General features: G+C 46.7%; 17 protein-coding genes and 2 non-coding genes across 31 annotated transcripts in view; 13 read left to right on the forward strand and 6 right to left on the reverse strand.

Annotated features, from left to right (window-relative positions):
* Positions 1-10169: 10169 nt before the first annotated feature.
* Positions 10170-23985, forward strand: rnf144ab (ring finger protein 144ab). 3 transcript variants are annotated; one of them, XM_062467847.1, is made up of 9 exons: positions 10170-10280; positions 10377-10509; positions 17950-18109; positions 19231-19335; positions 19570-19630; positions 20268-20478; positions 20903-21053; positions 21295-21384; positions 22105-23985. In XM_062467847.1, the coding sequence occupies exons 2-9, from the start codon at positions 10472-10474 to the stop codon at positions 22234-22236; spliced, it is 948 nt and encodes a 315-aa protein (XP_062323831.1). In that variant the 5' UTR covers positions 10170-10280; positions 10377-10471; the 3' UTR covers positions 22237-23985. The 3 variants fall into 3 exon arrangements, with proteins under 3 accessions (XP_062323831.1, XP_062323832.1, XP_062323830.1); XM_062467848.1 differs by lacking the exons at positions 10170-10280; positions 10377-10509 and adding an exon at positions 12150-12398; XM_062467846.1 differs by lacking the exons at positions 10170-10280; positions 10377-10509 and adding an exon at positions 15621-16193.
* Positions 23986-46240: 22255 nt separating this feature from the next.
* Positions 46241-47905, forward strand: id2b (inhibitor of DNA binding 2b). Its single transcript, XM_062467294.1, has 3 exons — positions 46241-46705; positions 46980-47043; positions 47481-47905. The coding sequence occupies exons 1-2, from the start codon at positions 46349-46351 to the stop codon at positions 47037-47039; spliced, it is 417 nt and encodes a 138-aa protein (XP_062323278.1). The 5' UTR covers positions 46241-46348; the 3' UTR covers positions 47040-47043; positions 47481-47905.
* A 322-nt stretch (positions 47906-48227) lies between these two features.
* kidins220b (kinase D-interacting substrate 220b) lies at positions 48228-65207 on the reverse strand. Of its 3 annotated transcripts, XM_062466946.1 has the most exons (30): positions 65059-65207; positions 62573-62734; positions 62367-62465; positions 61960-62058; positions 61605-61703; positions 61381-61482; positions 61160-61258; positions 60785-60982; positions 60471-60569; positions 60260-60358; positions 60018-60116; positions 59750-59927; positions 59464-59628; positions 59142-59321; positions 58717-58882; positions 58429-58580; positions 57805-58094; positions 57484-57624; positions 56661-56898; positions 56355-56443; positions 55252-55396; positions 54985-55147; positions 54093-54271; positions 53715-53932; positions 52815-52937; positions 52293-52322; positions 51236-51373; positions 51042-51140; positions 50706-50930; positions 48228-50480 (listed from the first exon to the last, which is right to left on the reverse strand). In XM_062466946.1, exons 2-30 carry the CDS (start codon positions 62702-62704, stop codon positions 49287-49289), a joined length of 5238 nt encoding a protein of 1745 aa, XP_062322930.1. In that variant the 5' UTR covers positions 62705-62734; positions 65059-65207; the 3' UTR covers positions 48228-49286. The 3 variants fall into 3 exon arrangements, with proteins under 3 accessions (XP_062322930.1, XP_062322931.1, XP_062322932.1); XM_062466947.1 differs by lacking the exon at positions 52293-52322; XM_062466948.1 differs by lacking the exons at positions 52293-52322; positions 52815-52937.
* A 653-nt stretch (positions 65208-65860) lies between these two features.
* On the reverse strand, positions 65861-90462 carry mboat2b (membrane bound O-acyltransferase domain containing 2b). Its single transcript, XM_062466951.1, has 13 exons — positions 89857-90462; positions 76642-76787; positions 75406-75483; positions 72733-72828; positions 72336-72391; positions 70746-70800; positions 70351-70534; positions 70063-70255; positions 69214-69317; positions 69051-69115; positions 68497-68629; positions 67681-67832; positions 65861-67310 (listed from the first exon to the last, which is right to left on the reverse strand). The coding sequence occupies exons 1-13, from the start codon at positions 89941-89943 to the stop codon at positions 67139-67141; spliced, it is 1521 nt and encodes a 506-aa protein (XP_062322935.1). The 5' UTR covers positions 89944-90462; the 3' UTR covers positions 65861-67138.
* A 111-nt stretch (positions 90463-90573) lies between these two features.
* e2f6 (E2F transcription factor 6) lies at positions 90574-93517 on the forward strand. Its single transcript, XM_062466952.1, has 8 exons — positions 90574-91076; positions 91178-91236; positions 91326-91378; positions 91474-91660; positions 91881-92021; positions 92190-92304; positions 92555-92714; positions 92995-93517. The coding sequence occupies exons 1-8, from the start codon at positions 90720-90722 to the stop codon at positions 93030-93032; spliced, it is 1110 nt and encodes a 369-aa protein (XP_062322936.1). The 5' UTR covers positions 90574-90719; the 3' UTR covers positions 93033-93517.
* Positions 93518-93789: 272 nt separating this feature from the next.
* On the forward strand, positions 93790-109826 carry asap2b (ArfGAP with SH3 domain, ankyrin repeat and PH domain 2b). Its single transcript, XM_062466949.1, has 28 exons — positions 93790-94240; positions 97074-97146; positions 98191-98336; positions 98551-98625; positions 98781-98830; positions 100374-100503; positions 100786-100871; positions 101353-101428; positions 101619-101705; positions 102267-102370; positions 102731-102800; positions 103442-103529; positions 104117-104165; positions 104292-104458; positions 104786-104919; positions 105213-105307; positions 105634-105811; positions 105983-106068; positions 106242-106357; positions 106448-106515; positions 106642-106749; positions 106999-107332; positions 107408-107509; positions 107722-107980; positions 108256-108314; positions 108417-108493; positions 108656-108775; positions 109031-109826. Exons 1-28 carry the CDS (start codon positions 94115-94117, stop codon positions 109103-109105), a joined length of 3138 nt encoding a protein of 1045 aa, XP_062322933.1. The 5' UTR covers positions 93790-94114; the 3' UTR covers positions 109106-109826.
* A 217-nt stretch (positions 109827-110043) lies between these two features.
* Positions 110044-115512, forward strand: cpsf3 (cleavage and polyadenylation specific factor 3). The gene is made up of 18 exons (XM_062467255.1): positions 110044-110256; positions 110582-110645; positions 110755-110852; positions 110978-111106; positions 111236-111413; positions 111657-111746; positions 111913-112063; positions 112169-112344; positions 112493-112651; positions 112879-113025; positions 113163-113315; positions 113423-113531; positions 113673-113771; positions 114084-114178; positions 114278-114365; positions 114467-114533; positions 114730-114826; positions 114917-115512. The coding sequence occupies exons 1-18, from the start codon at positions 110186-110188 to the stop codon at positions 115016-115018; spliced, it is 2073 nt and encodes a 690-aa protein (XP_062323239.1). The 5' UTR covers positions 110044-110185; the 3' UTR covers positions 115019-115512.
* On the reverse strand, positions 115375-122882 carry adam17b (ADAM metallopeptidase domain 17b). The gene is made up of 18 exons (XM_062467254.1): positions 122472-122882; positions 122093-122225; positions 121747-121880; positions 121542-121630; positions 121191-121380; positions 120440-120570; positions 120140-120226; positions 119951-120061; positions 119702-119846; positions 119510-119601; positions 119261-119413; positions 118854-119053; positions 118495-118598; positions 118111-118245; positions 117850-117977; positions 117604-117771; positions 117222-117278; positions 115375-117127 (listed from the first exon to the last, which is right to left on the reverse strand). Exons 1-18 carry the CDS (start codon positions 122557-122559, stop codon positions 116702-116704), a joined length of 2571 nt encoding a protein of 856 aa, XP_062323238.1. The 5' UTR covers positions 122560-122882; the 3' UTR covers positions 115375-116701.
* Positions 122883-123771: 889 nt separating this feature from the next.
* On the reverse strand, positions 123772-131712 carry ywhaqa (tyrosine 3-monooxygenase/tryptophan 5-monooxygenase activation protein, theta polypeptide a). Its single transcript, XM_062467008.1, has 6 exons — positions 131535-131712; positions 130474-130892; positions 126928-127051; positions 125688-125851; positions 124873-124968; positions 123772-124598 (listed from the first exon to the last, which is right to left on the reverse strand). Exons 2-6 carry the CDS (start codon positions 130765-130767, stop codon positions 124539-124541), a joined length of 738 nt encoding a protein of 245 aa, XP_062322992.1. The 5' UTR covers positions 130768-130892; positions 131535-131712; the 3' UTR covers positions 123772-124538.
* Positions 131713-148173: 16461 nt separating this feature from the next.
* On the forward strand, positions 148174-154085 carry taf1b (TATA box binding protein (Tbp)-associated factor, RNA polymerase I, B). The gene is made up of 15 exons (XM_062468367.1): positions 148174-148253; positions 148410-148508; positions 148598-148688; positions 148776-148873; positions 149012-149104; positions 149887-149989; positions 150091-150262; positions 150528-150627; positions 151049-151196; positions 151423-151600; positions 151923-151966; positions 152461-152551; positions 152658-152728; positions 152940-153180; positions 153716-154085. Exons 1-15 carry the CDS (start codon positions 148236-148238, stop codon positions 153879-153881), a joined length of 1713 nt encoding a protein of 570 aa, XP_062324351.1. The 5' UTR covers positions 148174-148235; the 3' UTR covers positions 153882-154085.
* Positions 154086-154523: 438 nt separating this feature from the next.
* On the forward strand, positions 154524-161060 carry LOC134025266 (grainyhead-like protein 1 homolog). The gene is made up of 15 exons (XM_062468181.1): positions 154524-154665; positions 155259-155448; positions 155638-155711; positions 155896-156223; positions 156426-156508; positions 156656-156812; positions 156932-157043; positions 157180-157274; positions 157561-157798; positions 158177-158301; positions 158550-158578; positions 158717-158805; positions 159672-159757; positions 160027-160091; positions 160194-161060. Exons 1-15 carry the CDS (start codon positions 154646-154648, stop codon positions 160306-160308), a joined length of 1806 nt encoding a protein of 601 aa, XP_062324165.1. The 5' UTR covers positions 154524-154645; the 3' UTR covers positions 160309-161060.
* A 3769-nt stretch (positions 161061-164829) lies between these two features.
* klf11a (Kruppel like factor 11a) lies at positions 164830-168775 on the forward strand. Its single transcript, XM_062468143.1, has 4 exons — positions 164830-165027; positions 166234-166479; positions 166674-167625; positions 167779-168775. The coding sequence occupies exons 1-4, from the start codon at positions 164983-164985 to the stop codon at positions 168072-168074; spliced, it is 1539 nt and encodes a 512-aa protein (XP_062324127.1). The 5' UTR covers positions 164830-164982; the 3' UTR covers positions 168075-168775.
* A 1692-nt stretch (positions 168776-170467) lies between these two features.
* Positions 170468-174377, forward strand: LOC134024503 (ribonucleoside-diphosphate reductase subunit M2). Of its 2 annotated transcripts, XM_062466964.1 has the most exons (10): positions 170468-170684; positions 170808-170876; positions 171452-171598; positions 171697-171813; positions 171921-172054; positions 172376-172470; positions 172766-172899; positions 173133-173237; positions 173336-173449; positions 173977-174377. In XM_062466964.1, exons 1-10 carry the CDS (start codon positions 170592-170594, stop codon positions 174127-174129), a joined length of 1161 nt encoding a protein of 386 aa, XP_062322948.1. In that variant the 5' UTR covers positions 170468-170591; the 3' UTR covers positions 174130-174377. The 2 variants fall into 2 exon arrangements, with proteins under 2 accessions (XP_062322948.1, XP_062322946.1); XM_062466962.1 differs by lacking the exons at positions 170468-170684; positions 170808-170876 and adding an exon at positions 171309-171330.
* Positions 172134-172271, forward strand: LOC134025798 (small nucleolar RNA SNORD94). Its single transcript, XR_009931305.1, has one exon. It is a non-coding gene; the product is annotated as a small nucleolar RNA SNORD94 (small nucleolar RNA).
* Positions 173733-173870, forward strand: LOC134025799 (small nucleolar RNA SNORD94). The gene has a single exon (XR_009931306.1). It is a non-coding gene; the product is annotated as a small nucleolar RNA SNORD94 (small nucleolar RNA).
* Positions 174378-174544: 167 nt separating the features above from the next.
* On the forward strand, positions 174545-177988 carry lgals8a (galectin 8a). The gene is made up of 9 exons (XM_062466965.1): positions 174545-174715; positions 174952-175040; positions 175162-175372; positions 175739-175858; positions 175978-176028; positions 176121-176147; positions 176241-176329; positions 176492-176657; positions 176811-177988. The coding sequence occupies exons 1-9, from the start codon at positions 174677-174679 to the stop codon at positions 176958-176960; spliced, it is 942 nt and encodes a 313-aa protein (XP_062322949.1). The 5' UTR covers positions 174545-174676; the 3' UTR covers positions 176961-177988.
* A 384-nt stretch (positions 177989-178372) lies between these two features.
* Positions 178373-191374, reverse strand: zdhhc14 (zinc finger DHHC-type palmitoyltransferase 14). Of its 2 annotated transcripts, none has more exons than XM_062466960.1 (9): positions 190303-191374; positions 187239-187399; positions 185220-185375; positions 184739-184876; positions 182959-183007; positions 181895-181997; positions 181547-181656; positions 180459-180561; positions 178373-179543 (listed from the first exon to the last, which is right to left on the reverse strand). In XM_062466960.1, the coding sequence occupies exons 1-9, from the start codon at positions 190542-190544 to the stop codon at positions 179133-179135; spliced, it is 1473 nt and encodes a 490-aa protein (XP_062322944.1). In that variant the 5' UTR covers positions 190545-191374; the 3' UTR covers positions 178373-179132. The 2 variants fall into 2 exon arrangements, with proteins under 2 accessions (XP_062322944.1, XP_062322945.1); XM_062466961.1 differs by having other exon boundaries at positions 178373-179498; positions 190303-191373.
* Positions 191375-191728: 354 nt separating this feature from the next.
* On the forward strand, positions 191729-195808 carry tmem242 (transmembrane protein 242). The gene is made up of 4 exons (XM_062466966.1): positions 191729-192008; positions 192219-192319; positions 193593-193730; positions 194846-195808. Exons 1-4 carry the CDS (start codon positions 191918-191920, stop codon positions 194957-194959), a joined length of 444 nt encoding a protein of 147 aa, XP_062322950.1. The 5' UTR covers positions 191729-191917; the 3' UTR covers positions 194960-195808.
* Positions 195796-217500, reverse strand: part of arid1b (AT-rich interactive domain 1B) — a 46351-nt gene continuing 24646 nt past the window's right edge. For 3 of the 7 annotated variants that reach the window (XM_062466953.1, XM_062466954.1, XM_062466956.1), the window contains 17 exons: positions 214452-214695; positions 213281-213370; positions 211991-212158; positions 209882-210218; positions 208644-209660; positions 207245-207372; positions 206528-206637; positions 204106-204315; positions 203641-203854; positions 202185-202323; positions 201928-202103; positions 201022-201172; positions 200821-200937; positions 200591-200672; positions 199606-200359; positions 199259-199389; positions 195796-198899 (listed from right to left, as the gene is read on the reverse strand). In XM_062466953.1, coding sequence (XP_062322937.1) covers positions 197082-198899; positions 199259-199389; positions 199606-200359; positions 200591-200672; positions 200821-200937; positions 201022-201172; positions 201928-202103; positions 202185-202323; positions 203641-203854; positions 204106-204315; positions 206528-206637; positions 207245-207372; positions 208644-209660; positions 209882-210218; positions 211991-212158; positions 213281-213370; positions 214452-214695 — 5886 coding nt within the window. In that variant the 3' untranslated portion in view covers positions 195796-197081. The remainder of the gene's footprint in view (positions 198900-199258; positions 199390-199605; positions 200360-200590; positions 200673-200820; positions 200938-201021; positions 201173-201927; positions 202104-202184; positions 202324-203640; positions 203855-204105; positions 204316-206527; positions 206638-207244; positions 207373-208643; positions 209661-209881; positions 210219-211990; positions 212159-213280; positions 213371-214451; positions 214696-217500) is intronic. The other 4 variants (XM_062466959.1, XM_062466958.1, XM_062466957.1 and 1 more) reach the window with 3 other exon arrangements.

The following is a 217500-nucleotide window of genomic DNA, read 5'->3' on the forward strand; positions in this document are numbered from 1 at the left end:
GCTGTGACTCCATGTAGCTCGCTTTTTCTGTATTATGACCTCCCTTTTTCCTTTTAATGTATCTCTCTCTATCTCTCTCTTTCTCTCACATTCCACATAATCCCCCATCTTTCTCTCTTCATTATCCATCTGTTAGTTTGTGCTGTATGTGTATCTGTCTCTTTCCCTCCCTCTCTGTCTCTCTCTGTTTCTCATCAGGAAGTTCAAACCAGGACTAAGCTGTTCCATCTAATGATTTGCTATTGTCCTAACTTTATGATTCTTCTTCTTCTTGTCCTTTCTACTGTGTCTTTCTGTTTTCTATGTCTGTAGTTTAGACAGTTATGTAAGATATTTTAAGGGGGGGATGTGCAGGAAATATATTGAGCCTGCATCCCTTTCTTCTGAAATCCTACCAGCTTTCTCAGAAAGGATTTACAAAACCTAGTGTCAAGAGACACGGCAAATACCAAGAGCTGGATCCTTCCTGTTGGTTTCACGGTTGTCATGGCGAGCACAGTTAGGTACTGATATGTTATATTCATGCTGAAGGGTCAACGAGCTGGCTCAGATTGAGCCACGGGCTCCAACAGTAGCTTGACCCAGACATATGGGCTGCAGCCTGCCTGTGGCACTTGGGGCGATGGGCTGAGAGAAGTAAGCTTTTTTCCATTGACGGTTCTGTAAAAATGAAGAATGAAGAATGCATTATTTATGTGTGTTCTATATATGCATTGTGAGGTCAGTGATTTATATGTACCCATAAACCATTTGTCTGTGTGTGCTTTGGTTCAGACAAATGGAACCGAAAAGCATTTTTGCATATCATACTGCTAGTTCAGAGGAAATGTTTACATGATATCAGTTTACTGTAATCATTTTAGCTGTTCACTGGCCTTGCAGCTCTGGCCCAAGGGGTTGTGGGAGCTGTAGTAGTCGTCCACCCTGGGCTCTGCATTAGGACACTCTTGTGTGATGCAGCGAGACGTCTCCTATTGAGGTGGAGAGCAATCAAATGAGGCTAATGCCTTTTCCCTCCCGCGTCTAAAGGCACTCACGACCCCCCCCCCCCCCCCCCCTCCCATTAATATTTCAGCCCTGGCAGGTCTCAGTCCGCCTGTGTCTGTACGCACATGAGACAGCTCTCACATCAGATCACGGTGCTTCACCCTGACACATTACCCCCCACAGCACCACCCCTGTGTCCATAAAACACTCCTCCCCCATCCCTCCTCCACCCCTCTCCTGGGGCCCATGCCAGGAACCAACCAGGAGGCGAACAACAGTGCAACAACAATGCACCACACCTTCCACACGCAGCCCTGGTACGGGCATCATGCCAGCACGCCATCTCTCAGTGCCCGACTGGCTGCCGTAATCCACCGTGACACACTGAGGGCCCTGGCCTGAATGTCTGTTGTCACAGCAGGCAGGGAGGGGAGGGGAGGTGGGAAGGGTGTTTGTGTCTCTGGGTGCAGGCTCACCTGAGGGTCTGAGGGGAGAGAGCGTGGGGGGAAGGGGGAGGGCACGTACAGGCGCTGCTCCATGTTGCCCTGAAGGGCTTCGGGGAGGTTGGGATGGGGGGTGGGGTCAGTAGCCAGGGATACACAGTGACAGGGTCACGACGCAATCTCAAGTCTGACCCGAGTCACCGTGGCAACGTGCAGGCCTCAGATGCCAAATAGGCGGCGTGCCAGGAAATAATGTAGGTTACCTGTCACATGCTGTAACCAGGAGGGGGAGGATGTCAGGACTGGTGTGAATAGCAATGACATGTGGAGACAAAGATGGTCTGTGGGCTTGCTGGAGTCATGGATGACTTCCTCTATGGCACCTGACCAAGTGGGGTTGACTTACAGTAGTTAAGGCCAGCCTCAGAGCAGGGAGAACGGCTTCATGAACATGAGGGAGGTCAACTCTCTGGAAGCAGACGCTCTGCCATGTCTGCTTATTTGGAGACAGCGGTCAGAACAAGCAGCTTTACTGTAATCTGTTATCAAACAAATTACATAAGGCTCTGGTTGTCTTACCCAGTGAACTGATAGACTGTACACAGGATGGCTTAGTAAGAGAGCAGTGATGCGTGGTGACAGTCCCATAAGCCTGTGGTATATACCGTGTTAGCTTCAGCACACCATGTGAAAGTTTCTGGTGTCAAGTTTTGCTCTTCTCCTTCCCTGATTCTAGTGTACCACACACACACATACACACACACACTCACCAACATACCCCTCCTAAGCCCTCCTCCCTGTTCCTGCTGACAGTGTGTGGTAGGTGGGCAGGCGAGCGCCAAAGGGCAGGGAGCTGTCTCTCCGTCTCTGCTCCTGTCACACTGCTATAATTGGTACCCATTTTAACATACACACGCATGCCCACACACACGCATGCCACACACACGCATGCCCACAAACACGCATGCACACTACACACACACATCCGTACGCTCACAACAACACACACATACACTACACACACATACACACCAAACACACACACACACACACACACAGGTGGCCACCTGTCCTCTCCAGGGCAAATGTTGTGTGTTGTGCTGCAGGAACCCCCCGGGGTCTGTCTCTCTCAGGGGTCCTGCTGCTTGCCGGTCCTGTCTATCTGACAAACCTCATTTGGGCTTCCCACATCATCCACATACTCCATCACATTTGCTCTGGGTCGACCACAGCACACTCTCACCAGGGGGTGGAGAGGTGGTGGGTTTGGGAGGCTTGTTTACCAGGGAGGGTGGTGTTTGACGCCAACAAATTCTAATGCATTGCCAGTCTGTCTGCTTTCTGCCCCAGTATGGATTCAAGAAGAACGCAGCCAGTGTGGAACGGAGGGTCAGTCAGATTTCCACAGCACGAATCCCTCATGGTTCTGGTCTCTTATTTCCATTATAGATTTCTACAGACAGATTGCCTTGCGCGTGGCTGGGAGGAGAGAAGTCTCTTCCAGAGTTACTGAGAAACCCCGCTTCCTGGGCAAACAGGGTGAAACTTTGAACTGTTTAGAATTACACGAATCCCCTCCAACTCTAACTAACTTCTGAAGGCCAGCCCGCATGTTCCTGTGGAGTCTAACTAACGACTTAGATTTCAGATGTAGATATAGATTTAGCATGTGATTTATTATGTGTAGAGTAATGATTTATGGACAGTGTATGCGGAGTAATGATTTTAGTACAGTAGGTGTAGAGTGAGGATTTTGGTACAGAATGTGTAAGATACAGAAATGCACCTGTTCTGGATTCCTCTCTCCAGCATGTCATGTTTCTCAGTCGGACAGGGTTTGTTGCTTGCTTGACGTTGGCTGAAACCAGCAACACGGTCACATTGATCGCCCTGATCTGGAGAGAACGGGACATTCCTTTTTTGTCTGTCTTTTCTATTTTTATGTCACCCTCTTGTATCATGTTGCTGTTTTAATGGACTCAAACACCCCCTCCTAAATCCCTCCACACCACATAGCTCTGGGATAGAGGGGGAAGAAGAGGGGGGAGAGGAAGGAAGGGAGAGTGTAACAGGGGAGAAGGAAGTGGGTAGGAAGGAAACGGGAGGGGATGGGAGAGGTGGGATGTGAGGGCAGGAGAAGAAAAGAGAAGAAGGAGGAGGGTAAATAGGATAGGAGTAGGTAGGAGGGAGATGGTAAATTGGAAAACGTAAAGGGGAGAAGGGATAGGTGACAGAAGAAGTAGGGAGAGGGGAAAGAGGGGAGAGAGGAGAAGAGGGGTGGAAGGGAGTGTCCCTGTCTTTGAACGTGGCTTCACATCTGAAGCAGGGAGGTAACCAGACCCTGGCCTGCCTCACTGCTTTTTGAAGAGAGGACGGCCAGTGTAAATGTCAACGCTGGCCGGGGGCGCAGCGTTAATAATTGAAGAGGAAACTCGACAATCCCACACTTCCCTTTTTCTTAAGAGCAGAAGGGACCTCTCAATTACATGTTGCTCAGCACAACTGGGCTTCTATGACTGCCTCCACAACGTGAGCAGCAAGGGAGGAAAAATGTAGGTAAAAGGAGAGAGAAAGCAGCCAGAAGCCTGAAGTCAAGTAAGAACATTTGTACTCTATCTTCTTTTCAGGGTTGTATCCTCTGCCTTAAGGGTTGGATGGTGTGTGTGTGTGTGTGTGTGTGTGTGTGTGTGTGTGCCTGGATAGACAGGAGCCTCATAGGAGCGGACTGCTTTGCATACTAGCGTCACAATGAACTAATTACATGACCACGCTGAGGGCAGATCAGATGTAAACCCTGTACGGAGCACACACAGACACGGATGTAAACACTCTGCCAATGTCACCTTGCTGCCGGGTTGTCCTCAATCAGGATAGCATTCCATTCCTCAGCAGAAAAACCCAGACGAGTGAGAAAGCAAGGGATGGAGGAAGAGCCAGAGAGAGAGAGAGAGAGAGAGGTAGAGAGAGAGAAACGAAGACCTCCCTCGACCCTTCTCTCCTCCCTCCGTCCAGACACTGGACAGTATTCCAGTGATCCGTAGTGAAAGCGACACACTTTTCACTCCACATTTGCATTGGGAGCCTGGCGCCTTTGACATAAGCAGCCCTGCAGTGGTATGACTGTTTTAAAGGCCGCGCGTTTAAAGGGGATCCGTCTGGACTGCTCACCATCACAATCAGGGGCTCTGTCACAGACACACTAACAGACCTGCCACTTTTCACTCCACGGAGCCTCGCAGCAGCTAGCTAGAGCGCAGTGGCCGGGCCTGCCATGGTTCAAGAGGGCGGCATTCTGTTAGGCTTCCCTGTGTCATGTCCGCCAATGGTGGAAACATTGGCAACTTACTATTATGGGCAGTAGGCTATGCTGTGGCAGTAGGCTATGCTGTGGAAGTATGCTCTGAAGTTTGCACACTGCTGTTAAAAGAAAATCCCAGAAAAATAACAAAAGCCAATAATGGAATTACTCGAATGTAGGCTTATTTGTTTTTCTAACGAGACATATATTTGGACTGAGCAGCAATGGAGACGACGTTTGTTTGCTGAGTGTCGGGTGTGTAGATGTAGGCTATTGCCTTTCCTTCACAGTCGCGACTGTTCCAATTCATGGATTTCATGTGACGTCACGGAGTGCAGCCTGTGTGGCCAATGCGGTTCTAACCGAAGTCAGATGTGACGTTCTAGATGACACATCTGAAAACAAGTCGCCACAGTAATCACTAAAACGCATTAAGAATGTAGCGCTTAATTTGTGTGCAAACGACATTTTAGTTTGAAAAACAACTGCGTAAGGTATAAACACAAGCAGGACCACCTCAATAAACAGAAGTGACGTTTGGCACTGGAGCGCCGACTCCTCCGCGAGCGTGAGCAGCTAAACCTGCCGTTGCGCGGTAAGAAGAGGCCACTCAGGCCAGGTAATAAAACAGACAAATAAAGACAGCTCCCTCTGCAACGAGCGCATCTTGATGTGCAACTTGGACATGTCAGCTATTTTATAGTGCTGACCATCTAGGGAAGTGCCTTTTGTGTTTTGTCTGCGTCAAACAGATGTCCAGAGGTGCTTTATAAGATTTAAGCTTGTGTAGCCCCCAAGTATATTGTCTGCATCAGCACCTTTGAAGCAAAGTAGCACACGTACAGCACACTTGATCAGATTAAAACAGCCTTAATCCTTTTCTTAATCCCATTTGTATTTTGTTCCGAATTGACTGTAATCTGTGCAGATTATAAAGTTGTGTAGGAAATTATATAATCGCTTTTCCTGTCACTTCAGACTGAAAACTGAAGACTAAATAAATATGTTCACATTTTAGGGCAACATTTTAGCAACATTGTGCTAGAAATGTTTAATATTCCAGCAATGCTCCAGTAGCAATACTCCAAAATAAAAATCATGATGGTATAAAAAATATATTAATACATTAATTTCCTTGGATTCAGCCAGCCCAAACAGTTTATTACTGTAAACCCATAATCCTCATGGCTGAAGGTTAGTGTATTAGAACACCACTGCCGCCCATGGCTATCCCTGGGAAAGCCCCCAGCTCTCCCCAGTCCACACATTCACAGGAAGTCCACTGAGAATCGTGTTCTAGTGCTTTCACAGAGTGGGAGCCGGAGGTGCACGGTGAGAGTGTCAACAAATATGCCATGAAGGCGGTGGAGTTGAGTTTCCCATGCTCTGACAGCCAGTGACACACACTCGTCCACCTCTCCCCACTGCTCTGCTGATGTTCTCAGTCACACTCAGCTTGTCACTGCCCACACTCATCATGGGGCCTGTTTGTTTGACTGTGTGGAATCTTCCTCCTGGTTTATCATTAGCAGGGAGTGGGTTAGTAAAACCGGACACTTCCATCACACCAGCTTGCCTCCTGGGATGTTTGGGTCACTCAGCTCCCTCTGTTCTCTGCCACTGGTCCCTGGGAAAGGGCCTGGCTTCGGCCTGGTCTGTCCAGCTGCTGATGCAATCACAAGCAGTGGAATAATAACCATCCTCTGGTGTCTGTCCAGGGGGGCTGCTGTACATCTGGACTGTGGGGAGGGAAGCAGGGATTGTTGCGCAGAATAACAAATCCTCACACAAGGCTTTAAATTCCTGTTCTAGGATTCTGTCAGCTCTCCAGACCTGTATAGTTCATCACCCAAATAACAAGGCCTGAGAACTCTCTGGCTGAGCTGACTATGCCTGTTAAAGTCATTAGAACATTAGAAGTCTGTAGAACAGTAAGGCCTGGGGGCTCTGGGGTATTGGTGTACTCCATAGAGACTCTGTACTGGATGAAGTCATGGAGAGAGACTAACCCTAACCCAATGAGACTGGAGGAGGCAGTGCTGCTGCAAAGTTTAATCAGCGTGTGTGTGTGTGTGTGTGTGTGTGTGTGTGTGTGTGTGTGTGTGTGTGTGAATGTGTGTGTGTGTGTGTGTGTGTGTGTGTGTGTGTGTGTGTGTGTGTGTGTGTGTGTGTGTGTGTGTGTGTGTGTGTGTGTGTGTGTGTGTGTGCGTGTGTGTGTGTGTGTGTGTGTGTGTGTGTGTGAGTGAGTGAGAGAGAGAGAGTTGCGCTTGAGAAAATAAGTAAAGCTGGAACATAATCCCACTCTGGGTTTGACTGACTGACTGAATGACTGGCTAATTGGCTGACTGGCTGGCTTGCTGTCTGATTTACAGCCTGGCTGGTAGGATGACTGACTATACACCTCCAGGTGATGGGGCTGGGGGGTGATCTGGACACTGTCCCAGAATCTGCATTGGCCCGGCACTAACCCAGACCTCACCCATGACCCTGTCACCCCATCCATCCTGCCAGGGCGGAAGGTAAGGGAGGAGGTGGGGAGAGAGCCTTTGATGACATCATCATTCAGGACGGAGGGGAGGCGCCTCGGGCTTTGGCAAAGAAGCATCAGCCCACAGTGTCAGTCATTGGAAGACAGATCACTGTGTGGCCTGTATGGGACCCACCGGAACAAGCCGGCCTGTAATCAATGCTCAGAGAGGAGCATCAGGTGTGTTGTGTGTCCTGTTCTGGTGCTGGGTTATAAGTTACACAAATCAATAAAGCCTCGGGCCACTGTCTTGCTCTCTCCCTATACCGCTCTCCTCATATCTCTCGCTCTTTCTTTCTCCCTCTTTCTCCCCGTCTCTCCCTCCCCATTTCTCGCTCCCCATTTCTGTCACACTCTCTCTCTTTTTCTCTCTCTGCATCTCTTTCTCTAGATATTTTTCTTTTTGTAGCTCTTTCATTTAGGCTCTATATTGCTCTTTCTCTTACTAATAGGGGAATTTCAAAGTTGGTGTCTGTCAGCATAACGAATCACCACAGGGTTTTAGGAGTGTGTGGGAATACCGATTGTTGCTCTTTGATCTTCTTGAGTTCAGATAGTGGAACCTTTAACAGGATTCAGGTCAGACAGTTTCTGAGGACCTACTGTGCCGACTCATGAAACAAAAGTTCTACTAAGACAACAGAGAGATGTTTTTATACGGTGAACTGTATGTAAACACATTTTTTCATATCTCACACATCTTTTATAGCAGCAAAATGTTCAATCTGTTACCCTTAATGAATGTGAAGCCATGTGAGCAAGAGCAGGCTTTGGTTTTAATTGTCTGCAACAATATAGTTGTTTTCTAAACCTTTCTCCAAGTTCACTAAAAAACAATTCAATACAAAAATCCTTGTCCAAATCTCATTTGAGATACATTTGCTTCTCAGGACTGGCATGAAAACGTAAACTTGTATTACAACAGAACACACAAACAATAACCAAAGGAAAGCAATATTCCTTGTGTTTAATAATCTCCATGTTCATTCTCTTGAGTCTCACAGTATGGTAGGGTACAGATTGCTTTCAAGTTAAACACACAGAACCTCTCCCAGTATGTCATTGTATTATTTGCATATTTCAAACAATCCCTGAATGTAAATTACATATTAATTTCTGGAAATCATATTGGCATCAATGTATTGACCCCACTCCCGAGTCAAAATGTTAACTGTACTGGTATTAGTCTATGCACATCAGACAATTAGTCACATTCATTGTAAAATAATTGCAGAAATCCTGAAATTCTGTTATAGCTTTTGATTTTGGTGTGCCACTCCTATTATATATTTCTGGGGGCGCCACTGACCATCTGTCTGAGCATTCAAAGTGACATGAAGCTTGACCTCTACATCTACAATGGGTAAGCCTAAACATCTTGCTACTGGGGTCTTCACTGGACTGACTTCATGTCATCCTGCACTGTACTGAACATTCCAAAGCCATATTGTTGACAGAAACAGACAGGGAACTGTATTTCCAGAAAGAGCAGCCTTGCCAGACTTGCAGCCTTGTCTCCATATTTAAACTGCATATCCCCTGACAGACCTCAGACTTCCCCTGACGTCAGCTAGCATGGAAATAATGATCTTCAATGACAGTTTTTTTGTTCAAGATTCAGCTGCCAGCTGATACTTGTAGCTATACAGCAATGTCTGTGGAATGCAGTGGGAGTGTGTCAGTCCCAACTCATTACACCTACATCAACAACATGGGAGGGGTTTGTTGTTGTCAAGGTCTGGCTGGATCTGCTCTGTCTCCCTGAAACGACTGTGTTATTCAGGACCCAACCGGCCTTTCATTATTTGGTATGCTGTGTTTGTGGCCCTGGTCCGAGGTTGTTGTTGGTTTAATGAAATATTGAGATGGTTGTTGTATAATTATGCCCACTGGTCCTTGACCAGGCATGAACACTTCAACTTCTAGACATGTTTTCAAAGCTTTCTGCTTCGTTTATGCTTTTGACCCAGTCATTTGTTACGTGCAAACAGCTGCCTCTGCCTATTTTCACTCCAGTCTGTGGGCCAGGAAGCTGCTTCGTAACCAGGTCTGTGTCACCACCTAGTGGATGCAAGACTTCTTACCCTAACTGATGCATCATCGGTTGTTCAGATGATAGTCTCAAAGTCAACATCTGTGACAGACAGCGATTCAATTTAATACATCCGCTCAACAACGTTGGCAATGAATAGGGTGTCAGTTGACTGGCTCTTTATGTGTTTTATTTCAGAGGCATCTGTTAATGTTGCGTTTCGTTCAGTTTCGAATATCTCTTCTGCACACACAGCGTGCCCTGTGGAACAACACGCTATGATCACCAGGTGGCGATATTCAAGACAACTTCAGACACCTAACATTACCTGTCACTGATGGCAGTATGGAACAGGACATGCATACCGTGCTACCCAGCACAAACTGACACGACACCTTCACCGAACAAGTCATGTGTCATGTCTACAGTCTAAACTTTTTAGGTTCCAGAAAGACCAATTTTGAACAAAACATAGGATTGGAGGAAAATTCAAGAACAAGGAGAAACAGGCAAGATATTATTGCTGAAATTTATTATAAATATGGTAAAGTGGTTTTAGATGGGTGCAGATAGGTCAATTGTAATGTTTTAGACTAACATATAATGTATATACAGCAGTTTCCAAAAAGTTGGGACATTAAAAAATTAAAAACAGAATACAATGATTTACAAACCTCATAAACCCATATTTTATTCGCAATAAAACATATAAAACATGTCATGTAATGACATGTGTATAGTTGCATATGATCCAAGGACGTGCAGTGTAGCGTTGTTTGCACTGCACTAGCATTCACCTGGTGAATGGCGGTCGTCTTTTAAAATGTGCAACGTGAGCCTGCAGGTGGCAGTATTGTTATATGGTTTCAACTGTTTCAACTACGAGGTTGCAACCGGCAGAGGGTGTCGACTGTCCACCAGAAGGCGCTCATAACAGCGCTGAACTGAGAAAATAAAATCAACCCCATCTCACCTACTGAGCTTCTCAATTCTGTAAGCACGTAAATGGCGTCTTTCCAGCGAGTCACACTAAACACAGCTGATTTTGATAAGCTTATAAGGGTCTACGCTGTCGTTTTACTTTCTAAGGAGAGGGAGAGACTGATATCCAGTGTCAAACCGGGTAGAGTATCTTGAAAAATGGAAACGACCGTTTGAAAGGAAGAAGCACACTGGGAAAACGAATGCTCAAGACAATGTACAAGCACAGCCTGAATCCACGGTAAGGCTTGAGATGCTGATTGTAATTACAGTAAAATACAAATAGCCTAATACTTGCAATGTTGAAATGTTTTGTTCGTAACGCAGATCTGAAATGTTTACAGTCCGTCTGTCTACGCTGAAACCGGAGTTTCCTGGTGTGGGAAACCCTGCTTAAAATACTGTGTGGAATATGTTGAACGGTTTCGACACATTTTCTTTCCTTGCCGCTTTCAAATTGTAGCTTTTCACATGAAAATTACTTTACAAATGTCAATGTTGTTTGAATAAAGGTACATATTTGTCAACTCCCAGCATGGCAACTAATCTAATCCGATTCAAATAATCCTGGGGGATACTCGTGGGACACCTCCATCACTAGTAGTTGTCCTGCTGATCTTCAGTAACATCGTTGTTTACTTGCAATGTCGGCCTACAGTATTATCAATTTCATAGCAAAATAATTTACTGCATTGAGTTTTCAAACCAATGGTTTAATAGTCTTAAAGGCAGTCTATTGTTGGTAGAAGGTACTGTAGATTATTGTTGGATGATTAGTGTATGTTATTCCTATACCTGCTTCTTCAGGGGTTTAAATGGGTTATGAAAACCAGTCATCATCCACTATGGTAACGATCAACCAGATGCTTGTGTACATAGCCTGGCCTTGCAGAGCCTGTGCCATGATTCATGTTGAAAATATCTGTTTTAGGTTTAGAGGGTTGGGCTGTGGTTGTCTTTATAGTTTCTTGTTAAAATGCATGATTGTTCGTACTCTGAAACACTATTAACTCAGGACTGCTACTGCATATTTGTCAAAACCTCATTACATGTAACATCCGGGGGTAGCCACTCCTCAGTGTAAGGTTCAGTGCCCCTTTTGGCACATTAGTTTTATGGGCAAACACTTGGCTCATAGTCCCTGGGTTGGATTCTTGATAAGTCTGCCTATTCATCTGTAATAGTAAGCTGAGAGATGTGGAGACACAGTAAAGCCTCTTTGGTCCAGTGAGGTGGCATACAAGACTGGTACGACCACCAAGACTTTGAAGGGGGATTGTTTCTTTGGAGGTTGTTATTATTTCTGAAGCAGATTGTACTAGAGTGTACCTTGTGTATGAGTTGCTGAACCCTGGTGTATACAAAATTAACAGTGTTTGCGTGTATTGGCTGTACAGTTTTGGATGAAGAGATCCTCTTCGTTCTCTTAATCACTGGTGGTCCCCTCTCCCTGAGTCTTTATAACCCATTAGCCCATGAGTTAACCAATTAACTCGTTATAAACCCAATAACCCAGTTAATGCATTCATGACCTCAGACTAAGAGACAGGCTAAAAGGTAGGAAGCAGTGGGCCAGCAGAGAGACAGTCAGGTACGGTAGATAGCGAGACAGACAAGCAGGCATTCAGAGACACCGACAGCCTGGCAGACAGACAGGCTGAAAGGCAGACAGACACACTGACAGACGGAGTGCCTGCAGACAGACAGGGCAGTGCAGCTGGATCTGAAAAAGAGAGGGCCTGAAGAATGTCTCTTTCATGGGAGAGAGAGGGCTCCCTGAAAATGGAACACACTGTGCCTGCCAGCCCCGCTCCCAGTCTACCCAACCCATACACACATGCACGCGCACGCACGCTAAGGACCCTGTCTGTGGCAGCAGATCTCTTTTAGGGACAAGGTGGATAAATAGTCCAGCCTGGACCTAAGCAGGATCAGTTAGCCAATCAGTTGGCTGTGTGCGGTTACCGCCACTTCTGCTGAAGGTGTTAACGTTGTGATGTTAGCTGGGAACAGGTCCTAGCTCATCTAGCTGCTCTATCTACATGCTACATTGGGAGTTCGAACTCAGCCATTTGAAGTGTTTGTATTTTATTATTGTCCAACATCGGGTGCAAAAATGGTGGTTCAGGGGTGAGTAGCCATCAACTTTTGAATCATGAGGGAAGTTTGTTTGAATGTGTAACACCAAGAGTGTTTTGGTGTCTCTTGCCTCTGTATTTCTTGTGTAGACTATTTGTTCTCACCACCTAAGACAGGCAACTTATTTTCTTCCATATTTCTGTCAGTTTTTCTTCTTCACCTGAGGATGGAATGTGGTGCTGTCATGATGATCTTCTAGCTCAGTGTGAACTACCCAGTCAGTAAGCTACTTAAAGGTGTTTGTGACTGCAATGCAGTGACTGAAATAGCAGAATGTGAAAGTCCAACCCAAGCATGAGCTGTTCAATTCATGTGCTTATGTCAAACTGACTTTGAGGCAACTTTGGGTGCACCTCCTCTTGCACATAAAAAGTACAGGCTTCATGGATCAGCAGTGAAAGTTTACTGTTCTCCGTAATTCTCCCACATGAAACAAAGTTGTTTTTATTGTGATTGCAACATCAGTGTTGAAACTGGATGAATGTTTCCATGCAGGGCGCTCTTTTGTCTGTGGTGCTCTAGTTTGTCAACAGCAGCAGATCATGGTGTTCCTGTACCTGAGACGGATTGACCCTAGGTCATCACAACATGACCCCTCCTGCCAGCTAACCTCCATTCCAATTAGGCTCTTAGGAAGATGAACCATTATATCAGAAGGCACAGAGCAGTATGGATTATGACTGATCACAAATCCCTTCATCCCTCCAGTTATCTAAGCACTTAAGTGTTTGCAGGCAGCAAAGTGGATCATGTAATTCAGATGAACTGGCAGTCAGACGAACTGCCTGGATTTAACGCAATACACGTGGTGCTTATTGGTGTAGATTATTTATTTGAATGGTATTGCCATTACAGAGAGAAGAGATGATTTCACTCGTTTGACGTTCATCCCGGATAAATGGGTGTCAAAAGGCTGTTCATCGATCGTCAACACTGTACCGTATTTCTCTCTCTCTCTCTCTCTCTCTCTCTCTCTCTCTCTCTCTCTCTCTCTCTCTCTCTCTCTCTCTCTCTCTCTTTTACTTGGCTCAGAGATGCAGTGCCTTCTGTGGTAAAGCCCGACCCATCCTGGAGGGGAAAAACGTCTGTTGACATATCGACCGATATTCTGCAGTTCCCCATTTGTTACTTGGACTGTGGTGGCCTGCCACTTGTCTCACCACCATTTCATAATTAACTGAAAATATATTTATACTTGTGATAACAATATAAAAGATCTAAAAATGGTTTTAAATCGGTAAATCAATCGGGCTCTGTTCTATCGGGCCAGGGCCCATGTTTGGGGCAAGGCTGGAGTCTGAAGGAAGGAAATAATGAATCTACCCATTCCTCTTCTTCCCCCCTCTTGCCAGTCTGTAGCGAGCTGTCATCATTTCATTATAAACAGCATCAAGGATGGGGAAGACATGATTTGATGAGCAGGAAGACATGTTTGTTCAGGAATGTCTGATAGAAGCTGAGCGACCGCAGAGGAAACTATTTTGTCTACGGACATCTTCCCCCTGTTTCTCTTCTGTAACTCCTCCCTCTTCACTTCCTCTCCTCTCTCCGCCTCTCCTCTCTGCTAACTAACTTGCTCTTTTCTGCATGACACACACTTCCCGTGTCTAAACTGCTGCGCCCTTCCCTTTTCCCACCAGCTTCCTCTATGGATCATTCCCCTCCGTCCACTCCCCTTTTCATGTTTTTATTTCAATTCTGTTCTCACATTCCCCAACTAGCCTTTTACTTGGCCTGTTCCCTTATTCCCTTTTTCTCTCACCCTCCATGTCCCTCTTTGACAGGCAGTTGTGTATGGCGTGATTGGCGCCTGGCAAAGGGCAGGTGATGTCATCAGTGCAGTCGCCCCCCCCAGATCCAGACATCCCGACCCAGCGAGGCACTGGGCCTAGGGAGGCAGTCATCTACTGTATTACGCAGCAAAACTGCATTCCAGTTCACCTCTGTCCTTAAGCTGAGAATTGGCCACAGACCCACACAGCTACAACTCCTCTTTCTGTTTGCCTGCCTGCTGGCCGTCTTCTAGCCACCATTGGCCTTATCAGGTGAAATCCCCCAGCGCTTCTGTTGAGTTACATATGAAAGACTGTTGAGAAGGGTGTCTGTTACTGTATAAAGCACAAGACCCAGGCATTCTGCTCACGTTGAACTTGGGGTGAACTTTTTACTCGATTGAGTAGGACAAGGAGGAGGGACTGTCTCCCTGCAGTGTTCAGTTATTCACCTAGCAGAGCAGTGGACTCACTGGCCTGGGCTTTCAGGTCACAGACGGCTGGAGAAGAGAGTAAGTCTGCCATAACACCCAAGAGATGGAAAATCCCTTTTTTGAAATGGCCTGGTGTACTGGTCGTGTTTGCAGCACATTCAGCTGTAGATCTTCAGTAACTGGGGCAAGGCCTTATGGGAGATCATGTTGCTGTGTAGCTTTGGCACAACACTGGATCCGCCGGACAACCTTCACTTGGTCCCAGAAGGATTGTTTGTGTTATCAAGGTAACAGTTCTGTCTGCTGCCCTGGGGGAACTGCCTCCTCTTCTGGTTGGCTTCTCAGAGCCCCTCTCTCTTTCTCTCTCTTTCCCTTGGGATTTGGGACTGCTTGTTAGATCTGTCTACTGTAGGCCAGACTCAGACTGGGACTGTCTTGTCCTGCTTCTCTTTCCCTGCCTGGCCGAGTAATTAGGAAGCAGATTTTCCCTCTTTTGTAACATTATTCTCGCTTTTTCTTCAGAATCTGGGCTAGATCTGCAATCTTGTTATTTGTTAATTTGACTTAGTGCGGTCTCCCTATAGAGCAACCCATTTGTCTCTCATCCTCCAGTAGATCTGTGATTCCTCTCCTGTTTCTCCTCTCCAGCCTGGAAGCTCTGGTCACAAGCTGACATTTCACTTTTTTGACAGTCCTCTCTGTTGAGTCTTACTAGGGAAATCAAAGAACTTTACGATGTGGTGCTTGAGGGATTTGCGATCTTTCCTTTGCCTTATAGGCATTTATGGGTAGTTCTGCTGCATTCCTAAATTCAGTTTTTTGTTGTAGTTTTTTTAATTGTTCAAATTTGCCTTGATCATTTCTTTGAAGGTATGAAAACCGTAAGTAGAAAATCTTGGGGGTCAGCTGATTCTACAGGCGAAGCCCACTATCCATCGCAACGAGAGAGACACACACACACAAGCGTGCCACATTGTAATATGAAAAAGAGATGTAATTTGGCGTTAACCTAGATGGATTATGTAAGGTTTGCATGGTACATTATATAATTCTAGCTATATTGTGCCCTGTAGCAAACGAAAAAGCTGTCCTGCTCTAAGTCCAGCTCCAGAAGTGTGTTTGACGGAGATGGACCGTGACATGAGAGAAAGGCATCTCCAGTTGCATTCTATAGAACAGGTGCTGAGTTGAGGAGAGATGCCTTTTTCCAATGGCAGAAATTCAGCTACGGATTCGAGCTTAGCCTAAAGTGCCATCATGGTGCATACATTTAATTCTCTGAGTTTAAGTTAGGCCACACCATTATACTATATGCGTGTTGTTGAAAAATAAATCCTTCAAATCCTTCATCAGTTTGCTAAACTTAACTATATATAGGTCTATTACGTAACATGGTTTTCTCTCCAATGTTTTGCTTCATTGACTCACACTGGACCAGATGGAGGGTCGTTGCAGAAGATGGTCCAGATGAATAACCATTGTGGTCGTGTGTCACCATGCTGTAAACTGGCACAGTGGCAAAGCCAGGAAGTAGCTCATCACATCAGCATTGTCATGGGAATTAGGAAGATTGAGCAATGGTAATAAATCCTTGTGGACTTCCGTGAAGTGTTTTCACAGCCTGCATGTGCTAACATTAGCATCTGGATAAATGTTAGATTCGTACGGCAGGTCCCTCGTTCCCTTGATCATTTATCCAGCAGAATGATTTGGGTGAAGGCGTGGTTTTGCTGTAGGTATAATTAAACATCAAATAGTTAAATTCTTTGTAATACTTCTTCTTTTGTGGAAGCGTTTGTTCCGGTTGACTGAACATGCCTCAGTGGTTGCCATACGAGCGTTGCATGCTTATCCCGCCTCCCCCCATGTCAGTGGGCCGGGGCCTTATCTGACTGACCACCTGTCTAATTGAAAGTGACACTCTGAAATTGCTGCGCAGCCATCTTCAACTCAATTAAGATTGGTCATTTATACTTCTTTTCTTGTCTCTTTCCATGGTGGAGACATGGTTCTGGTTGGGAGACTGAAGAGATAGACATCCATCTTCTCCTCAGAACATAATGAGTGTTGGCATGCAGAACATGGCATGTGAGTGACTAGCTACTTGCTAGCCAATTAAGGAACTTGTTCATGGAGGTGCTTCTGCTATAGGTTGTGACGTTTAGCCTGCATTTTAGTGTTTCCTAGCTCAACAGTCAGTATAACTACCTATTCTTATTTTGCCTCAATGTGCCATTTTGTGAATTTGTTGCCTGTAGCCTGCAAGATACTAACCTCCAAGCCAGCTGACCATACACAAGACCACGTGACCATACAAGATTAAAAATCATACTGGTTTTCTCTGCAAGCTTAATAATGGCTCTTCGGGAGTAGATTATGTATGTGGGGTGCAAATAAAGAAACCTCTAGGCTATGTGTGAACAGCAGCATTCCTCCTACATGTAACGGAGATGATGATAAATAGGCTTGGATGTTGAGTTGAAACCGGCGGAACATAATGTACGCTAGCCTCCCCTCGCGAGATAATATCCTGTTCTATTATAGCTAATGTCACCTGGTGTTGGGTATAATCAGTCACTATTTCATTGTAAGGCAAAGCCCGGTCAAAATCCAATTAAATCATTTAGAAAATGGTGTAATGGGAGCTTGGAGGGGGCTTACATTTCTATGACAACAGCCCAGTGGTTCCAATGTGCCAGATGAGAATAATTGAACAGAGATCAGCCCCTGAAATGATTCAAAATAGTATGTGGAGTATTTGAGTAGCACATGTATTTCCGTCCTGCTGTGATGGCTCTGTAGAGGCGGTATGAGGATGATGCCATCTAGCCTGGAGGGAGAGCAAGCCCACGCCGCATCTTCTGTCTCTTCTCAGTTTGGAGAGGAGGTTGTGAAATCCTGGCTGCCGGAGGATGTGCGTGGGCGTGTGTGACCTTCAGGCTACCATTTTTAGGTTTTCCGACTGCCGCGCACTCTCACTCTCTTTGTCCTAATGTTAGACTGAAGGGTGAGGTGGGTCCTGCTGTGATATAACTTGTGTTATATTGGGACATTCACATACACATGACCCAGGAGGCCTTGTGGCAGAAGCCGCCAATCAGGGGGAGTAGCACTGAGGCCACCTCTGAGCAGACTCCAGCACATCCTGGATCGAGTACAAGCCTCCTGTGGGTGACACTCTCACCCTCAGCACCCACCACTATGAATCCTTTTACTGTGAAGCCTAACCAACAAACTGCGTTCTCTACGCTGTTCTAAATGACCGACCCGTTCTCCTCTTTCCAACTCCAGCTTATCTACAAGGTGTATGACCATCTAAGCCTTGTGCGTTTCCAGGTCGCCCGTGGCCGAGGTCATGACCTCATCGTCGTCTCGGTACGAGCCCACCTGGGAACTGGCTCTGGACCCCCTCATGTCCTGCAAGCTGTGCCTTGCAGAGTTCCCTCTAGAGCAGATGACCGCCATCCACCAATGCCAATGTGTCTTCTGCACCCTGGTCAGTACACACACACACACACACACTGGTGAGCAGGCCTAAAGGGTTCACACAGCGCTAAGATGTTCTACATCCACTGATCTTTCATGGTGTTTGGATGTTAATCGTGCTACTAAGCGCTAGAGTAAACGTCAGATGAACAACCTAACAACATGTATAGTTCCCTTGTTTTCTATCTAGCGCTACATAAAAGGCCATTCTCTAGCAAGTGAAGTGGTACACAGAGACCGATCTCTAGCTAGCTCAATAGCAGCCCTCTGCCCTTCTCAGCACAAGAGTGTTGCTGACTGAATTGAGCCTCGGCATGAGGGGGTGATTGAGAGCAGCGGTGCAGGAAAGAGCGCACTGATGGAGAACAAGGCAAGCTGTCAGTGAGAACACTCCCCATCCCAGAGAGGAGGAAGGGGGGTGGCAGGGAGGAGGAAGGGGGTTGGCAGGGAGGAGGAAGGGGGGTGGCAGGGAGGAGGAAGGGGGGTGGCAGGGAGGAGGAAGGGGGGTGGCAGGGAGGAGGAAGGGGGGTTGGCAGGGAGGAGGAAGTGGGGTAGCAGGGAGGAGGAAGGGGGTTGGCAGGGAGGAGGAAGGGGGGTGGCAGGGAGGAGGAAGGGGGGTGGCAGGGAGGAGGAAGGGGGGTGGCAGGGAGGAGGAAGGGGGGTTGGCAGGGAGGAGGAAGGGGGGTTGGCAGGGAGGAGGAAGGGGGGTTGGCAGGGAGGAGGAAGGGGGTTGGCAGGGAGGAGGAAGGGGGGTAGCAGGGAGGAGGAAGGGGGGTGGCAGGGAGGAGGAAGGGGGGTTGGCAGGGAGGAGGAAGTGGGGTAGCAGGGAGGAGGAAGGGGGGTGGCAGAGGGGTGGCAGGAAGGAGGAGAAGCCTGACGGGGAGACAACGAGGCTGCAGATTAAAGACTGATGATGTCACTCGGTTCCCCTCCTTAAAGCGATAGTGTGGCAGCAGACTATTCTGTTCTGCATGATGTCATGTCTGCCTGGGTTCTGGAAGGGGAGAGTGGCATCACTCAAGGAGCAGGTGGTTCCTCCACACAAGACCCTAAGAATCTTGGGTATTGTGTCACATAGTCAAACCCCTGATCAAAAAGCCTGTTTGACCCATGCTTTGGTTTTCTCTACAGTGCCTGAAGCAGTATGTGGAACTTCTTATCAAAGAGGGCCTGGAGTCAGCCATTAGCTGTCCAGACTCTGCCTGTCCTGAAAGTGGGCACCTGCAGGAGAACGAGGTAGTGCACTTTTGCTTTAAGCCAAGAGAAGCCTGATGGAGGTCAGAACTGAAGTCGGATTAAAGAGTTAACCCATATGTGTGTCTTCTTTGGCCTATCCCTGTCTCTCTCTCCTTTCCTTCCCTCCTCTCTCTGTCTCTCTCTCCTTTCCTTCCCTCCTCTCTCTGTCTCTGTCTCCTTTCATTCCCTCCTCTCTCTTTCTCTCTCTCCTTTCCTTCCCTCCTCTCTCTGCAGATTGAGTGCATGGTGGCAGCAGAGAGCATGCAGAGGTACAAGAGGCTCAAGTTTGAGAGAGGTGAGCGAGCATTAGCACCACTGTGCCTATGACCATGACAGTGAGGCTGTCCCACGAGAACATAAGCCCTGTGTTGTTATTCAGCAGCCCTTGGCCCTACCCGGGCCAATCTCAACCTCTGTCCTCAAAATAGACTGAGTGATGAGAGAAATGCAGGCTGGGAGCGTTTTTCTTCATTTTAATCTAATTCACTCCTAATTGGATTTGTGTAGGATTTAATTGGCAACATCTTCAGAACTAACTAAGCCCAACACATCTGGCTCATGAATAAACTGAATGAATATTTCCCTAATGGTTGCCCCCCCTCCTTGCAGTTGTTATTGTGAGTATGTACACATGTTTTTGTAGTTTTTTCTGCCTATAGAAGACCTCCAATAGTAATCAGGACTGGATCAAACCAGGACAGCACCATAGTATCCTGAACCTGTGAAATGTCTTTAACCTAGAAACCCCACAAATGAGCCACCAATCATGGAAAGCCTGTGCTATTGCACAGGCCTTGACAACTCAGCAGAGCCATTTACTTGAATGTGACGGAAACCCAGCGTTGCTCTTCCATCCCACGCAGACACGCACTGCCACTGGGACAGGTGTGGGTGTATCAGCTAGTGAACTCTGCTTCCTGTGTGTTCCTCAGAGGTGCTGCTGGACCCGTGCCGGACCTGGTGCCCGTCCTCGTCCTGCCAGGCAGTGTGCCAGCTCTCGGAGGCGGGGCTACCTCTGCCCCAGCTGGTCCAGTGCCCCGCCTGCAGCCTGGAGTTCTGCCGCGCCTGCCGGGCCATCTGGCACAGGGGCCAGGCCTGCCAGGAGAACATGCCCATCACCAGCTTCCTGCCAGGGGACACCAGGTACCACACACCTGGGACTGGACACGCACACACAGGCGCTCCAATCAGACATCTTACACTTGGACACAAACACGCAAACGCCTTCTGCTCGTGCTACAAACTAAGCAGAAGGAAGAATCGTGGTTACACGGGGAGTCTGTATTCGTCTAAGTCAGGGTTCTCCAATCCTGGTCCTCGACGGCCACTGTCCTGCATGTTTTAGACGTTTCCCTGCTCCAGCACACCTGCTTCAAATGAATGGTCATTACCCGGCTTCCACAGAGCTTGATAACGACCCATTCATTTGAAACAGGTGTGCTGGAGCGCAGGGAAACACCTAAAACATGCAGGACAGCGGCCCTCGAGGACCAGGGTTGGAGAACCCTGGTCTGAGTAGTTCCACCCTGAGGCCCCGCCCCCTCCTTACTGTCTCCTCCCCCTGCAGCTCCATCTACAAGAGCGAGGAGGGGGATGACGCCCCCATCAAGCGCTGTCCCAAGTGTAAGGTGTACATCGAGAGAGACGAGGGCTGCGCCCAGATGATGTGTAAGAACTGCAAGCACGCCTTCTGCTGGTACTGCCTGGAGTCTCTGGATGTGAGTTGGCACCTTCTGCTGATAGCCCAACACACACACACACACCACCTCATGCATGTTGTAATACCTCACCCAGTTGATGGTTAGTACATGATGTATATGTTATCTTTGTCTCTTTATTCTTTGGTTTGAGCTGGTTTTGACAGTCCGATCTGCCCTTCCACCCCATCCGCCCTTCTACATCTCCCTCACCCGACCCCTTCCCCTCTCTCTTCCCTTTCCTCTACACCCCCTACCCCAGGATGACTTCCTGCTCATCCATTATGACAAAGGCCCATGCAGGAACAAGCTGGGCCACTCCAGAGCCTCTGTCATCTGGCACCGGGCGCAGGTACGTGTCGCACCAGCCGCTTGGGGAAGGAGGTCAGAAACCATCCCACCAAAACCGCGTCCAAAACATGATTCAAATTGGTGGCTCCTTTGAGGACAGATCCTTTGATTAAGTTCTGAAAGAGATGTTTTCTAGAGGCTGCAGTCTCACCCTCATCCGTGTGTCTGAGTGGTTTGTGTAGAGAAGCACAGGTCTGTTTACCTCAACACAGCATAGCTGGCTACATCCCTTCTGTTGGGCTGCTGTGCTTTAGTCATGCATGCCTGGTACCATTAAAGGCCAGTGAAGGGTAACCAATCTTTCACAGACCACAGCCCTGCTAGACCAGTCAGCTGCACCTACTGTCAGCCCAACAGCATGACCTGAGATGGATGAACAGGCATCTACTGCCCCCTAGTGGGTCATGCATGCAGCAGAGCCTGTCAAAGGGATAACCGCACCACACAGAAGTCACTGTTGTGGTGTGTGCTTGGTGATCGTACTGTCTAGTTACTTGGCAGTATGCTGCTTGAGTGAAATTGTGAAAAGAAGATCTTATTTGTTGTCTTTTAATGTCTTAATGAAATACAGGATTGGATCTTGTTTGTTGTCTTTTAAACTGTGAAATACGGGACTGGATGTATGCTAAGGAAATGCTGCTCCCCTCTTTCTCTGTCTCTGTCTCTGTTTCCCCTGTCTCTCTACCTCTCTCTCTCCCCTCTCTCTTCCTCCTTCCTCCAGGTGGTGGGTATATTTGCCGGCTTCGGTCTGCTCCTGTTGGTGGCCTCTCCCTTTCTCCTCCTGGCCACACCCTTTGTCCTGTGCTGCAAGTGCAAATGCAGCAAGGGAGACGACGACCCTCTGCCCACCTAACCTTCACCATCGCCCCGGCAACAGTCGGCAAGGTCCGGTTGTGGACAGTGGACCAGGTCAGCTGGTCCCCCATGGGTTGTGGGGTCAGGCAGACAGGTCTGTGGGACCGCAGCCAGGGTTGAGCAGTGCTGTTTACAGGGACTGGACTGACCACGGCTGGTCTGACCCGGACTATGAACTGGATGGTGGGTTTAGGTCCAGCCGTCTGTCCCAGACTGAGAGGGCACTGCAAATGCCTGTTGTGTTGAGGAGCTGGACTGAAGGAGGAGGCCAGCAGGCCTGTCTTCATGTGGAGGTTCAAGAGTTGTTGTTGTGTGATTTGGTCTTGTACAGATGTCTCAACGCTAACTCGTCTGACTGCATCTAGAACGTGCTTCTATTTATTAACAGCTACAGCCGACCAGCTGAGGTCTGTTGAAGAGTCAGGTACATATGATCAGGTCACTTGGAGAACAGTATTTATGAGCTTACAGAACACCTCACTGAGGCTCAGTGCAGAGAAACCTCCTGGAAATCTTCCATTTAAATTTAAATGAGGATTCAAATCCCTGGATTTATTTGTAAATTCAGTCAAATTAAAATGTTTACTGAAAGGTCTTCATATTAAATGATGCTGTGTAGTCAACTCTATACGTAGTGGTAAAGGACATACTGTACTGAACAGTAGCTATAATTTATATCTAAAACTACTCACAAAAATCATTTTGGTCATTTAAGAATCAGTCTTTGAATTGTTACCTTAATGCTGACATTTAGCTAGCCTGGCATCTCCAGACTAATCTACAAAGGCGTATTAGTCTGGAACTTCTCAGTTCATTTTCAAGGGGCGATCTGCCCCCCGTCAACCAGCCCCATATCAGATCAACGTGTGATTGGCCCAGACAGATTCTGGTCAAAGGGAAATCTGTTTGAGTGGGAGGGTGACCACACCCATCTACCAGAGCAAATAAAACATGAGCTTGCAGATGTGTCTGGTTCCCCAGCTAAGTTTCAGCAGTCAGGATGTAGCAAACTCTAGCACCTACCTAACAGCCTCAAGTTCAGTCTGTCCTCTGGTTTCCTGAATCCCTTTACCCACACTGAGTTTAGCATATCCTCACCTTTAAATATCGCTTTTGATTTGAAACAGCCAAGTTGCCATAAAATGCCTTTTTTAAATCAACTTTGATATGAGTCTTGCACTCATGTTTTAGTTTTGACCAAAATGATGTTATTTGATGTACTGCAATTACAAATCTAAACGCATAGTGTTGCACTCAGTGTGACATCACAAGTTCAAAGACGGTGTATGGTAGCATTCTATTTTCTCACTGTAGGTTTTTACAATGCATTTCAGTCTTCGCTATTGTTTTCTATTTTGGTATTTATTTACTTACCAATATAAACAGTAGCTTTATTTGGGTGAAGTTCTGTCACCATGGCAATGGTATACAGACATTGGAGGGGGGGGGGGGGGGGAGTACTAGCATTACAGTAATTACAGGCATTACAGTAATTGTTGTACGTTTATTTGAAGCCAAATGTAGCCAAAATGAACCTTTTAGGAAAAAACATGTCATGTATTAGTTGATTAGTTTTTTTTATATATTTCTATTGCACTCATGAAATAATTGTATTCAAACTGTAAGAACATATATGCTATTGTAGCGTTTGTAGTTTGGTTCCTATTCAGATGTTTACATATTGTACTTGTGTTTGTAAATCCACATATATTGTGAATAAAGAAGCACATTTTGGTTGTTCTTGTTACTTTGATTTATTTCTTTATTTTGAATGTGAAGGCTCCATGACATCACTAACTGACAGTGAGTGGAGAGGCTCCCTCTTCACACAAGACAGTTAACGTTGTCGAGGGATCACGTCTTCATTAGTGACTACGTGAAAAATGGCTTTTCTCAGAATACCGCTCAGTAGCCTGTACCAATCCCCCTGCTAACTTGCCAAGACACTTGTATTGACAGATGAGCAGCATGTCTCCCAGTGAACACTTCCAGCACAGGAGAGTCTGTGTCAGGTTGAGCTGAGCATTCTGAGCTGAGCTGTAGGCCTCAGTGGTGATCATCACTAGCCTCAACACCATAGCTTCAACATCAGAGAGACGATGACAGAGGGGGCCCCTGCATGGATGATAGCTTGACACTATTTGTATTTTATCATTTTGACCTACCTTTTCTTGTGTCCAGTCACATGCAAATACTTAGTACAGATTTTTTTGTTTACCAGTGTCTGTTTTGAAGCTTTACTGAAGAGACATACTGTATATATATTTTTTTTTAAAGTTGAATTCATTATCTGAATAGATAATGTTCAATAAAACTGTCTCATCCATCTCATACTGAACAGTTTACATGGAAACGGACCGTGTGTAAAACCCAGCTAAACAAGCACAGGACCCCCTCTGGTAGGCAGTCAGTGGAGGAAGAGACCCAACACAGCAGCATCCCCTTGATCCAAACAGGCTCACCCAAGACGGGGGGGGGGGGGGGGTGACGAGGGTGGGGAGGCTGGGGGTGGAGGGCAACATCTGGTGTGTGTGTGGTCTAAAGCGGGCACAGGCACGGGGGGCAGCATCTGGCGGAGAGGCGCAGGACCACGCATGGCCTGGCACGGGGACCCGCAGGGGCAGGTGGGCAGCTGCCGCTCATTGCAACAGTTCACCACCAAACCTAATCAATTCATGTGCCTTTCCCCCCTCAGCCATCTGTCCTGGGCCGGGCCACACAGCACACGGGAGCACAGCCCCGCTCTGCTGCAGCCAGGACGCACGGGACCTGCATCACATGTCGGCTCTAACTGGAAAAGCTTTTACCATAGGACGGGACTCCGCCACCTGACTGACTTCATCTCCGTTTTGCAGAGAGTGAAGTTCTTCCTCTGAACTCGCTCGCTCTCTCGCTTCCGTGAAGCGAGGTACCCTGATGCGACCACAAGGGGGCAACCTAACATTGTGTTTTCGTGCAGCACTGCCTTCCGTCTTTGCCTTTGTTGTCATGATACGCTTCGCAAACAATGTGGTCCATTTTTATATATGAAGCATTTCCCCTTTTTGTCTGACCACTGCAGAGGCAGAGTCGCCTACGAGATGAACCTCCGGCACGCAGCAGGAGAGAGCAGGTCTTTGGGGAGCTGAAAGTGCAGGTGAGTGGGGTCCACTGGACAGCGGTGATCTTCAGAGCTGGCTGGAGTTCAAGCAGCAGAGGCACAACCTGGTGCTTGACTGTCATGCACTCTGACAGGCACATGTGTGTGTGGGGGGGGGGGGCAACAAAGTGAGCGGGGATCAAAGCAGGGCATTTTATCTCCACTACAGAGCTCCCCTCACCACATTTTGAATTCTACCAATCTGTTGAAACTGTCTGACTACGCTAAGAGGAGGGAGGGAGGGAGGGAGGGAGGGAGGGAGGGAGGGAGGGAGGGAGCAAATAGCAGTAACAGAAGGACAACACAGCAACAACGCCTTTCACAAAAGTCAAGACTTCCATGACATGCATATGAAAGAGCTTTGGAATGTAGCACAGGTGTGATTGGGAATTAGTTATGGGACTCCTGGTTCCTAACTATCATACTGATTCCTCATAGTAATAAAGTTAATTGTGAAACATAACTGTAAATGAACTTAAACTGTAGATGCAACAAAACTAAAGCACATCTGATATTGTATACAGAGAAGACCACCACATCACAACCCCTCCTACCCCCCCCCACCCCAATCTCAGGACTTACCTACTTAAACCAAGACTCTAATTTATTAATTCCTTAAGTAAAACATTACTAAACATGTTCAGTTGGTGCAGTCTTAAAACGGGTGGACTGCAGGTTACAGTAAACAGTGTACACGCCCTTGCCATCAAAGAGAGGAGCAGTGTGTGCTGAAGAGGACCAGATTGCAGCCAGGTCCTATCGCCAGCCCCACACTGTGTATGTGGGCACCAGACGGCTGCTGACCCGTGTTTCTGGTTGGCTGGCTCTGGGTCCGAGGCGCTGTTCAGAGGGCCCGGCTCGGCCCGGCCCAGCGGCCCTGAGGCAGGTGCTGGTCCTCCTGTCATAGGCAAGCTCAAGCCCTCTGAGCACCCCCCCCACCACCACGACTCCCAGCCGGCCCCCCCTCGGCAGATGGCGCCACGCTGAGGGCGCTTCTCTTACCCATAATTACCAAGGCCGGCTCCAGATGGAGCCATGCAGCCTCGCTGGTCTCTTCATCTGCCATCCCATTGGTCCCACTCCGAGATGCCCGCCACTTCCATGATGCCAGAGCCTCTCCGGGTCATCTGTGTGTCCACAGACCAGGCAGTGGACACGTCCCCTGCACACGCTCACTCACCAGGGCTCTCTGGAATGCCATTCAAAGTGTGTGGGATGTCAAATTGGAAACATCCCACGTTTTCCCTGAAGAAACATCAAATACATTATTCACAAAGCGATGCTTTGTTTTTTCCGGTCGGATATATTTGCGATGTTTACAATCCTACCTCTCGTGAACGTGAACGAACATGAAAGAGTTTTGTTCCAGCGTCCAGCTGTCTCTCTTCTGAATGCAGGCTGGTGCTACAGCAGCACCAACAGATGGGCACTCAGGGGAGACTCGGAGAGCGAGAGAGAGAGAGAGAGAGAGAGAGAGAAAGAGAGAGAGAGATACAGGCTCCTCATCTCGGAAGTTGTCCGCTCGAGAGTGGCATACCAGCGTGCCGACATAGTTAATAGAGAAACATATCAAAGAAAGTAACGCTCAAACTACAATGTCTGGGCTAGAGAAAGGAGGCGCAGCAGTGACAGGCTTCGAAGAAACATGAAGATAGGATTCTGCCACCTTCCTCACCCTCCACACACACACACACACAAACCCAGAAGTAATCATATACTCATATAAAAACAATATGTATTTGTACGAGAAAACAGGCCTTGCGTGTATACAAAAACTAATGTTTGTAGCAAAATATATGAGTTTGAGATCAAATTAAGTAGTGGAGATGGCTAGAGAGGGATGGGAGGGATGGGAGGGTGGTACATGGGTAAAGTGGGCTGGGGGTGGGGTGGGGGTGGGTGGGTGGAATAAGGGTGGCGGGGTGGTGATAGCGATGTTGGTAGAGGTGACCTTGTTACCATTTCAGGCTGAATTGGCCGGGCTGGTACGCAGGGAGGGTTGTGTCCGTAGGGGGAGAAGCAGACAGATGCCGTCTCTCTCTCCCTGTGGGTGAGACAGTGGAGAGTCTGGCTTGAGCAGCTGCCGCCCTAATGATGAGCTCCGCTTCTCCTCTTCGACCTACACAGCAAACTCCACTCCGACTTCCAACTCCCTACACTTACGTGCACCCCCGCGCACCCCCGAGCACCCCTACACGTGTCCACTGACAGGTTTGAGTTTGCAAACACTTTTGAGTTTGTGGTGGGACACAGATTTTGTTCTGCAGGAGTATAACATCCCATGTCTAAAGTGAGGTTGTGTGAAAAAATGCACTTGTTTGCATTTCCTGTGTGCAGCGTTCAGCCATGCTAACCCATTAGCAGTAGGGGGACACATAACACCTCTTGCAAGAGGACACAGTCTTTTACTTTCCTGATTTTTGTACTGTGATGTTGTGTTCTAGTGTATATATAGCATGTGTGTTTATAAGTGGCCCTGAGCTTAACTGTGTTTTTTGGGAGGGCACAGAGGAGTGGTGGTGTGGGGGTGAGTGGAGAGACGAGTAGAGGTTTGCAAGGCTTCCCACCAGATGCCAAACATGACATTTCCTGGCTGGGCCAGTGAACCACAGCAGGGGGGACATCTGTGTGGCTGCCTTTCATCCCCCCCGCATCCCCGGGCGAGGTGGCTGGGTACCTGCACGAGGGCAGGGGCCCTGGAGACACAGGCAGCCGGGGGACTGGAGCTCTGCAGCCAGCCAGGTCCGCGGCTCCCCCAGCTGGGGCTACTCTCGCCCCAGGGCCTGCCACACTGTCATCCAGCTGCAACATCTGCCCTCTCTCCCGGTCCTGTTTGATCTGGAGCCACCGGTCTGCCTGCCTGACTGTCTGCCTCTCTGTCAGCCTGCCTTTTTGCCTGCCCGCCTACGGTACTTGCCTGCCTGTCTGCCTTCCTCCCTGACTTTGCCTTTCTGCCAGCCTGCCTGCCAGCCTGCTCCCCTGCTTGCCTGTTTGCCCGCCTCTCTGCCTCTGCCTCTCTGCCTGTCCCACCTGCCTCTCTGCCTGCCTACATCACTAAACCCCCAGCACCACCTGCATCTCTCTGCCGTGGTGCCAGCTTGCTGACACACAAACAAGCAGACGCTCGACCACGGCACACACTGGCCTTGATCCACCTTCTGGACACCTGTAGTGAGACACGATCTGCTTCCAGCTCGCCGCGCTCATGTTCACACTCAATAATAAGCAGTCCTTTCGTTTTATTTCAAGCTTTTAGTTAGCAGCTAAAGGATTTTGTCCTCTCCATGACATGGGATGAAGATTAATCAAATGTAGCCAGTGATTCAAATTGAATCATTTATATTTACACATGTTAATTCAGCAGATGCTTTTTATCCAAAGCGACATACAAAAAAGTCTCATAGATTTTAACAAATTCAAACAAATGCTCATAGTTTCTCCCATGTACCGTATTCCATGCAGGGTTTTTTCCCTCTCCTATCGCATCTCCATACTTAGTGTAAACTGGCTGAGAACCGGACAATTTTCAGGCCACAAGCCAATGGTGGCCTCACTAAACTGCATCCCACTGGCTGTGCAGGCCAGGCTTGTTGCGGTCACTGCTGGAAACCATTTAGATCCTGGCTTGGGGAAATAGTGGAATATCCCAATCATTACTCTGCCTCTCTATAAGTGCTGTATAAACACACAGAGTTGAGGCTTCGTAAGAGCTCCCACATGGTTCCACACAGTCCCTTACTCCAAAAGACTGTCCACAATGGCAAGGTTACATACAAATGTTTCGACAGGGACAGACGCCATTTTCAATGCACGGTGTCGTTGTCTCCGTGACCACAGGCTGTCTGTGCTGTCCAGGTAAAGAGGAGAACACTGAGGCATTCAGTAGGAGAGGAAAAACATGACACCTCATTTTCAACCCAGAGAGGGAGAGCAATGTAGCATCTAAGATGCTTCACAAGGGATCAGCTGTATTACAGTCCTGTATATATCGTGGTGTTTTCATAAGTATGTAATGTACCCGGCATTAAATATTGTGATGTCAGCTTTTTTTTTTTTATACCAAGAGAGTCAAAGAGAGTTCTATTTGGCACTCTGTTGCTTATTAACTACAATGTGGCCTTAATTCCTTTTGTGGCACAAAACTTAAATTATAAACGTCAACAGGGTTCCTCTCTTCTGTTTCCTCCTTGTTCTAGATGAAGCTTACATTTACATTTAGCAGACGTTCTTATCCAGAGCGACTTATAGTAAGTACAGGGACATTCCCCCTGAGGCAAGTAGGGTGAAGTGCCTTGCCCAAGGACACAACGTCATTTGGCACGGCCGGGAATCGAACTGGCAACCTTCAGATTACTAGCCCGCTTCCCTCACCGCTCAGCCGCCTGACTCCCGATATAACAGGCCTCTGTCAACCCAAGGAAAAACTTCTGAAGATGACCCATGGAATAACGCAGTCATGTCAAGTCCCGACAACCGTGTAAAGGAGGTTTTGTGCCAAAGTGTTTTTATGAGGAAAAAGAAGAGGCATATTTATGTTGTAGTTACACTAATGGAAAGCGACTCAACGGCTAGCTGCAGGAAATGGCACTTTAGCAAATTAGGGCTCCCGTTTCTAAGCACCCTTTCTCTGATGATGCACTGACCCAAAACAACCCTGGGAGTCGAAACATGACAAGTGTGAAATGCTTTACGACCGTTGCTGCCAGAGATTACATTACATGAATAACAACTGAGCTGACACGCCATATAACCCAATCAGACACAATCTAGCAGTGTTTGGCAGCAGAGCTGCCAGGGGGGTAGGAGAGGACCCAGGGCAATCATGGTGGAGGGGCAGGCAGGGAGGGTGGGGGCCAGCACTGCAGGACAAGGAGGCTGGAAAGAGGTGTCGATGCCTGGACTGTGTTAGCCAGTTCGCCCCTGACCAAGCTCACGGTTGGATGGTGTGGGTGGGCCACACATGGCCCAGGACGGGAAAGGGGGGGAGGGGGTCGGAGAGGAGGGCATGTCTGTCGCCCAGGGGGCCCAGGGTGTTTGGATAAGTCTCCGTGGTAGGAGCCTCCGTGTGTGTGAGGGGGGGATCAGAGAGAGGCTTCACACCTGGAGCTCCCTGTACCAGAGGAGAGGCTCCAGTCAGTCTAGCCAGCATCTGGAGGAGAGGAGACGGGGCCACAGAAGTGCACGACTCCCCTCCCATTTCTCTTACCCTCTCTCTCTCTCTCTCTCTCCCCTCCCTAAGTGAAATCATCGCTAAGAAAACTAAACTGGCACCAAGGTTAGGGAGACCTCTAAACTCTGATCGTTTATCAGAAACGCTACATTTCTCCCACTGACCCCTCCCCCCTCCTCCCTGACTCTCAGGCTGAGAAGCAGTGAAACACCGCACTCTCTCCCTTCCAGTAAAACCCTGCTTAAAGCCCAGAGGACCGCCGGGACGCAGAACTCAAGTGACCCTGTTCTTCAGTGCAATCGGTGGCATCTGATTGAATTTTATTCTTCTGAAGGAGCCAAACTAATAACGTCTGCTGCTGTGCTCCTCGTCATGGGTCCCTGCCTATTAACATGTGGCATAATTAGAGGAGCAAGAGAGGATGGTCCCAGAGGAGGCAGCCTTAACACAACACAGGCTAATGGCTCAGGACAGATAGGCAGAGGAAGACAGATAGGCAGGCAGGCAGGCAGGCAGGCAGGCAGGCAGGCAGGCAGGCAGGCAGGCAGGCAGGCAGGCAGGCAGGCAGGCAGATTGACAGGCAGGCAGGCAGATAGGAAGGCAGGCAGGCAGGCAGATTGACAGGCAGGCAGCAAACAGGAAGGAAATGGGTAGAGAATGGGTAGGGAATTATTCCATGTGAAGGCCAGGTAGATATTTTGGTGTGACAGCACTGATCTCCAATGTGTGCTGTCCTCCTTATTCATCAGTGGGTCATCCCTTAAGCGTCTTGGTGTTGTTTTTTAATTGGGTGTGCTCAAGCCTTCGGCGAGAGCACAACCTTTGTTCTCTCACATATATATTTATTTATTATTTATTTATTTTCGCCCCCCTAAAACTCAGTCAATATTTGGCCTACATACACAACGGCGGTGTCAAAAGGTTCGTCTTGGTAGCGATTGCGTTGCTTCTATTGGAATTTACGTTCCGTTGCATGGTTTGGGCTTAAGTTAAGTTTTTGTGGCGAAAAGTGAAGCTAACGGTGGCTAATTTGCTAGCCACATTCACTGACGTTACTAACGTCACTACGTCACTAACGTCACGAAACCACGCGTGACTACCTGTAGCAGAACATTCGTTTCGCATCTGTTAACTTGGGGGATAGCTAGGCTAACTATAGCTTTACTGCAAGGCAGCTGCAGGAACGCCACAAGCAAAGAGGCCAGGGTGATAACTATTTACTCATTTTACTTTGTGATATGACACACAATTGTGATGTGTAATGTACAATATTAGCTGATATTATTAAGGAAGTAAGCCCACATCTACTTTCGGAAACAGTAGTCTACTATTTCACTGAAATATTAGCATCATGACATTAGCCTCTGTTGCCCGGGCAACACATACTACAGTGGTCTATGATGTAGCGTTATCTGTTTTCAATCCTTAAAATAAACATTCCTCACATATACATTTTCGTTGTAGGATTTATTATGACATTAGATTACAAGTAAACGATTTGTGGGTGAAATTATCATTACCTGTGGTTTCAATCCAGTGTATCACTGCAACGCTGTAGCCTACGCGAGACACCTGACAAAAACATCTAACATACACAGCTGTTTAGGAAGTCAAACGGCGACAGAACATGTTCGGCACTCCCCTTACTTAAATCAAAAGTCTATCTAACTACTAACCTGAACTTCATTGCCACAGCCTAAACTTTGTCAATCTGTTCATGAAAATAATTAATTTCAGCCTAAACCGTACAACGGAACATTTAATCGAATTCAACCAACGCAATCGCTACCGAGACGAACACAGCAGTAGTCTAGTACTGTACCGTAGTAGTAGAATTTACCGGGGCAGCTTCTCCACACAGGGCTATATCGCATTTTGCGTTGTTACCTTACAATGATCGCTACCAGTGAGCTTTTTATGATGAGCGATTTTCCACTAAATAAATGTCAAGCTTATTTACGTTTTGGGGGGCATATTTTCAGTTAGCAGATGGTACTGTTTGAATCGCGATTCCATCTTCTACTGCCGGGTAACGTCGTAGAATAATCTTCAAAGGGGGTTCTTTATTAATGAATGAATGCAATGAGTAGGCTAAATGCATGAAAATATCACGAGAAGGGAAAAACTTAAAAGGACGTTTAAGTCATAGAGATTAGGTCAATTTGTACACCGGTCTGCCAAATTTATTCGTTTTGATTCAACAATGAGGCTGCCTCTTGCAGGGGAAATGAGAAGACATCCATTTCATTCTACACTTCACTCGTATTTTCAGTTGTAAATGAGCAGCAAAAAAAAAATGCTTTTAAATCTATGTCATCTTTATAAATAATAAGTATGCATTTTTATATAAAATACAGAAATATCAGTTGTAAAAATGTCATTAAAAAACGGACCCCTGTCCAACCGACGCAAGCAAGCACACCCTACAATTTCCCCAGAAATTGTACCCTCTCTAGTTCCCTTTCTTTTTTTCATTCTTCATTAAGTCTGCCAAATCTTAACAAGAACTAATTTCAAAGAGAGAAAATTACGATTATCACAGAGGACAAAGAACAGAATATCACAACAGATGGCCTTTAATCGATATCCATATAAATAAAAAAAACAATCAAGACAACCTCTCAGACCTTCAAAGTCAGAGTCTATCATTTTGCATTCCATCAACGGCCTATTATGCCTAGAAAGAGGCCTTGGCTGATTTTGCAGCACAAGGGTAACCATCATCTATATGAAGCTAAATCATTGAGAAGGATGGCACAGAGCAAATATAACTTAGACAAGCACATATAACCATTAACCTTGTGTACTGTGTAATTGCTGATATTTCTCATCCTGAGTTTAACACATTAAACTCAACTAGGGAGTCAGGTGGCCGAGCGGTGAGGGAAGCGGGCTAGTAATCCGAAGGTTGCCAGTTCGATTCCCGGCCGTGCCAACTGACGTTGTGTCCTTGGGCAAGGCACTTCACCCTACTTGCCTCGGGGAGAATGTCCCTGTACTTACTGTAGGTCGCTCTGGATAAGAGCGTCTGCTAAATGACTAAATGTAAATGTAAACCCTCCCATCAATGTCTCTATTCAACATCTCATCAGCCCTGTGGGGAGAACCCACCAATCCACTAAGAACACAAGAATGCTCTATTGGACCCAAGTTCTGCAAAGGGTTTTTCTTACAGGGGTGAAATGGTGAGAAGAAAAAGGACATTTTCCCTGACAGTGAAGCCACTTTGACAGACGTACAACACAATCTATACTGGGTTCCATAGTCATGTATTTGTGTGTGCATAAATACGTACACGGTATATACATTTAAACTTGATGTGTATATGTTTATACACACTCAAACATATATATGCAGTATATATACACTTTGTATTATGTATGTGTATGTATGTCCTGAAGGTCAGTGCTGTGTTTCACCTCACCTTTTCTTTAATTTTTTATTTGACCTTTATTTATCCAGGTAAAATCAATTGAGAACCAATTCTCATTTACAATGATGACCTGTCCAGGAGGCAGAAGCACAGTCCACACAAGTGACACAACCAACACAGATACAAAACAGTATGACAAACACATGAGGAAAAGGAAAAAACACACATGAATAAACACCATACACCAAAATAAACAATAGAATAAATAAGAAAAAGAAATAAAGAAAAAGCAGATTGCTGGGTTTTCTTTATAAAAATGAGAGCGAGAGAGAGCAAGAGAGACCGAGAGCGAGAAAGAGTGAGAGAAAGCGAAGCGAGAGAAAGCGAGAGCAGGTGTCCCTGCCCTTGTGACTCTAGGCAAAGAGGCGCTAATGCTGACTTGGAGCACAACAAAGGCCCCACAAAGACTTTGCATTTTATCTGCAGACGATCTGTGAGTCCATCCAGTTAGCAAGCACCGCTATTGTTTCCCAGTAACCATTCATGCAAAACATGACATGCAGCTCTTAATTCAGTCCCCATTGCATTTCCACACTCTATACAGTGTAGTCAAATCCTGGTTACTGCTGCATATCACAAAGGGACACATTTTCTTATGTGTGCGACCTTAACAGAGGTCTCACACGCTGCCAAACGGTTTTGTTACTTTGTCTTGCAAATAGTTTCAGTTTATGGACGCACTGTCAGGCTACAAGCATACATTACAACAGCGCATCATGGTTGTCATGCTTGGCATCAGACTCTGACTCAAACCCTCCAGTGCCCAAGAAAGCCTGTTTACCTGGAGACATTTGCTGTTTGCCCCTCATAGTGCAGGATTTGTCATGGCTCACTGCTTTACTTAGTGTTGTGTGTCTGGAATGAGCCCCGTGTGTTAGGTGTTATTTGTCTATCTCCCTGGCTCTCAGCCAGTTTGATCTCTTCATCGCAAAACCTTCTCTTTCCAAATTCCTGAGGATGTTTATCTTCCTTTTTTTGCCCACGCTCTCATCCCAATTATTTCAACAAACCGCCCCCGCCCGCCCCCCCCCCACACACACACACAAACACACACACATCCTCTACCAGTTGACACCCCCCTTCGCAGGGAAATGTGCACACACCCAAAGGAGTGAGTCACTTGTCATGTCCCATTCTGAAGCTGACTGGCAGAAGAGCTCCTCTGGGTCTCTGAGCTGCTACCACACAGCAGGATGACTGATGGCATCTTCCCCCCGGGCCACTAATACAGCGCTCCAACATTTCCCTCCATTTTGCTATCTATCAAGTTGCTGAGCTTGAAGCCTTTTGTTTTCAGGTTGCGATCATGTCGTTACTAGTCTGGTTCTTTCATTTGGTGAAAGAGTGTATTTTTATAATTAAAACTAATTGCGCATGTGAACGCTCGCTCCCATAGTCTGAGGTCTTGCTCAAGCTGAGGCAAACAACATTAAAAGCAACTTATGTGTGGCTGAGTGTTGGAAACTCATCTGTTATCATAATGACATTGTAGAAATGCTTTTTACATGCACGTGTTCCCCTACAGTGAGCAAATGGAGAACCCGCTACACCCAGGATTAATGGGAATCAAGCACTAATTCAACCAGTCACTCTAAATACTTTATATTACTGGATTGTAATGAAACTGAAAACATCAGACTTGATTTAGGAGTTAAAAAGCTTTCTGTGTCTAATGTTTCTGTTTTAAGCAATTAGCCATGCGTTTGGTAAAACTCTGCATTATCATCTTCTAGGAGAACATTAACTGTAATCAGTTTAGTCCTTTAGGACCTATAGTATATTTCATAAATGAATGATTGTAAAGGGCTACATTTTTTTCAAATCAAGGTTAAGGAAAAATTCAAACCAGGTTTATATAGCTGGCATAGCATAAATAGTTATCTAAAAAATTGAGGGTAAATGCATAAATGTATAAGGTTGTCTCAGTGTTTGGCCTTGGTTGGAGTCCTATCACAAAAGTCCATTGTTCCTATTTCCTCTCTATGGATCAATGGAGCTATGGAGCAAACCTCGTCAGATCCCTCCTCACTGATTGACCTCGATCAGCACTAAGGGCCTCGCTGTAATTGCATCCCTGAAATGGGATTTGAGTGGAATAGAATTTGTCCTTATTCATTATTCATTTGTCCTTCATTTAACTCTGCCTTATTTTCCCTTGGCCTCTTTTAATCGATGTCAATTATATTTCTTTGAAATGCCTGTCACTATAAAAGTCCACCTTTGCCATTACAGAGGTATTCATGGATTTGAAGATATCATGTTGAAGTGATTGCTGAATGGAAAAGCTCTTATCCTATGTCAAAGAACCCTGCTTTGTGGCCTCAAAGACACAAGATATAAGATTAACTTATTCTAGAAACCTCTGAAGAAAAGAAAGTTAGAATCTGCTTTGGTGGCAAAAAGTTTTTACACTCCATTTACCGGTAGTGCAAAAACTGTTTAAATACCAGATTAGACATGGATGCTAGTACTATCCAGACACTACTTCTACAGGCTGAAATATAACGACTGCAGAAGTTCCAGAAGAGCCCATTCTCACACAGGACTGACTCATCACATTTTCTTCTTAATGTTGTCGTATTTCACTGTGGCCATAGCTGGGGCTGTCAGGGGTATTGCCCTGCAGGGGCCTACAGTAAGTGCTGCAGCTATCTTTCTGGGAGAGCTAACCTCACACTTAAATCACCTGCCAAGCGTACAGTGGTGAGACCCCATGCAACACTGACCATTTGCATAAGAAGGAAATACAGATTTTAATTCCCTTTGAATGAAAACATCCCCTGCGATGAACAGACTGTTGTTTTATTTAGAAAGCCATTTCTACCGTCCACAACCAGTTGAACTTGACTCCAACTGCTTTCTCTCTGATTCTTTTTTATGAAACAGTGGAGCACACATCGTAAAGACGATGGCATCATCTTGGCAGGTCCATATTTCATTTTCATCTAATGGGGGGGGATTGTCAGACAGCAGACCTATTTACTTGGAGGTGCTGGGAGTCAGAGGGCCCCTTGTGCTGCAGGGTCAAGTCAATGCTGTGAGGGCCACAGTGGCACAAGGCCATTCGTCAAAACGTCGATGCATTGGATAATTAATGGGTCCCTGCTGCCCTAGGCACTCTCCAGGTCTGTACAGATACTCTCCTGCCAGCACTCCACGGCCACACTTCCCTTTCTCCTTTCCTTCCAGACTGTGGTTGATAAAAATTGCTGATAACCTGATAACCACAGTTCTGTAGATGAGAAGGTAGTTGTAAGGCCAGTGTAATGGTTATGTATGTGTGTGTGTGTGCCCGCATGCATGCGGATGTTTATAATGTTGGCTAGTCTTATTAAACATCGACTACACTGCATAGTCTCTCAGCATTGCTGTTCAGTTTGCCAGCTCCCTCCCCCCCACCATATATCCTACCTACTGAGTTGGAATTCATTTACCTTCTTTCTTCTCTTCCCTATTTCCCTGGAGACACTTCGACCCACAGTCCCTGAGACACCCCCATCTCACCTAATCACATTTCCAGCACAGGAGCACTCCATCTCAGCGCCCCCCCCCCCCCCCCCCCCCGCTCACAGCTCCCCACTCCCCCCAGTCATCACAAAGCTCTCATCTCACCCAGCATCTCTGCCCGTGTCTATCAAAAGCCTGTGCCAGTGCTACTGTAAAAGACAGTAGTGGGATGTGTATAATTGAAGTGGCTTCTCTGTCCATGGCCACTAAGGGAGCGTACGGAACCCAAAGCAAAAATTGGAGAGTGAAAATTGCTCCGTCTGCAAATGTTCACCTGTGCTGTGGTTTTAATGGAAGGGGCTGACGGTAGTGAGGCAGGAAAGTGGTCGGCCATTACCCAGGAGGATGGAATGACTGAGACGGAGCTGTCTTCTCTCAGCCTGGGGATGTTCAAGTCAGCTAGATGTTTGTGATTTTTCAAAAGTGAAAAAATAGAATAACATATTGAATGAAGCAATTAGAGTAATTTTATTTTGCCTCAGGACAATACATCCTGAAGTATTTTGTCTATATCTCAAAAGCACTGAACTTATAAACACGGCAAATCTAAGATCAGAACAAAAACAACAGAACATAGTACATTTAGTAGATTCTAAATTTACTCCGTCAGTAACCTTTCCCGAAATGTCATCAAGCCGGTAAGGTAATACACAAATGTACAATTTCTACTTGCTTGGGGAGACAGTCCAATGAGCAACTGATAAGAGCAGAGATACGATCACCTGAGCTGACAATGCCGTGACTGTTCCTTCTCCTCCAGGAGGGCTCTAATGACAGGTCGTTTTAGACCCATCCTTAATTAAACCGTCTAGACAGACACCATTCAGTCCTCTAATATAGGGGCCTATTACAGACAGCGGTGCCCAAGCATTCATGATGATTATGCAGCAGCCTGGCCCAACCATAGCTACCACTCTACCTGAGAGAGAGAGAGACAGAGAGAGAGAGAGAGAGAGAGAGAGAGAGGGAGGGAGGGAGGGAGGGAGAGAGAGAGAGAGAGAGAGAGAGAGAGAGAGAGAGAGAGAGAGAGAGAGAGAGAGAGAGAGAGAGAGAGAGAGAGAGAGAGAGAGAGAGAGAGAGAGAGAGAGAGAGAGAGAGAGAGAGAGAGAGAAAATCAAGCTCTTAGAGAAACAAGGACCATGAATCATGTTAAGGAACAACAGGAACATCCTCACCCTATCCTTTTTCACTTCCTAGCTTTGTAACGCCCCAAAGAAACACAAGCGATAGGATGCACATTTGACACATTCGGAGAGAAGACCCAGAGTTGAGCCGTGCAGAGATACAGCATATTGTAGTCAGTCCTGTCAGTCAGAGCACAGACACGGCAGCATGTGAGAAGCTATCTATCTGAGATAGAGGAGACAAAGAGAGGGTTGGCCATGATAAGGTTTGGCAGCGGAAAGGGAACCGTCTGAACAGTGTCACACAAAGTGGCTGGGAGGAAGGAGGATCATGTCTTTTTTTTCCTGGGGTGGAACTGAAGGACAGCCTGAGAAGACATGGTTTAGGATTTTGCTTCAAACTCCAGAGCAATAAGGAGATATAATGCTCAGTAGCTCACTGACCCTAACCGTAACCCTTTGATACAAACTGAAAGCTGTTTAGCTGCTCTGAGCCACCAGACTTAGTTAAAACCCATCCTCATCAGATCCGTCTGGGCTATCCTGATGCTGGCCAGAGATTAGGTTCAGCCACAGATCCAGTGAGGTGGCACGGACATGGATTTCCAGAGAAGCCCCCCCCACCCACAATGCTCTGAATATCTCTCCTTTAGGAAATAAAAACAAAAGAGGAACTGCCTCTTATCATGGAGCTTCCATTGCTGTTCCTGTAACAAAAGACGGGTAAATGCCTCGGAAGGCTGTCATTGTATCACACATGGGCGTCGGCAGAATTCATTGTTGGGAAAATAGGTGTTTATTTTCAACATTTGGTTTTAATTGACAGTTTATCGATCCGTCATGTCATGTACAGTGGGCCCTATCCCAACTATATATTTCCATCCAACCAGGGCACCCCTGAATCTTTCCCTCACCTCTTTACTGGTGACATGTATCACAGTGCCAAATCTCACAAGTAATTTTGTCAGACGTTTTTTGAACACCTGTCACACTCTTGGGGGGGAGGGGGGGGGGGGGCGTTATTAATTTGCAAATACGAAAGTTGCCCTCTTTGAATACTAATTAGTAAAAACCTGAGTGGTTTTCGTGGGAGCTGAGAGCTCTCCAGAGGCTAGGCAGCCTCTCCACACCCCAGGCCATGGCAGCCATTGTCACAGCCTCACACTGTTCATTGTCAACAAAATGCCTGAAAGAAACTGAAGCATTGTCAACCCTCTATTAACTGTTTCTCTTTCTCTCTTTCTCTCTCTGTCTCTCTTACAACAAAAGGTTGACCTCTTTTTCAAATGATGGACACTATTTTGCTTTGCCGTACATTCATATTTTAATAGGAACTGGAGAGTTCTTGAGATCATTTTGTGCAATAATAACCAATTGGGACTTTTTAGGGCTAAGTGTTGTCAAGCTTGTTTGTATCATATTGGTTTGTTATATAAGTCTCCCCAGTTCATGAGTTAACCAGAAATTCCATCCAAAAGAACTTCAGTCACACTCTCTCCCCCCACCGAACATTATCATACAGTACCAGATAAGGATGCTGTTCATCAAACAAAGCCCAGACAGCCCTGGGGCATCCTTTCTAACCTTTATCCCACTCTCCAGTGAGACAGCTCAGAGCTGGACTCATCTACACGCTAAAAGCAGCATTGATGAATGGCGATGTGACCAGCTCGTAAATCACACTCGGGACGATGTCTGGTTCCTCTCCCTGAGAGTGCTCGCCCACCACTGCTAAACACGGCAACATGGCCGCCTCCCATGCTGCCATATGTAGTGTCTGTCTATACAGTTACTGTACCAGGGACTCTGTACTGTACTGTATGCATGTTTATTTGAGAGAGACTGTAGGAAAAATTTATACGTTTGGTTCAGAGTCACCGTAACAAAGACCCTATGTGTATGTTTGTTTGAGGCAGTGACAAATCTTAATTTATGTGTATTTTATTGGAGAACCTGTGAAAGCCAATCTGTGTGTATGTTTGAGAGAGAGCGTGCCAGGGAGTCTCTGTGTATGTTGCAGTTGGCCTGTGCCAGCACAACTGCCTACATGATGAGGGATTATTTTGAACATTGTTGTGCATCCTGTAAATACGTAGGGGAAGGAATGTGTTTACGTTGAATGACAAGTTTCTAGTTGTTGTTGTAAATCTTCATATTTTGGAGGCTGATTAGAGTTGATTAAAATCCAATAAGAAACAGGCGGTGAAACACAGGATGGTGTCAGTGTTTTATGAGCCGTTCCACAGAGGCAGCAAGACAGTAGGGGCATACTGTACAGTAAAAGATGGGGAGCTGGTAAAAGATGCAGCCAGTCATAAAACTGTGACTGCAAAGGTAATGAGTAAATTGCATGTTTCATAGAGTGCAGTATAATATGGTAATTGCTGCAGCGCAGTGGCTAGACGCCAGATTTAGAATGAGAAAAAAAAAAACTGTAATCAAGCCGAGATGATGTAGGATGCGACTCTGCTGTGGCACGCTGCAAGCCGCGAAGCACCATCAAACTGTCTCTCTCAGCGCTTTTACATAATAAACCGCATTGTTTATCGGCTGCATTGTTTTTATTTTGTTTTTCATTACTTCAACAGTGGCTCGATATGAGCGCAGGGTGGGGTGTTCTGTGTTGAGTGTTCTGGATTATGACACACAGCCAGCCAAACCAGTGGCTGAACAGCTCAATATTAGTTTTTATTGTTTCCAGCTGCTGGGACGATGACTGGATGTCAGAGCGATGCTACACTTCCTGTGGAGCTTGACAGTAATTACAGCTCCGCCCCTTAATCCTTTCTGAGCACAGCCCACCAGCAGCTCCCACTGAGTGTCTCTCACCAGCCTGGCTGAAGCCCACTTCCTTCACACAACCTCACCATGAAAACACTCTAAGCAGTCTAAATACTGCTACCATGTCAGCTCTCTCCCCCTCTTACGCTCTTTCATTCTCTCTCTCCTCTCTCTGACTTTACATTCATAAACTGTACAACCTCTCAATCATTTTTTGGGGTTGTTTTCTGCCTTTTCCGACACAACATACGGCCTTATGAAGAGTAAAGGACAGTACAGCATTGATCGAGCCAACGCTGATTTGTAGAAATAAACTCCTTCCCCTGCACCATTTCATTGACACTGAAATAGTCATTCTCCTGTATAGTGGAGACCTGCTGTGCCCAGGACAAGGGTTCAGCAATTCAAGGTTGATGCCCACCCGTGCCCTCACCTCCACTGCAAATGCCAGGGGCAGACGGAACAAAGAGATCCTGTGTTTGAGTGATGATGAAGGAGAGATGGCAGAGAGAGAGAAAAGGGAGGAGGGGTTAAGTAAAGAGAGGGCACAGGAAGTGTAATAGAGATAAAGAAAGAAAGACAGACAGAAAAAAGGAAAAAAAGAAAGAAGGGAATCCTGAGAGATGAGGACAGGGCCCTGAGGTCACAACTGACAGTTTTGGAGAGAAGACCTGGGGAGGCAGTGGGGGTGGAGGGAGGGGGGTATTCTCTCCCCTCTGCCCCGGTGGAGCTGCTCTGTCTCTGGCCTGCCAGTGACCCTGAAAGCCGCCATTATCCCCGGCTGTGTGGACAGTGGCCAGGCTGGGGTGACCTCCACATGGGATCCGCAAACACGGCGCCACAGCCCGGACTCTGCCTGCATCAAAGCAGCCATTGTGCGGACCATTAACTGGAAACTAATAGGAACAAGAGGGAAGTCCAATGTACTAATCCACACAGGAGCCTACAAATTCTCTTCCTTCGCTGTGTAACATTGTCTCCTCCGTCTTGGACTTACAGAACTTGACTGTTTTTGTTCACCGTGGGGGAGCACTTGGTCTTGATGAGAAACGCCTCTTACCTGTAGCAGAAGTGAGAGGAAATACACAGCAGTGCTGTGAGGAGGGCGGTAAAACCGTGAGTGTTACTGCGGCCCCCTGGTTCTCATGAGAAGGAGCTCTCAGGAGGGGGGAGTGAGGGGGGGGAGGGGCTGCGGACGGGGGGGGGGCTAAACGAGCACAGTGCTACGCGTAAACGTCCCGCATTAGTGACAGCTCCATTACCCAGAGGTGGGCAGATGTCCGCCCTGGCGCCTGGCAGAGGAGCAGCTGAGGCAGGTGGAGCAGGAGGGGAGCGGGGCCGGGCAGGTGTTCTCCCTCTGGGTCTCTCTCCCCGGCACGCCGCTCACTGACCCGCACTTAGCCGCTCCTCACCTGGCCTGCCTGCCTGGCCCCGCCAGCACAAGCCCAGCACACACACACATGCATGCCACGTGCTCCACTGACCTGTATTCACACACAGCAGAGAGAGATACTGCGAGGAGGTACGACCAGAAAACTCACTTGCAGCTGAGACCAAGGAAAACGAGGTGTGAGATTAAAAGAAACGGGGGGGGGGGGGGGGGGGAACGATAGGTATATTCTAGGAATAGGAAGGGTAAGTCATCTGACAGGCTTCTCCACCATATCTGGGCTAGTCAGTTGGCTGAGCGGTGAGGGAGTCGGGCTAGTAATCCGAAGGTTGCCAGTTTGATTCCCGGTCATGCCACCTGACGTTGTGTCCTTGGGCAAGGCACTTCACCCTACTTGCCTCGGGGGAATGTCCCTGTACTTACTGTAAGTCGCTCTGGATAAGAGCGTCTGCTAAATGACTAAATGTAAATATCTCTTTCACCGAGTCGTTTTCTCTCTGAGTGTTGAGAATAACTAGGGTCGGCTGTGTCATATTGATCTGTTTGGGAAGAACCCTGTAGCCCTAGGCTAACTAGCAGGAACAACCAAACACACCTGCAGTCTTCAAGAGACCCCAACTTCCTAAAATGCAAATGTTCTGAACGTTCTGCGCATGTATGCCTCTGTGTGTGTGCAACGTATTTGTGTGTATATGCATGATACCGCCACGCATTGTGTTTGATATCAGCAAGAGTTCCGGAGTTCCCCTTTGTAACAAAGGGGCATTTCTTTTCCTGAATGACATAGCGGTCAAGGGGCTAAGAGGTAGGACCAGCTCCGTCAGATTATCCCCACTGTACACATTGAGGTGTGTGTGACCCATCTCTGACATGTGGGTGTGCATTTCCACAAGGACCACTTGAGCAAACGGGGCCTCCATCACATCACACAGACGTCATTTGTTCACCAGAGTGTGGGCCGGGGTCTAGGCCAAACAGAGACGCCAAGTCCAACCTTTTATGTCGGTAATCTTTCCCATCTCCTTCTTTGAAGTTCCAGTGAGGCCTTGAGACGGCAGTGCAAATAGCACCTGTCCTATGAAGTCATGCCCGAGGCCTCTCCTCAACGCGGAGCGGGAGAGAGACAGAGAAAGGTAGAGAGGGAGAGGGGGGGAAGAGACCTTAAGGCAGCACCATCAGCAGAATAGGAATTAGATGAAACAATAGAGCATCCTCGTGTCATGATGCACTGAGATCCTCCACCCTCCTCCTCCTCCCCCTGTACCCTACGAAAACTATAGGAAGACGTGCTTCACCCCCAGATGCACAGAACAGAATAAGCCCGATTGACTGCCAGCCATGACTTGACTGCTTCACTGTACGGACCAGGGTTACAAAGACAGGCAGGGATGTGTGTCTACACTGAACTCTGAAATGTAAAAAAATAATCATTTAAGAATAGGACTTTTTGGATTTGGTTCTAGAGGAGGATTCAGGCCCCTACCCATGGAACCTACCCTGCAACCTGAATAGAACTAGACAATCATTGACTCCCAGGGACAAAGCAACAATGTGAACGAGAGGCAATAAAACAGCCAAGAATGTGGACGCGGACTCAGGCAACGAGTGTTCCTGATGAGGAACCCCGTTCTCCAGGGAGGGTCGCACCACATGGCCAGTCCATCCAGCGGCTGGGTCATCCTTTCCTCCCAACAACCTGTCCTGGTGAGCCGTGCCTGCTGGGGGAGCGGGGCATCCGAGAGCAGGCACTTAGGGGCCGGGGCGTAGAGGCGGTGATCTGGCAGTCCGATCACGAGCAGACGGCGGCAGCCAAAAGCCTTTAACATTGAGACAGTGCCAGCATGAGGGCTTGCCAGTGTCCATCGCCACGGGAGTCATTCAGTTGACTGGAGCGGAAGGGGACTCCAGGGGAAACAAGTCAAACAAGTCCTTTATGGGTCCGAACGGATGCTGTTATTCATCCCACAGAGCAAGTACAGTCGATGTCCTGGAGCAGGACATGCAAATTCAATAGGTGCTGGCTACTGATGTGAGAATGAACTGGAGATTGAAACCCTTGGGCTGTAGCCCCAAAGTGGTGCCAGTTACGTATGACTAACAAGTAATCACAGTTCAGAATTTATATCTCATATGCTTCTGAACAACTACCTCATGATCAAGTATAGTTCAGTCCTGTAGAGCCCTGCTGGGTAGTGTGTGGGGACTAGACCTCCAGAGAATGTGACAGCTCTGTGATGCTCTTTCCACAGGAGTGTAAATAAAGACGTCTTTCCGCCACAGGTGCCCATTTCTGACTGTGAAAGGGGCGAATGAACACACTGTCTGTAGAGTAAGTTAGAAAATACAACATTTCAGCAACTGCAAGAGGTCTCTTTCCCAACTATAATATCATGAACACATGACAGTTTGTGGGCTTGCTGAGCCAAGGTTTATTGAATGTTTAGTGTTTGAACAAAAATAAGGGTTTGCTGAGTTAGTGGTTTACACAAAGCACTCTGAGTGATCTGCCTGCATGAGACAAAAATAGAATGAGCCACCTTCAAATGAATAGGTTTTCCTTCAGATCACCGATAAACACTTCAAGTACATTTTAAACTTAATGCATACTAAATGAGGTGATCATGATAAGTGCTTTATAGCTATTGTGCCTAGGCTTATGAATGTGGCATAATTTCCCCTTAAAATTTGCATTTGTAAGATGAAATACAGTGCACAAATATGAGACAGGCATTCCTGAGTGCGTGTGCGTGTTTGTGTGCAGAAATGCAAACCAGTGCAGGTGTGTGGCTTGGGGCAGTGAGTGAGGCACCGCAAGGAGTTCACTCTCATTGGTGAAGTCAGCTGAGAACGCGCGTTGACTGACAGCTACGGTAGTCATAGCAGCCGCCTGAGCGGCGCCGAACCGACTGGCTTCAAGCTCTGCTGTGAATGAATGTCGTCACAGGGCTGGCGCCAGGGAGTCGGTGGAAGTAGGAGCTTGCGGCGAACAAACTCTTTAATGCAGTGTGTGCCCAGTGGTGCCAAGCCATCAACCGGTTGGGTTTAGCTTGGTAGAGTGAGGGAGACCGGGCAACTGATAAACCTATTGATGGTCACATAAGGCTACCATTCTTACCTGAAGTTGCTTACCTGTAACTTAACTGTTGTGGACACTGGAGTGTCTCAGATGCAAACCGCAGTTTCCCACTGATTATTAAAGCTAACAAGGTTGGGCACGTATTTAAAAAGGCTTTGTAGGCAACATAGGCACTCAAGTGTTCCTCAGGTGAGAAAGAGAAAGTGAGCGCTCACTTTCTCATTACTTGCTAAAGAACGTCTCCAAGAATGCGGAAGATAGGGGGCGGGATTTGTACATTTTTTGTGACACACCACAGCGATTGCTTTGAGACGTGATTGGCAGTGCACAAAGACCAATCGCCATACAGTTTCGCCTCCTATGTAGCGTGCCCCGTCCACCAGCGCTATAAAGAAGAATTAACAGCGTGCGCATCAATTCTCTTCAGCGAGGTCAGGTATCCCACCATATACAGCATTTGATACGTTTTTCATAGTTCTCAGCAGTCAACATGAAATCCATTAGCCCGGTGCGGTCCATGAGAAACAACATGTCGAATTCGTCGGAACACATCCTCGGGATATCTCGGAGCAAGAGCCCGATGGATGATCCACTGAGCCTGCTGTACAACATGAACGACTGCTACACTATGCTGAAGGAACTCGTCCCCAGCCTCCCACAGAACAAGAACGTCAGTAAAATGGAGATTCTGCAGCATGTGATTGACTATATTTTGGACCTTCAAATTGCACTTGACTCCAGCGCATCCTTTGTAACCTGCCAATATCAGCAACGGCTGGGACAGACGGCGTCCAGGAATCCTCTGTCCACCGCTGTCACCTCAGATATCAGCATCCTTACCTGCGAGGTAAGTTAGAAGCACGGGCTGTGTCCTTTGTGCTTCCAAATGCACTCTTAACACTATTAAATTATTAAAACACATGTTCCCTGTTCAATTTGCTTCCTTGACAAATTATTCTAGTACGAGACAACGTAACCTTTTGCCTACTATAATTTCTCTATTCGCACAACTGCATATGGAACAGCACAGAAAGCATAATAATTTATATTGATCATTGTGTGTGTCTATGTGTGTGTGTGTGTGTCTGCGTGTGTGTGTCTGCGTGTGTGTGTGTGTGCAGTCAAATGACCTGTCCAGGGAAACAGACGCAGATGTGGACAGCAGCACGCTCCTGCGCTGACTCAGTAAGTGTCTCCAACATGCACCGGGATAGATCCTTCATTTAATCACTCACAATAACACCATGAAACCCTCATGTCAACTATAAGCTAGCTGTAAATTCAGTTACGAGGGAAAATCTACGACTGGTGACACCAAGAAGGATAGTCCCAGTTGACCACACCGTCAGAAAGATGGGAAGTTTTTGCTATTTTGTTTGCAAGAATTGGAGAGCATGCACTAGTTATGGCAGTGGATCCTTTACAACATGGTACTTAGAGGTTGTGAGGATGCAGCTCGCTCCTCCGCCCGACGTCTCCGTCTGGTGCTACAGTATGGGATTGTTCGGTATTTCAGTGTTTGGTTTTAGTCGAAAAAAGGAGCTGCGGCTTCCGCTTAGGCGCCAGTCTGTCCAGATCCTTGTCCTCTCTAAATATGCCCTTCTCCTCTCAATCTCTTGCAGGTGTTCAAAACAAGACCTCATGTTCCCTTCACTGGCTGTAGGAATTTTTCTTCACATAGTTCCCCCCCCCCCCTAAAAGGAGATATGTGGTATAGTTTTAAAGTCGATTTTATTCCACTGGGTTGACACTGGGAACACAGAAAGTGACTGAAAGGACAGTACGGAAACGAGATATTTTGACAAGAGGACTTAAATCTTTTCTTCGTGAAAGTGAGGAAAAGAAAACAGGAAAGCTGTATCTCCCCTGTTCTGGCGGACTGTGGATGCTGTAACATATAAGTAGACAGAAATCATGCCTGTATAGTAGCATATTTGTGGCAGAGAGTATATAATCTTGCAGTTTATTGTGTTGCGTTTTTGAAAGATGTTGTAAATTGCACTTTTATACAATAATAAATTAAATTACTAATATGATAATGACAAGGCATTTGTCTCTTAATTCATGACCAATGTGTTGTCCCAGCAAATCCTGATGGGAGAGAAATACCAATTTATTTGATCTAATCTTATATGGACTACATGCCTTAATAAATTAACTTTCTGATCTAATTAACAAGATATTGTATTGTCAATTTTGAACAGTAGATGGATACTACTACTGTCTTCCGCTGGGAGAGTGTGCCACCTACAGTGCAATGCAGTCAACGCTTACTGTCTTGAGTAGCCTATGTCTCATCTCAGGTACAAAACCTTTTAGGTTCAATAACCTATATGAAGCTGTGGACAAAGAAAAGAGGCAGACTTGCATACCGTCATAAACATTTAAAGTTTATTTTTCAGTCACGTTATAGACAAAGTTGTTAGACTTTTATTAACTTCTTTCTTTTTCTTCCACAACTATTTCCAAGTCTGTAACAATACAAACACCACAGTGCATGCAATACAGTTGAGAGCACTCTTCAGACATTTGCACAGATTCTGAATTTATGCATGCATCCTACACACGTATTCATGCAACACCAAATCTGACTGGCCACAAGTGGTTAGGCAGTTGCAGGCAACAATAAATACTGTCGACTTGATCTAGTACAGTTGTCATTAACAACTACTACATATACAATACAGTACATTTCACTTCCTAACTGGACATAATCTAGCCGAGCTTCTCTTGGGATGCTCTCCAGATCTAGACACGGTATTACAGCACAGACATTCAACGTGTACTCAGTATGAAGGCCTCTCCACCTTCAGAGAAGCCCCATGGTGATAAATGTCACAATGGCAGTGCAGGTAAGCTGGCTCTTTCTAAAGAACGTATACAGCAACACAAACAACACAGATCCTACAACACGGTTTTGTTTGTTTGGCTCACTTGTTCGAATACGGAACGATAACAATGACTTCATTACACCGAGATGTGTACTTCTACTGTATTTCAATCGTGATTCCATTGCACCAACTCACAAGCTCACTGCACTACTGTAATTACGCGACCATTTGCTAATATGAACACTGTTTAGACACAGTTTTTTTTCTATAGGCAAGGCAATTAAATGATTAGTTACAGTAAAAACTACTTATGTTTTTACTTGATGGCAGAATGTCTGAATACAGTATCTGATTAGACACGACAGGACGGCCTCATTTTCAAGGTTTATCGAATCACAAAACTAGACTACTGTGAAATGCTTCAGCGAGCTGCCCCTACTTGGTGCACACCAAACTTCAGCTCTATCTATTAACCTAACTTCTACCTGAGCATGCAGGAGTCACACTAGTACAAACTACCACAACACCAAGTGACGGAGTGCTCTCTGTGTTGCTATTCCGGGTCAGGAGTCAGGGCTCCGGGGGCCTGTGAGGGGATCACAGGATGCTCTCACGCTCCTCCCCAAAGGTGACGGTGTCGGAGGACACGGTGCAGATCTCCGGGGGGTCACCGGGGTTCAGCCCCCTCTTCAGGTGCACCACGCGCACATTCTCGTTGTGCGGGCCAGGCTTGGTGTTGGTGGTGGTGGAGGTGGTGGTGATGGCGGCGGTGCTGGAGCCCGGGGAGACGATGACCTCGCTGGTGGAGGAGGAGGTGGGGGTGGAGGTGGTGGTGTTGGAGGTGGAACCCTCGGTGGGCGGGCGGGGCCGGTTCTGCTGCTGGGTGTTGGTGTTGTTGTTGAGGGTGGTGTTGCTGGGCGTGCGGTTCAGGTTGTAGCTCCTGGAGGAGGAGGGCCAGCTCTCTTCTGGGCTGCTGGCCAGCAGGCTGCACTGGTCCTCAGAGCAGATGGACATGCGGGTGACTGCCGGGTCCTGGAGGCCGCTGAGGCTGCTGGGAAGGCCCCTCTTCCTGGCCACGCTCTCCTCGTCCAGCTCGATCAGATTGGCCCTATCCAGCTGGGACAGGTCCGCCTCCTCGTCCTGCAGCGAGTGATTGGGCGAGCTCTCGTTGGACCTCACCCCCGAGTCAGAGGAGTCCTTCTTGTCCAGCATGGCGTCAGACAGGTAGTCCTTCCCCTTCAGGGCCCCGCCCAGAGCTTTGGGCTCCGCCTTCTTCCCGTCCTTCATCAGAGGGGTGTTGTCAGACTCCTCAGACTCCTCGTCATCGCTGGTCAGCTTCTGGTAGCGCAGCCCACCCGCCGCCTTCATTTTCAGGTCGGCCGCCCCCTGGAAGAGACCCCTCTCAGCGGAGGTCTTGCGCCCCAGGAGGGACTTGGAGGATCCGTGGTCCAGCTTCTCATCCTCCTCCGTGATGGGGTCCAGAGCTTCCACGTTGGAGGCGAAGTCGGTGGCGTCCGCCGCCGGCTTGCCGGCTCCTCTCTTGGTGTAGGGTTTGCGGCTGTCCTGCTCAGCGCCGTCCTTAGCCTTGTCCTCCGAACCGGAGTGCATGAACTGCCCGGGGTGGGGCTGGACAGGCTTCTCTACGCCCACCTCCAGTGTGGCCATCTGGGCGATGTACTCCTGGTAGGCGTTGCGGTACTCGGACTGCTGCTTGTCCGTCAGCTTGCAGATGTCGTTGGACGACTCCTGGGAGTTGAGGCTGGACATGCTGGGGGTGCGGTGGGTGGTGCCCTGGGAAGGAGGAGAGAACATTGATGTCACATTCCATCACATCATATGGTCATGGGAACCTAGAGATAAGAAGAGAGGAGGGGGGAGCTTGGAGCTTTCACCTCCAGGCAAGATAGCTTCATTCAGCATCAAAAGACAACTCCCACCACAGTCTCCATGTGAGAACAGCATAAGCTTCACTAGGACCCAGGACCCAGGTCCCCTGAGGCCCAGGACGCCACTCACCATCCAGGGGGGGTTGCTGGGGATCCTGGGCTGCTCATCCAAGCCCACGTTGCTCAGCTCCTCGAAGCTCAGGTTGAAGCTGTACATTGGCGAGCCGTCCGGATTGGCCGCTCCGGCGTGGGGCGGGGCTGAGGCACGCCGCATGTTGTCCCCAACGCTGCTGCCCTGCTCACTGTGGGCCTCCTCGTGCAGCACCTGGTTTTCCACGTGACGCATCTCCAGCACCTGGAATACAGAGAGGGGGAGGCAGCACATCTTGAGGTAGCAGCCCAGACCAGGGGCATTTACCCAAATACCCTGAACGACATGGGTAATACAAGACCTGGCCCAACTCACTGTGGCTCTGAAGAGCTGCCAGTCACCAAAGTTCATGTTCATCTCCTTCTTGAGCTCATCGATGTTGCACTGGGTCAGAACTCTGCCGTTAACATTAGCCTGAGAAACACACGGCACCACGGTCAGACCACCGAGGAATGCGTGTGTGTACGAGGATGTGAGAAGACACACACAAACAAAAGAACTGAGCTCACCTTCTTGATGGTGGCTGTGTACTGTGCCATCATGCTCTGGTCCATGCCCTCGGTGTGTTTGACGCGCTCACACACGCCGTCTGTGTTCATGGAGCTGAGGAGGATGGCCGGGGTGCCAGACACCACAGACGCAGACCCCTGGGACACACACAACACACACACGCAAAAAACAGTCACTGACAAGATCCACGTATATAAATTACGATATCATCTACTTCTTCGTGGTTTGGTTTCGAGTTGAAATTCTATTGCTACAAGGTGGAATCTCATGCCGAAACACCCTTCCAACCTGCAAACGTAGTAAGCCACAGCAGAGGGGGAGGGGTGAAAACAACCTACATCAACCATCAGTAGCTGGCGTTGAGGCTGGCATGATGAAGGGAGGAGCTCTACTCTAGGGTGAGGGTGGCACTGAGACAAGCAGTCAGGGAATTAATGGGGGTTGACATGGCCTCAGGGCCCAAGAAAACACTGTCAGAGGATGAGCCAATGAGATTACAGCCATTATCTGAGGGAAATCTGTCACATGGTTTCTCTTTTGTGTATCTGATTCTACTCTTGGAGTTACCACCGAGTAACCCAAGTTAACCAAGAAACCATTACTGGATTGTCATAATACCAGTGGGACCAAAAGCTTGATTTTTATTATGTTATATTAATTATATTTAGCTCCAATCCAAAGGCTCTTGTTTACCAAGTGCAGTGAGAGTGAGTTCAACAACCCTGTGTAATTACTGTAAAGATCTTGGATAAGATTGGAGTGAGTGTGGGTTAGGGAGGAGAAGAGGAGCATGATAGAAAGATCCAGAGACAAAACAAAACCTTTGAAATGCTCAGAGAGACTAGCGAGTCTCTCGAACGTCTTGCCACGAGCAAATCAAAGCGTTTCACTTCTCCGAGGGCTAGAGGCTAGACAGAGCGCTAGATGTCCCGAGGTGCATGCTGGGATCAGTCAGAACACTTCAGGAAAGAGGAAGGAGGTTGTTAGTTTGATAAAGGGGGGCAGCATGAGGGCCGAGGAGGTAAGCCGGTGTTAGGAGCCCAAAGGGTTCAGTACCTGCTTCTTTTTCAAAGATGGTACCTTAAACTGCTTGGAGAGACAGAGGGAGAGAGAGAAGGAGAGGTGGAGAGAGACAGAAAGATGTGTGAGGGAGAGGTACCCAGGTCAGCATCGAGGCTTTAGGTCCGAGGAGGAGAGAGAACATTAGGGAAACCCACAGATGACCTTTCATGGAGGACAGCAGACATACTGGACAGCACCAATGGTGGACAGAGAAAGAGAGGAAGAAGGCCTTAACTTTGAGGAAAAATAATAATTTGGTTCAATGTTTCTGTGTGTGTGATTGTAATGGGGATGGGATAGGACAAGTGTCAAGGAAATAGAGAGCAGGTGGAGAAGCAGGTTTTGTTCAGGCGGTAACTGAGAGGAGCTCTCAGGATCAACATAGTAGCTCAAATAGCAGAATAACGCTGTTCCTGAAGATATCACAGAAGACCACTTCAATCAAATCAAAGCCAGCGCCATGACAATCTGCCGTGTAAATGCGCTATGTCTACCGCTGACAGTTGTTGTACTTACGAGTCCACCGCTTGGATCCTTGGGGTACCCACTTTTAATGAGTGGGCGAGGAGGTGCATGAGGTGGGTAGGAGCTGCCCACGTACTGGCGTGGCAGCTGGTAAACATGTTGGGGGAAATATGGCTGGGGATGGAGGGAATCCGGGAGAAAAGAACATTTAGGGGAATGAAAAAAAAAGAAAAAAGACATGGCAACCGCTTGAATATGAACATGGTGTGACACAGCGAGGCGGTAGATGAGGGAACATGCCAACAGTCACAGACACTGTCATCACTATCATATCAAGTACACTACCAATGAACGGGACTGTGGCATGTTGTATGCACACGCAAGATTCCACATACAAAGTCAATTGGCTTTATTAGCATTAAGAAACAAATGTTCATATTGCCAAAGCAACGGTGGAGCCACAGACAATAGCCATTTGCAAATCAAATACCACATCATATTTCAACAAAAACATAAAAAAAACATGAAATCACAAAATGGAAAGCATAACAAACCAAAAGCAACTTGCAAAGAGTAAAACATATTTAGAGAAGGGGGGTAAAAACATGCAAATTATTTTAAGTAATGGGAGGCAAATGTGGGGCAAATTAATCAGAAAGTCTCTGGGTGGCTTCCAGAGGTCATTCAGCATCTCTCACCGAAAGGAGGCCGTCTAAATGCAAACTCTCTTAGAAGACCTAGGTTGGTTTGTTGGTCCAGGAACCAGGGCTTACTTAGAACTCAGGTGCTATGCATGTAGTACAACCAGGGCTTCCTTAGAACCCAGGTTATAGATATGTAGAACTGTAGGGTTAGGGTTGCTAGGTGCTGTATGTAGTACAGTAGGGTTAGGGTTGTTAGGTAGCCTACTGTTTGTGGTTCTATAGGTTCTGTGTCGTCAGAAGGACTCACCCGGTTGTAGAAGGGGTGCTGGGGCCCCGCCATGCCGCTGTAGTAGCTGCTGTGGGGCTGGGGGGACATGACCCCTGAGGGGTTGAAGGAGGCCGAGGGCGAGATGGCGGAGGACTGCTGGCTGTAGACGGAGGTGGGGCGGGGGGCGACCTCCTGCAGGGGCAGCGTGGGGTAGGTCACCGCTCCCAGGTTTATCTGCTCCCTGGCGGCTCGCACATCTGCCGGAGAGAAGGACGCAAACACACGCCACACCCGGTTACATACTGGGTGAAGTACCCGTGTAGCAGAGGGATCCACGTAGGGGGAGGATCTTATGGGTTGGGAGCATCGTCACGGTCACGGTGGCAAGCTGAGGTGCGTGTGATCCAGTGTTCGGACCTGCGATGATCTCCCGGAGTTTGGGGTCCAGGTTGACGGTGCAGGGGAGGAAGGTCTTGATGTCGCGGGCGGCCAGGACCGGAGTACGGGATGAGATGAAGACCTCGAAGCTGCGGACGTCGCCGTCGATCTCCAGGAGGGGCTCCACGTCTTTGGTGGTGGGGATGTTCTTAGAGATCCTGAAGGCCCAGAACACAGGAACATGCACTGACTTCACTTCACTGATGTGTTTGAAGAAGACTTCAGGCTCACGGCAAAATGTAAAAGGTTATTAGGTTTAATGAATGTTATCACCCACAAAACTATTTCAGAGATTTTTGGAGAAAGGTAGTTCAACAAAAGGGGGAAATACTTTTCCATGTGCTTAACTGTCATGGATGAGAGCCTACTGTCCATTGTCCAAGGGCACAGACATGATTACATTTAAATAACTGCTTTTGAAAACATTCTTCACATGCAAAAAATTACCAAAAGGCCTTTAAGGGAACAATGCTCTTTGTCTGAAAAGTAATTGCAATGAAATTACAATAATACAACCAATTCAACAGGATTCTGATGTTTCAACGTATTAAAGTAATCCTTACAGCCCAGCGAGAAATCTCCCACCTTCATCTCTTCAGACACCCGTAAATCTCTTCAAATAACTTTCAACCATTACACTTTTCCAACCTCATTAGTGGAACACAATTCAAACGAGAATCACCTCTCAGTGGATTTGTTCAAGAAAAGTGGTTTGGAAGCCAATTACAGTACTTTCATTCTTTAATAAAGACTTTTCCATCACAGCGGTCTCACACTTGTACCAGCTGGAGTGCTGGAGCGTGACATGGGTTTCCTCCTTGTTTGAGGGAGTGTTATCTCTGGAGCGGGGTCTAGTTTTAAGGAGTCCTACCTCTCATAAATGGTCTTGAGCGTGGCCTGGTCTGGAATGCCGTCGGTCTCCTCCAGTAGGAGGATGAGCCAGGAGGTCCTGTATGGCCACTGCTCGGTCAGGTTGATCCATGACGCCAGCCGGTCCCAGTTAAAGTTGATCTGATTGGCCCTCAGCAGACGACCTGTTTGGAATTTGACCAATGACATGCCATGTGTGAGTCTGGGCAATCCTATTTCTTCAGCATCTGTCAGTTTACAATGTCATGTGTGTGTGACACTTTGTCACCTGTGACGGAGACGATGTTCAGCAGCCTTCTCATTGTCTGGGGGCTGATGTCACTGAACCAGTCCTCAGTCACCAACAGTTTGGTCAGGTCAAACGACATCTGACGAGTCACTGTCCTCTGCATCTGCCTGCGTCTGTAGGTGTCCTACACACACGTGACAGAAGGCATGAGTGAGTCTGTGCTTGCGTGTGTGTGGGTGAATGACACTACAGCAGAACTGAACATCACTCTGTCGAAACACAGTTGCGAAAATGTCACATGTTGTATTGCAGAACTGTTTCTCAAAGCAAATGAGTTAGGAGAATTGTGGCAGATCTTCTCATACACAGCACCTGATGTTCTCATGCACAGCACCTGATGTTCTCATACACAGCACCTGATGTTCTCATGCACAGCACCTGATGTTCTCATGCACAGCACCTGATGTTCTCATGCACAGCACCTGATGTTCTCATGCACAGCACCTGATGTTCTCATGCACAGCACCTGATGTTCTCATACACAGCACCTGATGTTCTCATGCACAGCACCTGATGTTCTCATGCACAGCACCTGATGTTCTCATACACAGCACCTGATGTTCTCATACACAGCACCTGGCTGTGATTATGGTGGCAGGAGCAGTTTGGGGGTTACGGTTAAGGTCGGGGTATTAATACTATAAATCGTACGTGTGTGACACATAGCTGGAAACCAAACTGCAGGTCATGGGGTCTACTCTATCAAGGGGGAGAGATAGACTTTAGATTGAATTATGGATCATTGGATTAAAGTCAAAATAAGTGCAGTGGCTGGACACAATATGATGATGAATAAACTAATGAAATAGACAAATGGGTTAAGAGCTTGTGACAGTTAGGTTCACAAGTCAGTAGCACGCCAGTTTCTAGACACAGAATTGTTCATTTGGAATAATTTAACATTAGATTACACACATGCATAAGGCCAGCTGGTTATTTTTTTACATTGATTCCATAAGAAAACATATTTATTTTGGATCCAAGTTACCACCTAATGGTCAATTAATTCTGAGGACACAGTCAGACACATACACATACACATGCACACACACACACAAACACACATACTCCTGTACTCTTACCCTGCGATTCAGAGCGGTCTTGCTGCCGAACTTGGTCATTTCTCCCAGACTATGCTGGGATAGCTTCCTGTCCAGCTCCTCATGCCAGCCTGCAGATGAAGGGAGACAAGACCAAGGATGAGGACCCAGGACAGGGTACACTATAAACCTCATCACCGTACAGCCGGCTTCCACCTACATGTCTGTGTCAGTCATCCCGTCAGACAGTCAATCTGTCTGCCTGTGTATTTGTCCGTCAGTCATTCTGTCAGTAACATAGTCAGTCAGTCAGTCTGTCCGTCTGTCTGTCGGCATCTCCATGGTTACCGTCGGCGTTGTTGGTGTCTCCGTTGGCGGGGGCGGCGGCGCACATCTTCCTGGCGCTGCTGAGGCCCCTGCTGTTCAGGAAGACGGGCAGGTGGACGATGTTCCTCATGTAGTCGTGGCCGTTGATGTTGGAGTCTCGCAGCACGCTGTTCAGGTTCTGGTTGATGGCCTTGATGATGATGTGGGGGTCGCTGGCGAAGATGGAGATGAAGGGGCCCTTGGAGAAGAGGACCCTCACCTGTGTGTGTGTGTGTGTGTGTTATGTGGCCGTGTGTGTAGGTGTGTGTGTGGTGGGGAAAAACACAGGCATGAGAACGTAGCAGAAGCTAGGAAGCAGCATTGTACATATCTAGACCTGACAAGAAGCATGTGATTCAGATGTGATCCTGTTTTCCCCCCTCTGATAACTTGCATGTTGTTGCAGTAACTATCTAACTATCTGAAGCTGAACATCTCAACGTACAAGAGATCTACTTTTCTGGAGCCCAAGATAAGTGATTTCATGTTTACTGTTCCTAATGTTCCAAGAGACGTCATTGAGCCCCTGACAAGGGCACCTTTCACTGTCAGGCTATTCTCTCCTCGAGACTAAAGATTGCATTTGTGAGCAAGCAGCAGCCTATTCCTTATAACTTAATTCATTTAAAGTCAATCACTTTCAATCACTTCTGTGAACATATCATGAAACCCCCTAGAGTCTTTGTAAGTGATCCCTTTGTCCTTTATATAATGTGTTTTTGTAAAGTGTTCGGGAGAAAGATGACAGGTGGTGCCTGTGTGTGTGTATGTGTGTGTGTGTGTGTGTGTGTGCATCCCGTCTCACCGTATCCAGCATCTGGAGGACCTTGTCCTGCTCGCAGGAGTCCAGGCCATCGATGATGACCGCCAGGCGAGTCTGGTTCTGGGTGAAGCCGTCGATGGACTTGGCCATCCTCGCCATCAGCTCCACCTCGTTCTTCAGCACCTGGGCGGAGAAAAGAGGGGATCCGATATGACGTGAGGTCCCATCTCCTGTCATACTGCATTTCCTGTCATATCGTATCTCCTGTCATGTGGTATGTCCTGTCATGTAGTATCTCCTGTCAGGTTGTGTCTCCTAGCATGTTGTATCTCCTACGGTTCGTTGTGTATCGTATCTCCTCACCTTCATGAAACCTTCACTCTTCAGCTTGTGCATCTTGTTGGCGGCGCTGTGCAGCCTCTTCCTCTGGGAGTTGAGCACCGAGTCCGTCACCTGCCACCAGGTGCGGCAGTTGAGCAGCAGTGCCAGCCCCACCACGCTCGCCATGGCGATGAGCACGGCGTTCACCGTCTGGTTGGCGCCGTCCACCTTGAACACGGCCAGCAGGGCCATGCCGGTGATCAGGCAGGACAGGATGAAGAGGAAGATGATGAAGGACGGGATGCAGCACGTCTTCTTCCACTTCTTCTTCCCTGCGGAGGAGAGGAAGAGCGTGTTCTTACCAGCCTCCTTCATTCACACCGTCCACCTAACCCCTCATTAGCTTGTAGCTCTCGCTAGATTTAGATTCCCAATTGCACTGTCCTTGGTTAGCTTTAAGATTTCATATTAGCATTTTCCTTTCAGCCTAACTAGCATTTTCCCTACACAAATGTCTGTTTTTAACCTCAGCAAAGCCTCTGCGTGATGGGATTAGACCAAAGCAAAAGCGACAGCTTCACATATAGTGTAGTCTAAGACAGTGGAGTATGTGAGACAGTAGAGACGACATGCTTTCCATGTGGTACGTCCCTGTACTGCTGTTACCTTGTGTTTCCTCGGTCTTGAAGACCCTGAAGAGCCTGGTGGCCATGAAGCCAAACTCCCTCTCACAGGCGTCCGAGAGCGTGGCAATCATCTCCGCCATGGAAGTCTCCCCTCCCACGCTGGACAGACGGTTGTAGTCTGTGAACAGGAACCTGTGGGTGGATCGGAGAAGTCGTACTTCAATATAAATGTTAACCAGCTGAAGGATCGTTGGTAAATCCTTGGCTGTTTTGGTTGGGGATGTGCTAGGTAGGTCAAGGGTTATTTGGGAGTGGCAGGTGGTTTTACCTGACGGGCAGGGCGCGAGTGGTCTGCTCGGGCAGGTCCGGGGGGTTGACGAACATCAGCTTGAGAAGCAGCTCAAGATAGCCGATGTGGCGTGCCAGCCGGGTGCTGATCACCCACACCCAGTTCCAGCTCTCGCCTTCGCGACGCCCGCCGAAGTAGACCACCACTGCACATAAACGTCTTCTGGTTAGAGTCAGTGTCACCGATGAACGAATTGTACTACTGTCAGTGCTACAACAGTATGTCTTTACAAATATTGTGTAGTTGTATTAGTCAGTCGTAATGCTTGATTATAATCACGCTTTTTTGTTTCTAGCGCAAAGAATAATTTTTGGTGTTATATCGCCCTCTACAGTACAGTTGTGGAACATGCTCTCAACCCAGACAGAGCAGGGGAGACATAGAGCACATAGGGCTAGTCTCACCAAAGAAGACGTAAAGCAGAGCCAAGAGGCTGAGGGACACAGCCATGGCCAGCTTGGGGTCTACGCTGAAGCCCAGGGCCAGAGCAACACTGCCACACAGCAGCAGAGACAGGAACACCACCAGCCAGGAGAACTGGAACAGTGGCTCCACCTGCTGCCCAGCAAAGGTCTTCATCTCATCTGAGAGGACACAAAATGGGTCCACGTGTCAGCAAACGGGTCCCCAAACGGGTCCACGTGTCAGCACATTTGCATGTAGATATATAATCATGTCCTTCAACTGTCAGTCACAGGACGACATGTTATTGGTTGTCTGTCTCACCCTCCAGTTTCTTGAGCAGGAAGGACTTGCCACTGCCCCACTGGGCGTACAGGCCCACGCAGATGGGAGGCTGCATGGTGGGCTCACTCAAGATGTCTGCCAGGGCGCTGCTGTACAGGTCGTACCCTAGCATGTCCCCATCAGACTCCGTAGGGGACAGGTGGCCTGAGACACAAACACACACAGATGGGGAGGGGTTAGGAAACACGTAGAGGGATGAAGCCAGAGATACTTCCTCAACCATGGGTAGAGTACGTGAGCTCTAGGAGAACCAAGGACCACTTACGAGCTCCAAAGATCTGGGTGAGGATGCTCTTCTGGTGGCTGCAGTCGATGTTGTACGGCGTCTCGCCGGCCTTGTTGGGCCGGTACAGCAGGCGGCCATCTTTAGGGTTACGAAGGAGGAGCTCCGCCAGCCTCCGGCTCCGCCCACGGATGGCGATGTGGAGAGGCGTGTCTCCTCGCTGGAAAACAGATGGATGAATCATTTCCCTACTTAATTCCCACCTATTCATTCACGATCACGTCATCTATATAAATATATCGATACATACCTTATCAACCGCAGACACCTTGGCCCCCTTGTCCAGCAGCAGCTCCACTATGTCGATATTCCTCATCTTGGTGGCTTTAATCAGAGGAGTCTCTGCATCCTACAAGGAATCATACAACTCATACTCTGCATCATACAAGGAAGACACACAGTTCAGTCTGGGAAAAGAACCGGGTGTAGCAGAGGCTGATGTTTGACTGGTGTTGTGACAGCTTGCGTGCTCGGACCCGTGTCTTCCGTTACCTTGGTGCAGGTCTCCGTGTCTGGGTTACACTGCAGGATATCCCTCACCATGGTGGCGTTGCCCTTCTCCACCGCCCAGTACAGGGCTGTCTTGCTCTCCTGCGGGAGAGAGCTTGGTTTGAGGCAGGGGCGTGCGCAGTGCCTGAAGATACGATGCATTTAGCAGTGCTTATGGGGACAGAGGTTTCCGAGGGTGATGTCGCGCCCTTACCTGTCCTCTGATGTCGATGTCAGCGTATTTGTGGAGCAGGGCTCTCACTATCTCTACATGGCCTCCTCTCACTGCTCCGATCAGCACTGTGTCTCCACTCTAGACACACGAGGAATGGCAACAAAGCACACAGGATGAAACCCACATGTGTGTGTGTGTTTTAGCATGCGCGTGTGTGTTGTGCATTTGGCATGTGCGTGTGTGTTTGTGCGTGTGCACGTGCGCTTGTGATGTGTGTGCGTTGTGCCTATGTCTGTGTGTTGTGCCTATGTGAGTGTGTGTGTGTACATGTGCCTGTGTGTGTGTGTGCCCACCCTGTCCGGGATGTTGACGTAGGTGCCTGCGTCCAGCAGGTCCTGTACGATCTCCGTGTAGCCCTCTTTAGCAGCGATCATCAGGGCCGTGTTGCCGTCCTTGTCGGTCATGTTGACGTTGGGGTTCCTCTTCAGAAGCTCCTTCACCACCTCGGTGAAGCCCCCCTTCACCGCCACGATCAGAGCCGTCATGGAGTTCTACAGTGGGAACCGAGGAGGAGGAGGGGGAAAAGGAATAGCAGGCACAAAGGAGAGGGATGGTCAAGAACATGAGAGAGGGAGGGAAAGAGATATACACTAAGTACAGAATACAAACTGTACTTAAATTCCCAGAGGGAGTTCGAGTTGCTGAAAGTCTATGTGGTGATGACATACCGCCCCCTCCTGGTCAACATCCGCTCCATTCTCCAGCAGGTGCATCACACACTCAAAGTGGCCCTTCCTGGCAGCCCAGATCAGTGGAGTGGTGCCATACTGAGAGAGAAACACACACACAGCGTTGTCCACACTGGCACCGCATGACAACTACCAGGTTAAGACCAAACTGGCAGCAGCAGGCCCTGCCAGCTGCCTCGTCCCCCAGACCCCTGGCTCACCTTGTCAGAGCAGTTAACCTTGGCACCGTTCTCCAGGAGTAGCTTGACGATCTCCGCGTGCCCCCTGCCCGCTGCCCAGATGATGGGGTAGACACTGTATTGCTGAGGAGATCATGAAAAGATGTCCAGTGGACGCATTAAACAGGAACTTGGTATATGCTATTTCCATACTTCACTCTACATTCATGAAGGTACTAGATCTTCTAACTGTCGGTGTCACCCACCTGCCCTGTAGTGTTGGGGTTGGCTCCGTTGTCAAGGAGAACTTGGGTCACCTCTTTTTGGCCCTTGTAGGCAGCCCACATGAGAGCAGTCCATCCTCCCTGCAGAGAACCAAGTACATACACTATAATGCACACAACCTGACACATCTTTTATAGAAAGCTTATGATGGTTTTCTGAAAACTATATTTCTAATGTGCCAGCATAAAAAACAATTGTAATCTATGCTAAATATGATAAAGAAAGAATACCACATGCCAAGAAAAACCATGATATGCTTCATATGTTACTAAATCAGTTCTTACTAATCAACATTCTTATCATGGTTGTAGAGACTAGAACAGTGCTCAGTCTCACCATGTCCCTGTGCTCTATGTAGGCACTGTTGTCCAACAATTCCTGCACCACCTCCACATGGCCCTCCTTGGCAGCAGAGATCAGAGCCGACCAGCAGTCCTGCGGGAGGGGGGTTGGGGTGGGGGCGGGGGGCGTGGAGAGAGGAGAATGCACCATCACCATTGAGATCCATTGAAAGCCCACCACCATTATCACAGTAACCTTGGCGGTCTCCAGGGAAATTCTTCCACAAAACCTCCATTATGTACTAAGGGCACTCACAAGGCCTTTAGGCATACTGGTAGAGAGATAGAGAGGGAGAAAGAGAGAGAAACAGGGAGAGAGAAACATAAAGAAAGATTGAGAAAGAGGAAGAGAGAGAAACAGAGATAGAGAGAAAAAGTTTACAGAGCTTAAGCTGTTCTCACCACATCATCCAGATTGACGTTGGCCCCTCTACGAATGAGCTCCTGTACTATCTCCAGACTGCCTTGCTCTGAGGCCAGCATCAGGGGAGTCTGGCCATTCTGGTAGATGGGGACAGAGGAACATATATTAACATTAGCTTCTACTAACCCAACACAGTGAAACATACACAGGCCAAATGTGTAGAATCCACATGAAGAACACTCACGTCACTCCTGCCATCAACCTCCCGGAACTTGTCCAGGTGGACCTTGAGAGCGTTCAGGTTCTCGTCCTCCACGTAGCTGAAGAGGTTCTGGATGGCCAGGGTGGTCATCTTGATGGACGTGGTGGTGTCCATGGCTGCAGCTGCTCCTTAACACCACCGAACCTAGAGATGGATGGACAGACGGCAGGGTTTCCCGCAGAAAAAAACGTTAGTTGAGGTGGTAGGGTGGGGTTTGCTGTCAGACCACTGGGGGGGGGGGGGGGGGGTAGGTTTGCACTGCTTCCTTCTGTTGTTTTTAATGTTGTTGTTTTTCTAATTTTTCTGCTGCTTTTAATGTTTTTTATATACCTCTGTACGGTGTCCTTGAGTGCCGAGAAAGGCTACAACTACTAAAATGTACTAGTAGTTTGTGCAATAGACTAATGGGGGGGGGCTAGTTTGTGGGATAGTCTACTGCGTTCTGCAGAGAAGGGAGACTGGCGTTGGTCACGGTTTGGAATGGAAGGGAGAAAACAGGACAACGACGGATATCGCTATAAAAATTCAAACAACTTAGTTGACAACTTAGTTAAGGCAGGAGACGTGTGTTGCTTAGGCGGACGCCTTAAAAGTGCTGCGGGAAACCCTGGACGGACAGACAGAGAGAGGGGGGGGTTAAGACTTTAGTTTCAGTAAATCCCTCTGGTACAGTGGGTCCCTTCAGTGTCCAGTTTTTGCTTAACAGGCTTCTAGGGTCCACTAACTGTACGGCGCCTTGCATGCCACTGACATACAGTAATAGCATCTGCTACATCAAACAAACTTCGGAGACTAAATTAGATGTGAAACCGCCAGTGAAATGGCAGTTAGAGTGTGTAATGAGCCTGCCAGCCGGGATGCCAGCCAGCAGCACTGTACATCTTTAATAAACCAAGCCTCTAAGAGAACTCATTTCACCAAGGTATGAATCTCATGACTTAAGTCTGAGCAACCGCTGAAATACCCCCAACCCCACCCCTTCTGGGACTTCCAGAGTTATGGCTGTGTTCTCCAAATGTCAGAAAAGATTGTTACAGGCTAGGCCTATGCTAACACAGCCGGATAGGCCAACAGCGAGGTGACCCACTAGCAGTCTGCCATAGTTAGATAACTTTGTTCCGTTATCATCAAAAACATTTCATCTTATTTTTATGTCCGGATGTCGAATTGAAGTTCACCATGTAAGGGAAGAGCACACACGGGTAGTCCGGACAGCTACTGTGTTGCAGTGTTGGTTACATGAAAATAAAGCGTGAATTGTTTTGGTTAACACCACTGTATTTCATCACATACAAACATTGTATGGACTTTATTGCGTACAGTAGATCATGCAAGTTATTCCTTTGACATATGTACAACAACACATACAGTCTACATTATTCATCAGTCTATCTGTCATAATGAGCTACAGTTTCCCACCAGTATATTTACCATATAAAAACTAAATCCACCCAAAGCACATGGTATGATGAGTATAGCACACTGTCGTTTCAGTCACTAAGATGGGTACTGTACCAATAATTCAAGCCACTATGCTTCAAAAACAAGAGCCCCTGGCTTCAGACACTGAAGAGCAATAAATAGACCGGTCCAGTCAGACGTCAACACACACTGACAAGCATTCCATCTCTGGAGGACAAACCGTACAGCATTCCATTACACAGCCTGCTGCAATTTTAACAGCTGACAGCCACAAAGAGAAAATGGTGGCAAGTAGGTAGACATCAAAACACATCGCCGTGCGCCGCTTAGTAACACACACAACGGCTCATTTGACATTTGGACACAATGTCATCTAGAATGGTAATATGGTGGTCTTGTTTGTTAGGATATTATTTGCTCTAGATACCGTACGGTAGGCTATTAGGCCTACGTATCTCCACAGTAATCTTGTTTCTCATCTCTGTTCGTCATGAACTATGCATGAAGCAGGTACCACTCATCTTCTTTACCTCATGTTCAGATCAGGCTAACATCACTGAACACCTGAACTAAGTCAATACCTAGTTGTTTATAATAATGTTATGAACATAATTTGTTTTTTGTTCTCCCATCCCTGTGGATAGAGCATCGATGGAATTAAATCCGAAGAACGTTATTGTCGTATGCATTTATTATTTTGCAGTTATTCATATCGCATTGAATTGTTGTCTGTTGGTAATTGGCTAATTATTGTGGATTCATTCAAGCCATAGAACCCGTTACCAGCAATTGTGTAACAGGGTGCGAAATCCAACATGTTATTGGCGAATATTTCATAGTTACAGTACATAGTAAAAGATCATACAAAAAAGTTTGATATGACAAAGATGCCCTTCAACTGTGCTTAATTGTGGCCTTGCTACAATATTTCGGAATGTCAGCGAAACAGATATCGCGAGCTGTCAGTCAAGCATCGATCTCATGGGTGGACAATCATAAATACCGATGTACATTGAAACATGATGAAAATTGAATTACTGTCTTACCTTTCCAATGACAAATGAATATAAATGAGTTGCTCTTGTAAGTCTTCGGCTGTGTAGTACGTCGGTATATTTTTTATCAACCGCCGAATGAAAGCCTATTCCCCATCCTCGACAACAGCCATTTTAGTGGACCAGAAAAATAAAGTAGCAGCTTCCTCCCTGTCAGTCAAGCTCCTCCTCCCCGCCCACAATCCGTCAGTCAAGCTCCTCCTCCCCGCCCACAATCCGTGACGTGATCATCTCGAGTTAAGATATATATTTAGATTTATAGTAGGTATAGAATAGTATACCATTTATAGTATAGTATTTATAGTAGGCCTATTGTAGTAGTTTAGTTTCCCAATGCATATTCGATTGACAAACAATCAGAATGAATTCGTTGTTGTTCATTACGTTTTTAGTTCAAAAAAGCAAATAATTTCCCACTCTAGAACATGTCGTAAAACTATTACCATTGTCTAGATAAATGCTGTTAGGAGGTAAAAAAAAAAAAAAAAAGAAGCGTTTTATGAGTTAAGGCTTTTGCTGGGCCAAAGTCCAACTGTTTATGAGGAGAGTAGAGGGCAGGTGCAGAGTTGTTTTTCTACAACAGGGTTGGACTGTTCACACGGTAGGCCTATCATTCATCTGAATAACCCTTTGCCTCAGGACACATACCTGGGTAAACTGTATATGACGCTATATGAGCTTGGACTATCCCAGATTTCCAGTAACCTACACAGCAACACAATGTAGCCTATGGCGTAGCCTACACCTATATTCTCACAGTAGAAGAGCTGTATGGAAACACACAGACTATGTAAAGTTGAAAAAGATCCATCTTTTAATCACATCTTTTAATCACATAATATACAAAAACAAACCATCCACATCATCCACATGAACACGTAACAGGATTGGCAGAGGTCGATGATCATTCCTTATCTTTTCTTGAGGACTGCTGACACATGGAATGTGAATACTTTCAGCGCCTCCCTAAATTAAAATGTCATCTGACCATGAAGAAGCTGTTCGTATGATATCGTGCCTCTTTGTTGCTCAACCGGATTTCAGACCAACCTTTTTCACACTTGTCGACCACCAAACTACAAGTCCATTGGAATTACATAAATAACAAGAACACGAAATGAAAAATTGACCTCTACGTACGGGAATAGGCCTACAATAAAACTTCCCATGACAGCTCACACACTTTTCAAAAAGAGTAGGAGTTAGTCTTGTAAAGCAGCCAGAAAATGCCTGCAAAATGAGTTCAGGTGATGAGTTAAATTGTCATTGGCACTTTACTTTCGAACTTTCATAGATCTTTTCTGATCATTATTTTTTTAGAATGTGATTGTGTCAAACCCATTATATGATAACAACACAATGGCAGTCAAAGAATACATAAGTGGCATTGAAGTGATTCTATTACATCACACAGAGAGAGAAAAAACAGTCTGTAATAAGTCCCTGTGGAAAATGACAGTCCTACTTGATAACAGCTAAAAGAAAACCTTATTTGAGGACACTGGCATCTTGTTCTTTGCTTTTACATCCATCCATTCATCCATTCATCCAACCATGTGTGCCTGGTTGAAGAGAAAGACTAAAAACACACTAATACTTTCAGTTCTGACGCCACAAGCTTAATACTCTCGTCATCTCTCTCCTGATCCTAAAGTGAAGCTCACTCAGCTGCAGTGAGAAAACAGCCTGGAACAGTTTCCCTGTGGCATGAGGATACACAGAAGCTGAAAAAACTGGTAGAACAAAGGGTATAAGGCAAGTTTGCATACTTCCATATACAGTACAATACTGGCATTTCAATCAGACACATCCTAGCTCGGCAGGCCATGACACAGTAGGGTTGTGTTCTGTCAGCCTCCTTCCACGGTCCATGCTGCTCAGTGTCAGTGCCATTAGACTGAATGAGAGTCCCACTGCTAAAACACTGACAAAGGACAGTTCCTTTGCCATCATTTGGTTCTTCTCCTTTGCCCCATCTCTCTCCCTCTCTCTCGTTCTTTATAAGTGGATGTAATACAGTGTTGGCCTCCCTGCCCTGCGCCAGTCTTTGTGGTGCGCAGGCCGGTCTAGCTCATGTGGTCTTGGTCTTCTGGATGTGGTTGCTGTCTGTGGGATCCATGTGACTGAGGACGGGGACCTGATGCAGGCTCTTCTGCTGCTCTTTCAGACGCAGGTGCCTGGGCTTGACTGGCAGGGCCACGGCCAGCAGCACACACCCGATGTGCATGCTGAAGTACCAGGACCTGGGGAAGGAAGGGAGCGGAGGGAGGGGGGGAGGGAAGGGAGGGGGACATTCAGAGTCTTGGACCACATAGCAAATTGTTGGCATTGTTCTTGCTTTTCTCTTTTATGCAGGTGGGATAAGTGCCTGTTTGTTAAGTGTTTATACAATGTATTTATTTAAGTAATTCGTTTTCTTTTCAACTGTACTTAAGCAAAAAATCCAAACATTTAAATACCATGGACTCATTTTATATCTTGAAAATCAAAAGAGATTTTGTTTCAAAGTCTTGTTTACCTCACAACAGGATCCATCTATAACAGTAACTATAACATGAACAGTAAACAACTGAGAGACAAGTGTGCAAATGTGGTCTCCATGTCATCACTCACTTGTAGAACTTAATGGATGTCCCCACGGAGAGCAGCACAAAAGGCACCACTGTGTAGCATATGGCTATCTGTGTAGCTGCCCACGTGATGACATCATACACCAGCTTGTGTGATGGCGACCCCAGGAAGTATGGCCTCACGTTGTGTCTCACCTACAAACCAACCAGACAAATCGGAAATTGGAAAAGGGTCAGTGACAGAACCACCACAGGAGTCTCCGCTTCCTTAAACTCTCTGAACTCTCTGAGATCACAGTCCTTCCTGCCTCCCCTTCCCTTTTCTAAGTCAAGTAATAAGTTCCCAAATGTGACTTTTCGGGTTGCTCATCCATAGTGCTGCCATGTCCCACAGTAAGCTACAGAGGAACTGAGGTGATGGTCCATTAGGCCCCGCCTGGCCCGGGATCCATCCATCTGTCTGGCTTGTTATCTGGATTGACTACCAGCATCTAATAAACAGGCTTCATTCAGCCTGGGCTCACTCCCAGTGTCTGAGAGGGAAAGTCTTAACTATGATGGATTCCCTGAAAATGACAGAGGCAAAATAACATCCCCAAAGACACATGAACCACAGATGCTTTGTCTTGTTTCTAATAGGAAAGGATGGGAGAGGATTCTCTTGCTATGACACTAACTATAGATTACCCCAGTCACTGACTTAAAGGGAAGTAATTTAGCTGAGTGGTGCAGTGCATCATGTTTAAACTGTTTCCATGTTTAATGCATCCAGAGGACATTATACAGGCAAGGTCAGAGACAAATACTTGTACAATGGAGATGAAGCTCATGCATGTGTGTGCTACGAGGCTCAGCTCACCGCACGTGCGGCCAGTGTGACCACAATTCCAGTGAGGAAGGTGAGGTAGTATCCTGGGTAGGCCCCGTGCCACATGGCTGACAGGATGAAGGTGGCCGCCGTGGGATTGTACGGGCAGCGCTCATAACAAACCCTGACGAGAAAAAACACAGTCACCCACAACAGCCCAGTTAAACCTCTCCCAGTACATCCAATCAATGGAAGGAACTTCTCTGAGAAATATCAATACCCTGACTAGTCTGTTTCATAATGTATTTCAGTACTGTGAGATTGAGGCGATCACTGACAGGTGGTCCAGAGAAGACCACTAGATGGCACCACTTTCACAAAGTGGCAGGACACATCTCCCACTGGTTCCTTAGTTGGGGCGTGTCCACAAATTTATATAGGACAGGCCATGCATTAAATAAGAATGGCGTCTAAAATGTAATTAAAAATGGATTTCAATAGTGACTGAGAGCGGCTTGGCTGTATGCTAGTGTTGATACAGTAAATGGCAGGTGATTCAAATAAAAACTAAAACTGTGATCGTGAAGCTTCCTTCGCCTGCTCACCTTTTAAGCCAGTGAGCTGTCTGTATATTCCAATTGTCAAGAAACACCTTGAAGCTGGTGGCAAACTGAAATACAAAGACAACAAATAACCTCAATATTGTGTCTGTCATTGATCAAGGAAGTATAGAGAGGGAAATCCATCCAAACGATGAGAGAATAGAACCTCTATGTCCGTGATCCTGAGGTTGGAGATGAGGTCCCAGCGTGGAGAGCCATCCCTGTTGTAGCCGTTGAAGCCGAACCCTGCTGCATTGTTGATGGCGTCCGCTGTGAGAAACCAAAACACGGGTGAACCACTGGCAGGCCTGTGTATCGGCGTCATCTCACTTCTTCTCAAATCAATCCGTTACCAACGACGACACTGCTCTCAACAGCACTAATGAATTGAATGAAGGATGGCGACATTAATAGCATAATCATTAAAAGGTGATTACGCTGACTATTGAGTCGTTGTATTAGTCAAGGACACTAGGAGTAGGAGCACGTTAATCACTCCCCATAGCAACCGGCCCTTTGCCATTCTTCCTCTGGGAACCTGCAGAAGGTGGTGTTGCTACAGGACAATGAGGCCGACCACACTGCATTTGGGACAGTAAAAGCTGAGTCGCACCTCCAGCCTTTCCTTATCACCACACACAACACTGACGCACACAGGGCTGCAGGTATACATTGATTAATTCATGGGTTCTGTGGTCTATTGTATACTGGGTACTCTGGGTAAAGGGCCAGAAAAACAAAATAAGGTTTTCTCTTTGAAGAGCCTAGCTTGCTTTCTCCGTTCGATACCAGCACTGGCTCAACGAAGCAACACACGTTGCTCGAGGTAAAAATAAATATCTTCTGGGAATCCTCGCGAAACAAGAATGCTTCTTTCACGCTACGCCTGAAAGAGTGTTTTTCAGGGTCAATCGATGGTAATTCAACACAGAGATTATGCTAACATTGCTTCGGCACGGCCTTCTGAGGGGTTAACTGTCTGTAGAAGAGAGAAATAGAGAGAGTGAGCACCCACCCAGTGTCCATACAAAGTAGTACTTGGGCCTGGTGGTCAGCATGGACAGATACAGATAGACCGCTTGAGCGTAGAAGGGTGTGTTGGCGATGAAGTCGTCGTCAATGTTCCGTTCCACGGGGAACACTTTACAGACAGAGAGGAACACCATGAGGGAGAGAAGGCAGGTGGCCAGCTTGCGGACAACTTCCGTCTGGGGAGACAAAAAGGATCCCTCTATTAAGGCTGTTTAAGGGCTGACATGAATAACCCTGAGAGGTGGCGGTGCGACATGGGGGCGTCCCTTACGTTGGGAGATGGGTCACTCTGTTTGTGCGTCCCATTGGCCTTCCCATTAGTTTCCTTGTCCCTATGGCGACAGGGAGTGCCCTCGATGAAGGCGATGTAGTCGTTGTAGGAGCAGGTGGGGCCTGCCAGGATGCCCATGAAGTTACAGTTGTAGCTGAAGTACTCCAACAAACTGGGCATCCGCCTGGGGGACAGAGTTGCAGAAACAGAGATTGAGCACCATGACACCACAGCCATAGTTCTACCAACTGTGGCACAGAGAGAAAGAGAGAGAGAGAGAGATACTTTACAAACACATTGAAAATGGCTACGTTTAAGTCTGTATGTAATGTAAAAAAGTTAGTTTTGGCACCAAACTAAACATTTGTAACTGACAACATGCCTTGAAACCATACCTTATAGCCAAAAACTTCTGGCCCGGAGTCAGCTGTTCTTCTTTACGAGCCATGCCTTGTGGAGAAGGTAAGAGAATAGTATAAACAGGTAGTATAAACACCAGGAACATTGGTGTTTGAACTTCATCCAAAGGCACTGATGTGCTTTGCAGTGCTTGCTTATCAAACCTCTGTTCGCCATAGGGTATTTAATAACATTTTGTAATTTTTTGTAAAAGGTACAAATTAAACAATACAGTACCCCCTATAGCCATGGGCATTGTAATCTCCATGCCAACATACAGTCAGACCTTTCCATTAAAGAAACAATGCATAATTCTCCAGGGCTTTCAAAGAACATCTTTTTATTACATCAAGCTCAGTTGAGGAGACCACTTCCAGTCCACAGCTTTAGTGGGAGAGAGTCCTCCCAGTGGCACTTCCATAAGACCTCAAGGGCACTCTGCAGGGCCACACTGATGTATGGGCTCATTAAGATGCTGCAAATTGACTTCCGGAAAGTTCTGCCCGTTGTCTCACGAACACTTACTCCCGTCGTGACGGTCCGTCTTGTTGTGCACTCTCGCTGCAGAGGAGTGGACGGAGGAAGCGGCCCGAATAATTCTGTGTTGTTTATTGCAGCCATTATGCTGATAACAAGATTAGCCGGCTAATCAGCTCACATTACAGTTAATGCCTGGTGTGGAGACAGCCAGCAGCAACACTCTCTCGCCTCCAACTGACTCTAACGACTCAGTAACTTGTACAACAGGACACTGTACATCTCACAGACATTGACTACCCTACAAAGCCATAGGAAACAATGGAAGTTACATGATATAGCACTGTAGGCCTTTACATAGATATAAACCAATGAAAAAGTTGACATTTTTTGCCAACAATCTTAATTAATTCAAGGGGTGTGTATTCTTCTGATGTAAACGAGTGTTCCCTTGCTGAGTCTGGAACTGTAGGGCAGCCACGAAGACATACACTACCCAAGTTGCACACTCACATATAGAGATAAAAAGAGAGCATAGTTGTCTGTGTGCTAGTTATAGTACAGACTGTCAACTCTATCAGGATGTCATGTGCATTAGGGAGTTGAGTACCGAGTTCTGGGCTAATGTGCCAGTTTAAGAAGTTAAGAGAGAAAGAGTGAGAGAAAGAGAGAGAGAGGGCGTGAGAGAGAGAGAGAGAGAGAGAGAGAGAGAGAGAGAGAGAGAGAGAGAGAGAGAGAGAGAGAAAGAGAGGGAGAGAGGGATAGATAGAGAGAGAGAGACAGGAGGCACAGGGAACAAAGAGAGATGAAGACCTGCAGCCAGGAGCCACGTATGACAGGGGTCATCCCTCACTCTCCAGAACCAGTCGGCCACTCTTATTTCATTCCTCTCATCATCAATCTTCCATTTCTTTAATTAGTTTCAGTGGCCTTTTGTCAACTCACTATACACACCTGTGCTCCCCATTCTGAGAGGATGAAGACTACAAGGTAACCTTTTTCCATTCCTCTAGGTCTAATTAAAAACTTCTACTTCTGACTGTGCTCCTGGCTCTACTCTTTCCTCAGAACATGTATTATTCCATAACAAATGTACACACAATACTTACCATCGTGGATTTCAAATGCCAGACTGGTGATTTTCTGTGTTATGACCATCATAGGCCTAGAAGCGAGAGAAAGCAATAGAATGAAAAAGAAAGAGAAAGGTGAGGAGAAAATTAGTGTCTATTTCATCAGGTAATAGCAACAACAACAAAAATCAGTCTGAAACACTAAACGTTCAATCGCTCAAAAATAGAGAGAGGGAGAAAGGAAGAGAGACCAAAAAAAATCAAGAAATGGAAAAGTCAGAAAGTGGACAAAGAGGGAGAGATATGGGAGAGAGATGAGACAGAAAGGGAGGGATGGGCGAGTGAGCAAACGACAAAGAGAGAGAGGAATGTTAAGGAAGAAGACACACGAGGAAGATGAGTGAAGGAGAGAGGAAGAGAGAGGCAGTCTTACCCTGTGAAGTCGGCTGAGTACATGCCGTAGTCAAACACATACACACGCGTGATCTGGCAGAAACTCAGATACCCCAGAGCCACCACAAGGCAGTATCTAGAGTGGGAGAGAGGCACATCATTACTCTCTCTATGCATCAGTTACTCGCTCTATCAGTGCCACTGCAGCATCTTAATTCACACCTTCAGTGAATGTCAAAATGCCACAGCATAAACAAATACAGGTCAGGGTACAGCGGTCACGACCAGAACGCCAGGGTGATGGCTTTAGTGGGTCGTAGTTTAGTACGAATGAAAGAGCATTGGTGTGTGACCACTACGCAACAATGCTTGTGCAGTGATCCAGAGGGAGGGAGGTAGCAGGGATCTTCTCCATGACCATCTGAGCAGGAGTTATTTACGGAGCACTACTGCTGACCAATCATGGTCATTAACGTGAGGGGAGAAAACAACAACTCTGGAGCAATAAACACTGTCACACACACACCTAATGTATACACGCACACGCACACACACACATTATACACATGAGATATGGAATACACACGCACACACACACAGACTAGCCTCTTGATAACTCTTTTTTTAGGTTTCCCCAGACTTGGCCAACTGAGTTAATCCATAAAGCAAGACTCTCTCTGGTCCAGATATTAGTGTCGAGTTCAACAACACATCATCAAGTCAGTAAGACTTTCATGCCATATTTTTCTTGACGAAAGAAAAACAAATAGAGAGACAGAGCGAGGTCTCCATGGAGACAGGGCTATTGAGAGGTTCCATCACAGAGGTATGCAGATCAGCTCGAGCCTCTGCCAGCACACACCTGCTGTCTCATTATTGAGCAGTGCGGGGGCCACGTGTTCGCTAGCTTAGCTTTTGGCACGGCCCTGGTATATATCTCTTTCTCTTTCCGTCTTTCTTTAACAGGAATGTGACCTCACAGCAGCCACACAGTGGCCTTCGTCGAACTGATGGGTTCGCATCACAAAGTGGAGGGAGAGCTGCATTCTGTTGCCTACAAAGAAGACAATCCTAACTCCTGCAGCTGTATAGCTCAGCACTGCGCGTGAACGGTCAGACAAGGCCTGTCGTGTTGGAGCCCACTGCACGTCTTCGCTCTCTGCTGAGGATGCATGTGTGGCCACGTTCACTGCACACTTTCAGTTCCATGCAGAGGGTCGGAAGATACCGAGGAGGGCCTACCCAGCTACAAAAGGCTCTTTTACCTGACAGAAGTGTGTGTGAATGTCACAGCCCATGCAACAAAAAACCATAACCACACAGACGTGTGACACACAAGTCTGCTCTCCTGGGGGCTGAGGGTATGATCCCTGGAAAGAACCAAAGCAAAAGAGAATCGTACAGTCACACAGCTGTTCCCTGTGCATGCTTTTGGTTTTAAGTTCAATATTGTGTCAGAGGGTAACTGAGGGCAGGGAAAATAGCCCATTGAAGGGGTGGCGGGGGGAGGAGGCGCCAAAGGAAACGGTAACATCAATTAAGCAAATGAAATACATGAAGAGTTAAATGAGTCACTGCTTGGCTTCCAGGTGGAGCCTCAGCCTCAACTAGTTTGCTAACCCCCGCAGAGGTGACCCCATCTGGGCTTAGATGATGAGGGACCCATCTGGGGCTGGAGCCGGAGGCTATCAAGCCCAAATTCAGCCTGGAGGTGTCCCAGAGAGCCAAATGAGACACAGGGGACACATGAGACCCCCCCAAAAAAGGAAAGCAATAATTGGAAGATTTCGTTAGAATGGAGATAATGATCATGAGGCAGGACAAAGATGACTGCCAGCAGAAGGTAGGCAACAGGATGCAGCCCTCCCTCCTCACCCCATCAGCATTATCACCGCGTCCAGCTCCCAAGGCCGCAATAGCAGGCGTACAGCCCAGGCTAGATGCCTGTTTGTTGGGATAGACCAAAACGGAGCTTATCACTTCATTTAGCTCTGAGCCAGCAGTCAGGAATGTCTCTGTTTTGTATTCCAGGTCTTGCTGTAAGCTGCCCGCAGTTAGCATGCCGCCACTCAGCACAGATAATGACAAAGTGCGGCCCACACTCCTGCAGCCTTCCACCCAAAGAGAAACTCATGATTAATCACACTTTTAGTGGTCCAATTACTTTATTACATTCCGGAGGAAAGAGAGGCAATTTGTTCGGATGACCTCGCAGCTTGCGGAGGGGATATAAATATGAAAAATAAAGCATGCTGCCGTCTGGGGGTCTCCAGGAGTGATTTCTGAGAGAAGGTGGAGGGGAAATGGAGTTCTGGGATTGCCGGTATAAGAAAGGAAACAGGGAAGTGTGATGGTTTCCCAGCTTTCCCCATACCTCTCTCCACCCCTCCTTTTCCTCTTCCCCCTTGACTCTCTTCCAGCAGCCTTAAGGGGAACTCATGGAGGCAGGCCAGAGGCTGGGGGCTGGAGGCCTGAGGCTGGGGGCCTGAGGCCTGAGGGCGATGGGGCTGCTCTTTATGCCTGCGCTGAGTTATAGCTTCCCTCTGGGGAGTTTTAACAGTATTGGTCGGCCAGCAGAGGCTGGAGGTGGTCCAGCATGACAGCCTCAGCAGCAGGTCTCCACATCACTCAGACCAGGCAAATTGCATCCACCTCATCATACTCCCTCATCCATGATCACCTATGCACCCCACACACACACACACACACTTACTTGTGCATATGTTCCACTCCAGTCAGGATCATAATACCGTAAGTGAGTCCACTCTGGACCAGGAAATGCAGGGCATACCTGCAAGACAGGAGAGACGACAGGTGGGTGTAATCAGTACCAGGAATCTGCATTCGACCTTCAACGATCAACCTTGAGCAGAGATGGACGGATGTCTCTCTCTCTCTCTCTCTGTAGTGACTCACAGAACTCCTCTGTGTTCATTTCCTCACTGTTAATGTTCCTGGTCTTTACAGTACGTGTGTGTGTGTGCTGAATTTGTGGCTCGTGTGCACAGTTTGACTTTCATAAAAATGGAACACAAACGCATCTTGATTGATAAGACCATGCAAACACACAAACACTACACCATACCTTGGCAGACAACAACCAACCAGTCTGTTGATGTGCCTGCTGGGGTTTAATTGGGTCTAAAGTTACAGAGGCAGCTGACGGCCCTGGCATCTCTCATTAGAACGGGCTCAATCCATCGAACTGTTTGTCGTTTTAAAGCAAATCTGTTAATGAGCTAAATCTTTTTAGTGCTGATAAACATTGATTTGGCCCTGGGAGAAGATAGACTGCCATACCAGCCTCATGATACAGTACATCTATCAGCTTACAAATATCACAAATATTGGCATGTGCTCCCTTGATACCCCTGAATCTAGTTGGGGGGGGGGGGGGGGATCACTTTGCATTTTCCTATTATTAAATTGATTCCAAAATAATGTCAAAAACGTTCCAGGGGGCTTGCCTGCACGTGTGTGTGTGTGTGTGTGTGCACGTGCGTTTGTCCTTCAAAGCCTCTTTATGAGGTGGAGTATGTTGACACAGGGGAGCCCGTCTAAACAGAAGAGCACATGTGTCCTCAGGCTTCTCTTCCTCCATCAACAGGCCCCATCAACACAGCAGCAGGGAGTCACAAAGACACAATTACTGAATGTCCTTTGTCACAAGGCCAAAGATGGTATCAAAGCACACACTCACACACACACACAAAACTAAAACAAAGCAAAGCGGCTGTGTGGTTGTAGCTGTTGTAACAACCTCCAGGTCTAAGGTTTCACACTACAAATCTCTAATGCTCCGAAACAACTGTCGGGACAGCAAATGACACAGTCCCCCGTTTCAGAGAAACGCCGCGGCGGTATCGGTTTCCTGCTTATTGACCCGTTGGGCCAACTCTGCCAGGAGCGCAGAACCTGAGCTCCGCTGTGGCGCTGGGACGGGACTCACCAGCCGAAGCAGAACAGGGCAAAGTAGAAGCCAAGTAACGTGGCCACCACATGCCGGACGAATGGGCTGGTCTTGCTGGGGTGGAGATAGAGGCGGAACCAGAAGGCTGTGAGCAGGGCAAAGAGCTGGCACACCACGAAGTTCACCTGGGACGAGAGAACGAGGGAGAAAAGGGGGATGAGAGGGGGAGGAAGAGAGGGGGAGGGGGAGGGAAAAGGCACAGAAGGGAGAACGAAAAAGAGGATGAAGAGCAAGAGGAAAGAACAAAAACAAAATGCTGTTATTTAACGCAGTAGGAAGGAAACTGAAACTCCAGACATCCCCATCTTAGCCTAGTGGGGCAGTCTCCTCTGCATCATGAGCTCTCGAGCTGAGAGTTTAGGATTTTCTTTGATGCCACGGGCGAGATCACATGATGTAACAGGGAAGTGAACAACGATGACTGAGAAACAACAAGCTGCTCAGCAGCTCCAATACAAAGTATAGACATGGACATCTTGGACATCTTGACACTGGGCTGAGGGGCCTCTTAGACACACACACAAACACACTCACACACAGATCCAAAGCACAGGCACAGAAACACTTTCGAACACAAACACGTACAGGCAAACATACAGACTTGTACAGTCTGCGTGTATGACTTGTTTTGAACAATGATGACTATGAATACACCAAAGGGGACCCCCCCCCCCCTTTCTCTCTCTCCCTCTCTCTGGTCAAAGATCAATCGTTCTGGGAACAGGTCCAACATGAGGTCAGAAGCTCCACCTCCTGTCCAGGCTCATCATGCCCCCTCCCCCTGACGTCCAGTATCCCTCATGGGCAGCTTGTCCACCCGCCGAGCCCTGGGCCACACAAAGAAGCTGCAGATTCTGAAAGGACACCAAATGCATCTGTCAAACTGCACTTCTCCTAAATGGCTGAAGCTAGGAAGGCATTATTGGAGATTGTTGGCAGTCTGTTGCCAGGTGGATGGGTCAACTGCCTCGCAGGATGTGGACTGGCCCTGGTATCCCCCACAAGTGATTACTCCACAAGACGTACAGTTGGCTTGCTGTTATTTAATTCCCAACACCAGAGACGCAGAGCCAAAATCAGACTTGAGCTAGGCTACTAGTCTGGAGAGCCCAGTGGAAGATATTCAGGAGGCTAGATGGACAGGTCCTCGGGTTGAAATCATCGTCACCTTACGTTTATTCCATCACGGAACACAAAAATTATTTAAAGAAAGAAAATGTTCATACCTCGCGAATGGGGTTTAGTCAACCAAGAGACTTTTGAGCAAGGCTCATGCTTGGCTTCACAGATCAGGGCATTAGTCTAGTTCTGTTCCAGCCTCTGTTGATGCCTCTCTCTGTCTTTACAGTCCTCTCTAACTCACCCACAGTCCTCTCCACCTCATTTGTTTGTTTCCACAGTAGCTGTGTGATCGGAGGGTGTGGAGGTGCCTTTCAGGCGGATGGGGAGATACGCCTCACCGGTCTGACGTGAGAGGATCTGGGCCATGGCACCGGTCTGACGTGAGAGGATCTGGGCCATGGCACCGGGCTGACGTGAGAGGATCTGGGCCATGGCAAGACCACAAAACCATCACTCAAGCACACTGACTGTGCTTTTACAGAATGCCTTCACAAATCCCCCTCACCTCCACTGAGATGGAAGAGGGAGACGTGGTCTTGAAATCTACTGTTCTAAATCCTATACGTACTACTGTCCAAAACATGCAGTATTAATAGTGTATTTGCAGTGTCTCTATACAGACCTTATGAGAACATTATTCTTCTATTTTTGAATAGGCCTACAGTAAACTAGTTTGGTTCTAAGTAAATACACACCCAGTGCCGAGCAACAGACAAGGTTTGGAGCTAAAATAACAACTATTTATAACTAAGACAGAGACCGAGAGAGTGGCACTTTTACAGGCCCCCCTCCATTAGACACCCACTGGCCCTGTGGCCCACTGGCCCAGTGACGTTAAACTCAGCCTCCTCAGAGAGAGAGAGACAGAGAGAGAGACTGTACAAAAGGGAGAGAGACACAGCATCTATGCATAACCCATTTCAGAGCATGTCTGACAAGTCCCCTCGCTCAGCTTGTCACATGACTTTAAAGTCTTCATGTGAACTCTTACTCGTTATGACATTTGATGTGAATTGGTATTTTCTTAATTGCATAGCTGCTTTAGAGAGTTTTACACTAGATATGTCTGTATGTTGACAAAGCCTTATTAAATGTTCTCTAACATGCATTATGCCAACTGTGTAAAACTAGCTCCATGTTAAGGTCACAGTCAGTCAGTATACTGAAGCTTGTGTGTAATGTCCAAAAGTTGTAGAGCACACATTACATTACAGAGTACACATATTAACAAATTCATATTTAATTTATTTATATCGGTTATCGTCAATATACCGGTATATCGCGACACCCGCAATATATACTTCACACGCAATATATCACCACGCTTCACCATAACATGGAGAAACACAGACAATCAGACTCTCCATTTACGTCTCACTTCTCCGACTCCAACCTTAGATACATCTAGTCAGATCAGATACACTGATCCCTCTACCACACACCCGGCCAGGAAAGGTGCACCAGATGTTCTTCTGGCACTTCGCAGTAAAGATAGAAACACCTTCCTGTATTGCTGTCTGGAGTTAGTGCCTAATCAATACGGACATCTACAAAAGTAACAGAATACCTCATTATGTCCAAACAGTTCTCAGTACAATCACAGGCATGACTGAACCCAGTCCCAATGCTAGCCTGTTTCTTTCTAACTGTTTTTCTGAAAAGGTGCCAAGTAGGCGACACCACAGACGAGGCATCCCAGAGGGACAGGTGACACACAAAACCATGTCTGGGCCCTCTGCTGTCTGTACAGTGTGTAACCCAAGCCCCCCTGCCGAGGCACAGCCTCCGTGAAAGCACTCAGGGAAAGGCTCAGGGAAGCCTTACATAACCACTCACACATGCAGAACTCCCTACGTCTCACTACAACAGACAACATTCTTCCCAAAACACGTCCATACAGGCCTGCAGTTAGGACCTCAGACCAGAGCGCACTACCCTGAAGAGCGTGCTAGTCGCTAGCCAGCTAGCACAAATGCATTTGAATTAAACACAAGACGTTTACAGAGAACTGGCCGTAAATGTACTGACGGGATGTTTTAATGACGCTCTCCGATGTACGCCTATTTGTCTTTACACCGCCATTTTGGGAAAGGAAGAGGTGTGTCACACAGACACTTACAAACAGGGTCAGGTGATTGTCGGGGGAAGAAGTCACCATATTCAATTGACCCGTTGATTCTCCAGGCGTTTTTTTATGTAAGCAGCCATCTGCTGGCAAGCTGTGCACTTGGATGGAGCCGCACACTAAGTCTGCAGTAACAAGCCCAGGCAGTAGGACGGAAAGCCTACCGCACTAGACACACACACACAAGGCAGGTGTAACTGATGACTGAGGAGAGAGATGCACACGCACACACATTATGTTGATGTTCCTGTTTGTGGGTTTCTTCTCTTCCATTCTTAACCGTTTTATCAAGAAACAATGAACTGGGTTCCTTTCCTTGGTGGCCATCTTGAACTTGTTACAGTAAAGCGCAAAGTGAAGGCAGTGTTTAGCCAGACATCGAGAGTGAATAAGGAGCCATAAACAACATTCCCCTTTATACGTCATCCTCTTGCATAGCTGGCAAGGAGCATTCAAATGGCGTCCATTTTCTGAAGCCCTGCTAGGCCCTCCGACAGCAGGAAGAGAGACTTCGAAGCCTTATCTTCTAGATTCTGTTTGGACAGCTTGTGTTTAAGACAACACAGGCATACAACATGACAACGCTAAAAGCTACTGTGTGATGAAGGGGCTGGGCAGGGACAATAGCATGCTGTGCACTTTACTGTGGGAACACCTGTGATTCAGTAAACACAGGTCTCATGTCCTTTGCTCAACCTGCTGTGTGGGGGAGCAGTTGTAGACTTACCCGGCTGGGTTCTTAAAAGCTACAAGGATGCATAACAAGCCAAGCCTTTGACCACCACTGTGAACAAACTGTGTGAACACACACAAATGGGTGCCAGGCAGCACACACACACGCTCCAGCAAATAAACAACACCACCACTAATCCTACACTCAACCATACTTTTCACATTCATTATCATAGTGACACGACGCTTTGCGGCTTAAGAGCATCTCTCAGACCATATTAGATGAAGCCCTATTCTACAACACTACCTCACAAACACTGACTTTACACACCTTCTAGAAAAGGTTTTTTTTACTATGAAAAAAGGATCTCATTTATTTTAAATGGGCATTAAGGACCAGCCAATTCACATCACGACCGTGTCAGTTTAACTCCGCCATCATTTCCTCTGCGTGTTTGATGTTGGCGATGCTGTTCCCCTCCCACTCGAGGTTAAACAGTGGTCATTTGGCTTAAACTGGAAAATTAATGTAGGGTGTGAAGACAGAATGACCTTGCAGATGATAATTCACAGTCTATTGCATAAGCAAATAAGGAGGCAGCAAAAATAAAAAGTTCTATAAAAGGCATACAGACTTTCTAATACCATATATTTATCCAGATGCCAAACAGCCATTGAACTGCAGACAATGCCAGCAAGGGCATGGATGTTTTATGCCCCATTCATTTGTTTTTGCAATTAAATGCTTCAGCTTTCAAAATTCTAATCAAAGTGATCAATTGTTGTTCCCTGACCACTGAACACAGCTCGACCTGAATACCAAGTGGGTCGTGGAGGCTCTGACTCCTTAGGGGCCTCTCCTCCGGGAAGGCCTTGGCGTGGTCTCTGCAGAGCTGTGGGGCTGGCCTGTCCTGGCCTTGCCTGGCCCATACTGGCTGCCTGACAGCCTGGTCGATCCCTAGAAGCCTTTGGAGGTTTGCAGCTCTAAATACTGGGCCTTGGCTAAGCTGCTGGGAGGACAGTTGACAGTGGTATTGTTTGACTAGCCTGATTGCTCTCCCCCCTTTGTTGAATTCTCTCTCTTCTCTCGTTCTGTGGTTGGTTGTGTGTACTAGGACATCAATCAAGTCTCCTCTGAGGCTTTTCAGTCCTCAGGTCTGAGAGATGATACAAGCGAAGAAATACATTTTCCTTTTCATTAATTTTAGGAAGCTATTCAAGCAGCCTTTCTCGCTGTGTTTCTGACTTCAGAGCCAGGCCAACTCTCAACCGTTTGCACGTTTTCGGATGCACAGTCAGAGGACAGTGTGTGACTGAAAGTTATGAGGGAAGAACAGGCCTACTTAAATCTAATACTGCCCTAAATGAATCTACCTCTCATTAATATCTCATCTTGTCCACTGCTGAGGAGCACCCTGCCTCCTCGTGCCCCTCTCCCGTGCACCACGTCCAGACACTCAAGCTCAAAGTCCTCTTTAATTCATGCACTGTGATCTTGCTTGTTCCTGACGAGTGCAAGCGCTAGGTAGGCTAGGCTAACAGCACTGCGAATGCAGGCAGTGTCATGTGAAAGGAACCAGAGATGGGTTTTTTTCCAGTGCCAGCTGAACTCTGCTGGTTCGGATATATAATACGTGCAAACACTGGGTTGAGCCTAAATCTATCTGAGGACGCACTGGATGTGTGGGGGAATGTGCCAGCCTGTAGCCGCTGAGAGAGAACAGATTAATCAGATTTTCTGCTTGAGAGACCAAGGGGGCAGCTGTCTTTGAAGAGACTGGGAAAGAGAGGGCAGGAGAGAGAAAGAGAGGTACTGGACTGGAATCTTATTGATGGATGTTAAACACGTACCAAACAGCCAGCGACAAGGACATTCTGTGTGAGGAATGGTCAAGTTGAGAACAACTGCAAGGTTGGGAACCAAAACTAAGCCGTTCAGTCTTCCTGTTACCTGTACCAACGTGAGGAGTGTGAAATATACATTTGAATTGTTTGCAATACACTACAGCATGGGTATAAAACAAAGGGCTTATTAAAGATGCCCATACGTGAGCCTTCCTACATGTCAGCACCAAATGTGCAAAAAATACATCCACAATGTTACAGATGGTGGGTAAAAGATGAGGCATCACTGGGAGATGACAGAATGGGGAGAGCCATACATCACCACCCTACTCCCTCACTTCCTCCCCCACCCTGAGTTCCTCCTCAGTACACCCCCTCTCTCTGGTGTCATCTTACAGGGGTTCCAACCAGAAAATGGTCATGGTGGGGGTGGGTGGGGGGTGACTAGTACATTGATGTGATTGTCCTATGACATTCACATCAATCCCCATGTCTTCGCATGTCATAGAGAACTTCATTGAGTAGTTCTCCATGGTCACTGGGGAGAGAACTCTGACCATAGACTGAGGTGTGACCAGAAAGCAAAGGGATGGAATGAGAGGAAAGGAGGCCAAAATACAGACTCTCCTCAAGTGAGGAAGTAGCTCAAGGCTCACAGGCCCATACTGCTCGGGAACCTTGAGAAGCTTGTTGCTAGGAGACAGCCTGCCTTCTCAAAGCAGAGGTTGAGGGTTGAACGGCAACCATGTTTTAACAATCTTTACTCATCACTGTGGCTGCAGCGTGCTAACACCAATAGTCTATTCAACTGATGGCAAGTCCATTTCTCCACCAACTATAAACATGTGGGGCCTTCAACTGCAGATTGTCTAGGCCTACAATAACTACTCTTTACTCCAAAAAAAAAAGCCTAGTCATCTCACAATCAAATCAAATAAATTGCTGAATGAAAGTAATATCCATTTATGAGGAAAAAGCTGTTTGAAGTAGTAGTACTAGTAGTAGTTTATTTGTCGTTCAACCATGTAAAGTTAATACAATACAGATAGTGAATCTGATTGAATTCAGATAGTCACCAATGGCACAGACTATAAATGTTCACAGGTAGAATATGAGAACCACAAATAAATTTTAATACATTTGTGACAATTTATGCCAGAGGGAGAGCAACAGAGAAAATAGTGAGCCTCAAAAGCCCACATCAAATCAAAGGGGGGCTTAGCTGTATTTTCCTCTGTTCCATCCCTAACAATCTCCCTATCCAGGAGCCCTGATGTGAAAACACACACTGACACACAAATACACACCCAAGTGTGGGCACACACACCCACACACCTTTGCCATTCGACACCCCAACACATAAGGTCACAGTTTCAGTTCGGCAACTGATTACACTGCATTCTTCCCATTTCCTGTTTTTACAGACTCCATTTCCAATACCCGCCCCCCCCCTCCTCCTCCTCCTGCTCCACCGGGCAGGCAGAGTCCTTCATTAGAAAGAAACAAGCGGAGCTGGTTCATGAAGGAGGACGTGAGACATAGCGCGCCATTAGCAACGCGTCATTTTATGCGCAGGGCACTCCCTCCAATAGGGCGGGGTATATAAGGGGTTCCCGGCATATGCATCGCTAGTGCGACATAGACTTCAGTCTTCCTGCTGCCTCCGCCTCCCCGGCCTCCACCCTTGGTTCTGTTTTCTGTTTCCTGTTTCAGGGGGAATGCGTCGCCGCTCTCTGCTCGGAGGTCGAGACGGTGTCTCGTCGGATGCGGCAGGGAGCCGATGCGAGCAGAACCACAATCAAATCAAATCAAATGTACAATCGTGTTTGTATAGTGGGAAACAAAGTATTCGTAAAGTCATACTGAGTCCTCCTGCCTGAACCTGTCTATGCCCAGGTCTGCAGGAGGGTGAGCTGAAGGGGGCAGAGACAGCACAGTTCACATCAGACTAATGCAGGCTGAATGTTAGTTGACCAGCCAGGGTGGATCCAGCTAGCCATTCTTAACCCATTAATCCCCGGCTTGCCTGGGAAAACATCTGCCCTCCTCGTGCCAACAGAATTACCCAGCAGCAGCACAACAGTTGCACTCAAATGATTAAATCTGCTCATGAACACTAAGTGCTCTCTTAGTGAAATACATTAGACACTCCATTATTTATCTGGGGGGGTAAGGGCCGTCCTGGGCACGTATACACATCATATAGCAAGATTCTGTAGCTGCAGACAGATACCCACTTACCTAGAGTAATAGCATGTTAAAGCTGTGGCAGTTTGATTAGGAGCAATTCGGATGAGAGGGTGACATTAGAGATGGGTCGTCAAGATTGAAAGATATCGGTACCTCCGCTGTGCAAGTTTCTTAGCCCCATCCTCAAAACTGGCATAGCGTTTGACATAGATACTGGTTAGGCATTTGTCCAACTTCAAGTCAAACACCTGTTTATGTAAAACTTTCTTTAACCAATGCATATCAAATGATTATTCCAAACAATAAGACTGGAATGAGGGCAGGAGACGAGAGGGTTCTCAGGAGAAGGGGGGACGTTCGTTTGTGGAAACTTTCTCCAGACAGCCGTGCTATTAGGGACCCACCCAGCGGATGAGGTGACCGAGACTGGATGATAACAAGAATGAATCATTTCTGAAGGACGTTATCTGTTCAGAAACCCTGAAGGTGGCGTCACATGGCCATGGCCTCTTGAGGAGGCTGCACTGAGAAGACATGCAAGGGGCAATCCCACTGCCATAAATCCAACAATAAAACGGAATAACATTCTGGATGTTTTCTCTGTAGTGAGACTTATATATACCACCTTGACCCTAAAATGCATGAAAGATCAGCAATCAATATATTTGAATAAGTGAAGAGGATACTGTATTTAGTTGCATCTTGTTAGTCGTTAACATATCATATTATTGTTTTCATATAGCAGACACTTATCTAGGCTATAGCAATGTACAATTATTGCATAGTAAATTCATCAGATAATCAGGGACGAAGTGCACAGTTCTAACTGTATTACAGTGGGCAATGCCAGGAAAGTCTTAATTTTACAATACATCAACATAATCTCAAATACAATGTTATAATTTTGCAACATGGTTACTAAAGGGCTCCAAAGCCCAAGACATTGAGATGACTCAGAGACAGGAACTAACGGGAAATACCCATCATGTTCCTAAACTATTTCTGGCCTTCCTCCAGAAAAGAACAGCCCAAATACGGAAGGACAGAAGCATTTCGGATAAAACACTCAAGTTGAATCTAGACTCTAGCATATATACCTCACACAGCACTGAAAGAGGGATGACTTGAACCAAACTTAATGCAAAGTCAACTTAATCACCTGCTGTTCGTATTCACTGTCTATATTCTGGTACTATGAGTATTGTAAATCACCATTAGCCACGGGGAAAGATGCTGCCTGCAAGATCTCGTTTTCTCTCTACTGCTGGGTGAAAAATGCTGAGTAATGAGGTCAATGGCTGTCTCTAAAACACTCTCTACATCATAGAGACTCTCAACCCCAAGAGGTTTGTTAAATTAATTATCCCCACCACATAAAAGACTTCTCATAGCAGAAGCATACTGTGCTCCAGCACCCCATGATTTAGTTTCCTTTTTCTAATTGTTTCAAGATTCCCTGGTACAAGGATGTTCTAATATAAAAGGAAGATGTCCATTTCAGATTAACCTACATGTAAGTCATGGTCCTTCTTCTAGATTGTGTAGACTAACCATCGATCAGCAACTGAACTGTTTTCTCTTTTAGTATTCTTCCCTCTCAAACTCTTTAATAATGCCCCAAAAGGATCATGGTCTTTGTAGTCATTAAGCCAGGGACGCATGACACAGCTCTCTCTGGGGGAGATGTCCCTCCGAGGAACTAAGCCCAACCCCCCATTCTAGCAAATCCAATGGACACACCATCTGTCTACAATACTGTTAGAGAACTACAAGTCTCATGAGCACATAACTTCAACAAAACATCAGGAAAAAATTAGCTGACTGAGGTATTGAGAAAGTCATACAGCATACAACAAAGAATGATGTTCTATTGGGAGAGAGATTGGAATGTGAGGGCAAGTAAGAGCAGTCTTCCACAAATGCATTGTCAGCGTAATTAGCTACGTGTTTGGGCCTTAGGTTGGTTGGTTACAACTATGTTGTTAAGTAAAGGTCACTCACTGCGCCCGGTGACTCTAGCCAAATTCTTCACGTGTACATTCCTTCTTATAGAGCTGTTGGGTCGATGTCTCACAAGTACTGGATAGCAAGCCAAAAGCTAAAGCTAGCAATTCGACCATCTTAAAACCTATAGTAGGATGTAGAAAAAGAGACTGCCCAATAACGTAGTTCTTTCCATGGAAACTGAGTTTTCAAACCACAGCTGTGTGCCAAAGGCCAGCTGAAACAAAAAGAGATATGCCTACAGTATCCTCATTCCATTACTGCAGGAACACTGACAGGCACCAGTACAGCCTGTGTGTGTAGGAGTCTCACAGTCAACAATTATCACATATCAGTGTGTGGTGAGAGCACACAGTACCATGAGCCCAGAGGGGCTCATCTGGGATAGCGGCGGGGGTAAGGGAGGGCAGGGGGTCTGAGGACACAGACAGACAGAAGGCTGTGTGTCTTTACGACTGGCAGGCAGAAACGGTATTACGACTTAAACATTACAGGACTCCTCTTCCCCCGGCTCCAGGTTTGCACAGTAAGAGTTACAACTTCGGCTGCAGATACCCTGCTTCCCTCGGACATTAAATCAGCGTAGGCGACAGTGTGTGGCCTGGCTGAATTGAAGGAAGCAGACAGGCAGTCTGAACTCATTCTAACTTAGCCCACCTCTCGGCTGCAGACAGGACAGATTCTTCACTCAGAGAGTCATTTTTGATTTGTTATTCTTCCTGTGGTGGTTGGTTTCCACATTAATATCCCTACAGCATGTTGATGATCCTTATTAATGGAGCATGTTACAGAGAAGGGATAGGAACACAGTTTATCACTGGATCCCCATACATGACAACACATTTCTCACATTGCTGTGGAATTTCTCTGGCAAATATCACACTACGCCCCACCTCTCTCAAACCAAAGATGGGACAGATTGAGTCACTCACCACAGAAATATGAAGCTATGTCATACAAGGAACATAGCAATGCTAGCCCAGTGGGTGTTTAGGAAAACAGGGATATCGAAAGTCAAGACTTATACTAACAGTGTACAACCTCCACCACACTAAAGCAAGGCATGTACTGAATGACATCACATTTGCCACGAGGGGGCTGAGGGGATTGATAAGGCCTGTGAGAGAATCGGACAAACTTGCTACCCTTGCTAGGGGAGTCAGGTGGCTGAGCGGTTAGGGAAGCGGGCTAGTAATCAGAAGGTTACCAGTTCGATTCCCGGCCGTGCAAAATGACGTTGTGTCCTTGGGCAAGGCACTTCACCCTACTTGCCTCGGGGGAATGTCCCTGTACTTACTGTAAGTCGCTCAGGATAAGAGCGTCTGCTAAATGACTAAATGTAAATGTACCCTTGATGAAGACAAGAACAAAGACCTTACGTAAAGGGATGCCTGGGTAATGTAACATAACAAAGTTATGTCGATGAGGACGAAGTAATGAGAAGAGAAGCTGAATAAGGTCCATAGGGAGAACACATCAGCCTGGCCTCCTTGTTCTGATTTACACTGAAACCAGTGAGCCATAGGTCAGCTTGTATGCTATGGGAGACAAGCCACTCAGAATACAGTTGGCTTGAAACATGACCACTAGTTGAAATCTAGAGATGTGGCCCAAACGTAGCTGAGGGAGGTAACTGACCAAACAGAAGACAAAAAGGCCAAGAAACAATTTGTCACTCTGGAAGTAATTATTGTGAGAGGAGATTGCAGGCTTGAAGGCAAGCATGTAAAACTGATACTGGAAGGGTAGGCTACTGCAGACACCATCACTTGAACTATTGGAAGAGTCCTGCTGACAACTTAATTTCCACGAACATACACCCGATTCCTGTCCACATGTTGAGGTGTAAAGTGAAAGAGCCTCTCAGGCAACCAGGGGGTTGATGTTTCCTTCATTAATACTGCATGTGTTGTAAAAGGAGCATTTAATGGTAGCTAAAGCTGCAAGGTCTAGGTTGGGAGAGGGAGAAAAGGGTAAATGGAGAAAGACAACATAATCTCTATATACTTTCCTCTCCCTAAGCATTTGCAGTCATCTTTAAATAACACAGACAAGTGGGTCTGACTTAATTATCAACTGAGCTGTGAGTAGCGTGTTTAGTAGTTGATAAATAGGCTGCTCCGTTCGCTCAAGCACGCACAACAAAAACTGAGGAACACATGTTACATCACATCCGCTTCTTGAAACGGAAAATGTTGTATTCAAGCCAAAATGAGAAAAAGTCCGCTGAGTTTACAGATGGCTAGCAAAAATAAACAACTTTAGAAGAATTACAGACTTCCAGGCAGACAAACTGGTCAGACAATAGCTTCCATGCGCAAATTTATGACAAAAGAGCGCTCCAGGACCAGAAGATGCCGGCCGGATTTGAGATAGCCTACTTAACGAAAGAGCCCCAGTTTCTCACCTAGTTCATCACAGAGCTTCAGTCAAGATTGCTGGGGGGTTTATGTGTTACAAGTACAGTAACATTTGTGACAGAAAAAAACGGACAAGAACATGCCCTCAGTTGGCTATAGGAAACTTCAAAAATAACCCAGAACAATCCATGTTTGAACTTTAGGGCATCGTCTCTAGAGATCAATTTATGGGCACCCCATGTAAAGTGCCATGGTCTGATTATGTTACTCACCTCTGATAGAAAATAAACACAATACATTTTTCCAGTCAGTGCTGCCAGACCCTTTGTTGGACAATATAATTTGTTTGGGTGCATGTTCAGACACAGCCTAGGGTTTCTCTTCTAAACCATTGAGAAAAAGGGAAAGGTTTTTTATATTCTACGTAAAATATTTTGTTCCGCGCATGCTATAGCCTAGTCAACGTTGCATTACAATGACTGAGCAGTTGTCCACACTGAACCGTTAACAAGGAGGTTTGTAGAAATGCTGTAGCACATTCTGTTCAAATAAGCGACATAATTGGGGCTGGCGAAAATCCATGCTGATGTAATATTTCATTCAAATGTGCCATTCAGTCGCTTCCGTTGATTTCCTTTCATTTAGATTCCTTACAAAGCAGTTGTTTCTGTTTGTGAGAAAACAAGAACACCCGGTTGAATTGATGTTATATCAATTCAGTTACTCCTACGGCGAAAAAATACACATAGCCTTCCATCTCCGTTGTTTAACAGTGAAGAATCAGACCAATGTTGGTTTTCCTGGTGCGATTTTTGAAAATGCGACGAAATGCTACTTACTAATAATACCGTGTATGGTTATACAATATATAATTACCTGGTCCAGAGGGAGATTGATGATTTCACTAATGGGTTGCAGCAAACTGGACCCTGTACATGCCGGGGATATTGTTTCAGTAGCCATGATTCTGTCGGCGTTGAGAGAGTCCTGTGCTCTCTTTCCCCTCTGACAGTGGGTCCCCGATTCTCCCCGAATCTATCCTCATCCACCGCTGTAGCCGCTGTTTGCTGCTGGCCACTACTGGCAGCCGGTTGCGCTACAGCACCGTCTAGTTAGGCGCAAAATATCCTGATCAACCCCCATTTGGGCAAGGAGTGCGACACATCGCCGCTTCAGTTAGTGCTTGAGGTAGTGAACAAGGCCTATAACATTTAAGATGAAAACATTGTGGGAGCCTACAACTGCCACAAAATGTCAAGAGGAAATCAGTTATTCCTTGAAGAATTTTTTTTTTTTCACTCGTTCTTCCATGGTCTTCTTACTAAAAAGAATGAACAATAGAAACTACATGAGTTGGTGTTACATAAAAATCAAGCGCAAGCGTTCCTGCGCATGAGCTCCAATCCAATCGCCCAAACTGAGTGATACAGGCGCCCAGTAATCACTGCTTTGGTTTCCAGTGCTCTAGGTGGCAGCAAAGAAATATTGATCTCTAGTTAAGCTACACGTAATTTGAAGAATCTGCGAGAGAAAGTAGTGGGCCCGCCTTTCATAGATCCAGGGATAAGCTCATAGGCTGAGCAGTGGTGGCGCGGGCTTGCTTCCGGATCAAAACATCATCTCTTCCTGTCTAGCGAACGTGAATCTCAAATAAACAAACATGAAACAAGCGTGAGTTTTGTTGAACTAATGTTCGAATGTAGCTTATTTGTCAGCAGACGTAATATATTGATTCGACCATGGTGAAATGCGTGGTCTCGGGGTGTCCTAATCGCATCGACAATAAAGGAGCTTTTACCAATCGACCTTCCAAAAGGTTCTTCAATTTTCCCAAGGATCAAGCTCGAGTGAAAGTGTGGCTTGCAGCCCTCAGAGAAAGCGAGAAAGAGGATTTAACAGAGCAACACATTATTTGCGAAGATCATTTTCTGACGGACCATATAACACCTCGAGGAATAAGCGAGGATGCTATTCCTATCATGCCACCATACCTTGACGGACCGTTAGGTTTGATCAGCCCCTGGGGCGCGGAGTCGTCTGACGATGGGGAGGAGGAGGTGTGCCCAGATGATGCTGATGCTGCGGGCCTCCATTGGGTGCGATTGCTTTGACTATTAAAAAGATAACTGAGTATTTTAAGTATGCATTGTTTTAATTATTCATAACCCACGTCAACGTTTCATATTTTGAATAACAGGATGAAGATTTTGAAAAGGAAGACCTTGAGCTTCAATCAGGGACGGAGACAGAATCCTCGTAAGATTGCCCACCATGTTTACTTTCTTCTAATCACTGGGCTTGTTTTGATTGTTTCTAACTTTTATTTATATATGTTTTACTGTTAGTGTCTTTAAAAAGGAAGGGACTACCCAAAGTAATAACCCTGGTCAAAGAAAAGGTATGTGACAATTTTATCCTCATAATATCTGCATTTCATATGTAAGTGCTTGTTAGTTTTTTTACTTTGGTTTGTGTTGTTATGGTACAAACTAGATCTATCCCTGGGTACATTGACCAAGCGCTTCGTCGAGGTATTGCATTCTTCCCCTGATGGCGTAGTCGACCTCAACGAGGTGGCTCCCCGCCTCCGTGTACGCAAACGGAGGGTATACGATGTCACCAACGTGCTTGAAGGGATCCACCTCATCAGGAAGCAGTCCACTAACAAGATTAAGTGGATGTGAGTACAATTCCAACCATTTCAACTCTTTCCTCACTCCACTCTTAAGAGCCTCCATTTGTACAGTTTACATGCGGATTAGCCTTCTGCCGCCGTGATATTCCAATAAAGTCTAAGTACATATGTGTTGAAAAGTTTTACAAAGCGTGCAACACAGTGTGATTTCTATAACAACAGGGATTTCCAGTAAGGTTTTCTATTTCTCTCTCCCTCCCCCCAGAGGGCATTGTCCAGCCATTTTAAAGCAGAGACTGCAGCATGAACTGGGGAACCTGAAGATTGTGGAGGAGACTCTTGATGAGCTGATCAAGAGCTGTGCCCATCAGCTATTTGACATGACTGACGACATGGAAAACAGCAAATATCCTTTATATATATCAGACCATACCTGATATGATTTAGCTAATACACATTATTCTGTTTGTGGAAGAAAAAAAGCTACTTGTTGTAATGACTCTCCTCCAGCAATCATGAAAGACACATACATTGTATATCAGCAAGGCACAGTCTTCTTTAACTGCCAATCTACATCAGCCTACGTCACTCACGAGGACATCAGTCATCTCAAGGTTTTCCAGGACCAGACAGTTATAGCTATCAAGGCACCAGAGGAGACCAAGCTGGAGGTGCCCACACCCAAGGAGGTGAGCTCTTAGGTGGGAGGAGGGTGTCTAAACCTAACCTGTCTCTCAGTCAAGGTACCTAGCAGACTCTTTTCTTTAGTTGTCTTTTTATTTGTATATTTTTTATACAATTTGAGATTGTGGCAATGCAGATTATGCCTGGCATGATATGTAAACCAATATTGGTTATGTGCAAAACCAGGCTGCTCACTGGTCTTTTGGCAGGGTGTATGAATCAATTGGCTGCTAATCCGCTTGTGTTCCATATCAGGACAGCATCCAGATCCACCTGAAAGGAGGGAGAGGCCCAATGAAAGTCTTGACCAGTGAGATGGACAGGCCAGGGGACACAGAAGGCACCAGGGGGGAGGCAGCGGTGGGCTTCATAACATTGGAGGAGAGCAGGATCAAGACCATGCCACTCAGCACAGGTAAAAACCAAGCTGTCCATCAGGCTAACGATTTAATCGCTTCTCCATTCCAGTGGACATACCAAGTGTGTTTTCCAATGCTTGCAGCAGAGGGCAGTATTGGCCAAAAGATAGGCACTGGGCAGGCATGGAATGAGTAGTTAGAAATCAGATTAATTTGCACAGACCATCTTTGGAGCTTGCTAAGATATCTCATCTCAGAAATAAGGAGTGGAAATGAGAGTATCTGTGGTGTGGGCGTTCTAGTTGACTTGTGTTGATCTGTGTTTTTCTCCTGTAGGTGTGCTGGGTCCACAGACAGCTGTCCAGAGTGCGTAGTCAGCAGCGTGACAGGGCGCTGTCCTCTTTGAACATTTCCATCAAACTGTTTGGATGTCTCATACTTGGAATACATCATGGATGTCTATGGCAATTTTTTCAAGGACTAAATGTAAGTGGTTACAGCGGAAGAGATCACAAAAATCCAACTTGATTGTGAAAACGGACATGACAATAATTCACGGAATTGCAAGCTTTATTTTTATATGCGTTATTCTGAGTTAACTAAAGTAAGTAATTTGTAGTTGCAACCGCCCTGTTGCCATAAGACAGCATTAAGATGTCAAAGTAACATGTTCATGTACAGAAAATTGTGTTATGGATTGTCATGCTGTGAGATGGACAGTATTTATGCTTTTTTTCCACTTTTGTACTCTTTTTTTTTGTCTTCATGTCTAGTGGGTGTTTTTTCCTCCATGTTCTATTACTATTGAAAAGTATACTTTTCAAGCATCCTCACCTTATTAAAGTAAGTCGTAACTGCTGACAGTGACAGTTTTTTGCAAACCACATAGCTCAAATACACCGCCCGCTCTGTTTATATCATAGTGTTTATACAAGTTAACTTAAGTTAACCTAGGAGTTTCGTATCCAATCACATCTGTAACATCGTGTCATAGCGTAGTCATAGACTGATACGGCAGGCATGCTAAAGAAGTGTGCAAAGGTAAATCCATGCACATTCCTATTGGTCGAAACCTGGCTATTTACATACGTTCCGCCCCGTTTCTCCCAGGTTGACGCTCTGCAACGCAGCGCTTTATACAGGTTGTTGTGAAATCTTTGGTGTAGCAAATTTTCACTGGTCCTTTCAATTATTTGGGTCTCTGGACTGTAACTAACCATGGAATAATGGAACTGTGTATTTACTCACAGAAGTGGACCCAACGATCGCCCCTCATTCATGCGTAGGCAAAGTGGAGCTACACTGATACAGGAATGGCAAAGTTGGAACGATAATTAGGCTACCTCTTTTGATCAGAAAGCTAATTTGTGTAACAACTAGCTGTTTCATAGACAACAAGAAAAACATTAACATATTTAATTATCTAATAATTTTTCAAACTCATCAACCGTGAATTATGCCGGACATAATTACAGTCACGGAATTTGTAGAAGAGACAAATGAGGACTACAAAGCGCCCACAACCTCAAACTTCACCACACGGATGTCCCATTGTCGGAACGCCGTGGCAGCACTGGAAGAGGTAAGTTAAAGAAAGGATGACAATTATGGCCATCAAAACTGGACGAAATAACGATTTTTCACGAGTTCTGGACATTACGTTAAAAAAGGAACGAAAGAAACATTACTTCCTCTTTTTGAAATCCGAACATTTCAGATCTTAAACGGGTTGTGTTGAACCTCGCCCTTGCCTAGCAGGGTAGGCTACTCAGAGCTGTCAATAACCCTGTATGAATAGCTGAACTTCCAATTGCAACAATTAAAGAAGGAAGATGCAGAAACTAGGGATACAAATGTAGCCTATACATTCCTGAATCCATTATGATGTTTTAATTGCAGACAAATATTTGCAAAGGTAGAATTGGTAGAATTACATTTCAGTAGCCTATGTTTAATTTCTAAACAGTTTTCAAGGCCAAACGTGCTCGGAAGTTGTAGAATCACCCTTCTAGTATCAGGGCTGATTCTGTGAAGATTATATAGATGAATGTGAGGACTTCTGCAAAACGGACAACCCTATACTTCTTGGCATTATTAGGCTACATAGTTTCTACTGCCTGGGGCGTTGATGCCTGACATCAGGAGTGTGCAAACGTTTGAGGTCACTGAGTCTTAAGCCAATCATCTGAGTAGTAAGGGTTTATTTGTTGGAAAAACACACCAATCAGTTATTGGTGGTGAAAGAAACATTAATACAGAACATTCTAAACATGTCCAAGCTTCCTACATGGTTTACCAGAAGTTTCTTTGACTTTGGTGTCTGTTGTTCTGTCCAAGTGGTCTCAGCTTTAATAATGTTGAAGTCAGTACTTGAAGCTGAAAATAGGATTTCCCAGAGTGGCCTAAGACTACTGTATTGCATTAGCCAAGGAAGCACGAGGACAGTTGGTAACTGTAACACATGGATGACATTTCCTGCACTCTGTGAAAACAAGGAAGTTTATACAAGCAGTATATTCACACAACAACCACTCTATATCTTAGGTGAAACAGAACAGAGAAGCATTCTATCTTTTGTACTCCTCCAGAATAAACAGTCTGACAACACAATCTGTCCCTTTGTGTGGACGACGACAGCATTCTCACACTTTCAACCTGGACTCAATGAGCCAACAGTCACACATTCATGCACATTAGCGACAACACATAGACATGCTCTGGCTCTACCCGGTCAACAGGCAACACTCCACTTTCCCGTTTTACAAGTCTGTCTGAGATTGTTGATAAAGTATCAATTTGGAGGGAAGCTGTTTAGCTTGCACCATGCCGCATCCCGTGTTGTGGGGAACACCACTGGGCTCTCTCCCTCTATTTTCTCGTTCTCTCTACCCTCATCCCCCTCGCTCTCCGTCTTGATCTTTTTCTCCACCCTCTCTCCATTTTCTCAGTCTACCTTAGAAGAACAAAGCTTTAGGCTGCCTACATGATGTACTGCTGAATTCTGGGAGAATCCCTGGGGGCTGGGCTGGGGCTGTGTTTGTCTGCTCCTGTCCTAGCATGCGCTCTCTCTCTCTCTCTCTCTCTCTCTCTCTCTCTCTCTCTCTCTCTCTCTCTCTCTCTCTCTCTCTCTCTCTCTCTCTCTCTCTCTCTCTCTCTCTCTCTCTCTCTCTCTCTCTCTCTCTCTCTCTCTCTCTCTCTCTCTCTCTCTCTCTCTCTCTCTCTCTCTCTCTCTCTCTCTCTATCTATCTATCTATCTATCTATCTATCTCTCTCTATCTATCTCTATCTCTGTGTGTCTCTCTCTCTCTGTGTCTGTGTCTGTGTGTCTCTCTCTCTGAACCACATAGCCCCCTCTACCCTTTCCTATCTGAGAGTCCAGCCTGTCCTGGCCTGCCTGCTACCTCTCCTCCTCTCTGCATAAGTGTCTGTCTTCCTGTACGAGCCAACACCAGAAGTCTTCTATGAGGGGTGTCAACCACTATCACAGGCTTCAGTCTCCATTTCACTAATCTGTCTAGCAACCATAATAAATAATGAGTAAGACAAAAAAGAGAACTATCAAGCCCAAGTCTTTTGGGGTGGAGGACTGGTAAGAATACATTGAATCTGAGTTCAACAACAAACACGTCTACTCATCAAGTCTGTGTGTGGGACGCCCACCTGCATCCGCACCATGACTCACACTGGTCCCATGCCCTGGAGTGATGACTCATTGTTTATGAGCTCTCGTGTCTGTGATCAGAACTGTGTGATGGAAATGAAACTTCTGACTTTCACAACGACTGCTAAGGACTAATGGACTGACCACAAGATTTCACATGAAGTTGCTTAATGCAAAATGTATCAGTTAAAAAAATAATTTAAAAGGAATCACGTATCTGTAACTTATTTGTATACAGTATTGTACTACTGTACAATGGCTCCACAGCCTTAAAGTGTGTTTTGCCAGAAAACATTTCCTTGTTTTTTTGCAGCTCTGTCTAGGTTGAGAGTTGCACAGCATCAGAGAGGGGATGTCGCTGTCACTGTACAGTCTCACAACTCAGCAGGCGTGAGCTGGGCTCAGTGCCCTGTCTGTGGAGTTTCTGTGTAAACATTAGAGCAGGGCTGGGCCAGTCCTTTGCTCAGCCACTGAAATAATTCCCTGGGAATTCATTCACTGACTAAGGCCTGGGCTCCTGTGTGTGTGTGTGTGTGTGTGTGTGTGTGTGTGTGTGTGTGTGTGTGTGTGTGTGTGTGTGTGTGTGTGTGTGTGTGTGTGTGTGTGTGTGTGTGTGTGTGTGTGTGTGTGTGTGTGTGTGTATTTAGTTGGTGTGTGTGTTAGGGGTTGTTTTGTTGGTGTGTGTGTGTGTGTGTGTGTTATCACCCTCCTACCTCCCTGCTGACTTGGACCCTGTGGGCTCCTTCTTCAACAGACTCTGGATCTAGACAGAGGGGTTCTGCACAAGATCAAGAAGTCTGTCAAGGCCATAAACAACTCTGGCTTAGGTGAGTGCTCAGTCTCTGTGTGAAATCCTTTTTAATTAAAAGCCAACTGCATGCATCAAATAACATATACAGGGGTACGATGCTTCTGTAATGGAAAGTGTTGGTTAGTAGGTGAGCTCTATGTCGAGGATGGTGGAGTGTAACGTTAATGAGGAGAAAGAGAGAGAGAGATAGCAACCCTGTCTGCATTCCTCCCATTCCAGACACCTGTCTCAGCAGGCTTGGGGAGGAGCAGAGGGGGACTCTGGACTCCCTCTCTGTTGATACATACAGTTTCATTCACTCAGGCTTTCATCCTCCATTGCTGCCCCTCCCTAGCTTCCCTCTAGAACTACAAATACCAGCTGGCCTTGGAATTCTATTGGAGTGTAATATTGACTCACTGAGAATACATTATTGCCACTCAAGCTTATGTCTGGTGCGGTGGGTAAACTCCAGAACATGCACGCCTCTATTCACTGTTCATTGTTCTGCTCATGGAACAGCCATGTGAGAATGTCATGACCATATATGATTTTTATTTTTACTGAAAAATCCTTTACTTCTTCAGTATAGAGTTTAGAGACAGGAAGCAAGCTGAAACATTGTTCCGTGTTGAGAAACAATACAGGAGCAATATAAATACAATGTGTTGTAAAATAGACTCACACAATGTCCAAGAATGTTTCCTGTCTTGCAGGGTAAGCTCCTCTGTGTTGGTGTTGCATCATAGCAGACATCTGACTTTCTGCCACACTTTGAATCCATGGCACACAATTTTTGAGCCACTAGATATGTATACCAAACTGAACCTTCAGTCTTTTAGTAATCTTGGAACAGAAGTAATTTCATGTGTTAGCCAGGTATTGTATGAAGGAGTTATAACTCACTGCCTCGTGGTACTGTTAAGGAGGGCAGTCTTACTCATAGGACACATGCAAAATATAGCATAGCAGAATGTAGCATAGCATATAATTGGATATTATTACAAAATAGCCCAGAAATTCCCTCTACATTGTGGTATTTGCTCAGAAACAGAGACTGATCTGTGTGTTTATGTGTCAGCCCATGTTGACAATGAGGAGCAGTACATCCAGTCCGTGGAGAAGTTTGGGGACAACTCGTTCAGCAGGGATGACAACGAGGTGGGCTCTGCCTTCCTGAAGTTTGCAGTTCTCACCAGAGAGCTCACAGCTCTCTTCAAGAACCTGGTGAGTTCCCAGAGCACCACCCACCTAACCCTACCATGTTGTTCCCCTCATCCATCTGTCTCTCAGTTAACTTTTCTGGGGGGGTTTCAATTGCTTTTTGGCTTAGTTTGAATGAAGCCGTGAGACTTCTTTAGACCTGAGTGATGTGTGATGTCAGGACGTTGCAATGTAAGGTTTGCAGTATTTCACTATCTGGCTCTTCTGATGTTTGCAGCTGCAGAACATGAACAACATTATCACCTTCCCATTAGACACGCTGCTAAAGGGAGATCTGAAAGGTGTGAAAGGGGTATGTGTTTTGAAATGTTCCTGCAAAATGGTATTATATTATATATAATGGTATTATTCTGTGGACAAGCAAACAATGTATATGTACTGATTGTTGGAATGTCTGTGTACATTCTGTTCATAATCCTGACATACATATTGTTTTGCATTCTGCAGGACCTGAAAAAGCCTTTCGATAAAGCCTGGAAGGATTACGAAACAAAAGTGTAAGAGGCAATTTACAAGATTTCCCCTGCCTAGCCCTTTCATTCGAGTTTGAAACTAGAGCAGCAGATGGGTGGGTTCAGCCCAAGTTAGCGATTACAGCACAAGCACAAGGAAAGCACGTGGTCTGCAATGTGGGTGTTTCTGAAATGCTTACCTGATACAACAACACCTCAAACTCATTGTGTTGGTTTGTTCACAGCCAATAGACAGAGGACTTTTACAGGTCAGCTGGAACGTTTCATGAAACAGCTGATAAGCCAGACAAAGACAGGCCACATGATAGAGAAAAGGACTATCCAGCAGCCTCAGTTGTGAATGCTCTATTGTTAGTAAGGTTACAACAGTGTAACGTCTGAGAATGACCATGTGAAGACAATGGACAGTCAAGCTTGGATTCATCTCAAGAGACTGGTGTTTTAAGCGTATTTAATCAGTTACTTAACACAACAGGTATTCCAGTTTACTGTGCAATTCTTGTACACAGAAAACACTTGCAGGGAAGCTACATTAAGACAACATGAATGTCAGTCTTCGAGGTTTGTTCATTTTGTTGAGAAAGAAGGTTCTAGTTTAAGGGTGTTTTGGTCCTTATGATTGAACAAGTTCATCAGGCCTTGTCCAGACTGGGCTCCATCATGCCCTTTGACCTTTGTGCCCTGTCCTTCCCCTCCCCGTCCTTCCCGTCCCCGTCCTTCCTGTCCTTCCCGTCCCTGTCCTTCCCCTCCCCGTCCTTCCCGTCCCCGTCCTTCCTGTCCTTCCCGTCCCTGTCCTTCCCGTCCCCGTCCTTCCTGTCATTCCCGTCCTTCCCGTCCCCGTCCTTCCTGTCATTCCCGTCCTTCCCGTCCCCGTCCTTCCTGTCATTCCCGTCCTTCCCGTCCCTGTCCTTCCCGTCCCCGTCCTTCCCATCCCTGTCCTTCCCGTCCCCGTCCTTCCCATCCCTGTCCTTCCCGTCCCTGTCCTTCCCATCCCTGTCCTTCCTGTCCTTCCCGTCCCCGTCCTTCCTGTCATTCCCGTCCTTCCCGTCCCGTCCTTCCCGTCCCCGTCCTTCCCGTCCCCGTCCTTCCCGTCCCCGTCCTTCCCGTCCCCGTCCTTCCCGTCCCTGTCCTTCCCGTCCCTGTCCTTCCCGTCCCTGTCCTTCCCGTCCCTGTCCTTCCCGTCCTTCCCGTCCCCGTCCTTCCCGTCCCTGTCCTTCCCGTCCCTGTCCTTCCCGTCCTTCCCGTCCCCGTCCTTCCCATCCCTGTCCTTCCCGTCCCTGTCCTTCCCGTCCCTGTCCTTCCCGTCCTTCCCGTCCCCGTCCTTCCCGTCCCTGTCCTTCCCGTCCCTGTCCTTCCCGTCCCCGTCCTTCCCGTCCCTGTCCTTCCCGTCCCTGTCCTTCCCGTCCTTCCCGTCCCCGTCCTTCCCGTCCCTGTCCTTCCCGTCCCTGTCCTTCCCGTCCTTCCCGTCCCCGTCCTTCCCGTCCCTGTCCTTCCCGTCCCTGTCCTTCCTGTCCTTCCCGTCCCTGTCCTTCCTGTCCTTCCCGTCCCGTCCTTCCTGTCCCCACAGGACTAAGATGGAGAAGGAGAAGAAGGAGCATGCTCGGCAGCATGGGATGATCCGGACAGAGTTCCGGGGAGGGGAGATCGCCGAGGAGATGGAGAAAGAGAGGCAGATGTTCCAGCTGCAGATGTGTGAGGTGAGAAGGTGCACCTGTGCCTCCAGACCACAGGAGGGCACTGGGCTTACTTGATTCAACATTAAGTCTGTGTGTTGGGGCTTGTGCTACATTTGAATGTTGTACCTCCTGCTTTGATTGTTGGTTTTTGAAATGTCATGTCTTCATTCCTCATTGATCTCCAATGTGAATCTTGGCGTATGTAAAAGGGGAGGAAAGACAGGAAGGAGTTAGATGGCAGAGATATTTATGTTCCTGTTGTTACCAGTCTTCCATGCCTACTACCAATCTTTCCTTTCCTAGTATCTTCTGAAAGTGAATGAAATCAAAGTCAAGAAGGGAGTGGACTTTCTCCAGAACCTCGTCAAATACTTCCACGCCCAATGCAAGTATGTTGTTCAGACATCCATCTGATGTGTCCTTAGCCTTATCTGAATACCCATGAGTGTATCTCACTCTCCTCCCCTCTCCTCCCCTCTCCTCCCCTCCCCTCCCCTCCCCTCCCCTCCCCTCCCCTCCCCTCTTCCCCCTCTCCTCCCTTCCCCTCCCCTCTCCTCCCTCTCCTCCCCTCTCCTCCCCTCTCCTCCCCTCTCCTCCCCTCCCCTCCCCTCCCCTCCCCTCCCCTCCCCTCCCCTCTTCCCCCTCTCCTCCCTTCCCCTCCCCTCTCCTCCCTCTCCTCCCCTCTCCTCCCTCTCCTCCCCTCTCCTCCCTCTCCTCCCCTCCCCTCTTCCCCCTCTCCTCCCTTCCCCTCCCCTACCCTCTCCTCCCCTCTCCTCTTCCCCCTCTCCTCCATTCCCCTCTCCTCCCTCTCCTCCCTCCCCTGTCCTCCCCTCCACTCTCCTATCATCTCTTCTCTCCTCTCTTCTGCAGCTACTTCCAGGATGGGCTGAAGGCAGTGGAGAGTATGAAACCATCCATAGAGAAACTGGCTACAGACTTGACCTCAGTGAGAGCTCTTTTCTCTTCCTGTCCTAAGTAGACCATTCTCAGAACATAACGTTTTTGCTGTTTTCACAGGTCGCTTCTTTATATCATGGTGATTTTTTTAAAATAATTTCCTTGCATATTTAACAATTCTTTCGCTTAACTTTCTGTCTTCCTCTCCTCTGTCTGTTCCCTCGCGCTTCTGTCCCCAGATTAAGCAGACTAGCGATGGAGAGAGAAAACAGCTGACTCAGCTGAGGGACACTCTCAAGTCCTCCCTTCAGGCAGAGCAGAAGGAGGTAAATGACAGCATGTTAGCGTAAAGCCATGGACTCTCCGGGCTACTACTGTAGCTACTGTAACTGTGTTTTTTAACCAGCTAACCTGCTCTTGTTGACACTTTTAGAAAAGGGTGCTAGGTACACATACAAAATTACAATGTGATTTGCCATTTGGAGTTGTTCATAACCAGAGGAAAGGATTTGTAAAGAGTTAAACAGCTTTAGGACGGCAGGATACAGTACATTCACCCTTGTTTGCCACAGCAGCCTGGCTGCTCAGTGAGCATTAGAATATATTATTCACTCTCCAAGGCCTCCATGTCAATCTCATGGCTTAGAGATTCCACAGTCACACCTCCATTATTTGAATAGAGTGAAACACAACCACAGCCAGAAACATAATGCTGAATCACTAGTTACTATTCTTATGTACTGTAGGATGATTAAGGCAAAGTAAGAATTGGTGAAAAAGTGTTGAATGAGAGGAGTTTTAGTGTGGGAAGTCTTTGAGACTTGTCTCTCTTCTGTGGATGTGTTTGTGTGTGTGTGTGTGTGCACGTTTACGTGTGTGTGTGTCAGGACTCCCAGGCTAAACAGAATGCAGGATACAGTCTGCACCAACTCCAAGGCAACAAAGCCTACGGCACAGAGTACGATGGCATGCTGTACAAGAAAAGCGAGGGGTGAGTCGACATTCGAAACACAATTTAATGTCTTCACAGATGGGATTTGCACCTGTGTGTTCAGGTGTTTGTGATCCACACTCAAAAAATTGCACTCTGTAGAATTATTTCAATTAGAATACGTTTGTGAATGATCCGATTTGGTTCCAAATTGCACCTCTTTAAAAGGTTTGTAGTTTATGTAGAAACAGTTATTTGGGCCCAAAATGGTTCTATTTGCTCTAAAACGGTTGTATCTCCTAAAGGGACTAATGGCTCCACTGTAGCACTCCTTTCATCTTTAATACTGGCGGACAGAGTGGGGTAGTGTTCAGTAGGATAGTGTCGCTAATGCTTGTTTCTGTTGTATTCTTTCTTCAGCCTGAGGAAAGTGTGGCAGAAAAGGAGGTGTTCTGTGAAAAACGGCTTCCTCACAATCTCCCATGGAACGGTACATGAACCTCAACATGCTCTCCTCAGTTGCCTTGCATGTGAAACTGAGGCTGTGCACTCTGCTCGGGTGTTCTGCATGGTAGCGCCCCCTCTGGGTTCTTAGGGGTGTGCTTTCTCTTCTCCATGAATAAGAAAAAGCTCTGGCCGAAGCACAATTCTTTTTTTATATATTTTTTTGTGATTGTGAAGTTTTTACCTGTAGAGCCAAAGAGCATATCAAGACAGAGCAAGCACCAGAAGAAGAGAAAAAGGAGGAGGAGCGTGAGGAAAAGGATGACAGAGTTCAGGGTGGGAAGAAGCACTCTGCACAAGAATGTCTCAAAGTCGAGAGAATTGTAGGGATAGTTTGGACACTATCGCAGTAGGTTGGACACTATCGTCCTGATACCTATATGCTTGAGGAGGGTCTTAACCTTGAACAATTCATGCCTTGGTTACGTTACTGAAAAGGGTCTTTTTATTCCTCAGAAATATCTATTTTCCCTCACCACTACATCAGTCAGCTGGCTTTACTCATGCGAAAGGTTGACAGACCATACAGTTTCACCCATGCCCTCTGTCAGAATGATAACATTGTTGTTTATTAGGCACTCCCCTCCCCCCTCTCTTTTCTCACACTCCTCTCTGTCTGTCTCATAGGCCAATGCACCCCCAGCTAAACTCAACCTTCTGACCTGTCAAGTCAAGTGTAACCCGGACGAGAAGAAAAGCTTCGACCTCTTCTCCCGTGAGTTGGTTGTTTCCTTGTCCAATTAGCAAAATGGGAATGAGTCTGGAACTTATCATTTTCAATTTCCAAGGGGTGTAAGAGGCAGACCAGAATGCCTCTAGACGCAATTGGATGGAATTGGATAGATACAACCAATCAGAGCAACAAATCCTCTTGGTTGTTTACGGAAATGGCTCAACAGCACTTTTCTGTACCGTCATCATAATGAACCCACCTCATATCAAATAAATAGCTGTGATTGGCCCGAGCAGATTCTGATAGAGAAATCTGTTTGAATGGGAGGGGGGCCACTGGCCAGACCCATCGGCCAGAGTAAATGAAACATCAGAGCGGGCAGACTGGTCTGGCTCCCAGGCTAATCATGAAATACTGTAACTCACACCAGTCAACTCATATGATTCACTTGAAACTATTTTGTTGTACTGGGGGGAGTGTTTATCCATTAACATGACTATATTGGCCTGCTGGCTAGTTTTCAGCCAGAGTACCCTGTGCAGTTTATAGACTCTATATTTACCATCTTACTGCTTCTGATCTTTGAGTTTATGTTTCTCATGCCGCTCATTCTCGGTTTCCCTAAACAGATGACAGAACCTATCACTTCCAGGCTGAGGACGAGGCAGATTGTCAGATGTGAGTGTCATCAACAGTCTAGCGGAGCGATGAGACTGGTCTACATCTGGGTGCTCTTCACGTTGACTTTGTTCCTCGCTGACTCCCTGATTTGGATTTGTGTTCTTCTTCTGTGGATGTCCACAGATGGATCTCAGTCCTCCAGAACAGCAAGGAGTTGGCTCTGAACAATGCCTTCCAGGGAGAACAGCACGATGGGGAGAACAACATTGTCCAGGAGCTGACCAAGGCCATCGTGGGAGAAGTGAAAAGGATGAGCGGCAACGACATCTGCTGTGACTGTGGAGCGCCCGGTGAGAGACAGAGAGCATTCTGGGAAATTAGCAGTTGGCTTCCTCCACCGGGCTTCCGATAGCTCTGTCAAACGGAAACGACGAAATTGTTTTAGTGACAACTCGAAATGGCATCCACGCCTGTGGAAGAATGTTTTGTAGGAGTATTGACACTTGCTTTCCACACTGTGATGTACTGAATGTGCTGGCACATTTTTTGGCTGTTTGACAAGCTTGTCAGACTAGTTTCTGACAGACAGGGAAATTGGCAGAGATTCCAACTTATATTAAAGACATACATGCAGCCTACTCTTTGCTCAATTGATCATGCCTGTTCTCTGTTTCCAGGGCCCACTTGGTTGTCCACTAACCTGGGTGTGCTCATCTGCATTGAGTGTTCTGGGATCCACAGGGAGATGGGCGTCCATTACTCCAGGATCCAGTCTCTCACTCTGGATGTCCTGGGAACCTCAGAGCTCCTGGTAAGTACTTCCTCAGATTTTAAATACTATTGGAAATCATTTCAAATACTTATCTGTACATAATTGATTGCAAACCAACACAATAATCCCTCCAAATTCAAACTTCACCCATCTGGCACTTCAGGGATACTTTATTAGGAACATTTTATTTGATTCCTTTTGAAATACTAGGAAATGGTATTTCCAAACTCTAATTTGGTGTGTTGTGGAGGCTGTGGTGGCTGGCTGAGGTTTCATGTCAGCAGGATTGGTTGCAGGAAACTTGATCTGTTGTGTTCTGTGTGTTCCCTTAGCTAGCTAAGAATATTGGAAACTCCAGCTTCAATGAGATCATGGAGGCAGACCTGTCTACTCAGGGAGTGACTAAACCCAACCCTTCCAGCGACATGTGGGTGACAAGGGTGATCTCACCCACCATTCTCCTTAACCCTCGTGCTGCCTTCGGGTCACATGACCCAAAGGTTCATAACGAACCATCGTTGTGTTTACCCAATTTTACCCAATACAAAAACAAATAAAAATAATTTTCTGCTTCACTTTGTTTTTGTATGCGGTAAAGTTGTCGCTATACGACGGTGGGTCACAATGACTGATGGGTCAGAACGACCCGAAGATAACACAAGGGTTAACCACATCACTGATCCCTTCAGCAAGTGACATCACAACGAAACCAGTCAACCTGAATATTCTTCTTTGTTGTGTTCTCGCCTTCAGGCAGACGCGGAAGGATTACATCACAGCCAAGTACACAGAGAAGCGGTTTGCACACAAGAGGCATGTGGACCTGCGTGTCCTGTACGAGGCGGTGAGGACTCGCGACATCCTGTCCCTCCTCCAGGTCTTCGCTGAAGGAGTGGACCTGATGGAGACCATCCCCATGGCCAATGAACATGTGAGATACACATCTGACCTTGTTCTCAACCAATGACTTTCATTTTCTTTTAGTTCATCTGTCTGTAGTCTTTGGTGCTTTTTTTCCAGCAATCAATGCGAGTCAGTTGGTATTTTGGAGTGTTTTTGGGGGTACTGTTGCCTGTAAGTATCCTCCTCTCCGTGCTCTTAGGAACCTGGAGAGACAGCATTGCACCTCGCTGTCCGAATGGTGGACCGGACCTCCCTCCATATAGTCGACTTCCTGGCCCAAAACAGGTACGGAGGAGGCCTCGGCAACACAGAAAGATGTGCTGCTGCACTGTCTGTCACCGAACCAGGATCATCAGAGATCTAGAATGTGAAGACACAACATGGGATTTAACATATTTACCAGTTCAATACGTAGTGGCTGTTAGTTACCAGACTGTGTGTGTGTGTGCGCTCCACAGTGGCAGTCTGGAGAAACAGACAGCCAAAGGGAGCACAGCTCTTCATTACTGCAGTCTGACAGACAACAGTGAGTGTCTCAAGCTGCTGTTGAGGGGTCGGGCCTCCGTCAGCATCGGTGAGTCATCCACAATACTGGAACAAGTAGCCAGGAGCGCCCATTAGTCCTTTTGAAAGACATGTCTTGATCATTGGCTTGTGTTCGCAGCCAATGAGGCGGGAGAAACCCCACTGGATATCGCCAAGCGGCTTCGTCACAAGCAGTGTGAGGAGCTGGTGAGTGTTTGAGTGGTCCACTGTGTTTACACTTCACAGATTGGAGGTTGTCCCTGTCATTTTGGGCTCTGTGAGAGGAGGTTGATGGCGTGCATGTGTGTTTATGCGTGCGTGTGTATTCGCCAGTTGAACCAGGCACAGGCTGGGAAGTTTAACGTCCACGTGCATGTGGAGTACGAGTGGCGTCTCCGCAACGATGACCTCGACGAGAGCGACGACGAGATGGAAGACAAGGTGAGCACTGGGGGGTGGGGGTGGGGGTTGGGGGTGGGGGGGGGACAAAGCATGATTCCATCTAGTATCTATGGTTCAAATCAAACACACCTCAAATACTTTCAAATGCAATGAGTTATTCAGACTGCAGCTGCTTTTAACCCTGGTGCTGAGAACACCACAGCAACACACTGTTTTAACGATGTTCTTATAAGGGGTTGTGTTGACAATGTGTGTGTGTATACTATCCCCCCCTGGCACCGCACCCAGCCCATCCCTTACAAGCGAGAAGAGCGCCCAGTCAGCTGCTTTGTGCCAGCCACGGGTCAAATGCAGCCCAACCTGGCTTCCATCGCCCGGGACGCTGCCTCCCTGGCCAGGGACAAGCAGAAGGCCCAAGCATCCAGCCTGATCAGCAACGAGACCTACGGAACTGTCATGGAGTTCAGCCCCCCTCCACAAGGGGTGACGGGGGGCACTGCGGTGCCAGGGGCAACCCTCCCATCTCTGCCTCCACTGCCTTGCCTGCCTCCCCTACCATCCCTGCCTCCTCTACCATCCCTGCCTCCCGCACCATCCCTGCCTCCCCGAAATATTGGAAAAGGTACAGAATGTCTCATTGTGTAACCCAATTTACTGTGCATAGACGGAAGGACTGACCTTTAGCACTCCTAAACAGCTTCTGTGTTCAAGCCTGGCCCGATGGAGGTGGTGGACAGACAGCGGTCATCCTCTGACCCTCCGAACCCCCTGTCTCCGGAGAATGACAGCTCCTTGTATGGTGAGATAGGATTTAAAATCCCTCTGTCTGCTTTGAGCGTTGGTGGGCGGGGTTTAAATGTTGATTGTACCAGGCGGGAATAATCCATTAAAATGTATGAATAATCATAATTAAAAGACAGCAAAGGACTTCTGTCATGTGGTTTTCCAACCTGTATGTCATCACTATGCTGACTGTACTGTGCCTTTTCCTCCCCCCGGTTCCTCCAATAGTGATTCCCCCAGCCGCCCCCCCTCCCCCAGCCAACAGGAGGATCAGTATGATGGAATTCAAGGCCAAGAACTTACCTCTACCCCCTCTACCCCTACCTCCAACACAGCCTGGGCCGGCTGCACCCACCATGCCACCCTTGGTTCCTACGCCCCCCCTTGCACCCCCGGCTAAACCCACAATGCCACCCCCCGTACCTGCACACAACCCCAATAGACCCAAAGGACACAAAGGACCCAAATCGCCTACATCGCCGACAGGGTAAGGCCTGGCTATTGGAGAGGAAGTTAAAATTAAGTTATTCTCATCTTTCCACGACTATCCACATTTATTTAAAATGTTTTTGTTTTTTTCGCTCCTGGGGAGGTGGTTTGTAGCAAAATGATGGAAATTAACAAATTAACTCAAAAGCAACCTTATGTTGTCTCCTCAAATGTCTCCATCAACACTAGATAGAAGTGTTTGTAATTGTGGTCTTCTTTATAAGTGCTGTGTGTGTGGTAGGTGAAGTGAAGAGAATCCTTCTCTGATTTCAGGCCAAATAAAAACCACCCTCAAAGGCCACCACTTCGGACTGGATCTGTAGATAGACCAGGTAAACACACGCACACACACATTCAAAGGGATGTCATTCATCACAATATGGGAGGTGCTGTTTAGTCATATGCAGTACTATGTTTTCTTGTTTTGTGAACAGCCAAGACTTTGCCACAGACTGGATCTGCCCAGAGCCCTGGCTGTCCCCCTGCTCCAAGGCCCCGCACAAACCACCCTGTAGGTTCCTGCTTCCTCCCAACTACTAGTTACAGAAAGGAATATGTAGCGTTACAGTCTACGTGAAGTAATTAAGTCAAATGAGACCTGAGAATTCCATTAACGAATACATGTATATGTCTGGTTGGTTGTTTGTGTTTTCTTCTGCGACTCACATCTCAGAAACATGGACCCAAGAGGGTGAAGGCCATCTACAACTGCTCAGCAGACAACCCAGACGAGCTGACCTTCAAAGAGGGGGAGGTGATAGTAGTGGATGGAGAGGAGGACCAGGAGTGGTGGGTAGGTACTGCACCTCCAACACACACGTCACTGCAGGAAACATACACAACCTACCTTCCTCCCCTTATTGGACAATCACTGATCTGACAATGCTGGATTGGTGACATCTGAGAAGATAAGCGTTTGTGCTTTAACCTGTTTTATCATGTCATAGCTGTGATTTCCTCAAGAAGAAGGTTGGGAAATTATGGGAAAATTCAAACAAGATAAAAGGTTTTTTATTATTGTTATGTGTGTCCTCTGTGTTTGTTGCAGGTGGGACACGTTGAGGCAGAGCCCACTAGAAAAGGAGTGTTTCCTGTGACATTTGTACATGTCTTCACAGATTGACTCATCAAAAAGTGTGACCAAAGTTGCCATCTTTTGGCCCGAGTTTCACATTTGTTCATGACACTGGACTGTAATGTACTGGACTGTGCTGCATATTCCTATTTGTGTGCCTGAAACTGAATGTGATATGGAAAATGAGTAGTATGTGATATTATGCTCATGTAACCATTCCTTGTCAGATAAGATGGCAAGTTGACCAGCCAACCCAAATGACCCAAATGAGACAAGAGGTGAACATTGTGTGCAGTTTAACAATCTTGATTTATCAAACAGGAGTAATATTTGAGAAGTATTGAGGATGTGTCAGCCAAATACTCAAAAAACCACCTTTATTTTTATTCTTTGTGTTACTGGGACTATACAAATGAACAGAGAGGAGCGTGTGTGAAATTAAACAGTGCCTTAGTTGTGAATCTGTGTAGTCTTTATTAGACAATGTGGTGTGTACACATGAGAGACAGACCTTGAGTCTTTCTGCAGTGACATGATTCAGGGAAAGTAATCCAGGAGACATGTTTGACAGTTACTGTGATTATCATGTTTGCAAAGGATTTCTGTGTATTGATGATGTTGAAAATGAAATGGGGTTACAAGGTAACTCATATTTAGCTGTTTGATTTAGCAACATCTACAGAAATGAAGTCGTAAAATTTCATTTTGGTGTACTTTCATTCTGTATTCTTTGGATGCATGATCAGCTATTAAAACTTAAGGAACTCTGTTTAGTGATTGATTTGTTCTAAACTGTATTTTGTGATCATGCAATAATTAATTGACAATTGTGTCTTTGAAACTTATATATATATATTCAGCAGTGCAAACTTGCAAAGAACACTGAAACATGGAGTAATTCGTTTAAGCACTTTTGTTAAATTTAAGTACTAGGCTTATTGTTTTACAAAATTAGAGGCAAGAAGACGATAACGGAACCATTGAAACTACCTTTGAGACGGACATAATTTGACACTGGACCGGAAGTACCTTTGTTGGCGTGCGCCGCTGATTTGCACAACTTTTAGGAGAAATGTTGATGATCTACTAAACGTATTTATTCAGTTTTTAGTTTATTTTGCTGCAAATATGGCCACAAAACGTAAAGTTGATGTAACGGTACCAGCCGAGGAGAGTGACCAGCTCCTCATCAGGCCTCTGTAAGTTCTCAACAACGTTAACTTACAATAAGTAGCATAGCTAGCTAACGTAAGCTTACTATCGATATTGCACAGTTGTGACAACAAACAATAACAGTAATCAGAGTGCACATGGTTAGAAAGCTCTAGCTATCTTAGTATTCTGTTAACCTGAGCTCTGTTAGAATAGCTAGCTTGTGTTATTGTTAACGAGGTCATTAACTAGCTAGCTAGTTAGTTGATTATCCACCATCATTGCAGGTGTACAGTAAACACTCAAGGCTAGCTGACGTTACTGTTATCTTGGAAAAGTGCTTGACTCAAGCTTGGCTGTTGTCTTACTCAGGGGAGCTGGTCAGGAGGTGGGACGGTCATGCATCATTCTGGAGTTCAAAGGCCGAAAAATCATGGTATTAAAAGAACAGAGACGCTTACGGCTGACGCTGTCAAATGTAACATTTTATTGAGGTAGATTGAATGAGCAAGCATAAAATACATGTGACCTACTGAAACTTTCAGCTGGACTGTGGAATCCATCCAGGCCTCGAAGGCATGGACGCCCTTCCATACATTGATTTGATCGATCCAGCTGAGATCGACTTGCTTCTCATCAGCCAGTGAGTGACCTTACCTCACCTAAGTGATGAGGATCTTGGACGATCAGTTTTTGATGATGTCTGTTGAACTGACTCGATTATATTCTTTATACTAAACGTTCCTCCTTTCTTCTAAATCTCCTTAGTTTCCACTTGGACCACTGTGGAGCCTTGCCTTGGTTTCTCCAGAAAACCAGCTTCAAAGGAAGGACCTTCATGACCCATGCCACCAAAGCCATCTATCGCTGGCTGTTGTCTGATTATGTCAAAGTCAGGTAGACTACATTCTAACTGCCTTCCTTGTTTTTATTTGCTTCACAGAGGCTGTGTAATACAGTGCAATTCCAAGATGGCAGCTGAAAAAAAGAAGACAAAACTTTTCATTGTCACTTCTCCTTTTCTAGCAACATCTCTGCAGATGACATGTTGTACACAGAGACTGACCTGGAGGAGAGCATGGATAAGATCGAGACCATCAACTTTCACGAGGTGAAGGAGGTGGCGGGGATCAAGTTCTGGTGCTACCACGCCGGCCACGTCCTCGGGGCCGCCATGTTTATGATCGAGATAGCGGGCGTGAAGGTGAGATCTGAGAGTTCCGCTCAGTAAAGACTTCTCCATGCTCATGTCATGTTACCTGTCACACAAGTTAAAATAATACATGAACTTCCCATATATGTATATAAGCTGTATGTTGACAAAGAAAAACATATTTCCGTCTTAATTCTGACCAATAGGTGTCAGTTTTGTGTCTCACACTGAAACAATAAACTTGCAGTAACGTGTGCTGACAGTTTGCTGCGTCGTATCTCTGTCTCTCCGTAGATTTTGTATACAGGAGACTTCTCTCGCCAGGAGGACAGACATCTGATGGCCGCAGAGATCCCCAGCGTCAAACCAGACATCCTCATCACAGTGAGTTTTAGCTGAAGCACACATGACACCACAACCGAGGACTAACACCACACTAGATGACCAACCACAGCAAAAGAGGCTGTAGTGGCACCATGCATCGCCCCTAAGCCCGGACGTCATCTAGTCTTGGTAATATGTTTGGTCATGGTTGTGTGTGTGCTCCCAGGAGTCCACGTATGGAACCCACATCCATGAGAAGAGGGAGGAGCGGGAGGCTCGCTTTTGCAACACCATCCATGACATCGTCAACCGGGAGGGCCGCTGCCTCATCCCTGTGTTCGCTCTGGGCCGAGCCCAGGAGCTGCTGCTCATCCTGGGTGAGACGGGGCCGCAGCTCCCCCTCCTCTGCTCACACGCCAACACTGGCCTGTGCGTCTGTAGGCACACACAGTACAGATGTACTCATTGTGTGTGTGTTTCAGATGAGTACTGGCAGAACCACCCGGAGCTCCATGACATTCCCATCTACTACGCCTCCTCGCTGGCCAAGAAGTGCATGGCCGTGTACCAGACCTACGTCAACGCCATGAACGACAAGATCCGCAAGGCCATCAACGTCAACAACCCCTTCGTCTTCAAGCACATCAGCAACCTCAAGGTGGGCGCTGGGCACGGAGCTGCCCTCCTCATCAGGACATGTATAGAACTTACCATCTTTTTAGTATCATGTAAATACATGCACCCAGCCAGGTGATTGAATTATCTGTCCAGTCAAAGCTTATTCCAGAGTGCTCCTATCCCTCCAGAGCATGGACCACTTTGACGACATCGGCCCCAGCGTGGTGATGGCCTCCCCGGGTATGATGCAGAGCGGTCTGTCCCGGGAGCTGTTTGAGAGCTGGTGTACCGACAAGAGGAACGGGGTCATTATCGCTGGATACTGTGTGGAGGGAACCCTTGCAAAGGTGGCTGGTGTTTCCCTACTGACTGATGGTGTAGTATAACCTTAAAGTGTTCCTCTAAGTATATAGCATAGTATAGTTTATAGTATTATAGAAACCTGGCATTTTTACATGTGCTTTGGAAAATAATTTACTTAAAAAGAAAAGCCATTTTTTGTGTCATGGGCCATGCATGAAACTGGTCTGGTTTGGTCCAGTTCTGACCAGGCCTTTGTTCATTTTGTCCTCAGCACATCATGTCGGAGCCTGAGGAGATCACGACCATGTCAGGTCAGAAGCTGCAGCTGAAGATGTCCGTGGACTACATCTCCTTCTCCGCCCACACTGACTACCAGCAGACCAGCGAGTTCATCAGGGCTCTTAAGCCTCCTCACGTGGTATGAAATAACACACATACATTCTGTAAAACAGAATTCCTTATTATTTAGGGGATTATTAGTTACGTTGCTTGTGTATGTTTGACACATTTCCAGAGTGTGAGTGTAATGTGAGACGTGTGTGTGTGCGTCTCCAGATCCTGGTGCACGGGGAGCAGAACGAGATGGCTCGTCTGAAGGCGGCGCTGATCCGGGAGTACGAGGACAACGACGAGGTCCACATCGAGGTGCACAACCCCCGCAACACGGAGGCCGTCACCCTCAACTTCAGGGGAGAGAAGCTGGCCAAGGTGAGGACCCCAAAACCTGCCCCCTGACTGGACACCTGGGGAGAGCTAGTCTCACATTCCCCACTTGTGGATGAAGGACAGGATGTGATGGTTGTGCTGTGCTGCAGGTGATGGGCTCGCTGGCTGATAAGAGGTGTGCTCAAGGCCAGAGGGTTTCTGGGATCCTGGTGAAGAGGAACTTCAGCTACCACATCCTCACCCCCTCCGACCTGTCCAGTGAGTACCACGACACACACACACACACACACGTCAGTCTGTGTCTCTGAGGTTGTGCCTGAGTGTTCTGGGCCAAGGACCAGGGCTTTGTCTGTGTCTTAACTGGATCAATTTGATCTGGAATAAAACCTCTCTCCCCAGACTACACAGAACTGGCTATGAGCACGGTGAAGCAGACCCAGGCCATCCCCTTCTCAGGCCCCATCTCCCTGCTGGTCAGCCAGCTACGCAGCCTGGCCGGTGGGTACCTTCATGCACCCCCAAATAAAATCCTCAATTAAATTAACTTTAACTTTAAAATGAACTACTATGCTCTGTATATATATATGCATATATATACAGTATGTGCACCTTTATTTTCCTCTTATACTATATTCAAGATCTATTTATACTCCATATTTAGGCTCTAAGTTCATCTAAAGTCCCTATGTAGTCATCATTGCGGGCCTCGTACAGTCCAAACATGGATCCATGTACCTAGGTTCTCCTTGGTCTGCTGCTGTGTGTGGGTGAGGGAGGTTGTGATGGACGTGCTGTGTCATGTGACTGCAGGAGATGTGGAGGAGCTGGAGGGATCGGACAAGATCACCATAAAGATCTTCAAGAACATCACGCTGGTGCACGAGACTGGCATGGTGGTGTTGGAGGTGAGGTGGATGTGTTTGTGTGCCTTTTTAAACCGGACCAGAATATATCGGGAAGCTGTTCGCTAATGTTTTATCTCCCGCCCCCTGACGTCCCTCCAGTGGATCGCCAACCCTCTGAACGACATGTACGCTGATGCCGTCACCACCGTGGTTCTGGAGGTCCAGTCCAACCCCAAGGCCCAGAAAAGTCAGTATGCAGAACCTGCCTTTAGTCCCAGAACCTTCACAACCCCCCCTCCTAGTAGTTAGTCCCTAACTGATATTTCTTTTTGCTTGCTTCTCCTGTAGTGGCTGAGCCCAAGCAGGAGGGAGTGGACATGGAGTTGTTCCTCCAGAGACTGGAGATCATGCTGCAGTAAGCACATACAAATATAAATAGTTTTATTGGACTACATTGCCAATGCTTGCCACCAATCTAGAGACTGCCGTGTTGGATGGTAGCACAACAAGAGTCTCCAGTGGCACCATGCATCTGTCCCTAAGCCCAGGCGGAGTCTAGTTTTCCTAATATGATCGGTGATCTTTGTTCATGGTTTCCACTACCTTCACAGAGACATGTTTGGAGAGGACTGTGTGGACTTCAAGGACAACAAGAACCCCACCCTGACTGTGGATGGGAACACCGCCTACATCAACCCAGAGACCAGAGTGAGTACGGGCCTCAGTGTGTCACCACACATTCCATATTCATCCATCTCTGTTCTGTGATGGCGTCCAACCCTGCTCCCCTGTGTGTAGACGGTGGAGTACGAGGAAGGCAGCACGGATGACGAAACGCTGAGGGAGATGGTGGAGCTGGCCGTCCAGCGCCTCTATGACGCCCTCAACCCCGTCATCTGAGGACTGCCACCACCACACCCCACATCCATCCTCGATGGGCCCCCCACAGCGAGCTTTGAACCCTGGAGGAAGATGGACCACTGCATACCCCCTGCTGGGCCTATAACACCTTCATTAGCACTTCCTGCCATGTCATCACATCCTGTTAGCCCATGGGTTCACGTGATCGCGGGGCTGTGCTGAGATCATGTACGGCATGTCAATTCCCTGACTGGTAGAGGAACACCATGAAATGTCAAGAACATTTGTAGTTTATGTTGATGAACTAATTACAATTCTGAATTGAATGCCATTGCTTGAAAAAAAATCCCTTATTGTAGTTCTTGTGTACTTCTATTTTTCTTATTTCACAAAAAAGGAATCCTTGTTTGTGAACTCGTTGGTTCCAAAGGAATCTTCATCTTTCACTATGAACAAGATTTGTGCTGTGTCTTTACAAGTTATTTTGATAATTGATCAATGTTTGTATTTTTTTTTTAATAAAGCTTTCTGAGGCCAAATGTTTGTGCTTATTTATTTCAGTTTTCTCAGTGAGGTAAAACTGTGCAGTCACGAGACATCAGTTTCATTAAACACATTTTTGACACAGACAGTTAACACTATAAAAAGGATATCACAAGTGTTAGGAAGTGGCAGGAGTTGAAAATGACCCTGTGCTTTAGTGCAGAGGTGCAGAGACATCTCAGTGGGCTAGTCTGCTCAACACAGCTAGCTAAGATAAAGGAAGTGCTTATTGTACGTCACATGACCTCACTATGTAAGACATAATGACATATACGTAAACATGTATGGTATACAACACATGAACAATGGCAAATGACAAAACTCATCCATCACAATGTATGGCAAGTGAGAACACATCACAAAATGTGGTAAATGGCAATATGCATTCATATAGGAAATCCCAATGTATGGCAAATTACATGATAAAAACTACATAAAAATCTGTATTTCATACAACAACAAAAACATAAGGCACTATCAACAGTGAGGAGTGGTAAGTCGCATGAGGCTGTCACAACAGTAGAGATACATTTGCAAAGTTTCTGATTGTCAGAAGTCATTCTCAAAGACTGTAAATTGTCTCGAAAACAGTCCCTACAAAACAAAATGGCCACCCTTGTAACATTCAGCATGTGGCGTTAACTCAACGTCATTCTGACTGCAACTGTGGTTTCCAAACTTACCAGCAAACGTAGAGCAATACTGGTTTTAGTGGCTTGTTACAGCATACCATGTTAGACACCTTGTTTGTCCTACTGGGTTCCTCCCAGTCCCCAGAGGTCAGGTGGTGTTTACGCTCAAATAAGGAAATAACATCCAAAGCTGGACACCCAGCTGGTGTTAGAGCTGGTCGTATTTCTGTGATTGTGTGTGAAGGACCAGGATATGAGCTTCAGATATGACCGTATATGGCTTATAACCCAATACACATAGCCCTATGGGTATGTTTTCAATTTACAATGCATGATGTCAAACTCAACATGAATCATTACGTAATTGTCATCCCACATATTAGATAATACACAAGTCCAGCTTGTTCTAGTTAGGGGCCTGTTCTTTAGCTCCCCACACTCTTCCTACTCTAGTTCTTTTCTATCTCTACCCACTGCCTCCTGCACATACATACACACGCACACACACATACACACACACATCCATTGCTTTCTTTCGCCTTCTCACTCAGCACTCGGTCTCCTTGCTGTTGAGGCGTGCTTGCCTCTGCAGTCTGAACGACAGGGCCTTGTCGCTGCGTCCCAGCGGACGCGCAGTCAGGTCCTCAAAGGAGCGCGAGGTGGAGCCCTTAGGCAGGGGAAAGGCTCCCAGGGCCTCAGTGTCCAGGTGGGAGTCCAAGCTGGGGTCCTCCTGGATGGTGGCCATGCGGGGGCTGTCCAGGGGAGGCTGGTTGGAGCCTGGACTGGGGATGGAGGCTGGGGCAGTGGCAGGACCTGCAGCTGGGGCCAGGGCTGGGGCCAGGGCTGGGGGGGAGATTGGGGGTGTGCTGGTCTGCTGGGGGCCAGAGGCCTGGAAGCGCATGGCAGCTGAGAGAACAGAGGGCTTGAAGATCCTCACTGAGGATGAGTCCAGGCTGCTCAACAGCTCTGCATTCTGGGAATACAAACAGGGTGTTAGTGAGTCGGGAGGGGGGGGAGCATCTCCATGACAACAGCACATACTGTGATCCTGCCCGAGCAGAACTTACACTTGAGAAGAACATGGATTTGGTTGTCTGTTCATACTGCACGTCGAGTTTCTTGTCCTAAATTTCACACAAAATAGATGTTAGTGACAAACACAACCTGTGAACCATTTTACTCAAGCGCAGAGTCCAGTGCCGGTCCTTGCACATTTGGCGCCCTGGGCAAGGTTTGTCTCTACACACCCCCCACCCCACCAGGGGCGCCAACCACAACACGGACATATGATGTGCCGTGGTTGGCGTCCTCTGCTGGTAGTGCGTTTGAAACTCGTTTGAATTGATTGGATGCACTCGGGAAATTGCCGCCCTCCTCTTCATGCCTCCCCAGGCGGCTGCCTGTGTCGCCTGTAGGAAGGACCGGCACTGGGAGAGCCTGTGCACGTACCACATAGTGGACCAGGATACTGAGGGGGACCCAGAAGACGAGCGAGAACACCACCACTGAGCCCACAATGTTGTCGGCCAGGAACTTCCCGAAGGTGTTGATGTCCAGCTTGTCGATGAAATCCCACAGCCTCTCGATGACATCCTGGATCTCCTTCATACACTTTCCCTGAGAGGAAAAACAGGACTTCTAAATCCGAGCTTGGAGAAAGAAAAACAGGAGCTGAAAGGGGGTTAAAGGTCGTACCGCTCCGTCGCAGAACCCCACGGAGCAGGGTTTGCCCTTGCGGAGGTACACAAAGTTTTCCTTGTCATCCTGGTAGGGAGCGCACACTCCTTTGGCGCTGCGACAACACACTTTACAGGAGTTGGTGTCTAGGAGAGAGGAGAGGACTCATCCATTATTGGGCTGCGTCTTAAGTGTAAAACTTGGGTAACATCTCTCTTATGATCAAGATTTTTGGGGAGGTCATCCCTGTGACCATCGTGGGCCATTTGAGCTGGGTACCGTTGCAGGCGCAGGAGTGAAGCTTCAGGACTGCCTCACAGAAGGGGATACACACTCCGCCCAGACACTCGCCGTTGTCCAGACACACCGTCTGGTCAGCAGCATTCTCAGGGGACGGACACTCGCTACTGTTTCCTGTTGGGGACAAAAAGCGACCAACATAAAACATCTTTGACAACACCGGGACCAACATTTTGATCTTAAAAAGGTAAACACTTGTTTTTGCTTAAAGGCAGTTTGTTGTGTCACAAGACTGTGAGCTAGCTAGAAAATGACATGTGTTCCATGTGATCAATTTATCATTTTATTATCTGGCGGTATAGTGAGTAGTGTGCTGTGTTGATGAGCATCTCTCTCTGTCTCATCAGTGGGTAAAGGGCTCACCTGTACAGTAGGCCCTCCCCTTGCAAGTGGCATTGATGGGCTGCTGGCACACCTTACCCTTCACTTCATACTGGCAATCTCTACAGCACGCATCGTTCCTATCACTGCCATGGGGGGCGGGGCAAAAGAAGAAGAAGAGAGAGAGAGAGAGAGAGAGAGAGCGAGAGAGCGAGAGAGCGAGAGAGAGAGAGAGAGAGAGAGAGAGAGAGAGAGAGAGGAAACAGATGGTCAACCGAGACAGCATCACAACCCGAGAAGCTGTTCTACATTTCTAGAAACATCCATCTCCCACACACCATCAACTCCTCTGCACCCGCCCCCTCAGCCCCCGCCAGCGATCAGAGGAGCAGCTGACCCACCTGCACTTTGCATTGCCTCGGAGCTTACACTCAGACGTGCAGCAGCGGTCGTTGTGGATGTGCAGCAGCCCCGGGTCACACTCCTCCCCCTCCTCCACCCGAGAGTTCCCACACACGTTGATGTTCCTCTCCCGGAAACACACGGGGGCCTTGGCCCTCAGACGCATCACGATGGAGCTCTTACTGCAGTTAGAGAACAGCTGGGGGCGCCAAACACACCACCGGTACGACACGACTCGTGGTCAGTCAGTGAGTTCATATGAGAAGCATCCAGCTGTTCTTGTCACCTTAAATGCAACTGTCACGTGTAAATTACGATTCTACACTAAACACATACAAATATACAGCACATCGGTGGTGTACATCTGGCCCTGTAGAAGCTGTTTTGGGATGGAACGGAGGGTTACCTTGTTGTTAGAGTGGTCCCCACTCACAGCGATGGGGTACATGATATATTTGCCACCCTGATCCTCCCTGGGGGCGCAGTGGGGGATGTTATCTGGGTCGTGCTCCGCCCCAAAGTTATGGCCTAGCTCGTGGGTGGTCACCAGGTCGGCCTCCTGAGAAGACCAGATGGTACAAGCTCTGCTGATTGCTATCTGCTCTTTCAGACTTCAGAAAAAAACATGATCATTCGTACAGCTCCATTCACACACCTTGGTGAGAATCGTCTTCCCATAATTCATAGTGCTGGTTAGCCCTGTGTTGAGGTAGATCGATCTCTGCTCCGTTGCCGATGAAGGACACTCTGGAGGTGGAGAAACGAACCCTGAATGATCCCCAGAAATACAATGGGATATTCAACAGAGAAAAGCGTTAACCAGGGGTAACCTAACAAGGGGGCTTACTCTCTGAGCAGAGCCCCCCAGGGACGCCTGGTCTGGAGGGGGCCACGTATGCCAGGCCCAGGGTCCCACCCTCAAAGTCCTGGTAAGTGAACAGGTGAGCCAGACACACTTTGGGTGCATGTTCAGCGATGTCTACGCTGAATTGCTGGAATGAGAGAACAAAGAAATAATGAGAATGAGAGAAAGGGGAAGAAATCGTGTCCTAATGTTGTGCAGAGTCATCCGGGTTGGGGTGAACTTTGAGTCTACCTCAAGGAGCATCTTCACATCCCATACATCCTCTCCCTCCACTGGACTGCCCACCATATTGAAGTGGGCAGCCCCAGGTTGCACAGAGGTGGGGCTCTTCTCAATGATGATCTGGTGAGGATCTTATGGGTAAGTAAACAGGATTGGCATTGGTGATTCTCTGAGTGATGTCATAACATAGATCTTCACCTGTTGGATCTGGACCCCATAACCTTTGAACTCGTCATCCCATGATGTGTTCCTGTAGATGTCGTCCACACGATCGATCAGCTCAATCTGCAACAGGTACACTCAGTAACCATAGGAACATTTTTGTAGGACGTTTCTGAAATTGTTGACAATCGTAAAAAATATCAATGAAACAGACACTGGCGACATGTTGTCTTTTGCAGATGTGTCACAAATTAATTGACAGAATTCTTTCTATTCACATTTTAGGACTTTACATAAATTGTCCCTAATGCTGTTTATTGTAAACACTGCCCCCACCAGGTAGTTTAGGGTAGTGCTCTCCTCGTTGCGGCCCATGTGCTTGAAGAATCGGTGGTCCGCCACCAGAAGCAAAGGGCAGGTGTTCTTCTTGTGGTCATGAACATAACGCTTCTCTCTGACCGCAGACTCTGAGGACAGGAGAGGACAGGAGAACAGAGAACAGAGGAGAGGAGACAGAATACAACTCATCAACTTCCCTCAATCTGCACCTCCTACAGCCTCTACAGTTATGTCATCATCACCTCCCTCTGGTACCACACCCATATAATTAACCTCCCATGTATAATTGATAAGAGCAATGAGGGTATGATGATTAATTTAACTCTAGTGGAATATGTCGCCTGAGTGAGACAGAACGTAAGCTGGGATCTGGAACACACTGCCTGAAGAACACCTCCTTCGCATTATGAACGTCCTTTATAAATATAGAGACAGACATTTTTGAGGTGGTACACAGGTCAGCACAGGGACAGGATATGGCAATCTTTTTTCACTGAGGAAGCTCTGCTTCCCTCACTCCACTGAGGCTGGAGGAAAAGCAGAACAATAGGACACTCACGCCATGTGTCTGTTGCTGTGATGTATGACCGGAGATTCAATCAGCTTAAATCACTGACTGGAGCACGGTAGAAATCTCACCGTGTTGCACACACCCACGCACCCCGCAGACACACACACATACACCTCCGCTGTCCACGTGCCTTCATCCCACTCTCACACACGCCCTCCTTTCTAATCTCGAGCTCACCCTTTCCCTGGCTTTTCTCCTCCTCTGCCGGTAGGCTGGAGATAATGCTCTCAGGAAGTAGGTCGTTGGAGTTTGCGTTTACGTAGCCACAGACGTTGGGCGAGCCCAGCCGGCTGATGTTCCTAATGTCCTCAGAGCGGTATACCAGCAGACGGCCATCAGGGGGCGTCCCTGTGAAGCGCCACAGTGGCTGGGGAGAGGGGGGAGAGAGACATAGACAGAGGGAGGGAGGGAGGGAGGGAGGGAGGGAGGGAGGGAGGGAGGGAAAGAGAGACACCAACATCTTCTCTTAGTCTTAGGCTTAGGAGTGAGTTTGTGTTTCGAATTCTCCTTTGATGAGAAGGAGCGTACCTCTATGTTGTACTCTGTCTCGTCAGTGAGGATGTGTGCAGAGAATTCACCATCATCAATGTGTGCCTGCACACGAGAGTTCTCCTCTCCTTTTAAATGGATATAGGATGGTAAGTAGCACTATGACATATATAATCAGACACTCCAATTCAGACATTTTAGGGCTTTTTAGAAATTGCTATTCAGGCCGACCTGTTTGTCTTACCAATGACATGTCCGGTAAAGTAGTTCTGTCTGTTGACATCATACCTCTCCTTTCTACCATCCTCGTTCACAAACACTACCCTGAAGTCATCTGTAAACAGCTCTGTGTTTGTCCTCAGGTACAGCTTGAAATGTCTGAAAAGACAACAAAGACACTGATTCCAAGGTCAACTACAACACTCCAATTAGAGAGGACACAAACAGAACAGAATACACTCAGACCATGATTGATTCAAATAACCAGTTACTTGAAGAGTATATTTAATATACTTGTAATTGAAAAAGGTCAAACTTTCCACATGCAAACAGATGCCTCAGTAGAAGGGTCTTTGCGATAGTATTATTACCTCTGCAAGGCTGTGAAACTCAGCAGTTTTTCAACATGGGTGTGTGTCTGGATGTCCCGCTTTCTGACTGAGTGGGTCTGGAGATTGGCAATAGGTAAGACTTCAAAGTCTGTCAGCATTATGCTGAGGGTGTCTGAAAGGCGGGTAGTGACACTCACTTAGTTTATTGATCCAAATCAGCTGTTTTATAAACCAGACGGATTTTGTATTGATCCAAACAGATCGAAGTTATTACACTTTTCACGAAAATATGTTTACATACTCGCAAATTATCTATAGGCAACTCGGCAGCTGTGGATGTAACACAGCTGTGTTATTGTGTTAAGTCATGAGTCATTCATACACTCTAGTTTAACGGAAAATCAAGTTTGTATATTACCATGTTCACGGTCTTCAACATCCGCAGGCGGTTTTGTCCAACAATTAGTTAGAAATCGAGTGAATAGAAACAAAAATATTAGTCTCATGTCGACATTTGTGATTACAATTAATTGTCAAAAGCTCCTATCACTCGGCTGAACAGTTTCTTTGCTCCTTATGAGTTCTTCTCTTGACTTGCTTTTATGTGTAAGTTTAAGCACCAAACGGGTGAAAATGTAACAAATTTCAATCACTGTAACAAACTAAATCCGATTCTTAATGTGTTTCGCGTGTCTCTAATGTAACAATTTTTCGTGTTCAGAGCGAGCGCCTGTACACCCGGAAGTACTGTAAACTCGGTAAAAAAAAGTGCTGCCATTACAGACGGATATAAAAGGACGGATATCACTCCATTATCTCCATCAATGAACGAGCTGTCGTTTACATCCACTTGGATCTTTAGAAACTAGGAAATAAATGTAGACTTGCAATTCGGATGCGAAAAATTGTGGCGTTAGTCATCAGCTCTTACATAAGAATAATAAAGCTTTAGCAGGGGGATTGCAAACTGAGCGACATCTGCGCAGATCTATTTTTAATGCTTGGACATCTTATCTCAACGTCAGCATGTCCATTTAATTCGGTGTTTGTATCCAGGCAATGCCCCGTTTTTAGACCTGTAGGCTACCATGTAAGAAACCAAAAACGAATCTTACACAGCGTAGCCTCCCTCAGGTGGTCTAAGATACTCTGTTCTGAGTAATATGTCACTGAGGTGGTCGAAAAATTCGCGCAGGGTGTGAGTGGTTTCTGAAAGCCTGCTATACTCAGAAGTCTCAGCCGGTCTATTAATAATGTTTCTGAGCTTTTATGCATCTGAACTTCGAAGTGGTAATTCTGAAGTGGCCTAAAGTGACTCTGTCACTTTCTCATTTGACATGCTTGACTTTAAATTACTATATACAATGTCTCACTAAACATTGATATGCAGGAATCATCCTAATGTAAATGTACGTGACACAAAGAGTTAGATGTTTCTCACATAAGTGAAACTAATTTAAAGACACAAAAAGGTATGGTTTATAAAATGTAAGTTTTTTTAATTCATGTTACATAGCTGTTACATAGGGCATTAAACATTTTCACAAGGCTTTGGGGACTACAATCAATGATTAGCAAAAACACAAGTGGTCCGAATTTCTAATGACAATCACTGGACAAACCATACACCCTCTCACAAGTGCACAAACCTGCAATGAAAAGGTCTTAAACAAGTGGGACTTGTGTATGCGCAATATTAATTTCCATTCCAGTGTACGTTGCAAAAATGGCCATGCATGTACTTGTAGTTTTTTAATCTTTTTTTTTTTTTTGGTCTTAAAGTGCCACCTTTTCCTTGTCAGACATGCTACCAAGTAACACTGAGGTGAATATTATGAACAAGGTGGAGAGGGGGGGGATTTTCATGACCTTCCAGAGAGACCATCTGTCACAAGAGACCATGGCCTGTTGGATTTGTTCTACAGAGATGCTTGTGGTCTTGCTACTTAGCTTGAGAACAATGGCCTCAGAGGAGTGTTCAAGTTTACATACGACACTAGGCAGGTGTTTACAGGGCCATGTATGGGAGATAGAGGTCTACCAACATTCCTGTCAAATTTGAGGATGGGGTGACAGTGTTGTCATCCCTTCCTCAACATAGACGCATACAAGCCCGCCTAGATACAAACCTCACTCTCTCTCTCTCTCTCCTTCCTTCCTTCATTGTCAGTCTCATGTCAAACAGACAGTTGATGTTAACGTTAGGTGAAGCTAGTAATCCTTTTCTAGAGCAGAAACAGTACATCGGGGAGGCCAGGACAAACACCAACTCAAGAATGGAGATATCACGTTATTCATTTAGCCTCTTCATACCAAAAGCAGAGTGGTGAAAACTAAAATGATTTGAATTTCCACACATACACAGCTCCATGGCGACAACGAACTTTCAATACTATAATCATTTCAAGTGGAACAACAAGGAATGAAGATGTGTAAAAAGGTTTCTTTTTTGTCTTTTTATTTTTCTGTGAGGACAGGGGGCGCTCTAGTTCTCTCCTCCTTCTCCAGCCTCTGCCTCATCTGCTGCATTGTCAGACGTCCATAGCTGCAGAAAGTAGAGGGTGGGGGGGGGTGGGGGGGGGACAGCATGCATAAAGCACTTCGTTACTGTGTACAAAACACCCCTTACATGACATCAGTGAATCACTACCACATGACTGAGCACGTTCTTAAGAAAAAGGAACTGCCTCATTTGGAAAATACATCAGATCAATAGTGAAAATGCTGGGGAGGTGCAGTGGTTTGTGTGTGTGTGTGCGTCCGTGGGGGTGCAACGCCACAACTTTCTGCAGCACTGGGAGGATGCCAGAGGGTCTTACTGTGAGGTTGTCCCTGAGCAGCTGCATGATGAGCGTGCTGTCTTTGTACGAGTCTTCACTCAGGGTGTCGAGCTCTGCGATAGCATCATCAAAGGCCTGCAAGCACACGCACGTACAGTGGTTCACATTTAAGCCCAATTTATACTTAGGTCGCAGACACTTTTGAAAAGGTCGCCGACAGAAATGACGTCTCGGTCGACACTTTTAACCGTCGCTTAGAAGTGTCGCCAGGAGTACCAGGAGAAATTTCTACTGGCGCGGATGTCGTCACAGTGAAAAATTAAAATTGTCAGTTTCTGCGATTGATCACCTAGGCTACAAAGCGTTAACAATGTAACCATAGCTATGAATGTAACGGTAAAATGATTCTGTTTACGTCACGCGAACCTTGAGCACAGGCGACTGTTTTCCAAAGTATAAATGCAGCAGCCTGAGTGACACTTTTTTTTTCGTCGGCGACCATTTCAAAAGTGTCCGCGACCGAAGTATAAATTAAGCTTAAGGTTGCACATTTCGTGCATTTTCCTTAACCGATAGTTGAACATGTTAACATCAATAATTCGATTAATCATTAAGGACTAAAATACAAAATGCACAAACAATTTAAAGGAACAGCCGGAGATTGCGGCGGTAATGATGAATATAGTGGAAACACTGGGGTGCAATTACTGCCATTTCTACACTGACAATGGAGACTACAAACGTTATCAGTTAATACATTTTGAACCGGTTAAATTATTAACAGCAAATAATCAAACAATGAACATCCCTTGTTCACATACATATGAATGTGTGCGTCTACAGATGAACCTCACCTGCTTGGCCAGGGCACAGGCCTTTTCTGGAGAGTTGAGGATCTCATAGAAGAAGACAGAGAAGTTGAGTGCCAGGCCCAGGCGGATGGGGTGTGTGGGCTGCATGTCCTTCTTGCTGATGTCAAACGCCTCCTGGTAGGAGTCTTGAGAGTTGGATATCGTCTCTGAGGAAACAAGGAAGGAAGGCGACATTTAGATTGATGGCAGGGACAGTGACATTTGCAAAGGTTGAGAAACCAAAACTCAGACGATGTGACTAGTAGCAACGAGACAACGTAATGTGAAGAGGCCTCAGGGTACGAGTGGGATCACAGACATGGAGCCCATTTAGGCCACTGTCATTTCCTTAGCTGTCCAGTGTCCTGAGTCAGTACTGACCACTTCAACCATATCTGGGAGTGATACATGAAGTACTGTGCTTAGAACCATCCCTTCCATAAAGCAACTTCACCTTTTTATCTTTAGTGCATAACTAATCTTCCTGCATTAGCTAGGCTACATGTCGCCCACATAGAAGCAAGTTAGTGAAACACTAAAGAGTAACTCAGTCGTCTAGTGCCAAGGAATTTCCTTCCGTTCTAGAGTGAAGTGAGGGTCATGCTGTTGTTGGGGGGAGAGGATTGACGGCTCAGACAGCAGTAATCCAGACTCGTATGATGTGTGGGGGTGGGGGGCAGACTTGGGAGCAAAGGGGCCTGACAGCAAGGCTGCAGAGGCCTGACTCACTGGGAGGGAGGGGCAGCCGTGTAAGGGAGAGCATGCTAGGGAACGTTCAGAAACACATCACCCATGTTTAGAGCCCAAACCCACCCAGCCTGAACTAAACAAACAAGCTTGTCGTCCCCTGGAGCGCACGTCTGGATGCAGCTCCAACACACACAGATCTAAGCAGAAGTCCAAGCCTTCTAGCCAGAGAACAGCAGCTTGCTGGGTCAGGGATGCTTGAGTAAGAACATGGTAAATACCCTTGAGGTCCACAATCATTTCATGTGAAGAAAATTCCAGTCCAAAACCAGATTGCCTAACTACACTGGCCTCTGTCAATCTGGCAGCTGTCCTCAGAAATATTATAAAACATCAAAAAACATCAGCTAAATGAATAAGACGAAATGTATCTTACTTGACCATAGTAGCATATGCAGATGAAATTGTTCCATGTGCACCACCTCATTCCCACTGAAATACTGGGTATGTCCAGGGCAGAGCCTGGCCCCTGGTGTGAGACTAGGGCTGGACTTACCCTTCTTGTCATCCACGGAAGCCACTTCGGCCAGGTATCTGTAGTAGTCTCCCTTCATCTTCAAGTAGAAGACTTTGCTCTCCGAGTTGGGGGCGTTGTCAATCAGGTATTTGCTCAAAAGTCCCTGTAAATTGATAGGGGAGAGAATTATTACAAGTCATTGTGCTTAGGCATCTACCACAATGTTACCAAGATGACAACACAGGACTTTGAAATGAGTCGTTAGTGGATATTACCACTTTAAACCAAGAAGACAGAAAAGACACTTTTGGAAAATGGGAGAGGAGGGGATAACCTGACGTGTAAAACCCATGGATGTGGTTGGATATTTCTTTTGGTGGCACATTTATACAGACTGAGAGTTCTTAGTCACAGCCCCATGAAAAGAATAAGTCAAAAATCAGTTAAAAAGACAAAAGCAGTGTTGAGTGTAACCACTATGTAGTCATGGCTGCTGTACACAGGAGCCTAACCCCGGCCTCAGACTTGCCACACACTGGTTGTGGTAGAAACAAACTCTGCTCAATGCTGGTGCAAGAAGTGCACAGGCCTACTACTGTCTTCCTGTGTGATCACAGTTCACAACTTCCCCTGGGGGAAAGGCCTGTAACATGCTTGTCCCCCATTCTTGGCTTTTGCCATGGTTAACCGCTTCCTCGCCTCCAGTTAGGTCAGCACTGGTAGGAGAGATGAGATCATTGGTGTAAATCTGGCTCCAGCATCATGTCCCGGGTTGAACCCCGCTAGAGGTGACCCTGCACCGAGGGGAGCCTGGGTGGAGTCACCATCATACAGACTGGACTGACTGAATGATTAGTAGCGCCAGAAAGAGATCTAATTCACGACAACTAACCCCACAAGGTCAGCTATATGGGAGCGTGGGGCAGTCAACACAAGACTATAGTAAGCTGCATGTCCTGGAATAACACATGCTCTCCTGCTCGAGCACACGATCAGCTTTCCGCAGAGCTGGCGGCCCCAGGAACAGGGCAGGGCCAGCCGCGTTTCCTCTCCGAGGCATCCTCACCACAGACATCCTGACGAGAGGCACCTCACACAGCCTACACTGAATGCAGACATTCAGAGCTATCACTGAATACACGCACACAAGTCAGTTTGCTTTCTGGCTCATAGTACTGGCACACACTTGATCATTTCTCTGCATTCTCATATCTTCCTGTTCCATCTTGTCCCTGGCAAGCGTTTGAGCTTGCTGTAGGGAGCTGTCTTCACGGAGCAGGAGAAGAGGAATGTGCACACCTGACATATGCAGAGATGAGAAGATGGATGAGAGCAGAAGGCAGGGCAGCTTACTGGGCACCGACAGCAGGGCAAGGCTTACCGTATTATTGCTCAGGTTGAGACAACATAGCCCATGACATGTCTTTTCTTACAGGGTTTTTCTAGGTTAGTTCATTTAGGCTACACGTATCACATCAGTCACCAGGTTCTTCCACAATGTCCAGCAGCACTAATCACATTCAGTCCCTGAATCGTGTACCTGTGCCTCTCTGGAGAATGTAGCCTAACAGTATTAGGATTAGGTAATAAAGAGCCTGCACGCCGTGGCCCAGATGGGGGCCTGGAAGGGCGAGTCTACCAGATGGCCAGCGCAGAACTAGAGCACACAGATGCTGTCCTCAGAGCTCGCTCGGCAGGAGCCCCACCGGCACTCCATCCTGGATGAGGATGATGATGATGATGAGGAGGAGTGCCAGGGTCAGTGCAGGAAGGTAGGGACAGGATGTGATGAGGCCACAGATGGGTGGCTTTAAGGTCTCTGCAATACAGAGGTGCTATTTGCATTGCTTGCTAGCCTGCACAGTGGGCCAGTTCCGCCACAGACCGGATCAAAGGGTGCGGATATAAAACGGAGCAATCTGGATTACTGTGGATCGGCTTTAAATTGGGTGTTCCAGTTCCCAGCTTGCTCTGGAATAGATACAATACCACACTGAGATTTTCTTTCCCCATTTTTGTATCTACATATGACTGTGCCCTTTCTGAACAGTCTTCCCAGCAGACATGACAAGCTACTCGAGAAATTGCTAGTGGTAAAGAATATTAGGACCCTCTAGCTATAGTGTGTGGGAGAACAGGAGTCAGTTCCCTTTTTGACAGGAAACCAGTGATGCTACCAAACCAACATCAACGTTCGTAGAGGTTAGGAGCAGTGAACGGAGCTTAAAACATGACGTTAGTCCATTTCACCCAGCAGCACTTGTGTGAAGGAAGTGCATTAGGCTTCAATAGCCTGTTTTGTTCTAATGGCTCCTTTTCTATGGGGCCCTGATGTTCAGGACACCCCCATGGTTCGGAGGGGGATAAACTGAACAATGCAGCTAAGCTTTCGCACAAACATCTCTTAATCCGCCGACGGCGATAATATCTGCGCCCTATTTTTAGCACTGCAACAACACACACTCTTCCTCAGCTCAGGTTTACTTTGCTGCAGGACAAGGTGACAACAGAGGATAGTCATACACATGGGCTGAGTCACACAGTAAGCTGATGGTAAGGTCAAGCACAGTATGACAGAGTGGGCCAGTATCCTTCAACACTTCCACATAGTACCCAAGAAGGCAGACACTGGATGTTTGGGACCAACACTAGGGGGCCACGATATTTAATCTTAGCAAAAAGACAAGTGCCGTTTGTCACCATGACCACCACACCCACTCACAGGTGCAACAATAAACCTTTTGGCATGGAGACAACCGATAAGACGGAAACAGCAAACAGTTCAGATAGGAAGTTCAAAGCCAAGTAAGCCCCCCCCCCCTCCTTCATAAGGACGAGGATGGTGCAATCCTAATTTAGTCTCTCTGCAGTATAGTAGAACCCTCCTGGTGGCCCAATTTTCACACTGTTCTGCCTCATTTCATTTAGCACATCAACTCCTGCCAGCGAAAGAGATTCACGCGAAATGTCCTCCTTCCAAACAGGACCACTCATGTTAAGATTATCTGAACAGTAAATTCTCACTCAGTCAGACAAACCCTGATTGAGTATTCTCTGCAATTTCCAAGAGAAACGGTTGGGGGTGGGGGAGAGGTGCAGCTTTCTGCCTGCAACAGATATATTGATTCTGGGCTGTGAGTAGAGAAGGTAGGTCATTCCACTGCACCACTGCTCACAAAGAATAAATTGGTGCAGCCTTCCAGCAGTTTTAGATGAACATCACTATGGCAAAAGCAAAAGTCTGTGAATGAAAATACTTCCTTATGAAAAATTATGACTGCCATTGTCTAACGTGACAGTGAGTATTACAGATGCCAATTGTCATTTGTAGCATAGCAAATCTGCAATTTTTATTACAATTGTATCAACATCAAGTGAATAGTGCCTCACTTAAACCATGCTACTTTTTATAACCCGAGTGACCCCATTTGTTGCTTGTGCTAAACCCCCAGGCTTGGAGATGATTTCATTCTAACGTCGTCACTCTTCCTGTCCTTTTTTCCAAATAGGCATTACAAAATTACAATTGATAAATGCTAATCCTTGTGATTTTGAAACATGGCTATACTGCTCGACAATACTTACCAATACATCGTTGCAGATCTCTCGCAGCTCCGACTCCACCTTCTCCCGGTACTCCTTGACCATTTGAAGCTTTTTGTCGCTCCCCTCAGTTTTCTGCTCGATAGCGGAGATGACCCTCCATGCTGACCTCCGAGCTCCGACAACGTTCTTGTAGGCAACTGACAGCAGGTTTCTCTCCTCGCATGTCAGGTCCGCTCCCTGCTCCGTTACATTTTTCATAGATGCTGCCATGTCGTCGTAACGCTCGGCCTGCTCGGCCAGCTTGGCTTTCTGAATCAGCTCCGTTTTATCCATGTCTATGTAATGTGTTCAAACTGTCGCTCGCAATTAACTGTTCAGTCCAAAGAGAAGGGAGAGGGACAACCGTTTGGAGCAATAAGGTGAAGATCGTGAGAATATCAGTAATCCTGTCAGAGCACCTGGAAAGATGGGGACAAACAAATTATTACTAATCTGTCGTAATGGAACAATCATAAAAATGTGGCGAACCAGATAAAATCAACTTCCAACTGCTGCGGATGCTGCTGCTGATGCTTGACAGCCAATAATGCTGGCCTGCAGCATTACTGCGCCTTCCATTTGTTACTACTGTAACGCTACATTGCTTATCCATCATTGTCAGACTAAATCACATAGCTACAATTAATTAACGTAAAAGTAGTTTAGAGTTACCTTCCCTGCTAACTAACTGTCCTTCAGGGAAATAGTGTTGGCTGGTTTGTACCAAATACGAACGCAATGCTAGCTACAAAGCCAATGTTAACTATTAACGTAGTACTGGTAGCTTGTGGAGTACTAAAATAACTTAACTAGCAGCACTTCGCTAGATAAGACAAAATAGCTTGCAACGTTTGCTAGCTAGCTTAGGTAGCTACTATCCCACGAGACGCCCCGGCCTGACGGATTTGGCTGCACTGACAGTCAGCAAAGGATTTACTACTTTAGTAGGCTGGCTACACCGTGGCTTTAACGCGCAGATATTTAACATTACCAAACGTCACTTTACGTTTATTAACAAAATAAATAAATGTCAAGTTAATCACCAACAAATTCATCTTTACCAGATAACGTATTTTCTCTCCCAAGCTTGAGATGTTTCCGAGCCGCCCCTCCGTGTAAGCTCTCAGCTCTGGGTGGAATAAAATTGTACGCCTTCAACCAACCCTGACCAGAAGGCGTTTCCAATACAAAGTTCGCCCAATGATACCTCGGTATTGTGAAGGACCTACAGTTATCACTCAAAATGATAACCAGTAGGGCTATAGCGCGGGGAAAGAAGGCAGACTTTGGAAGCCACGGGGTCTCCTCTTATTAGAGCAAGGGAGATGACGTCATCATTGCCATGGATATTCACCCTTGCACACACACACGCGCGCGCGCGTGCACACAAGTAGCCAGAATCAGTCTGAATCAGTAGTGGGTGTGGTGGGTGTAGGATTTTTTTTTTTAAATTGTGAACTTTTAAAGCAGGTGGAAGACACAGATGGCTGTGGTTTGATCTCAGCTTGCTGGAAGACAAGACAGGCGGAAGGATTTGTGCAGGAGTATCCTTCATTTGTATGTTGCTAATATGTAGGCCCATAGCCTAATATAAATGTGAATAATGTAATGTTCATTTCAGTATATTCTGCCAAATATATGAATTTAAAACATTATTATGATGAAGATGTTAATACATAAATATTACCAAGGCAGTTTTCCATCAATGTAATAGATTTGATAGACAATGAGGAGCCTTCGCTGTTACATTGTTTTATTGATTCAAGAGCTGCAGACAGACAAGCCCTGCAGTGCATAAAGATCAGGAAGGAGACACCCCAGACTAGACCCTCCCCTGCATGTGTCAGGTCAGGACTCTCCCAGTAAGGAGCAGCCACTCCAGTCCAACCAATCCAGAGTCTCCTCCCTGAGCCTCACAGAAAGCCACCGCCCCCCCTCCCCTTCCCCACACACACACCAAAAGTTTATACTGTATATTCTCAGTGTTTTGATTATATAGTGAAACATGAATGGAATAATACAGTTCCATCACAGTGTTCTATGTACAGTAGAGACATTGTAATTTATTTTGCAACGTTGAAGGGAGCCAGTGGTACATTTATATACCAGACCAATTAAATGAGCATTGCCCTGTGGCCAGGACACCATCATTCCAGATGGCAGCCCATGGATTCCCTCATCATTAGTATCATCACGCAGTGAGACTGTTGGGATGAGGTCCAGTGTCCCCACATATATGTGCTCAGCAATAGCTTTTTTGCCAAACAGACAGTTTGGGAACCAAAGACAAGGTGGTTATTTGCAACCATCCCCTCCTTTCTTCTAATTATCAGTGAATCACTGTGTGTCACAGCCTCGCCCATCTGATGACAGAATCCTAGACAGATACGGGTTCTGACGAATGACAGGTAGATCTGTCAGAGACATGGTTCCCTCAATCGCAGTCAATATGGGTTTTTATTCCCGAGTCTGTCGAAATCTACAGTGCCTTCTCTGCCTGTCTAAGATGGGGGAGGGGAGAGAGAGACAGAGACAGAAAGAGAGAGAGATGCAGAGCGGGAGAGAGAGAGAGAGAGAGAGAGAGAGAGAGAGAGAGAGAGAGAGAGAGAGAGAGAGAGAGAGAGAGAGAGAAAGGGAGGAAGGGAGTGGAGATAGCCCTCTGAGAGTGTGAAGAGAGGGTCGAACCATTAGAAGCAGAGGAAAGGTGAAGTACTAAGACAGGAGATAACATCAGCCATAGCCTGCTCTCTGGATTTCAGCTGAATGTGGGACACAGACTGCTGCATGTGGGCATGTGTGAGTGTTCAGCCAGGGAGTGTCTCCCCCAGCCAGACCCCACTGTGACCCCCCAACTCAAACTCATACCCTGCGCTCTCATCCACCCCCCCACCCCACCACACACACAAACACACACACCAAAGTATATGGCACACATGCTGGCAAGCGCATAACAGTCTCTGAGCTGTCAGCCGGCATTACGTAATGTGCTTCTTTCTGAAAAGAACAGAAAAAAAGCCTCTGGGCGTTGTCTCGCCTCCTGAAACCTGCCTGGAAACAAGGCAGGCTCAGTCTGTGCTCCAATCCTTCCAAACCTTACCACACACACACACAAAGTCACACATGCACATACAAACGCATGCACACACACACATGTCTGGTGTCTGTTAGACCCAGCAGAGCTGTATTGTTAGCCATACCAGGGAGCTGGCATGGCTAACAGAAGGTACAGAACAAAAGGTACCTTCTTAATACAAGAGTGAGACTATAGACAGGCATCCCATTACATCCAAACACCTCGCTCTCCAACACAACATCTAAAAACAGTACATGGACAGTACAGTACAGTACACCGGAACATTTACAGCTAATCAATTTGTGGTTTGCAATGATACAGCAATTCCTCACACTAGACTTTTTAATGCTCTGGTATGCTAAGCTTGTTGGCGGTGGAACTAATTCCTAACAATTCGTATTTTTAATTTATTTTTTCAGTAGCATGTGAAAGAATAAATTCTAATCAAGCTTAAAGGGATTGGATGTCATTATAGCTCAATCAATTTCACACCATTGATTTGTGTGAGCTCAAAATGCTGAGTCACGTTGATGCATCGCATCCTCTTCCTGCTGGTGCACGTCACTCATCTCTGTATCGGGCTTAGTCATGCATCCCAGTCTACCTCTTCACGAGCCACTGAGGCAATGGCATGGAGCTGGCTTTCAGCCTGGATCCCAAATACCAATATAATGTATTCTAGTGATTATAGGCTACTGGGTTGGGTAACCTGATTCCAGGTCAGCTGAAGGAGTTCATAATTATGTAAAGTTCAACAGAGATAACAACGTGAAGGGCCACATGAAACCAGCGAGAGGTGGTCCATGTCAATCATTGTTGGCATGTATTAACTTATGTGGAGGCTTTAAACATGGAGACTGCATTGTGCCCCTACCCCCATCCCCCTACCCAGCTAGATAATGAACATGCTTAATTCCCTGTGAGAGATGCTGTCGTCTATTGTACATGTGTTTCACTGTGAGAAAAAATGAGCATGAAGAAACCAGAGTCGTGTTCAAATCTTTCATCTCACGTTTCATACAGTACAAACTGATGACCTGCTTAAGAGTACTGAGAAAGAAAGTTAGAGAGATGTTATATTTTTGAAGTGTGACTATTATATATCAATCTTTGAAAATTACAGAAGTTTTCATCTATACAGCAATGAGTTGTGCGGGCAAGTAATTAGTTCTTATTAGTGCAAATATGGGAATAATATTTTATGAAAATTAGATATGGATTTTTCAGTTGAGATATCTGGCTCATTAAAGTTTGATGAAAGCTTTGCTTGGGAAAAAGCAAACATGATAAATATGTGCACTCTCTGTTCTACTTTTGGGATTCCCACAAATATAATATCTAAAACTTAATGGATATCACACTATTCTAAGATCAATCAGCAATGGAAAATACAAATTGTCTGGAGTGCAGAATGAAAAGGAAACCGTAGAGTGTATGTGAGGATAGACAGTACTGAGTTAGGGGACAGTTTGAAAAAAAGAGAAAAGAATTATGATTAAATTGATCTGTCGCCATACGGATGTATGAGGGGGCTCTAATAATTCTGTAATCAGAATGAGACGGAGGCAGGGTAATGAGAGTGAGGGAGATAAGATGACAGAGGAAATGCAGGCAGGGAGCTCAGGAAGTAGACAGATAGAGAGGAGTAGGTGTGGAGGTAGAGCAAGGCGGAGAAGCTCCATCCAGATACTGTAGATAGCTAGATATATACATTTTTTATCATCTTGACATTGTGTTCCTAGAAAACAAAAACTGTTACCATGCAAACAGATTGAGTTTATGAGTTATCTCGGTCTATGAGCTGTTTTGTTCCACAGACTCATGCTTTCTGAACGTGACTTGTTTAATTATTATCCATCCAATATTTCCCTATTCCCTCTGAGGTGAGATCAAAGATTCCGCAGACACTTTCCCCAGCGCCACACCTAAACGCCTCCCAGTGATTGAGCATGAATAAACAATGAGAAGAGCCTGACTAATGGAAGAGAACACACTGAGTCACGACGCCGGGAAATATTAGACAACAGCACAGCTTACACAAACTACACTTCAGTTCCAACTCCCCAGTCGTGCCTGTGGCTGTTAGCTTACGGTGCCCCAGGGTTTGGGAGGCCCTACCCTGCGGACCCAAGAGGAGAGCACCCGAGGAAAAAAGGGAGAGTATGGTGAACACAATCTGATAAGCAAGCTGGAATTGTCACATGCCATAACTATCTTCTTCTTTTTGCCACTATAAATGCATGTTCCGGGTGAGCGGTTGGCAGGAGCATGATGTACTGTAGAAATAGTGGGTTATTAAGTCTGTGATTGGTTGGTGTTGAGGTTGTGTGGCTGCACAAAAGTGTGGGGAGGTGAGAGTTTTTTGAGCTGATATTGAGTGGGTGCTCATGCACAACTGAGGACACTGAAGTGAAGCGATCCATAGTCTGAGGGCTGTCTAGTAGCTAGAAAAATGACTACTCATGGCTACTAACCATTGCAACACCTTAAAATAATACTCATTGGTAAGTATGTACATACATAACTTGCAATACTGTCTCCCTGTTGTGTTTCACCAGGTGCAGGGGCGTAGCCACGTGGTCGCCAGGGGGGGCCACGGCCACCATTGGTCAGAGAATGGCCACCCTGCCGCCCCCCCCCCCCCCCCAACCTCACAAAAAAAGTTTTTATTTTATTTTTATTTTTTAAACCTTCCTGGACAGAAGTCGTCTTATATTGGCATTTGTCACTTATGCTACAAGCCCCATATTCGCAACATGTTGGGCCACGCCCCCATCAACAGCGCAAGACACAAACCAACGTGCCTGCATTCTGACAGCGCTTCAATGGAGACTAGCAGCTAACCACCGGATACCGTTAGAAAACTGCTGCTCTGAGTGATGCAGTGTGTGAGTTTTAAAATAGTAGTTTTTGACAATCAAGTGCCACCCCAAATAAAAGACTGGCCAGAGCTGGCCCCCCCAGAAATAATGTCCTGGCTACGCCCCTGACCAGGTGTATGTGTGTATGTGTTTTCATGCAAATGGAACAATTGGGTACAATGTAAGTTTTTCTTTCTCTGACTGCCAATGTCAGCCAACACAAACTAAAACAAAGAGCTCTTTTCTATGACATCAAATCCCAAACTGACAGGCCAATGTTTTATCATAAATGATTGTATCCGGCCAGTTGGTGCCCAGGGTTTCTTGTGTTCTTTCAATTCAACTCTCACCAAGCAAACTCAAACAGTCACCTGTTTGAGCAGATGAGGTTGAAAGTGGCCCTAATCTCCTTTGGAACCATCAGAGTTCCTGCTACCGCCCTGATGTGCAGTCCTGAGCAAGAACCATCAAGACAGAGAGAGAACGACTTCACAAGGTTGAATGCAGTGACATACATTTTAATGAGTAAGGTATTTTGTCACTTAATTTTTATACTGAAATGTTTCAAAGAAACTCTTCAAAAACTATAAGTTTCTGCTACTGAAAACGGGTATCCGCAAAAGAGACAAATCAAACCATCCATATATTGTCTGAGTATTTCCTCAGCACCATACTAGATTAGATTATTGTGATTTGTCTGGGCATCAAAGCCATTTCTCGCAGTGCCAAATGCTTACATGGCATGAAACACCAAGTGAGTGCTGTGCAGAGCGATTGACACCATGATTTCTGCTCTGAGACAGACTTGGCTGGCCTGTACCAAACATGTAAATTATTTATCACCAACGGTCAGCAGCTTTTAAACTCAGGGATTCTCACTCGCTTCTTCCTTTGACAAGTAAGTCAAATGAGTGAGTGGGTGAGTGTTGGGCCGTATGGCCAGCGATGGCCACAATGCATCCCTCAAAACTGACATTAGCAATGTGGTACTGGATAACACAAGAACTCTTCTTGCTGATAAACTTGGTTTTCTTTTACTCCAACACCCTTTATGCAGTCACACCATGGAACTCATGTCACTGTCAAAATACAACCACAACTAACAGAACCTCAGGTAAGAATTCTACAAACGCCTCAGAAAACTCATAAAACTACTTAAAAGAACCAGGTGTGGCCCTGCTCATAAAACAAGCCCTACTGGGAAACAAGTGGTAAGTTCGATAGATGTGCAGAGATGGTCTTCTGACACCCCTAGGCCAGCCTTAAAAATGGGTCCCTGTGTCAGTCAGGCCTTTGTTTACCTCTGCTGTTTTACCATCTCTTGGGGAAACTGTGGTTTTAAAGCCTGAAGTGGTAGTTTATGCATGTCAGTGTCATCATTTTATGTCTGCAAGTCTGGACTTAAGAAGATAGGACAGGAAGAAGTGGGCAGATGGAAAATTAACTAAACATCTCATAGACATATCTGTCTGCGTGTCTCTCTCGGTCTCTCTCCCTCTGTCTCACAGCTTTTTGATTTGATTTTGGAAAACTAAAACTCACTCCAGGGAATCCAGATGTCTCCTAAAAGAAATCCAGAGAGACCAAAAAAAGAATATTAGATATCTAAGGTCATTTTTGACCAAACAATGCACTGATCAAGAGAATATTACAGAAACCCTGTGCTCTAGTCTGGTATCGCCAGACTAGAGCACCAAAATGCCTCTGTACGCAATTGGATAGAAATGGATATGCACAACCAAACCAAGCAACAAAGCGTCATCTTGGTTGTTTACAAAAATGCATTTTAAGAAGAAAGCAGAAAGAAGAAAACAAGAAGAACCTAGTAAGTTGCTACTATTTCTCTCTTTAACTTTGTATGTTTACTTAGGAGTATTAGGTCCAGGACAAATATTTAACAAATGTGAACCATGCAGTAAAGTAACCTGCGGTAAACCAGAACGAAGATAGAGTGAGACTTTTGTCTTCTTGACGGGCATGTTGTGACTGGAAAAAGAGCTGTTGTTTTAAAAGTCATCACAGTAATTAGTTTTGCTGCTGCATTCTCACGCATCTGCTGTGCATGGATTAAAAGCCCATTAGAGGGGAATATGCTCCCACCTCAGTTTTTTTTCTCCTACACACTCTCTCTCCCCCCCCTCTCTCTATCTCTCTCTCTCTCCCCCCCTCTCTGTCTATTTCTCTCTCTCTCTCCCCCCCACTCTCTGTCTCTACCCCCCCCCCCCCATCTCTCTATCTCTCCCATATTCCTCTAATTACACATGGGCTAATTTGTCTTCTGGTCTTCAGTGCATGGGAGCTAGCCATGATGGGATGGTACACAACTACTCCGACATGCACACAGCATAATGTTGTCCTTCTCGTGTGAGTGTGTGTCACATGGGCTGAGGAAATGTTGAGAGTGAGAAAGGATACTCAAAGAAGGCCTCCCATCCCTTGTGTGTCACATGCAGAGAGGCAGAGCCCCTCTTTTTATCAGCACAGAAAGAGTGACATTGATTCTAAAGATTGGCTCCCACAGGCGAGGCTCAAAAGAGGAACATCAATAATGCAGATCATTAGCTGTCTTCTTCAGGAGGCCTCCTTTTAGCTTGGGGGAAATCCATCAAACAATGGGATTTCATCTCTCTCCCTCTCTCTGTGTACATGAATCTATATCACCATTACCTCCTCAGATCTCTTGTGCTGTGAGACCAAACCAAACTTCAACCTAGCAAGCTGACCTGTGTTCCCTTACCTCTGAGTTCCTCACTAGGCTTTCTGGAAGCACTTGCAAATCTTGTGAAACACATAAAAAGATCACACAGTCATGTACTTTTAAAATACACATTCAGTCCCTTCCTCTCCACCATTATAAAGGTTTTATAGCCATTAAGGACTTTTGAACATGCAGCCATTCTAGGGTCATGATGAGGAATGTCACATTTGGGCGTAAGGCTGTACTTTGAGATCCCCCAACTGAACAGTTTGTAACAGTGCACCCCAAGTTCAGTTGGTGCTCCATGCAATACTCTGTGTTCCGATCCAATGTTCTGACTCCCATGTCTGGTTAAGCTGCCCTCCTCTATTACGCTGAGTGGAGGTTTCCTCCCCCAAGAGAGAGAGAGAGAGAGAGAGAGAGAGAGAGAGAGAGAGAGAGAGAGAGAGAGAGAGAGAGAGAGAGAGAGAGAGAGAGAGAGAGAGAGAGAGAGAGAGAGGAGAGGGAAAATACATGTGAAAAAGATAGAAATAGGGGGGAATGGGAGAAGAAGCCGTAATGCGTAATGGGGGGGAAAGAGAGAGACAGAGATAGGCAAAGAGAGAGATAAAGAGAGTGGGGGAGTATCCGAAGACACTGCCCTGCCAGTAAAGACGAGACGGAGAGATCTGAGGAGGAGAGAGGGAACGAAAGGTACAAAGATAACACATTGTAAATGTCCATACCTGTTATTTTAGATTTGTGTTCTGGATGAGTCTTTTATTGTGTGTGTGTGTGTTTGTGTGTGTGTGTGTGTGTGTGTTTGTGCTCCTATGCTAACTCCAGTCGTGCTTGACTAGGCCCGTGCGTGAATGTGAGTGTTCCTAATCAAATGGGTAAGTTGAAAATGGCCTCTCAGCTCATCATCTGCCCTAATTACAGCCAATTAGCTTGTCTGTGGGGCTGCACCACCCACAGAGCTAACACAGGGCTTCCAATTCTCTGCTTCTATTTCACAGCTCAGAACAATTACCATAAATCTTTCTAGTTCATCTTTTCCCCCTTTCTTCTGCACTGACAGCATTTTTCTTCATGTGTGTGAGAGCGTTCGCCATTGTGCATACATGTGTAGTATGTGTGTATATACTGTGAGTGTGTGGTGAGCTGCCCTGAGAACACACTGGAAGATGAGGCTGTTGCTGTGTGCTTGTAGTATGGAGACCACATGAATAATTCAGATCTCTCTAAGTGGACAGCATGTTAGGTTTTGCTCACACTTTGGAAGGAGCTCTCACTTGTCATTCACTGCAGCCACGCCCACCCCCCCTCCCCCCCCCCCCAAGTGTCAGGCAGAGAGTGTGTGTGATGACCTTCACCAAGGTCCCTCATCCCTCTATCCGTCTCTCTCTCTCTCTCTCTCTCTCTCTCTCTCTCTCTCTCTCTCTCTCTCTCTCTCTCTCTCTCTCTCTCTGTCTCTGTCTCTGTCTTTATTTCTAATAATACCATCCCTTAATCCCTCCCTCCTCTCTACTTCTCATCTCTGCTCCACTTCTGTCTCAGTCCCCATCCCACCCTTCCCTTCTCCACCCTTCTGCTATCTTCTCTCTTTTCCAGACGTTCTCTCTTCTCAAGGATGCTCGGTATCTCTCACTGTTGCGTGGACAGTGTACCTGCTGTCTGCAACCAAGACAAAGGCTCACCATACTGTAACTGCTCTACTAAAAGCATTGGAGTCAAAACATATTTTGCTGTTCCTAAAGTATCTGCAACACATATTCTCAGTCCTTTCAACAGAAATAGGATGTACCTCAAGAGGTATCTCAAAAGTATAAAAGACAGGTTAATGTATTCGAATAAAGTTCATTGATATGTAATAACAACAGAAACACTGTGACAGAGATAATACCAATCGGTGTCAGACGATCAGTCATATCTCATCAAATTCTGAAACAGCAAGAGTGTACTATGCAGCAAGAGTGTACTATGCAGCAAGAATGTACTATGAATCACTATGTTTAAGATGAAGGTATGTCACCAGTCCTGTGTTGTAACAACTGTGTTTATTGCACACTCTGCCCACTTAGGTCTTCAACAGTCAATTAATTATGTGTTCCCAGCAACAAAGGAGGTAACTGGGGCTTCATGATGAGAAGACAACAGTGAGTTGCTATAGTAACAATAGTTAAACAAGCAGTGAGGATGAACCAGCCTGGGGGACATTTGGTGATTAGGGTGACTTGAAGGGGTGGATCCCAAGAAGAGAGGAGTGCATCTGTAAATTCTAATGTAAAATGTTGGATCGATTTTAAGGCTTACAGTTGAAAAGGATCATTTTAAATTGCTTAGATTTTAAGACAGGCAAAGAGATATAGAGATATCTGGTGTGTGTGTGTGTGTGCGTGCGTGTGTGTGTGTGTGTGTAGCCTGGGACACATCTGAATAGACTTGCACAATCAAACACATGCCTTGTGTGTTCTATCTTCTTCTTTCTGCTGCCATGCTTTTCCCCAACACCACACCATCGCAAATGCCCATTGCCACTTTAAATAGCCTCAGAGCTGTTTAAGTTGGAGATCTTTCTCAAGCTGCCTCTCAGTGAATGAGCAGGAGAGAGGGAACGGTGGAGAGGGAAAGATGGAAAGAAATAGAGTGAAAAGGAAGCACTTAAAGTGAATATATTGGATCTTCAAAGACACACACACAGTCAAACACATGATGATAAACTAATCACTTGTTTGATCGAGTGGGAGAAGACCCATCTTAATTAAACCACCAGTGCTTAATTACACCAATAGTATTAAAGCCCAATTTGTAGCAAAGAAACAGAGTACGTGTATTTTAGAAGGACGATTGAAGAATAATCCAGTACTAAATGTAAACATTACTTATCAGTGGATGACATGATTTGATGAGTGCACTGAGCAGGTCAGTCAGATGTTGAATTGCTTAAAGATTAAAGACGGATAATGAAATATCGACAAAGAAGATGCTCAGTTAGGCTTCTGAAGTACCCAAGAGACCCAGAAAGAAACTCAAAAGCAGCTTTGATGAGAACGTAGCAGTGTGAGAACATCAAGCTGTAACGCGTCCACCCACATCCCTCGCCGTCCCCGTACGGAGGAGGAGAGGAACGCAGCCATTACACAACAGGTGGGCGGCGTCCCACACAAACCCACTGAGATTAGAGTGAATTACTGTCATATGGAAAGACCCACTGAAGCTCTACCTCTCTGTTCTGCTCTTCTGCTTTTCTCATGTGTTCCACAATGCTACTGATTGCAGCGAATGGAATACAATTTAAGCTTTAAACATGTGGACTGAAGTCATAGTGGCTAATAGACCTACCTCAACTTTAGGTATCTTTTTTACCTTTAGGCAAATGTTTGCTGATACAGGCAAATACTGTAAATTAGTATTTGTTGAGTTTATACAACGGTACAACATAATATAAATTGTATTAATACAGTTGCTCCTTGAGTTTGTTGATGTCCTTAAGCAGCACAATGTTTGTCATGTAAAAATGATAGAGTGACTGTGAAACCTCACAGAAATATCCTGTGAGTGTGGAGCCAGATGGTCAGGCTTAGGAGCACCCTTGGCTTCGCCAGAGGAGCTGCAGGGCTTTCCTGCCACCACCGAAAACAGCCTTCTCTTCCAAGTTGGCCCTCACAGAAAACAAACCTTTTCTGTAATGTACATATAGGCTGAATGAAGGAACCCATTTTAGACAGTACAGTAGCTCTCCACAATTTGTATGTTTTTCAACTGATCGCAGAATAGCTGTTGATTTGGCCTAAAGTGCTGGTAACTAGTGAGTGGCCCACCCACACACTGAGTGTGCAGAGGTATTAACAAGGAGAAAACCAATGCGCATGGTTTGTGTGTGTGTGTGGGGAGGGGGGGTGGGGGGGGGGGGGAATGAAAGCTATCCGGCTCCTGCTTTCAGGAGTACTATGGATTCTTGGATGTCATCATGGCCCAGGTGGAGAGGTTGTGAGCACACATCCTGTTACAGAGGAGTCTTGTTGAGATGGAGGGGTGTCTTGTGCTTCGCTCAGTCAGAACGCAGTGGGGCTGGTCCTCTGGGACATCCCTAAACACTCCCCTACCCCCCATGGCCCTCATGTCATCTCTCCTGAGAGCATGACAACCGTGAGGAAGCTGTTCATCAAGAGCTCCAGAAATAGCCGGTTCTGACTTGTGTTGTTATCTCCTCGCCTGACATGCAGCCTTCGTTTGTCGCTCAGAGCTCTCTTGGTTCACTCGATGGCTTCCCGATGACAGAGAAGTATACAAGGTCTTTATTTTTGTGAAACTTTGTTTGATGCTGTATTGCATGATTACATGCTGTGCTCAGGGGGGATGGATGGAAGATAAATGCTACAAAATGCTTTCCCTCCGTTCTCTCTCTCTCTCTCTCTCTCTCTCTCCTTATCTATCTCTCTTTTTGTTGCTCAGGTCCTTGAGGATGTTCCCCTCCAACCCTCTCTGTCTGTCTGCAGCTAATGCCATTGGACAGTGTTACCATGGAGACCCCATCCGTTTCCCCAGGCCTCCCTTTGTTGTGCCAGCCAGGCAGGGACTGCAGGGTCAGCCATGGTGGGGGGTGGGCACGGGCGATAGCTTTTTAATGATACGGAATTCAAAGCAATGTTCCTTTCTTTCTATCAGTCTTAAGACAGATAATGTCAATACACCAGTCAGCAGGTGTAAAGATATAACTACAAATATCAATAGTGACAATATTTTCAAACACGATAGCCGAAACAGTCTGCCTGGCTACGTGAAAGACATATGGTAAAAACAAAATGTTTCCTATGACCACAGAGCTGTGGTAGATCATTTAGACTTCAAATGGAAACCTTTACATTGACTGCTCTGTGCTCTGTACCGTACTATCTTTTACCAGATTGATGAGTGTATCACCAGTAGTCAGTAAACAGGGCTATAAAGTGCTGCATAAACAGGTCAGTGATCCCAGGATGTGGTGAGCTGGCACTGGCTCTTCAGAGGTTAATGAGACAATGCCCCTCCACAGAAAGCAGGCGGGCTGACACCGCTGTGGACAGCCCTCTCTCTCCACCTGCACCATCATCACAGCAGGCCAGTCCACTCAGGTAGAGGGAGACCAGAATCACGTGGGCCCATTCTCAGGCCTGCCCCTGGGCCAATAGTCATTAGAAAAGGGGTGAATTATTGTTGACGGTATGCTGGAATAAGATTCATTAGGTACGGGGGAGGAGAGCCAGGCTTCCATAGATCTTCTGAGCATATGTGATATTAACCAATAACCTTGTGGATGATGGATCAGACTACTTTATTGTACTTTGTTGAGTGTAGCTGGTACTCCATGGTTGTTACATAAAGGCAATCAAGCTAAAAGGCTTTGTCATTGAGATCTGTTTCGCATACGAGTGTCTTAAAAGGTCTTTGCTGGTATTCACTCTCCACTCTCTCTCACGAGGTAGGCCAGGGACGGACAGCGAAGGTTAGTCTTCCTACATTGTGCTGACTAGAGTTTATGGTAATCGTGTTGGCAGGCCCCATCGTCACTCAATTACCCACTGCTCACAGTACCCACCTCAGGGAAGAAAACGCTGCTAAGGGATATTCAGGTCTGTACCTGATTCAGGCTTTCACTACCAGAGACAGGAAGCCAAACACTTGGGTAGAGGGAGAGATGAAGGCTTGGGCTGGCCCTTCATTATTCACATTCCCACACGGAAGGGAGATTGGGTGGGCTCTGTGGTGCTGCAGATCGACACTGAACTGAAAACGAAGCCCGGGGAGCTATTTCTCATTGTCTGTCTATGAGCAGGTGTTCTCATGAGTGCTAGTCAAGGTTATAATGCATGCATACACACACTTGCACACACACATACACAGAGATGCCAAATACCTGCATCTCCTGCACCTCATTCATGTTCAATTTACAGTCTGGCTAGCTAGCTAGCAGGGAAGTATGTATGGCTCTCCTGGTGTTGGTGACAGAAGCCTATGTGTAGACAGCAAGTTTCATTTGGCCAGACAGCAGACTGTTGACAGGGTGCTTCAGTGACTAACTGCCATGGTGAGGTCACCTTTTCCAGAATGACAAGAGAAGGCTCTCCTGTCTGAAACATCCCACAATACATGGTGAGGGGGCAGTAAACAAAAGATGGGGACTGTTCATCAGAGGACCTTGAACCCCCCCCCCCCCCCCCCCATTCTTACATACAAGGAAAACACTCTGTACTAATGCTACATAACCACAATCCCACCAGCTCTCCAGGGTGTGTCAGTCCGACCAGCTGCTTGTGGATATGGTAGTGTTCCACTGTGGGATTGCAGCTGAGGGGAAACTCCCCCAGTCTTCAAAGTTACTATTGCACCATGGCGCAGAGGAGGGGGGAGAGAGGGGGAAGTTTGAATGTTTCAGCTCAACAACGTCATAACACAAAGAATGTCTCCAGACAATGGAGGGGGTTGGAATTGGGGGTGGCAGGGAGAAACATAAAGAGGTAAAGATAGATAAAGCGAAAGATATGGAAAGAGAGAGAGGGAGCGGGGAGAGAGAGCAAAAACACACAGGCAGAGAAAACCATTCAGGTGGGGGAGGGTGCTGAACATGATAGCTTTCCTTTCACATTTGGTTACTCCAACCGTCAGTGTGTTCTCTTCCCATGTACAGACTCTATACTGTTTTAACCAGGTTCTCTCTGAGAGGTCACACAAGGTGCTGCTTTGACACTGTTACAGCCAGAGCCTCTACATCGAGGAGCTTAATCTTGTCCAGACCTGACCCCAGGAATGTTCCGGAACTCTTCCTGTCTCTCTCTGGCAGGTCTGGCATGGGGACGAGGGGTGGGGTGGTGGTGCTGAGACAGAGAAATGGGTGGTGAAAGCAAGGGTAAAATATTTGTGTGAAAGGTCCTGAGGGAATGCTCCCTCTTAAGACATAACATGGCATTACCTGGACGATTCTAGGAAATGCAAGAATATTGTTCCCAGAACCCTAAGTGAATTCCTGGAGCAGTACAAGTACACACTGTCTATAATGTTGCCTAACTGTTTAATGTAATAAACCAATAACATGAATGTCACAGTATACAGTTATTACCTGTTAAGAGGCATGTAAAAAAAGGCTTCATCATCGTGATTCTTTGTTTGGCCACTTGACAACAATGGGCAGCAAGCAGTTTGGATTAACAGTTTGGAAATACCAGTTTGGATTATGCATGAGACATCCTCCACTGAGGAGGCTGCTGAGCTCCGCTGTTGCTATGGAAACCCTCACAACTGAGGGGTGGGCAGCTGCCAGCAACCCAGGGTTTGAGCATCTGTGCAGATCTGAGGAGGGAGGAGGGGGGATTGATGGACAGGTGCACCTCGCCTTCTCTCATCACTCCGTCTTCCTTCATGGTTATCCTATCTATGGTCGCTCGATGATTATTCCGCATTACACGCTATTGCATGCTTTGTAAAAAACCATCACACAAACAGAGGCGAGAGATCTGGAACTGTGTGCAGATTCTAACCCAGTCTGTTTTTGTAGGTTTTGGAGCTTGACCAGTATGATTTATGGTGTGATGAGAGATAGTAATGATAATCCTGCTTTGGGGCTGTTGTGTTGGAAGAGTCTATTTCGGTCTACAGTGAAGCTAGTCTTTCAGACAGACCCGTTTCCCCAGGGAGGGTCTCCTTCCTCTACAGGCAGGGATAGGCATACGCGTTCCCACATTACCTCACCCCGGAAACATGCTGCCCGGGCTCCAACCTTGGGGCCCTGGAATGTGACTCCAATCACACCACAATAGTATGTAAGAGAAGAAAAAAAATAGGACTGGAAAGAATTTGTTGTTCACGGTTCACATATGTGAGAGCTTCCGAGAATGCTGCGGAAGATGAGAGATGTTTGGTTGAGAGAGTTAGGGTTGAGCCTCGGGTCGTGGAGAAAAATATGAAACCCCTGTGTTTATCCCCCTGTATGATAGAGCCATTTTCATTGTGTAAGAGGAAGAGTGGTGAGAGACAGAGAGAGGGGGGGGGGGGGGGGAGAGATATAGAAAGGGGGATGAAAAAGGCCTGAAATATTAATGATAGAGGCATCTAACACTGGCAGACCCTGTGCCCCTTTTTTCTGTGGATTTTTCAACAGATTGTACCACCAAGCCCACACATCACCTGACAACCTACGCCCATCTCCTCCTCCTCCTCCTCCTTTACCATCTGTGAAACACAAAGAGAATACAAAATCTGCTGGTCCACAGCGAGAGCAGCGACTGTGCATATCAGACTGTGCCGTGTTTGTGGTGTGTAGGCAGGGAAGCAGGCAGTTACTGACTGTTACTGATTTCCATAGACAACAGGGCTTTACTTTGCATAAAGAATTCAAAGGCAGCCTTGGAGTCAGCAAGGCATAAAAACTGGACCTTTGGAGGACAATGTGTCTCTTTTTAAGCAGCTTCACTGGAAAAGGCAGTGGCTTTTAGCTTTTAAAATGGGAGTGTTATATAGAGCACAAAGTATAGGCTATCTGTCTTATGCACTGCTGTACAGGCACAATATCGTAGCCTCCCATTGCTAGGATGTGTCCCTGAGTCATGGTAGCCTAACAGTGTTCTGCGAAAATAAACAGGGTCGAACATAATGACAGCAGAAGTACAATATATCAAATAGGACTAAGCCTAAAACCTTTGACAAATGTATAGCATAAAAATGCTTTACTTTCTTTGAATCCACCCACGCCATCTCCTTCTCCCATGTTGTAGTTTCCATGGTGCTTTTTCCATGCTGTCACCACCCCCGCACTATCATCCGCAAACACACCAACATAGGCTACGTTGACCCGAGTCAAATCCTACCGACAAAATGCCCACCGTCAAGTAAAGCAAAGGGATGTGCTGTATTTAGAACTCTTCTTTAGTAAAGAAGGGTCAAGAGAAATTATCCCTGAAAATGCGATTTTTTATTTTAGTTATCACACGGTAGAAGAAGAGACCAACGGATAATTTAGTCAATTTCGCCCCCTATTGTTAGATCTTGCCGTTGCAACTTCGGGAAAAATTCTGAAAGTCTTATCGGATTTATTTACGTGTAACACACAGGAAGTTTAATTTCAGCATGTGAGTGAGCTAGTTAGCTACATCTTATTTAACTGTCACTTGCGGAAATGGACGAAGAAGAAACGGTGAGATAATTTCGCAAACCGTTAGACTATGTATTATATCGATATAAATACCAACTATGCTAGAAATTTACGCAAGTATGGCTTACAACTAGATAACCAGTCAGTCACTGTGTGCATGTCTGTATCATGCCTCTTATGCTAGTTACTTCTCCACAGGGAGGATACAGAGAGCCCTGTAGCATGTGTGCCGCAGTGGACTGGGGCATATCCGACGAGGGCAGGTTCTATTGCAAATCTTGCCACAATGTGATTGAGGTAAGCTAAGCTTGGTTCTACAGTAGAGTGGTCAAGGATGGTTAGATTAATAAAGATTTGCTATAACCATTCATATTCCATTTACACAGAGGACGAGAGAAGTGGTGGATACCAGCACTTTAATGATGGGTTGCAGTAGGATATCCTCTATATCAAAGTCCTCTAAAACCAAAAAACTAGGTGTGTTGTATGAACTTTATTCTTCAACGAATCAAGTGTTTCTGTTTAGTCAGGCACAAGCAACAATCTATGGTATGTCTGTTTCAGAACATGGGTGGGAATGGATGGTTTGTGAGGGTTTTCAGTTCATCCTCAAACACCAGGCTGAAGCCCTCCTGGACTTGGGAGTCTGTTCCTACTTTAAGGTATGCACACGCCTGCCAGGGTTAGGACAGCCAGCTAACTTTAACTCACACCGCATCTTCCAGTATGAACCAACAATAGAAAACACTGTACATGTGTAGGGTTGGCTAAACATCTGTCATGCATGTTCTGTTTTGTAGGACGATGTTCTGTGTAAGTTTTGGAGGATGTACCTTCAGAAAAGCAGACAAGCCTACACCAACGACCCTGTCAGTACTTCGAAATTTAAAGTGGTAAGTAAGGGTCAAGCCAAAGTCAGAGATGTATGATCATGTGCACAGTATTACACAAGTTCATTCTGGACCATTACATTATTGTGACATGGCAAGCAACAGCTACAAAGTGGCATTAAAAGAAAATAAATGCTAATTTAAAGAATTATTAAAATGCAGTAAAAGCAGTAGAAACAGTCAAAGTTAGCAGATGCAGCAAGAATGACATAACAAGCAGTGAGACCAGTTAGTGGGGAAAACAGCAGCAAATAGTAAAAATATATCAGAGAGAAAAAAATCTAATATAGCGATAAGAAATGGCAAAAGTATAGAGTGCCAATGGTTATTTTGCCCTTTAGTGGTCATATCTGATATGGTGTAAGCCTGTTGAATTGGTAAAAATCACTCCTCAGCAGTTTACTGTCTGTCAGTTGCTGAATGAAAGAGCTTGCTATTTGGTGGCATTGCTGTCTGAAGCAGTGTTGATGAGAGTTGGCCCGTTGCATGTGTGAGTTAGAAACAAAATCAAACCTGGCAAGTAAGGGTAGAAGTGATATTTACACAGTGACATTACTTTTTACATTTTATTCATTTATTAGACACTTTTATCCAAAGCAACTTACAGACAGTGCATATAGAAAGTACAGGAGAAGGTCAAGGATCTGAAGTGCACAGTTCTACAGTATTTCAGTGGTCAGTGTCAAGGAATGGTCTGTATTTACTAGCCACATCTCAGCTACCCGGCACAAGGACATCTAGGATCTAGACTAGTCTTGAAATCCCCTGTTCTCTCCTCCTACCAGCGCACCCAGGACTCAGAGTCAGACAGCGCTCCAGAATCCTCCGTCTGGTCTGTCAGTGAGACAGAGGAGCTGGGTTGGAGCAGCGGAGCAGGCTCTGCAGCAGGTACTGTTTGTCCATCTGTGTGTGTGTGTGTGTGTTTGTCCATCATCCATTTGACCTGTGGGCGCTTTGTGTTTGTATGTCCTGTGATTTGAATCTCTCAGAGAACTTGAGCGATGGGCTCTCGGTGACCTCAGGCTCCGTGGACGCGTCGTTCTATCTCACCCCACACCAGCGCAAGAGTCCGAGGATGATGAGCATGCCCAAGACCCTGGCGCTGTGCTACCTGGCACTGCTTTGGGCCCGGGAGGCTTTCACACTGGCAGACCTGCTCAGGTCAGAACCACAAAACCCTTACTGGGAATCCCACGTCATCATACTAAACACCATCATAATCATCCTACTTAACAGCATCATCATAATCATAATCCCTATACTTAACTTCGTAATCATAACATCACCAGAATCGTGTCTAGAAATCACCAGTTCACCATACTTCACAGCACGATTAGTAGGTGGTCAGATTTAATAACATTTATACCATTACACGAGTTTATGAGTGAACTTCTTTCCCACATTCCTGCGTGTCTGTGTTGTGCAGGTTGGTGAGCGAGGGGTGCATCCCCTATGTGAACGCCCACGAGGGCTTCCCAGAGGAGATGAGGCTCTACGGCCGAGACGCGCTCATCTTCAGAGTGGAGGTGAGCTCCCGTCGCCATATCTCAACCTCAAACTCAGCGGCCGTGGAGATACAGCGCATTTTTGATCCGAGCACAGTCATTTGAACCCATGTCCTTACCGAAACAGGTGTTTGGCTCAGGGCCAACCGAAACTACAACATGTTGCCACACGCCCGTTCACCTGCTCAGTCTCCTGTACGTTTTACATGTCTCTCAGCCCGGTCCTCATCTCCATATCACATGTACAGTATCCCATGCGTAACACTGGGTTGTTATATAGCCGTTCATTTGTAACAACTGGTACTAGTTGTTACATGTGTAAAAGAGTTAAAATGTGTAAAAGAGTTAAATGTAAAGTGTAACAACAGCACAACAACAACAACAACACACCATAACACTTTTGTTCTTGGGGATGGCTGACGGGAGTCTTTGTGTTCTGAAGTCCATCCCCTCTCACAGGGCCTTGCATAAGGAGGCCTGCAGCCTGGCTGTGTTCCTGGACCTGCCCCCGTTCCCCCCCATCACCCAGGACTGCCTGTTGCACCCCTCCCTCCTCACCATCCGCTACCTCACTGAAGTCAACCTGCCAGGTACGTCTTTCCACAAAACACATTCTGTTCATCCTGTGGTTAGGCTTACCACTGCTGTGATGCTGAATAATTGTGGCATTGCATTGAAGTGAGATTTAGTATTCGTTCTGCACGGTCAATTGCTTCCACTTCCAGGCATTCCATTCTCAACACATCCGAATCATTCCGAGGTGCACGCGGACGCGTTCGTCACTATCATCTACATGTCTGTTCTTTTGGTCCTCAGATGAAGTACAGGACTTTGTGTGCCGGGTGATAGAACAGGCTGGTATGGAGGACGAGGCCCTTCACAGCTTCAAACCCATGAAGTCCAGGTGTATTCTCCCTCTCTACGACGTCCAGGCCGCGGCCCTGATCATCGTCACCATGAAACTACTCTTCAAATTGGACGACAGAAGAGAATGGTAATCAGATATGTGTATCTACTAATGGGAAAGTTTTCCTGCATGTAATGTAACTGTTTCATGTTGTTCAATTGTAACTTGTTTAACTGCATGCTCTTATGGTTCTTCCCTTTGGCACTTATTTGGTTTTCCACCATGTATGTTTCATGTTTTGGCTGCTCGCAATGTTTGGGGCTATCTCGTTGTTATGATCAGTGACCTATGCTCTTTTGTAAAGCTCTCTCTTGGAAGTCGCTTCGGATAAAAGCGTCTGCTAAATGCATAAATGTAAAATGTAAATGTTTCACTGACCCTTTTCAATTACCTGCATCTTAATCTCTAGGGATCTGGCAAACACTGCCAGTGACATGAATAAGGAAACTCCAGGTAAATATTTGGTCTTATTTTGTTCCTAGGTTAGTGATGCACAGAGGGGTACGTTTAAAGGGACACTTCAAGATGATAAAGCTCTGCTGGATGTGGTCACGTCATTGCAAACCTTAACAAGACTCATCGGTGCACATTTGAAAAAGCACTGAATGAGTTTGGATCTAGATTATTGACAAAACATGCCAAATGTCATATATTTTCTTAACCGACATCCAGGGGGTGTGACGTTCTTAAATGTTTGGTGGAATGTTCCATGCACTGTTTGACTGCATTCCCCAGCTCTGACTGCCCCATCCTCCAGATGAATGGTTTATAACCCTGTCCTCCCTTGCATTCTCAGACAAAAATTTGAAGAATGATCAGTTTAAGTCATGTTTGTTCTCAAAGTCAAAAATGTAATTAAAAGTTTTTTTTTGAAATGCAAGTCTCAGGTGTGCACAATTCTATCAAGTGTTACTCCAACGGTTTCTCCCTTTTCACTTGTCCAACAGGGGAGAACTGCTTCAATGTAAGGAAATGGTACAAGATGGTGGAGTCTGCCCTGACCAGAGCTAGACAGAGACAAGAGGAGAACATTGCTAGGTAGCAGAAAGAGAAATCGACATCAACCTTTATTTGATATACTACACCTAGCAACACTATTTTTCAACTCAAACTGATGTTTTTTTCTGTTATGGTTTCTCTTTAGAAAGCATTGGAAGTCCCAGAAAGTTCTTTACACGTCGAAAAAGTACAAGACTGTTGTTCTCAAGAGAAGACGTAGGTGTCGCTCCAAATCCCTTTAACAACCCTTCATGTGACCTCAGACACCACTATTTACATTGTTAACAGGCTGTGAAATGAGCCGGAATGACCGCACTACACTCTGTCCCTGTGTCAGTCTCCCTCTCTATTCCTTCGTTCATTTTCTAACAGTAGTCTCAATTTCCCATAAAACATCTCACCACACGTTCTCCATGTGTGTGTCCAGGTGTTGCGGAGCAGCTACAGATGACCTTCCAGAAGCTGTCTGGCTCGTCTCCCAGCCCCCCACCCTCCTCTCCCTCCAGCTTCTGCTTCCGCTGGGGGGGGGAGGACGAGGAGCACGGGGCTGTGGACGGGCCCAGCTTGCACCAGCAGAACCTGGGCAGCCTGGTAGTGTTGCGAGATGGAGAACTCCAGCCTTCCAACCCGACGTACTGGCACCCCTCCTTGAGGGTCTGCCAGGACAGGTAAGGCCTCCCTCCCTGGCCACGTAGTACTTCCAGGGATTAAGCAAGGAGAACCTGTTCTGTTCTTATATATCTCTTTACTGCTTTTAGTTTTTTTTGTTTACTGCTTACATAGTTGCACTGCCAGTACATATCATGTAATTCAGCTCAGGCAGTTTCTGCTTCTTTCTGTTAGTTGAGTGTGGATTCAACCGGTCATGGTAGACCTTATGATGTGGTCATTTCTACAATAATTCGTTTAATGTGGGGTTTGTATTGTGTGTTCACTCTTGCATGGTCAGTCTCACTCTCATTGTTATGGTTGTCTTTGAGATGCAGTGACCACTCCCTCCTTACTTGCTTCACATGGATTCTTCCAGTTTCTGGTGATGGTATGGTCCATTTGTCACCAATTAAAGTAAAACTAAAATAGTAGTAATGGGCCAGATGCTGTGCAGACACAGACACATATCATAGATATTGTGGAAAGACTTACCAAACAAGGGATGAGAAAAGTATAAGATTATTACAATAACGTTTCTCTGTTCCACCCCAGGGGCTGCAGGAGTCACTATGATGAAGTGGAAGACACTCTGCCCAAAATGTTTGTTTGGTTGCTGCAGCTGTTCTCCTTCATCCTGAATGTCCAACCAAGCTGTGTGTACGAGGAAGTCCTGAAGGTAGAGAGACGTTTCCTCCGAAAAAATCCCAAACTAAAGTAGGAGCAACGCCCAGAAAAACACTAGGTAAACACCATGGAAACAAACTAGAAAAACACGTTCTGGTGACTGAAGGAAGAGACTCATTGACCTAATTACTGTGTAGTTCAGATGTATTGATAGACAGGTTTTGTGTGTGTGTGTGATTTGCTGTTGTATATATTTTGTCCTTTTGTAAAATTGGTCTTTGAATAAAAAATAATTTGAAAATTATTGTCTAGTAAAAACTTTCAGCTTGTTATTTGTGGTCACATAAACTTGCTTCTGGGCAGAGGGGAACGACGACTAAGGTTTGGACATTTGTGACAGTGAGATGGCTATTGTTTCACTAACTATTTAGTTCCTCATTTGCATGAAATACTTGAGACTTTTGAACACAAGTGACTCCAAAGGTGTGACATATCATGAAACTTCATGGGCAGCACTTGTCCCTTCGGTTTGAGAGTTTCGCAGGTACATTTATTTCAAAGATGAATATCTGCCCACAAGTGTATTGATTTGGATTCAGGTGCGCTTTCCCCATGCATGATGTGGCGCGGAACTGAACTGTTTTGAGAAATTTACCTGCAAACCCCGCCCCAGACTGTAGGCCTACGTCACAGAAATAATCATACCGGATCCCGGCTAAAACTAGGGTGAAAAAAGGTGACTAACTTGTTCTGTCTGACACTACTGACATAAGTCGTGCCACTAGGGTCTCGTCGGTTTTCATAGTGGACGGATCGGATTTACCGTACCAACTCGAAAGTCCAGTCCGACGGATCAAAATGACACAGGAGTCTGCCAAGTGAGTAATACAATAGTCCAGTTGTAACTTTTGTTTGAATATGAACTACCTGTTGGTCACTGTTGGGAAGTTATACTGTACTTCTGTTTTGACGTTTTTTTCTCCAGTTTTTCTTTGACTGTTTTGAATGTGTCTCTTTGTCAAGCCTGGACAAAGTCTATTTTTAAAGCAGCGTTTACAATTTTGATAATTTAATACTACTTTTGTCTGTTATTATTCTTTCTGGTATGCATTGAACGGTCAAGTTTTAAAACCAAAACAAATGTTTTAAAAAATTACCAACAAAGTGTCGTCAGAATAATAGAGTTTCACAGTGAGGAGACCGTCATGAGACAGGTGGTTAGCCGAGCCCTAGCACGTGTCAGACCTGTCTCACTGGATGAGCAGGATTTGGTTTTCAGTGCTCTTTACCTTACATGTTTCCTCTTTCCTCTGCTCTTTCGTTCCAACACATGAACGCAAATTATTGTTGCAGTTACACACCAACCGACCTCGTTATATAGAAGATACACATTCAGCTCAGTTTTTTGGGTTCTACTCTTGCATAAATGTTGGCTCACCAGTGCCTATCCCTGGCCTCATTGTCTGTGCAGAAAGAGGGGTGGCTTGGTGGTGCAAAGTGACCCGTCATATGATGGCCAACCCCAGGGATTCATCGAGGAAGACAATGCCTGGAGAGCCTTCCTGGAGAACCCTTTGACAGTTGCCTCCAAGGCCATGATGAGTGTGAATGGGGATGAGGACAGCGCCAATGCTCTGGGTCTCCTCTATGATTACTACAAGGTACCTCGACCCTCCGCTCTCTCTTACGGAGGGTCCAGTACCCCACGTCATTCCATCTCAATCTCAATGCTGGATACTAAACGGCTGAATGACAAATGCTCTGTGATAAAATGGTTGTTTTAGCAGTAAGGGATACAGACATTTTAGAAACTGTATAATTACAATGTATTGCTTTTTATTTTGCAACAGGTGCCTAAGGACAAGAGGAATGCTGTACATCCCAAAGTAGAAGTACTCTTAGGAGATTCTGAATCAGACAAAATGTAAACCTTTTCTTTCACATGCCATAAAAAGCTATAACTGTGACATTGTGTGGCATTGAATAATCAAATGTGTCTGTAATAGTATCTGTTTTGGTACCGTCACTGCATTGTACAAGAGCCAAATTAATTATTGTTATTCTGACAAGTCAAACGTTTATAACACAAACATGTTCTCCTTTTCCAGCAACTTCTCCCTGCCCGCCCAGGAGTCCCCTCTGGCCATGACCACGCTGAGGAACGTCCCTCTGAGCACGGTGGTGCAGGGCATCTCTGGCAGCCGCAGGAAGAAGACTCAGTTCCCGGAAACAGACACCATGGGCTCCATCCCCTCCTACTCGGGCAGCCCTGAGAGCACCCTGCAGTCCTACCCCTCTCTCAGTCTCCACGAGACCCAGGGGTCCCACTCCAACATCATGACCTACAGCCGCCACCTCAACCAACACCAGTATAGCTCCAGGAACCAGGACCCTGTCTCCACCTACGCCGACTCCTACAAGGACAGTAGGAATGAGGTAAGGCTCTCCTCCGGTCACTCTGAGACAGCACAACAACCACCTTTCAAAAGGCCCCCAGTCACATGCAGTGTTATAAATTCGGATAAAAACGGATAGCCCTATACATTGAAGTGTATATGTTATTTAATCTTCATACTGGACTTAGCACATATACTGAATGCACTGTCACTTATGCAATCGCCATCAATTGTCATTCCAGGTGTTTCCTCAGCCTGAGGAGCTGCAGCTAAGGATGGCGCCCATCCCTCCCGAGCACTACTCTCCCTACAGCACATCCTCCAGGTAACACAAGCAAACATACAGAAGCTCCAACTGTACAGCCCTGTCAACACAACCAGTAGCATCATGATGCGGCTTCTTAGACATTCTGCCTCTTTCTCTCTCCCTCCTGCTCTCTCCTTCTCCCCCCTCCCTCCCTTGCTCTCTCAGTCAACACTTTGAGTACATGCTGGAGGCCCCCCAGTCGCTTCGCCCGAAGCACGGTTCCACTCAGATGAGCTACCTAAACAAGGGACAGTTTTATCCCATCACTCTCAGGGATCTAGGTGGTGGAAAGGTGCCTCCCCATCAAAGTACCAGAGCAAGGGTATGATATATGAAATTCATATTTGAAAATGTAATTTACTAACAGAAAAACCGTACTTAAAAAAATAAATGTGGTTATTTAGCAATGGCTGTCACAGCGTTTGCTTTATGGGTTTTCAGAGTGTTGTGATGCTGGTGTTTGGAGATGAGAAGTTCACGGAAGACCAGCTCAAACACTGGCGGTACTGGCACAGCAGACAGCATACTGCCAAGCAGCGCTGCATTGATATTGGTAAGGACACACACACATGCATGCATACACTGGGCAAATACATTTACATTAACACAGACATTGACTTGTTTACTTATGGTTCTTCTCTCCAGCAGAATGTAAATAATCATTTATGTGCACTGTTTGCTTTAACCAGCGGACTACAAAGAAAGCTTCCACACAATTTCCAACATTGAAGAGATTGCCTTCAATGCCATTTCCTTCACATGGGACACTAAGGGAGAAGGACGGGTGAGATAGGACTACCCTGTTGTGTGCTTTGTTCCACATTAGTGTTTTGTCAAACAAAGGAAGCAGTAGCATGAATTGCCCATGAGGGGGCGACTAACACAATGAAAAACAAGTAATGCACAGGAATGAGTTATGAACACTGTCTGAAGTGCATCGTACCTGAAACGTCTAACCACATGTCCTTAACTTTTTATAAACATGATTCATGTTATATAGTGTCCTTCCTCAAAACATGCCCATTTTACATACAAAACGGTTAAATATTTCTTTTTTGCCTGGCCCTCAGATCTTTGTGTCGGTGAACTGTCTGAGTACAGACTTCTCCCCTCAGAAAGGGGTGCGGGGCCTGCCCCTTAACCTCCAGATTGACACCTACATCTGCGGTAGCAACAGAGACAAGCCGGTACACCGGGCCTACAGCCAGATCAAGGTGTTCTGCGACAAAGGTGCCGAACGCAAGATCAGGGATGAGGACCGGAAGCAGAGTCGCAGGAAAACCAAGGCCCTTGACCCAACTTTAGCATGTAAGGAACCTGATTCAGTCAGAAATCAATTGGTTTAAATGCCAAAATCACTAGCATGTTTTATTCCTAAATATAACATTTAATTATATGTAATTTGTTCCATGTTCATTAAGTTCAAATGAAAAACTTGAAATGGAACGAAAAGCAGCTGTCACATAATAACTCCCTATATAGAAGTAAAAACCTTGTGTAGGAAATACGAACTCCGTCTGTTACATACTGTTCACTGAGTGCCAGCTGCAAACATCATCTGAAGACGCCTGCCTTGATGCAAAATGCTAATCCCTGCAGTCGAAACACACTGTACTAAACCTCCATACAGGCAGCTGTTCCGGACTGCACACAAATGATACCTCGCCTACCTCTCTCCCCCCACAGCACTGCATGGCGCGCTGCATGGGAAGCCTCCGCAGGACTTCACCATGTTCAAACCTATGAGCGACATGGAGACGGAGCCTGTCCTCTTCATCCCGGACGTCCAGTACGCCAGCAGCCAGCGCCACGTAAGCCTCTGACGCTGCGGCTGATGCCCCGCGTGGCTTTGGTTTTTGTTTATCTGCTTGTGTACATATACTCACACATAGACACAAACACAAATGAACTCACGAAACCCAGTTATGGGGCCCTGCTGATGACACCGTTTTAGAGTGTCCAGTAATCGTGATTAAAATCATCCTTTTCATTGACGTGTCCCTCATCAGGATCTTCCTCTCTCTCTCCTCCTCTTGATCTTTTTACTGTCACCTCACAGACCGGCCTATCAGAAGACACTGAAGAGAGGTGTGTGGATCTCTCCCTTTTTTAATTTCACAGGACAAAATCAAGAGCAAATCAAACTGATGAAGACAGGACAATGCGGACAACTTACTCGAAAACAGCTGTTAACACTCGAGGACATGTATGTTTGTGTTGTTTTAGCCTGATCCAGAAGAGACTGCTTTACAACACGGTAGAAGACTTTGACTATTTGCTGAACAAAAGAACCCGGAGAGATGAGCCAGAAAAAGGTAAAGTGCAAAGAAAGTAAGAGAATGAGTTAGGGGTGGGGCAGAAAATAATCTGAACCTGCTCTTTGCTGTGTTAGTAACTGAGGGTTTGACAGCCTGTCGCTGTGTTTAGAGAGAGACGTAGACTGAGGCTTCTGACTGGCGGTGCTGTGACTGCAGCTGTGGCTGCTGCTCTGGCATGAGCCCACCAACACCAGCTGACTGGGTGCATGTAAACAGAGGCCACGTGTTTGCAAAGCACTGCCCGCTTTGATACACAATACACAGCCACACTGGCTGGGGTTTCGAAGGAAACGTGATCATTCTCCTAGCCTAGCTGTGTCTCAGGACTGCCTTTCACTCATATGTAGGGGGGGTTTTCTCAGAGTGATTCAAGCTTGTTTGCTGTTTTCTGTTGCCACTCTCTCAGGCTCAGTCTATTGTTGGACAGGCTCTTGGCTAACTCCCTAGACGCCAGGTGCAAAGAGCACGTAAACACACTGATTTGGACTCCATTTTGTAGAATGCAAGTTAGCTGAATTTCTCTCCTATGGGTGAGAGGTGGGAGTTGTCTAACCATGGGCACCTGTGAATGTGTCACTTCAAGCCGTTCTTAGGACAATTGGAGCATATCTCACCTCACATTCAACCAGGGACTTCTCTGTATTCTTCTGTCAGACCCATACAAATATGACCGCTCTAGTGTAACTGTCCTGAATAACAACTTTGTGCGTATTCCTACATTTGTACCAGTAGCAGCATGGTCTGTATTATGGCACCCAGTCCATACTGTGGGTGTGGATGTAGTATCTCACGTCTCATTTCCTCTTTTCTCTTCCACCCACACCCCTGTAACTCTATTTCGTTCTCTCTCTCTGTCGCTGCAGTCCTTCTTTACGTCCGGAAGGAAGCAGAGGAGGTGTTTGATGCTCTGATGCTGCGGACGCCCACTCTAGCAGGACTACTAGAGGCAGTGAGTTCATTTGAATGCTTGTCTTCTTCACTTTGCCTTGGGCCTTTTTAAAATGACAGGCAGTTCAGCCAAGCATCCTGTGCCACCTTGTGTCACAGGAAAAGGAGTCGTTTCCTGTTTGTTTCTGACAGGACGTGGTAATTTGTCACAATGCACACAGCCATCAATAGTGATACAGGGTGGAATGTGTTGTATTGACTGGTCCCTGCAGTTGTAATGCACCTATAATTCTAACCAGACTATCCCCATTGTTGTCCTTGTCCCTTCAGGTAACAGAAAAATATGAGCTGCCTCTTGAGAAAATGGGAAAGGTATACAAGAGGTGCAAAAAAGGGTAAGGCTTTTGTACTCTTACAGTAGAGAACATTCCTGAGCCTCCATTATAATGGAAATCTTAGACGTTTCCCTGATTGGACCCCTTCTATCTCCTAATTAGGATCTTGGTTCACATGGACGACAACATAATCAAGCATTACTCCAATGAGGATGCCTTCCAGATCTACATGGAGGAGGTGGGGGGGCAGGTTCTGCTGACTCTGACTGAGATTTGACCTTAGTCCGGGGTTGTGGATCTAGGCAGCATGGGCCCTGTGGAGGTTGAACTCAAGGGGTCTTCCCAAGGGCCCTCATAACAAGATTAGTCATCTGTTTACACAACTGTACAGGACCTCTTCAAGGAAAATTATATTTTCCTGATGGCTGCCTGTCATATACAATGCCCTTGGATATGCTACCTCTTGGACAAAAACAAAAAATTAGACATTTCAGGTTAATTTGACTGGTGTTCATCGGCAATGCAACATTTGGACTGTTCACACCAACCATTTGACAGAACATTTGTGACATTAGTGTTTATGTAAAAGTATTCCGTGATTGAAGACTTCCAATGTGTTAAACAGTGTATGTATGTATAAATGCATATACATAAGGTAATATGTGTTGTATTGTGTATAATTCTTTTCATGCAGGCAATTTCACCTTGTGTTTTAGGTGAAAATGTATTGGTGTTTTATTTTTCTTGTGTCATTTGGTGTGTGGGTTTGCAAGTTTACCAATCATGTAAACTAAAGGCTAATATATGAATTGATATGTATTTATATGTGCATAGCTGGACAATAGCAGCTACATTTGTCTACTTGTGTACAGAATCTCTGTGATTCTGCATAAATATGAGAAATGCCTATCTTGCTGTGAATGTGAATCTTTTTTGGCAGAGAAAATGTGGTAAGGAAGTAAAAGAATACAGGAAGGGTTTGTTTAAAAACAGTGTCTTTTGAGAATAAACCATATCAATTCTTTTTAAGATGCTATTTTGTTCTTGAAGACCCATCTGGGCCTACACATTGGCTTTGTTCAATAGGTATCCCAAACCCCACTGCTCAAAAACATGACTTCTTATCACCTTAAGGTCAAACCTGTCCTCTTCTGTTTCTTTTCAAAACACAGTTACAGTCCTCCTGAATGTCTAACAATGTGTCAGAGTAGAATATATGATAAGCCAGAAAGCAGCAAGTATGTTGCCACTTATAAGGAGCTGTAAGCCTTCTGTAGTGTCAGCAGTTTGGGACAAACTCTGTCACCTTCAGCTCGTGGCTGTGGGCCACATTCATCCACATGTGAATTAGCGAAGTCTTGTGAAGTTCTGTCCAGATCCATCTCCCCTAACTGTGTGTGTGTGCGGGTGCGAGTGTGTGTGTGTGTGGGGTGGAACACCACCGGAGCCGGGCAAGGATGAAAGGGGTACGAGGGTGAGAGACGAGCTCACTGCTGAGTGTTGACTTGATGAGGTTCGTCACATTAGAAGTCAAATTAGATGATTTTATTTGAATGTTTGACACTTACTTGACACCACTTTTTGACTGCAAACCTCTGTTAAGAGTCTGCCAGATGAGAGACATCAAGATTACAGAAAACATGTAACATCTCGGTACTTCAAACCCTCCCTTTTTTGGTGTGTGTGTGGTGGTGGGGGGGATTACCTAAACCCCACCCACCTCAACACACACCCTTCTGTATAGGCTTGCTTAAGTGGCGTTCATTTCCCTATGTGCGTGAGTTTCTCCTTAGTGAGGCCACTGCTGTTTGTTCAGTGTCTCCATGGAGGAGGGGCAGGGGGGGGGGGGGCTACATCTGTTGCCCAGAGCTCCCAGCGGCCTTATTTACTCCCACCCTGGCCCCCGGCAGGTCAGCAGCTCCACAGAACAACTCAGTGTTATACGACTGGGTGCTTTACATTTGGGAGAAGAGCCTGCAATAGTCTCGAGTCTGCTGATGTAAACCTTGTCCCTATATGGACACGGTTATTGAGTGTTTTAGTCCCAGCTGTGCAGAACTTGTAAAGGTCAGAACATGGAAGTGAAGGGGAGTGTTTCTTGAGAAGAAGTTGCTGCTACAACAACTAGATGTGACCTGAGGCCCTCCTCAAGTGGGCCCTCGTTCTAAAGCTCACATTCACGTGTGACCCAACAGCACCACACAGATGCAGATGTCACTTGATGAGCTGGAAGGCTACTCCCCAACTCTAGTGAACATTGATCAGATTTTCTTCCCAAATGTGTTTTTTTGTTGCATGCTAATACCAGCCATGTTCTCTTTTACTTTGGCTGAAGTTCCTTTTCCTTTGTCATTTCACTACCAGTCCATCACGTGCCATACACCAATCTAATGTCTCTTTTGAGTCTGGCAGAGCAGACACGCCTTGGTTTTCTCCATGTTCCGTGGTTACCAGGACAACAACCATCCAATTAGCATCTCATATTGCCATTTGACAGTTTGATTGTAGAATTTTGATTAATTTTTTCCCCAGTGCTTTGCAACTCTCGATAGACTAAAACCCTGATCACTAGTATGATACAGCCATATATAGGAAAAACATGAAGACACATGGAAAACATGGGAACCAAGATTCAAGAACCAGGTTTGTATAGCTGTGTGTAGAAATATGCCTTCCTTGTTCAAATGATTTCATTGACCATAAAGAAATAAATTGGCTAAGATTCATTTAGCAAAACAAAGCAATCTTCAGTTAGAAACCCAACCTGTACATGCAGGATCAGAAGAGATGCTTTGGAGCTAGAGCTCATTCTCCTTGTGGAGATGAACAGGGAGAAGCTTTCTGCTGAAGACATTTCATTTGTGTACTGACACTGTTTTGAGGTCTCGCTGGGGGAGTGTTCAGCTGACAGTGTGTGCGTGTGTGCCGCCGTGCGTGCATGTGGGGTTGTTCTCAAACGAGAAGCAAAACATCTCACACATTTTCTCTCCTCGTGTCTCTCAATTGGTCTGAGTTGTTGTCTACATGTTTACAATTCTCTTACAGAACACTGAACACAGACTTCTCCCACTATCACACAAACCAACATCACCTTCCCCATATTCTCAGCATGTTGAACAGACTCTTGCAGAACCACACCATGTCCCCAGAGTGGTATGGGAGAGCTCGCTGTAGGCAGGTGGAACTGGTGGTCTCACCTGGAACACTGCTAAGTAGAGAGGTGAACTGAGGCAGCTGTAGACAGGGTTTCTTTTCTTCTGCACCAGTCCCTCTCTTGACTTTGTCTGGGTCTGCTTAGTGCCTGGGAGGATGGTCTGTTTTTCATTTGATCCCTCCTAGCCCCATTTCACTTGGAAATGAATATGAACTCACCTCACCCCAAGCCAGTCTGAACAGTATAGGATGGAATAAACAGCATATCTGGCTATGAGATTTGTCCTCAGTGCAGTTTTTTGGGAGCACGTCAGGCATTAAATCAAATTAAAACCACACTAAAGAGTATATAATAGTTATTTTCAACAACAAAAAGCAAAGGATTTGAAGCATTACAATAGCACATGTGATGCATATGTGGGTAGATTTTTATGAAAGTAAGGATGCCTTTTTTCACTATTCTTATTCTTCTAAGATTATTGACAGAACATACACAATTTGTCAGCCTTAGAGATTGAAATGTGTGCTCTCTGGGTTAACAGCCTTAAGTGAGACAACAGGAAGAGAAACATCTCTTTGTCTGCCTCTATTGCAAACAGACTGACGTAACCCAACCCCCAGGATTCTGATAAGATTTTGTTTTTCCCAAGAATCTATGCATTCTTCTTTTTTCTTCTTTTTTTTTTTTTTACCGAAGTGGAGCTCATCATCTGTGATCCTGTCCAACGAAAAAAGCACTTCGCCATGTGGCATTCGTTGTGGTTATCACAGAAACTGAAATACAAAGGTCCTTTTAAGGGTTAATGTACAGCCACAACAAAGGAGGTGAGGCTGGCTCACAGGCCCCGCCCTGAAATTCTTTACAGGAAGACGGTTACAGCCTCAATGCATAGGACAGGAGTCCTTGGGTTCATACCCAGCGAGGGGAGGGGAGGGGAAAGGGGGCGGCAGAGCAGGGTGTGGAATCAGTCACTGACGACTACTGGGTAAAACTGAACAGGAAGAAGACAATGAGACAGTGTTATGTTATTTTAAGAATCCAGTCCTTATTTTTCACAATTTAATAATAGTTTCTAAAAATCGTTAAGATTTTTTTTACGCATGCAGAAACTATATTTAAATAAAATAATGGGGGGGGGGGGAATGAGTTATGAATGAAATATCACACTGACAAGCAATGACAACAAATTAAATCGAGATATTTCAAATTAATAAAGAGTATTTGTAATTGTAAGCTTCCAAATACAAGAGCACACGGTTAGTCTTTAATCCAAGACGTAATAATAATACCTTATATACATTTTTTTTTAAATAAGCACCTTTTTAGTATTGAGTTCTTTGTGCGTCCTCATTTTGCGCATGCCGCGCGCTCTCTTGGCAAGGAAAGCCAGACGCGTGCAAGTATCTCACGATTCGCCTGTTCGCCGTTTCAACCTTTCCCCTAGTTTTCGAGCGCCGAGTTCACCGGGTTTACTCTGACACCGCTGACTCCTCCGTCACGCCCTCCAACAGCCACGCACCCTGTTTCCTCCAATCGCGCAGTAGTCACGTACTGATCACGCACTTCATTCGCTCTCATTGGACAGCATCCGCTACACCTTTGTTTTTGATTGGTAACATGTTACCACCCGCCAGTCTGCTCTGAATTTTGTTTCTGTTTTTTTTTCCCGTCGCCCCGTTTGATTCACTCAGCTGAGGCCAGTCTACGCTATTGGCAACAGCAATACTTGAATGTGCTGAGGACTCATTTGATTAGTCGCCTCTCTTCTGTCTGTTTCTTTTTGACCCATACTTCCATATGCTGACTTTTACATCGCAAACTAATCCACAGCAGCCTTTTCGGGTAAGTTTGTTATTTTAATTATTCAATTTTTAGCTAAATTAGCTAATCGAGTTGTTATGGATACTGTTATGTTGACTAAATCATTATTCAAATTTATGTGTATCATAATTTATAGCAGTTGTATGCTATCAATCAGCCATGCTCATATTAGTGCTGGTATGTCATGGCAGGCTGGTTTATTTAAGGTCAGACGCAATAAAATGTATCCATACCACTCAGCCAGAGTAACGGTCACTGTATCATTTATGGGATCTCATAATGCTACATCCACTGAACACTATTGTTATGTCGTAGCCTAAATATATAGCTACATTGGATTTGTATTTTAGGGGCCACAATGAAAGGAAAAGAAACAGAACATTGTGTTTATTTTTGTATTTATGTCAAAGGACTTGGCTGTGTGCCAGTTTGGATGTAAAGCTGAGGCATTTCCAGTGAATGTTAGTGTCTCTTAACATCTTAAACATGCTTTTTTACATAGCTCAAATTAAGAAAGAATATTATTTATGCAATTCTGATTAGAAGGTATTGTTGAGTTACTGTTTATTAGGTGAACATTGGATAGGGGTTCCTACTGGTGTCAGAATAACATGCTTGCAATTGCCCAGGAGTGTCTCCAACCTCAATTAGAATATATTTTTTTCCCCATGGAGGTATGGATGGTGCTTTCTCCACTAAACTGTCTGATGTGGGTACCCTCCCCATGAACCACACAATTGTACATGCTAAACTGGGGTGGGGGTAGTTAGCAGGAGGGAGGGAGGGGGGATAGTTGATCCAGCACGTCACACACTTCTATCTATTCTTGGTTAAGGGAGGTTCCCCTCCCATGTCCAATGTTATGTGAGACACTGGGTGTACCCTGTCTGCTGGCTGTGCTGCAGTGGGGGCCCCTCTCTCTTCCTCCACCCCTCTTAGGCAGCCGCACTACGTGCAGTTAAGCATTCAGCAGATGCCAGCCAACTATAGTATGTAGCCGTAGTGGCCTCTGAAGCCCCCTTGTTCATGCCTAAACAACAAAAAGTTATAGATGTTCCTGTGTGGAGACAGTAAGCCATGATCATGTACATGGTACTTTTAAGTAGGCCATCCTTTTACAGTCTAGCTTAAGTGTCGTATAGAGGATGGACGTCAATGTTGTGTTAAAGAGAGCAGCAGTGAGCAATGCCAAGGATTAATATGCCTCCATCTTGTGGCCTCCTTCAGGCTGACCTAGCGGATATCAGAGTGGTGATGATGGAGAGGAACAGGGATGACAGTGAGCAGTCCTCCTGTAGCACCTTCGAGTACCATGACCTGGAGGCCGCCGAGGCCCTCGTCAGCATGAGCTCCTGGGGTCAAAGGTCACACAAACCACGCCCGCTGACCCCTACCTCAGACTCCTGTGACTCCCTCCTTCAGCACAGCGAGATTAATGACTCTCCCAAGGACCTGATCTCACTCTCATCGTTGGTAAGTGAAATCTTATACCACATTAGGAGTGATGTCTGTCTACAAGAGTAAAGGTAGAAACCCCAGAGGAAAAACAGACATGAAATTTGACAATGAAGAAGGTTATTTGACTGAATCAGCTAGGTTAATAAAACACACAAATGTTTTGATAAAATTATTTAGATTTTAATGTATGACTCCTCCCCATGTTTCAGTGCATGACTCCTCCTCACAGTCCCAGCTTTGCTGAGACCTCCACAACCACGGCTGTCGTAACTTCAACTTCCACTATGGCCAGCTCAGTCCCCAGACCAGTCCTCACCCGGCCCAGACTCTGTGTAGGTCTGACCCACCAGAATGCTCCTCACCTAGGCCCACAACTTGTCACCGCCACAATCTTTGAAGGCTCAGACTCTCAGTCACCAACAGAGCTGTCCACCGCTCTTGCAGGTAGAGCCATGGCAACCAGCGTGATCAGGCACACGGCGGACAGGTCCCTCAGTCACAACATTCCTCTTGGTTTCTGTGGCCAACAGACAGACACCTCCTCACCTCAGACCACCGTGTGTGCCTCAGCTCATGTACCTGAGGCCTGCCTAGTGCAGACTAAACCACAGAGCTACACTGGCTCATGTATTGTAGAAGACAAGCATGGAGGCCCATCCTCTGTTGACGGTGCAGGCCCATACACTCCTACCCTGGCCTCTCCATCCCAGTCCGCCCCCGCGTCCTCTTCTCCCATCTCCAGCTCTCCAGTCCTGTGCCAGGTGTTTCCAGTAAACGGGCGGACAGGGATGATCTCTGCGTTTGTCCAGGCCCCTGTCCAGATGCAGACCCAGGGTCAGAATCCGATATTACCCCAGACGTCCACCTCCTTCCCACAGCCTCTTCTGGTTGGCTCCCAGATGACTCAGGGGACTGTGATGTTTGTAGTGCCGCAGCCTCCAGTGTCCCAGGCCCATTCATGCCCACAGACTGTGGTGACCCTGGGCAACACCAAGCTCCTTCCTTTGGCTCCAGCTCCAGTTTACATGTCCTCAGGCCAGAGCAGCAGTGCCTGTCAGGCTGACTTCTCTCGCAGACGAAACTACGTCTGTAACTTCCCAGGCTGCAAAAAGACCTACTTCAAAAGTTCCCACCTCAAAGCTCATCTCAGAACTCACACAGGTAGGCATTACACATGACATTCATAAAATGTTAATTAATATACTGCATTTACTTGAATAGTGACTGAAAAAAATAAAATTAATGTACTGTATGTATGTACATGTACAATGTAATGTGTTACTAACCAGTTGCTTTGAATGTCTTCCTGTCTAGGTGAAAAACCCTTCAGCTGCCATTGGGAAGGCTGCGACAAGAAGTTTGCTCGTTCTGATGAACTCTCCCGCCATCGGCGAACACACACAGGTGAAAAAAAGTTTGTGTGTAATGTGTGTGATCGGCGTTTTATGCGCAGTGATCACTTGACCAAACACGCTCGTCGTCACATGACCACAAAGCGGGCCTCCGCATGGCCAGCTGACGTCCGCGACCTCAACAAAATGGCTCTGTCAAAGGGTCAGCTGACCAGCTCCAATCTTCCTCTCAGTGTGCTGGTGTCTGCCTCCAATTAGCCCAATGTACTGTCTACCGCCACACACCACCTCAGGAGTATGTCTCACCAACCCCACAATGGACAAATGAAACAAACCAGAAAGGCTGCTACTCATTCATGGACAACAAAAAAATATTTTACTGACCTTGCACTGGATTTATGTTAATTTTATCATGCTTATTTTGTACTTTCCATTTATGTTATCATGTTTACTTAATATGTAATGTTTAGCAAAATGTATGCACTCTTTTTGCCAAAGCCTTTGCATTGTGCTTCTCTTTTACTTCTGTTATTTGTCTGTGATTGTAAATATGTACAAATCAATATCTATATATGAATGTCATTTGTATTCCAATCTGCATTTATTGATACATGAATAATATTATTGGTATTTTAAAATGTCGGTGGACAGTATTCCTCACTGTGATACTACCAACTTTCCCGCTATACATATTTAATAAATAATTGTTCTATAAATGCTGTTTTTGATAGCTTGAACGGTTTTGGCATAGTGTAGCCAGTATAAAAAAATACCTCATGTTATAATTGATAGCATATGTGAGTAATCCATTACTGGATATTATGGTCACTGTTGGGTAACGTGCTGTCCCTTGTGCAGTTTGACAAGCTTTGTATATTCAAGTTAAATTACCTTACAGTTTAGGCAATGGTTCATGACTCTTGTCTAACAATAATAAAATAAAAAACATCGTAACTAGATTGATCATTGTTGTCTGCACCGTAGCCTATATCAGACGATGAGTTACTGAAATCGCATTTCACAATACCCTTTTATATAGTTAATAAAAGAAAAAGAAAACAAATCGGGACGAAAAAGTTAACAAATGGTCTAGTGGAGGACCAGGCTCATAGACAAGTCAAGAATGCCAAAGGGAAGCAGATCTCACATCTGCGGGGTCGAAAACACACCAATTCTTTTTTTATATATGTATCTATAAACCCCCGCAGTCGGTTTGACGACACAACATTACGTATCCCGTTACACAACTACAGTCAACCGCCACCCGACCCAGTAACAACGTTCCTCGAATCACATTGCACCTTTTCAGAGCTTGAAGGGGGTGTGACCAATTGGAGACGACGTTTATCTGGAAACGTGATCTAATGACTTCTACTGGCTGATATGGTACCCGCCCATATGCCTTACTGACCGACATTCACAAAATTGAGAAAGAAAAAAAGAGATCCGTGTAAGCGCCTTATCTCAAAACGAACTCAACAGCACACCTTAGTGGGTGTTTTTGTCGTTAATAATAAAAGCCTAATATAAAAAATATGGGACCAAAGTGGCGTTTGGCTGCACAGAGAACAAGACTAATGTTAACATGTAATTGACTGGTGTGTAAGTTGACACTAAGTACGGTAACTTGAGTCCTAGCTGTCGATCTCTGCGGCTCCTTTCCTTTCCCGGCAAACAGGTGCGGGTACGGGTAGATATTTCGCCGCCAAACCAATAGGCGGAAACAAAAACTGCCTTTGCCTGAGCCACGGAGCCAACAGCTGACAAAACAAGGGATACGCGTTTATCAAAACATATTTTCCTTATAACTTATATAACCAATAATTAGGATACACGTAGGCCTATGACATCAGCTATAACTACAAGACAAATGTACGCCTGATAATATTGCGTTTATTGATGTGTAGGCTATAATCGCTCTGGTATAGGATACATTTGTGAAATAAAAAAGCACATCTACAGAAGAATCTCAGAATAACTGCCTAAATAACAGTTAAAGGAAGTATTATAGTACCTACATTGATTCATGGCATAATTGGAACTTGTCATGTTTGCTGGTATTTACTGTTTAGTAAGTATCTTACTTTTGGTGGGAAAATTGGCATTCTAAAGGAACCGTTTCCACCCCTAATGGTGGCGGGAACCACAGGACAGGCATTTGTTTGATGTCAACGAAGCGAAATATATGTTACAACCACAATAATAACGTTACGGTATAACGATTTAACGTTTGTAAAGATCAGCAGCAATTGGTAATTTGCGCTTTAGACGCCTAAAGTAGGTTAAACAGTGTCATAGTAGCACCATCAGGCATCGTAAGCAAGTCATCGTAAATTCCATCCTTTAGTTCACGTGGATAATGTAGGCTACTGTAAAATATATTTCCTAGAATCGGAATGTTGAATGAATGTATTTATTTTTTGCAGATAAAAACAATTAATCTGCGCGCGCCCTTTCCTTACCGTTTTGTAACTTTCCACCTCCTTGATTTTGTAACACAAACAAAGCCGCCATATTGGGGATTGACACATGTGCACATAACGCACCCTGATTGGTCCAATTAACTATACAGTGACGAAACTAAACCAAAGCATTGCTTCTATTGGTTGTTTCAATCGAGCGCCAGGATTTCAATAAAAAGGGAATGCCGAGCAAAAGTTCGGATACTTCCTCAACCAGAACCCGAATATTCACAGTACTCGTTGCCAGACATTGGATCCGTTTTTATATTAATTTCCTTCGTTTTTACTTTGCTTACTCGTCTTTCGCTTGAAAATGCTCGCCGCTCGCTCTCCTCTTGCCAAGAAGAATGAAAACGCCATCATCTCTCAGCTTGATGACATAACACTTATTGACAAAGAAAACACTGTAAGTAAGACATGGTACACTCATACAAATCGATATTTTCAGTTTAATAGCATTGGCTAGATATATAATTTGCTAGTGTGCTGTGTGAAAAAATGTTTAACTAGACTATCAATTTTCTTTCAGCCTCCCAGCTTGAGCCACAAACGGGTTCTTGCCTCCAAAACGGCGCGTAAAATCTTTGAAGATCCTGAGGTAAGCAAGTGGTTTAGCTAGCTATGCCGTTACGTGCCGTGACGGTAGCTTTCGTTCTAGTTAGTCTGGCTTGCTTTTTAAACAATAATGCAATCGAGTGCAAAATTACATTAGTATTTTGGCTTCAAAATAGCGTAGGTGATTCTTGCACTGGTGGACCATGTTCGCGCCAATACGTTGGTGACTTGCAATCGGCAGCTATTGGTCTGCTTATAGCATATATTTCTAGAAAAACCTTTTATATATTATGAAGTTGGACTCCATGGCGTCTGTAAACGCTCACATTTTGTCCGTTTTGTCGAATCTGCCTCCACGTAAGCACAGGCAGGGGACAGTCTTTGTTCCGGTATATCAGCGTTCATGTAAATTTAAGTTGGCTAGTCATCTAGCGTTACATGTCCGCACCTTCATTCTTCTAACTTTAAAAATTCACTTGATTAATAAGAAACGGATGGTAACGTTGAATATTTTAAGGGGTTTGGTGCAATGTTATATATGTATGAGCTAACATCGTTTACACGTACATTATACCCGAATGGCTAGCTTGATTTATCTTTTTTTAAATCCGTTCCCAGGATAAACCAAAAACGACAAAAGACAACACACAGGAAGAGCCACTTTTGAAAGACAATCCACGCCGTTTCGTCATTTTTCCAATTCAATACCATGACATTTGGCAGATGTACAAGAAGGCAGTGGCCTCATTCTGGACGGCGGAGGAGGTAAGAACGTGCTTTGTATGCCAACAATGGTACTTAATAAATCCCTTCCCATTGCGATGGAGAACATTTTCTCATAAAACGTATCCACCCCCCACTAGGTTGATCTATCCAAAGACGTGCAGCATTGGTTGTCTCTAAAAGATGAGGAGAGGTACTTCATCTCCCATGTGTTGGCCTTTTTTGCTGCCAGTGATGGGATTGTCAACGAGAATCTGGTGAGTGATCTTGAGGGAAAGGGTTTACTGTAATTAGTCACATTGCAGCCATATTTGGATGTCCCTTGATTTTGTTTCTGATTGTGACATAATTTATTTGCCATTAGGTGGAGCGTTTTACACAGGAAGTCCAAGTCACTGAAGCGCGGTGCTTCTATGGCTTCCAGATTGCCATGGAGAACATTCACTCAGAGATGTACAGCCTGCTCATTCATACCTACATTAAAGACTCCAAAGAGAGGTATGTCCTACTGCTATATATATTTTTTTAATTCACAATGAAACGTATCCAAATTCAGTGTTTGTACATGGTAGATTCTATGGCGATGATGAGACGCGCAGGGGTACGGACCTCAGCTGATAATGGGAGCTGAGTGTTGGTGCTGTATCTCAGCCCAGAGGGCATGTGGTCCACTGGCTGGGGGTGCCGACACGATAAAGACGCCCGACTGAGCCTTGTCATGCTGCAGTTAGCACTTCTGTTCAATGTTTTTGTTCTGTAGTGTATCAAGATGGAATCAAAATGTCTAATAATGGGAGCGTTCCCTTTCCTCACTATCAGAGAGTATCTCTTCAATGCCATTGAGACGCTCCCATGTGTCAAGAGGAAAGCTGACTGGGCGCTGAACTGGATTGGCAACAAGAAGGCTGAATTTGGTATGTTTGGTTGCTAACTAGTCAGGGAGTCAGGTGGCTGAGCGGTTAGGCAATCGGGCTAGTAATCTCAAGGTTGCCAGTTCGGTTCCCGGCCGTGCCAAATGACGTTGTGTCCTTGGGCAAGGCACTTCACCCTACTTGCCTTGGGGGGAATGTCCCTGTACTTACTGTAAGTTGCTCTGGATAAGTGTGTGCTAAATGACAATTTAACTAACTACCACAAATGACTCTTGAATGATGAAAATAAGATCAGGTTTGACCTGTTCATCCCTAATTTTTGATGCTTGTATTCCAGGAGAGCGAGTTGTGGCCTTTGCTGCTGTTGAGGGAATCTTCTTCTCTGGCTCCTTCGCTGCCATCTTCTGGCTGAAGAAGAGGGGTCTCATGCCTGGCCTGACTTTCTCCAATGAGCTTATCAGCAGAGATGAGGTAGGTCTCACATTTACATTTAGAAATACTTGATTGATTTGGCAGCCAGCAACATGAGGAAGGAAACATGACATTAAATGTGAAACAAATAGAACATAAGTAGGCAAATGGTGGTTGAATTGTATTCACTTTGATTTAACACAGAGCAAACCCAATGCTTTTCAACGGGCATGTACCATGGGCTGATTCCCTTTGCAAACATTATGGTCCATCTAATGTTTTTCTTTTTTCAGGGCCTGCACTGTGACTTCGCATGCCTCATGTTCAAGCACCTGTTGAACAAGCCTTCAAAGGAGACTGTTACCAACATAATCAAGAATGCAGTGGAGATTGAACAGGTTCGTGAAAAAGCAGGGCGCAGTCTACTTTGGAAAAAGACGAATATTTGCATCAATCTGAGTGGTTTGTCATTGTTCTGTGTTTGTTCTTTTGTCAGGAGTTCCTTACCAAAGCCCTGCCCGTGAAACTGATAGGCATGAACTGTGAGTTGATGACGCAGTACATTGAGTTTGTGGCTGACAGACTGATGCTTGAGCTGGGCTTTGATAAGGTAAGAATGACTACCCATGATTTCATCCATTGATGTGTTCGAACTTCTCAACAGAATCAGAATTCGGTTTATTTGCCATGTATGTTATACAAACACGGAATTTACTGTGGCAGGGAGGTGCAAAATACTAAACATATACAGATCTTAAATTAAGTAAAAGTACAAAAGTTTAACTATTTCTAAGAACTAATCAATCGAAGAATACAACAATTTAAATATAAAATAAAATATATATAAAAGTTGTTAATTGTTAGTATGGTTTTCTTTAAGTAAATACATTTAAGAGGCGATGATGAGGCGCACAGGGGTATGAACTTCAGCTGATAATGAGAGCTGGGTGTTGGTGCTGTATCTCAGCCCAGTGGGCATGTGGTCCACTGGCTGGGGGTGCCAACACGATAAAAAAGCCTGACTGAGCCTGTCCCTTTACTAGGCTTGAACTGAACGATGGATGTATACCTGTTGGATGTGTTTTGACCATACATTCCCCAACCCATCTCACTGTGTTGTACTATTGTATTGTACAGGTGTACAGAGTGGAGAATCCCTTTGACTTCATGGAGAACATCTCTCTAGAGGGCAAGACCAACTTCTTTGAGAAGAGGGTGGGGGAGTACCAGAGAATGGGTGTCATGTCTGGGACCACTGACAACACTTTCAGACTGGATGCTGACTTCTAAGCCCTGTACAGGCACAATGACACTTAATGTAAAGACATTTGAAGAGGACCTGGGACAGAGTGGACCACCTCCATATTCTATTGCTATTTTTATTCTATTAGAATTGTTATGCTTTTGTATAGATCTATAACATTTTTTTCATCCCTGCGGTAAATAAATTGTTTTAATTTGTGGAGCGTATGTAATGTATGTACCCTTTCAATTTATTTTTTTTAATGAGGGAATTTGTAATACAATTCTGAACGTCATCATGCGTGTGTGTGTATAGCAAGAAGTGAATGGCGTTTGCGTTGTGAAAAACGCATGGTTGTCTTTGGCTGTAAAACGTGCCTCAACGTCTTATGTTGATGATGGACGTAATGGTTTGTGAGGCGGAGCTATAGTTGTCCTCAAATCTTATTGGTTGAAAGACGATCGTCATACGCATTTAGTATGAGGAAGTAAACAAGGCTGTTAATGAAACGCTCGGGATACTGGTCTGGCTCGAATTCTTAAATTATAGCGTGTGTGCGCAGTGTGTTGACTGCCAAGTTTAACTTATTTAAAAATGTCGATTACAAACCCGAAACAAACATTCATGAATCCGGTAAGTTAAGACTGATTATAGGGCCATACATCTTCTAGTTACACTAGCAAAAATTCATATAGGCAAGCGACAATTAAACGTTGGCCGCTAGCTACTAGCTAAGCTAGATAGCCGTGGCTTCGGTCAACACTCGAGCGAATAGAAACACGAAAAGTTCGACAAACCAATGTTGGCCAGTTAACTGTAACCAATAAAGTGAACTGCTTTAACATCCAAATCTCCACTTTACCCCACAGACCATCCCCTTTGCGGGGACAATCCTTGGGGGGTTGCTGCCAGGGGAAATGGTTATTATTCAAGGTTCGGTTCAAAATGATAGTGAAAGGTAAATTCACATCGGAACGTCATACACGACTAACTCAATTATTACAAAGGGGTGACATGAACGAGAGGGAGATCATTCACTTTTGTGCTTTATCAGACTAGTTTATGTATTTTGCCCTCAGGTTCCAGATTGATTTAACATGTGGAAGCAGCACAAAACCGAGAGCGGACGTGGCCTTTCACTTCAACCCTCGATTTAAGAAGTCTCCTTGCCTCATCTGTAACACACTGCAGAGAGAACGTTGGGGCAAGGAGGAGATATTGTATAAAATGCCTTTTGCACTTGGGGCCTCCTTTGAGATCATAGTATTGGTGCATCAAGATGTGTTCAAGGTGAGAATTTCAAACCAACAAATCAGTGCTATTTAGATAGGATTGTTGATTTCCTGTCAACCCCCTTTATTAGAATGAAGCAGGGGCGTAGTTTTGTTTTCAAATGTGGGTAGGACAGCATAAAAAAAAAACTGGATCTGGCTGTTAAATATAATTTTCATAATAAAGATGGGGTGGAACAGATTTACTGTTATATCCCACCCATGTATAATGAACCCTATGCCCATGGAACAAAGAGGGTTCAATTATTATTCTGAAAGCAAGATCTGTTTTATATAATCATGCAGACAGACTCCAGAACCCAAATGATCTCACTTCCTTGTCTTACTGGTTAGACAAATATGTGTCCTCTTTTGCCCACCTCAGGTTGCTGTGAATGGGGCACACATGCTGGAGTATAAACATAGACTTGACCTGGATAGAGTGGACACTCTGGCCATATCTGGAAAGGTCAACGTTCAGGCCATAGGGTTCATCCCAAGCTCTGTGAGTAGGCTGAATGCTCATCATGTTTTGTTAACTGTAAATAAAATACTAAAATACTCAGTCTGTTACCTTTGAATAATACCTGTAAGGAAAATGTGTTTTGTGATCCAAATTTTTAGAACTCAATTCCAACTCCACCTGATGTAGTGAATGAAGTCACACAAGCGAATGTAAGGAACTTACGGAACTTGTCAGAATTTCTTTTTTTGGGGTGTGACGCATATAACTTCCTGCTGAAGTGTTTTTTTATTATTTTGGACAGGCATTGGTTTCATCATCAGGTGACTTTGTAAGTTTGTGTCTTATTTTATATTTTTACATCAAAACATTATTTCCTGATTTAATATATCAAAGACATCAAATGCTATCATTGCTTTCCCAGAGCCTACCTTTTAGAGGCAAACTGTTCAAGGGGCTGAGTCCAGGACACACCATCACGATCAAAGGACACACCAGCCCCTACCCACACAGGTACAGACAGTGTTAATGATGGTTAACAAGTAGCAGTAAAAAAATGCTAATTGCTAACCCCTGCTCTGGCATCAGTAGCTACTCGTTGACCAGCACTGATTGTGTTGTCCTTGACCACCGGGTGTGTCATGTTTTCTTCTGTGGTGTGTGTTGACCTTGCAGCTTCTCTGTGAACCTGAGAGTGGGAAACACGGAGGACATAGCGCTGCACCTGAACCCCCGCATGAAGAACGGGGTATTTGTCCGCAACTCCTACCTGAAACAGTGCTGGGGTCCTGAGGAGAACTCTTTGCCCAACTTCCCCTTCACACCCGGGAAGTACTTTGAGGTTAGAACAACCCATTCTTATGCAAGTTTTACTGTTGTAAACTGCCCCAAACTCAGCAGTCTCTCATGCAGGACAGACAAAATCACTGTTCTTCATCACACTTTCATCGCTCTTAAGTCATTGGGACCCCATGTTGTGTCTTGTTTGCTGTAGATGATCATCCTGTGTGAAGCCCAGCAGTTTATGGTGGCAGTGAACGGCCTTCACCTGCTGGAGTACAAGCACAGAGTCCAGGACCTGAGCCGCATCAACGAGCTGGAGGTCCAGGGAGACGTGCAGCTACTGGACGTCAAGATGTGGTGAAGGCTTTCGTCACTCCGCCTCCACAACCTTCCAGAGATCAACACTCGCCCTCTGAGAGTCCTCCAACTCTGGGACGACCCCCCCCCCGCCTGTGCGGCTGAGCAGCTTTCTAGAAGAACACCTCACTCCACTCCACTCCACCAAGCTAGGCTGCAAGGCCTCTACCTGGTCCTTCATATTAATTCCTCTGTGCATGAGTGCTTTGAAATGTAGCGCTATTAATGAAAGTGATGTGGATGAGGTATTCATAAATACCTGAAATATTGCTGTGAGGCTGACAAAATGTAATTAACAACTGGTCTGTAATCTGTTGAGTCAGATATTTCTAAACAGAGCAGGCCAATATAAATTATGTGATTATTAATTTATAAAGGCCAGCATGATTAGCTAAAGATATTGATCTCATTCATAAGTGTGTTTACTTTGTAATAGCAATAGTTAATCAATCATTTTAATCATTGATCCTCAAAACTCCTCAATTGAATTGTAACCACTCAGATGTAATGCATATTTGAATCCATTATGTTTTGCTTTAATGTATGTTCTACTGTTAAAGGCATCTAAAGTAATTACTGCTTTGTATTAGTAGGATACAGTGCATTTGTTGCATTGCTGCATTTCCATTCTAATAACAGTTTAGGGCTAGTGCTAAGTACATCTCAACCTGTCAGGGACTCAGTGTATATAAATACTTATAGATGGTGTTTTATTTTTAGTTATCTTGGTTACTTTGGCAATTTGACCAAATGAGGATCATCTGTTGGACAAAAACAAAGGAAACAGAAGAAATATAGAGTTGTGAAATCAGGAAGATGCTCATAACTTTATACCGTTCATACCCAACAAAATGATGGTCGTACACTAGCAAAGAGTCTCTTGAACAAAATGTTGTATCCATCACCCTCCTATGCAAGCATCCACTGATCCTTCACACTATGTGATCATTTATTACGTGCCTACCCCGACGTCATCGATCATGTCTGTATTTTGGAAGATGCTCATTCTTTGACCTTAATAAAGTATCTTTGTGTATCTTCAATCTGGATTTGAAAAGCTCTCCCAACAGAAGGATCCTATGAACAAGTGATGCTGAATTGAAAATGTAATAATAATGCATATACAGTTGGTTTAAGGCAAGGTTGCCTCAGCCTTTATATCCACTAGAGAGCACTGTGAAGCTTCAATACACTGATGATAGCATTAGCATCGCCTCACTAGCCTAGCACATGATCGCTTATCTTGACATGACATTGTTGTCAGCGGCCCCAATCCACAGAGGTGAGCACATCATACAGGACTGATAAAGTAGCTACGTATAAAATGATCTACGGTATTGTCATTGTGTAGGCCTATATGTAAATGCAATGCCATTTTAAAGGGCAGACTAACAAATGAACAGAACATGCTTGTACAAACAGTTGTGAATTTATTAATATCCACAGGCATTCATGTAACAGCTGGAAGTCAATGAAAAATCTTGGCACAGCATATTATTGACTGTTTTGGCTTCACATTTGATCAAAATGTAACTTCTTCGCTTCACACTGGAGCTGATGAACACCACCAATCACTATTAACAGTATCCATACCCACAATCTCAAACAAGGGTCATGGTTGCAGGCCAGCAGCCCCTTGCTAGCTGTCTTCTTCTTTATAAAAGAGCATCACCAGACTTGATGGGCACATGACATCACAAAGTATAAACAGGTTCTGCAGTCCTGATTCAAGTCTTTTCAGTTGATCATGGAACCTGAAGAGTTATAAAAAAACATCTTGCTGTGCCTTCTTATGGCGTAAAATCAACAATATCAACCTTTAAGTATGAGAGTTTGACGGAAATACATGTTTTTTTTCAATGCTGATGCAGGTACAATGATATTTCATGGAGAATATGGCCAGAGGGTTTTTGGCAGGCAGCCAGCTACCCATTTCTGTGCTTGCTACAGCTGGGACTGGCTATACTGAAGGAGGAACAAGCTGGAAGCCTGACTTTGGTCCTGGTTGAGTGCAATGAAGAAACTGAGAGGATTTGTATGGCACTGGAGTAGCTTATCTCCACAGGTGAGTAGAAGATTTGGGTCTTGGGGCGTGTGACTGGAAGTATGGCTTTGGTCCTGAGCCGGCAGTGGAGAGTGGGAGAGGATGTGTCTGGAGGGAGTCTGGAGGTGGGGCTCAGACCGAGCTGAGCTTGACCAGGCCCCGGACAGAGTCCTCGTGCAGGGAGTCCTGGCTAGCCGGGTCGTACAGCTGGCCGGTGTGACCATGGGTCATGTGAATGGCGCAGGGCAGCGGGCCGGGCCCTGGCGGCGAGGGAGTCTCCTGGTCCGGGCTGACAAAGTGATGGTGGTGGCAGTGTGCGTCGGAATCCCTCAGAGTCAGCATGTCCCCCGCGCAGCTCAGGCTGGGGATGGAGGAGGGCAGGGAGGGCTGTCCGGAAGCCAGGGACACACAGGGCCCCCCCAGAGAGCTCTTCCCTGGGAGTGGAGCCCCCCTGCTCAGCATGACTGGGTCGCTGTGGAGCAGCGGAGTGGCAGCGGCCTGTAAAACGAATTTGGTGCTCTGAATGCACTGATGTTGGTCACACTGAGATGTGGGGAAGTGGAGGGGAGACGGGCGGAAGGCAAGAAGGAGACGGAAAGCGGAGAGGAGATAAAGTAACGAGTTTTGAAGGAGGTGTATGAAGTGAACAGTGCAAGAGAAAAAGTATGGGAAAAAAGGAATGAAATACACATTGATATAAAGGTTAACAGAAAAACACAAAAATAGAGAGACGAAGTTAGCAATACCATAAATACTGTATGATTCATTATCCTACATACAGTATATATACTGTAGTACATAAAATACTTTAACGAGCTCTTACATACAACCATTCCATTATAAACATCACCCCTTCGCCATTCAGGTTAAGGCAGTAATAATAAATAGGCTATTATTATTCCGCTTGATGATAAATGACTGTCTGAATTTTCAAGAGAGTGGTGTTTCAAGCCTCAGGACCTCTCATCAGTATTCCCCACCCCGGGCCCAGCAGTCTAACCCTGCCTGTATTTGGAGGGACAGTGACTGGGTTGCTTCAGCTATTACGACTGTAGCAGTTACCAAGGGGATGATGCCACCCAGTGCAATTCAAAAGCTGAGCTGCTACAATTTCAAGCACTGCTGTCAGGATCAAGATAGACAGAAAGTGTAAAAGAAATACAAGAGATACACAGAGAGATACAGAGGAAAATAAATGAAAGGTAGAGAAAAAGAGATAGGTACTTCTCAGCATGGACACTTTGGGTGAATGAATTTCTGTTGCAATATTTAGAGGTGAGGTCACTGACATCCATCTAACTCTGAAACAGCAGAGGAAGTAAATACTAAAGTGTCAGCCTGGTCTGTCAGAACACGAAACATCTAACAAGTAGGCTTTAAGCCTTTTCTTTCTTTCTCCACATGCACGCACGCGCACACACACACACACACACACACACACACACACACATTGCTTACCATGTGAGTGTGAAGCTGGGTGGAGGTGTATAAATTGGCCCCATTGGAGTGGGAGGCAGGCTGGGGTGTGTCTGGCTGGATGAAACCTCTTCTGTCAACCAGACTGGATAGACAGGAGATAGAACAATGCAGGTGAGCTGTGTGTTAATGAACATGCTTGTGTGTGTGTTTGTAGGTCTGCAAGAACCTGTGTGTGTGTGTGTGTGTGGGTAAATGTTCCAGACTGGATCCCTCCATGTGTGCCCACACACACAGCAGATGGCAGCCACCTGTCAGTGCAGAGCACTCCCCCCCAACACATCCCCCAGAGGTAACAGGAAACTTGTTAATGATGTGTGAAATTCCGTCAAGACTGAGCTCATACACCTACAGAACAAACCGCACACATAATTCAGCTCCTCTCCACACCATCTGGATGGGATTAATGGAATTGGGGGTGGCTAATGAATCATTAATATACCATATGTATGAAAACAGTGCAATGTTTCTGTCAGTGTTCTAATCACTCGAGCCACTAGGGAGTGTGAATGGCATATCTCTCACAGTCAGGCTAGCTTGCATTATGTTGAGATGTAATAACCCTCACCCATATGCTGGGGAGAGGAAGAACAACAATCTGCTAGGCTCCAGTCAACTTAATGTGGAAGACGAGGCAATTAAGTTTCCCTTGAAAAAATAGGACGGAAAATGATAGCATGTGTTGAATTATTCCTGCTCGGCTCTGATGACTATCTTGATTGAACTCTCGTTAAGCACAGTTTAAGGTCTGATTCGCCCTGAGGGAGCGCGTTCTGTATCTGCTGGCTAAGGGGAAACAGAGTGAGATACCAGGAGTAGAGAGGGGAGAGTAGGGTGACAGAGACATGGCAGAGGGAGGAGAGAGAGACTGAGAGGGAGAGAGATACAGGATGAGACAGAGAAAGACAATGAGAGGGAGGGAGGGAAGGAGAGATAGGAGAGAGTGGGTATGGGAGGGAAAGAGAGAGGGAGAGAGATGGAGATAGAGAGAGAACCCCCCCTCCCCTTCCCCCCCCCCCCCCCGCTCCCTCTACAGGGCCCGTGTCTCGAGGGCATGGCTATGTGCTCACCTAGGTGGGAGGGGTCCACAGAGAGCGGCACAGCAGTTGGTCAGGATGTTGCCGTAGCTGTAAGGGTTGTAGTTGTCCTTCCCACGCTTGGTCGACCACGAGCCTTTAATCTGCCAAGGGGACCAATCAGGAGCAACGGAGACAGGAGAAGAAGGATGAGGTGTGGTCGCGGGGAGCGTTTGATTCCGCCGAGCCACAGCGAGAATGGGGAAACCAAGGAGAGGAATTACACGGTGCCCTCAGGCATGAAATGGTCCTTGATGTCAAACCGTACAGATATCTCAAAGCCTAGGAGTGGAGGGCGGTGTGGGTGAGGGAGGGGGTGAGACGATGCCGGCTCGTACTCACGTCTTCGTTTGTCGTCTGATTGGAGCTGATCAGGTAGGTGTGGAAACCGGACAGGCCGACAATAGACCACACAGAGAAGAAACACACCACCACCTCCAGCACAGTGAAGGACGTGGTCAAGGAGGAATTACACTGTAGACCGCTCTCTTATACACACACACACACACACACACACACACACACACACACAGCAAGGAAGAATACACATGCATCATCAACCCCTCAACTAATCATACAAGATAGTCTCCTATGAGTGTGGTTATCCCAGTATGTGACGTTGGTGTGGCTCAGTGAGACATATCGACCACCCAAAGATTGTGTCACAGACATTGATTTGCTAGACAGCACACTACATGTAGTCTATTAAATAGCACTGTGCTATATAATGCCCTGAATTCCTGCAGGTAAAATGGATACGTAAACACATTCCTATTGACTCATTTATGCAATAGATTAGTAAAACATTTGAATAACATGCCACAGAGAAAGAGCAAGACAAAAATGGAGAGAGGGTGAGAGAAAGAAATCACATTGGGGAAACACAAGCCCTGGCCCTACCTCACTCTGTCTGGAACTCACTCAGCATGGGAAAACCTAATGAGCGTGTTTGTGTGTGTTAAAAGTGTGCATGTGTGAAAGTGTGTGTGTGCCTGTGCACGTACAAAAGTGCGTGTTCATGGGATTCCAACGTGTGTGTGCGTGTGCTCCATGAGTGTGTGTGGTCTCGTCCCTAGCCGCAGGTTGACACGCCTAAATGTGTGTGTTTGTGTGCGCGCATGCATGTGTGTGTTTGCCTGTTCAGGATCTAGCTGGGGCATGTCAGGTGCGTGAGGGGCCAGAGGCAGAGACGGAATGAGAGCAGCAGTGAAGCTCCTGCTACTTAGTGGAAATCTTAGTCTCAGACTGAAGGGAGAGGCTGTCTAGATACCCTCTCTATATCTCTCTCCCCTTATCTACATGTGGTCGTCAAGGACCCTGTTCATGACTCAGACAACTTTACCCACCAATAAGAGAGAGAAAGAGAGGTGGAAAGAGAGGAGCATGAGAGCCTACTGGAAGGATATCTGGCAGGGCTGTCTTTAAGTGCGCTGAGGAATCCTGTCCGGTTGGATCCTGCAGATAAAGACATGAAAAGTTGATGTTACGTGACGCGCAATTTAACACTTAACATGTCCACAGCAAAGGCAACCTTCTAAACCTGAATCACAGAGCTTAACAACAGCAGCTTTACATTCTACCAGCCGACCAGTGACATATCTGACATGAATATGAATCCACCAAGGGCTTTCCCTTTGATCTTGTTGGCTGGCTAAGGGTTGGCAGAGAGATACTATCCCCAGAGGGCACAATCCTGCAGACTAGACTTCAAGACTCAAGCTCATCACCCTGAAAGCCTCTCAAGTCCTAACAGTGGTGAAGACGGGGTAAAACGAGGTATACAGGCGTCAAGTCTGGGACAAACAACAACTCTGCACTCAAGACTCCTAGAACGCTGAATGATTGACAGCGTGATTTCGAAGCCCTCTCCATCATCCGCTCACTCTACACAGTGGGAGAGAAAGAAATCAAACCAAACCCAATCAACACCCCTCTCCCCTTCCTGCCCCGCACAATCCACCTCCCCTGATGCAGTAACTGCATTGGATGTCTTCCTATCATCGTTAATCAAGACCTGTTCACTACTAATCCACTCATTATCCCCTGATTTCATTTAGAGGAAGCTGTTTGTCAGCAGTTCCAGGTTCTATACTGGTTCTGCTTCCCTGGGCCCAGACTGGAACAACTAACCCTGTGCTCCCTAGACTGTGACAACCTGCCCCGTGTTCCCTGGGCCGGGGCACTCTCCCCATGCTCCAATGCTTCTGCTGTGGTTGATTGATCTGTGATCACAAACACAGCAGCGGAGGCAGCTCTGCCCCCAAACCCCCCCCCCCACCACCACACCCCCCACCCCCACCCAGAGAAAGAACAGCGTCAGCAGCTTGGAGCACAAGCCTGGTATGCCCAGGAATAAGGCAGAGGAAGAAGAGGAGGAGGAGAGGAGGAAGAGAGGAGGAGGAGAGCAGGAGGAGAGGAGGAGGAGAGGAGGAGGAGGAGAGCAGGAGGAGAGGAGGAGGAGAGGAGGAGGAGGAGAGCAGGAGGAGAGGAGGAGGAGAGCAGGAGGAGAGGAGGAGGAGAGCAGGAGGAGAGCAGGAGGAGAGCAGGAGGAGAGAAGGAGGAGAGCAGGAGGAGAGGAGGAGGAGAGCAGGAGGAGAGGAGAAGGAGAGGAAGAGAGATAAGGAGGAAGGGGAAGAGGAAAAGGAGGAGTTGAAGAGGAAGGGTGGAGGAGAAATAAGAAAGGGGGGGGGGAGGGGGAGGAGGTGGAGGGAGGAGGAGGAGGTCTGGATCAATAAGAAAGACCCTCATTTAATCCATTACAGAGATGAAGTGCACCATGGAGCTGCTGTTTCTCCATCTGTCTCCAGCATTGGCCCTTTGTTTATCTCAGAATACTGCTGAGTGTGTTTAATACACATGGAAATCAGGTCTAAACTGTAAAATCAATGTTGCAAATCATAGTGTACAGTGAGTTACAGTATCAGGGCATTAACATAAAGGACTCCAGAGGTGAGAACAGCCTACTTAGTTCTGGATTACAGTAAGACGACTGTGTGTTGCATCTGGACACTTGTCATCCTCACACCAGGACCAGGTGAATGGCGGATCATTTTCCACATCCTTTATGTGTCAGGGGGACATTGCTTGAGGGAAAGCAGTGTGTGTGTGTGTGCGTGTCACAGGGCAACTGCTCTTTGTTATCGGCGCTTGAACAGTGTGCGTGTGGCTGCGACAGGCATTACTCACTCAGGATGACGTGGGTGACCACGAAGGCAAAGATGAACAGGGTGAGGAAGGAGAGCGAGAGGATGAACAGGTAGAAGAAGCGGTAGTTTCTCCGGCCCACACAGTTCCCCACCCAGGGACAGTGGTGGTCAAAACGCTCTGGGAAAGGAGGGGAGGATCCGAGGAGAGAGAGAGACAGAGAGAGAGAGAGGGAAAGAGAGAGAGAGGGAAAGAGAGAGAGGGAAAGAGAGAGAGGGAAAGAGAGAATGAGAAAGAGGAGGGAGACAAAGAAAGAGAAAGAGGAAGCAAATGACAGAAAGAGAGGGAAGGGGATGAAGAGAAAGAGTGAGAAGAGGAGAGAGAGAGCAAGAGAGAGGGGGGGTATATCAGCACCAAGCAGGAGTGAAAAGTGAGTGGGTTTGGTGGTACATTCTGTATAAAACAGTCAGCCTTCTATTTTTGTTCAAACATAGACAGAGAGCGTGCATGCAGCTCCACTCACCCACACAGTTGTCACACAGGCTGCAGTGGGAGGCGCGCGGCGGCCGGAAGATCTTGCAGGTGAAGCAGTATTTCAGCTTGACCGTCTGCCCGTTGATCAGCACTTCCCTGGTTCTGGGTGGCCGGTATCCTGGCCCACTGGACCCGTTAGCTGCATCTACAGAATCCAGGGTAGAGGATTGCTACATGACATGTACACATCAGCCCCCCTATGGTGGATGAGATAACATCTTATTAAGAGAGTCAATCTGTGGATGTATCAACAAATGATTCATTCCTATCCACTAAACCAATACCTAACTTAACCCTAACCAGTTGTTAAATATCAGCAAAGTTGGAGTTCTGACATTGTGCTCATTGGTAGTATGAACATCTACAGCCTGTCTACATGTGACTCTCAAAATAAAGAGTAAACATGGATGAACCTATAACTGTGTATGGTTGGATGGTTGATGATGCAGTGTATTAAAGTAAACGTCCTATTCAGGAGAAATTCCCAGAAAACTAAGTCACGCCATGGCACTAACCGAGTATAAAGCTTCTGAGTGAGATGTACTGTATGTCACAGTCAGCATATTTCACTGGCACTTTTTTCACAGATGCAATTTACAGCGCCGGGGGGGGGGGGGGGGGGGGGGTGATGGAGGGGCACAGGGGCTCACTGTTTACTTGACATTACATTATTCATCTGCCCAGCAGGACCCAGCACTCCACTTTGACAAACACACACGGCACACACACCATCAACACACATGCACACACCCCCAACACATCCACGCAGACTCACCCCCCCAACACATCCACGCAGCCTCACACCCCCAACACATCCACGCAGACTCACACCCCTGACACCACACATGAATGCACCTCCTCAAATAGGGGGTCATACCTCACTTCCCCAAACTGGATGATTTATTCTCCTGAGTGGGGTCTAAAGAGGGGGGGCCCTGGGGGGGCCAAAGAGACAGATTCCTCACTGTCGTTCCCCCTCCATGCTCCAACTGCTGCAGAGAGTCAGCACTTCTGTCTCAGCCTGTTTTGGTAAAATGTGTTGTTCCTTGTTAACATTTCACTAGGCCTTCATTAGTTTATGGTTTAATTTAAGTGAAGTGTAAAAAGTTAAGGAGCAGAGCCTTTTCGGTTTAATTTGGGGTCTGACTAAAGATGAGAAGTAGAAAGAATGACAGAGAAGTAATGAAAACGTTGTTGTAATGAGGGCTGAGAAATTGAATAATATAACTTGTCTAAAATACTTCCCAGTACTTAAACTGAGCAAAATAAAAGAATTCCACATATAGTTGTTTGTTGCTAGTGTTTGTTGTGCTCCACTGTCCATCTTGGCCTTCTTAAACAGGATGCGGAATGTTATTCCAAGATGTGCATCAAGAAAACAGGGACTGTCCACAGACAAAGGCGGCCAACAAACAAAAAGGTTAAAAATAACAGAAAATTCTTTCCTTTCATTTATAGCCTTCCAAATGGCTGAGGTAGACAGCTTTCATCTACTAAGGAAACACTGTTCAATGCCTAAATTTGGTAATTATCCAGGGCTGCCCTCTCATGATTGACAGGAATGTTACAATACCACCCAACCTAAGGCAATCTAAATATACATCTAGACTTTCCTCCAGCAAAAGTTTCTCTGACTGAATGTAACTGATTCTTCTCAGTGCCCAGAAGATGTAAGACACGAGCGATAAGGCCTAAAGATCTTATCATAACCGACCTCTGAAAATGTATTTTCATTAAGCTGCAATGCCTTGTGGCTGAGCCAGTTCTGCTGATCTGCTGATTCTAAACACAAACGTTTCTCCTTATCATCACAAATACCATTTGGAAAGAAAGCAAACTTAGAAACATTTCACAAAGGCTCAGTCAAAGACTGAAGTTCACATTGATAAGCAGACACATCTGTCTAAATACTTGTAAACCACAGACACAAATAAGGACAAAGCGTTGAGGAAACATCCCAGTGCTCGGGGTCTGCGAGTGGACGTCCAGGTCTCGGGCTGGTGCTCACCTATCTGTCTCTCCAGATCGGCAGCCTCGTCGGGTGTGGCGCGAGGCAGGACGCCCGGGTCGGTGAAGCTGGCTCTGAGGAGCATCCCCACCACAAAGGAGAACAACACCCCTCCGATGACTGGGATGGCCGGGGTCAGGTTGGACGCCAGGAACGGGCAGCTGCAACACAGACATGGACAAAGCTTTGAGAAAGGGGGACAAAGGTCACTAGTTAGCAGTTGTTGGTTTCTTTCTTCTTTTCTTAAGGAGGGGAAACGAGTGAAAATCTGTACCACTAATACCAGGCCTGTGCCAATCCACTTCATGTCGGGGCCTCAACCCACTCGTAACTTTTGATTTCTAAAATTCATTTTGAAAGCATTAGAAGACAAAGCAGGGAGCAATGATCTTTCTAGAAAGAAAATATGAAACAGAATAGAATAACTTTTCCCCCTCCAAGCCTTTTAAACTACAGGCATCCGTAACCAAACTAAGTAAATAAAAGGCATGTACTCATGTCTGTTCAAAGGATTATGTCCACTAAAAAGAGGCATCTTTTTAAAAACAAAACTATTACACATTCTGGAACATCCATCAACACAGTAAGGCAATTTCCCATGGTTTGTGTCTTTATGTATATATAACGGTCTGAGACATTTGTGGGTGGAAATGAGAGTCTTAGATCCAGCTGTTCTTGGCATGGCATCTGGAATTCTCAAAGTATTCTGTCTGTAGGTCCTCTCATGCCCAGATCATCATGATAGATCCTATGTAGGGCCAGGCTGGGTCTTAAAGATAGACCATTCAAATGAGATTTGAGCTCCACATGGCTCCACAGGCTCAGGGGACGGAGCAAGGAGGAACATCACAGCATGACACATGCTTCAAGTGAATATCTCTGAAGAACTTTCTACATTTACGGATAACAAATCATGGGCAAAAATTGCACAGGAATGTTGTCTCCTCAATGATTTCATTAAGAATTTGCACTTCCAGACAAAAGGCAGAAAAGACTATCTGATCAATATAGTTAAATCTATATTTATTAAGGCATATTTACATCAGCTCCTTATGCGTGAGACAGATAGCTGTAAGCCTTTATTTTGATGTACTAGACAGCTAGGCTGGAAATGAATCAGTACAGACAGGTCTTGAGATCTTATCTGATCATCATGCTAGGATTGTAAATAGCAGCAGCTTTCCAAGTAGACCCATTTAAAACTGTTCTGCGCTGTCTGACTGGAGTGACTATCAATGGATGTTATTGTTGGCAGCCTTATTCAACAGGGTTTATATCCTGAAGCTGGCATCCAGACTCATGTTTCAAGTGGAACGTCATTCAAGGGCAATAAAACAAATGACCCAAAACATTGTTATTCCAACTATTTTAAGTTCCTTGATAAATATTAGCAACTTTTCTGAAGCAATTATTTAAGGATGGGGACTATTTGGAACACGTTTTCATCGTTTCTGTAGAATGGGGAAAAAAACAAGAACGTTTCTGTGGGCCCAGTGCTATAAACAAGTATGAAAGCAGGAAAACAAGTATGAGCTCTGTCAACAAATATGAACAGTTGATTCAAGGTTTAATCACAGTGAAACCCTGCCTATCATAATGTGAGTTCCTGCAATATAAATGAAGGATTTGGGGTAAGTTGACTTCAAAAGCTTGGTTAAAGAGAAGAATACTTTACCCTCAGCCGAAAGTCAAATACAACCAAACGAATGTAACTGGGACAATCTGCGACTCTCCTCCTGTTACCTTGGCGACGCAAGCTGTCCTACAGGACACAAAGAGCTTGAGAGGAAACTGTTACCTTGGAAACGGGAACACTGGGGTGCCGTGCCTTGGAAGTTGTGGTATGGAATGTGGGAGGACTGAAAGACCACACAGAAAAAGCAATGGGGGGATGGGTAGACAAGGAAATCTCAGACTCTCAGATCCCTCGCTCATCTGTTTGCAAACTGGAACTGGCAGTTGTAACAACGATTCGCAGTAATTTAATAATACTGTTACAAAATGGAGTTCCAGTATGAGCCACTGCAGTGACATAATGTTGCATCAATGGCAAGTCATTACTTTAAAAAGACTGTAATTGGCGGCAAATCATTTTCAGCTATTGGACCAAAACACGCAAATTTACAACTGCATTTGAATTGTCAAAATGACAACTTGGACTTGAGTGGTTCCCGTGAAACGTTGTTGTGTACAACAAATGCTCAACAGGAGACCTGGAGAACCGTCTGAGAGAAAACACTAGCCATGTTTCAGATGGAGTAACCTGTGAGGCAGCATCACAGACAGAGGGTGACCATGTGGTTAGCTCCCTTGAAAGAGAGGGTTTGTCCTACACTTCCATCACAAGACATCCTTGTGTTATTTCTCAGCATGTCAGGCCTCTAGGAATCAAAATACAACTTGGTCAACTGTGGAATGTATGGAGTAGCTCTCTTACTCACCTGACCTTTATGCACATGTTCCTCATTACCATTACCAATATGAAACACACTTAATTCTATAAAGTTTTTTTCTTGATCAATAAGACACATTTTTGTGTAAGGTTGGATTTTTGCCTGATCCAATTAATATTCTCTTGATAAAGAATTTGCTAATACCAATACATAATTTGCAAAGCAAAACACATGCCGTCTATTTCCAATAAGAATTGAAAATCAAACACTCTTCACCTGGTCAAAAGGCAAACCCATGTCTGCCTGAACCCATGCTTGGAGGTCAAACTGGGGAAATAGGAAACCCTTGGGACTCACTGTTAAATTAATCAAATGGCATTACATTAAGACCATTCTATGACTGTATCCCACAGGCCTTCCTGCAACCGTAAAGGCGAGTTACGGTGGATGTTTTGGAGTTTAAGTTTGGAGAGGGGGTCAGAATAGCTGAATGAAACACAACCACAAAATCTAATCCAAAACAATCGTTAGTTTTGGTCTACGGACCAAGCCTACTAAATATGTTACTTAGTAGCCTACCTACAGTATAATAAACTCGATTCAAAACAATGCGCTCGTGCGCATCCTGGTGGATAGGGTCTTGCCTGAGGTGTATTTGTACAAGCACTTACTCGAAAGCAAAGAATAGCCCGCTGGTGACCATAATAAGGACCAGTGTAAGGTAGAAAACGCCAGTCTGTCTTGCCATCATGATCCTTCCATTACAATAGAATTTATTTCTTCCAGGAAAGATTTGCCATTTCCTCTGGGGTATTTTCTTCTTTTTATGCGAGGAATCCATAGGCGACGAGTTGCGCGTGCAGATCTGATTGTATTGGCATTCCCGCACTGGTTCATCTAGTCCGAGATGCATCTGTGCACCTTTCACAACAATATGGAAAATAAAAAGGTATTTAAGGAAATATGTGAAATTGTAGGTTATCGGCTATGCTCCCCACTCTCGAGTGTTGTGCAAGTTGATATGATGCTATCCTTTACAAATAAAAAAATCGCATAATTTAATGTACTGGACTATGTTGCATTGGGTCCTCAAAGGTCGGGCAAAAGGGACTCCCCGTCACATCTATCTTATCTCCCTCTTTATTAAGAAGAACAAAAAAAACATTTGTTTGAATAGTTCTTCCATTGTATTTTAACCAGCAATTTAAATTGCGTTCCTGATAGCGAGTATTTCGGTACGTTATCCACACAAAACGAAACAAAAATCTCGAAAGAATCAAAGCGAGTCCAATGAGAAACCTCCAGACACTGAAGAATACGTCCTTCGAGTGTCCTCGGTGAAAGCGCCTTTCCTAAATCAACGTGGAGATAAATGCATTGGCCAATAATTCAGAAACTGGTCATAAATCAAAACGAGAGATATTTCACTCCGACTTATAATAAAGCTATATCGGCGACATGGAAACAGAGCATCTTCCAGAAGAGTGCAGACGGAGGAGGAGGTGCACAGCTTTCGTTGCAGGCTAGTGTAACGTAACGTTCACATGTTTTGCCTTGTTAGGGACTATTCGTCCAAACACCGACCATTACAGACCGCGTTTCTCCATTGATCCCACCCGTTAAGACAGTCTTTGTGTTTCAAGAACGTTACGGATTTGTTTCCTGAGCGAGTGAGAACACGGGAACTCGATGGAACCACAGCATGTCACCTTTCTCACGTTGCCTTGTCTTGCACCCCAATGAACCACTGTACTCAACACAAACTGTAGGGTTGCTCGTTTCATTAGAAAAGACGATAATGAAACGGGCGACAGAAATTGCATTCTCCAAACGGATGACCAGAATGTGACTGCAGGAGTCAATACAAAATGAGTCAATACCTAAACACAAATGCAGTATTACTAAGTGACTAGACCTGTCGCTTTTTGCACTATAATTTAATATATTTGGGTATTGATGTGAATTCCTCCCGCGCCAGTAAGCAAAGTGTTGACAAACGCGCAGGTTTACAAAACGTGCGGACCTACTCGCAGACTTGAAGCTTCGTGCATGTTTAGCAAGTGTATTTCATTGTGCCAAATGCAATGTATTATTCGTTTATATATTTTAAATTAAAGTGTTACTCTCGACCACTCTCAGCTCATACAAATGTATGTAATTGTTGCTAAAAACACTTCAAAGCAGAGGTCTTCAAAGCAAAAGATGTTTCAACATGAATGAATGCCTATGGTTCCGACTGAGCTTGTTTCTACGGGAAACTTATTAAGACGGACAAGCTAAGGCAAAATGACAGCTGAGAAAGAAAACACGAGTTTGAATGTCAATGCATCAATTGGTAACGACAATGACGACAAAGACAAACTGCAACTACTCAAAGGTAATGGTTGTGCAGTAAATGTTTAGATTTATGGAATTGCTGTTAATAATATTTGTAGTTATTTCAGAACTATCTCAGAACGCTAGCTAGCATAGGCCTACGCTGCAAGGGCAGACAAGTGCCCAGCTGCAGTCTTATGAAAATGAACGATTCTTAATGGCTTGACTAACACCATGCATATCCTCATATTCAACTTTCATCGTTTCTCAGGTGCAGCTTACCTGACTACTGTGGCTTCTGCTGGAATGATAGCAGGATTCGGCTCAACATTAGCCTTGGCAAAGAAGAAGAGTCCAAACTGGTTTAACAAAGTATGTTAAATTATATTGGTTTAACCAAATGAACCATGAATCCTAATTCAAATAGTTATGTTGCATTCCTGTCTGTGTATTAGTTGGCTGCACCATTCTACCAGGTAGATATAAAACACAAGCTTGGTTATTGCATAAGCTATTGTTATTTGCAACAAGACAGAGGAATATCAGTCTTCACTTGTCTTTCTCAACCATAAAAAGGCAGACAAAGAAAGCCACCTGTCTCTTTACAGATATCACCCAGATATAAATAATATGTTCTAAATATCTCAGCATAGTGTTGAATGTGAAGTATCACAGCTGTTTTATGTAGCAGTTTTCTAACGCTTCGACAACAAAGTGTTATTATGTAAGTTGTTTTTACTTGTAATCTCAGGAATTGGACATCTGAAATGCTACCTTGCCTTACTAGCATGCAAGGACTGTCTCTTACCCAATATCTCCAATCGTAATGGCATGCTTATTGGATCCTCACGAGAGCCAATTACCAATAAATCTGAGTAGAACCACCACTAGATTCCAACATTATATTCGTTTTTTGAGATTCACTTAAAAAAGACCACATACTGGGGCCTTTGTTTATTTTTGAAGTCTATTTTAAGTCACTGGCATGTTTTTTGTAAACACCAGTCTCAGTCAAATATGCCTTGTAAAGTGGTTAAATTAGATTTAGTGTGGCGGGGTATGCTGTTGTGAGGTCAGTGAAAAAGGAATATATTAGGTGGATAAGCAGCAAGTTCTTTGTATACAATGAAGGCCAACTGGGTTTTCAGAATCTGACCACTCATGCATTAAGCCGATTCTTTGAGAAGTCACAAAAAAAAAGTGATCAGTTATTGGCTTCTGTTTGACAAATAATGTCAAAGGGTAAGTTGATAATTGATTAACAGACACTTAAAAATAATATGTAGACATTTACTTGTTTTATAGGATTTCTTCCCAGAAGAAATCAGGAAAGCATTAATCAAGGCTCTTCTCGGGTCTTTCTTATCCTGCTGCTTGTCTCACCAAATTCTAATAATAGGTAATATAATGACAAAAAGCCATTTTACAACAGAAAGCAAAATTAGATTAAAAATGGGAAATGAAGTTACTGGTTATGTCTGTTTTCTAGACGGCTTGGTCTGTCTTGAAGCACAGCTTGCAGGCCTTGTGTCCTTGTCACGTCAGCTAATTGCAGAATGAATCTGCCAGTATTCTACCAGTGCTCTAGTTATACTGTAGAATCATGTTGACCAACTAGTGTTTGACTCCTGTGTGTGTTCTCCAGGGGGTGACAGCCACAGCAGCTCTGCCAGAGTCAGGGGCCTCCCTTGCCCTGAGGGCCCTGGGCTGGGGCTCCCTCTACGCTTGGTGTGGTGTGGGCCTGCTTAGTTTTGCCATTTGGAAGGCCATGGGAGTCCACAGTGTATGTATTAACCACAACATACCATATTGTGTTGCTTTTGTAGTTTGGGTTTGTAGAAGCCTAGAGAGGATCTTTAAGTGACCACAACCCTAACCAATATTAGCAATGGTAATGTCTCTTGTATCTAGCATAGGGAGAATGTGTGATGATTTAGTTTATTGGCAATGGGGCTAACGTTATTTCATATAACATATGTATATTTCTTAACTGATATCAGTTAAATGAATTATCAATTGATTTAAGAGAGATTTAAACCAGGGGTACAGTGTTTGGCAGTAGACTCGATAGTACACATGCTTACCCACTGAGCCTCAGTGTTCATATATTGTTTTATTATTGTTGCTTGCTTTTTTTCCACAGGTACACTTGCACTTATAGCAGTTCATGTTGTTTAATTGTAACTTGTTTAACTACATGCTCTTATGGTTCTTCCCTTTGGCACTTATTTTGGTTGTTCACAATGTGTGCTTCATGTTTTGGCTACTCGCAATGTTTTGTGGCTATCTCGTTGTTATGATCAGTGACCTATGCACTTTGTAAAGCTCTCTCTTGGAAGTCGCTTTGCATAAAAGCATCTGCTAAATGAATAAATGTAAATGTTCCTGCAAAGTTACTTTTTGTTTCTGCCAATGCCAAGTTATAAAACAGAATACTGTCTTCTAATCAAACTTACAAAACAAGTGAATGTTTGCTGAAGGATTTCTAAGAACTCGTTCACGAAATACAGTGTCGATAAGTAGACTTTTCTTTAATAGACTCATTATTTCTGCAACACGGTTAAATATTAAACAGAAATGTACAGCTTATCGTCTATTAGTGGTGGGAATGTTTTGGTACCTTTCGATTCTTGGGGTCTCCATTCGCTTAAAAATCGATTCACGATTTGTTCAATTTTTTATAAAAAAAAAGAAGAAAAACGATTTTTGAAATTTTGGAATTGCTAGAAGACTAAATCGCGATTCATGTGAATCTATTTTTTCCCCCGCCCCTACTAACTAATAATGAATACCACTACATTTCCCAACCATGTCTTATGTCCCAGTTAGATATTGTCAAGTGTGTTTCAATTGTAAGATGATCATACAGTGAATACAATGTAATTTTCATTTTGGCAGTTAACAGAGTTCAGGCAAACGATGCAGTCGATCTTCCCAGCGATCCCTAAGAATGAGACAGAACAAGCTAACGCAGAACCTGTGGACTGGGATTCCATCTTCCAGTCCAAATGAAGGGGATTATCTGCCTCACCAGTGGTTAAAGCAGACTTCATTAAAAAGACACTCTGTGACTCGAGACTATAATGAAGGACGTGAGGGAGAGGAAAAAGAACTTCTGGGGAGCACTTTGTTCCCCTTGTCGTCACCCAGGGAGACCTGTGATGGACAGCTGCTTAAGGTTGTCTGTACATCTTAAACCCTCCTCTCCTGTGATGTTCATGTCGGGCATCAGTTCCTAAGGGGGCAGGTTTTCATCAACTCAGAGCTTTGACTGGAAGGCCCCTGAAGTCAAGTCTCAAGCATTACTAATGGTTTTGGGCTTCCTAAGCTCACCGTCTCATAGCACAATGCCACCTTGATTTGTCATTTGTGACAGGTGCTGGTTGGTTTTTATCACAGATAAACCTGTAGATGGATGTATTGTGCTTGTAAGGCCAGAAATTCAGAAACTCTGAAGAAATTACCTTCTTCAGAGTTACTGCTGAATCAACTATTGTCAAAGCCATCTATTTATTCTCTGTTTTTGCTATTCTCATGTTCATCAAAGAGCAGACTGAACCATCTTGAACTGTACTGGTTAGTCGTATAACGAGGTGGATAAAAATACTGGTGTCTGCGTCAGTGCCAATGCGCTTGTGACTGCCCCTGATGTTTTGGTACACATTTAGTCTGCATAATCAAGTTTGGCGCGCTGTGTCATATTAGCTGAACTCCAGAAGTCATACACACAGACTCTCTGGGAGGAAAACATATTTCAGTCTGAACTTTGAGTCCTAAAAATACATCAAAATGGTCCCACTGCGCTGATGTTTTCTCTCACAAGTCAAATAAAGAGTCGATAGCATCCGTCACAGTGCTCAACCAGATTTCATTTACATTTATTTTTAACATGTGGAACATATAGTATAAAGATTTCATATTGAATAAACAATGTTTATCAAATGAAAGGGGAGGAGACCTGTAAGTAAGAGACCTTTACATTTGTTAAACTGTTTTGTGTCACACGTCATTTTCAACAACATTATTCTGGAATACAGTTCTGCCCATCTTGTTCTGCAAACTGTACAATCTAAATACATTAGTTTTTCAGACATGATTAATCAAAGCAGAGGCCATCGGAAGGTCCCTAACAGACCTAAATAACAGACCATTAAGAGACCATTTTAAATACATCAAGTGACCGAAACCCCATTTTAAGAGAGCAACTAAACTTGAAATGAGCAAGTATGATAGTTAGCATGACCGCTATAGTAAAGAGCTTCACTACCATCACTAATTCAGACCACAGTTTCTGGAGAAGAAACCAAACGAGGCTGTCGAATGTACAACTTCTATATACAGTTGGGCCCACAGATGAGAACCTCTCAGAGGAAACGGAAGGCTTGCAGTACTGTTCGTTCAAAGTTGTGTCTACCTGGCAGTTGCTATGGTTACAGACGGAGCCAAGCGAAAAGGATGAGTCCCTCCTTCACTCACACTGGTATGGTTCTACAATACTGATGGTCAAATTGTCTGTGGTCAAGTCATTCACATTTGATAATCTACCCCCCACTCCCAAACCAGCCAACTAAATCCTATTGCACAACAGGTCTTTTTTTATTCATTTTTTTCTTCTCCAGAACAAGATACATGTACTGTAAATTCTGAGTTTTAAGAGTCAGTGTTTTATCTTAACACATGGCAAGAGGTCTATCTACAACATGTCTCACATTTTAAATAAATCTGCCCCCCCTCTTTCCTGCCCCCAAATAAAACAACCAAACAAAACAATCCCACAGAAAACACATAGTTACAAGACAGAAGACCAAGAGGCCCCAAACTGTTGTTCTTTATTGTTGGATGTCAACTTTGGCTGAAACAAATAAACCCTCCCCCAAATTAAAAGAATAGAAAAATTAAAAATACCAGGTATTAAATATTTGTATTAAAATTACTTAAAAATCCCCAAAAGAAACTTGTGGATGGAGCAGAGCTGTATATACTCTATATATATTCATTTGTATGAAAAACTTTTTGTATGTTATTTTATTTAAATAAAAATATAATAGCGCCTAGTTCATTGTTGTTCACTGTTCACTGGTGGCCGGGTTGTCCCCTTTCAGACCAGGCCGACCCCCTTGTGCCTGTGTGTGTGTCACGAGCGACCGATCTTAAACAGTACTTCACACATGATGGCCGCTACAGAGGAGTTCAGCACTGAGGACAGGGAGATGTCCAGCAGCCGGCTCTCGTAGAGCACAAACTCGGGCCGGTTCTCCTCCACCTTGGCCAGGGCGAGCAGAGCCTTGGCTGCGCGGCACATCATGTTGATGCTGGGGGGCTCGGGGTGGGGGGCGGTTGGGTGCAGCAGGCTGTGGGGGCTCTGCTGGTACTGGGCCATGGTTACGCTGTCCTCCAGGAAGCCGATCAGCGTTCCCACGCTGCCCTTCTGCAGGGCGATGGCGCGCGCCGCTGTGGGGTCTCCCTGCGCCAGGTTGGAGAGGACGGCCACCGCCATCTCCCGGCAGACTTGGCTTTTCCTCTCGCCCACGTGGCGCACCAGCGTGGCGTACAGCTTCTCCTGCCGGCTGAAGGGCGGCGTGGCCAGCAGCAGGTCCACGTTGGCGTCCTGGATGCTCAGCTTGCACAGGCACTCCAGCACCAGCCGCTGGGGGGTGAGCGAGGAGAAGCCCCCCGCTGTGGTGAAGGGGTCCTGGGCCTCGGCCGAGGGACACACCATCCAGTGCAGCAGGCCGTCCAGGATGGGCAGGCAGATGCTCTCTGGGTACAGCGACAGGTCCAGCTGGCCTGAGATGTTGGCCAGGGTGACCAGGGTGTTCTCCCTGAGCGCCGACAGGCAGTCCCACCACCACTCGTCCTTGCTGCAGGCCCGGCCCTGCTCTTCCTCCCGCTGGTAGCTGGGGGGCGCCCGTCTCCTGTCGGGGTGGAGGTGGTGCAGCAGGACCAGGCGTCCCAGGACCAGCACCAGCCCCGGGTGGCGGGACATCTCGGCGTCGTTGCCCGGGACGAAGGACAGGCTGCGGACGATGTTGGACACGCAGACGCAGCGCTTGGCCAGCGCGTCCTGCCACGGCTCGGCGACGGAGAGCGGCGCCTCGTCCCAGCAGCGCGGCTCGTCCTCCAGCAGGGGGAGGAGGCTCCGGCTCGGCCCGCCGCTGCAGGGGAAGGGCTCGGCCTTGCCCTCCGACAGGAAGCCGGCGCTGGGCACGTCGTCCGCGGGGGCCGACACGCTCTTCCCGACGCTCGCCGCCTCGGAGTCCGAGTCGTCTCTCTTCTCCTCCTCCTCGTCTCTGTTCTCCTCAGTCTCCGTCTCTCCTTCCTCGTGGGTCCACGCCTCCTCCTCCCTCACCAGGGGCTTGTGGAGGCGAGGCCCCCCGGTGCGTCTCTCAAAGTGGGTCTGGATGTGTGCCGTGGAGTCGCCCCCTCCAGCCTTCCAGTGCAGCAGGCCGCTGGTGAAGCCCCTGGGCAGGCTGAGCCCAGCCGAGCACTCCTCCACCGAGTCCTCCTCCTTGTCCTTCTCCTCCAGCTTGAGGGGCAGCTTGTCGTACTTACTGGCCTGCTTGGGTCTGGGCTCAGGGGGCTCTTGTTGCTGGACGGGCTCAGCCTGGTTTGTGGGCGTCCCCTCCTCCATCTCCTCCTCTTTCACCGTGACCACCACAGGCTGCTGCTCCTCCTTCCTCTCCTCCAGGCCCGCCCCCTCCGTGCCTCCATTGGACGTAGGTCTCTCTGTCCCCGCCTCGGAATTGCTTTCTCTCTGCTGCTCCTCCTCCGATTGGCTGTCTGGCTCCTGAACGGCAGGAGGCTCCTCCTCCATGTCCTCTAGGGCATCAGTGATTGGTCCCAGCAGTGTCTTCTGACCCTCTGTGCCTACCTCGTATTCCTCCAGGATCCCGAAGATCTCCATCAGGCATCGGCGGAAATACTCCACCACCAGCTCCAGGAAGCCAGGCATCTGGGGAAGGACAACTGACGTCAAACACCACTCCTCTCTCGCATTTCACCTCAATACATACACGGGTAAATAGGTGGGGAAGAACATTCCTCTCATGAGAGAATGACTATAGACAACATGTATTCATGAAATGTTGAGTACTAGTGGATATTTGATGGGTCCTCATGGCAGGAGCAGTGTGACTGTAAGGTTGTGGTCAGGGAAGCGGTGTGACCAGGGCGTGAGCGGCAGGGCGTGAGCGGCAGGGCGTGAGCGGCAGGGCGTGAGCGAAAGGGCAGGGCGTGAGCGGCAGGGCGTGAGCGGCAGGGCGTGAGCGGCAGGGCAGGGCGTGAGCGGCAGGGCGTGAGCGGCGGTCTGACCTGTGTGAGGCTGAAGGAGGACACTGTGTTGTCGTCGTACAGCAGGATGTTGATGGTGTCCAGGGCCCACGTGCTCTCAGCCAGCAGCCCCGACTTCAGCGACATCATCACACGCCACGCCTCCGGGGTCCCTGGTGGGGGGTACGGAGGTCATAGGTCACAGAGGTCAGGGAGATAAGACTTTGATTCTGGTCTTTTGTCAGTTTTAGTTTGGATTTTCTGGAGTTATTGTTCCTGCCTCACACAGTGTAACCCATGTGTTGTTCCTATATGTGCAAACCCAACCCACCTGACAGTCCGGGTAAACTAAAGCCTGATCGTATGTCAGCCCAGGGGCTGGATCCTACCTGTGTCCTTGGAGGTGATCCTGCGTCTGGGTTTCAGCTGGGGCTGGGTGGCCTCCACGGAGCCAGACGGGTAGTTGATCTCCCTGTGGATGGGTGGCATGGCCTGGCCTGGCAGCCCTCCGCTGTGAGAGCCTGGCATGGCCCCGGGCATCCCTACCTTCTTCATGGAGGCCAGGTAGTGGCTGCTGTTGGGGGACAGGGAGCCGCCCATGGGCCGGGGGTAAGAGGAGGGGCTGGGCGCTCTGGAGATGTGGTTGGACATGGCAGGGTTGGACTGGTACGAGGAGGAGGGCTGTCGGGGGGGCATGGAGGAGGAGGAGGTGGAGGAGTGGGGTGGGTAAGGGGGCTGGCGCTGGCCCGGGTGGTTGGTCCACTGGCCGTCTGGGGGGCCCCTGCCCTCCGGATCCTCCCCCCGACCCATGCCAGGGTACGGGGGCCCCTGGGGCTGCCGGCCAGGGTAGGGGTAGCCCATGTCTGTCCTGGGCCACTCTCCAGAGGCTCCAGAGGAGGATGGGGGGGGTCCCCCGCTCATCATGCCATGCTGGGGGGGTCCCTGGGCCCCAGGTGGCATCCTCTCCCTGGGGTAGGGGTAGGGGTACTGGCCCTGCATGGGCCTTCGCTCGGGCCCCATGTAGCCCCCCCCGTACTGGGCATACACGTCGCCCTGCTGGCCCCCGTACTGCATCCCGTAGGCCTCGCTCTCGTGGCGTTTGGCCGGGGGACCGTACATCCCCTCAACCGCCCTCTTGTACCCCTGAAAAGTCAAACGACACGTCATAAACAAACAGTCGCCATCACTTCTCAAAAGACGGCACAGTCGACCTATAGTCTTGTCAAGCACTGAACACTGTCTTCACTTGTATACATTCTACTACTAACTGTAGCTATTTCTACCCCCCAAAAACATGAATCGAGCGTCCTGGTTATGCATATGGCTGAAGTCAAGTATCTGTGGTGGCGCGCCCTCTAGAGGCAGGGAGCTGACCTGCTGCTGAGGGTACATGCCGGGCTGGTGGGAGACGTAGGGGCCGTGAGGATACTGCTGTCCATAACCCTCGTGCCCAGGCCTGTGGAGGAAAACACGCATGCAAAACGCTCAGGAACGGACCGCAACCATGTGGTATGTCATCTCTGTATGTCATGCTCACACACACATGATCTGCTCCCTCCATCTTACACATTGGCCATTATTCACACACGGATACACACACTCACCTCTGGTGAGGGAATCTGTTACCAGGATACATGCTGGGGTCGTTGCTGGAAGGCCCCATGTTGTTCTGACCCCCAGGGGGCACCATACCCCCCTCTGGCCCCATCACATGGTCTGGTCTGTTGGGTTAGAGGCAGAACATGAGCAATACGCCATATGAGATGTCTTCATCTCAAGCGTGGCGTGAGGGAGAGACTGCCCACCTCCTGTCGTAGCCGGGCCCGTAGGGGTACTGGGGGCGCGGGCCCATTCCCATCCCTGGCATGGCTCCAGAGGGCGGGCCACGGGGGTACATGTCTTGCATGGCACCGGTGGGCATGGCACCTGGACCATAGGACTCACTGCCACCTGGTACTGGAGGAGGAAGGGGAGATGGGGGGGGGGGGGGGGGGTTAGAGGGAGAGAAGAGCGAGGGAGAAAAAGCGCATATTTACATTATGAAGTTGGTAGGGATGTGGCACATTATTCTCAACACCAGAGGGCAGCGTAGTCTTAAAGAGAACTGACAGACTCCCAAAGAGAGAGATATTCCAGGGCCGCTACCAGGCATCAAGGACAAGTAGATGTTTACATTCAGACTGCTGGAACACTGAGCTGCACTCCTAACCCTAGAACATTACACTCCTAACCCTAGAACATTACACTCCTAACCCTAGAACATTACACTCCTAACCCTAGAACATTACACTCCTAACCCTATAACATTACACTCCTAACCCTATAACATTACACTCCTAACCCTATAACATTACACTCCTAACCCTATAACATTACACTCCTAACCCTATAACATTACACTCCTAACCCTATAACATTACACTCCTAACCCTATAACATTACACTCCTAACCCTATAACATTACACTCCTAACCCTATAACATTACACTCCTAACCCTATAACATTACACTCCTAACCCTATAACATTACACTCCTAACCCTAGAACATTACACTCCTAACCCTAGAACATTACACTTGCCCTCATTTTACTACCCTTAAGCGCAGCTCACTGCAGGTCTGGTAACAGAAGCTGTCCAGCCACTCCATCTCACCATCTCAGTGTTCGATGCATCTTAAGTGTTTGAGTACAGAGCGTGCATGAGCCCTCACCTTTCCTGGGGCCCACATAGGGGTCCTTGTTGCTGTCGTACTGCATCCTCATTGAGGGCTCTGCAGTACCTCCTCCCTGCTGGTAGGAGGCGGCGGGGGGCAGGGGCCCACGCCTGTGGAACGCTGGGTCACTGCCCTCTGAGAACGGGTCCTGAACGCTGATCCCAACACTGTTCCTGAGAGACACGAGCAATGGTTACAAACAGCCCGCACACACAACACACACACACACACACACGACAGGAGCGCTCCCCTACCTGCCGCTGGACTGCAGGCTTATCTGGCTGTGGGGGGTGGAGGCCGGGGTGGGGGGCTTCAGGTCCACCGGCATCTCTGTCATGGAGCTGCTTCCTGTAGACTGGGGGGTGTGGGGGCCCTGCAGAGAGCCAGAGTTGGCTGGGGGAGGGGAGGAAGGGGAGACAGTGTGAGATTAAGTGAAAGGAAGGAGGGAAAGAGGCCTCAAAATTTACATTTCAAGTGATTTAGAAGGGAGATGTGTACTTTGATATATTACATCTTGGCAGGAGGAGGGCAATTCATGCCAGCCACAATTTATAACCTCTTCTTATTCTCAGCAAAATACATTTTGTTCCATAAATCTAGATTTAATGAAAAGCGATGAACTGCAATAATAAATGAAATTAGCCTCATCAAAATATGCACTGGACTGAGGAATTCTGGCAGAGAGAGAGAGAGAGAGAGAGCGAGTGAAAGACAGAAAGACAGAGAGACTGGGTACTCTCATGAGGACTTCTGCTTGATCTTCTGCCAGCCTCCACTGTTTGAACTCCAAAAGTAAACAATACAGCCGCTCTCTCTCTCTCTCTCTCTCTCTCTCTCTCTCTCTCTCTCTCTCTCTCTCTCCCCTCTCTCTCCCCTCTCTCTCCCCTCTCTCTCTCCCCTCTCTCTCCCCTCTCTCTCTCCCCTCTCTCTCCCCTCTCTCTCCCCTCTCTCTCCCCTCTCTCTCTGTCTCTGCGTGTGATCTCATGTGACCCTCCCTCCCATACTCAGGCAGAGAAAGAGGAAAAAAAAAACTGCTGCCTCACTGGTCTGTCTGCGGGAAAGTAGGTCAGACTGAGGTCACTTTTGTTTATATCCTACACTCCTCCCCTATTAATCTTCTCTGGGGAATCCCCCCCCCCCCTGCTGCTTGACAGCTCTCTTCTCTCTGACATCACCAGCGCACACCCCGGGGGGGGTAGGGGGGATCCTGCTGCTGGCCGCTTGACAGCTCTCCCCTTTCACTCCCCCCTCCCCCCACCTTCTCCATTTCTACAGCTTTATTCCCCCCCCCCCACCCCCCCCCCCCCCCCCCTCTCCTCCAGTGTGACACAATCACCTGTCAGATATAAATAGGCCCGCACGCCCGCAGGGGCGAACAGAGAGCGTGGTGAGACGGGGGGATGCTGGTGGGGGGAGGGGGGCCATTCAGAGAAAGCATCAGACTGAGGTATAGAGTTCATCTCTTGTACAGAATATGAATAGAAACGATATAGGAATATATATATATCATGTACAATAAACTATATACACGATTTTTACACAAGCAGAACTACCTTGGGACACATTGCGTTTAAGAACATTCAACCCACAAACAAAGATCTGAAATAGCTATAACAGAAGAAACTAACTTTCAGTGGGAAGGACTCTTGCCAGGATCATCCAGGCCCCTGACTGACACACACCCCAGGCCCAGAGCAGGTGTCTACTCACCGGGGGAGGGCGGCTGTATCCTGGCCTGGTGGGTCTGGTTCTTCTTGTCTCCAGTGGCCAGGATCTCTGGAGGGGGCTCCTCCCCTCGCTCCACCTTGCACTCGTAGGCGAACAGGTACTGGATGTACTGCTTCTTCAGAGAGCTGGCCGAGCTGCTGGACGTGCCCACGCTCAGGTGGGTGGACAGCTCGCGCCACTTCTTGTTCTTGTTGACCTGCGGCAAACAAGATGGCCGACGTGAGGATGTCATTCTTCAAATGATTAGGTTCTTCACCGGATATCGTCTGATATTTGGGTATTTCCTTAAGTTTTCTCCAAAACTACATACTACCTCGGTTCTGGCCGTTTGGAAAACCATGTCATAATTCTTCTATATGGAAACCCTACAAAAATATTTATCTTGCTTCCTGGAGAAACCTTACAATGCTTCAGCTTTTATCTGGCAAACCAGCATCTGTCACCTACCATGGCCAACCCTCCAATCTCCCGCACACACAGGTAGAGGCGGCACAAGTCCAGGGGCTTCTTGCCCACGGCGGGCAGGTTTGGCACAGGGGTGCCCCTCTCCTCCATGAAGGCCAGGTAGCGGTCCACCCACATCCTCCTCTCAGGCTCACCGCCCATCTCGTACAGCCGCGTGATCTTCTCATTGGTCATGGTGGCAGGGCTGGGCTTCTGTGGGGGCGGGGCATAGGAGGGGGGGAGACAGGGAAGGGTCGGAAAGGCTGTTCGCTATAGGTGAGCGTGTTATAGATACAGCCATGATGAATGGATAACAAACAAGGGAACACAAAGACAACTGACACCCCACCACAGGTCAAAGAGGCTTGCATGCCATTCAAGCCCTTTTGAATCGTAGGTGTTCTCCTTCAGAACTGAGCAGCAGGAGGTGAGAACACTCTAGAACACGGCTCATATTCCCATCACATGCTAAACATGACTGATGACTTTCTCATTAACACAGTGAGGGTTGTCACATTCAAGGTTACTGTGCCCCGGCACCAGCACGGTGGGTAGGGAGAGAGATGAGTCATAGCAGGTGGTCATTGAAACGGGTGCGCCTTTATCCAATATTACACACCCACACACACACGCACTCATGTCTTAATAAGAAAGTCTCTTTCACAAGAACAGCAACATGAAGTCACACGTGAACGAACACACTGACAGCAAAAATATGAACGAAAAAAAAACAAAAAAAAAAAAAAACGCTTAGCTGGTTTTTGAAGAGAAAAGAGAATCTTTGTTTCAATCTTTTAACAAAATGAAAAAAAGAAAAGGAAAGCGAGAGCAGACGGTGCTTGCGGCACTTACGGGACTGGTCGGGTTCTTTGGCCAGGTGGGGCTGCTAATGCTATCGCTGTCCTCCCCGTGAAGAGAGGACAGGCTAGCAGGCCTGGGGGACAGGGGGGAGAGGGTGGGGGGCTGGGACATACACACAGAGCTGTAGCTGTCCTGTGGCGGAGAACAGGGGGACAAAAGAAAACACGCACACACGCAAACAAGCATACCGCACGCACACACACACACACACACACACACAACAGGGCCCATGTGATGAGAGATGGCAGGGGAATGTCAGTCTGTCGGTCAGTCAGGCTGTGCCATTTGACCCACGCACCATCCAAGCAGCGAAACCTGCCCTACGAGATGTCCTGTGAGTGAGCAGCCAGCCATCGTCAGCCAATGCATGCACAAACACCTGTCTGTTTGAATTGAGAACATTTGTTGGCATAGCCCTGTGAATATGCTAGCTCTGGTTCTCTCTTTCTGCTCCCCCCCCCCCCCCCCCCCAACATGTTCAGTACATTCATCCATCAGACCCCCCCCCCCCCCCCCCCGCAGTCAGGACAGCTGAGCGGGGTGGACAGAGGACAGGACATGACAGCCAGGGAGCCGCAGCACAGCAGGCGACAGACAGGACGATGCTCTTCCTGCTCACAGCAGAGACACAAAGCCATGCTAGTACCGCCCCCGCCGTGGCGACGGCAGGCAAAACAAAGCAGGCGAATACATATGGGAGCGTTGTGATGAACAGGCCCGGGTGGAGACACACACAGAGCGCCGGATCTTCTCAGATCCTCTCGGCTCGGCTGACAAGAGACTCCTCAGTTTGTGGTGATCAAGGAGCGCCCATCTCGCTCCAGTAATGAGGTGAGGAGACGAGGACGCGAAACACGCAGAGAAGAAGTTGGGAACTTCCACGACTCCTGTCTGCAAACCAGGGGAGCATGGAACCGCAGAGAACGACTTGAAACAAGGAGGGGGGGGCGATGGGGGAGGAAAGATCTAACGAAACAAAAGATAAGCTCTGACAAGAGAAACAGGAGCTCTTGAGAGAACTGTGAGCAGCGGTAACAAGTTCTTTATTGGTGAGAAATGGGTTATTTTGGTACACCCTTGTCAATTCCAGATCAGTCCAAAGACAGGTGCGCTCACACTCCCAGACTTGTCCGTGAGAGAGTTGTAATGAACGACTTTGTGAAAAGATAAAACAACCGCTACTAAGAAAACATCACAAATTATGTTTTTGAATTGTCTCTCCCCAGTAAGCACAAAAGTGACAATATAAATAAATAAATATACATATGAAAGAAGTAGAGCGAGAGAGAGAGATAGCGAGACAGTGACACAGCCCAGAAATGTTCTTCCCTCTTTGAGAAACGCACACATTTCCAAACACAGCCTCCCCCCTCCCCAGTCTCTGTCAGGGAATGTTACTGTGGCATTAAGGTGAGCTGCTCCAAACGCATGCGCTGCTACAACATGCTCTGAGGGCCACGGACAAAAAACAAGAGGCGTGCACGGGGCCTGAGCTAGCAGGAGCCTCTTGTAGGGGGCCTGAATCAAAGCTGGGGGGGGGGGGGGGGGGGGGGGGGGGCTGTACCTTAGGTTTTGGGGGCTCGGCCACGGGAGCAGCCCCTTCCTTGTTGAGCTCCACCCTCTGCTTGGCCTCTGGGGGACCTCCCGGCCCGTCGCCTGACATCATCATGGGCCCTGTGGAGGGTAAGGTTAGGTTGTGGAGGGTAAGGTTAGGTTGTGGAGGGTAAGGTTAGGTTGTGGAGGGTAAGGTTAGGTTGTGGAGGGTAAGGTTAGGTTGTGGAGGGTAAGGTTAGGTTGTGGAGGGTAAGGTTAGGTTGTGGAGGGTAAGGTTAGGTTGTGGAGGGTAAGGTTAGGTTGTGGAGGGTAAGGTTAGGTTGTGGAGGGTAAGGTTAGGTTGTGGAGGGTAAGGTTAGGTTGTGGAGGGTAAGGTTAGGTTGTGGAGGGTAAGGTTAGGTTGTGGAGGGTAAGGTTAGGTTGTGGAGGGTAAGGTTAGGTTGTGGAGGGTAAGGTTAGGTTGTGGAGGGTAAGGTTAGGTTGTGGAGGGTAAGGTTAGGTTGTGGAGGGTAAGGTTAGGTTGTGGAGGGTAAGGTTAGGTTGTGGAGGGTAAGGTTAGGTTGTGGAGGGTAAGGTTAGGTTGTGGAGGGTAAGGTTAGGTTGTGGAGGGTAAGGTTAGGTTGTGGAGGAGCCGTTTCTGTCAATACTGTTAGTCTCTGACCTCCACCTGAAGCATTTGGTAATAACTAGGGTTTTTACCGTGGATTGTTGATGGAGGTAGTCGTACCTGAGGGTGGGGCGTTGTAGGGGGATCCTTGTGGGGTCATCCTACCAGAATTGTTCCCTGGCTGCTGGCTGTAGGGGGCACCGGGGCCCACCCCGCCCATGGGAGACATACCCGGGTAGCTTCCCTGCCTGAAAACCACAGAGGATCGATGAGTCACAACTGGGAGATCACCCCAGGAGTGTCAACACCTTTTTTTTCTCCCTCGAAAATATTGTTTTGGACACAGTAATGACAGGCAGAAGGAGATGGGTTTTAGTAGGAAGAGGAAGATGAAAAGATGAATTATGCATGTCGTTCATTAGAGGCAGTGCAGCAGCAGCTACTGAATGGCTGGGTGTGTGGGAACAGGAGGGAGGAACACTGAACCAAACACTGAAAAGAGAAACAGCATTTATTCTTTCAATTTGTTTCTTCTGGGATCCTTCCTGCAGAGGCCGTACACCACACAGAGAGAGACAGACAAAGAGATAGAGAGACAGAAAGTGACAGAGGGAGAGAGAGATCCGGAGGGCAGAAACTGATCCCTGACATTCCGACTGTTTCCCACTGTAATGGGTCCATTCAGGAGTAGGCCCGTGAGTGGCTCAGTGATTTGCAGAGTATTAGCCCTTGGGCCATGTAAACACACACACACACACACACACTTCATCTCTTTTTACTTCTCTTTGAGACTAGAGGAATAAAAAATGCACCCCGAACCCCCCCCCAAAGACGCCTAACCACTTAACCATGAGCCTTCCACCTGAATGCAATCATTCATACCCCCGACCCCCCCGCATACCCTAATCACTGAGCCCGATAATGAGCCAATCAGCATTTCCAATTAAATCAATACTAAACTAAGGGAGCTAATGATCCCATCGATGCTGCGGGACAGAGTTTCCTCTGGGCTCTCTGGTAGCGTTCTCTGCCACCGTTCCGCTGCTCGTCATTCCACGTCGCACGCACTCCCTTCCAATACACACACGCAACATATACCTCAGGAACTCAAAACCATCACAAACATACACAACATGGCTGCTTTCATCCATCCAGATGTCACGTTCCTGTGTTCAAGATAAAGAGGTCCCCACAAGGCAGGCAGCCAGGGAGCATGCCCTTCCCCCACCCCTCCAGTCCAGGACTGGGCCCAGGAGAAGCCATGCAGTGACAGAGACACCTCAGAGTCTGCTGTCTGTTAGTTATCACAGCACACTGGGTCTGACTGGGACACCAGCAGCTTTGGTGTTGTACAGGGCAGAGTAGAGTATGGTAGAGTAGAGTATGGTAGAATAGAGTATGATAGAGTAGAGGAGATCAGGGTCTTGTAGAGTAGAGCAGCAACACCAGCTCATCCCAGGGTTAGTGTTGCCAGGCTGTTTCCAGAGGATGGCAGACATACTGCAGCACTGAGACCTACCCGCGCTGCTCAGCCAGCAGCATGGTGGGATGGCCCAGAACACTGCTGACCTGGGGGGGGGGAGGGGGAGGGGGAGGTGAGGCTTGGGGACGGGGGTGAGGTGAGGTTTGGGGATGAGGGTGATGGTGAGGATGAGGTGAGGATTGGGGCTGAGGTGAGGCTTGGGGATGAGGGTGATGGTGAGGATGAGGTGAGGATTGGGGCTGAGGTGAGGCTTGGGGATGAGGGTGATGGTGAGGATGAAGTGAGGATTGGGGCTGAGGTGAGGCTTGGGGATGAGGGTGATGGTGAGGATGAAGTGAGGTTTGGGGATGAGGGTGATGGTGAGGATGAGGGTGAGGTGAGGCTTGGGGATGAGGGTGAGGATTAGGAGATGTCTGGGGATGGGAGTGAGGGTGAGGTGAACTTTTGGGATGGGGGTGAGGTGAAGTTTGGGGATGGAGATGAGGAAGAGGTGAGGTTTGGGGATGAAGGTGATGGTGAGGTGAGATTTGGGGACGAGGGTGAGGAAGAGGTGAGCTTTGATGATGGGCGTGAGGATGAGGGGAGGGTTGAAGGTGGGAGTGAGGATGAGGTGAGGGTTGAGGGTGGGAGTGAGGATGAGGTGAGGGTTGGGGGTGGGAGTGAGGATGAGGTGAGGGTTGGGGGTGGGAGTAAGGATGAGTTGAGGGTTGGGGGTGAGGATGAGGGGAGTGCTGGGGATGGGGGTGAAGATGAGGTGAAGTCTGGGGACGGGAGTGAGGATGAGGTGAGGTTTGGGGGTGAGGATGAGGGGAGGTCTGGGGATGGGGGTGAGGATGAGGTGGGGTTTGGGGGTGAGGATGAGGGGAGGTCTGGGGATGGGGGTGAGGTGAGGTTTGGGGGTGAGGATGGGGTGAGGTTTGGGGATGGGGGTGAGGTGAGGTCTGGGGATGGGGGTGAGGATGGGGATGGGAAGGGTGAGGAGAAGGAGAGAGAGGAGGGCGCGGCCCAGGCCAGGACGGCCCATGGAAGGCGGGGGAGCGCGCGTAGGGAGGCCTGGAAGGACGGATGGAGAAAACATCCTCTTTGGTATTTCTCCACACCCACATTGAGATGAGGAAACATACATTTGGCTTATTAAAGTGTGGGTCACGTGTGACAAACTGCTGGGAAAATAGATGTGGTGCACAGCAGAATAACAATATATGTGAGGTAGGTATCACAGTGAGTGAGGCTTGTTGAGAATGTAAGAGACCCAGAGCCCCATCTGGACTCACCTTCCCTGGGCAGAGTTGGCCGCCTGCATGGCGTTGGGGCCCGCCTCGTGCGGCTTGCGGCTGGCGTTGGGCGCAGGTGGTCCCATGCCCTGACCGGCGGGCTGCGGCATACTGGGGGAGGTGGGGGCCATGGTGTTGGTGCCCCCTGGGTATGGGCGTCCACCGGGCCCCGGCCCCAGGCCTCGCCCGGCAGGCATAGACCCGCAAGGCTGCCCGGGACCCTGGCCGTGCATGGGGCTGCTGGCGTTCATGCCTAGGCTGTTGCCCATGCCAGGGCCAGGCCCACTGTAGCTGGCACTGGGAGCCCCTCCGTAGTTAGGGGGCCTGGGGTAGTTACCTGGAGACAGAAAGATGGGAATTTTCTAAGCAACCACTTGAAAGAGGCATTGCTCTGTATGCATGGTTGGCTTTGCAAAACTTCTTCTAGAGAGAGAGGTGGTATGAGTCAGAGCCATTGATGTCGCTGTTTCTTCAAGACCAACCATACCAGCACCACACAGGACTAAGAAGTTGTCTAGTCAGGAGAAGTACCGAAGCCTGCTAGGGCTTCACAGGCAGACAAATCACAAAGTCAGGATTCAGGAATAGAAGGGACGTTTTTCCCCTCCTAGCTCTCATCGCGTCTCCAGAGGATGTGTTGTGTAACAGGAACTACAGCAGCTCTGCCAACCACCACTTTATGCACAATTAGGACTGCGATTCCCAGCCTGCCTTGTTCCAGCTGCTGTGTGTGAGATGTGAACAGCGAGGAGCACTGCGTCATGTTACACCACCCCTCCCTCGGGGGAGTCCTCCTTCCCCGGCACTCTCTGTTCCTCCTCCCTCACAGAAGAGCCTATTTCACAAGAAGGAAGGGGGGAACACACTTCTGATGTGGGAAAAAGAGCTCCAATAATACATGAACCGGTTGTGAGAGGGAGGTGTGTGACTGTGTGTGTGTGTGTGGGGGGGGGCTCTATTCCCCAACAAAGATGGACAGAAGGAGAGAGAGAGAGAGGTTTTCTTCTGGAGAACGGCCAATTATATGGAAATTCCCTGGCACTCGCAGGCCCACTGTGAAGTTCTGACCCGTAGCTGGGATAATCCCAGAATTCCCCTGGAGCGCAGTTTGCAACATGGATATGACACACAGCCCCCTCCCCAGTCCTCCACTCCAAGCCAGGCTCTCTGCAGACTTATTACAAAAGTCGGCTGCCCCCTCACTGGTAAAGCCGGCCTCCATCACGCCGTTAAGACACGGTATGGGCCTCTGACGCCGACAGCAGAGCGGCACGACTGCTCTGAAGAATACCAGTGTTGAGACAACAGACATCAAACCTTCCCTAATGACTCAGTACAGCCAGCCCCATTCATCCGAGCCAGGCGAGGCCATGACCAGAAGGTTCTGCTCCGGAGCGAGCAGCCGGCTAGTACGATAATATGGCCGGGCTCCAACACACACACACATTCTCCTCAGCCTCACGAAAAAGTACAAGCTCCAATCAACCCCCATCACATTTTCCACACGTCCTTCTCCAGCGGCTGTCCACCTTGTGTGGCACAGGGATGCCCCATGTGCCAGGCCTCGGGGCCTGTACCGGGGCAGCGGGGCGGATTGTTCAGCTTGGTGGAATGAGGAGGGGCAGACGACGCTAGGAAAACACACAACACGCGGAGCGCAGCCTAGCATTCATCATACGGCCACACCAGATCACACAAGACGGATTACCATAACGATCCGATGTGTGTGTGTGTGTGCGTGTGTGTGTGTGAGAGCCTCTCTTCATGTGAATGCACACACGCAGGCGCGTGCATGAGCGGGCGCGCACCCACCCGCGCGCCGCACACAGGGTTGGTTCTCATCCTCAGCTGAAACAACACCAGAGATTGATGAATTGAGCACGCCAAGCTTTCATCTTGTCAGCTGAAAGGGGGGGGGGGCTGGTGCGCAGCACGACGTCCGCAGCTCTCGCTCTGCGCGAGACAACTCAACCCCAGAGAAAGTCTGGGCCAACCCTCTGACAACAAACACACTTTGAAAAATGACGCTGAAGACGCTGGCACTGAGCTGGTTGATCTATCAAGGCCCAGACGGTGGTTGTGTTTATGTGTGTGTGTGTGTGTGTGTACCTGGGGGGCCGTACTGCCCAGACTGAGGGCCATAGGTAGGGGCCCCCTGCTGGTAGGAGCCATGGTGCATTGACCCCCCAGGAGGAGGGTGAGGAGACATGGGGGGGCCAGACTGCTGGGTTCCAAACTGGGGGCCCGGGGCATTCCTCTGCAGGGCAGGTGGGAACCCTGGAGGAGACACACACACACACACACGTCTCAGTTTCTAGAAAGTGTGAGAGACATTGAGTATGTCTCTGATCATACTTGTAGCAAGTCAGTTGAACTGAAGAAAAACAACTTGATGAACTACAGCAATTACAGTTAGCACAGGCATTTAAAATAGGCAGAGTGCCCTCCAGAACTTCTCATGTTAGCCAAAGAAAAGGGTCTGAAAAGAGTCTTAAATGGAAGCATTACATTTCTCATGCTTAAACAACATTTCCCTCTACCCACAAAATAGATTTTTTTTTTAGGATGAATCTCTTCTTTGTTAATACTGTAAGTGTGAAGGTCAAAAGGAACAAACAGCTGCTCAGATTTCTTTTAGGATTTTGATGGCTACCAGTGATGACGGCCGATACGGTAAATGGGAACTATGATCCCCTTTTATTCTCAAAGAGAGAGAGAGGCTTGTGTGGATGACCCAAGAGGTGCTTTGTTTTGGATTATTGGTCACACCTACGTCACCGAAGAGCGCTGGAGAACAGGGTGGTTGGCCCGCCATAGAAAACAGTGTGACTGGGCTTGGGATGAGGTCACCGGCTACTGAGGCGCTTACTGGCAGGCCGAGTCAGTCTACTGGCAGGCCTAGTCAGCCAGCCAGACTCAGATAGAGCTCATCTGTGGAGTGCAGAGCTGGGGGTTTGGGCCCTGTGCTGACAGGGGCAGTTTGGCAAAGAGAATGGAGTCTGCCGATTGAAATGATTTTAGAAATCGTTTCAATTCAAATCGGTGGTTTTGTCTGGTACAACAAACACCCAATGCAAACCCGACCAACAACAGAGGGAACACTTAACATGACATTCAAAGTAACAAAGGATTTTTAAATAGCATTTCAACCAGCACCCAACACATGAACCCATTACAAGGCTCTGAGCAGAACTGAGAATCCTCTGACTCACACAGGACCATCAGGAACTGGGTCCGTCATCAGTTTCCTGCTACGTCCAATTAAGAACATGACAGGGCCAGAGAGCATAAAGAGGATTGAGTCTGGACTTCCTAAGTTCTGACTCACGGGTTACTGGCAGTGAAACTAGGATGGTGTGACCGGACAGGGGGGGATGTCATGGAGGGGTGGAGCCTCACCTCTCTCCTGGGACATGGGCGACCGGCTCAGGGTGGAATGGGAGCCCACGTCTGACACGCTCCCGTGGGTCTGCGGCGCCATCTGGCTGCCTGGAGGGACGCAGGACGGAAAGACGTGAGGGGGAACGAATGCTCAAGCACACACAAACACACACGCCAAACACACCACACAAACAGTTAAGAATATCCCCTCCAGCCACACACACAAACAGAGGAAAGAATAATTGTTCCACAGAAAAACAGTGTCCCCCAGTGACAGTCACTTAGCTGTCCTATGGTGTACCCAGCTACAGTAAGTCCCTGTGTGTCTCAGTCTGCTGCTTGTAACGAGCACTTAAAGGGGGCAAGGATGGACAGAGTGTGTGTGTGTCGGGGGGTGGGGTATATGCATGCTGTTCCCGTGGCGATACGGCAGAGATCACAGGTCATCGGTGCTGGTGCTCTAATGGCTGGTCGTTCTATCAGTAGGGGTTAGACTGGGCCTCCTGCAAACCTCGTTATCAACACCAGGAATGGCACAGAGCAAAACCCCCATAGCTTTGGACGCATAGAGACAAAAAATAAAGAAGAAGAAATTCTACCAACTAGCCCTCATGTCAAACACGGAAGGCCAACAATGTGCTGGTCTGTGGGATAGTAATTGTGTTAAAAGTGACTCCAAACTGCTAACATAGTTTAGAAACTATTTTAATGACTGAGGCCTTTGTCTCAGGGCTGTAGTGGAGCTCCTCCCTTGACCCAGCTGCCTCGCTGGAAGGAACAGAACTGTGTCCCCCACTGTGGCCAGCTACTAGACAGACGAGAACACACTGGTCCAGAATGAACCTTCTCATAATGAGAGAAAAGGCCTATTTTGCTCCACCGCTGAAACGGCCATGAGGGGGTAGATCATCTGTGCATGGTGTCCAAGGGTGGACTGTGGAGCCGTCTGAAAAACGACTAAAAAATAGGCTGGTTGAAATCTAGCTAAATCAAACTCCTCTGAAAAACAAGTTGGCTAAAATACAGCAAAATAACACCTTGCTCCTTATTCCATTTGGAGTGAATATGTGTCTGTGTGTGTGTCTGTCTGTGTGTGTGTGTGTCTGTCTGTGTGTGTGTGTGTGTGTCTGTCTGTGTGTGTGTGTGTCTGTGTGTGTCTGTCTGTCTGTCTGTGTGTGTGGCTCCATACCTGGGACACTAGCGGGTGATATGGGTCCGGAGCGTGATTGGCTGGAGCCGACAGGGGAGCCGACCGGGGAGGGGGAGGGGCCGCTGCGTAACCCAGGGAGCCGTGGCGACACGTGGGGCGAGAAGGGCGACTGGGCGGGGTTACTCTGCTCGCCCTGGCTGCTGGTGGAGCCCGAGGCGCTGACGGACGAGCTGACGGCCACCTCCGTCCCTGTGGGGAGGTCGTCGATGGAACCCGACAGGTCCTGGGAGGGGAGGAAGAGAGACAGGGAGGGAGGGTTGAGGTCAGGCCGGGAGACACGGAGGCCAAAGGCCCAAAGAAAGCAGTGATCCAGCCAGAAGAACATTAGCCACCTTGCCAGAAGCAAACATGGACACGTTCCTTTACCAACAGGTAGTTCAACTGTTGGAGAGCTGCCTCATGACCTGACATCTATGCCATTCGCTAGTATGGATGGACATGAGAACGGTGGAAATGGGTTTGGAGTCCAGCAGGGCTTGATTCAGTTGAAGCCAAGCCCAAACCGACAGCAAAATGGAAACTATTCCCCCAGTCAGGCTCTGTAGCGCTGCCTCTCTCTGTCTGTACCACCAGCGCCCGGGCACCCGGAGAGGAACGTGACCGCGGTAACCATTCATCATCTACTTACATGTTGAGAACAAAATGGCACAGAAGCACCTCTCTGGGGGCTTGGGCAAAATTCACAGATTACACCCAGAAGAGAGCAATGGCAACAGCCTTAATTGCCAAATTGCGAGTCTCGCCAACAAGTGTTTCCTGGTGCCAAGGAATGTCTCTCCAACATGGCACGAGACCCAGTCATTTGCCTCTCACAGATTTGCAGTGGAAAATGGAAACTGCTAAGTCTTGGCATGGCCATCTGACCTGCAACCTGTCATTATGACACTTAAGCAGTTACTGAAGTGATTCCAGTGAACAACACACACATGCAATTTGTACTCCCATCACTATTTCACCTAACAGTGTTCCTCCTTTCTCCTCTGAAACCCTTACACAATCTGCAATGTCTGCTTGTTACTCTAAAAACTGTGCATTCATTTCACCCTTTGAAAGGCATTGGAGGGCCACTTAAACCTTTTGCATATTTGCTGAGACTCATGCTGCCTGCATGATTTATGATGATAATTATTTAGATTCGTTAGAGCTCTGCCTTCCTAAATTGATGAATATAATTATTCAGCTTCATTGGTCATTCAGCACCCCCCCCCCCCACCCCCACCTCTACTCGACTCTGCAGTGGAAAAGAGGAAGAGAAATAAACGAGTGCAGAAGGGCTCTCTTTGGGCTGCTCCTTCAGCAGTGCCCCTCTCTCTCCATTATCCCCCTCTCCTCTCCTCCTCACATAACTCCCTCGAGCAGCAGGAGCAGACAGCTTCTGCCTAGCCGCTGCCTAGCTGGTTGGTTGCTTAACTGGCTGGCTGTTTGGCTGGCTGGCTGAATGATCGTGTCGTGCACTCATCCTTCATCATTCCTCCTGACAGAGACCCCCCCTCCCCCCTCCCCCCATCAGCTCGAGCCAATTAAAACACAGAAGAATAATCACGTCGTAATTGGGGAAATAGGCGTTGCACCGTAGCCTTGCATATCAGCCTCCCGCCGCAGCCAATCAGCAGCCGCGCACAGACTGCCCTCCCCCCCTCGCTGTCTGTGTAGCGCCCTTGACTCCATTACAATACAAACACGTACGTCCAGCTGCTAAAGACCTCCGTGATTGGTCGTGGATGATTTCTCCGCCTCAGCAATCCATGAGGTGTACAACAACACACCTTGGAGAGGCGGTCAGCGCTCTGCGCTGTGCGCTCTGTTCGCCAGTGGGAAATCTCTATCAAGCTGACTCTAAAGCAGACAGGAGTACAACCTTTCCCTCTCTACCTCCCTCCCTCCCTCCAACTACGAGTCAGCCTGTGATGTAGCAGGACTGCAGGGAGCAGTGCTTGGTGTAGAGAACATGCACAGCTCTAAACCATGCTAGACACTGAACAACAGGCTCCAGCACAGACAGGAGCACCAGGACGCTGCACACAAGACGTTTGATTGGCTGAGAGAATGCAAGACTCGACAACAAGCCCACAGTTTCCCGTCTTCCCTCGGGTCCGCCATCTCGATCACATTCCCAAACGTTAGATGAACAACCCCCCAAAGTGTTCAGAGAGCCTGGGCCTCTGGGCCCCTGGGCATCCATCTCTCCCCCATCCCCAGTGTGTCTCTCTGGGCCCTCCTGTGCAGCAGTAGGGGACAGCAGGCCTCATCAGACACTGTGATGCGTACTCACGCAGAGGCGTTCACCACAGACAGGGGGAGAAACCTGCCCCCCCCCCCCCCCCCCCCCGTGAAAGCTGACAATCTGAGAGAGCTGGCATCCTGGCAGTTTGATGAGGGGCTTCTAGAGACAGCAGGAACGTGCTCCTCAGCAGATGGATGGAGAGGGGATTAGACAGACCTGAAGAGGCACGACTATGCCGTGATTGGGATGAGGGGCAGGGTTTTCCCATAAGGACACGTCAAGATCAGCAGGATGGCGTATATCCAGTGTTTGGATTCCTTCAACTGAGGATGACACTGAAGACTAACGTGTGTGTGTGTGTGGATGGACTGACAGCTGCCTGAGCTGGGTTCCATATGAGAGGACCAGATTACTATTCCTCCATCTGGCCCCACTGTGATTGATGGAAGCATTTGTTAGCATTGTGTTTGTATGTCAGGTTTGCTGGGGTAGGAAGCTATACTAGAAACCCTGCTTTGAACACAAACCCCACTAGCACTACAAAGCAGAGAGACAGGCAGGGAGAAAGAGCGAAGAAAAATAGCAGACTCAGGCACTGGCATAGAATGGTAATGAGATCCTTTGTGTGTGTGTGTGTGTGTGTGCCTTATTGTTTCTGTGATGAGAACACATGGAAGAGAGGTGAAGGTTCTTCATCAGTTTTCTGCATACTGGAACCTACTAGAATACAAACAGGCAAGCTAGTTCTCAGACACTCGCTCTGGATGAAATACCTCAGCGGAACAGAAGGAAGACCATGCCCAC

This window comes from Osmerus eperlanus, chromosome 8, assembly GCF_963692335.1.
Source record: "Osmerus eperlanus chromosome 8, fOsmEpe2.1, whole genome shotgun sequence".
NCBI classification, from domain to species: Eukaryota; Metazoa; Chordata; class Actinopteri; order Osmeriformes; family Osmeridae; genus Osmerus; species Osmerus eperlanus.

Excerpts from the sequence above, each read along its gene's own strand:
- tmem242 (XM_062466966.1), top strand. The coding sequence starts at position 191,918 with ATGACAGCTGAGAAAGAAAACACGAGTTTGAATGTCAATGCATCAATT. Across the intron at positions 192,009-192,218 it reads CAAACTGCAACTACTCAAAG|GTGCAGCTTACCTGACTACT; the intron begins GTAATGGTTGTG and ends ATCGTTTCTCAG. Across the intron at positions 192,320-193,592 it reads GTCCAAACTGGTTTAACAAA|GGGGTGACAGCCACAGCAGC; the intron begins GTATGTTAAATT and ends TGTGTTCTCCAG.
- LOC134025266 (XM_062468181.1), top strand. The coding sequence starts at position 154,646 with ATGACACAGGAGTCTGCCAA. Across the intron at positions 157,275-157,560 it reads ACACTAAGGGAGAAGGACGG|ATCTTTGTGTCGGTGAACTG; the intron begins GTGAGATAGGAC and ends CCTGGCCCTCAG. Across the intron at positions 160,092-160,193 it reads TACAAGAGGTGCAAAAAAGG|GATCTTGGTTCACATGGACG; the intron begins GTAAGGCTTTTG and ends TCTCCTAATTAG.
- cpsf3 (XM_062467255.1), top strand. The coding sequence starts at position 110,186 with ATGGCCACAAAACGTAAAGTTGATGTAACGGTACCAGCCGAGGAGAGT. Across the intron at positions 113,026-113,162 it reads CTCTTAAGCCTCCTCACGTG|ATCCTGGTGCACGGGGAGCA; the intron begins GTATGAAATAAC and ends GTGCGTCTCCAG. Across the intron at positions 114,827-114,916 it reads ACATCAACCCAGAGACCAGA|ACGGTGGAGTACGAGGAAGG; the intron begins GTGAGTACGGGC and ends CCCTGTGTGTAG.
- kidins220b (XM_062466946.1), bottom strand. The coding sequence starts at position 62,704 with ATGGACACCACCACGTCCATCAAGATGACCACCCTGGCCATCCAGAAC. Across the intron at positions 61,259-61,380 it reads AGGTTAACTGCTCTGACAAG|TATGGCACCACTCCACTGAT; the intron begins GTGAGCCAGGGG and ends TTTCTCTCTCAG. Across the intron at positions 53,933-54,092 it reads ACTCCGGGAGATCATCGCAG|ATGTGCGAGCCGCCAGGGAG; the intron begins GTCCGAACACTG and ends TCTCTCCGGCAG.
- mboat2b (XM_062466951.1), bottom strand. The coding sequence starts at position 89,943 with ATGGCTACTGAAACAATATCCCCGGCATGTACAGGGTCCAGTTTGCTG. Across the intron at positions 70,801-72,335 it reads GGCATTTGAAATCCACGATG|GCATGGCTCGTAAAGAAGAA; the intron begins GTAAGTATTGTG and ends CTTCTCCACAAG. Across the intron at positions 69,116-69,213 it reads TCAGGATCACGGACATAGAG|TTTGCCACCAGCTTCAAGGT; the intron begins GTTCTATTCTCT and ends TTTGTATTTCAG.
- ywhaqa (XM_062467008.1), bottom strand. The coding sequence starts at position 130,767 with ATGGATAAAACGGAGCTGATTCAGAAAGCCAAGCTGGCCGAGCAGGCC. Across the intron at positions 125,852-126,927 it reads TTCCGTGGATGACAAGAAGG|AGACGATATCCAACTCTCAA; the intron begins GTAAGTCCAGCC and ends TTGTTTCCTCAG. Across the intron at positions 124,969-125,687 it reads CCTGTGCCCTGGCCAAGCAG|GCCTTTGATGATGCTATCGC; the intron begins GTGAGGTTCATC and ends GTGTGCTTGCAG.
- e2f6 (XM_062466952.1), top strand. The coding sequence starts at position 90,720 with ATGGTGAAATGCGTGGTCTCGGGGTGTCCTAATCGCATCGACAATAAA. Across the intron at positions 91,077-91,177 it reads ATGCTGCGGGCCTCCATTGG|GATGAAGATTTTGAAAAGGA; the intron begins GTGCGATTGCTT and ends TTTGAATAACAG. Across the intron at positions 92,715-92,994 it reads GACCATGCCACTCAGCACAG|GTGTGCTGGGTCCACAGACA; the intron begins GTAAAAACCAAG and ends TTTCTCCTGTAG.
- adam17b (XM_062467254.1), bottom strand. The coding sequence starts at position 122,559 with ATGAGACTAATATTTTTGTTTCTATTCACTCGATTTCTAACTAATTGT. Across the intron at positions 117,978-118,110 it reads TCACTCCTGCGCCTGCAACG|ACACCAACTCCTGTAAAGTG; the intron begins GTACCCAGCTCA and ends CCTCTCTCCTAG. Across the intron at positions 117,772-117,849 it reads TGGGGTTCTGCGACGGAGCG|GGAAAGTGTATGAAGGAGAT; the intron begins GTACGACCTTTA and ends TTTTCCTCTCAG.
- klf11a (XM_062468143.1), top strand. The coding sequence starts at position 164,983 with ATGCTGACTTTTACATCGCAAACTAATCCACAGCAGCCTTTTCGG. Across the intron at positions 165,028-166,233 it reads ATCCACAGCAGCCTTTTCGG|GCTGACCTAGCGGATATCAG; the intron begins GTAAGTTTGTTA and ends GGCCTCCTTCAG. Across the intron at positions 167,626-167,778 it reads TCATCTCAGAACTCACACAG|GTGAAAAACCCTTCAGCTGC; the intron begins GTAGGCATTACA and ends CTTCCTGTCTAG.
- lgals8a (XM_062466965.1), top strand. The coding sequence starts at position 174,677 with ATGTCGATTACAAACCCGAAACAAACATTCATGAATCCG. Across the intron at positions 176,148-176,240 it reads TTTCATCATCAGGTGACTTT|AGCCTACCTTTTAGAGGCAA; the intron begins GTAAGTTTGTGT and ends TTGCTTTCCCAG. Across the intron at positions 176,330-176,491 it reads ACCAGCCCCTACCCACACAG|CTTCTCTGTGAACCTGAGAG; the intron begins GTACAGACAGTG and ends TTGACCTTGCAG.
- LOC134024503 (XM_062466964.1), top strand. The coding sequence starts at position 170,592 with ATGCTCGCCGCTCGCTCTCCTCTTGCCAAGAAGAATGAAAACGCCATC. Across the intron at positions 171,599-171,696 it reads CATTCTGGACGGCGGAGGAG|GTTGATCTATCCAAAGACGT; the intron begins GTAAGAACGTGC and ends ACCCCCCACTAG. Across the intron at positions 173,238-173,335 it reads ATGCAGTGGAGATTGAACAG|GAGTTCCTTACCAAAGCCCT; the intron begins GTTCGTGAAAAA and ends TTCTTTTGTCAG.
- taf1b (XM_062468367.1), top strand. Across the intron at positions 150,628-151,048 it reads CGCTCATCTTCAGAGTGGAG|TCCATCCCCTCTCACAGGGC; the intron begins GTGAGCTCCCGT and ends TGTGTTCTGAAG. Across the intron at positions 151,197-151,422 it reads CACTGAAGTCAACCTGCCAG|ATGAAGTACAGGACTTTGTG; the intron begins GTACGTCTTTCC and ends TTTGGTCCTCAG.
- rnf144ab (XM_062467846.1), top strand. The coding sequence starts at position 16,072 with ATGGTCCAGATGAATAACCATTGTGGTCGTGTGTCACCATGCTGTAAA. Across the intron at positions 18,110-19,230 it reads AATGTGTCTTCTGCACCCTG|TGCCTGAAGCAGTATGTGGA; the intron begins GTCAGTACACAC and ends TTTTCTCTACAG. Across the intron at positions 21,054-21,294 it reads ACTGCCTGGAGTCTCTGGAT|GATGACTTCCTGCTCATCCA; the intron begins GTGAGTTGGCAC and ends CCCCTACCCCAG.
- asap2b (XM_062466949.1), top strand. The coding sequence starts at position 94,115 with ATGCCGGACATAATTACAGTCACGGAATTTGTAGAAGAGACAAATGAG. Across the intron at positions 97,147-98,190 it reads CATAAACAACTCTGGCTTAG|CCCATGTTGACAATGAGGAG; the intron begins GTGAGTGCTCAG and ends TTTATGTGTCAG. Across the intron at positions 101,706-102,266 it reads TTCAGGCAGAGCAGAAGGAG|GACTCCCAGGCTAAACAGAA; the intron begins GTAAATGACAGC and ends TGTGTGTGTCAG.
- zdhhc14 (XM_062466960.1), bottom strand. The coding sequence starts at position 190,544 with ATGCATCTCGGACTAGATGAACCAGTGCGGGAATGCCAATACAATCAG. Across the intron at positions 187,400-190,302 it reads GGGCTATTCTTTGCTTTCGA|CTGCCCGTTCCTGGCGTCCA; the intron begins GTAAGTGCTTGT and ends TCTGTGTTGCAG. Across the intron at positions 185,376-187,238 it reads CGATCTGGAGAGACAGATAG|ATGCAGCTAACGGGTCCAGT; the intron begins GTGAGCACCAGC and ends TGGATTCTGTAG.
- id2b (XM_062467294.1), top strand. The coding sequence starts at position 46,349 with ATGAAATCCATTAGCCCGGTGCGGTCCATGAGAAACAACATGTCGAAT. Across the intron at positions 46,706-46,979 it reads TCAGCATCCTTACCTGCGAG|TCAAATGACCTGTCCAGGGA; the intron begins GTAAGTTAGAAG and ends GTGTGTGTGCAG.